Source organism: Leptosomus discolor, chromosome 8 (assembly GCF_034619465.1).
Source record: "Leptosomus discolor isolate bLepDis1 chromosome 8, bLepDis1.hap2, whole genome shotgun sequence".
NCBI classification, from domain to species: Eukaryota; Metazoa; Chordata; class Aves; order Leptosomiformes; family Leptosomidae; genus Leptosomus; species Leptosomus discolor.
Window position 1 is genome coordinate 5,292,348 of NC_141398.1, and position 220,967 is coordinate 5,513,314.

Here is a 220,967-nt window from a genome sequence, read left to right on the forward strand (position 1 = left end):
CTTTGCTTCACGCAAATGTAAGGCCAGTTCAGCTAATTTGAGGCTTTATAATGAGCAGATTTTTAGAAATTGATACACTACATTTCTGTTAGACAAAGAAAGGAGAATGTCCCAGCGAAAGTATTCTCTGTCTTAACATGATGCTATATGAGGAAAATGTAAGCTATTTGAGGGGACTGGTATGTAACGGGGCGTATGACTTGCTTTCATTTTTGCAGAGTAAAAAAAGAGACGTGAAATATATGCAGATTTTTTTATCATGTTGTTCGGAATGAAATGGTGACAGATCAACTTACAATCATTTGATGGATCGTTCCCTGCTAAAATAAAAATTCTTGATTCTCTCTACTGGCAAAAGCGTAGTAAGAAATAGTAGAACCTGTAAGGCAATCGGGTAAAATAATGGGGGAAAATAATCAAAATAACCTCCTAACGGAGAAACGCTTACCCATGCGTGAGGTTTATCTGTGGTCTGTACTTAACATTCCCTTTTCCCAGACTTTGAGCCACGTGCTCATGGATGCCTGGCTTTAGGTATCTGCTGTCTATAATCGAATCCAGCTTACGTGGAGAAAAGAAGTCAGCCCATTTACTCCCCAGTGCCCATTTTCCTTTTCGCTGCTGTGTGGTGGACTGTCCTTTTCCTTCTCGCCCATACCCGAAATGTTCCTCTGTCTCTGTGCATTAAATACTTGAGCTAAACCAGGGTTAGCCTTCAAGAGCTGCCATACCGTCTTGCGTTCACTACAATAACTTTTTGACTCTCGTCACGTCAATTTTAACCAAAAGGCAACAAAGCAGTTCATCATAGAGCCTATAACTCGATGCCCTAAGATTCGCCTTCCCTCCTTTGGAGGGCTTCTGTGACACCTTCCCTTTCCTCCGCAGGTATTTGCCACTCGGACTGTTTTACAGGAGCCACCCCGAGGCTCGACCTGCCTGCTTCCCTTCTTTCTCCCTAGCCAGCAGCTCACCCTACAAACACGACTGCTGAGAAAAGTGTTTAGAAACGGTTGCTGACCTGTCACTGAGGGGCTGTTTATCACCTGACAACGAGCAGCAGCTTCTCTGCACCCCAGCTGGCTGGTAACTGCACAGTTGCCACTTGGGTGTCTTCACCCTGATGCCAGACCTGGCCGAGACACTTGGGAATAACGTTGAAACATTGATTTATTTTTTTAGGTAGGATGTCTTTCTGTCCAGACCCACCCCCCCACCCCCCCTCTGCGTAGTCTCTGGGAATATCTGCTTGGTGTCACTGCCGGCATCAGCGCAGGTACAGGCGCCCCCAGCAGCCACAGCTCCCCCACCCGCGGCCGTACAGAATTAAACCGCTGGAAGCCAAAGGGCGCGTGGGGACTGCCTGCCCCCAGGGAGCTGGGAACAAATCAGTACTGCGGCAGTTTAAGAATTTGAAGTCTTTGGAGAAAAGCTAAAAGCTCTGGCCCATAACCAGACCCTGGAGAGCAGCAGTTACAGGTAAGTAATACTGGCTGCTCGAGTGTTTCCAAGGCCTTTGGGTAGTGCTGGGGTAAGATTTTTTCTTAAAGCAATCGAAGAGAACTTGTTCTTCCTCCAGGTGGCTTCTCCAAAGTTACCGCAGGAGAGGGTGCGGGACAGGAGTCGGTCATCACTTCTCTGCTTCAGTTTTTCCACTGTGTCCCTCAAGAACCGTAACTGGTGAGGTGGAGGGTAAGGTGATGGGAACCTCTGACTCTTCAGTTCAAGGCCACTTCAAGTACAGGCTTCCGCAGCAAAAGGAAGACTCTTGGTGTTAAATGAGCGCCCTCCGGCTCCCGAGAAGGTCGATGTGGCTTCTTGTTGTAGGAACTCACCGAGAAGCTGCAGGATTGGACCCGGGTGTGAAGGAGCTGTATTTGCAGGTGTCCCAGGGATACCCTGGAAGGAGGTGGCAGCTAGAAAATACAAAGATGAGGCCAGGGGAAAAGCCATCGCTGTTGAAGTGGGAGGGACCCCTGAACCGCAGAAAACTAGAATGCAGAAATAAAAACCACCACCCTCTTAAAAAAAAAAAAAAGCTGTACACAAGTGAAGTAGACTATAAAAGTTGATCTAATATTTTTACTTCCATCTTAAATTCTGTATTAAAAATTAATACATTAAACTCTTATAAAAGTAAGGCACATGCAAAACATGTTGTGCAACTTCTGACTTTGAGCTCTCTCATAAACTAACAAGCATTATATTAATTTGGCATTTCTAAAGAGTCATTTTTCCCCATGCAGGATATGCGGAAGAAGGTTAAGTTTGACATTGCACCAGTTCCATCTAGGGTCTGTGCTCTCTGTACTACAGTCAGCGGAGATGGTCGTACCGTACACTACTACCAAATAAAAACCCAGTGAAGTACAGATTCTGAAGGTGATGGCCAACACACAAAATTTAAGAATGTGAAGTTACATCCATTATAATACATCAACGATCTTTTTCAGCACAGGGGGATTTGGCAGCTCCAGGCTGTAGTGCCAGCGTGCAGTTCCCAGGGATCAGTGTCATACGATGCTGAAGACCATGGAAAGATACTGCTCGTAGGACACCTGAATCCAGCCGTCCTGATCCGTATCGTATCGTCGGAAGACATCAGTCAGCCTCTGAAAAGGAGGGGAAAACCCACACATTTTTGTACAGGGGGGCAGTTCAGAGGGCCGTGTGCCCCCCTGCCGCTGTGGCTTTACGAACGCTCGCTGTTCATCCCCTCGGTACGCGCGGCCCAGCCTGGCTGCGCCCGCCCTCCGGGACAGCCCCGAAGGCTCTCTCCGGGCGCTGCGTTCCAGACCAGCTTGTTGTAGCCGGCTTTAACGGGGGGGAAAACCCAACGCACAAGCCTCGTGGGGCATTTGAGAGTCAGTTGGAAACAGGATCCAACGAGGACCTTGTCCATTCCTCAGCTTCTAGCCCAACGTGCGTCACGCGCCATCGCTGTCTGAGCTGCAGGCAGTACGGCCGGGGGACCAAAAGAACCCCTGGCACGGTTTCGCTAACGCCAGGTGAACGACACGCCCTTTCAAAGCCCTCTGCACCAGGGTTTAACTTTCTAACTTGTATTACAGCTGAATATAAAGGCGACTGATGTTTCAGCAGACCTGTGGTTCTAGACATAAAGCCCAAAGGAGACCAAAACACCTGTATGCACGTAACAGATACCACCTTCCCAGGGCCCTGCTTTCTCTCCATGTTGCATATCAGAAGATCTCTTAAGATACTGTTCCAGTGCAAAAGCAGCAACCTTTCTCCTATCCTACTAAAACTCGGCTTGTCCACTGCTCCAGTTCCCCAACTTTTCCCCAGTCTTACATATATTTCGGAAAAGTCAGATACATTTAGAGAAACCTTAGGCAATGAGGTGAGGAATCAGCCAGTAACTGATTTCTGAACGAATACACCTCTGAAAATACAGCGTGCTCTCTCTCTGCCTCTCTCCCCACACGTGCCATTCTGTTACTGAAAGGTGGTTTTGGTGTGTGTTTGAAATGTCCTTCCCTACCATTGCCCCTGCAGGAGCAGCAGTGATGAAAGAGCGAGTCAGGGGCTGTTAGGCCAAACTCCTTTAGTCAGAGCCTTAAACAGAGAGATACACAACACCCTCACAACTCGGATTACGAGAATTATGGGCACCAGGGACGTGACACACTCCAGTTTTACCACACTCAGGATCCAAAGTGTGGGTATTAAACTAATGGAAACAGCGTTAAGGGTTTTCCTGTTAAAACACTGAGAGTATTTTACATTTTTTTGCCCCGTGAAAGTTTTTAACGGGTCAAAAAAAATTGTATCAAATTTACTGGTGATGCAAATGGACAACAAGCGAAGACCAATAAATTAAGATGTTTCTAGCACCTCTCATATACTTCAATGGTTTATTTATAAGCAAGTTCTAGATCCAATATTATAGTTAAATTGAGAACCATCACAGTTCAAGGTGATTTTTCAATTGGCACCAAAGTACCTCTCCATCCTTACCTGTAAAACAACACAGCACTGAATAAAGTCATCGAAAGCAACTTGTCCTCTTCCTTGTCTGTCAAATTTCCGAATAAGGATATCATAGAATTGATCAGACAGTCGGTAACCTTGGAAAAAAGAGAAATGCTTTAAGAGGTTTCAATTACCGCAGTCCTTCTCCAGCAAGACGGAGGCTGTTCAGCAGCCATGGGTAACAAACCCACAACACAGTAAGCAGTTACAAAAGACAATTTTTTTTTTGGCCAAATATCGCTGTGTTACACTAAAATGCATGCAGTGAAACCCGTGCTTAATAATAATTATAGACAGAGTCACAGTAAATGTAATTACTGACTGAATTAGCTGGTTGAGGGAATGGTTACGGGCTGCATCGCAAGGTTTTGTGAGTGCAGTCAATGCAATTCAAGTTCCTCCCGCCATCAGAACGCTGCTGCAGGGCGGAGAGCTGGCAGCGAGCTGCCCCGAGCGCCTTGATACCTACAAGGGTAACGGCGCCTCACCCGCCTCACTGTGACCACGGCTGCCAGAGCAGGACAGCCCTACGGGCAAGCAGCTCATCTGATGACGTAACCCAACCAGAAAAACTGTAATTACGAATGAATTACCAAAACCTGTTAGTGCTTGCTTTAGTTCATTTTTGTCAATCAGTCCAGAATTGTCTCTGTCATACGTTCGAAAGACATTCTGCCAGTCCGAGATGTACTTCCAGACTCCGGTGAATTCATTGAAGTTGACCCCACCTTTGTTTTCTCTGTCAAACATGCCTGAAAGAAGAACCAAGAAACGCAACCACCACCTCAACCGTACCGCTCCTCGGGAAGATCTGCCAGGAGTTTACGGAGGAAGCGAGAGCGCTTTGTGGAAAGTACTGCAAACAGGAAAGAAACTGCAAAAATACAAGTGATATTTTGGAAGGTACTGCCAAAAAAAAAAGCAAGTGGCTGTCCACTGAAGGAGGGTAAGGTAAAGCAAGATAAAAGAGGACCAGAATGAATCACAGAACATGGGTTTTTCCTGGTTTAATTGCCAGTTTGAAAGTGTTTAGGGCTTGACTGATCATCCAGCGCCAAAAAGAGAGGGGGGAGATGGTTCTTTTCTAAGGACTCGTGAACAGTCTACAACATCTACTGACTGCCAGAAGCGCTGGGATGTTCATCTGCCCTTGACCTGCTGGCACTGTCCTCGCACAAACGGCGCGCTGCACGGCGAGGGAACTCAGACTGCTGCCGAATGGTTGTTGAAAACAAAGCCAGACATTCAGCCCTTGGATTTATGAACCGTGCACTTGCACTTTCATCCTTGTTCTACCACCATCATCTTCCACATTACTGGCAATTATTGTAGGAGTAAAGAAGTCTTCCCAGTGTTTGGTCTTTTTTGGAGCAGAACGTAGGATTAAAATGCAAGACAGGGAACACTAGTCACGAAGACAAACTATATTAGTATCTTTTTAGATTATCTAAGCTGACGATTTCCCCACACATCAATTACATTTAGGATCTATTCAGTCGTACAGCAACATTTTCTCAGGCTGCTTTGACAAGTACATGTGTGGGCACACAAAGGGCATTCCTGTGTGATTCAAAAAGAAGGATATTTGTGTTTAACATATCACTGCTGGGCTGTCTGGGGAAAAAAATAAAAGAGTAGAGACACTGAAACATGCCGTCTACCAGTGAAGGACCAGCTTGTTAACGCTACAGCCAAAGTAGTTCAAAAGCCCCTTCACCAGGCATTCGTTATTGCAGGAGAAACACGTATCGTACGTGTGTTGTAACGGCTGTCCATATGGATCTCCTTACAACAGCACGGCAACTGGCAGCGTTCTCAATCCCCTGAACAGATCACAAACCAGTCTCTTGACTGTTTCACATCACGCAGCTGCACTCACCAAGAATGGACCTGACTGTTGCTGGATTAAACGGCGTCCACGTGCCTGAAACAGAAAGGATTACTTAGTTCCTCGATACTAAGTGACATTTAAAAAAAGATGCAACCAACCAACAAGCCAACCAAAAAAATCAGGTAAGAACTTAAACCAGTGAATTCAGAGCTGGATGACATGGAGCTACTGTATTATAAACCAAGGCTGAAGCAATTACGTTCCTGACCGTTCAGAGAGGACTTCAGAGCAGCACGTTACAGGTACTACACGGAGACCAACATCTTTCAGGCTGCACCAAAAAAACCCCCCAAAACTTGGAACAATTAAGAAGGATATTTGTCACGGCAGGTAGTCAGGAGGTACTGGATAAAAGGCAAGCTCAAAACTAAAGCCCCACTTTTTCTGTTCATGGGAGCAGAAGAGTTATACCTTAAATCTCAAGCAAGGTCTCACATCTCTTCCTCAGTAAAAACCCACCTGCTTATTTCCTGTTTTACAGGAGGATTGCTCCAGGGCATTTAGTTTCCGACATGCGAAAAGGAAAGGTTCCTAACATGGCATAACCACACGGTGCAATTTAGTGTGGAGTTTTGTATAATCACAGAATCACAGAGCGATGGGGGTTGGAAGGGACCTCTGGAGATCACCTGGTCCAACCCGCCCTGCTAAAGCAGGGTCACCTACAGCAGGTCACACAGGATCACATCCAGGCATATAGATTTTGAATATTCCCAGAGAAGGAGACTCCACAGCCTCCCTGGGCAGCCTGTTCCAGGGCTCTGTAACTCCCACCTCCACTGCTAAATCAATGAAGTGTTCATTTAAATTAGTATTTTCAGACCAAGAAATGTTGCTGCTTGAAAGGGCCTGAGCAGTAACCACCTCAAGAGGAGCTTTGTACTTCTGTGAGTACTTAGAGGCTGGTCCCTCTGGAATAGTTTTCGTTTGGTTGGGAGCATTCCAGAGCGCTAGGAAGCATCCAGCTTTAAATTAAAAGCAACACCGTGCCTCATCTAGAACGTCACCACCAATTCTCTCGAGCCTGTGAAGGTACCAGCAGGACCAAGAAGCGTGGATAAAATTCACCGAGATCGAGCGCAGGGACCAGTAGGGAACCGGTTAAGACTGGGGGTGCTGCAGAGGCATTTGCAACGATGCAGCCAGCTGCCCACAAACACCTACGAGGAAGGCCACGCTGGAATGAAGCAGGCTTTGTGAGGGCACGGCCACAGGGGTGTCAGTAGTGCTTATCCCAGCGCTGAATTTCTCCCCTCGAAGGGAAACTGAGTCTACAGGTGCAGCCAGGGGGAAAAGCCCTGCCCTGCAGGCAGGCCACGGGACTACTTGCACATGAGGGGAAATGTTAAGCAGGAAAGAGTAAGAATCGCTCGGAAAACGCTTAAGCAGTATTTTAGACAGAGAACATCAGTACCTTAGAGTTGTGTGTCTCCTGACAAAAATAAAAAATAATGGAATTATTAGTAGGGTGCCAGCATTTAACTCTGAATAGATTAGAAGAAAAAGGGAAAACACAGTTTGGAATGTAACTTAATTCACGTTGAAATTTTCAAGAGACTCATACAGACACTATATAGTGAAACCAGAGCGACTTCACTGCCAAAGAACTGTACCCATTTCAGCCTGTTCCAATCCACAGTAAAAGACTGTTCTCCTCCCCTGACTTTACTGTCAACTTTACAAGGCAGCACGGGAAAGAAAACAAGAAGGAAGCAGAGGATTTTATTGTGCAAACAACTGCACGGAGTGATGATCCGTCCCTCCCAGGGAAGTACCGCTGTCTGCACACACCTGACCTGTTGAAAAGCTGAATGTCACAAACTTCAAGTTTTAGGGAGCACTGTGCAGATTTTTTAAATGTTTTAGAAATAAACACATTCTTTTAGCCAGCGTTAGATTGCAGGACAGCTACACACGACCATCCACTGGAGGATATGTTTTGAAAAGAATATAGTGCACTGTTAGTGCCTTTGGTGTGCGGGACGCAGAATCTCTTGGACCAGAGGAAGCTCACAGTTCTGTAAACATCTTGTCTAACTGTGAATTCCCTTGGTGGGGATTCTTCCTTACTGCAAAGCACTGAAAGTGCTAATCTACACTGTAAATAAGGAAAGAAAAGAGTTCAGATAGTCACCGCTGCCTGTCACCCCTAAATTCAACCAGATGGGAAGATATTTAAAATATACGAAGTTTAAAACGGCAGGCAAAGCCAGGTTCCCACATCGTTCTAAACAGCACTGTCATCTTAAAGGAAAACAGTGACTTAATCAATTTAACCTCGCTTTTGCTGAAGCTGTTATCCAAACCAGTATTTTAGTTATGGATCAGGCACAGCAGCTACATTATATTCATTTTAATTTATCAGATATATTATCGAGCAAACATTCTAGTAAATCTAGTTTAGTTCCAAGACCACAATTTTACTAAATAGAGCCATCCAAATTTATTTCAAGTCGGGCAGTTACTGACAAAAAGGAGCCTTTCAGTCTGCATACGCTGCAGCTCACAACGTCAGTTTAAGCCCTTCTCAGTCCCAAAGCACAGGAAGGGTGAGGGAATTAAACCTTGGGAGAAAGGGAACGTGATAGGGGCTCAAAGGTGCACAAACAGCTTCAATATGCACTTTTTCAGGTTTCTAAGTGGAAAAAAACCCCACAAATACAGCCCTACCCAGCCTGAGACACCAGAGGAAAATAAAAATAGGCTACTGGAAAAATTTTTCATTTTTAAATTTGCTTCCATGAGTTACTTGACCACACCCTTTGAGTGTTATGACAGGGAACTGACAGACTACCACCAAGTTTTAATACTAGATCTAGAGTGCACCTTTCTACTTTGTTAGGGAAAAACCCCCAAACATGCCTCACTGGGGAAAAAAAAATAATAATAAAAATTACCATCTTCAATTCCTGCACCGTACTGTATGAAAAGATTTCAAATGCAGTAAAAAGGCCGGATGTAAACATCTGATCTTTGTCCAGGTTATACACTGATCCTGGTTACAAAACCAAGGTTCAGTAGTGATAAGCAAGGAATATAAAAAACACCATTTATGTTTTCTGGGAAGCAGAGCTGGAAAAAATAAAGGGATGTCCCTGCCTTCATTCCGCAGAATACAATCAGTAATGTTTACAGTAGGTACTGGCTTTGTAATGCATGATTGCTAACATGCACCAAACCCAGAAAACTCCCCTTGAAATAAAAGAAAATGAGGAACAATGGGCTCAGCAAAAAAAAAAAAAAAAAAAATTTAAAAAATCAATAAAATAAACCCAGGAGGATTGTTCACTTTTTTCCTCCCCTTCAGCCTTTTCCTGTAGATTAAATGGCATCAATCAGTGGTAGGAACATCCCACCGCCCCAGTCAAAGAATTATGGCATCGAGTCACCAGTCTCACATGAAATTCAACGTTAATTTCACGACGACCTACCTCACTGCTCATTTACAGACTTACCGTTGGATAATGCCTGCTGAAGTTCATGATCAGATATTATTCCACTCCTATCTTTATCGACCCTGGGAGAGAAAAAAAAAAAAAAAAGGCAGCAAGCTTTAAATGGCTGAACTTAACAGGTTCCACTTACAGAAGACTTCAACATTCTGGTTCTTACTCACCAGGTTTAAGATTAATCTTTTCCTGAAAAGTCACTAATTGCATTTAACTTGGTAAACCACTGACAGTCACTGCAAATTAAATGCTTTGTACAGACTGGTGAGATATTCTGGGACATGATAAAAGCTACAGAAAAACCTGCAAGACTTAGGAGTGAAGAGATGCACACAAACACACGCTGCCAACAACACAGTTTGGGTGCACTCAAAAAAAAAAGTATTTTTATTTGTTTATTCTTAAGAGAACTGCAGAGCACACCATGCTGGTTAAATCCACAGGATGCCCACTGTCACTGCAGTGGGCTGTTCGGCTCCCAAACTGGAGCCCCAAGTCTGGCACCCAGAAGATGTCGGCAACGGAGAGAAAGCGACTCATGTAACCAGCGCAAAGCACCGGCAGAATGGACTGCAGGGCCTCGACCCCTTTCAAAGGGGTTCAAGGAGTGAAAAAGCACAGGCAGGTGCCAGCTTCTATGGAGCCTTCATGCTCTATTGTCTTAGAGAATGAAGGACCACCCCAAAATTAACAAATTAGGTAATTTCTGCCCAAATAAAGCCGGGTTGTGCCTTCTTTAGACGGGTATCTGAAATGGTGGGGACTTCCCTCCACTTTATACAAGGACCTTCCCCTTGACACTGGCAGTTTTTATTTCCCCTCAGTCACCACCGTTCCAAAGCAGAGTCCCGCACAGCTGATCCCTCTGCTGGGTTTTTTTTTCCTTTAATCCTTGTTGCCTTTTTTAAACCTTTTCAGTTCATTCTGTGAGATTCCTTCCCCATCTCAAAAATGACACAGACCGCACGCAACAGCCAAATTCCAAGCATAAGTTGCACAGATTGTAACAACAAACAGATACTCCCCTTTTTATCCTCTATTTCTTTTCTAGGTATTTCAAACACTTTTTGCCGTCTATGAGCTGCTACTAAGTGCTAAGCTGGTATTTTCATAAAAACGTGTTATATGACCCACTTATCTTGCTCAAGAGCATCACCAGTCAGCTCAGAGCACAGCCATTCTATCTACAAAATGATGCAAAGTTAAAGCGGATCTTCCTCATGGACATCAGGTATCTACTCTGGACTTCAGCTGACCATCATACAGCAATCGTGACCGGGCCATGGCAGGGCGATAGACCCAGCTGTGCTCCTGCAAGTCTCCACAGGCCTCACCTGCTGCAGGACTCGGTCAGTGTCACCAGCAAATTTCAGGTGATCACCCACCTTCTTTTCCCCCCCGTCACTCCTGAGCATATTGAATAAAGATCCCAGAACAGCTCCACCTGCCAGGGTGGCAGATGACCACACACGCTTCTTTTTGGTCAGTTACTTGTCCACCGAAGAACCTTCCCTTTCACTCTACGTATACTGGATTTCTTTGATGCTTCTGCATGTTGAGAACCTCTTGGGAAATGACACAGATTGTACCACTTCCAGCCACCACATCCATACCCAATCCTTATCAAACATATTCCAAGACTCGCACAGTAGAGCAGCCGGTAAAGGGAATACTTTCAACAAAAGCCGTGCAACCCTCCTGACTAGCTACATTATTTAAAGTGGTTTCTACTGGTTCGCCTGGCGCAGAAGTCAAACTGTTGCTCTGTTTCTTTCTGGACCCTTTAAAAAAAGAAACGGCATCACGCGTGCCTCCTCCAAGGTCTCAGCTGAGGTGGTTTTACGGAAGGCTGGGTAGGTAAGCTGCCACATTCCTGAGTCGCTCATGAGTTTCTAAGTAAATACCAGCCAGTTTTAGCAACTTATTACTGTTTGTCTACCCTTTAACCTCTCCCTGCTGTCACTCGAGTCAGGACAGATCCTCTGACACGTCTCCCATAGAAACGGATCCAACGTAGGAACCTCCCCACTTTCCTCACAAACGCGAAGAGCTCCTGTAGCTGCTTTACCACCGCGGTCTGGGTAGGATGGTTTATATCGTTTATAACACAGGCCTGCTAGCTCCCTTGCAGGCTCCTGCTGTATTCAAGAGAGTATTTGTCGCAGTGGTGAAGTTTTCCACCCAGCATTTACCATTTTGACCAGCCTTCCTCTACCGTACCATCGATGCTCCAGACTTCACAACCCTTTCTGGATTCTCCAGCCAAGAAATGACTTCAGCGTTTTCAAGGCTGCCTTCCCCCTCCGTCAATCCCCTTCCCTCGCCCTAACGCGCAGCCACGCTTCCTCCTCCCCCGGCCCTTCCCCAGGCTCCCCCTCAGAGCCCTCCCGCCCAGCAAGGTCCCCAACACCCCCCGGCGTGCCCCGGCCCTGCGACGGTCTCCCCGCAGCACCTGACCGTTTCCGAGCACCTCCCAAACCCCGCTGCCTCCCGGGGCAACCTCAGGCAGCGGCGGCGCCGGCAGGGCCCTGCCCGCCGCACTTAGCACCGCGGCGCGGGCCGGGCCCGGTGCGGCGGGAAGGGGGACGCCGAGCCCTCCCCCCCCCCCCCCTCAGCCCCGTCCCCGCAGCCGTGAGGGCGGGACGCGGCGGGGTCGCGCGGCGGCCTCACCTCTGGAAGACGTTCCACAGGAAGGCGGGGTCGGGCAGCGCGGCGCCGCCGCCGCCGTTGGGCCTGTACTGGTAACCCGCCGCCATGGCCCCTCCGCGGAGGCACCGGGCAGCTCTGGCCTTCCTCCTCCGCGCTTCCGGCACGGGCCGCCTGACGCAGCGCCGCCGGTGACGTCGCTGGGTGACGCAGAGGAGAGGGATCCGCCCTGGGGAATCCCGGGAAGAGCCGCGGCGGGGCGAGGCCTCCCTTCCCCCCGCCCCCCGTGGGAGGGGGTTGTCCCCGTTGTCCCCTCTGGCAGCGACCCCCGGGGGTGCCCAGGGGAGCTCCGCGGGCTCGGCCGCCGGGCCAAGGGGCGGGGGGCGAGGGGACTCGGTGCTCCCCAGCACAGGCCGCGGGGGCGTCTGCAGGGACGGGGCCGCCCTGAGAGACTAAGGGGTCCCCGCGCTGGGGAGGTGGTTTGTCACGGGGGGAAAGAGCCTGAGATAGAGGGTTGTGGCTGCAGGGGAAGGAGGGGGCGCAGGGAGGGACAGAGCCCTGTGAACTGCTGGCCCTGGACACCCTGATCAGACAGGACAAGAATTTCAGGTGCAGCTCAGAAACCACAAGACCGATACTGAAGTACGAGCCAAATTAGCATCATCTTCATAATTCTAAACAGAACACAACCCTCCAAAAATCAGCCGAGGCTGCACTGTCTGGGAGGGGTGTAAGATCACGTGGGACCCAGAGTGCCTCCAGTCCGTGCTAGCACCCCTCAGGTACAACTTGGTGCTCTGCTGAACCATCCCCACCCTCTGGGACACGGTCTCAATGAAAAAAAGCCCCAAACCTTGTTTTCTCCGTGGTCTGTACTGCTGAGCTGGCACGTCTCTGTTCGGGGGCAAGGAGCCGAACAGCAAAATGGCACCAGGTCTGGGTGTTCACAGCCAACTACACAAACTCCAGCACGTTAACAGAACAGAGTAGGCTCATGTCTTCGTTGGAATTACCTCTGACAGCTCTGTTCAGGTGCTAACAGGTAATGCCTTCACTTTAAATTCCCAATTTTCTAGTAATATTTTAGAATTAGAACAGCTAATACTGAGAATTAATTACCTTTAAGCACTGCCCTGAAAATACCATGGAAATAAAAACCAGTATCTCACATTTCCAGAAAACTACTCAATCCGGAGTTTATTCACACATCAAACAAAACAAAACGAAGATTTAAATCTATAAGGATGCAAAGAATAGAGAGCAGTAGTTTAACATTTTATTGAACTGGTGGTGCTTTATGTGCTGTTTTTAGTGAATCAATGAAAAAAAATTGTACCTCATATGTCCCTATTTATTCATCCCATAATCAAATTGCACGGTAGCAATTTTGTGCAGTCCTTTAAGTCAGGAAACTGATTTCATAATTCAGTTTCCTGCAATAAACTATTTTACACCAAAGTACATACACAAAGTATAACGTGAAAGTGGATGGAGGGCGTTAATACATGCTCCATGCAGTGCCACAGAAAGGCAGTTCTAAAGGAGTCGCTGAGGTCTGGTGAGCGATGGGTGTTAGCACGACCAGCGCTGGTGCAGCTCTGGTTTCGACACGGCCTTGCAGGGCACCGTGCAAACATATTCCACGAGAAAAACGTATTTGCTGACGGCAAAATCGGCTGTAAGACGGGTCAGGGAACAGCTCCCTGGCCATTAGAGGCTTCCTCCTTCAAACACGACCTTGACATCCATCACCTTTCCCAAATCTGATCGCGTTTTCCCACATCCAAGTCTTTAGAAAGAAACATGCCTAGCAAGTATCAGCGTATATTGAACTTTACGTGAAGTGGCATTGCCAAATTGGCCCTCGAGTATTTCAAACCTGTTGATCCCAGACCAGTAAGGACAGGCAAACACAGAGCTGCCAGTTACTTAAGAAGTTTTGGCACAGTTAGAGTAGGAACTGTAATTTCTTTAAAAATTGGCACATAGTTTGGGTTTGGTTGGCTTGGGCCTTGATCCAAAGTCTCGATGATAGTCTGCTTCATGTCTCTGCTGGCATCGCCTCTCACCGTCAGCAAAGCTGCGATGTGGTCATCCCTGCCAAAGGGAAAGGGTAGAACTGGCATTAGGGGGAAACTTTGCACAAGTAAGATTTTGTCAGAAATATCATCACTTAGCTGGCAATCCCGCCACTCAGCTTCAGCACGTGCTTTAGCTCTTCATCAGATCTCTAGTCACTCACAACTGGCTTTTCCAGCTCAATATAAAGCACTACTTTGGCTGCTCTTAGGATGCTAAAATCTATTTTATCCTCCCAAAACACAGAATGGAAGGATTTTCATTATTCCTTTGCTATACCACTGAGTACATCAGTGCATGTGCCTCCTAGTCCAGCTCACATACCTTTTATATTTATATATATTACTATTTTTCATAAGAAAGTGGCTACATTCTAAAGTATGAAAAATACGAGCACATTTACACACTGTTTTAAAATTCGCCCCAGACTACAACAACTATGATGCTATCTATCTTAATTTTGAGGGCAAAGAGAATTACCTGATATCTGGGTATTTACTGACTAAAGTTGAAACTTCCAGATAGAGCAGCGAAGGATCAGTTAGCTTGATAACCTCGGCAATGGCTTCAATGATGTCACAGAGTCCTTCAGTGTCCTCTCCAGAGCCCTGCAAGATGAAAAGTAAACAAATAATACAAATCCCCCAAAGAAAAGCAATCCCCACTCAATATCTATCAACAATCCTTTAATTAGCATTTTGTCCAACAATGCTCTTGAATTCCCCACAGACCTGAATTTTCAGACATTAAGAAAACAAAATACTTGTGAATTGTCACCATAAGCCTTTGCCCTCTTCTTCATCCAGAGACCTGCCCTCAGAATATCAGCAAAGAAAGGCATGTCTTAAATACCACACATCGTCTGTATCCACATGGTGACAGGTTCCAGCCTTTAACTTTTGCTAATGTGCCAGCACAAACATTAGGAATAGCTTTTGTTTTCATAGATTTCTCTTGAAACGTTACTCAAAAACTGGGCCCCGACCTTCTAGTCATCTGGCCACCACGGCAGCTTTCAACAACTGATCAACTGAACTGTAATTCCTATTTAATCCCTGGACTATTTTAGCGCTCTTAATTCCAGGTCATCTGCTCCTGCCAATGTGGTATTGTTCATTTAATTTATCCCATAACCTCTTCTGTCCGTGCCTTAATCCCAAACAGATCTTACACAGAATCCCACAAAACGAAGGACTCTGATGCAGGAGTTGCCCCAACATCTTCCACAGTGAGCAGAGATGAACGCTGCCCCTTCCCCACCCTCCCAGGTTTTCAGGCTTTCTCTTTCTCTGCCTTCTTTTTGCATTTTGTCACCCCTTGGCCCTCTTTCCGGCAGACTCCTGCTCCTTATGCAGTTAAAAAAAGCTATTTCAGTGTTCGTTTTAGGCCTGTCTTGTACATTGTTTCTCGAACACCTTTTCTGGCCTGTCTTTTCCATTTCTGCTGCACTTCAAAGTACTTGCTGATCCTAAACGAACACACTGCATGCTACTCGGGTAATAAGTAACTGCATCTGTTTGATGCGGTATCGTCCTTTCTTCCAGCCAGGAAAAGCAAATCCCAATTATTTCTTTCTTTAAAGAGACAACTGCTTGCTTCTTTCACTTGCTGCTACGAACTCAGGGTGCCAACCAAATATTCAGCTGCAGAGTGCTGGATGAACGAACACACAGCAGTAGAATCCTGGGCTCAGGAACTTCAGCAGCAGCCCTGGCTGTGTTCAGAAACTCCGTGCCCTCAGCTGGCATCTTCGATACTCACAAGCCACCCAGCATTTTGCAGGCACGGAGATCTGTCTCTAGCCTTTACAGGCAGTAAACACGCGGGGTTGTTCAGGTGAACAGCATCACCCACAGCAAACACTTACAGCCGCAAGCTTCTTGAACAGGAACCGGAACTGTTCTGCTTCTTTAATCATTCTTTCTGCCCCCTCTTTTCTCTCTTCCGCGTTCTTGAAAGAGATACGTTTCAACATGATGGCTCTGATGTATTCCACAACCACTCTCCGATGGGCCTCGATAGTCATGGTCTGAAAGAAAAAGGTGGTGGATTATGCCAGTGATACCTGCCAACGTAGCCATTATTTTATTTTGAGTCTTTGAACAATTATTTGGCTTTGAAATGTGTGTTTGCCATTAATCACCAGTACGCAGCTTTTGCTAATGCTACACATTCTGAGTGGCTTTAGATTTTCACAGAAATGAAACTCTGTCCTTCCCTAATGAGAAGGATGTGCCAATTATGAGAAAGGGAAACAACAAACCCAAGATATCTCTAATGACTCGACCGAGTTATTTTTTGAGGAGCATCAAAGCTAGAAGAACAAACATGAAATAATTTGGATGATCTTCAGAACAAAGCTGTGCTTGGCTTTGCTCTTTATATCTGGGCAAGGGACGACCAGCCATCCATCACAGAGGCTCTGCTGGAAAACTCCAGTGTGTCACATAAAGCACTGCAAGCCTTGCCTGCATTGTCTGGGCTCTGGGTCAAGCCTGGTAAACCTGGAGAGCCCACAGCAACCGCTTTCTCACAGCTTCCCTGACTGATTTGCTGTCCTGCACTTGTCTTTTTATAGGAAATAGCTACTGGTGACTAAGGGAAGCATCTGGTATTGGTGCAAGAGTAATGCTGAGGTTTGAAAATAAGGAACAAAAAACCCAAAACCTTTATATGCTTTTTCAACTCTAATGTGGGATTCAAGGACTCTCCTTACAAGTCCTCAGGTGGGTTTTTTCCCCTAAGCACGGTGGCAAAGTTACTTATGATTAAGGAAAAGCCTGCAATAACAGGTAGTCACAAACTTTTAATCATATTTTATAGTGTATATATATCGCTGAAGTTTGAGTTTCAATCCACATGTTCTTCAGTCAAAATTCTGGAGAAAGGTTTCAGGAAAGAAAAAGAAAAAAGAAAAAGAGAGAGAAAACAACAGACTGCAAAGTATTGGAAGTCACAGCCCTCATCCAGGACAAAGAAAATACGATTTCAAGTCCTGCTCTCAGGACTGTGCAGAAATATCAGAGTTTACTGGTTGTGCAGGGACAGCTTCTCTTGCATTGGTGGACCTGACGCCAGTCACAGAGAGGAAAACTAACTGCACAGAAGAGACTGTGGGAGCCTGACATGTACACCCTGTCCCACTGAAAAGCAAAAACTACAACGGAACACTCCAGAAGAGCCAGCACCCCGATGACAGGGCATTCACTTTACACCCGAGGAAAACAGCCAAGCAGAACAACTGTAGGATCCAGATCCCCCTCGCTCCAGAACAGCGTCCTTCCCACAGGGCTACAGTCTTTTTGCGGGTGCTCTCTTCACGTGGCTTTTTAAAAACTGGATTTTCAAAACAGGGTTAACCAAGAATGTTTTAAAACCAGAAAAAAAAAAAAATCCCAGCCCAAACCAGGGAAACGAAAGTGTGTCCCATTCAGTGCTAGAACATACGGTATCTGGTGTGGCAGATTTTTTCCGTGCTGGGAGACAGTGGAGTGGCAGGTATGATGAATGCCAAAAAATGCGTTTGTCCTCTTCCTCCCCATAAGGTGGCAATAAGCACTACATGATGAAACACATGTGACTGCAGAGATTGGTATTAACACTTAAAGAAACTCATGCCAAGCTCTGTTACCTCACAGTAACAAACCGTATCTGGGAAAAAGCTGTTCCATGGATATAAATCTGGGACCGACCTCACTTCTTTTGTGTACTTTTTCTGGACTGAAAATGCGTATTACTCACATAATGAGGCCTCTAGGATGCAAATACTGAAGGTTAAGAGGTCATCAGAGGAACTTTGAGCAGTCCCCTCTAAGAGTTAAGGTAAGAAAGACTTAAGTATATGATTTTGAGACTTTTAAGCATTTCTGCTTAGTAAGAGTTTGTTCAAAGACCTCACCTAAATCCTGATCTTCCTAGCTTCAAGCATTTCCGAAATCTTAGGCAATCACTTAAGACGTGCTATCTTAACTACAAAACCTGATTTTAATTCAGTAAAGGATGAAAACAAATACAATAATACTAAAGGTTAAAGGATATCCAGGTATCCTTTGACAGGCCACGGGGGCGGGGGCGAATAAATGACCTAACCTAGCACATCATGCTGCTGTAACAGCGCTTTAAACCCGAGTTATGCATTTGTTAAACCTTATAGCACCGATTTAACTATACCTCATTGTACATATTAAAACCAGGGATTACAGAATGTGTGTTTATTTAAAAAAAAAAAGTAATTGCAGGTCAGCAAAAATAGTTTCTGAAGAGCTGATTTTATCTGACTACAAACTTCTGACGAGAGGCAGAAAAGTACAAGCTGGTAAGAATACAATCTAGTAATACACCAATACATTTTCTGGACTAAATCTGCAACTCTGATCTGTCTTTGACAATATGATATGGCTGTGAACAAAAAAAGATGAGAAGGAAATATTAGATTCAGACTTTTGCAATATGATTATGAACAACTCTTCATTTCCAGTGATGAATCAATTCCAATTTCTGTATTCCAATTGTGAACTCCATTCAATGTTCAGATCTTCCAAACCAACACGATATCCACAGTACATTAGCAAAGTATCATAGAATATTTTGCACCTACCTTTTTATAAGGCTTTTTTATTTTTGCAAAGTCATTGAAATAATCCTCCACGGTGACACAGATAGTCCCCACTGCATTAGAGCCCATCAACCACTTCTTTGTCATCAGCTCATTGAGATGTGGCTGAGAAGGTAACAAACGATTGATCAGAACAAATGTTTGACGCTTCCATCATATCAGTGCAGTTACAAAAAAACCCAACAGAAGACAATCTGAAGTGTCATACATTTCTGACCCACACTCCTTCAAAAGGAAGAAGCAGTTAGTGTAGGAAAACGAGGTGATCAGTTGTCGGAGTGACAGCTGCCGCAGAGCGCTACCCTGACACACACTGGGTGCGTCTGCAAACCACCTGCACCAACCTGAGCAATGGTTTCAGGAGTTCTCTAAAACCCTTTGTTATGTTTTTCTATTTAAATGTCTACGCTAAATTTAAAAAATTATGGTCCAAGGACAAAATTGGCCTAAGTGCCGATGATTTTGATTTTAAATATGAAGAACTTTCAAACTGCTGTGATAATACAACTTCACGCTTGATTTCTTGGACTGCTTCTGACTACTCAGTTGTTCCTCTTTGATGGCCACACAAACTTTCTGCGCCTATATGCTTTACTCCTTTCCCAGAACGCCACAATATATAATTCCAGTATTTTCTCCATCTACATACCCATCTTGTGTTGTTCTCCCCAGAGGAAAAATCCTTTACATATTAGAGCACAGCATTTCAGAAATGATAACAGTAACATGAAGCTTGAGGTTCATGAATTTCAAAATGGTCATTAAGAGTAGATGGGGTTTCTTCTCACAATGAGCACAGTTAATGAGCAATAAAGGTTTTGCTTAAGAACTCCAAGTTTAAAATAAACACTGCTCCCACATCCTTCTCCATGTGAGTCATTCCAGGTGCTTACATTAGTTCAAAATACTATTACAAACCTAACAAGCCCTGCAGCACCTTTCTTTGCCCCCGCTATTTCTCTGATTTCCCTGCCTCCTTCCCCATACTCCCAATTGCTTTTTAGTAATGAGTTATTTTTTTTCCCCCCTGAGGGATTCTGTACAAGAAGCTGGAATTCTTAAACGTGGAAATTTATCAGTCAGAAAGGGCCCACCTTCAGAGTCATTACCTATCCTAATGAGAGGTGCACTGCACCTGTACAAAGAGAACATCCGCAGAGGTTTCCCAAACAATTCTTAACACTCAACTACCTAAGACTAAGTACAATCTGCTAGAAAACTTCACTATATACAAAGCACCTGCCCAAAGTCATCCTGTGAAATACACTTAAGCAACTTTTCAGGCTCCTACGTGCAAACTACACCAGTGAAGAACAGTACTGACGTTTACTGGCACTTTGCGAGCACACCACATATTTTATATGTTTTTAGCAACCAAAAGACTTCATCATTCCTTAATTATTTTTCCTTATAAACTACTACTTCTGCTTTTCTGAGGGAAAAAAAGTTCTAACCTCTAAATCCATGAAGACTTCATCTAGCAGGCTAGAGCATCCTTCCTTGGCAATGATGTCTAAAGTTGCATCCATGCTTGTATGACTGCTTGACAACGTGTCTTCCATTTCAACTTTCAAGTATTTTCTTTTCAGACTGATTATAGATTCTCTGTGACAAATAACAACGCTTTTCGTCATCTGCTGATGCACAAGTTCATTGCTACTCAATTTTGGAGTGCATACACAGAAAGAGACATACTAGACAGTCGTCTTTTTGCAAGGGGAAATAATGCCTGCTGCTTGCTCTGGAAGCCTTAATTTACTTTCCAGCATGATTTTAGTGTGATCAACCAGGACTACTTGTATGTTGGTAACAAACTACTGCTGATTTGTGTACTTGAGAGTGGCAGCAGACATAGATGAACATGGGGTTGGATGGCTGAACACTGAAAACACGAGCAATGAGGATTTCTTTCTCCTGTTGTGGTATTCTCAGAGCAAGCTCTACCTTTACTTTTGCCCAGTTCAGTTCACCTCGATCACACTGCCTGAAGGTGAGCTGAAAGAGATCAAATGTAAGAGAAGATGACAGGCCCCTGGCAAACTAACTGAAATGACTGTCTCAAACTCTGCAAGCTGAAGATCGTGCTGGTTTTGCCTGGGGTAGAGTTCATTTTTTTCACAGCAGCTAGTCTGGGGCTGTGTTTTGGATTTATGCTGGAAACAGTGCTGATAATTTCGGGGTGTTTTAGTCGCTGCTGAGCAGTGCTGACACAGAGCCAAGGCCTCTTCTGCTCCTCACCCCACTGTGCCAGCAGGTTGGCTGGGGGTGCACAAAAAGCTGCGACACAGCCAGGACTGCTGACCCCAGCTGACCAAGGGGATATTCCGTACCACAGGGCATCGGCTCAGCATATAAGCGAGGAGGAACGTTGGTCGGGGGCCGCTGCTCAGGGCCTGGCTGGGCATCAGTCGGTTGGTGGTGAGCAATTGTTTTTCATTTGCATCACTTGTCTGTCTTGGGTTTTATTTCTCTCTTTTTTTTCCCTGTTATTTTCATTCTCATTACAATTTTTTCTTATTATTTTATTTTATTTAAATTATTAAACTGTTCTTATCTCAACCCACAAGTTTTCTCACTCTTACCCTTCCAATTCTCTTCTCCCCCAACCCCCTCAACTCCTCCTTGATGTTGGGAGAGCGAGCAGCTGTCTGGTGCTCAGTTGCCAGCTGGGGTTAAACCATGACAAAGATAATTTTTTCTTTGGCAATGAAATTTTTGGAATTACAAGTGGATTTTCACCCGTGAGGGGCGATGGCTTGGCTTGCCAAAGGCAAGAGCAATCACAATAGCTGTCTCTTAAAAACAGCAATATATTTAACTGTTGTCCGAGTCACCATCCCCGGCTGCATTTAAAGGATGGCAGAGGTGGCACTTAGTGACACGGTGTAGTGGTGGACTTGGCAGTGTTAGTTACCTGTGGGCACTATGGCCTTGAAGGTCTTTTCCAACCTGAACGATTCTGTTCTATTTGTCTTTGTTTAGGCAGCTGAACTATCCTAACTGAAACCCTCTTTGCATACAAAAGAACAGAAGGTCCTGGGAACATGCAGTATCACAAATGAAACACCAATACTTATTTTTCTCCCAATACTGCAAGAACACGCAGACTTACTTAAAGGTTTGACAGTTGTTGATGACTGCAATCATGTATTGAACATAGCATTGAGGATACTGACGATTTTTAAGATGTTCTTCTTTATACAACTGTGCTTCATCTTTGTACCTGTAACATATACAAGGAATGGCACCATTAAACAGACAGAAATCTGTAATAACTTCAGTAAACCTGTAGGACCAAATGCTCCATAAGGGCCTGTCAGGTATTTAGAAGTATTTTACAAAGGGCTGGTTGCTCATGTGATGTTTAGTCTCTCTGTTCTGGGCAGAATCCCACCAAGGAGGTGTTTTCTGTCTGGCTTGTGAGAAAGACAATACAAGTTTGAGATAGAATAGAAAGCGGGACTGACTCCAAAAATTAGAGCACTTTGCAGAAAGGAACTGAAACTGCCACTCACCAGCACAGAAGAACTTCTGCAGTGAAACTGGGGAAGGGAGGAAGAAAGCAAGAAAAGGAAAGGGAAGAAAAGCTTGATTGGCATGGATGTGACAGGAGAAAGACAAAGCAATAAAGAAACATCCACAGGAAAAACAAGCATTGGAATTGTAGGAACAAAGAGAGGCTGAGGCAGGATAAAGCATTTATAGTTTAAAAGTTATGTTACCTGGTTAGAAATGAATTCATCTGTTGAAGACATAGAAGGAGTACCTTTGTTTTCAAATCTTCATTTATCTGAGCAGCCACCTGAAGATTCTGCTCAAACATCTAAGTTAAAAATAATTTAGTTATCAAGAGAGGCCTTTAACAGTGGTAAACCAAAGACAGAACTCCTGCCTCGTTGGAGACTCTCACTATGACTGGCTCTACATATGCATTTTTGTTTTTGGGGTTCGTTGGTTTGTTGGGTGTGGGGTTTTTGTTTTGTTTTGGGGTTTTTTGTATTTTTTTTAAACAAGCCCAGACAACTGCTGCTGACTAAACCAAAAATCATTACTTCCATAAGCGTAATTAATAAATTACTGACAACCCTTAATGTATGCTGCAGTTCTCTCCTTGCATTCTTTCTTCAGCAAAAAAAAGTACTTAATATTTCTAATTCATTAGGAATTTGGCTTTACAGTGGATCAAAGTTTTTGGGTCAGCTCCTGCAGATAGTAATGAATAATCTCATAACTCGATTTCCTTCGCTCTCCCCATACATGACAGCAGTAAGTTCACCTTAGTGAAGTAGCAGGGATCCCTACACTTTAGAAACACAACTGGGCACAAGATGGGGGTGGCCTACAGGGAACTGCGTTTGAGAGGAGGGGGACTGGAAAGGAAGGGTACCAAGCCAGGTGGAAACACAAGCTGCTTTTATGCTGAGATGATTTTGGAAGTTTCGCTGTGACACAAATCTCAGCACTGCAGCCTTTGACAGTACAACACCAGAGCCAATCAGCCACCAGTTTCTTGGCTATCACACATCAGCTGAAAAGGATTTGGTGACGTCAACCCTGGCACTAATACAAATGTGAAAGAATGTAGCAGAAATCCCGGTATAAAAAAGTGGGAAACACATGCAGGAAGAAGAGACCATTTATCTTTCATTGAAGGTACCTAACACTATAACTGGAAAGAAAAATTAGAAAATGAGCATGATAAGCTGACATTTTCTGGTTGATAAAGATCACTTTAAAAACATCCCATTTCTACTACCAACAACAGGATGGTGCAAATTGGTTTGTTTCTTTTTTTGTGGGCTTTTTTTTTTTTCCTTAAGGTCTTAGAAATAGCCTTATCTTTTCTGTTTTGAAGCTATTTAATAATTTGGACCGGCATCAATGTTAACAGAAGTGGTGTTTAAACAGCGACATTTCTGATAATCAACAGAACTTTTCTTTCCAGTATTAAGGTGTTTGAATAATGAATAATTTATAGGAACAAACAGACACCTAACTATCTTGGCACCACATTAACAAACAATATTCTAATAACTTACAAACACCTCATCTGGTAGGCTTATACTACAAATTTACATGAAGAGACTTAAGTAAAAGCAGCTAACTAAATACAAATATCAACTAAATTGCCTGGGAAAAATATGTTTCTAATCTACACATAAAAAGAACTAAAGTCTCTAAGTGTTAAAGTGAAATAGGCAAATAAACACCTCAAGAGAAACAACCCCTCCAACTAACAACTCTACAAATAAAACTATACTTCAATAGACACAGAAACAACGGCATTCCAAACAGTTTGGTCTCCCCCTCCCGTCCCTCCATTCCCCAAAATCCATGTGCTGCTTCTCTAGATTTTCTAGAATAACCAAGTTCTCTTATACCTGAAAAACAATAGCTGGGAGTGTAGTCTGATAGTACCCATCTTGGTCTGCTTCGGGTTCAGTTTCTTTAATCCAGTCTTTTTTATCTGTCTCCAGTGCTTTTCGTAGCCAGCCAATGATGTTAGACTACATTAAATAAAGCAATCGAGAAAAGATAAGATTTTTTTAATTTTACACAACAAAAAAACCCACTACAATATTTGGAATAGCAGCCATTTCATAATGAAGAGTGACATAGTCACAGGTCATGCTGACCACTCCTGTCAGCCCTACAGGATAGGTAACAGACAAATCAAAATTTGCATTGTCAAAGACAAAGCAGGGATTGTACTGGGAAACTAATGATGTAGTTTGAATCCAGCTTAGGCACACTTTGGAAGGGGAGTGCTCCAAACACAAAGAGCAAGTCAGCTTGTCAGAATCAACACTTATACTAACCTTGGCAGCATTTATTAAGCCTCAGGCTTTAGGTTTCAAACTGAAATTTTGAAGAGAATTAGCACATATCTATTTGTAGTTCCTTTTACCTACATTTAACTGACGCTCATTACTGTTGGGGACAAAACTCCAGGATTAGATTAAACAAGTTGCCTTTTTGGAACTTAACTGCTGCAGGAAATAGTGATGGAGATACAATAGTTGGTTCTCCTCCCATCCGGCAAGCGCATTATACAGCAAAGAGACATTAAGAACAACTGTTTTTAGATCAAGCCAGTTTTCTGATCACCCACATGTCAAATACCATGGACATATTTGCAAGAGTAGGTCGTACAGACCAGCATGTTTGCTAAATATGTAATTGGACTTGTTGACTCCTGTCTATCTAGAATAATTACTCCTGTGTTTTCAAAGGGTTTAAGGTTTCCGCCACTTTTCCACTTTGTTAATTTATTTAAAACCCCTAGTAGTACAAAGGTTCACACTTCTTTCCCACATACAACGGGTATATTAGTGTGCCCTGCCATTCAAAATTCAACATGACCAGCAGGCATGTACAGAAAGGGCAAGAAAGCCTAAAGTATGTCTTTTTTTTTTTCTTTTCATTTTTAATGTTTACTTTTTTAAAAAAAATTTATTAAATCAGTATCTTTTGGTCAAAACTCCTACAGCAGACAGGATAAAGGAAGAAACTGAAAGCTCTGTTTCAATCTTCCTGCACAAGAAAGGCCATTGAGGAAACACAGACCTGTAGTTTTCTTCCTCCCTTTACAACTACAGTGAGCGGCCTGTCAAGTGCTGTATCTGCAAAGTACCTACAGTACCGTCTTCAATTATGTGAAACGATGCGTACTGTCTTTTTTCCCTCATAAGCACAGAACTGCTCTGATGAGACACGATTTGCAAAGAAGAATTAATCTTTTAAGCCATCAGCCTGGGGACATCAACATTTTTCACCTTAAGGTCATCATTTACAAGAACTTTTTTTCAAGCTGAGGTGCTCAGGGAAAAAAAAATCTATTAGAAATCTGTTAAAATCTATTATCATGTTATCTCTGATGAAAATGAGACATTTTTATTGACTTAAACATCAATATTTAAGTTGATAGTCACGATTAGGAAATACTCAAACAGAACTAGCTATTTTTTGTTTATAAACAGTTTGAAACACAACATCAAAAGAAATAAAGTAGAAATGTAAGTGGGGATGTGTAGAAAATTAGGTCAGGCTGAATCCTGTGAAACAAATAGGCAGTTTCAGTATTTTCTACTTTGGAAAGAAGAAAAAGCCAAAAATCAAAACCAGCAAAAGAAAACCACTCTGTGTTTAAACAGAACAGCAGCTTTGCTTTATTCTACTTCTAGATTATAAATACAACAGTGTTCTAGACATAGTATTTTTCAATAAGTAGGGAAAAAAACATTTCTGAAAAACCAGCATAGGTATATTTTTTCATTGTAAGAGGGGACAAAACGAATTCAAAGGTACTTCCTGAGTCAAGCCCAAAAAGTTACTTGAGAAAATAAGCCAACAGTCCTAAAGGTAAGAGCAGAAAAACTCGCATACAAGCCCTAGTAAAGCTAATGTGAAGCAGAGACTCTACTGGCAACTTCCTTGAGACCCAACAAGATCGGTTCACATTATTGTGATGAGTATCAAATCCAAGTAGTTGCTGTTGCTGGACATATTTTAGTAGCTGACACAGCCCAAGAAGCAAAAAAAATTTCCCTTCTCTGCTTGGCAGAGCTCTTAAACCCAGGAGGACTAGGAATTCCATTAAACAATGGAAGAACAGCAAGCCCAAAGTTCCAACTACCCCAACATCCAGTCCGAGAAGCAATCAACAGCGGATCTTTAAAGAAAAATACATTTAAAAACCTGATAATCACATACTGATTCCTTGGCCATGTAGCTGCCTGATTTCCAGGGACTCTTAGGATAACCAGCAGCAGTGTCTATATATTGAAGATGCACTTGAAATGGCACCCCCAAAAGGAAATTAGGCTCATACAGTCGACAGGCAAGAAAGGTAAAAAAAGACTGTGAAAAGAATCAAACTGGCAAACAAGAACATCCCGATTACCTTGAAAAGATCACATCTGTATCCAATGTTGAGGCAGTTACTATCGGGACCAAGCTGCATTCAGTGGCTTGTAACTGTACAGTACTACCTAACGTACCAGCACTGCGAATTTAGACCTGTGAACGCTGGAATTCCTTCCTTTCTAATAAAATATGATTAACATGGTCTGTAAAGCATAACTATTCCTCGAAATGTCATGATTTACATCTATAAAATCCTCTGATTATAACTTTATAAACAAGCCTACCCATGCCACACGAAAATTTGTAAAAGTAATGACATCGAGTTCACATCTGTCACATCAGTTTCCTCTGATGGAGGAACAGCTCTAAGGCACTAATGCAGCTATAAACTCATCTGAAGGTGTCTTTGCATTATTGTTACTCACAGTAAGTGTTGACATGTACTTGCTGAGAAGCTGGTCTACCACGTTTTGTGAAATCAGAGGATTCAGAGAATTTACATCCACTTCGGGAGACAGTTCTGAATTTCCCATCATCTCTGCACTGAGTTTAAAAAAAAAAAAGAAAAAAAGACATTGCCAATCAGTAAAGAAAAATGAGATAAAAAGTTAAAAACTATGCAGCTTTTTTGGTATGACCACGGCAAGGGGCAATTTTCCAATATCTACACATTTTTAAAAGTTCTTAATAGTAACTGCCATTAATAAATGCATTTACAAGGAATGTGCATAAAACTATATAAAACAAAGAACAGGCTGTAAAAGCTACAGCCGTGCATATACTAAACAAAATGTTGCAGACATTTTAAACATTCAACCTTTTCATGTGTTTCTAATTTTTATGTACAGGAATTAGCAATTGCTTAGGATCGAACAAAAGCCAACTGGTTCAACCTGAAGGATCTTACTAGGGGACATTTTTATGTGTCTCTTAAATTTCAGAGGTAATGACCGACAACACATTCTGAAAAGTACAAAACACTCTCCTGCGAGTTTCTCAAAAGAGCTTCTGTTTTGCTACTTGTATCACATCCATATCAAGGCTAAAACACACTAAAAGAAAATATACCAATGCTTCCTGTACTGGCAGGGAACACACCTAACGGAAGAGCAGGAGGCATCTCGCATGCCAGATCAAAAGTGCACTTCAGAGTACTGTATTCTAATAGCACCAGTAGCTATACGTGCTTGCAAAGGAAAACTCTTGATTTTATAGGGTTAGAAAGAAACTGGAACAACCCTCAAAAATATTTTTACAAGGATTATATAAAATTAATACTTTACAGTGATATTTTGCATCTGTGTAAGATTATATAATGAGCTGCTTGTGTAACTAGAACAAAAAAGCAAAGCTACGCCAAAGCACAACATACCAAGAACTCTTAATATTTCATGCTCAAAAAGAAAAAAAGAAATCAATAACTCCAAACCACACTCTTCACAGTGTGCTTTATTAACAGTTGATGGAAATACATTCAATCATAATAACGTGAATTGTTTCACAGTCCATTTCTAGCGTGCTTTTTCAGGAGGAAGCCACAAATTCTATATTTGCAGTGGAAACTATAAAAAAACCCCAGCAAATTAAAAAAAAAAAACCCTACACAAGTGTTTAGCTTGTGTATTTCTGCAAGTTAAAGTTGTTCTCTGGGTACACGCAGTGAGTCAGCATAGTGGTGCTTCCACAGCACTAAGAAAAATATAGTACGGCGAGCTACTCCAAACCCAAAATTCTTGTCTTTGAAACCATAAAAGCTACTGTTCAGCTGAACACTTGACATCTGTAGCCTTTTCCTGAGCCTATAGGAAAGGAGACTGAAGATAGTTTAAGTGGCTCAAGCTCTTCAGCAAACTGAATTCTGTTCTGTTGCTGCTTAGATAAAGAATACACGCAATAGCAGGACCTGCTCTAAGCTTACTCAGGGAAAATGTGAGAAGCTGTTTATGGCACTGTACCCTATCAGAAAAGTATTTCTAGCCTCATTTTACCACCATTATCCCTACTTCACAAGGCCGCAGAGATATTAAATCTTTCTCAAAACATATCAACTGAAACCCCAAATTAAAAACCACAAGCTTCTACTGGAATAAAGAGTGGCTAACTAGCTTTTAGTTAACTGGCTTTTAGAAAAGTGCTGCTGAGCAGCCTTTAGAGATAGGGAGGGAGGCCAATTTGTACTGACCCTTATGCATAGATCCATCGCGGACTGACTAACAAACACTTTAAAGATAAGAATGAAGCAGAATGCGCCAAGCGAAGGACACCAGGTGGAATCCTCCAGTCAGACTGTGGGGCTCAAGGAACACAGAAGACTGAGCAGAAGAAACAGGGAGGGCAGCGAGCAAGAGCTGGTCCTGTAGTTTGGAAAAGACCCAGGATGATACAGGGCATGCGCCACAGGACAAGTTCAAAAGTTCAGCCAGGAGGAAGACTTGGACCTTCATCCCCAAGGACCCCCGATGGGGGGTGTAACTTGGACGGACTGAGGCGAGACTATGGGAGGAACTTATGTTAATGAATTCCTGGAAATAATTAGAATAACCCAACCTTTTCTTAGAAATGTAAGGAATAAACATGAAAGCTGTAAAAATAAGGCAAGCATCCTAACGCTTGGGCATGCACGTATGGAAGGAGCGATCCCCCGTGCTGCCCGGCGCCGCAATAAAGAATCCCTGCTGAATAACACTTAGTGAGTTTTCTCGGCTTCACTACCTCCAGCACCCAAAGGCAAAAATTCTCCCTACACGTAAGTTCTCCTTCCCAACTGCCACAACCCAAGTGTCTGGGGGAAACAAAGTGACAGACAACACTTTTAGAGGCGTCACGAGGCTTCTAACTGTAGGGGAGTTACTTCCCTCCAACAAAAAGTTTATAATCAAGTTGAAATTTCAACTGTATGATCTGGAAATAAACATTTCTATTCTCTCTCCTATGCCAGGCTTGCCAGAATCCTGCTCCATCTTGTAAGAAGAGGTACTCGATCCAGAGACAGCACCCAGCTAGATATGTAGCACCATTCCTTCTGCTCTTCGGAGAGAAGATTGTTGACGCTGTCTGTAGCAATGCTGGTAACTCCTGTCAACACTTAGTCAGTATCTGATAAAATGATGTTATGAACATGGGCATCAGGATCTTAAGACTTACGTTTTTCCCCAAAACACAGATTAGATTCCTGGTCCCAACCCAGTAGAGATTTAGTAACAGCAGTGTGTTACCAAAGCTCTCACTGGCTTAAATAAGAAAGAGAACTACATCCAGCACAGCAACCCTGCACCCCACCCGAACACTAAAGGCTATTATTCCCCACGGAGCATCACTTCATTTCTCAGGTACGGGTTGAACACAGTTCTACTAACAGCTTCCAAGACACGCTCTGGTATCTAAAACTCTTATCCTGCACATATTGGAAACCGAAGTTATGCGTGGCCTTCTTATCCATTCATTACATGGAAAAACACCTCAATGCTTCTCTTAATTGGTCAGTATTTTCTCATCTGGTTTTGAAGTGCAGCTGCAACATGCAAATACAAACTGACACGTTCCCTCTAATATTCAATTACATTTAATAAAAGTAGAGGAGGATTAGAATGGACAAAAGTATCTCCCACCACAGTGTTCCACAGAAGTGAACGAGGAATGTAACAGCACTTTAGAACCTACTTTTCATACAGGGAAAAAAGAGGGTGAAATACCACAGAAACACAGTTCTTACGATGTCACATAGGCCGTCCTCCTTCACAGTTTATTATAAACATATCCCTACAGAGAATTGTTTACTGTGTTGTTAAGAGATTTGGTAAGCTCCGCAGATATATCCTGCTTGAGCACTTCACTTTTCCCACTCACAAGCCTGAGCTGATTTCTTCTTCCACTGTCCACTACAAACGTACACAACAGCTAATTATCATCCGTTTTATAATGGTTTATTGTACTCTATAACAACACAACTACTGTAGTGCCCTCTCAGGCTTTTTATTTTTTTTTTTTTTTTTAAGAGAAGAAAGAAACTCAAAGCCTTAGTTTTTTTCCTGAGATATTTCCTCTGATTTCCATCACACTTGTTACACGGATATACAGGGCAGAACTGCATTCTCGGGTATCTTGTACCACACGCCCACTCCTCTCCCCGTTTCACTTCCTTTACAAAGCTCTGCCTTCAGGTGCTGTGAGCCACAGAGGTTGCTTTAGCAGGAGGGAGCCCTTTTGGATTGGTTTGCTTCGCAAATAAACGCAACGCTGGCTTTGCTCCCCCTCCTTTGCCCTTCCTACGACAGAACACATGGATCGAGAGAGCTTTAGCTCTGAACTGGCTAACTCAATAGCCATCTGCCCCACGTCCTGGGGGAAGGCTAGAGGGACAATTTTAAGACCAAGAATGGCTCTACTGGAACATCAGCCCCAGGACATAAATGAAGAACGCAGGAGCAGGATATCTGCGGAGGCCATGCCTCCAAAGGTAGAGGGATTCACATATTTCTGATTTTCATTCACTGTGGAGTTACTCCTCCGGCCTTCTATTAACAAATAAGAAGAGCTCAATGAACTCAGCTCCTTATCAGTAGCTGCATCTCTCATACACCCTGCACGGGTACGTCAGCACGCATTAGTACTTCACTTCAAGCGACAAGCTCCTGATTGTTTCTTGTGGGGAAGAAAAGAACTTTGCAGTGCAGAGCAAGGCACAGAGTTCTGAACAAAATGGATCTTAAAGCTGGTTATACAACTTCTACAGAACAGCATTATCTCCTACCTATCTGCTTTACGGTATTATACTCTAAACCTATCAAGCATCCAATTTGGCGAATTAGAGAGACTGAAGAACCGAAGACAGCAGAAGGGGACACGGCACAGGCTCTGGGTCAGTGCCAGCTACTGAGAACAGGGTTACAGTCACGAGCCACACAAAGGCTAGCATTACTTTTTTCCCCAAACAAATCAGTTGCTCTAGTAACTACATGCCAGCAAAAACTAAGCGGTTGCCATTTGAGCTGTTTCTACCTGGAGGGTGAAGAAAGGAAAAAAAAAAAAGACAGAATGCTTCAGTTATTCCAACAAATCACACAACCCAAAGCGTCTGAGTACCACAGGAGGCAACCTGTAAGCACAAATTCTGCTAAATAAACAAATCGCCACACAGTCATGAGAGAAAACCTGAAGGAAGTTACTACATTCTTTCCATTTAACAATCACAAATTAACACTGAAACACTCCCAACCCCTGCAAAAAAGAACAATAGAAAGTTAATAACCACACAGATCTAGGGCTGTGGCCAACAACAAACATTTTGTTTCACACACGAGCTCTCAGTCCTTCTGGTCTTCCTAATACTTCACCAAACTGGCACAGAAACACAAAGTCACTGTAGCTTCAAGCAGGTCTTTAACGGCATGAAAACTTTAAGCTTACAAAACAACTCAAAATCACATATCAGAAAATACAAACAAGCTTTAAGGAGCAATTTCCAGAAAGGAAAATGGGTAACAAACACCAAACCAGCAAGTTACTATTACCTGTCTTTTGTTTTATCTTCTTATATGTTATTAGACATGCAAATATTGGCACATGAACTGTGTTTTGCAGGCTTACTCTCAACGACTGCTAACATAAAAGAGAAGGGGACCTTACCTTTTGTATGTATTTAGAACCCAGGACAGAAGGCTAACAATCTCATTCGCTTCCAGATCCTCTGCAGCAAGCTCTTGCATGCGGGTGGATAAAGCTTGATGGTACATGTTTAGCAATTTGTTGAAAATGTCATAATGTGGAGGAAAACATTGATCCAGCAGGGTTTTGGCCACGAGGAGGTCATCAAGGACGTATTTACGTATGATTTCTAGGTGGCGCACAAGCCACATTTTGTCAGACTCTCTAGTATCTGCTTGAGTGCCTTCAATTCGTGTGCTCACAGTTCTTTCCAAAATGTTGAACATTTTTTCTTTCCACTTCTTTGGTCTGCCAGGAGGTATGAAACCAGTTTGTTTTTTCCGGTCTAACATGCGTCTGTCAATTTTCTCCTCCCTCTCAATTATCCTAACGACAGAAACAAGCAAGGTTGGATCTCGACGGACTGTAACAAGAGATCTTTGAACCACCATCCAAAGCTGCTTTCCCAACTCCTCCGAAAGTTTCTGCATATCCCCAAAGTATGTATGGATGAGGTTCATGTCATGTGTGTTTTTGCTGTCCATGCGATACTGCTCATACATCAGGTTATCACGAGAGCACTCTAAATCCATCAGTTTTCGATGAGCTTGCAGAAGTTCCCCTTGCTCAATCAGGTCTTGGGTCTCCCTGACTATCTCTGGAACTGAAAGGCAGGCGAACAGGAACAAACAGAGAGAGTAAAACACCACAATCAAAATACAAAGAATAAATACAAGACAATAAAAGCACTAGGAAAGAAGCTGTAGTAATTCTCTGGAAATGAAGGAAATTATTTTGAAGTATTCAAAAATCGTTAGTAAAAGCTATGTATCTCTATACATTATTAATTACAGTGCTCCATTTTGATCAGTGGCTAAACAAAGATCATAGTGCCAAACAGAATGTAATTTCCTTTCTCTCCCTCTCAGCCCCTTAAAAAAAAATCCATGAAAGTCGACGATGATACACACGGCAGTACTCGCTTTCTTCCATCTTGCACAAAAGGCTTTTAACTTGCCTGACTAAAAGTCACTTACCCTGCTGAACCTGAGGCTGCATATACTCAACAAATACAGAATTTTACTTCCTTCCTGAGGAACAGTTTTTGCCTGCCTAAGGCACAAAAGAAGAACAGGGGTAATTACCTGTGCTAAGCTATTTAGAAGATTTTTTATTATTATTTTTCAGTATTTGAGGAATACTGTAGAAGAGGATTAGGATCCTGTGGGGGAAAACTGAAAAATCTCAGCAGAAAAATTATCACTGAAAAAAAGGCAGTTAGTGATAAAACTGCCAACCCAAAAAAGGTTTGAAAAGACAGTTATTCACGATCATTAATCATGATGAAAACCACTTGGTTTATAAAACATTTGTTTTGCTCAGATTGAACTTATCATCAACTATACTGCTTAACAATGCCAGGGGGAGATGCTTCACGCTAAAAACCTCTCAGAATGCCAGAACAGAAAAGGCTTATTGTCTCAGTTGCATTCATCAGTGTAAAAGAAAACAGCCCCAAAAAACTCAGCATTGGAACATACAGAATTTGTTGTTCTTTGTTTTTTACATTGCATGTAAATACTAAACACGTAACCCCTGCTACTGATTGCAAGCAAGAAGCTTCTTTGTTACTTGTGCTTGATGATGAGATAGGCCAGACTAGAAGTTCTTATGCACAATTTCGACTCGATATATGTTAAATGGTTACCAGCTACTTCCCTGAACGTGATGTGTAGGTGATTCTTCTTTAATTCTTGACAACCAGTGAGGTTTAAAGTTCCTGACGTTACTCACCAACCTTACAGCTGTTAGTACCATTTTGAAGTGCTTTCAGTATGTGACGGGTTACATCAAGAACATTAGATTACCTGAAAAGATGTTCTTGAGATTTTCCACAGCGGCTGCCAGTTGGCTGTGTTGCACTACAGCGTCCTTAACATCCTTGAGGTTTTCTATGGTGTTGATGCTCTGTCTCCAGTCCTTATTGACATCTATCAAAGACTGCTGAATGTCCTTTACATCGTTCAGTGCGTTGTGCAGTTGACTTAAACCTGTCCGTACTCCATCTAACTGCGACTGGATTGCTGCCTTAAATTCAAACAAACAGAGAAAGAACTCATATCAACCATTGTTAAGTTCTGCATTTGCTACATTTCTCAAGAATTAATTTTCATTTCGGTATCTAACATTTTCAGAGGAAAATAAAAACTGAAAAGGTGATACTACAGCTTACTAGAAATGTGTAGCTTATCCAGTGTGTGCACACATATTCTTTTTTTGAAGTTCTGAAGCTGTATCTAGGTCCTTTAAAACTAGATACAACTGGTTCACCTAGAGCTTAGGCAGATGGATCACCATCATAAATCTACATGAAGCCAGGATTATGGGAAGGCAGAATGAGATTTCTTTGTCTTTCCTTCACAAACTCATTTCAAAGCGGGATATCAGAAGAAAGCTGATCCAGATGTTTCACAGAATGTTTGGTGTGTACAGATTCACAAAGCACTTTACTAAAGCAATTACAAATTTTGACTGGCAACTGAAAGTGTTAAAAAAAAAAAAGAAATAAATTCTGATATGTTCTAAAAAAACCCCTCTGGCCTATCATGCCTGAAAGGAAAGACGTTCAAGAGGAATTCAGACAAAACAAAACACAACAAAACCCCAAACTGAGTAAATTTCAACACTGTGAAATATCAACAACCAGACCAACTATCCAACTACTAGATTATTTTGGCATAAAGAGAGGTTATTAATACAGTTATCTCTTGTGACAGGTGACAGTTGAAATAATGACTCTTCAAATAGCTTATTAGTCCTGAATATCATTTGACAGTCCAGACACCTTACAGAAAAGGCATTATAGTGCATATCTGAGTGAAAATAAAACGGATCACACCCACAGCATGCTTTTATATACGTATTTCTAAGAAGATGTGACTAAGATGAAATCAGGTGAGTGGAAAATGAAACTGGAATTAACAGACTTCAAAAGACAAGTCAAAGGCAAGACACCAGTGAAAGCTCAGTTGCACATCTCAAGGACTTGAAGTAACCAGTAAAGAGGCACTAATGGTTTTGCTAAGCTCAAAACACATTTCTTGCCATACTTTTACGGCCAAAAAGCTTGGGCAGTTTTGGAACTTTTTGTCTGATACTAGAAGCCAAAGAGGAAATCCTGGTAACCATGAACAACATTTATTGTGTTTTAAATGTACTGGGAAAAGTCCCAGAAGTGATTCTTATTTATGCACTTTCAAATTATGACATGCTGATTTTATCGATAAAAATGTACTTTCCTGTCAGACTCAGTACAATCAAGCAGTGGTAAGGCATTTTTATACAATATCCGTCTACAGAACTGCTGCATTAACACATTTTTCCCCTACAGGAACTGAGGAAATTAGGATACTTGAACATTCAATGTGATACTCAAACACAATCTACTGAAGCTAACTATAAAGTATTTTTAAAAAAAGTCACATTACTATTAAACGTTCAATACTTTTGATTTGACATTTCAATTTCTTCTGAGACAGGTTTTCCAAGCACTATATATTCAAATTTTTGCCTAGTTAACTTCTGCAAAACCTTAATTATGTTAAACAGAAGCAATCACTGATCTTGGCCACCGACACAAATGGCCAAAGAAAATTCTAATAACAAACATTCCCCCATGTTCAGTTTGTCTTCTAATAGTCAGTGAAGGCCAGGAGAGGAGGTGGGGAGGAGGGAGTGAGGCATGGCCTAGCGTTGTAGACTTTGCTTTCGAGAAGGTATATTCATCTTAGATCGGACTGACCATCACTGTATTAAAAAAAGAAAACAAACCCAAGCCATCCTAGGAACGGGGCTCAAAACCACTTTTATCTCGTTTCAAGTGACGGCCCTCCACACGAAGCCATGGAACCAGGATCCTGGCTGCCTGGTCTCCCCAGAGCCCTGTGGTTCAAATTCATGATTGCACAGCAGCTAAGAATCAAAGGGCAGAGGATTCAAGCACGTTTATACTCAGGAAAACCCACGTCCTAGGAACTCTCCTGGGATATGTATACAGTGTTTCTACAGAGTAAGAGAAAACTAAAACCCAAGTTCTCCCATTGACTGAGTAAGTGCAAACAAAGATGGCTGTCAATGCCCGTAACTTTTCAGGCTCTGGAATACAGTCCAAGCAGCTCTTTGCCAACATTTTTGACTGCAGAGCCCAGAAGTACCAGCCTACACCGCTAGCTGGTGCTTATCTACCCATTGTTTCCAAGTTCTGCACCAATCCTTAAAAATATTGCTTCACTAACTGCCCTCAGTCTCACACATGAAGCAGATGAGTTTGACACATTTCAAAGCAGTTTTTCCTCTAAGAATTTATAAAATGCAGGAAGAAATGCAAGAAGGATGTAAGAAATGGACATTATTAAATATCTGAGAGAGGATATAGAGAGAGGAGTAGGATAACCAACTGGAGGAGATGCTGGGTTTTTGGGCAGAAGATCATTTCATTTCTCTGCTGCTTCACCCCTGCAACATGCAACTATTACCTGGGTTTTCTACTCTTCACCCTTGATTTACTTGATTATCTTGGTTCTTCTGAGGCAAGTTACAAAGACGAAAGCATATCCAGTCAGAAAGAAGCACCAACATGTTCACCCTAAAAGATCTGCCACGTGTTCATTCACAGAGATGAAGCAGCGGAGGTTTTTCAACAGTGGTCCAACCTGCAAAGTCAGCAACTCCACTGGCTGATGATCCTGATGACCCTGGCTCTCCATCTTCCACACCATACACATACACAGTTTAAATACAGAGCAAGAGTATTTCCTGCATCCTCTAGGTGCTCCCATCCATTATCAGAATTCTTATGGGGAAAAACTGCTTTGCTATCCACTGCATCGCTAACCATCACCTGTTTCAGGAAGGCATCCTGACTGGATTAAGGGGTATTGTATTTCTTTTGGGAACAGGTATTTCTGACTGTCTATAGATGACTGAAGTTAAAGTAACTTAAGGAAAGTGACAAGGAAATAGGCTATAAAGTGGATTTATGGAATTATCAAAACTTATACAGTTATGTTTAGTCATCACTAAAACAGGCAGTAGGCAAATGACTCTCCTCATATATTATAAATAGATCACAGTAACTGAACAGCTGATCCATTATTAATAGACTCTACTATATGCCTCCTGCCTTAAATCTGGAAAACCCAGTCCAAGCCATCAGGAAAATTTCTGTTTCCGTGTTACAGACAAAAGTTAACATGTCACTTGCTAACAGATTTTTTCACTGTGAAAGAAGACAGGCTCTCTTCATGCAGACTCCCACCATGAAGGAGCCATCAAACAGTTGTCAGAAACTAACCTATTCTGAAATATAAGATTAGATACAGTGCATACCAGCCATTTTGACCTGGTAAACCCAAAAATATTTCCCAAAACACTTTTCCAAGGCTCTACTCCAACTACTTAATATAGCGGTCTAAAATGACTGTTGGCAAGTGCGTACCAGTGAGGGAAGAAAACAGAGAACTCAGTAATGTATAGACCCTAAACACAGGCTGACCTTACTGCTGTTTCAGGTGAAGTCTGTGTGTGTGCACTCACATGTACACATGCAAAGGAGGGGGAAAACCATGTGAGTACACTTCTGCAAGAGACAAGAATGTTATAGGTTTCAGCTACCTTCCATAAACCCATGCAAAGGTCAGAGACTTTTTTCAGACGAAACTTTATGTTACAATTTTTTGTTACAAGTTCAGCATTCAGTCATTGAGACAAAGGTTTGTTGGCTGACAGGCTACACAGCACGAGGGTAGCCGTCCACTGATAAACTGCAGAAGTTACAGGCCATAAGGACACTTGAAAAGCTCAAATAAAATTTCAGAAAGATGTACAGCATTAGTTTGTGTTACTCTCAGGAAGCAAAATTTCTGGTTTGGACACAGAGCACAACTTAACAGTCCATGGTTTAAAACTATTTGGATGAAAATGTGGAATCAAAAAATGGAAGGAAAAAGAAAAAAAGGAAGGTATATTCATGCTGCACCAAAGACACTCAGGTTTATGAAACTTTGTACCTTGAGTCGAGCTTCAACCGAAGCCTTCTTACGAGCTTCCCTCCTGCGATACTGCTCCACTTTATCCAGCTGATCAGGGCGCTGAAGCATTCCCGCCACTCTCTGAACAGCTGTTGCAACTGCTTCCCTGTCTGTTTCCTCCATTGTCGATTAGGACCTCAAAATGCCTTCATAATTTAACAGTACTGAAAAGAAATATAACATTTTTAGAAAATACTTTTTCATTTGATGGCTATGTGTCATTTCAAAGTTAACAACTGGAGAACTAACTTTGGCAATAAAACCAGTGCAATTTGACAGAAGCCTCCTTAGACCACATTACAAACAGCAGTAATCGGAATTCCACAAGGATCACATTTAAAGTCACTTAACTCTGTTTCTTAGTCTACCTGAAATGTTCTCTGGTTACCGTTTTGTGTTTACCTTGCTCTCTGTAAGTTCGTATCGAAAAAGAAAAGGCAACAAAGAACAGCACATCTTCATTTAAAAACCAGGTTCTATCTAATCCTAGAGTAAGTTTGCCTATTTAAAGGGGAATGTCACAAGCATAAAGGAACCTTGTAGCATGTCCAAGCAAAAATCCTAACTCTTCCTGAACTCGAATCTGGTGGAGCTGAGAGAACCATAACCCCCCTGCAGCAATGGGTTAAATCTGCTACCAAAAGTGGAGAGAAACATGGCTGTGGAAGCTCTACGCCCAGGGATTTAACTATAAAGCACTTCCACTTTGGATGACTTTTTTATTTCCTACTCTTGTTTTCAGTTCCTCTCACAGTATCAGTCCATCAGCGGTGTAGGGATGGGAGGAAAAATTAATCAAGGATTTCACCTAAGTCTCCAGCAGAATTTCTAGTGAAGTCAAGACATGCATGCAAACTAGCATGCAGAAAAGGTAAGCAAACCAGACCTGTTCCCTCAAGCTTCACAAGCTACTAACAGAAAGCAGGGAGGATTCCCAGTCACCAAAGATGCAAGAACACGGTGTTCACAGAACTCCAAGGAACACATATGGAGTTCCTCATTTCTTCCAAAACCTTTCCCACATTTATGTCTTCAGTGCTGTAATCAGACAGAACGTTTTAGGTTCTGCTGCCACAACTACAGATTGTGCTCTCTCAGATCCATATCATTCCTTGAAAGCAGGCATCTACTTTCAAAGCAGCCTGCCTTCATATATCCAGCACATCACTTAACCTCAGCAGAATAGTGCTCTGATGAAGAAATGCACCAAGCGCACAGAACTGGAAGAGAAAACACGTGGATTGAAAGACAGTTTGATAGTTGAAGGAAAGAGGAAGCACCTCCCGCCTCGAACCAAAAGAACAAAAAACAAGTGAAGCAATGGAAATTGCCCACCACCTCCCATCGGCAAACTAATGCTCCAGCCAGTCTGAACAACGGCCACCTTGGAAGCCAACAACCCCTCCCGCCCTTTCTTCTTCCTCTACTCCATCTTTTATTGCTGAGCATAACATTATATGGTAAATAACTTCCCTTTGGCCCGTTTGGGTCAGCTGTCCCAGCTGTGTTCTCTCTCAATCTCTTGCTCATGCCCAGCCTACTCAAGTGGAGTGGAGGGCAGAGCAGGAAGGAGAGAAAGCCTTGACCCTGTGCCAGCACCTTTCAGCAACGGCCCAGACACTGGTGAGCCTTCAGCACTGTTTTAGCCGCAAATCCAAAACACAGCCCTGTACAGGCTCCTGTGAAGAAAGTTAACTCCATCCCGGACAGACTCAGTACATCACTAGTAGAATTAGTCATTTTAGAACTTACCAGGGTTAAAAGAGTCCAGGCAAGCCCAAGAGCTAGTCTGTAAGACCCTAAGTCTATGTCTCAAGTTCCTTCATCCAATATTTCAAGACCTGTATCTCTAGTATATTCAAAAATTACATGCAGAAGCATGCAAATAGTCCAAAATTATTTCTACAGTGTAAACTCATGTCCTACTTTACCTCTTCAGCTGTGCGGCCACACTCATCCCTTCTCTACTAATGCCCTGTTTAGCTCAAATGATATTTGATTTTCTACTTCGCATCTCAAGGTGCGGGACCTATTCCTACCACTCACACTTTTGAATGAATACTCCAGTTTTGTTCAGCCCAATCAGGGCTGTATCTACAATTAAAAAAAAAAAAAAAGCCAACTGTTATTTTTAAATATGAATTTACTACAGAAACGGTATCTGCAGTAGAGAGATTCATGCTGAATTATTGACTTTATTAAAAACTCTGGATACATTCAACAGAGTTAGGATAGCTTTAACCCACACAGCCACTACCCAGGCACACTAGGCAGACCTCAAGAACAAACTCAGCAGTCAGCACGCTGTAATCTCCTGACCGGTTACATACCAACTGGCTGAGGTAGGCAGGCTGTTTCACAACTACTAAACCGTTCCAAAGGAAAAGCAAACTTTACACAGGGGCTATGAGCCAAACCCACAAACATCTTCAGAACAAAGTACTGGAAGAAGTGAACAACAGCAAGTCCCGAGCAGCCTTGGAAAGGCTTCAGCTACAAGCACACCCTCATCCTCCGGACTCCAGCTCCGAGAAGCGAGCCAGCGGGGGGAGACGCGCTCACAGGGGGAGGCCCCCGGCCCCTCCAGAAACGAGCTGCTGGGCTAGAGGCACGCAGCGACGGGGCTCAACCCCGCAAAACGAAGGCTCGGAGGAAGCTGCGGCAGCCCCAGCTCCTCCCGGCCGCGCTCCCTGACGGAGGCGGCTCGACTCGAATTATTTGCATCGACGCAGGTGCCCGTCCCTACCGGGCAAAGGCCGGAGACCCGGCCCCGGGCAAGCAGGCGAGCCTGCAGCCTCGGCAGAGGCCCTCGGACGGCGGCCACGCCGGAGAAGCCTTCAGCAGCCCCTTCGGCCTCGCCATCCCGAAGGGCTCATCGGATCCGTCCGGCCCGGCCCGGCCCGGCCCGGCCCGGCCCAGCCCAGCCCAGCCCAGCCGGTCCCGCCCCCGCCTCCCGTTTTCCGTCGCCCGACACGGCTCGCTGCAGACAGCGACAGCCCGGCGGGAGGCGGCCCGGCGGCGCTCCCCGGCCGGGGCGCTGGCCCAGGGCCGGCGGCGGGGGCAGAAGGAGCCGCAGCCGCCACTTACCGGCTGCAGCCCGCCCCGCGGGAAGGGACTGACAGGCCGCCACTGCGCACGCGCCGGGCGCGCACACACACAGCGGCGCACACCCCCCCCCCCCGGGGCGCGCAGGCGCAGAACGAAGACTACCTCCAAGGAGCTCTTCCCCGTTCTTCCCCCGCCGTTGGTCGGCGCGCATGCGGGGTAGGCTCCCTCACCTGTTGCCGGGAGCGGGCTGCGCCTGCGCGGCGGCGGGAAGGGGGCGGCGGGCCGGAGCAGGCCCTCGCTGGCCGAAAAAAACCCCTCGATTTTTCGGCGTGAGAGCTCGGTGGTTGGGCATCGCCTGGGAGAAGGGAGCAGGGGGAGCAAGGGTGCCGCAGGCGGTCACACGGTGCCTTTCGGGTCTGTGTGGAAGCGGCTTTGCCCGGCACAGCCCTCCCCCCCCCCGCGCCATGTCTCCGCTGGGCCTCTCCCCATGTCGCCCAGGGCCCAGGTTGCTGCCGTGTCGGGAAAGGCCGCGTTGAGGAGAGCGGTGTGGCCGCTGGGATGCCGCTCGCTGCGGCCTCCCCTGGCTGTGCACGTCAGAAATGCTGAGGCTCGGGGAAGCTCCTTGCTTAGGGTTTAGTTTGTACGTAAAGGGAAACTGTGGTGCGTTTCAAAAAGACAAGGAATTGTGAGATTAGCACTGGGTTAGTGGGTACAGTGGGAAATGGGGACGGACGACGTGCCTCCTGGGGCCTGGGTGGTTGGCTGGGTTTGTGTAGGGGTTGCCATAGCAGCTGCCAGCAACTCCCAGTGCCCAGGCAGACCGCAGGCTCCAAAACCCGCTTGAGAATAGGCAAGTGCCTCCGCCTGCACTCTGTGCCCAGCGCTTTGCGGTGGGACCTGCGGCTGTCCTCTAAGAAGGAGCTTAACCTGGCCCTCGACACGTGAGTTCCCACCTGCAGCAGCCTGACTAGAGAGAAGGGACAGAGAAGTGGCAGTTAAGCAATTAGAAATAAAGTTTTGGTAATGGGCAACCTTAGAGGAGCTTTTATCATTTTGTAAACTGCTTAGATCTTCTCATTTTATATTAGCAACCAGAAGAAGAGTGTTATTTTCTTTCTTTTCCGTGCTAGTCTTATCGTATTGGTGCTATAACAGGGATAAACATACTGAAGGTGTCGGTGGTTCTTGCAATGTTACATTGTCTGGTCTTTTTCTGTATTGTTGATTTAGGTTGATTTTTGGGTGGTGGTGGAGATGGAGGAGACTGTGGGAGGTGAGACTGAGTTAGGGGAAAGAGTCAAGCCCAGTTCCTCTCCCGGTCGCTCTGCACAGCAGGAATCGGAATGGCTGAAAGCAGCGCAGCTTTCTTCCAAACCCGACATTGATCTCTGTCCACCTCTCATTGCTATTAAAAAAGGTATGGGAGACAATAATGATAAGGACTTCATGTTGGCTTTGTGTGGAAAAACATTCCAGGAACAAAATGAGAAACCAGTTATTAAGTGGAGTGTTTAACTTTATAATGTGCTTCTATATGTAAGTGTGTACGTGCTGTTCTGAATGTGCCAGTGTAGGGACTGCAATGTGCAATTTTCAGCTTTATAAATAAATTATGTACATATAAATAAACAAATGCATTGTTTTTTATATATATGTGTGTGTTTGCAGGGTCATGCACAGTGTAACTGATCCCTGAGCAGATCTCCTGGTGTGAATCCTAGAAACATGATTAGAACCATTTTTCTGGAATTAAAATGAATAGTACTCTATAGTGTGGCATACTCCATAGTATGGCATATGGTATGGTGTCTCTTTTCTGGGATATATTTACAGCAATAATAGGTTGAATAGTTTGTTCAAAGATTGTGGAATGTGGCCTTTCAATGACATCAGCTAGCTCCCTCTGTGCTTGCGGGTGCATGGCATCAGGGCCCATGGACTTGCGCATGCCCACTTTGCTTCAGTCCTCCACAAGCACGGAGGAAGCTGGCTGATGTCATTGCGAGGCCATGTTCCATAATCTTTTGAATGTTCATGGCAACTGGGAGAGGTGCCTGAGGCCTGGAGGAAAGCTAATGTCACTCGTGTCTCCAAGAAGGAGGATGCAGGGAGCTACAGGCTAGTCAGCCTCACCTCAGTTCCTGGGAAGGTGATGGAGCAGCTAACCCTGGATACCATTTCCAGGCACATGAAGGACAAGGAGGTGATTTGGAGTAGTCCCTATATACACTAGGACCAGCACCAATCCTGTGAGCATCAGCATGGAGCGCCTCAGCGCAGTCTTGGGTCCACCAGCTCTGCTGCCCAAAGGGGGACGCTGAGCCTCCCATTCCGGGATGGCTAGAGGACAATGTGGCTGTTTCTCACCTCATCACCAAGGGAAACTGCACTCCCTTACACAGAGCAGTTCTATCTCTGGCATTCCCACTTCCAGCCAGCTTAACCCCTTCTGCACTTGGGCCTTCTTGCTCTCTGTGCCAGATTGTTCCCGGGTCACAAATTACCACTGCTGAGCAATTACGATTTGCATTTCCCCTTCATTCCTGTAAGATCCTCGTGGAGAAGCTAATGAAGTGTGGCCTGGCTGAGCAGACAGTGAGATGGATTGAAAACTCCAGAACAGACAGGCCTAGAAGGTAGTGATCAGTGGCACAAAGTCCAGTTGCAGGCCAGTAGGTAGCAGTGTACCCCAGGGGTCAATACTGGGTCCAGTCCTGTCTTCATTAATGATATGGATGACGGGGCAGAGCGTACCCTCAGCAAGTTTGCTGATGACACAAAACCGGGAAGGATGGCAGATACCCCGGAGGGTTGTGCTGCCGGCCAGAGGGACCTCAGCAGGCTGGAGAGATGGGCGGATGGGAACCTCCTGCAGTTCAGCAAGGAGAAGAGCAAAGTCCTGCACCTGGGGAGGAACGAGCCCAGGTACCAGCACATACTGGGGGCTGAGCAGCTGGAAAGCAGCAGCAAAGGACCTGGGAGTCCTGGTGGACACCAGCATGAGCCGGCAATGGGCCCTTGTAGCAAAGAAGGCCAGTGGGCTGGATGAGGAGGAGTGTTACCAGCAGGTCAAGGGAGGTGATCCATCCTCTCCACTCAGCACTGGTGAGGCCTTGCCTGGAGTGCTGTGTGCAGTTCTAGGCTGCCCAGTGCAAGAGAGACATGAACATGGAGAGAGTCCAGTGAAAGGCCACAAAGGTGTTGAAGGCACTGGAGCATCTCTCCTGTGAGGAAAGGCTGAGAGAGCTGGGCCTGTTCAGGCTGAAGAAGATGAGGATCAGGGGGGATCTCATCAGTGTGTGTAAATAACTGAAGGGAGGGTGTGAAGAAGATGGAGGCACTCTGTCCTCAGTGGTGCCCAGTGGCAGGACCACAGGCAATGGGCACAAAGAAGTACAAGAGTTTCCGTCTGAACATCAGGAAACACTTTTTCGCTGTGAGGGTGACCAAGCACTGGCACAGGTTGCCCAGGGAGGCTGTGGAGTCTCCATCCTCAGAGATATTCAGAAGCCATCCGGACATGGTCCTGGGCAAGCCTCTCTAAGTGGCCCTGCTGGAACAGGAGGGGTTGGCCCAAATGACCCCCAGAGGCCCCTTTCCATCTCAAGCACCTTATGATTCTGTGAATAATACATTATAATCAGGGGAGAAGAGACACAATCTGTAAGAAAATTCAAAGGAAACCAGTACTATTAGAATATTAATTTTAGTCACAATCTCATGGTTTGTTTATTCTAGATTAAACAGTGGTTCCTGACAGTTTAGTGAGCCGCTCGTTAGTGCTACTGCATGCTCCGCTGAGGATCCCATTTGCTGCCGGGGGTGGGACCTAAATATCATCTTCTGAGAAATAAAATGGTTGCCTTTTCTTGGACTAAAAGCAAGCTGTAGCAATTACAAATAGCATTTTTCAGTGCTTTCAAATAATTAACTTTTTGAAGCTAACTAAACTAATATTTCTGTTAAGGAGAGATAAAACAATACTTAGGAATGCTTTGTAATTAAAATTTTTGAAAGAGAAATGGTGACTGGCTGGAGATAAGTTATTGTACTTAGTATCAGGAAAGCAAATAATCTTATTTGTTATTAAATGACTTAAAAATATTCAAATCCGATTTTCTATGAAAAACAAAGTCATGCAATAAATTTTTTAGTAAATAACTTAAAGGGCTTCAAAAGCTCTTAAGGAGGTTTAGACAGTCAACAGAAAACAGTTACACACTGTAATGGTATCTGTCCTGTTTTTATTGCAGATATTGGCAACCTTTATTCTTCAGATATTCTGTGTGCTCAAATTGTCTTGCAAGTGTCTGCAAGTAGCAAGTTTGTCAGAAATGCATGAGACTGACAATTAGAATTTAGATAAAGAAGTAACAGAAGAGGAGTAACTAGGTGACAATAGCAAGTGTGAAAAGTGACAATATTTCAGAGTCTCTATTTTTTCCAGAACGCATTTCTTCAAGCTAGTACCTTAAATTGCTTTTTCTTACCTCTGCTGCTATCAGTAGGGATTGTTTGCTATGGAACTTGAGATAAAAGCCATTAGAAGACATCTTTTCTCCCTAATGGCTTCTAAGCGTTTCTGCTGAGGCACAGGTTTTCTAATGTTCCTTTCATGTCTCTTTTTCCCCAGCCTGAGAAGAGGTTAGCCAGCAGATATTGAGACACCACACTGCAGGTCTTGTTGTACGTGTACCTGAATAATTAGAACTTGTCACTTCTTTTAACTAGACACAGAAAGTAAGCACCGTAGACGTGGAGGGGACCTGAAGACACGGAGCACTGAGCTAGGATCTGCTGTCACAGGATCACCTTTGACTGCTGTTCTTCCGGCAAGTGTTTTCATGCTAAAATAGGTGGTGACTCAGCTAACTTTTGCCTGTTAAATTTTCTCTGTACAGATTTTTCTCGAAGTTTGGCTTAATACTGGAGACTACTGAGTTCCTTTACTCTCTGTTGATTACAAGGAAGAAGAACAGTGAACCACTCAAAAGTGTATATACAGTGTTAGGCCATTTACTTTCTGTGCTCACAATGCGTGTTGCTGGGATTTTGGTTTTGTGGGTTTTTATTTTGATCATCCACTGGTTAATCCCCTGTCTTTGCCAACGTGAAAATTAGTTTTGGTTAAGAATACTGGGGTAACATCATGCTGCATCAGGGAAGGCATATGCAAAACAAGAGACCCAGCTGTTGGCGTGGAAGCCAGAGATGATAAAAGGCTGACCCAGACGAGTTGGGACTTACATGGGAGAAGAATGAACGGTGATTCAGAAAAGATGTAGCTTTTAAAGACATCAGAGTGGTACTGACCAACAATTACAGGTATTCAGGCAGTCCGTGTGTCTCCTGGTCTCAAAGAGATGCAGGTAGAGACAGGAGTGATGTAAAACACCTGTTCAGAGTCTGGGGTGGGACCAAGTGGTAGGAGGCAAAGGTGGACATTGGCCAGCTTTTTGGGGTTTTAATCCAAGGGTAAATCAGGATTGATCAGTTACAATTCCTAGTTTAGAGTACTGGGAAGATGATGTAATTTATCTTTGTTTCTCTCCAATAAACCCCAGACATCCCCAGATTCCAGATACTCAAGTCAGTGGGAGCTGTGTGTAGAAGGAAATGCTGAGTGTGGTGCCTTTTTTACCCAAATCTTTAGCTTTCCAGATAGCTTCTGAAGATTATCTGTTGACTTAAAAGTGTTATTCACCATATCTATTTTCAGTCTTGTTCACACTGTTATGAAGATTTTAAAAATTCCCTTGTCTACATAGATTTCCTTCTTTATCATTCTGCTGCTACTTTCATATGACCTGTGTATTAAACATCAATTGTATATTTGTTCCAGTGGTGACTAATTTTATAGTGGGTTTGTTTTATTTGTTTCCTTTGAGGTAATAACTTTATACTATGTATTAAAATGCTGACAATATAGAGATAGATCTGGTCCCAAATCTGGAATATGGACATACAGAAGTTTGGAAACTGGATTCACAAAGCTGAGATTTGAATTAGAGCCTATATCATGCTTAATTTGTGCTGTGACCTTTGTCTGGATCCACATCTGATTCTGAGGTCCTGATCTGAAGTTTCCTGTCTGAAGTTTCCACTGTAGCAGCTTTATACTGAGAAATAATTCTGGCCTACGAAGTTAATTATTACTGATCTTTTTCCTCCTCATTCCTTAGATGTAATTTTTTATGTTCCTGGTTGAAGTAGTTTATGAAACCAGCTTAAAGATCGACATTATAGAATACAACGCTTAAGTGAGGAAGACGAATCTCTCTATAACAAACTTTTATTTTCTAGACAACTGGTAAGAAAAGCATAGTCCTTTCCGGTGAAACTAGGAAAGAACTAGCCAAGCAATCCAAAGTCACCAAAGAGGAGAGAAGAGCTCAGATAGATGAAAGACACAAGTATTTGATATCAAGATTAGCAGATGGGATAGACTTAAGTGAGCAGCAAGTGGAAGAGGCCATTATTTCTGATGACAGGGTAAATATTAATTAAATTATTATTATTAAATATATTTCCAGTCTTTTAAAACTACTTCACAATTAACTACATTTGTAATTTTGTTTTTAGTTTCAACTTATAGAACAATTCTTTGCCCCTAGTGGACTTAAAAAGTTGCTCTTCTTTTACCAAGATGTATTGCAGGTACGTTTCTGTTACTGCTTCTACAAAAACAAAATTGCATTTTTTAAAAAAGTCACATGACTGTTGCAAAATTCAGAAAATCCTAACAGAGATTTTTTATTTGCTATGCATGCCAATGTGGAAAGAACTTGGATCTCATTGTTTAGATAGTGCCATCTTGGCTTACATGAGAACAGGAGAATGCCCTGGGGCATGGTTTGATATTGTTATTGTTTACACAAAAAAAACCCTTAAAAATGGCCAAGTAAATTAAAAATCTGGACTTCAAAAATTATAAAGATAGTTGAGGCAAAGTGTTCACAGTATTCAGAGTTTAAAAATACTAGATTAGCTAACAGAAGTATTATAGGAATGGGGGAAAAGTCTGTATAAGAACCATTTTGTCTTCTCCTCTTGGTTTGAGCTGCACCAACTCCACTATGGACAAAGCACTGATTCAAGAGGGTGAAAAGTGATGCAATTTCCATCTAGATTAAGATGGCTTCATGCTCAGGTCTGCCCCATTCTGCAGAAAATAATCTCTTAAGCTTGGAAAATGGTAACAAAAAATAAGGTAGTTGTGGTCCCCAAGATTTATTTCTCTCACTTTCAGTTTTGAGAAGGAGAAGCCTCTTCATAAAAAGCAAAATCATTTGTTCAGCTTCTACTGAGTGTGTGATATCGGAAGGTGCCAAGTGACCTTGAAATTGCCTCACATGACTGTTGTGGGCTTCCTGAACTGCAGAAGTTCTTCCTCAGTCCTTTCAGGTTATGCCATCGAGGAGCCGTGTTAGGGTGATCGAACTCACCCTGTGGTGGTTATTTTAGGCTTGTTAGGGAGAAAAACTGACTGATAATGTGTGATCATCAGTTAAGTGCAAGAATGAATTACAGATTCATTATAACCTGTATAAGTTAAAAGAACTTTTGAGTGGTACTGGAATTGCTTAGGGACTTTGTAAAGCACAGAATCAGCTCAGCTGTCAAAACAGTTTAATCAGTTTTTCCTTTCACTGAGTCTGTGTATGCACATTTCTGGGATGAATGTGTGTTCTCTGACTTAAATCAAGATGAAGCTTGAAATTGTTTTCCTTAGCTGACAAGCCAGAAATAAATGCTCAGCTTGGGTTAAGTGAAATATTTCATTTCTGCATTTAATTTTGTTTTATGTATGAATGCCATCTCTGACATCTTCCACCCCATTCTGATGAGTCAAGTGATCTCATTAAATTGACTGTTCTGTCAAGAGTTTGGTTTCAAACATACTGAAGAACTTCAGATTACTCAGGGGCAGTATCAAACATGCTTGCCCTGTTCTTACCCATTTTTGGCCATTCTTGGAGGCAAAATACTGGCCAGGCTAGACCGTTGGCCTGACCTAGTAGGCATGTTCTGACCAAGATTTGTCAAATATCCTTTCTTCAGTGATGCTCATCTCTCTTTTTTACCAGCTTGGATGCATGATGCTCACTTGAGACTGTGCATAGGGGTTAGAAGGTGCTGATTTGGGGTGGAAGTGGAAAGCCACCATTGTGTATCATACATCACACATTTAGTCTAGCAGGAGCTGAACATTTAACTGTTTAGGAAGAGGCCTTTTGTCAACTGGAAAGAGAAATATACCTGCAGTCTCCTTCCACGTTGTATTCTGTTACGTTCTTCCAAGTTTCAACAGATTATTTTCCAAAGTACATGACAAAGTTAGAGGGAAGCAGGTCTTTATTAGACTTAAACATTTTTGTTGCTTCAAAGAGAAGAGGTTGTAGATACATCTCAGTGGAGAGGGACCAGTGGCAGCAAGGCTTCTCAGAGAGAAAGTGTTTTAGAGTGATGTATGGTTAAAGACGTGGACAGAAAATTTCTTTGCATTGTTGGCAGGATCTAGCTGACAGTGCTGCTTGTGAGTCCTGCTCTCAATTACATTATGACTTCGGAGACCAGGCACATGATTCTTTCTGCGAGACATCCAGATTGTTTCCATGGAGGAAGTTCCTTTAGGAAACACTTCAGATTTAATGTCATTGTATTTTACGAGATTTTTTTCCCCTTCCTCTTTGAGTTTTTTTCTGAAAGAACAGGGCTATGAAACTGTTTGCTGGGGATTGTGAGATTGAGGCAAAGCTTATTCTCCAGATAAAGACAACCTCCTGATTTCTATCTGGGAATTCAGATAGAATTCTGAATGATTCAGAATGAGCTTAATTATAATTCACATATTCAAATAGGATGAGGTATTTGTATAACAATAGTTTTTATTTTATTAACCTCTTGTTTATAATTTGATTGCTAGCAAAATTCGAATGCATCCTTGAGGTCAGATGGGTCAACGAACAGTTTGCTTCAGAAGAAATTATTTATTACCATGGGTTCTACTGAGGTATGGTTGAAAAATTCGTTAGATGACATTTCAAAAGTAAAACATTGAAAAAAATATAATAGTTGTGCAGTGTTAGACAGCTTTTTGTAATTCTTGGGTAGATATTTAAGTACTTAGTCCATGTTCTCGTAATGCGAGATCTCCCAGCATTTCTTGAGCTGAGGTTGGAATCCACCAGTAGAGAAGCAGTGATTAGTGGATTTAACTATCCGAGAGGACAGCAGGTCAAATAAACCCTTGCTAAAAAAATCACAGATCTTAACATTTTTGTTAATGACTCCATGTTAAGTATTTTTCAGTGCTTGTGCACTTCTAGTTTAAAAGTGCAGTTCTTCAGTAGTTTTGTATTTCCTTTCATATAATAATGCTGCACGTTACTCCAAAAATACCTTTAAAAATTCCTTTATTCCATTAAAATTCTTATAACAACCTCCTCACTGTAATGTCTAAGCGTTATTCAGCTGTGTATTCAAGTAGTCATCAAGATTTCTGATTAATTTTCTTTCTTTCCATCTCTTTTTGGGGGAAAAAGTGTATCATATACAATTTTCCAATTTTCTTTGAATAAGGCACGGTGATGTCTTTTTTTTTTTTTTTTTTTTAAATTCCCCCCCAGTGAGCTTATATTAACATGGTTGTGTTAGAAAAGACATACCTGAAGAATTCTTTCTTGCTTTCAGTGAGGTTCGTTCCTCTGCCAGTTGGGCCAATTGGACTGACTTTTCAAATTTGTTATAGTTGAATTATTATTAGATTTAATAGAATAAAAATAAACATTGTTACAGTACTGGTTTGAAATGTGTACATTACTTCAGTCCATCAAAAAGCTGAAAATACATGTTAAAAAGTATTTGGATCAGAAGTTTTTAGTAATCTTGTAAGTTCCCTTTTTAAAAAATGAAATAAATGCCGTTCTAAGATGATCCATTCTGGTCTAAGTGTCTATGAAAAGTACTTTAAACGTTTGAAAGCTGAGGATATCTTTAGATTTTTTCAGTGAATTTATTTTGTCAGATTCAGAAAGGGATTAGAAGATCTCATGGGTAGGTCCATCAATAGATACTAAAATGAGTAGACAGGAATATGTCCTCTATCAGCTCTCATACAACAGTTGCAGGTGGGCAAGGAACACGAGAACAGAGCCCAGGAAGCAGCCTAGCTCGCAAGCTCGCACTGAACTGCATTTTCTTGGTAGGGATGAGGTACTGGACTGGTCTGCCCGGGAGGCTATTTTGAAATTCTTATGTCAGATGGAGAAAAAACAGTATTTGATTTGAGAGGAGCAGATTTTCAAATATCCTACAAACAGTTCACTAACTTTTTGGGTAATTGATGTTTTCCCATTTTGTTTTCAGCACATTTGTAAGTTAAGTACATTACATTTGCTGTGCGCGTTTATTCTTTTTAACAGTATGCATTTTGTCCTTTTTACAGGACTTTACAGGAACTTGTGCATTTTTCCTGAGAACATCAGATAAAGTTATAACTGCATCAAATGTTTCCCAGGTCAGACCAAAATCATGCAGGGGTTGCGGTGTACTTTTAGTATTTTCTTAGACCTTTATTTGTGCAACTGGAGTCAGAAAAAGAAGTGGGGAGTGCTTTCATGAGAATGTCTAGTCCTGTGTTTAACAGAAGTTCTTTTTCGTCTGAGTAATTATTTATGATAAAGTAATGCTCTAGTGATTTGGAAATTAGAAACTGCAATATTATTAAAAACAAGATTTTAATTAATAAAAATTCATTATGAATCAGTCTTTAAAATATAAATTTTAATGGCAATAGGGAATAAAGACCTTAACTAGGGGATTTTCTTTTAAGTAATGAGCCTAAATTATGGAAATACTGCACTTAAATAACTATCTTTTAAACTTTTAAGATAAAGATCATACTTGAAACTAACTAAAGTAAGGTTTTCCTGCCCCTAATAGCTTTAGTTGTGTATAAGAAAAGTACTGTAACAGCCTTTTCTGACTTTCAGAGATATTCATGTTCTTGGGAAATATTTGCAATAGAAGAGCATCCAGATGCTAACATCTATGAATGGACATTAAAGAAAAAGTTTAATAAGCCTGAAATCATATTCTCGAAATATTGATGCACTTATTTTTATACTGTACAGATTTTCTCTGTATTTGTCACTCATAGGTTGATGTGTCCCGTTTGAGCTGGCCAAAGCTCTAGTAACTTTGTTCTCTAGCTACAGTCGTGGAAATCAGTACTTCAGTTTCTGTCAGTCACTTGCTTTATAACAATATTTTTACAAATACCTCATCCAGATGTGCAGAAGTGATTTCTAGGCTTCCTCTTCTTGCCCCTTGCTGTGTTGCTTCAGTTGGGTGCCTGTCAGAATGGTTGTCCAAACTCTTCAGTTAGCTGCCTTGGTGCCTTCTTGCTGTAGTTCTCTTGTGATCACCTTCTTTTGGCAGGGGCTGTCATGTACCCGTCATCAAACTTCATTCCTTATGTGAGGCAATATTTTTAGATGCTACAGAAGGTAAAACAAGCCCTAATTTTCAGCCAGTCTTCACACTGATGAGTCTTGGAGCTCAGGCTCAGACTGATTTTGCAAATTTTGGTTTACCCTGAAGAGCTGTGTAGGAACAGTTGGAAGGAGAATCTGAGAACACCCTAGAAATACACGGATATGCCCCTGTTTCTCAAGAGGAATAGCTGAATCTTCAGCATCCTGTGGAAAGAAATGTATCAGCTTGTATGTCAACCTTGTCCTAGAAATTCAGAAGTCTTGAAAGACTTAGTTTTCCCTGCCTCCCCCTCCCTGCAACAAATGCAAACATTGTCATATGGGAGAAACTGGCATTGTTAAAAGCATCTGAAGGGGCACAATAGAGGTCAGTTCATTTCTTCATCACCCTTCTGTCCTTTCCTTCTGCTATTTTGTTCGCACAGCTTTTTGCAGAAGGATGTAGTTTAGGAGCATTTCCTTGGTAACACCCTTGTGGGCATTGCCTCCCAGGGAGCGCGTTCAGACATGCAAAGAAACCTGGTCTTCCATGTAAGCACTTCTTCCAGCGGAATGCCTTGATTGTCATCTGTAATTCCTCCACTTTTTGGGGAAAAACTTTCTACCCTCTTGTACTCCAGTGGGATTGTAATACTGTAATATTGTTAGGATGTACTATTCCACCTATGCATAACAACTACATGTCTTAAATGCTCTTCTTTTGCCTGCAAGTGGGGAACTAGCAAGAAAAATGTTAGTGAAATTAATAATCAAGATAGCCAAGAATGTCAAAGCCTCTACAAAAATTCATTCATAGTCACTGTTACAAAACCACTCTGCAGTTCCTGTCATTGCACAGGCAAAAGTTGGGAGTAGAAGCTTCTAGGGCAGAACTCAGTAGACTTTTTCCCCTTATCAGTGGAAGCATTCTGATGATGATGAAGGCGAAATCAGTGTATGTTTGTGCAGTTCAGAAGTTCTGGTGACTCAAACTTAAGGGCAAGTCTTGGAATTTCTGGTTGAATTTTACTCTATGTCCAATCCAAATTCAGTAGCTTGGGGGGGTGATATCCTCATGGAACCTACGTAGTTATGGACTGTAGGTGTGTCTGCCACATGTCTGAATTTCTCTCAAATAGAATAATGTTGCAGAAGTTTATGTGCACTCTGCTAATTTTTGTTTCTTCCCAAAGGAGGTGAATTTTGGCATATTTGATTGTACTAGTGGAAATATCCTTCAGGGCCTGGAATTTTTCTTGTCCCAAATCATGATACCAGCACTTAAAGCCCAACAGGTAATCAAACAGCTGTCATTTTTCTCAAGAAGATGTGAAATTAAGGCAAGTGGCTGCTGGAGTCTTGCCTATGCCTCAGATGAACATAAAACTGAGGATACAAAAAGATACAAGTATGATATAGGCCTTTATGCGAGTTATGCAATTTATATATAAGTGAAATTCATATAGTTCTTTATTTTCAAGCACTAGCACCAGCTATAATGGTCATGACAAAGGAAAACATAGCATAGCAGCCATACTAAGGTAAAACTGTGATGTCTTAATTAAAAGTAGATTAAGGCTGGATTGAGAGAAGTGTCAAGTCCTGACAGCACAAGGGATCAGTCCATGATTTTATTCTAGAGCATGGACGGCAAGCGCTGTACCACAGCCAGAGTGTCTGGCTTCTCTGAGTTGTCCTTGTTCAGTGACACTCACAAAGCATCACAGTTGGTTCTGTTGCCTCCAGAAGTACATGTTCAGAGGTAGGAAATATAATGAAGCTCAGTGTCTGTCGAGAATGATGGTGTTGTATGCTGTTACCATATGTTACCATTTTCTCTCACCCAGGAGCAGGAAGGGAGATTAGAATCTGTTTTCTCTGTTCAGAGAGAGCCAAATCGGTCTGAAAAAAAAAAAAAAAGACAGCAATTCGGTGTGAAGACCGTGAGAGCAGGGAGACAGTTTTATTTCTGGAGAGCCTCTTGCTTGTTTGTGTCTTCTTGTCTACAGAATAATTAAATCAATGCACACTTTAAAGTATGTTATAATACAGATGAGTGTATTTTAGAGGGCATACTGATAAATCTTTATATACTGTCATGAATAAGAAATACCTTTCTAATGAAAAATAAGATACCTTTTGTATTCAAAAAAAGAAAGAGTGACCCTCGTTTTCCTGTTTTTTTTTGGTTTGGTTTGGTTTTTTTGGCATAAATCATAAAATAATCAGGACTGGGGAGCTGTGAAAGAAGGCTTGAAGAACAGCCAGATACAAGACTTTCTGTATTCAGTGGATAAATTTGTGGGTACTCTGTCATCGTCAAGACGGAATATAGAAGATAAAATTCAGCTCACAAAAGTGGATATTGATATTTATGTCAGCAGCTTACAGAACCCATCTGACTACATAACTGCAGGTGAGTAATTCCTCCGGCAAAGCAAACACAGTGATCCTGTTTATAAAATAAATGTTATGTCATTAGTAAAAAATTACTCTGAAGAATTAATTCTTCTTCCTTGTGCTGTACATTTTTCTGCTCACTCTTGCCAGGTGTCTGACTGTGTAATCATAAAATCATCAGTCATTTTCCCACCTTTTAATTAATGGATCTTAAAGGATTAGGTAGTTCCTTGACATACCACGTGTGTAGTGGCCTGTGTTCCTCTTAGTGTGCTGGCCAAGTAGTTGCTGAGTGAAGCCATCTACTACTGTGTATACTCTTCACTTTCTTTGATACTGGGGAAATCCTATCCAATATTAAGCCTGGCTTTGAGGGCTGTGGGTCAAAACAAGAAGTGTTTATAAAAATTTATATGCATTATATATATATATGTCATACACAATACATATTATATATGTATATGTAAGAAAAAGAGCAGTTACGTCTCTTTTTAACAGTAGCTTTCCAGCATTTCTTATCACCACATGGATTTTCAGAGTGAAATAATGCCAAGCCAGTCAATACTTCTGCAATCCCTCTCAACCCTATGTGAGCCCATGGCAGGAAAGCTTCCCCAGGAGAACTAGTGACTCTTAAGATGAGGCAATAACGTTATATAGCTGGACAAGTTCTTTAGATCCATTTAGTAGTACAAGCTCCACGAGTCCTAAACACAATGCACCAAGTGAACGGGACTCTTTCAGCTACGAGGGCAATCTGAAAGATGTGCTGACTTATAAATTGTAGGGTTTTTTTTGTGACTGTTAATAATGGTGTCCGTTACTTGATGCTTTTTAATGTGGAATAGGCTGCAGTGGCAGAAAGAGAGAAATGTGAAGTAAACCTTCATTTATGAAATACAAGCAGAAAAATATACAAATAGTTAATGTATTTCTTGGACCTCTGAAGCATGATTCTCCCAAAACCACATCGCTGTATTTTTTTTCCATATGAACTCACTGTATTTTAACTGTTTCCATTGTAAAGGATGTGCAGTTGTAACAGAGTAGGTAGATACAAGTTGTATGTGTGTGCATCTTGCTGTTACAGTCTTAACCTTTTCCTGTTGTTGGTCAGTGATTTGAATATACTCCCCTTACATAGAGTCGCAGCATATGTTTGACAAGGGCATTTCATTTCTGTAGTTAAAAATCTGTATTTATTTCTTGGTACTCGTGAAACTGTCCCATTCTATGATTTTGAAGGCAGTAACACAGAGGTCACTGAGAAACTTGAAGAAGTGGTCATGATTTGGATCAAACAGATCAGACAAGTTTTAGTGGAGAGTGAACAAATGAGAAGAGAAGCTGATGACATTGGTCCATCTGCAGAGCTGGAACACTGGAAGACAAGAATGTCATTGTTTAACAGGTCAGATCCCTGCATTATTTCTCACAGAGTCTAAAAAAAAACTTTTTAAAAATAAGTTTAAGCTTTCATTCCAAAGAGAGTATTAAATGTGTTTCCTTCTTCAAAGCCTTTTAGATGAGATCAAGAGTTCACGAGTAAAGAAAATTATAAGTATTCTTCAGGCAGCAAGATCAAAGACATTGAAGCAGTGGAAAGAACTGGTAATCACTACAGTTTAATATATGTTTTAAATGGGTGCAGTACTGTATTTATAATTCACACAGAACTGAACACAATGCTAAAAAAATAGTTCTGAGTGTTTATGCTGGTTTTATACTGTGATTTATTATCCGTTTGTTGAAACATATCACACCGATGATTCTGAAGTTAAATAGATAACTTGCAAAGAAGTCAATGCTTCTGTAAGGTGTCTTTCACTAACATAGTGGGTGGAATGGTTGTGCAGAAGTAAAGCAGTGCATCCAGACAACATTGTTCTGTCTCTCTCCAGCTGTACCCCGTGCGGGCCAACCGTAGAGATGTCTGAAAGTTCATCATGTTGCTTTTAGAATTATTGACAGCTGGCTTTTTGTAGCATAACTGCTACTTTAGATAAGTAATCCGTAATGTAAACTTGTCAGTCAAAATTGTAGGCAAGCCAGAAAATAAGCTGTAGACCGTGTATAGCCAATCAGAAGGCCTGGCCAAACACTGGAATGTAGACCTTCTAGCGCTTGAGAAGGTATTCTCCTGCTCTGAAAACAGACTGGGAAAACAGTTTCACGTTACTGAGATTTGATTTTGTGCTTAACATATTTGCAGACTTTTATGATAAATGGAATTTGGATGAGAGTGTCTGTACAGAGCTAGTACAAGCCAAAGGTGATGAACTAGATTTATTTCTTCATACAGAATTGCCTCCTAAGTACTGGATAGTTCCACCTGTCATGAACAGAAGGTTATTCAGGCGTTATTTCCCTAACAAGTGTTTATTAAAAAATGGTGGGAAACACCCTGGTACATTTCAGGGATCTTGTTTAAATTCTGTAGAACAGTTACCATGCTAAAACCATTCAAAAATCTAAGTCAGATTATCAAAGCCACACCGTTGTACTTCCATCGGGAAGAAAAAACTTTGGGAGTCTTAGTAAGGAGTTCCTCTACATCACATCCAAAATGTCACTGATTGCCAATTTTTGCATGTAAAAGCAGTTGTTTCTTAGGTAAAGAATAAATGGCTTATTTGAGAGAACTTCTGAGAGAAAATGTTTGCAAGATGGAGTCGTAGTCTTGTGGTGGTAGCATGCACTCTAAAAGAGCAAGAACCTGGTCAGTAAATTTTAGCAGTGTTAATTCTACTTCTTTTTTTTCCCCCCCTTCAGGATGGTAATATAACAATCGCTGCCAATGAAGCTAAAGACAATGTGAGATATTTATATACATTGGATAAATTTTTTGGTCCGCTTGCTGAAGCTTCACCTGTAAGTAGTACTGTAAAGGCACTTAACGTGAGATTCAGAGAAGAAAGGAAAGGCTTTTGCTGCTGAAAGAAAGTTATTTCTCCTTTCAGTATTTAACTCCTATGCTTAATGATTAGTGGACAGCCTAACTCCTTTGGCATTAGTGAATCCAGTTTACAGATTTTAAATAAGCCAGAAATAATACTACTTTTTGTGTAGGAGGTAGTTGTCATTCAAGAAGATAATTGAAGGGCAAGAGAAGAATAAGCAAAAGGTGATGTTTTCCCAAACCTGATACCGAGCTGAATTGTCTTTGTGAGGCTGGGCCTTACGTGTGGTACCTCTTCCTGTCTCCATGCTTCAGTTAGCAGTTACTCGTGATTGTTTTAATGCAAATATCATAAGAATTATCTTAAGCCTTCAGCTGAGCTGAAATTGCGCAGCTTCCACTTATTTTACAGGTTAAAGCCATTTCTCTTGCAGGTAGCATGTGTTTACTGGTTAAAGTGATAAAACTTATTTTCATAACCATGTGGATCTCAGATTTCATTTTTTAAGTGAGAGCATGAATTTTGCAGATACTGCCACCAGGCAAAACTGTCTAAGCTTACGTGGTTCAGAAGATTTACGCATAATCCAGCTGCTTACAATTTTTCTAAATATTCTTTTCAAAGCTTGAACTCTGCTTGAATCCATTGTGCTGTTTTACACTGCTTTTCTTCTGCAAATATTCTGTGTTCTGATCTATTGGATTGACTTTTAGATAGCATCCCTTTTTTATCCTTTTCTAGACCAGTCACTGTCTCTTGTTCTGGGTTCTCTGTGTATCTGGCTTGCATGCATTTCTGCGGGACAGAAAACTCTATAGTTCAGTATCCTCAGTAAGAGAGAGGTTATTGTTGCCTTGCCTCCCCCTTCTGGATTTCCCTTCTGTACAGATCTAGGCAAAATGAGCAAACACCAACTTTCTTCTTCTTCCTACAGCAGGCCAACTCTTTTGTAGCAAGGTATGACTTCTTTTCCTCAGGTAGCATACTCCTTTGCAAAGCAGACTACAGCACTTTCATAGACTGGAGGCTGTGGCCCAAAAGAGGACAGCCTCTGTTTTTCCTCTGGGAAATCCCACTCTGGAAGAAGACCTATTAATTTGTACTTCACCCATTCCCCATTTTTCTCTCTTGATCACAGTGTGTTAGATACCAGCAAATGGATTGGATGGTCCCGTTCATAATGAAATGTCTACAAGAACAATGTGTTACGATCAAGAACTGACAAATGTATTCCCAGAGCTGCCACATTTTCCATTGTGTTATTTTTTAGGAAACTCGAATTGCTGACTTTCCCGTTTTTTCCTGTTGTAGGTAACAATGATGGAACACGTACCCAGTTTAATGAATACTGTCTGTATGATCTACTGTACATCACCATACTACAACACATCAGAGTGCATGACATCACTTCTTCTTAAAATCACGAATCAAATGATTAATACATGCAAGACGTATCTGTGTGAAGGTGTTTCAAAAATCTGGGATCTGGACAGGTGATAGAATTTTAATGATTTCATCTTCTTTCATTAACACTAGAAGTAAAATTATAGATTAGTCATCAAGATTATTAGAAGATAAATTTAAGTAGCCCCTCATTTTCCTACCGGGCACTGATTCCCGTGTTACTTTTAAGCTCAAGACTACTCATTTTGTGTAGAGTTAAGGACTCTGCAAAACCAAATTTACTATATGTTATGAAAAAACACCCTGTTATTGAAAAGCATGTAATGTATATCAGTATACAACACCAAATATTTTGTCCATGTGGCTTTTTTTAGACCAAAACATGCCTGAGCGGTTAGAACTGGGAGCTAAGGTTCTTCACAAAAAAGCCCCGAGGGCAGACTGGCAGAGTTCCGTCTAAGGTTTATATTTTACTGTTAGTGGACAGGAAAGTCAGTTTGAGGAAGGGGACAGTATAGACCAGGACCAGAATCACAATTTGATTGCAGTTTGTTTGGAGTGGGGTTTCTGGGTGATGGAATGGGGCTCAGACTTGTATTCTCTGAGTATTCCGTGGATAACGCTGTATGAGCAAACACATGAGGAGTGTAAACGGTGCCAACGAGGCACCTTAAGTTTAAAAAGCTAGATTTAGTGTAAGTTCGCTAGTCAGACATGCCTAAGGCCAGTTTTGTTCTTTTGTATTGTTCTTGTTACAGCTATTAGTATAGAAGAGTCCCTGTTTTTCAGCAAATGTTAGGCACTATACAGAAAAATGAACAGAACGTTTGCTTCAGCTCTAAGGAGCTTGCAATCTAACACATAAGAAGAGCTTGCAAGCTGAAACGTAAGAAGTGAGTAGTCAGACGGCGGGAGCAAAGAGGAATGGAGGAAGACCAGCAATCATGCAATGTTGGTCAGCTGGAATGACAGGGTTTTCAGCACACCTTGTGATGCCCCTGGACATTATGTAGGCATCGCTGCCAGGAGAACTAAAGCAGATATTTCAAGGAAGGGACGAGTTAGCTGCTCTGTGGCTGCTTGCAAGGAGCTGCTCCCAAGCACTACGTACAGCACAAGTGGAAGCACAGAAGTGTTTGTATGAAACTTAACAAGTGGGTGATGCCACTGGCAGAACAAACATATTTGAAGGATGAGCGGTTACGTGAAGATAGCCTGGGAAGAACACATACTATAAGAACAAGTCAATTATTTTCATGCAAAAAAGAAGAGGGGAACCACAGAGAGGGGTTGAGATGAGCATAATATCTAAAATTAAGCCTGGAAAAGTCATGATTAGAATAGTGTCTTGAAAGAGTGTAACTGGAGCAAGATTATGGTTACTGAGGTGAGAAGGAAAAGAAAAGGTTTTACGAGCTTCATCAAGACATAGACAGTCAGGAATGTCCATGCTTAAATTCCATCCAAGTCGAAGGTGACCTGAGATAACAGGCTAGGAGACATAAAAGTAAATCTAACAAATAATTTGGATTCCTCCTGTATTTTTGTGTGGGTAAAGGAAAGTTTTCAGAAATTACCTGTAATCAATTAAGTACTGACTATGGTTATTCTAAAGAATGAATGTAAATAAAAGTAGAATACATTTGTTGTTTATTCTAGCTGAATTTATTTTTGAGACATTCACCTCATTTATTTATTTACTGTTGCTGTCCCTGCAAAAGTTTCTCTCTCTCCCAGTTAGTGGTTTCAATCTCTAAAGTTCGACTATCATTTTAATTCCCAATGATATTTTGGAACATAAAAGACAACACCGAAGTAGAGCAACAGTCTTGGGCAACTGGCTTACGGCTAATTTCCATGCCTCATCTGTGTCTCTCATGTGTAGTAGTACCTCAGGGTTAATGAACAACCATGTGTAAGATGTAACTATCTGTGGCCTTAGGAACCAGGATCTTCCTGGTGTATCTTTTTAAAGAAACAAGACTTTCCTCATCCTTACTGTAGTCTGGAAAAATGCCTCTGCAGTCTTGTCAGCTTAGAAAAAACACCAACCAAACAAAGGGAAAACCCATCAATTTACAGAAGATGAGAAACGGCCAAATTGCAGGCATTCACTAGCCGGGGTTTACCTGGTGTCAGTCCTTTCTTGACTATGCTGTGAAAGTTTTGATTTGATGACAATAAAACGTAAATTAAAAATATCCAATCTAGATAACAAATTTAAAACAAAAACTTCTACTGTAATCCTCATATTTTAAGTGTTTTTCAGGTAATGTATTATTTTGTGTTCTTATTTTGCAAAGTTGGCTATCTGACTGAAATGTTCTTGTTTTTATTTATAATCTTTTGAAGACCTCCTTAGGATGATTTACTGTCTTCTCTGCTTTATTCGTCAGGCCAGAACTGCTAAAGAGGATACAACAATGCATTTCCCTCAAAGAACAGTACCAAACATCCTTTCAGAGAATTAGGGAGGAGCTAAAGGAAAATCCAAGTGACAGGCAATTTGATTTCAGGTAAATAATTGGCTCTAATATGGAATTGTATTAATTTATACATTATATCTGCTGGATAGCAGAAAAACTAAATACTCGGTTAAAATGTAGTGTAATATAATCAGAACATGAGGTTTGAGTTTTTTTATTCAAGAATAAACCACTGTCAGGTTTTTTGCCAGTCACTTACTGATTTAGCAAATGTCCAGGGAGCCTTCAGGGGAATTTATGCATGTGTTAATTTAATACATATGTTTATATATGGTCTGAAATCCCAACAAAGTTGAGTCATGAATGTAAGTGAAAAGACTCCAGGGGAATTTAAGCAGCTTTGGGCTGGGTTGTCTATCACAGTTCCAAGGGGAGTTTTACCTGTATTGGCACTTAAAACATGGGGCATTTCTTAGTATTGTACACTTTAGTCTGCTGCAAATGTCTCATTTAAAAGAGTAACTCCTGTGAAATATGGTAAAGGCTTTTAATTGACATATATAAGGATTAAGCATTTTCTGGTTTCTATCCATTACTTTAAAATGGTTTTTACTTGATTTGTGATTATTACAGCATAGATTTTCTATGTGAAACTTGGTAGTGGTTCTGGTAGAATATATGTGGGTTAAACAGACAAAAATCTATTACAAATAGATTTGCATAACAATCCTGTTGCTTTTTATTACTAGTGAAAACTATATATTTGGAAAATTTGATACATTCTGTAAACGTCTGGAGAAGATTTCAGATATGAGCAATATTATGGAAAGCCTTTTAGAGCTCCAGTGTATAAAAATAGAAGGTATTGAAGAGATCAGTAATCATTACCGGAGCATTGCTACAAACACCAAATCCAAACAGTATGATGTTCTGGATCACAGAAAAAAAGAGGTACAATCATTCAGCCCTTGTCTGACAGTCACTCTCTTTAGTTTTATGCTTTTCACTGGAGTTATGCAAAGAAGATTAAAATTTATAACAACGTAGGTAGTATTTTTCTGTAATAATAATACTTTCATCTCTTGTAATACCATTTGAAGTGTTTGGGTAAATTTGACTTCTATTTCAAATGTTTTTGTTAATTTTTGATAAGGTTTTATGTGATAAGTAATGCTACAAGCAACTCTTACTGAGCTTTTTTTGAGGTGCATGGATTTTGAACTGCAGACTGAAAACTACTTCAGGCACGTTTATCTTGTTGCAAGAGTTACTCAGTGTTACTGAAAATACTTAGTGGATTAGTAAAGGCGGTATTAATGTAAAGGCAGCAAAGGCACTTAGATGAACATTATAGAGGGAGAAGGGAAGATTATGGGATTTCCTCTGCTCGTCCTTGTTCCTCTGTGCTGCTTTGTGTTCATGAAGATGAGGCTTTAATCTTACAACCTAACACTTATGTTTTGTTTGCTTTGCTTAGAATGTAAATGCCTTTGTTACTGGTTGTCCCTCTTCTCTTTAATTCAGTGCTGAACACATGTACTGGGCAGATAAAGCAAATTCCCCAAAAACTTCGGGGAAAGAATTTTGAATGAAACGAAAGCAACACTACAGATGATTTTTTTTTTTCCCATTTGCCCTTTTCTAGTTTGAAAAAGATTACTTTGAATTTAAAAACCAAATTGCAGCATTGTACGAGTCGATACAAGAACTTGTGGATTCCTGGTTTGAGAAGACCGTGACTGTAAGTAATTTTACAAATGCAAACCCCCTGGCCTGGAGCTCAGAAGGGCTGAGTACCCACAGCTCCTACTGAACTCCAGTGTTCTGTACTCTGCTGGTGGCTGCCTGAGATGATGTAGGAGGACATCAAGCCTACTATAAGTGTTCTAAGAGTTTCTTGCAAAAGTGCTGGAAAATAATGTTCATTGTTTCTTGGTGCCAGTTTTATGTTCCATCTTTTCTTACTGTTTTTATAGCCCTGTTTTCCTGAAGATTATTTTCTTTCTTCATCCTGGTGTTCCCCATGCGTCCTGTTGCATTTCTGAGTTATTCCGGTTGGACTGGCAGGAGTAATGAAATGATTTCTGCCGTCTGTTACTGTAATGTCAGTACTGTTCATTGGTTCAGGCCCTGATCAAGACATGAGATGTTAATGAAGCGTCAGTAAAGGAGTAGGTGTTCTACCACAACTGTTCGCAGAAAAAAAGAGTGATGATTTGAGAGTCCTCCCAAAATTAAATATTCCATTATACCAGAATGGTAACAGTTTCTTGGTTCATACTACGGTAAATATATTCTATATGCAATGAAATACAGGAGTACAATTCCCTAATTTGCCTGGATGGACTTTTTCTGCGTTTCTTAGAAAACAACTTACAAACTTACATAACTTGTATTCAAAATTTAAAAATGCAGTTTATGAACAATGGCTTTCTGAACTATTAACATCTTCTGCAGTAAGTGCTTCATCCTCCTTTTTAGACTGAACAGATGCTGGGACTTCTGATGAAGCTTGAACGAATAGGAGAAACTCATATTGATCTCAAAGAGAAGTACACTGTTGTCCTTCAGCAGTACAGCCAAGACTTAGAGTTGGTTCGAAACTTCTACCAGAAGCAAAAAGAAAATCCACCTATACCACGGAATATACCACCAGTAAGAATTAAATAAATGGGAGAGAAAAAAGGCTTTGCTTCTTGACTGTTTTTAAGTTATGGAAATAAAACCTCTTATCTTCTGTGTTCTAGGTAACAGGGAAGATTATGTGGGCTCAGCAGTTATACAGAAAAATTGACCAGCCAATGACATTCCTTAAAAAGAAAACCACCCTTTTGAAGGTTGGAAATTAACAGAGGAGGATTTATACTAAGCTTTCAAGCGTGTTGTAGACACCTGATTTATTTTATACTCCTAAGCTCATTTTTCTAGCAACTTGTATTCAAGCTCATGCAACAGGATAGGTGTTAGGATTTGAATTCCTTTTTGAAGCATTATTTTTCTGCAGCTGAAGACAGTTACTTCCCATGAGACATTAAGCTGAAGACTTAGGCCAGTGCTTTTGTCTCTTCTGGGATTTAACCCATGTTAATCGTGATAGCAGCACTGTTGGCTGTGTACCTAGGCTTAGAGCTTTCTCTCTTCTATGCTGTGTAATGAAGAGGACCAAGATATTTACCCTCAAACACTAGCCACACTTCATGAAAGAATGTAATTATTATAGCTTTCTCAGTGGGACATCAGTTCCTTGTATAGGTCATAGTATAGACTTTGTTTTATGGGAAAGACTGGGAGGAAAAATCAGGAAAAGAGTTATGTTATTTAAAGCAGTTAAATACTTCTTAATAATTGAGTTCCTAAATATAATTCTATTTTTTTTTTTGTCTTACCTTATCTCTAAAGTAGCATAACGTAAAGCTTTCTGTTTGCTTTCTTTTCCTAATGGTGGTGAGGAAGAGCCTAGTGGAGGAGGTTTCTACTATGTTCGACTCATTGAATTGATTAAATGGTGTTTGCTTTTTTTTTTTTTTTCCTCTCAAATTACAGACACTGGAAATGAAAAAGATTGTTAAAAGCTACAACAAAATGGCTGCAGTTCTTTTAGAATTTGAACTTATTTATCTTAGAGCCTGGTGCAGGTTTGCTGACCAGGCTAGAAATGCTCTGTGTGCATCCTTACTCGTCAGACACCCAGAAACCAAGGTAAATATGATTTATTGTATGTATTGCTGTTGCATTGTTTAATATTACATATGCTACTTCAGTCATATCATGGATAGACAAGCACAGCATTAAAATAATCTTAATAGGGTTAAAAAAATGAATTCTTTGAATTACTGTATTTTTTTCCTTTTTCTGTGTCCTTATGGTTCTGACTTCATCATGTTTCTTCCTTGTAAGGCTCCTGCCTCATTCAGGGCATAAAAGAGGCAGTACCCAGCACATACATATCTATTATTGACTTACATGCGTCTTTTTAGATACTGTTTCATGTTTTATTTTCTATGTTAACCAAAATTTTAGTCAAGGAAGGGATTTTTAATTAGATCGTGGTCTTTTCTGTAGTGCTCAGTATCAGTGTGTTGAGTGTATTGCAATCATTCATTAATTTCCTTTCAAATCTGCTTGCTGAGACAGGAAATCTTACCATTCTTACTTCACAGATTATTTTTTCTCTTGTAGTGCAGAGAAATCATGGTTAAAAGGTGGCATTTTTTGAACTAATGATTCCATAATGGACAACTAGAACCTAGGTTTCAAATTTATTTAGCATTTTAGTAGCATTTAATGCTCCCCGAAAGTCTACAGAGATTAACCTTCACAACATTTCTCCTAGTCTACTGGTGGAGAAACAGATGAAAAGGCAAATCAGTGTAAGATATTGGTTGATTAATACTTTGGAAAATCCAGATGTTTGTAGAGGAGGACGAAGATTTATGTAGAAACATGGGTATCCATTTAAAAAATCTTCCCTAGTCATTTACATCTTGTTATATGTTCCAGTTATATCACACTACATGTAACCACCAAACTACTGCCTTATTTTCTGTTTCTTTTTTTTCCCCCTGTACTGCTACATGAAGGAATTACTTGTAAACTTGGACCCAGTGGTCCTGGAAGTACTTTACGAAAAAAAATACCTGAAAAAAATGCATTTTGAAGTTCCAGATGTTGTCCTTGGCTTGTGTGCAGATGAAGAACAGATTAAAAGACATCAAGTGGAGTGAGTGAAAACTTTTTGGATTTGATTCTCATCTGCAAATGGGAATCCCCGTCTGCTGCATATGCTTTTGATTTGTTGTAATTTTTCTCTTTGATGGAGTTTAATTGAAATTTAATTGCTTTCCCCTGCATTTCCATAGTCATACTGTTAACATGCAGTTGCTCCTATCTCCACAAAGATCTCATTAGTAGAAAATGCCTCCATGCTTTTGTTCTGTTCCTGCGACAGCTGCTCTGTAAGTGGAGCTCCTAGGGACTGCTAAGGTATCTGTGCACGATAACATAGGGATTACACTCCAAAATATTACAGTTAACATCAAAAGCTTTTTTCTGTTAGAAAAACAAGCTGGAATTTACCACTTGATTAAGGCACAACCCAAACATTTGTATAGGTAATACATCACCTAAGTTATAATATGCTCTCTCATGGTGAATATCTGAAATAACTTTTATTGATTTTGAATAATTTCTTTCTGCTTCTTGTAACAGTCAAATTCTGTGCTGGAAGACTTCTTTTCATTTTCAGGGATGTTGGTTATTAGTTCTTTAACTCTCTAAGCAAGGATGATATGTCTTTAAAAACTCATCCTTTGTGAGAATTGTTCTTTAGATAGTTTTTAAATAGAAGGGATAAAGTTCAAAGTATTTCATAAACACTTGAATTCAACCTCTCCTTTTTTCTGTTGTTAAAGCTTTCAGTCTTTCACTCTTATAATATGACATTTTTCATTAATTATCTATGGAATGTTTGGGGACAAACTAACCTAAAGTTTCTAACGTGCAAGGCAAACTCTGTGTGCTACAGTCCTCTAAAAAGCAACGGTCCCAACTTTTGCCATCCAAGAGAAACAAAAAAGTCCAAAAAATGTTTGCAATAAAAAATAAATCCAAACTTACTCTTAAAAAGACTTCAGACTGAATCCCCAAGCAAAGAAGGAATATTCAGAGACCGTAGACTTTTGCTTAAGCGATGCTGGAAAACCAGTTCCGGGTATATTGCGAACGGGTTATCTCAGTATACGTTTTGTAACACTGATGTTTAAATTCATGGTTTTAATCTGGCACAGCACACAGCTATTACTTTGTTTGCAGCAGTTCTTGTAAGGAACCCATTATGTTCCTGACTTCTGAGTTGCGTTCGCTTCTAATTCTTGTTTATGCAGCTTCATTGTGTAGCTCCATTTTCATGGAACTATATTGGTAAGTCTTGATTCAGAATTTGGCCTCTTTTTCTTGGGGATTTGGTGTCCTAAGTGGTTTGGATCTAGCTTTTCTTATAAGCAGTGCCATTTCGTGGCATGTCTTGTGAAATAGGAAGAAGGGAACAAAAATGCCGTGTTTTCACTTTCCTGGGTTCTTAATTGTAATTAATTTTTCTTGGAAGAAAGGTTCTTTAAATTGATCACAGTCACTTTACTGGAGTTACTTGTTTCCCTAGTCTGGTTCAGCTGTTAGTGGGGAGAAGGAGGCTTAGTTTGAACTAGGAAGAGCTGGGAAGAGTTCTTATTTTTAACATGGGGTCAGAACTCGCAGATCATATCAACAGAGAACATGTCCAAACTTCCGTGTGTTTCAAATATCTGAATTAAGAACATTCTTAACATGATCACATCTTGCAGACTCCAGAATCTATTGATTGATTACAAAGAGCGTCTGAATGGGATTCCTGTTTTGCTGAAACCACTGATGAAACCATTCATAGGACAAGTTGAGGATGCCCTTACTCCGGGTCTGAGGCAGCTGTCATGGACTTCTTTGAACATCAATAAATGTACGTAGTAGGAGAAGAAGTGGTGAACTGTTGATGCTGTTGGGTTGTACTGGCCAGATAACTACTTGTCGGTTTTAGGAAGAGTACTCCATCTATATGAGGGAAAAACATGCTAGGTACCTCCCTCCTGATTATGGAAGTGAGTCAGATATGAGTAAGGTGGAAATGGTGTCCTGCTGTACGCTGTGGTGATCAAGCCAGGGCTGTTTGACAGCTGTCTTTGAACAGCCCTTGTTAAGTCGTTTGCTTTACCAGGCATATCCTTTTTTTCCCCTCCCTGGTGATGACCCTTTACCATTCTTGTGTCCTCCCACATAAACAACCCACTCATTTTCACTCTTGTGATAAAGTGGAAGCAAAATCACTGCAGAATCACAGTTTCTTGAAATTTGTCAGTATTTTTTAATCCTACTTAACATTATTGGTCACTGTATTGAAGTGAGTTGGTGAGGAGTGCAGTGAGAGAATGAGTATTCTGGTGCTAAAATAATGTAAACCCATGACTGTTTTCTTTCTTTCTTTTTTTTTTTTTTTCCTTGAGAAAGAGGCTTTCTGGCTCCTCACTATTGGAAAATAATTAGTCTTATAAAAGGATTGGTTTTGCTTACCCCCACCTTTGTCAATTGAGGCATTCTAAATTCAGTTGCTGAGAGTATGTTGAAGTCACTAAATTAGTTAATTTACAGTGGTGTAACTGAGTAAATGGTTTGTCACGTGTGACTGCTATCTATGCTGCTGTACTGATGGGAGAGCCTGTGGAGCCTTGGCTTTTGAGCTTTTTTTGCAAACTTCCATAGGTAACATTGCATCATGTTGTTATGTCTTCTGCTACAGTTGCATTTTTTGAATTGCGTGTATTTTCATTCACTGAGCCTAAGCTGGTACATCAGACTTTTAAAATTATCATGCATTTTTACTTCTTTTTCCCCTGTCAGTATCTCTCTGATCTTTTCCCAAGTAAGTGACCACATAATGAAAAAGCTAAGAGCTCTTCTCATGCCTGCATTCTGTTTTTATTTCTCTGTGAACAAACGTGCTTGTGGACTGACTTCTTCACTTTAGGTGGATATTGATAGCTTGACTGCTGCAAGAGTGTGAGATGATAGAACAGACGTGGGGTGCTTTAATATTGTCTCTTGTCTTTTCTATAGAAAAATCTTCATAACTTATGCTGAACATCCTAAAATGACATGTCTAAATTCAAGATTGAAATTAGTGAGACATATATAGTATTTGGAAATTTCTGGTCAAATTCTAAATTTTTCTGAGAAAACTTGGTTTTAATCCCTGATTATGCATTGAGATTTTTCCACACTATCAGTAAAATACAACCATATCCCTATCAAATAGAGCATAAAATTGATTAACTGTTATAAAAGTGTCATTTAAGTGGACATATGTAAAACCAGCAGCCAGACTTTTATGTTGCAGTTCTGTGAGAAAACAGTAGCTCATGCTTGGAAATCAGTTTTGAGTTGAGGTAGACCGATGTTAGGTTTTCACTTTTCTTCTTCAAAATGAAAAGCAGTGAGATGAACAGGAACAGATGCAGCCTAAATCTGAATGTGAAATGGGGCATGGGTTTGTGCAGCTGCTCATTTGTGACTGTGCCGTGTGGCCCTGACCAGTGCTTAAGGCAGGGCTGGCCACCTTTTAGCTTTGCTTGACCTTTGCCTGACCAGAGAACAAAAAACAATCACAAGTGGGTTTTCGTGTTTGTTTTATAGCTCTAAAATGAATTTTTGTGTTTGGTTTGCATCATAAGGAAGGTCTTTGCAACGTTATTTGTTTATTTGTTCATTTAGATACTCTCTGTGCTATGTTAAGCATGTGAGTAGCTGTAATTCAGATTTTAGTGGTTCTTTGGATCAGCATTTGCTCTGATAGAAACCGGCCTTCCTTACAAGGTAGAGGTTATGCAGCAGGAGGCTGCCTCCTGTTTACTGCTGCTGCAGCCGGAATAGAATCGCCCCTAAAAAGGAATGCTTTTCTTGAGCATGTGCATCATACCTTTTTGAGGATGTGCAATGTCTGGAGTGCCCAAACTGTATGTTGGACACTTGCAAATTAGCCGTTGGTTCAGTGTGTACAGAATAGCTCTGACCTGCCAGCGATGTGCTGAACTCACTATGCATGAGCTTAATGTCTTAAATGCCTTATTTCCATCTGATATGTAGAAGTATGTGCACCCTGAGAAAAGGTCAAAAAATGGATTTAGGACTAACTAATTTATCTATTAAACAAAAGCTAAGGAACCGGTTGGATTATTTGTCTGGTTTAGTTGATAAAAAAGACAAGCTCCATCATTAACTTCCTAATAGGAATAAATGATATTTTCAGCTTAAAGCATCAGCAGTCGGACGCCACTGTCACACTGCTGTGTCTTAGATATCATAGTGATTTCTTTCTGCACACAGTAAGAATTAGTATTGGTGATTCAGATGATACTGCCTGGTGATAACAATTACAAAGACAGAGGTTGTCAGGTGATATATTTATTGCTTTTCTGCAATGAAAGTATGAAGGACTGGGAAAGAATTTATCCACTCTCTTCAGGAACAGTCATTTTTACCTAGTTTAATAAACACATCTGTTAAAGTACTCGGTTTATCTCTTTCCAAAGCGAGTTAGGTCAAACGCATGAAAGAAGACATCTAGTGGCTTAACCAGTATGTAATCTTGACTGGAGGAATTTTAGCCATTTATTTTTAAGTTAATTCCAATGGTAAAAGTACTGAATTTCCCTGTGGTTTTACGTAGAAGGACCAAAGTAATTTTTGGACAGTTGTATCCTTTCTGTTTTCCACTGTATTTTGTTGATCCCTTTCATTACAATGTTCTTTGATTAAAAAAAAAGAAGAGATATTTTGAAGGCTATTGTACTATTTGTTGTAAAAAGGTTTCATTTAAAGACTGCAAAGCAGAGTAAGTCCATCATGTTCTGGGCCTTAATTGCCTATTTCATGGCCATTAAATCCTCATTTTATTGTAATACCTGGGGGAGGGGTGGGGTAAGATGAGATTTAAGGGTTCTGTATTTTGCATGATTTGTTTTCAATTTCTTTTCCTTGCTTAGTTATTGAGAATGTTTATAGTACCCTGAGGGAGTTGGACTACGTAGTCAAAGAAGCGGCTGATACCCTGGAATGCAGAATTGAAAGAATTCTGGAGGATATGTCCAACACTGCTCTGATAATTTTGCCAGAAGATGAACCTATAGATGTGCTTTCTTTCCTGGAACAGACAGAAAAGCTTGCTATCTCTACTGCTCACAAACTGTCTCAGTAGGTTTATTCACTGCATAGATTTGAAGGCCATATTGGGAGGAATTATTTATATATTACTTTTTTATGCATAATGAGTTTACTTTTAAAATTTTATTTTTAACAGAGTACTAGTCTAAAGCGAAATGATAGTCTCAGAATGCAGGGAGAAACTCCCAAGTATCTTGAATACAGCAGATGTAAGATTGCATCTGTAATCTTTAGCATTTGGTAGTTTTCTTCTTATGGCATTCTAATCAGTAGCAAGAAAAATGAAGATGGATAAGGCTTGAAATCTCGTCCCCATGTTAATTGCTTGATTCTTCATGCGAACTACCTAATATAAGACTTCCCATTCTCCCAGTGCTGCAAATTTTTTGGCCTGTGCTTATTTTCCAGATTATAGCAGAATAGTTGCTCAGTTCTTTTTCAAAAAGATGTCTGTGCTCACTGTGCAAAATGAGATACCTTCTGCTTATTTTTTTGTTTTTATTTTGCTAATTCTGATTTCACAGATTATCTCACTGTATCATCATGGTAAGCCTGTTTTAATAACTGTAGCTGGAAAATAACTTATTTTTCTTTAATTGTTATGAAGTCCAGTTGAATCAGATGTAACAGAGTCTGACAAATGGGTTTCTTGATAGTCTGCATATCTTAATGTCTTACATTCTCTATGCCTGAGCAGTAGGAGCAAACCGAAAGTGTAAGGGTATTTCCCTGCATGTACAATTCTTCACAGTGCAGTGGGACTGGGGGTGTGTGCCTGGAAAACAGCAAAGGGTATTGCTTGTGTTTGATTCCCTGTGGGTGACTGTAAGGTTGGTTTTTTTTTAGACAGAGCCAGCAAGTGGAATGCTCCGTGTATGAACTGGTAGATATGTTTAAGCACAGGCTGAAAGCAGATTCTGGGAGATCTCTGGAGGTAAGAAGACCTCTACAGAGTAAAAAGTAACGTTTTATAACCTAGTCAGATACTTGATGTTTCACTTACATGCTGGATAATATGGTTGTTTTCCTAAGAATTTCCCTTTAACTCTTCAGGAGTCGTACACCTGTGGGCATCTCGACATGAAACAGAAAACACGCTGCCAAGAGTGCCTGTCCTGTAGTTACTATAATCTGATGGGACAGCTTTGTCAGAGGAATACTGACTCTTTGGTCAGATGTGAGTCTGTCTTTTTTGGATATTTTTAGGTTTTTAATATAATTTTAAGATTATTTTCCCAAGCTTATTGTGGTAAAAAATATAACCTCACTTAAATATTATATTTATTTAGGCATGAAGATTTCTCTAGAGACCTTAAGACATCGATTGCGTGTTGTTGACTCTAGGTATCGGATGATCAAGTTTGTAGAGACACAGAGGGTTCCTTTGTTCAAAGCTGAAGTTCAACTGGCTATTCCAAATGTTGTCTTGAGACCAAGTCTTGAAGATATTCAGGTAACAAAGCAATTGCACATCTCAGTGATTTATGGTAAAACATTTATAAATGTATTGTTTAGAAGCAACACGTGCGAGTTGAATCTGGTATAAGAAATAAAAGGAAGGGAAAAAAGATTAAAAGTCGCTTGAGTTCATGACATCGTTGTGTGCTAAAGACATGAAGCCACCAATCAGGTTTGTTATGCAGACCAGTGGAAGGAACTGTTTTCCTAAAAAGCTCGATAATTCGTGTTCACAGCCCCCTACTTAGAGGTAAACATGTCAAAATGAATGCAAAAATAAAACCAAATACCATTGATGCAGCCCAATTTGACTTCCTGGTCTCCTTAACCCTTTCAGAGTGTAAAATGATGTTATCGGTTTAAAATATCATTCGTAAATTAACATTCTGCAGTAGTGAATTGTAAAGAAAAATATTATCATCCTGAAGCCCTGAACTGTGGAAAAATTTGAACACTCGTTTAAACTTAAACGAATTCAGCAAAATTCTTACACATGTGCTTACAGTCTCCTATGGTGTCTGAAATTATTCACAAAGTATTAGTTGTTTATGGTGTTGATTTGTGGACTTTTCATTTAGCATTGTCACTGTCAGAATGAGTAGTTGAATTCTTTCTCAGATTTCATTTGCAGACTGCATAGTGGTGTCAGAAATCAGACCACAAAGCGTAATTTAAAAATAATAGGTAGAAGTTATATAATAATTTGTATAGCTGCCTGTATAGATTATAGACTATACCATCACAACTTCAGACAAATGTATTCAGGCATTCTGATGTGCATGTGAAAGTTATTATTATTAATAATAATAAATAACTAAGTTTATAACCAGTTTAAGGGGAAATAGTACTCTAATATGATCCCCAGTGATTCATGATTACTGTTCATAAAACTCTCTCATGTTCTTGATGGAAAACCACACAAATGTAGAAGGACCGTGATAAAGCTTTGTGGAGTACTCTCCCTTTACAACATGTGTTTTGGGTGATCCTACTTCATGCTTATCCTGTACAGGTAGAGGCATAATTTTTCTGTTTTGGTATTGTCTGGAGGATCCCTTTTTTCTTTTTTTCTTTTCCGCCCTCTTATGTGTCATAAGCGCCCTGTGTGCTCAAGGTGAATGTTTTGGGTTTTTTTCAGAGTGCTGTAAACAAAGCTGTAAATATCATATTATCAATAGCCAAAGATATCCCCCTGTGGAAATTTGCTTACTTACATCATAAACAGCGGCAGGTGAGTATTTTATTTTAATTCTTTTAAAAATGTAATATTTTGGTTAACATTTCTTAATCTTGTAAGAATATGTTCTGTACCAGTACTTTGACTTGTAATCTGCTGGACCTTCCGGTTAAGTTAAAGCCTAAATACAATATAAAAATTTTAACTGTGTTGTTAAAATGAGCACTAAAACCTTGGGAAGGTCTGAGGTATAGGTAGAAACTGAAATTTGTTGAAGTACAGAAATGCACAGTAATGACAATCAAATTCCCTGAATTCTCTCCTCTGGCAATGAAATGCAGATCTAAGTAGATTAGATCTGTGCTGAAAAGTGTCTTTGTGAAAATATCTTCCTATTTTGTTGATCTGACGTGAAAACCAGATCATCTTATTTGAATGAAAAAGCCCCATTCAAGACCTGAAAATAAATAATAATAAAAAAACAAACTAGGAGAGAGTGGGTTGAATGCAGTTTCCTCAAACAGAATAGGTTGCTTATTTCCAAGCAGCCAACCCTCCACTGCCTCCAGGGGTTTTTTTTTGGCAAAGAATGGGTATGGGTTGTAATTCTACCCTGACGAAAGCAGAAAGACCTGAGCAGTTGTGTAGGAGCAGGAAACATCGCGGTTGTACTTGTATATGACATATATTTGACAGATATCATTCAAAGACAATTAATACAGAGCTCCACGTGGCAATTTTTTATAAAATCAGCTTTAACACTAGAACTATAGCTCTGTAAAAATCCAAACTAAGAACAGGGAGTCTCCTTGTGGATGCTTTCTCTGCATTTTCTGTCTGTTCTGAGAAGTACTTGTGTGTGCATTATTGGGGATTCCATAATGTAAAAAAAAAAAAAAAAAGAAACTACTCGACATATGTTTTTTCTTTTTTAATTTATGCCAGATCGAGCAAGCTGTTGCTGTAGAGCGAGGTGATGAGAACAAACTCACCAGGATGGTGGCGCTGAAACCTTTAGACAAGCAGATCATTGAGCATAAGGATGTAAACAAAGTGGTGATCCAACTAAATAAGATTATTTTATCTCTTAAAACGGAAGCATCGGACCTTCTGAACAGCTTTTCTGAATTTTCAGGCATCTGGAACAAGGTTAAATACATGTTTAATAAAATATGTTGCTCTATTGGGAAATCTTCTAAATAAACTGTGCTCACTCAGGAGGAAGCGTTGGTTTCATGGTAGACTCGGTATACCTGTAATGCCTCCTCTGTCTGCTCTTGTATTGACCAGAACTTACCGTTCTTTAACCAACTAAACCATCTAAGGAAGAAAGCAGAAGGACAAAAGAGAATGTTGGAGCATAAACAAGCTTATGCTCTTACATGCCTCTGCATCTTTCCCACAGCATCTTGTCTGCATAGGTTATAAAAAGGAATAATTTAGCAGAATCTCTGAGAAATTGCAGAGTACAAAACTACTCCTGGATATTAAACTGACTAGTTCTTCTTCAGTAATCACTGCTGAAAGTAGCTTTTCTATTTCTTCACAAAAACACACTAAATCTAGGAAATCTTTCCAGTAATAAGGGTTCCAAAGCAGAAGTGAATCTGGGCTGATGGACTCGTCTTCATTAGGAGGTGGGTCCAGTCACAGAAATGGTGAAGCTCTGAGGAGTGTTTTAGCAGGAGATATTTCATGAAATAAAACCTTGTGCACATTCTGACTAGGGAAATTTAACTCTGCCTGGATGGACAACTACTGGCCTTACCTATCAAAGGTGCTTTAGTCAGGCCAAGAAACAAGCAATGAAACCAGGAGAAATCTTGTCTTTGTAACTGCTCGTTATTTTTAACTTCCCCTTTCTAAACCAGCTCATAGGTGACCCCACAGCTGAGTCTTTTGTAGTTAGAGCTCAGGCTAAGAGAGGGCATTTTCACCTCTTCATGGCTTCTGGGGTTCCAAATCTTAATACTTAGGTAGCTCAGGTTTTGGAGATATTGTTTGAGCCAACCACATGTTGATGGTGAGTCATTTCACCCAGACAAGACACAATCAGACTGGATGAGTTGTTAGCATGATAATGTTTCCTTTTGACTAAAATATTTTAAAATAGTCAATTAATCTGCTCCTTAACCTTAAAATTTCTCAGGAGTTGGCACTGTTTCCATTGTAGATTTTGTTGTAATATTTGGATGGATAAGGGATATCCTGATCTGTGTCAGTTTTTGAATTACAGATAGATTTCAAGTGCATTAGAGTGCTGTACAAAGAGTATGAGTCAGGAAAAGCAGTTCAAGTGAAATAATTTGATCTTAATGTTTATCTCTTAATCTCTTTTAGAAGAGGGAACATTTGTGTTTGCACAGTACATCAGACAGCTGAGTCCCCTGCAGGTTATTGTGATACCAATGCTAAATAATAATTAAAATAAACTTCTTTTATATAGGATCCAGAGGAAAAAGTGAGGGAATTTATAGATACTAAACCAACAATGGCTGAATTCCAATCTCAAATCAGATACTTTTCTGTAAGTATTATATCTTTAATAAAAATGAACTGTTCAGAGAAATTGTAATGAAATTAAAAGCTGAGCACTTGTGTTTGTCTTAGCAATTAGAAATGCAAATCAGAGAACTGCCAAATCACTGTGTGCTGGAATCGGTGGATATTGCGACAGACTCATTGAAAATAGCTTTAATTCAGGAATGCCGCTCCAGACAAAGAACTTTTGGATTAGCTTTGAATAAAAAGTCTGCCACAGACATGGATGAAATTTATTCGTTCATTGAAAATGTTAGCAAGAGGTTAAGCAGACCTATCCATGACCTTGATGATGTACGGGGAGCAATGGAAGCATTAAAGGAAGTTCGAGAGAATGAGATTAAAATTGACATGACAGTTGGACCTATAGAAGAATCTTATTCTGTGCTTCATAAATACAATCTGCTCTTTCAAGATGGAAATACAGAAAGAGTGGATGGATTGGCATATGCCTGGAAGAACCTAAACACACAGGTATCATAGCCATGTTCTCAAATCATATATATAGCAAAGTAGTTGTCAGCCTTTTTAATGTTGAAATGCTAGAACAGAACTATTTTCTTACTTAAAACTCTGTGCTTTTTTTCCCTGCCTCTTTTATGCCTGTTTTTTGTCTTTGTCTGCCTGTAGGCAATGCAAGTTGAGGACTTGCTGCTGAAGGTACAGCCGGACATGAAAACAGATTTACTGAGTGGTGTTCAAAAATTCCAGATTGATACTGCAGAATTTTACAAAGATTATGATGAAAAGTAGGTGACCTGTGATGCAATACAGTTATGCTTCATTAGTGATCGTTCAAAGATGGTGTATCTAAAGGGCTTCAGCAAATAAACCCAGCACAGCCTCAATGTATATATGACAACTGAAAAAAAGGCCTAATTTCATAATAATATAAGATGGGCAGATACTCTTACTGTTACAGATTCATTCGCATAATTTCAACGCTGGAGTTGGTGAAATTCCAGAAGAGTTAATAGGTTGGGGGAGAAAAAAAAAAAATCAGATTCTCAATCCAGATCCAAATTTAAAGTTTTATTAATATTAAGTATATAAGTAGTGGCTTGGATATGAGTGGAGATCCTGGTTCTGGGTGTTTCTAAATTCACTGAGACTAACTCAGTTCTTACTTCTAAGCTTACTTTGGCTTTTCTTTAATTTAAGTTGTGGGGGTTTTGTGCTTCATTGGACACTTCTACATTAGCCACAAAGAAGGAAAAAGATCATAAGATTTTGGCTTGTGATCCATTCTGGTTCTAGGATGATACACGCACAGCGTGTGTTCTTTAGCAGCGAAGCTGGCATCAGCAGCTGACCCTAGGCATGCACTGCACACCTATAGCTCGTGGGCAGCATAAAGCAGCTTGATGTACAGCCTCTTCAGGCTGCCTTGCTGTTAGGAACTGAATTCAGTGCACTCATAGAGCACATGCTCCTGGAGGACCTTGGAGAAGATACACCCTTCTCCAAGGGCAGGTGCTTTTGCATTGGTGTTTTGCACAAAGGTGGTCCAAAGGGTAACGACGTGCTTGGCTTCAACCTTCGCTTCCCCAGGAGTGAAACTTCTTGAGGGCACACTAGCAGGGTATCTGAGCGCAAGCTTCAAGACTCCAGCTGTAGACACAGGGTGAATTTGCACCTGAAAGGAACCTGCTAGAGCACCAAGTTGCTGATGTGGATGCGTGCATAGTGCTGCCTGCAGTTCTGCTGTCGGACTTGTCTGGAGGAATTCATGGAAACACCCTGTGGCTGCTACCAGTTGTAGGGACCCTGAGAGCATCCTCCCACCTGGAGGTTCAGCTATCTGGGCTCAGGGCTGACTTAGAGCATCTGAGGGCTTCCCCCTTCCTTCTGCGACAGAGCAGTCCCACGCAGCTCTGCTGGGAGGCCTCAGCAAGGCTGACACCCTTTCCTGTGGCACCTGCTTTTAAGCTGAGGCTTCACTGCTTGGCCCCCTGACCCGACCTACAGCTCCATCTCTGTCACAGCCATGCCTGTGCCTGGCCATGGACCCTACTGAGCTGAACCTGGAATCCCAACGCGCAGACCCCCTTCTCACCCTGAGCTCTGAACAGCCTGGTAACCACTGGACGGTGTCTCATCCTGGTTACCTTCACCAGACCACCTTGCTGACTGCTGACTCGCCTTTCCTGCTTGACCTTGGCCCTGTGTCTTTATTGTGGAGTTGTGTAAAGATCTAGACTCTCGTCTGAACCTGACTATCAACCCCAGGCCTGCCCTACTCTCCTTGCTCAGGTACTATGGGACCAGGCCCTGGCTGCCTCTGCTGACCACGTTACTGCTTTCGTCTCCTGGTTCCATTTTCCTTGCCAAGCAGCCAGCCTGCACAGCCCCTGTGCCCGTATTTCTTCCTAGAAATAACCATGGCACAACAGAAGATGACATGCTTACAGTTCCCATCCCAAAATATTATGATGAAACCAAGGAGTCCCAGGTGAGAGACCTGGGGATTACACACCACTGCTCCAGCTGACACATACTCATTAGGGCAAAATCATATTTTTTTCTGTTATTTTTTCCGGGTGCTTTATTACAGTTCTAGTACCAGCTACCACAGTTTTCACCCCTGAATTATATACCTGCTGTCTTTCCCTTTTGAAGAATATAAATGCAAATAATAATTTAAAATGCATTTTACAGAAGAAATGGAGTATAATGAAGACAAAACATTCGTAAATCTTTTTAGCTGTTTGTAATATGTATGGTAACCCAGATTAATTTATTATTAGAAAATAAATTGGGTTTTCATGGACTACTCAATATGTAATGTTGGGACACTGAATATACTTTGCATTTTCTCTTTTAGTGTCTTTTGTGAAAATTTCTAGAAAAAATGTTAGGAAAGGTTAAAGACTGTTCAATAAGTAAGGGCTGGGTTCTGTTGTGCTGCTTTGTGAAACCCGTACAGTTGATACTTGCACTGAATTTGTTTTGTTTTTTACAGGGGCCCCAGTGAGGAGAATGTTCCTCCCCATGAAGCAAGTGACAGATTACAAATCTTTCAAGCCAAATTTGATGAACTGTGGAGGAAGTATATCTCTCTTTCTGGTGGGGAAGAATTATTTGGTCTTCCTATCACAGGTAGTTTCTCAGGGGATATGAATACCTGGCCCTAGGCTATTAAATTTTTCTTGTGGGTCCTGCTAAATGCATTCAGTGCTGGATTCATTGTAGAAAAAATCCTTGCAGTAAATTATTATTGTCTTTCCTATGAAAAGCAGCTGTGTGAAACTGGCTCGCAGTCTGCACGTACGTAAACTTCAGGTGGAAGAATATTGCCCTGTTCCGTGTATCTCAGGGTCCAGCTGCTTAGCTCTCTTGCTTTTTCTGTTCAGAGCTAAGCACATCTTCTGTCTGTATTCTTCCGTGTCCAAATTTGGGAAACATGTTGCCAAAGTACTCAAGTTGTCTCTGCTCCAGATATATAATGAATTCCCTTGGGCTGTGCAACTGATCTGTTGGGATATTTCCTTATGTCTCCTAGTCAGACACACTTCAAGTTTGGAAGACCATGGTGTGAATTAAAGTTACAGCAGAGTGTATGATAAGCACTTTAATTTGTACATACTAAATCAGTATATTTTCCTGTCTGAAGACATACACAATAATCACGATATATTGAACTTGAAATTCCCAAAGAGAAAATAAACAAAACAGTTACATTAAGGAGGTCCATTTTAGATACTTTTAATTGTCTGACATATTTTGTATTTTTACTTTGAAGGCACCCCCCATGTCCCCAACCTCTGCCTTTTAGGTAAATATTGCAAATTGAGATAGGGGATATTTTAGTTCTTGTCTAAAACTATAGTGTGTTCCTTTGCCATTTCAGCTACTTTTTCAACATTATCTCCCTCACAGAGATAGGTGCAGCACCTCCTTTATAAGATTAAATCTGCTGTTATAGAAGAATATTTACAAAAAATCAGTAATCTAAACAATTACTTTGTGTCAAACTCTGTTCTTGCATAATGTAACTGGAAAAGTTTGTCTTACTAGACAGTATCTAAAAGACTGCAAGTCTGATTTCATACACTTACGTTCATGAATACAGTTGTACCTAATTAACATTCACAAATTTCTTATTTTAAAATTTGAAACAGAGTATCCTGAACTGCACAAAATTAAACGTGAGCTTTCATTGCTTCAGAAACTTTACAGTCTTTATAATTCAGTTACCGCTAATATCGACGGATACAATGAAATGCTTTGGAATGATTTAAATATTGAAAAAATTAACAGTGAACTTCTGGATTTTCAAAACAAGTAAGTTATTGTTTGTTGAGGTGCATGCAATTTTTATTTCTCAGCACTCTGTTGATTGTGAAAATTGCTCTGAGGGGCAAAAATCTGTTGGTTTATTTCAAGCTCAATCTGCTCAGCACAGACTGTGGTGCAGTATGGAGCTAGTGCGTGACCTTGCTGAGCTCAGTCTGCGAGTCACTTTAGGCTTGCTGGGGTATACCGACATGATAGGTTGGAGCTTATTTAATGAATAAAGTGCATAAACCTGTGGCAAAGGGATTATAAGTATAAATAACCTTCATAGCTGATCTTCTCATATTACCTTCTCAGTGATTTAGTTTACAGCTAAATTAATTGTTAGTCTGTGAGGTTACACAGAATTTTGAATTACTGTCTACTTCTGCTCATTTGTGTGGATTGAAATTGTTATTTCAAGAAGGGTAGGTAGCCACGCTAAATTCTGAGGGGATATTTATGAGGTTTGAGGGGAAGAATGTTTTCCACATTACATGCAAAATAACTTTTAGGTGAAACTGTGCTTTGCTGAAGTCAGAGGAATTTTTCTACTGTGTTGGTAAAGTTGAACCTTTGGTTTTTCAACAGCCACGGCTGGGTCTGCAAGACTTCCCTGACCCAGCTTGTTAGTTCTTTCAGGGGGAGGGGCTCATGAACCAATAGGATTTGGATTGTTTCCCCTTTGCCAGCTTTCTTTGAATTCTGATTCCTGGCACCGGAGTATGGACAGAATTGCTAGAAAAGGGAATTTTGTTACATGCAAAAGTGGAGAGTCCATATGCAGGTCCTAAGTATTCTGTGCATCCATTCCTTTAGAGCAGTTATTTGTACCAGTCTGTTTTACTCTTAATGGGAACTAGAGAATATACGTGAGAACCAAATCACATGCAAAAGTTTGAAAGTAAATCTGCAGTATTTTTATCCTGTGCGTATCTATTGGAAAAAAGATTTTTCTTCTTTTATTAATTTTGTATAAGCATTTTCTTCACCTCTTTACACAGTGGCTCTGATCCCTTTCTCAGTGAGTTCTGCTGAGACAAGTTCATACTCAATGTAAAGAGCTTTCTCTTCTGTGGAGCCTCTCTTCTGGAACAGCCAGTGTGTGTGTCTCTCTGCTTCACCAGTAGTTCTGGTCAAGTTTTGATTTTGGATTCCTTGATGTGACCTCAGAGAGACTTCACTTACATTTTGATATTATTCAAGAGATTGAGATCAAATCTTTATTTTTCATCTCATCCCAAATCTTTGGAAAGCATAGGAAAAGTTACTTGTGCTCAGGCTTTTTAGTCACATGGTATTTTGAGTGCGTCACCATTTTGGCAGGGTCCCTTTCTGTACACACTGAAGGACTGGGCTGAAGATTTTCTTCTTTATTTGGAAAAACTGAATGAACTGTCTTCAAGTCATTAATTTGAAAAAAAAATCATATTTCTTTTGTTAATAATAATAGTGAAAATAAATGTATGTGAGATATATATACTTCTGCATTTGGATAGTATCTGTAAGCTTTGGTCTCATTTCAGTAGAATTCTGGAATCATAATAATAATTTTTTCTATAGTTAATTATATTTTGCATGTTGTTAGGACTCTATGCTTCCTTCTCCTGGAACTCTGAAGGAAGCCATTGCGTGACAACAGTTTTGCCAGTTACATGTTTCTCTTTTTACTTCACGTGTGACTTTTTTTTTCTTTCTTCTCAAGGGTTGAACTATATTTGGAGCAAGGTAACCACCAATAGGCAGTACATACTTTTTTGTAACAGAAGTCTAACCCAGTACTATCCTTCCTTTGGCAGGCTTGCTAGCATCATTGCATCAAGCCATTATCTTTAAAGGTGGAGAATTTTAAACAGTGTACAGGGGGGACCTGCAGAAATAACTGAAATAGTATGCTGTGTTATGAAAGGAGCAGGAATACTGGAAGTGCAATTAGTGTTTCAGCGTAATTGTAGAGATATGCAAATTTTTTTTTGCTGTAATGTTCTTTTTGGCTACCCCTTTTAAAATTAATAATATAACAGAAAACCTAGAATCATGAAACGAAGAATCACAAAAATAACTGTAGGTGAGAACAAGTCCATATAAAATGAGATATAAGGGATAAATATTTAGAGAAAATGCATGCGGTAGAGAGCGTTACAGAAGTTTAGAGTAACAGCTAATAAGAATTTTGTCTCTATGTTTTACTATAATATAGTATAAAGAGCATGTCCAGTAAATTCAAGAAGGAAATTTAAACTTGATCAATGGAGTAGTTTTTTAGCATAGTGTGTAACTCATGGAACTTGCTGTTAGAAGATGTTACTGAGACCAAGACAAAGAAAAAAGTTATCTTTATAAAAAACCTATCAGTTTTCACTGCCAGGATAAGAGATCCCATTTACCGTTGCCAGCCTCAGACAAAGTTTTTAAGAATGTTGCTTCTTGTGCCTCAGCACAGAAGTAGCCAGGAGCTGCCTCTTAAAGCCTTACAGATACCTGGCAGGGTATAATTTTCCATTCTGCAGTGCTTTTCTCTGGCATATTTAATACTGTCTATTGTTGGATCCAAGATGAAAGACTCCAGTGATTATTGTAGTGCCATGACAGTCTGCATATGTTCATCTACCTCTTACCAACAAGCAGTGAAGAATTCACCCATGCTCCAGCACTGTGTGACAGATCTGTCTGATTTTAAGCTGTGAAAAATGGAGAATTTCTTTGAGGGATCTTTTTATTATGGGTTGGTTTTATGCAGCTTTTCGTTTCTGCCATTGAGCTGTAAGAGAACTGCTGTCAGTCTTTGGGCCGTAGCTTTGGCAGATGAAAATTGGCATGACTTGTTAGAAGCAAGTGGAGCTGTGACGACTCACAGTACATGAGGTTCTTCATTTTCAAATTTTTTTCATTTTGAAATTGTGCATAAAGGAAGATTTATCTTTAAATATCTTTTGTACAAACTAGGTATAAAATAGGACTTGTTTGATTGAAACAGAAGTATTTTTCTGTTTGCAAGCAGGTCAGTTTTAGTTTAGGCTGTACTTTATTTTGCTTGAAAAAATGTGTTGTTTAATCCTTTTCCCCCTTTACAAAATTGGGCACATTTCCAAAGTTTTAACAAAGCAATGACCCTGCAAAAGCTTAAGTTCAGACATGAGTTTGCCCATGAAATTAGCCTCCTTTAATTCAAACTGAAATAGAAACCAAACCATTCTAGTGTGATTTTTCTAGTGTGATTAGCAGCGTTTCATGCCTGCAGTCAGAAACAATCAGCTATATATTATGTTGCCAGCTTGCAATGGGATTTTTATTTACAGTCTACTGGTCTATTGGTTGAAAAATAAAAATATAGTGTACTATTAAATGGTGGATTGAGATTCTTAAGAATAAAATATTTCTTCTTTTTTGTGCTTTTTAAAGAATCCGTAAGTTGCCGAAAGCGTTGAAGGAAAGGCAAGCTTTTCAAGACCTAAAAAAGAAAATTGATGACTTTGCAGGGAGCTGTCCGTTGCTTGAAATGATGGCAAACAAAGTACGTTCAGTGTATTAATTTGGAGATAAGATTCACTTGAAAAACTCTATGGAAGACTATGTTGTATGACTGTAAGATGCTTTCCATAATTCTTTTTTATAGCTAAAAGCAGCAATATTTATGGCAAAAATCTAGTTAGGCTTAGTTGCAGAAAAGTAAAACAAAAGGTTCATAATGTGATTAGAACTGTTAATGCTTTCAATGGAATGGAAATCAAGGCTCTTCTATTTGTTTAACAGATGCAGTGTGGAAGTATGTGATCATTGTAGTGCTCAAAATAATACCATTTTAAAAAATCTTCCCTAATTCCTATGGACTTTTCTAGGCGATGATGTCACGACACTGGGAAAGAATTGCACAAGTAACGGGACATCACTTTGATGCTGATTCTGAGAATTTCTCTTTGAAAAACATAATGGATGCCCCTTTATTAAAATATAAAGAAGATATTGAGGTACATGGACTTTTCTGTTTGTTTTTAATGAATAATTTGTGATCTGGGGCTCTGTGCTTTTGAAATCCTCTTTCTAGTCGGCTTTGTAACATTAAAAAAATTGGCTTTAATTGGAGAAATCTTTTGAAGAATTGAGTTTGGTAGCTGGTGTTAGCAGTGATGGTTGGTTTATTCCCTTTTTGTTCTGGGGAAAGGTTAAATGGATAGATGACGGTATTACACTAATTCTTCCATAAAAGAAATTCTGTTGTTTTAAGAGTAGTGTGATCCTGTCATGCTTCTGTATTAGGGTCTGCCTAGTTGTGAATTTTTTGTTCCTTTTAAATGTTTTATCAAGAGAAAAAATAGATGATGTAAGTCTGATCCTGCTACTCAAAATCCTTGGAACACAGTAGAAGTGGAGGATACAGGATTAAAGGAGAACAAGGTTCTTTTGTATTTCAAAAGCAACTCCACAAGAGCACAGAGAGATGAGTAGGCTTATGTAATGTGCACAAGCTACAAAGCTATTCCCCCTCCATTTTGGGGGCAGTACTTACCTAGCAAGTACGTTAGCTTTATGCTCATTACCTTTTGCAAGAACAAAGTATGGATAAAAATAAAGAAGAAAAACCCCAACAGTTTCTAACTTCAGTTCTTCTATCACTTAGCTGAATCTGTGGTCCCTCCAGAGTAGTGACCTGCTTTGTCTTGCTCCACAAAGGAGCACTTCTAAGACAAAAACATTAAATCAAACCTCTGCTGTACCCAATTTCCAGACAAGAATGTAAGCCGTGTGAAAGGTCCAGAGTTACAGCCTTACATTCAAGGAAAGACTTTAAACCTGTGATGGAATCCAATATACTCCTGAACCTGAATTTGGGGTCCAGTCTGAGTAGCTGCTCCTATTCTCTTGATGCAATAGCCAATTTTGTGATAGTCCTGTCCTCAGTGTCTTCAAGAAGTAGCAGGCAGTCATGTTGTCCATGTACACTCTATTCTTGGACTGTTTATTGAATTTGACTGGTAATGTGTGTTATCCTTAAACCCTTCAGTAGGTATGTTTGACTTCAAATTTTAATACATACAGAGAGGCAAATTCTGCCTTCAGATTCACTGAGTCAGTGAATTTTCAAAAGTGTAAGGTGCTAGTACTGATGAAGACAGAGTATAGCCCATAGAATGTTCCAGTTACAAGTAGTACTATGATATAATCTAGTTTGTAATATAATAGTGTAGAGGTGTTTCAATGTCTATTTTCATTAGCTAGAACTTACACTGAAGTCTGGATCTAGCCAATGAATTTTAATGGTCTTTATAAGTGTGAATTATATTAGCCTTAGAGGAATAATTTACTAGTTTAATTTTACACAGGATATCTGCATCAGTGCTGTTAAAGAAAAAGATATTGAAGCGAAATTGAAGCATGTGATCAGCGAATGGAGTACTCATGCTTTCAGTTTTGGCCAATTCAAAACTCGAGGAGAACTCCTTCTGAAAGGATCAGATATATTGGAGAAAATAGCTTTAGTGGAAGACAGCCTCATGATATTGGGGTCGCTCATGAGCAACCGGTACAAAACTTAATCAATGCACATAAATCTAATCAACCCCAAAAGTAAACAATGATCGTTTTAGGTTCTTTTTCCCTTTAACTCATGTTCATACAGGTATAATGCACCGTTTAAGTCCACTATACAGCAGTGGGTTCAGAAGTTGACCAATACTGCAGAGATAATTGAAAACTGGGTTACTGTACAAAACCTCTGGATTTACCTTGAAGCTGTGTTCGTTGGTGGAGACATTGCAAAACAACTACCTCAGGTATGCTGATTACCGTAACAACGTGTTGTACCAAGAGGTTAGCCGCATCACAGCGTTTACTTGCCAATGCCTGTAACGCATGTAAGTTGTATGGGCTGTGCAGAGGCAGAAGAAACTTTGCCAAACTGGGGTCTGTCTGGTTGAACTGCTTAGAACTTGGTCAAACCTACAGGAACAGGATTGTTTGTAATTCACGCTCAAATCATCCTGTCAGCTTGCAACATTAGTGAGTCATATGGTGTGATAGTACAGGGCTCAGGACTACTGAATGCTACGAAACTGATTTATCGCTTTTGCCATATATGCAAACATCCCTTTCTCCCTGTACATACATGTTTATAGGTTCTAAGCTATGAAATAACAGAATGACAGATTCTGTGTTTGAATTCTGTACCCGCTAGGACTCAGTATAACGAAGTCCCGCAGAGAGATGCTACGAGACTTGGGCAGCTGCCTGTGTGCCAATCTGTGTGAACTATTGCAATCTCTTCAAAAGGCAATTATGACCTTCCGTGATAGCAGCTGCAAAAGAGTTAAGGAATGATCTGACTACCTGCAGGACAGAAATACCAGGACAGAATAAGTCATCCGCTCTGTTGTGTCTCCTAATGAGAGGCTTTCATATAGGTCTAACATACCACACTTTAGTAGCACTGGATCAGCCAGCGCTGTAACTTAACAAAACCACGATTATTGGGAAGTTATTAAATACTAATTTATTTCACACCACATCTTTTATAATTAAAGGCTTATGATTTCCAAAACTAGCATTAATTTTTGTAAGTTAAGTAAAGCTTTCTTAATACCTTTTTTTTTTAGTTTGTGAGATATGTTTACATTGTTAATGCTTATCAGAGAATCAATAAGCAGTTTTTGCAGATGACCAAATGCAGCAGCACAGCTGAAGCATTTGATAACCACAAAAACTACTTCTTACAAGGATGATACGTGTACCGGTATTGTGGAAAAAAAGCAAATGTGGGGACTGTTTTTAAAGAAAGAGGAGAAGGAACAGCTTGGTGGAGGAGTAACGATAGATGAGTGGGCTTAATTGCAATTCCCGGATAAATACTGCAACAAATAACTGTAAGCGTCTGGAATTTAACAAGGAGACAGGTAACAGTCAGTGTGGATTTGTTAGGAGTAAAACCTGTCAAACAGATCTAATGTCTTTTTAGGGTGGGCAACAAGCTTTGCAGATAGAGGAAAAACACTTGCTGCTCTATATCCTGATAGGCTTTTGACATTGTCTCTCATAGTACTATCAGAAAATGAGTTTTAGATTGTTGGTGTGTAAAACACAGACAGAAAAGTGAATGCATAAACAGCGATAACCGGTAACTGGAGTATTGTACCTGGTTTTGGACGGAGAAACACATAGACAAATTTGAGAGAGCGTGGAAGAGGGTGATAGAATGAGGAACTATTCAGGATGGACAATGCATGAGAAAAGATTCAACAAACTGGGCTTGCTTGGCTTGAAGGAGAGGAAAAACTGAAGAGAAGATGTGATAAGTTTTTTAAAAAAATAAGGATTACTCTCAACAGGAAGAAAACAATGTGTTCTCTGTATCTGTGAATATGGTGAGAAGTAAGTGGTGTGCACACAAGAAGGATTAAGCTTAGATAGTAAAAGAGTCATCAGTAGCAAAGATTGCCTGGAAAGGCTTCTGAATCTCCAGCACTGAGCATCTTTAAACACAGACAGACGGATGTTTTTCAAGAGTGGCGTGGGTACGATCCTGTCTTGTGACAGGCAAATGGCTTTGGATGGTGTCTTGAGGTCTCCTCTGGCTCTCGGGTGGTTTGTGATCCCATTAACGTTTCATTTGCTGTAGGTGAAGAAAGAGTTTTTGAAGTTAGTATGCGCAGTGTATAAAAATATTTATTCTCCAGCTCCCAGTATTTTGAGAATTTGTCTCCCTTCACCTACAGTACCTTACAAGGGCAGCAGCTGCAGACGATTTGTACTGGTTTTGTTTGTCAGGTATTACTACTAACAGCTTGCTCCTCATAACCTGTGTGGAGCAGGAAGACTGTCATTTCTGAGAAGGCTGCTGTTTGAGTTTTCTAGTGTGTATTGGAATCCTTTTATATGATGCACAACATGAAGTCAAAGACATTTCCAGAGCTGTCCCATTGGACTCTTTCTCTTGCAGTTTAAACTCTGGTCATTATAAGCACTGATCATGATAAGCATGCCTATAATATTCATACATTAGTCCTGCAAAGATGACTTGAACAGCAAGGGAAATATTAAACTGTTACCTTGCCTCATTAAATTCTTTAATTTTTAGAATTTGACAAACGTGAGAAAGAGCTAATGCCTTTTTCATGTACTCCAGGAAGCCAGAAGATTTCAGAACATTGATAAATCATGGCAGAGAATTATGCAGAGAGCCCATGAAACACCAAACATTGTACAGTGCTGTGTTGGAGATGAGACTTTGGAACAGCTATTACCACATTTGCTGGAACAACTGGAAATCTGTCAGAAATCACTGACTGGGTATTTGGAAAAAAAACGGTTAATATTTCCAAGATTTTTTTTTGTATCTGACCCTGCTCTTCTGGAAATCCTTGGTCAAGCATCTGATTCCCACACTATTCAGGTACAAGTAATAAGGCAATAATGTTCTTATGGTCAATATTAGTAAGTGAGGATTTCGTTATTTAGTTCACTTATGGAAAGATTTATAAACTCTTCTAATGCAGCATTTAAAGGCAAAGTTATAATGCCATATTGGATCAGTTTATGGAGCTCTTTTTTTTTTTTTTTTCCTGATTCTATTGCAGGCACATTTATTAAGTTTGTTTGACAATGTTAACCGAGTGGGATTTCATGAAAAAAACTACGACCAGATTTTATTGTTTGAATCGCAAGAAGGAGAACAGGTCAATATTATTGAACCAGTTTTAGCTCAGGTAATGAAAGTATATACTGCAGTTTTTCATGACTTGATTTAAAGTAGATTTATGTTTTAGAGACCAACAGTATCGCATCATGCTTTTATTTGATTAGCTGAATGAAAACCTTCCAATGTGAACAGCCAGAGCAAAGGCCAGAAAGGACAGGACATTTGTGTCATTCTGTAACGATTACTTTACCTGTTTTTTCATCAGTACTGATGTGAAATGCCAAATCCATCATGTATCTCTAGAAGGGCAGTGGAGCAGAAGGAGGAGAGGAATTTTTTAAAAATTAGAGATTAACAAGGAAGGAAATGGGAGTACAAAGGACTGTGAAAAAAGTCACGTCGGGCTTTTTCTCCTTGTGAATTATTCATAAACTAATTCTTTAAAAATACTTTCTCCTTTATCTCAGGGTAATGTGGAATTCTGGTTAGGTCAGCTGCTGAATGGGATTAGAAAAACGATCCACACCATCATTAGACAGGCATCAATGGCCATTAGCGATTCAGGATTTAAGCTGTATGACTTTCAGGCAATGTTTCCTGCACAAATAGGACTTCTGGGAATTCAAATGATCTGGACCAGAGACGCAGAGAATGCACTGAACGCTTCCAAAACAGACAAAAAGGTAGTATTTAATGAATCTTTGGGGATTAATTAAAAGCATTGTTTGGAACAGTGCATATTGTGAAAAGTGAAAGGTAACGTGTAGGAAAAGGCACAAAATACTGGTTAAATAACCAAAATAACAAATAAACTAACAGGAAAACAGAATGATAGAAGATGTGTTAAGAGGTCACACCTCCTCCTCATCCCCCAGCATGTGCTTTAGAATTGTTCCTAATTCTGTGTTTTTCTCCATTGTTCTGTCAGCGCAGTCATCTTGGGAAGGGACCGTTTCTCAGTTTGGAAATATAAGAAATCTTATCCTATTACTTTCCCAAAATCAAATTTTGAAAGAAATAAGAGCTTCCAAAATTTGGGGAAATAACTGTTCTTTATGGGCATTGGTCTACTGTAACAGTGTATTAGATTCTTAAGCTGATGTGCTGATTTTTTAGGGAAGGAAAGGAATAGAAGCCATTTGAGGAGGTGCTGGTTTAATCTCAAACATGTAGAGGAGATGCTGTTAACACCAAGGTGTTAATACTAGCACTGACTCTATGAAGGAGGAAGGAGAGGATGTGAACTGAAGAGTTGCAAATTACCGTTAATCAAGGGTATACAGTGAGAAGGGACTAAGAACTAGTAACACCGTCCTACCACAAAAGTAAATGCAGGGGAACGGTACCACGCTGGACTTCGATACTGAATGAAAACAAAGACTCGAGGCTATGGAGAAGACCACTTAGTGCTACATTTTCTGCATTGTAGAAAGTTTAAAAAGGGCATAGACCTGATTTTAGTCCACTCCAGTTCATATACTAACTAGATGCAAAGATCCTTTGCATTAACCTGAAAACAACTTTTAGTTTTTTGGGATGAACTGTATGTGTGTGTGTTTGGGGGGGGAAGTTGTTTAGTTCTCTATTAGTTTTGCAATGTTTTTAGCATTTTTTTCTCAGCAAATGGTGTGAGTTTTAGGCTTTGCATCTATTGACAGAAAGCTAGTGTGATTGTTCTCTCACGCATTTGGAACAGGAGTATATATGAGCTACCCTTTCTGAAGCCTCAGCGCTTTATGAGTTGTTGTGCACCAGGAACATCACTGACAGAAGCTCAGTATTGTATAGTCAGTGTTGTATTTTGTGGAATTTTGTAACAGAAGCTGGTGCCACAAAAGAACTTGCTATTTTGGCATTGGCATCTAAAATTACACTACATTTTCCCCGTCCTCTGGTTAGAAGATGTGATAGATCTCCAGATTCCTGATGTGCAACACCCAAAACCGCAGACTGGTGGTTCTGAAATATGCAGGGATGCGATCAGCTGAAGATGCAATGTAGTAGAAGGAGCAACAGTCTTGGAATAAAATTTTACGATGTGACTTGTTCACCTAGGTATAACCTTATTGTACTCTGTTGGGCTAGGAATGCCTGTATGGCATTTGGCATTTGGCAAAATGCAGCCTGCAAAACCAAATTTGGGGTCCCAAGCCTAATAAATACAAAGCACATCATAGATGTCATATGTTTGCAGATGGTTTTTGGTTTTTATTCTAAGCATTGGAAGAATAAATGGTGTTTGTATTAATATGGTTGTTCTTACTCTGTGGAAAAGATAATGCACGCAACAAATCAGAAGTTTTTGGAACTTTTAAATGATTTGATTGACATGACAACACACAATCTGACAAGAATGGAGCGCACAAAATATGAAACTCTAATCACCATTCATGTGCACCAGAAGGATATCTTTGATGATTTGGTAAGTTTTTGAAAACCTTTAAGGGACTTTCTGTATGGAACTTTTTGCACATGTAAAACAAAATATAAACAAATCTTACAACCTGTCCTCTTTGAGTAGCCCTGTCATTAGTGCTGTGATATAGCATAGCTGTTTTAGTTTTATTTCATATAGATGTCATGCAGAGATAAGGGGGAATTATATATAGGTATGTTCATAGGTTCAGACTTCAGTTTTTTAAATGGTTGTTGACAGCCATCATTCACTGTGAGCAAATTCACTGTGAGCAAAAGAGTTTAACTTTTTAAATTAAACTATTCTCTCAAATTGAAAATTTAATACATTATTTAATTGAAATGGAAATGGAAAAAAAAAAAAGTCCCTTTATTATTGCTATCAATCATGTGATTTCCAGCCCAGCCTATGTGTTGATTTCAGGTAATAGTTATTCAAAAGTTCAAGTGGTGAGGCTCCATGTATTTGGAAAGGGTAGCAGCAATGACCAGAACAGGTATTTTAAATTTTTTTATAATTGAGTTGCATCAGGCTTCCTTTAGGTAAGTATATTGAATACATGAAACTGTCATTATAAAAATGGAAGTAAAATAACTTTCCCAAAAGCTTGAATGATGCAAAAGTCAATAATTCAATACTGCATTGTTTAATTTGTGCATATATGTTAGAAAGATAAAAATTAAATGCATGCATAAAGAAAGATAGAAAATCAGAAAGGAAAATACTGAAATTTAGAAAACTGCCAGCTTCTAAGATAGGCATGGGGTTTCATCCTCTGCCTATAATTTTCAATTTATTATCATAATTGTTTTCTTAATTGGACATTTCATTATCAATTCATTTAAGGTCATATTATAATAAAATTAAATCACAGAAAATTGGTTGAATTTAAAGGGTCTTTATGTGAAATAAAAAATCAGGGGCAAGTCCAAAATTGGGGAAAGGATTCTTAGTTGGTACATGTAATATTATCCATTTATCTCAAAACATTCTATTCCCTGCTCAACATGTCGTTTTATGATTCAGAGAAAGTAGCGAGAAGTGGCTGAGAATCCAGAAACTCCTCGTCACCTTACACCATGTCTGAAAGGCCAATAATCAGGACTACATACTCTGTAAGAGGCCAGTGGTTTTGAGATGAAGCGTCAAAAATAATGACTCAAGATCTATTAATCTGCCACAAATCTAAATGCATGTGTGTGGCAAGTTCATACTGAAAAATACACCCCAAAAGGTCAAACACATAGACGTGTATACGATATATTCAGGCATTGTCCGCGATTTAGTGTTTCTGTGAGTAATGGCACCAGGCAGTATGCAGTGTAACCAGTACCGCTACTTAGTTTTTTATGAAGTTTTCCATCACTGTTCTTCAATATCTCTGTAAGACGCAATTCATAATCTCTGTACGCCCTTCAGAGGAAAATCAAAGTGATCAAAAGGTTCAGACTTTGTCATAGACAGGTTTGAAAAGATCGTTCTGGATGTCTTGACTCCTGGCAGATTCTGTGCTCGTTCTTCCAGCTGTTGAATTTGTGCATTTATTTTTTTTTTTTCTGTATGGAATTTAAGATGAATTTATTGTACTGTTTCATTTCTGTAGTAATGATTTTTCTTTTCCGTTGTAGGTCCGTATGCACATTAAATCTCCGTCTGATTTTGAATGGCAAAAACAGTCTCGATTTTATTTTCGTGAAGACTTGGATAAATGCATTATCCAAATCACTGACGTAGAGTTCACCTACTGCAACGAATACTTAGGGTGTACAGACAGGCTTGTTATAACTCCCTTAACTGACAGGTATAAAAAGAATGCAATGCATGGTACTGGAGCCGAGACTTAATTCCTTTGACTTAATTTGTTTAACTTCCGTCAGTCAGAATTCTTCCTTTGGTTGCACTACAATGCTGCAATATCGGTGGTGAACAGCAGAGGCCAGTGCTTATATATTCAGCTGGTGAAAGCAGGCATCCCGAGGAGGGCTCTTGGAATCGTCTTTGAGTGTTTGCTTGTGCTATATGTGCTGTGGTAGGCATTGAAAAACTTACTTATGCTCAAGATAAATTCACCTGAACGCCATACATTTCACCAGCCTAAAGAGACTGGATCTAAAAACCAATATATTGCTGCTTTCAGTAAGCCAAAAGTTGCACGAGAATTTGGGGTTATGGCAAGTGATTGATTTAAAGTCACCCTAGAGGAAAAAGCAGTAACTCAGGACATAGCATTGAATAACTCAGTGACAATACGGTTTTAAGCAAGGCCTGTGGAGAATTCTCACAGGACTACAAACACCGAAAAAGCTGTGAGGGCAAAACATAAGGAGAACTTTTTTGTTGCTGGAGTGTTACTTACGCAGCACAGTACAAACTCCATTAGGTGCATAGTTTCCTAAAGGACTTGGTAGTGCTTCAATTAGGCAAGAGGCAGATGTATTTGCTATGCCAGAGCTTGTTCTTGTAAGTGTGGATAGAAATGTCAAAACACTGGGGGTGTTCAGTTGTTTGTTGTGTGAAGAAGGACTGCAGGCCGTTGAATTAATGTTGGAATTGTCTTTGCACTCGCTCTGCTACTAGGTTTTGTTTACGAGTGAAATTTCAGACATTTGCCAGTTTCTGAACCAAAATTATGCCCAGTGAGCTATTTAAGAGAGCCAAACCCCTTGGATACCTGGCTCTTACTATGTAACACACATCTGCCAAACTCTATGTTATGTACCCTACTATTCCTCCACCAGCTAGAGATCTGGTTTTGCTGCAGTAAACATGGAGTTGATTAGTGGGTATGGCAGCACTACCACACAGACAATATTTTTGCCCAGCAGGAGAGACAGTATCAAGAAAACGTTGTCATTTAAAATTTGTTCACAGGATTGAAATGCAGCCTAATTGGTTAGGGATTGATTCAAGGTGCTATCTCACATGAGATTGAGAAAATTAGCGCAGGGTGACGTTGCTGAAGAAAATGAGCCTTTTGAATGAGTTTGAACTGTAATAATGGCAGCAAAGAGCAGAGGTATCTGCCTGTGGGCAAACCTAAGAGCCAAACAGAGCCGCAGGGGTTGGTGGTGGCTATCCACTGTCATATGTTGAAAGAGTGTTTGAAGCAGAGGTGTTTTCTAGTGTTGGCGTGGGGAACTTATGTACCTAAGCAGTGTTGCATAAGAACATTCCCCTTATAGTCTTTTTGCTTTTTAATATTTTTAATATTGCTGTATGGACTTGTGTGAGCTTCTGCCAATTTTCAGGTCATGGTATCTTTGCTTTGCATTAATCAACTTGGAGTCAAGTGCTGTTTGGCTAATGATTTTGTGTTCAGAAAGATTCCCGAAGCACATGATAAATACACAGTGGTGGTAGCACATTACATTAAGATTACAGGAATGAAATTGAGTGCTCCTAAGTCCATGTCATGGCAGATATAAAAAATTAAATGGAAGTTCTGTTTAGGACTTGTACTCTGTATACAGTTAGTTGTTACCTCGTTTTCAGTGGCAGAATTGTTAGGAGTGGTATTTTTTCTGTGTTAACTGAGTGCCTGTGAACTGACTACTGAGTACTAAGGTGATAAAGCGTTATTACTGCTATTATATTCGAAGCAGTACCGTGTTATTTTTTGAGAAGTGATACTAGCTGGTATTAGGGTTTTTTCAGTGCCCATTTTTTCTCCCTAGATATAGAATAAAGCTGTTGAGTTTCACAGTGTTAAAATGGGCTTACTGGGATTTTGGAGCATTGTGGCTTAGAACAACAGTCTTCCTACACCCTTAAGTAGTCTCCACACCATCTGGGGAGGCTGAGACTTAAACCTGAGGATGTCAGTCCATGATGGAGGCTGAAGCAGAAGATGATCCTAGGATTCATGGATCCCTCCTCTTCTTTCTTTATTGTCCATTACAATCTTCTCTCTCATCCGTTCTCCTCCTGGAACTCAAAGACCTGATGTGACTGGCAGCACTGCTCTGGTTTGTCATGCTGGGAGGGAAATGGCAAGAACAGGAGCTGCTTCCAGCCTCTGCCCATCTTGTGTGCTCTGGGAAGCGAGCAGGAGGATGGGGAAAAAAGGCAGAAACCAAATGGGTCTGGGTGCTGCAGAATAAGGCTGAGTCGTGGAGGGCATATGTTTAGTGTGAGAAAATCACAATACTACAGCATTTTGGTATTCAGCATTTAGAATTGGCCTGTGCATTTCCTGGGCTGTTGCAGTCGTCGCTGCGCTGGTTGCATGCTTTTCTGCAGGTGGAGCAGAGGTGGTACCTGGTAACTGAGCTTCACAGTGTGCAAAGGGGGTGAGCGAGGACTTAGCACACAGAAGCAGACCCATTTCTGCCCCCTTCCCCAGCTCTGTGTAATACAACTGCTGTGGTTCCATTAATTTCAAGTTTTCAAGTAATTAATAGTAGAAAAAGATTAATAGAGCTCTTTGTTCTGTCTCTAGGTGTTACATCAGTCTGGCACAGGCCCTGGGCATGAGTATGGGTGGTGCACCAGCAGGACCTGCAGGGACAGGGAAAACAGAGACAACTAAAGACATGGGCAAATGCCTGGGAAAGTATGTTGTTGTTTTCAATTGTTCAGACCAAATGGACTACAGAGGACTTGGCCGTATCTATAAAGGTAAGAAATAATCTGGTGTGTTCATTTTTAGCATCATAAGTTTTTGTCTCTTCACTAGTGAGTTAGCAATGATTAGTAAGGTATTTTCTTCTCTGTTTCCTCTTACTTCCAGCCACTTACCAACCTTTCCTGATATTTGATTATTTCTCCTTTTTTTCCTTCTTTTTTCTTCCTGCATAGTTTCCAGTGTTTGTGATTTTTTAATATTCTTGGAGGTTGTTTCCTATGTCTTCCTTTTCCCTTTTAATCCTTTCTACTGATTTTCTTTGTGCCTCTATCCCACCCATCCCAAACAGAGAGGACATTTAGCCCTCCCTTGCCTTTTTTGTTTCGAGGAAGACAAACAAATGAAGCTCGATGATGTTGTGCAAGGCAGGGAAACGTGCAAAGTGGTGCAGTGCCTTGTTTCAAACTCTAGAACTTTTTTAAAAAAAAACAGGAAGATGAGATAATGGTCAAACTGATAACTTTTCATGATAAGCAGAGCTTTGAAGTCGGTTTTGCGAACAGCGATCGGGTGATCCAATATCTGTGGACTCCATTAAGTCTGTTTCCTTGTATATAGCTACTATGGGTTATATGGACTGGCAGACCACAGAATGCCACCATTTTCTGCAAGTGGTGAGCTCTTAAATCTAACACAAGGTATCATAAACATAATTATCACTGTTGTGATATCTCCTAAATGTTAAAATATAACCTGGAGATCATTTCTAGTGTTAATTAAGAAGCCAGCAAAGCTGGCAAAGGTTTTAATAGAAGTAACTTGGTTTTGGCTTCTTATTTAAGAGTTTAAGAGTACCCAATTAAGGTGTTCTAATGGAAATAGGAAGCCTGAAAGATATGCCAGGTTTGGATTAAGGCAATTTTGTAATTAACTGTGAAAAGACTTTCCATTTTTCTTGCTTATCTCTTCTGTGGTCTTATTTGGTTTCTTTATGGCTGAGTTAGATCGATGACCAATAATGGTACGTATTTGGGAAGAACTGAGTTAAAAGCAGTACTTGTACTGACTTCACTGAACTACTGTGCTTCCTCCTGATCCTTTTATTCTTTTACAGATATTTTTAGTCCTCATTAACTTGTTAACTTTCTTTAATGGCCATATCAAAAAGAGGGAAATGGGAGGAAGTAGAGCAGAGAAAGAAGGGAAAAAAATTTTAACCAGTTTGACAAGGTTTTCTAATAATGACTCAGAAGTTTTGTAGTTGTCTGTGCATTTTTCTGAAAGGACAATAAGTTCTGTGTGGGGACAGAAATTAATGCACAGTACGATAGTGCACCACAAAATTACCTTGTCTCTAAGCTGGTTTTGCAGCTGACAGTTTGCTTGCTGTGCCTTTGCCTGTGTGGGTGTGTACATCTGTGTGTATTTTCTTTCCTTTTTCTTTTGAAATACCACCAAAATGAAATAATTTTGTAAGAACTGAGTTTTTTCAAAGCTGTGGGATATTGGCCTTGCCTGAGAGTCAGGTTTCCTAACTCCATGCAGCAGATGGCATTACAGAACAAGTGATTTTTTTTTTTTCCTTTCCTAAGGAAAAATTGTTTGGTTAGAACTGAACCTCATCATTCTATAGAGAAAGTGGTTTCAAAACCCTGTACTACACAGATAGTAAGTGTAAGAGACAATATTATATGGAACAAAGTTTCTTTGTTTAAGAATATATAGCTTTAGAGGGTTTTTTTGCATCCCAAAGAGTAGGTATTGATGTTTAATAAACAAAGTAGAAAACCCGCTTTTTTTGTTTTGGTTTTTTTTTTGTTTGTTTGTTCTTTAGAGTGGATCCTAGTAACCGTATAACACATGTAACAAAAACAGCCAAATGCATTTGAAAAATCTCTGCAAGAATTTTTTATCAGGGAGCAGCAAGAATGGAACAGCTGCATGAGGGAAGACAAGCCAGGAGCCCAGGGTGACCACCACACAGGCAGGGGCAGACACGTTACTGACTAGGGCACAGTCCCATAGTACCTGAGCAGGGCAGGTTGGTGACAGCTTGTTCCATCAGCTGTCCAGTAACCATCAGACAAGGTGAAATAACAAGCTGGCTCCAGGGTCCATCTAGGAAGTTTAGTCAGAAAGACTATGGATAGTTCTGGGGTCCTCCAGGAAGTTCAGTTAGCAAGTCAGGATAACAGGAGATGCACGCAACATAGCTCAGACCTGCCTGAGCTGAAATGGAGCTCCTGGACTGGAGGACAGAGAGTACGGGTAGAAGCCCCAGGAAAGGCTGGTCAGGACAATTAAGGACAATTAAGGCCTATTGGTGCATCCAGGGCCCTGATATTCTTCCTAGAAGAGCAAGAACATTAGTTAAAGGACTTGCTGCCACATCAGTGAAGTCAAGGAACATTCTTCATTTGTTCTAAAAGATGGTAGGATTGAGTCTTTCACGTTTTAAATTTGGTACCTGTCTGTAGAATGACTTTAATCCTTGTTTCATTATGGCATTGTGGTATTTGTATGTATTACATTTGCTTTTGAATTTTATAATTAAGTACATGTGACTTTTTATTATCTTCAAATGCTTTTCTTTTGGAGTATGTTTTTCCTTACAGTATCACAGAAATTAGTTAGAAGCAGTTTAGTAAAAAGTTTACTCCACACATGGAATTGAACTGAATTTCATGGGAGATCTGCATTATTGCCCTGGCTGAATCAAATCTTAAGGAGCTGATTTTGACTGTACTACCACTGGTTTTGATCTGGTGTGACTCCACTAATTTTATTGAAGAGTTCTTCCAAAGTTACATAGTTTACCCACTTAAGACCAATGAATGCAACTATTAAAAGAAGTGTTTAATGGACATGAAAAAAGATTTTAAAAAAAAAGGATGTAAATTTTTATTATTATTTTTTTTTCTTTTTTGCTGTCTGCAAAAACTGGCAAGTATTGATTTGGCTATGATAGCTGATCACAGTAGAAGATGGGACAGACTAGAAGAGAGGCTGAGAAGAAACTTAAAAGGGGCCTCAAGAGGATTTGGAGTAAGATGAGTGTTCCTTGAGGAACATCTTGAAGAGCAAGAGAAGATCAGACAAGGAAGAGTAGAGGGAAGGGAACAAGGATCATATGAGCAGAACAGGCCAGACCAAAGGCAAGAGAAGAGAAAACGCGAAAGAGAAAACAAAACAAAGTGGAAAAGTGCCTATTAATAGTATTATTATTATTGATTTTTGAGTACTTTCTCTTCCATTAGCTTAGTTGTCTTAAGGAATTAAAGTTACACATAAACCAACCCTTCATTTATTTTAGCAGCTATAGGCATTGCCATATAAATTATGGAGATTTGGGGCAGCTCTGAGCATAGTTGTTCAGCATTGCAAACACACAAATGCCTTTTCTTGCACACGTGCTTTATTTCTGGATTTAGCACTGCCTTCAAATGGCTTAAGTCAAAATAAGCTCCACCAGTCCAGTGGAGTGAATTAAACCCCTCTGGTCATTTGTCTGTAGCACCAGTTAAAGTACTGATGCAGGTCCTTGCTGGACTCAGGCAACAGGAAAAACCAGCCCAGCATGGGCTTTGGGAAGGGAGGAGGTGGCATCTGTGAAGTTCCTGCGTAGAGTTACTAGCCTTTGTCTCTTGTGAAAGGGACGTGGAATAGCAGGGGATTACGTAGCTTTGCCACCACTGCTCTGGAAAGCTGCCACTGTGGACTCCTCTGTTTCAATCCTGCTAACACGGTACAGAAGAAAGAGTACTTGACCTGCCCAAAAGACATTGATTTCATGATGTTTATGGATACTAGTGTCTGTCTAGAGCTCCATGGCCTGTTCCAAAGAACAATTTTAAGTGTGACACCAGACTCCTCTCTCTTGAGCAGCAGGATGCTGTTCTCCAACAGTTTTTGACCTATGAATTAATTGTTATAAAATTCTACAACACTTCATTCAGAAATGTAGTGATTTCTGATTTGATTCTGTGCTTTTCATTTAGGTAGGTGTCTCTCAAACTCATCATTGACAATTTCACCCTCTGCATATCTATGCAGGTTTCCATGCTACTTGTGTATGTATGCTACTAGGTGCTATCTACAGTATTATTGAACACTTTTTGCCTTATGGTTGCTATAAAAATGTAGGAGTCTTTGTAAAGCGGTTTGTATATCTTTCTTCCAAGGGGTAGTTCTTTTTCTGGGAGTCATAAATGCACAGCCCAATTTATTCTGAGTTTTTATGTCTCATTTTACTCTGTGTTCTTACTCTCTGTTCTTCTCATTCAGTTGTATAAAACATGTTACATTTGATATATAAATTATTCTTGTTTGATCTGATATTTAAACTGAATATTTCTCTTTTTGCTTTTTTTTAGGTTTAGCCCAGTCAGGTGCATGGGGTTGCTTTGATGAATTTAACCGTATTGAACTTCCCGTTTTATCAGTAGCTGCTCAGCAGATATATATCGTACTTCAGTGTAAGAAAAATAAGAAACCTCAGTTCATCTTCACTGATGGTGATGTTGTTGACATGGACAGAGAATTTGGCATATTTCTGACTATGGTATGTGTGTGAATATGTGAAATCCTTGTGAAAAGTCTTTCCTATTTAATTTCCTGTTGAAATTTCCCTGTTGAAATCATTGGAACTGTCTGTTAGGAAATAGAGAGTAAAATTTGAACAATAATTTGGTCAAATAGTAATGATCGTATTTTCTCTTATCCATATTTTGAACTGGAACTTGGGACTTGAGGTATGCAATTAACATTAACTACGTATTTTAAGGACTTTTTTAGTTGAATATTTCACAGATTGAGACTAAAGCCAGCCCTCTCATATTTTTAATCAGTGTCTGTCAAAATAAAACAGAAATAATTGACCACTGCAAGGACTACTATAGTTGGTCTGGTCAGTATTCCACCTGTGAACTTTTGACCACAATCCTTCTGTATGACAGCATGAAGGAGACCACCCTCGCTCTGGCTCACTGGCCTCCTGAAGATTTCTCTGTGGATGAAGTATACTTTAAAAGCACTTTTGTATCTCCTTCTCCTTAGCTGTAGGCTACATACCCACAACTCAAAATGGAAGCATTTGTCTTTATTTGAAGGTTTCCTGCCTTTGAAAAGGTGTTAATGTTACCACTTCAGTTTGAAAAAGAGGACAAATTAGTGGCATACAAAGGCCACTGGGAAGGCGGTTTGGAAACAGCAGGAAGAGTTTAAGAAGTTATCACTGCATAGCCAGTGACTGCTGTTGTCACAACTGAGCCATGCACTAGTCACATGAATGACTTAGACATCTTCAGTGAAAGGTCAGATCTGTTAGTTTAAATTATATTCAGTGATGGCTTGCACTGCTTGACTGACTTTGCACTGAAATGGTCTGGGAATGCTCGCGAGGGACGGTACCCTCCAGCACTGGAACACTATCAAGACCCTGAGGAACTAACCATTTAAAACAGCTCCAACAAGATCTGTAAGTAGTTGTCTGTCTATGTCTGTGCATCTTGGGCATCTCCGAATAACACATGGGATACCACATACTTCATTAACTGCCGCATTTAGGCAACTGTGCAGTGATGTCTAAGTGTGACATGCTCGAGTTACCCTTTGTAATCTGGCATGTGCTCCTGTGTTTTCCCAATAATTATCAGAAAAGATAAACCTTCCTATCCTGCTGTCATTATGTAATATTTTATGTAATATTTTGCATTTTTCAGAACCCCGGCTATGCAGGACGACAGGAACTTCCAGAAAATCTGAAGATTCAGTTTCGCACAGTTGCTATGATGGTGCCTGACCGTAGCATTATTATGCGAGTCAAGCTGGCAAGTGCTGGTTTCCGAGACAACCAAGTCCTTAGTCGAAAATTCTATACACTCTACAAACTCTGTGAAGAGCAGTTATCTAAACAGGTAAAATAAATATTTGTCCAACTGTAAGCTGTCACTGGCAGGGTATGTAGAGAATATACTTTCATAGAATAGATAATTATTTTTACACTCATGAACCTATTTGGGGTTTTGGGTTTTCAGTTTCAGGTTCTAGAAACAGAGTCTGAAATCATCACATTGTTTTTATTTTTAACACTAATTTGTGTAGTAAAGGGAGTTTGATTTGTGATTTTTAAACAGAGTGCAGTTATTGGAGAAGTTATGATGAATGGTGTGTATTGCTCTGCTGAACTTCACAGAGAACACATTTTTCAGTCTCCTTGCTTATGGAGGCTAGATCTACTGGAGAGGCAATGTAAGAATTGTAAATAACCCAAGAGTGCCTAGAAGGCACTGTCTTGCTGAGTGCTACCGGAAAAGTGCTAATCTGTTTGGTATGGGGTATTTAAGTAGAAATAAAACATAAAGCTGCTTTTAAGAACAGAAGTAGCTGTTGCCTTTTGAATGCCCTGTGCTGGCTGTCCACTAGAGGGTCTCAAAGGGGAATCGTAATAGTAGGTAAGTTGCAGCTCAAATGCCTGCTCTGGCTGGATCCTAATGAACCTGGGCATATTGACTGCATTCTCCATTGTATTATTTCAGTTCTATACCACATATTTATTAGTGACTGTGTTGACTTCCATGTAGAAATATTGGACTACACCAAAATAAGGTAACGGTGCATTATATTGCCCTCATTATTCAGAGTTAAACCAAAAAAGTACAGATTTAGATTTTCTCTTCCTTTCTCCGTAGCTCGGTAGTTTCACTCTCAATATGTATAACCAAACTGGATTGCAATTTTCATTTCTCTCGGGTTTCTTTTTCTGGGAGAGTTTTACTCACCAGCTTTATGTTGTAGACTGGCTTCTGAGGGGTCATGTTTACTGCTGGCTTCCCTGTAATATTGCCCAGGGTCTGCATTAGCCTTCAAATTAGATTTTGGGCAATCTAAATCACTCTGTATTGATCTAGCATCAGTAGCGTTAGTCCATTTGTTGCTGTCCAACCTACCCTCTCAGTCCTGTCATCTGTGTGTGTTTTATAGTTACCAGGCTTCTAGCCTGCATTTTGTCAGAGGGTCATTTTCCAAGAGCTCTCATCATAGACTCGTGTAAGTTGGAAAGGACCTTCAGAGGTCACCTTGTCCACTTTCTAGCTCAACACAGGTTAATGTAAGGCAGGTTGCTGTGGCACTTCTTGAGTTTTGAATATGTCCAAGGATGGAGCTATTCAGTCTCTCTGGGTGCCTTTTCTATGTTTGACCACTCTCATTGTGAAGAATCTTTTCCTTATGCAAACAGTTGCAATTTGCCCTGTTGCAAATTTTGCCCATTGTCTCTTTTCCTCTCACTTGGTTATCCTTTGCTGGACTCATTCCAGTGTGTCACTGATGGTCCTCTAGCATGGAGAAGAAGAAATACATCAGCCCTTGTCATGATTCTACATATTTCACTAGGATGTATCGTTTGGTAAATGATATCGGACTTCATCATCAACATATAATCTGCCTTCCAAACTTCCAAAGCTGTTAATCTTTTTGTCTTGATGTTTCCATCAGCAAATGAGATTTCCTGGCAGTACCTGGCTGAATATTCATATCTAACTTTTCCAGTTGGTAAAAACTTGGCACCTGACTGAATAATAGAAAATGAGGCTGGATGGAGCCTTGAGGGGTCATCCATTTACCATTGCAGAGAAAAATAATTCTTAGCTAAATAATTTGTTATAAATGTTTGTGACTCTCCTTAACGTATTCCATTGACAGATAGCCTGCAGTTTCCCAGGCAATCTGTTCCAAAGTTTCAATTTCCTTATGGTCACACAGTTTTCTCTAAAAGTTAATTTGAATGTCTCTTGCTGTAGTTAAGTACATTACTTCTTTTCCTTCCTATTCCTTCTGTCTTCTTCTTTGCAGGTATTTTTTGCATGTCAAAGACTTTTATCATAACTCATCCTATGTATTTGCTCTCCCTGCTTCTACAGTAACTTCTTTTTTACTTTTTCCTAATACAGCATGTTTCCTAGTCAACTGATAACTTTAATTTCTTTTCTAAATTCTCCTCAGTAGGGTTCATCTTCAAGTGTGGAATCCAGCTTTTGGGCAAGGTACATAGATGTGTACCTGCAACAGAAATATCTTTTCAACTGTCCTAAAAAGGACACTTGTGTTTTTATTGCCCACTATAATTGTAGATATGTCATTGGGGAGGTTGTGGCTTCAGTCCAATGTCGGGTATTTTTCTGCAAGGCTTTCTGCACCTGACTTGTTTCTCAACCGAGTGAAGAAGAGTTGTTACTCTTCTTTGTGCAGTCGATTATTTCCATCTGTGTAGTATTTCGCACTTGTCTTTGTTTAAATGCATCTTACATACATTATTTATTGAATTTCTCTTGGTAATTTTGAACTCGAGTTGTAGTCTAGTTCACCAGTTTGGTATCATCTGCAAACCTAATCAATAAATTATTTCTTGCTGAAAATTCTGGGTTGTACTCAATGTATTGTTCCAATTTGTCAGCCTGGGAAGTAGAGGTGGGGGCTTTTGTTTTAGTTTTGTCTTTATTTCTCACCATCCAAATATATTTGAATTGGCCATCGATTAATTTTCCCCAACTCAAGTCTGTTTTGCCTGTGATGGTAATTGGTAAATGATCTCTCTGTCTTTGTATCGACCCGTGAGCTTTTGTTTCATCTTCTTTTCTCCTTCTGTCCTCTTGAGTAGGGGGAGTGAGAGAGTGGGTGGGTGGGTGTGTGTATGGAAGCTGGCCAAGGTCAATGCACCACAGATAGAGTAAACAAGAGTCTATGCACTTGGTCTCAAAAACATTTCCGATCGATCAGAGGGAGCAGGTATTCTCCAAATCTAAGAATATCTTTATCATCTCCTTCCATGTCTGTCTTTACCTTTTTTTCTGAGCAGCTGCCAGTAGTGGAGACTTTATAATTTAAAACCTTTACCCTGGTAGCTTTCCTTCTAGGATTTGCGTCGACAGTCAAAGAGGAAACACATTACAGAACATTTGCATATGTTTTCAAATCTATGATTACTAAGACAGAATTGTGTGTTCAGGTACAAGTGCTAAAATTAATTGAATATGTCTGTATGGCTCTGCAAATATGCAGCTATGCCCGTAGTGAAAGGGAAGATATTCCAGCCCTTACCTGCTTAAGTCCAAAGCTTGGATCCACTTCTAGGATGCACATGGCTGTGGGAAGTAAATCCTTCTGTTCTGAAGGAAGTTGTTATAAAACCATCCACAGAGCAGGAAGTCACAAAGTGCAGGATAGGATAGGTTTATGACAAATTGTAGCGGAATAATTTCGGTATGTTTCCTTATATCAGACTGGCCCTTTTAGTCATGAATCCCAGTGCCCTATATCAAGATAACAACAGTCCTTGTGCGGGCAGAAAACAGAGGGTAGTCTGAAAACGTGTGGTTTGCAGTTTGTGCATCTGGCAAATTATGGATTTAGGAAAATGATAGAAGATGCGGCTCTGTTACAGATGACTTGTAAAAGTGGTAGTCTACCATCAAAAGGGACACTTGGTAGGTACGGACATATAACACTGGAAAATGTCCTCGGGGTACGATAGCAACAGAACGGGAAATCTAGTTGGAAAGATGAAGAGCTGTGAAATTAATCATATTTAAAAGTTCAATGGCATACTTTTTTATTTAATTAATCTAGTTTTTAGCCCTCTCTTCATTTTAAAGTGTTTAATCTTTGTGGTACCAATTGTGTTTATGCATTATTTCAAGGTTCACTATGACTTTGGGCTTAGAAATATCCTGTCTGTTTTAAGAACACTTGGAGCAGTGAAAAGATCTAATCCCAAAGAGCCAGAGAAAACCGTGGTGATGAGAGTTCTGCGGGACATGAACCTCTCCAAACTGGTACTGTAACACTGGTGACTTTCCCCAAAAGGGTACTTTGTTTGCATTTTAAAGTGTATTTATTATGCACTTGGAAAAGCTCTTTTTCTTCAGCAGCTGGATACATTATTTTGCAGTTTTAATATGGTCTGTCAGCGAGTGGAGAATCAGAATACAGTTATGGTGTGAGCACTATTTGTCTTTTCAAGGGAGAAAAATGCGTCAGAAGCCTTAGCTGAAAAAATCATGGGAAATACCATCAGATCCTGGGGGACCTAATCTAGCCCTCTAATTGGCTCTTGCTTTTGATTCTGTCTGTCCTTTCTAAGGAGAGAAAGAAAGAATACATTGTCTTAACTTTTAATAATGTCATCAGAGATCCTTCTTAATCCGGAATTTCAATTTATACATTTCATGGGAGTCTTGCCTTTTCAGAACGTCATAAGAATTGCAATGAGTGAGGTAATTGGAAGCAGCTAACACCTACTTGTATAGCCTAATCTCTTTCGATATTGCTATTTAAAGTATTCATCTTTCTTTTTATTGCTGTAATTGAAAGGTTGTAACATGTCTAGACTCTGAGTGTTTACCTTGGGAGCCAGTTTTGTGATGGAACCAGTTACTCTGTTCCTGATGTTAATCTATTCAGTGCATTGGTACATGCGTTCAAACCTGCAGGCGTGCTTCAGTGATTTACGGAAGGAAAAAATTCATAAAAAATCCAAGGCAAAATACAATTTGAATAAATCTTGCTGGCTTATGTAACGAATGAACAAACGTGTGTGTCTATGTATTGAGGACAACTGTATTAGGATGTTAACATTTTTATAAGCTTCAGGTTTTTAATTTAGAAATTACTGCTTGTGATTGCATTGTATGAAATTCACTTAATAAAACTGATTCGTAGTTGTAATGCTTACTTTGGAAAAATAAGGTTTTCTACTGCCATCTTTTAAATGGCATATTCTTGGAAGATTGTTTGCAGCTGTAATAATAATTTCAATGAATAAACAATGTATTTCCTCCTACTTTATGCTTGACAGGTGGATGAAGATGAACCTTTATTTATGAGTCTCATTAATGACCTGTTCCCTGGAATTACTCTGGATAAAGCTGGGTATCCTGAACTACAGTCAGCCATCCAGAAACAGGCAGAGAAAGCAGGGCTTGTTCATCATCCACCATGGATACTTAAACTCATTCAGCTGTATGAAACGCAACGAGTCCGACATGGTTAGCATGCTGGATGAGGTTTTGAGACTGCATAAAAGCAATACTTTTTTTATGTTATGTGCTACAGAATGCAGATTATTTTCATGAAAATATTTAAAATTGAACAGATGTCACTTCGAAAGCCTATGTGGGTATTTTGCTAGGAAACTGTTATGACTTTTCTTTTTTTTTGGTGTGCAATGCACACATAGTGAGACTTTAGCTTTGTTGTATTACATTGTTATGGGAAATAGGAGCGTGGCCTTCAGTGACTGAAATTTCTGTGGAACAAGTTAAAATGTAGAGTGTGCATTAAAATTCAGAAACAGCCGATTTTGTTCAGTGTTCTGAAAACAATTGCTGCCCTCAGCCGCAGTTCAGCCATGAAGCTCATGTTTAATGTTACTGTGAGATTATGGTGCTGAGAAGATTACAAAAAATAATCTCTCAAACCTTTACTTTGATAGATTCTACCAGGCATGCAATATAATTCCAAGTGCTGTTCTTTGTGTTCGATTCTGGCCACTTCCACTGAGGAGGAACAAGCCCACCTCCTGCTGGACTAGAGGGATTGGTCAAGACGCCCTCCGGAGGTCCCTTCCAACCTCAACCATTCTGTGGTTCTATGAAAATGCATTTTTACAATGCACAAAAGGCTAATGAATAAAGTTTATCCTGTCCTAGGAAGGGTAACAAAGACAGTAGTAAAAGCAAGTTTACAATTCATAGCTGAGTGGGAAAAAATACACCTACTTTGAAGTGCCCCCTACTCCCCTAACCTCTAACAACAAAGGTTTTTTTAGTATATGAAGGAGAAAATATAAAGGAAATGTAGCTAAAGGAGCAAAGATTTATGAAGATGTCATCCTTTTTATTCTCCCTTTTCATGTCATAATAAGAGAGTAGTAAGCTTAAATTAATGGAACAAATAAAAGGAAATTCTCATTCGCCTAGCACAGCCTGAGACCTTAATGCCTCACACGTTTAGATCCCGTTATTGGTTGGACCAAAGAGCTGGTTAATGCTGTGCTGGGTTAATAATTTACAACCAGATCGCTGCGTTCAGTGTCCCGTATCAAATCATAACACTTATATCTATATAGGAGCCATGAAAGTTTTAAATTATTTCAGTCATGATTAAACACACCTCGTTAGAAGGAGCTGTTTGGTCTGGGAGACAGCACACACCTCTGTTCCCCCAAAATCTTTAGGATCCACTGTGGCATTCTGCTTAGATGCCTCTTCTCTCCACGCGTCCCCGCTATTCCCAGGGGTCACACAGCTCCGATTGGCCTAACAGTTGGATGCCCAGGGCCTTTCTATGACACATATTGTTGCATGGAGGGAAAAAACCTATTTTCCTGACTTCTATTTGTCCTGCTCACGGACCCTTGAATTTATGGAGAAGTCACCATGGGATTTCAAGTAATGAGGAAAAAGTCTGTAAAGTGCATGACTTCTCTTGGTTGAAATACAAGGAATATGTGCTCATGTGCGCACACACACACACAGAGACAGGAGTATTTATGGAGATTCAGTGCATGGATCCTGAAATCTCTTTTGTGTAACAGTCGTGATCAAAGCAGCAGAAAGACCATTCTGTTAACGTTAAGGGCTTTGGATTAGATCTCCCCATATGTAACATATGGCATGAATAAGTGATTGTCTGGGTGCTCCAGTTATTTTGGGGAACATTCAGCTCACTTTAGTTTTAGAGAAAACTTCAAGCAGTCTGCATTGAACTGGACTGTTTGTAACTTGGATTTGTCATTGTTCCATACCTTTCTTGAAGACATTTTCAAAGCCAACTAAGGGTTATGATGTCCTGTTGCCTTCAGGGTTAATAGGAGTTATCTAGCTCCCTTAGATGACTTTGGAAGTCTCCGTTTGAACATCCAACCTGCTTTTGGACAGACTTTGGTCCTCTTGAGCAGGTGATTTAGAAAATATGACTGGGGAGGATCAACTGTAGGCTCAATTTATTACTTCTTTTCCTTAGGCAGTATGTATATTCTCTGATGAAATTAAAAATGGTTGCTGTTAACTTTTTTTTATGTAAGAAAGGTGTATTAAAATTTCAGCATGGGTGGATGCAGATACATATTTTTGTTACTTTTGCTTCAGAAAGATACTCTCGATTTTGTATTTCATTGGGAACTACTCATTCTCGTGAAATAATACATTTAGAAATTACTGGGTTCGTTACTACAAGTCATGTCGATGTCATTGCATGCGAACATCAAAAGGCAGTTGTGTTTTCCAATTAGAAAAAGGAAAATAGCTGCCTGAGGGAGGATATAGACCCACATAGGCTTCCCTATCATGCTAGAGCAAACATTTATAGAGGCCTTTTAATAATATTTTAAAATTCAATTTCAGTCAACATTAAGTGGAGTGAGGAACATCTTTTTTGTATTGGATTTTGATAAAAATAAAACAAGGATCATTGATGCAAAGAACTATTAAATGGTGGCATGACATTTTGACATTTCATTTTAAACCATGTTTATATTGTTTTAAGGTATGATGACTCTGGGTCCAACTGGTGCAGGAAAGACAAAATGCATTCATATTTTGATGAAAGCAATGACAGATTGTGGTGCTCCTCATAAAGAGATGAGAATGAACCCAAAGGCAATCACAGCTTCTCAGATGTTTGGTACCCTTGATGTTGCTACAAATGACTGGACAGATGGTATTTTCTCCACATTATGGAGAAAAACTTTAAAAGCAAAGAAGGTAATGGATGTTGTATCATAATAAGTTAATACTGTTTCCATAAGGTCTTATTACCTGTCATTGATGTGAAAGATCTTCCATTAGAAAATCAAATGGGAAAATGCAGCATTAGTTTTGCTTTGTGTCTGACTAGCTTGATGTATGCAGGAGTCAGAATTACATGTATATGCCAGAGAGCACTAGCTTTCCCAAGCACTTGAGGTTCCAGAATTAGTGGAAAATATTTTAAGGGTTTTGCTTCCTTCTGTAAGCAGGTAGTTCTACCATTTAAACACAAAAGCAAGGGCTGTCCATCTTTTGATGAGAGGACAAGAAAGCTGATTTTCTTCTGTCTGATTTTACGTCATTGACACTCTATTTCACTAATTATATCAGAGTGTAAGAGGCTTAGGTAAGAAACCAGTATAGGCATTTCCCAATGCTTTTATCAAACCTGAAGATGATGTTTCATGGAGTCATAATTACACTAAAATCTTCTGAAGTTTTGTTCAGCTCTCACTTGGAAAATGGGAAGCCTTACAGGAAATACTTAGGTCAGAGACTGATTGTGTGCCCATGTCTGTGCCTGTGCTTAATGGGAAATGTTTTCATCCACCTTGATGGACCCTGGGCTGGCTGATGCACTTTTGTAGAAGAAAAGGAGAGTTTTATGCTTAGAACAGCGCAAATTAATTTTTGTCACTATTCCTTAATATGGTTTTGGTGTGACACAGGATAACAAAAGAAGGATTAAAATCACTGAGTGAATTGTAAAATTTGGAGTTCGTGCTGAGCTAATCAGCACCAAATTATGACTCATTATTTATATCCAAGAGTACGCTCTCTGAGATTAAGTAAATATGTGGTTTTGGACAATGTATGTAAAGTTGCTCGTGCGTGTCTCTCCTTTTTTTAGGGCGAGCATATCTGGATAGTTTTGGATGGACCTGTTGATGCAATATGGATTGAAAATCTGAACTCTGTTCTGGACGATAATAAGACCCTTACTTTGGCCAATGGAGATCGTATTCCAATGTCCCCCAGTTGCAAAATTGTTTTTGAACCTCACAACATTGACAATGCTTCCCCTGCAACAGTTTCTCGTAATGGGATGGTCTTCATGAGTTCTTCGGTGTTAGACTGGAAGCCTATTTTAAGGGCTTGGCTGCAAACGCTACCTGTTACATACTCTGATGTCCTGTGGAATTGCTTTAATGCTGTATTTCAGGTACTTAATTCAACAATGTCAGAAAAAAAAAAGCGCATTTCTTATTCTTTATTTAATGAAGCACTGTTTCTTCCTGAGTGCTTTTTCAATTATTTACTTCTCTTTGTTTATGTAATAAGGATGAAGGATTAAAAAAAAAAAAAAAAAAAAGAAAAAAGAAAATTATCTCTGACGAATGAGTGAAGCTATAACAGATTAATAATTTGGATGCTTTGTCTGCCTAGGTTAGTTGGCAATGAATTATTAAATCTGTGATTATTTTATAATGTATGTTGGCAAAACAGAGATATTCTCTGTGGCTGTAATTGTTACTGCAGTTTAGATTCTTGACATAAAGGGAGTGGGTAAACTTCCTTGTTTATTTTAAATGAATAAAAGAAGTAAATTCAGAAGGAAATTAAGCTAGATTCACTCTGGTGAAATCTTTCTTAATGTTGGCTGCAACAGAAATGCATTTGGTCCATTAGTTATGTTTAAAAGACGTGCTGTAGTTCAAATTAATTCAGGGTAGTTCTATGTTCGGTGGTGTTCCAAAGCTCAGTGTAGGTGACTGCAGTTGTCTCTTCTGATTTTGTAATCCATGATTCTGTTCCAAAGGAGAATTCTGAGATGGCATCAGTTTGATACATTCTCTGACTAAATTGTGTTCAATCAGTAGATCCAAAGGGAGAATTCTGAATTCTTTTTCCCCTCTGTTTGGCCTTAGCATACTGGATCATTAAAAAGGTTTCAGTAATGTTACGGGTGGTTGTACTCAATAATGGGTCTCTACTACATAATCTTAGTATACTTTTTTCAATTACATTGAAATTCTTAGTTTTTCTTTTGAATTTTTTAAAGAATTACTGTGTTTCAGCATTGTTATCTTACGATTTCCACAACATCTGTGGAACAAACGCAACTTCCTTGTATACCTTGCTTTCCCATTGCCTTGCTCCTACCAGTTTACTTGTGAAATTGGTATTGGGTTTCACAGGAGTTTCTCCAGTAATATTTTTCATCACTGTTGAATTTTACAAATTCAATTTTTAATGAACTTTGAGTGACATTTCAGAAAGTTTATTTCTAAATCATGATAAAAGCAATGATTAATATAGTTTTGGAATGCCTTGAATGTTAACAAATTTCTTCTTACAGATATATTTGAGTGCCCATTTACTTTAAAACCAATGTTTAACAAGCTATTCATTTTGTTCTACCTCCAAAAAATAATGATGACATAGTATTTACTGCAGCAGCAAGAGAAACAATTCTGATAATGAATTTTAAAATATGTTTCCAAAGTAATGTATATGTGGGTCAATTTACTGCTTCTTTGCCACAATTCTATTTATATTTTATGCTACGACTTGCTCTGAAAACATAATAACAACATTTAAAATACCCAAGCCTGAAGCAATAGCAATAAAGTCCAGAAAAATATGTATTTTATGAGATTGAGAGATGAAAATGCAGTGAAATATGAAGTTAGTTCTGTGCTGAAGGCTGCATTTGGAACTATCGAAATGTAAATGAAAGCTGTCACGCTGTCAGTTTTCTTTCACTTTTAATGAGCTGTCTTTGCTTCTCAAATAATGGAGGCGATAACAGTGATTTTACAGATGAGGATAACACTACTTTTGTATTCAGATGGCTCTTTTTACAGTTATTATTTTCCCCCACATCAAAAAAAAAGGATAAATTCTAAAAGAGAATCTGTGAAATAAGATGCATCAACAGTGGTAGTCGAACCTCAAATACAGACTTGGTAAATTTAATGTATTAACAAAAGCATGGATATAAGCAGCTTACAAATATCTGGTTTTTAGATTAGCCTATACATGGAAATATAGGAACTACGGAGAATCAGTCTTTATGTATACCTATAGAGAACTTTTGAAATCAATCTAAATTCAACCAAAATAGATAAAAGACAACTGCTACAGTAATTCCAATTTGCTTACAAGAAACACTCATTATTTATGCTAATAAAAATAGTATTTTTCACTGAAAGTTGTTATTAAAGAAGGTACAGCAAGCAGCAATAATGTAGGAGGAAGCACCAGAGAATAGCAGTTGTGAGTCTGGAAAAAAATGTATTTATTCTTTTAATGTATATTATAAATTCTTCTGTAAGTCATTAGTTTTTATATAAAAGACAGGAGGTAGTCCAAAAGACAAGGATAAATTTAAATTAAAAAAACCCAACTAAATAACAAAAAAAAAACCCAAACCACTCACAAAACCCAGCCTTATTTTGAATTAAGATTATGTTTGAGTCCTTTCTGTTTGCACAGGATTTTTTTTTAAATGGTGCTTGAGGGGTTGGGTTTTTACCCTCCCTTTCCCAGTTCTTTCTTCTCAGCAACATTTCCTGCTTAGGAGTAATTTCAGGTAAACTCCCATCCCCATCTCTACTCTCTTCAATTTAAAAGCTATGCTGCCAATTTCTTGTCTGTAAATGATGCTGCTACCTGTAAGCAATGCAATTGCTTTGCTGATGGAAGTAATTATCTGAGACAGTTTCAAAGAACTGAAATAATTAAAATAATTGCCTGAGTGGTGTTATTTAGTTTGTCTGCAAAGTGTGAAGCTCAAACTAGCGATGGATGTTATGTGAGCAACATCAGTTTCAACATGTCTATGCATTGTTTAGATGAAAAAAAATGAGTGATTTTTAAATCACAAAGTCCTAAAAACAGCAGAGTAGTCAGATGTGACTTATTCCTCCCTCCACATTAAATCTCACCATAATCTTATTTGGGTAAAGGCTGCTATTGCCTCTGGAGCATCAAGTTGAATATCTAATCCAAAGAGTTTCTCAGCTTTAATATTTAAATACCGATGTTCAAATTAATATTACAAATATTAATAGCTTTGCATTATTTAATTGTTCTTGTGCTTGTCTAAACCCTTTAAGTATGTTACCAACTTCTTGTCATAAAGAGCGTTCTACAGTCCAGTGCGTTCCACAGTGACTGTAAGCTGTGCATGAGAGTCTTTTCTCAGAGTTTTTACTATCTGACTTCATTTTGCAGTCTCCTTGTGAGGGACAGTGAATTCCTGATCCAAATTCTTCACAATTTATGTCTATTTTTCATGGCCCAACTCGTTTTTCCAGACGCCCTGTCCAAACAAATACCCTAATAAATAATTTATGCTAATTGCTATCTTAATCTTGCATCCTTCCTTCAGCCATGTATTGTTTTAAAAATAAATATTGACATATATGGTCAGGGAACGCCCCAGTATCAATACGGGCTCGGGGATGAGTGGATCGAGAGCAGCCCTGGGGAGAAGGACTTGGGGAGTTGGTGGGTGAAAAACTGGACATGACCCAGCAACGTGCACTCACAGCCCAGAAAGCCAATGGCCTCCTGGGCTGCATCCAGAGCAGCGTGGGCAGCAGGTCGAGGGAGGGGATTCTGCCCCTCTGCTCCGCTCTGGTGAGACCCCCCTGCAGGGCTGCGTCCAGCTCTGGGGGCACCAGCACAAGACACACATGGACCTGTTGGAGCGGGTCCAGAGGAGGCCACAAAGATGCTCAGGGGCTGGAGCAGCTCCCCTGTGAGGACAGGCTGAGAGAGTTGGGGTTGTTCAGCCTGGAGAAGAGAAGGCTCCGGGGAGACCTTACAGCGGCCTTCAGTGCTGAAAGGGGGCTGCAGGAGAAGTGGGGGCAATCTTATTGGCAGGGCCAGCTGCAGTAGGACAAGGAGTAATGGTTTTAAATTAAAAAAGAGTTGATTTACGCTAGATGTAAGGAAGACATTTTTTTACAATTATGGTGGTGAAGCAGTGGCAGAGGTTGCCCAGAGAAGTGGTAGGTGCCCCATCCCTGGAAACATTCAAGGTCAGGCTGGACAGGGCTCTGAGCAACCTGATCCAGCTAAAGATGTCCCTGCTCACTGCAGGGGGGTTGGACTAGATGGCCTTTAGAGGTCCCTTCAAACCCAAGCTATTCTATGATTCTATGGACCCAATTTTTTTTCCAGAAACTTGAACAAGAATTACACAAACCTCACTGGAATCATAAGTACCATAAAGCTTTTTCTGGTGAAAATTGGGCTCTTGAAAGTACAGACTACTTTGACTCATGAAATATCTTTATTCTTTATTAAACAACTTGCAGTGCTCCGTGAGACATCTAATCTATTGTACAGATGAAGAAACTGAATCTCAGAGAGCTTTAGGTCCAAATTTTGAAGGTCTTTAGACTTGAATCTCCCACACTGCTTGCAGTGCCTTACTTCTACCCATCCCCCTCAGTTAGACACAATACATAGAGCACTCTATGTATTGCTGGGGGCAAACAGGGCATTTTAGAGGGAAAGCCACAAAAAGCAACACACAGAGGTGGAAGCACTTTAGCTAGTCAACAAGAAATAACAAAAAAGGGATGTTTTCTAAGCCTCCCTCCTCCTATGTATGCCCAAATTCAGACTGTCTTCTTTCTCAGACCACTTAGCCACAAGCCCTATTCTAGATTAAGATGCTTAAGTGAGTTTTTTCTCATAATACATATCCTTGTTGTGTGTGTTACCCACTATTCTAGTGAGATGGAACTCAAGAGGATGGGTAAAATCTTGATTCAGTCTCTGTGCCGATAAATACTCAGCATAGGGTACTTAGACAATTTTAGTGGCAAAAAAAGTAAACTGAAAATTGGAACAAAGCTGGTGAGTAATGTGTGTAAGCAGCTCACTGATTTGTAAAAAGCATCTACGTGATTGTTTACATGTTTGGGTGATTGAATGTCTTCATTGTCTTAGCTTTCTGACTGACAGAAGCCATAAATGGAAATCCTCTTGGAAGCCATAAATGGAAATCCTCCAAAATCACTATCTCCCATAGTGTCCCTGTTGTAATTTACTTCCCAGAATGAGTAGGCAGTGTTGATTTCCAAAGATTACAAAGGCGAATGGAACCCACAGGGAGAGGATTGTGTTAAAAATTAACTGAAGGTGAAAGTAGGCTACAATTTACATCAGTCCGCACTCTGGATGGCAATTGATATTTAAAAATAATTCCGCACTGCAGAGCTCAGAGAGGTTTTCAAAATCAATTTGAAACTTTGCTAAAGATGTTGCAGAACACTTGGGAAAGGCAGGCATGGTAGCCAACACTATGGAGTAACCTGAGGAAAGTCCAGGTTCCATTAAAATCAATTGCAAAATTCCCTTTGGATCCTGCCAGGGTTCTACAGAAAACCGAGAGTATTGTTTTGAAGAGGTACAGGTACATTGTGGTGCAGTCAGAACAGAGCAGACAGATAGAAAGTTATAGTGGTGAGGTTGTGCATTACGTACGTATCATTACAGCAATTCTAGTGCCTTTATCTTCCTACTACAAAAATGGCAATGGTAGATTAAAATCTCCAGTGGAAAGCACAAATGGCAGATCCCTGATGTAACTGAAAAGCAGTCTTCAAACGGCTCTTCAGGAAATTGCTGTATGGAGCTCATATGAATAATTCTGCTGACTGTGGTACATCAAAGTTACTTTTCTAACATGTTGTTGTTAGCGAAATTTCATGGTCTAAGCCTGAATATTTATAATCCCAGAAATGGGGGAAAATATTGTTTGGAATAAAGTTGAGAATATATTTGAAATTAAGAAGTTGGTCTCATCTAAGAATAAATCATACCACTGAAACTGGTAAACAGATTCTTTAAATGACTTTTTTCCTTTCCAGGATGTGATAGATTTTGTTTTCTCTGCCGTGACACCAAAAATGCCAATTTTAGAATGTATATACATCAAACAAGCTATTGACCTCCTACAGGTAGATATGACATTCAGTTTGTCTCTCATTCTGTTATTTGTGCTGCGACATTGTTCTGGGAGGGCAGTAGTTACGTGTCGCGTCTGCTTTGCAGGGTTTATTGTCCGACCGAAATGAGAAGCAGCTCAGCGAGGAGCATCTTGCTCGCTTGTTCGTTTTTGCTGTGATGTGGTCAGCCGGAGCTCTTTTGGAACCAGATGACAGGCTGAAAATGGAGCTGTTCCTGCGGAAGCACTCTGCAGTGAAAGAACTTCCAGCTGTGAATGGAGAAGAAACCATGTTTGAATTTGGTATCAATGCCTGTGGCCAGTGGGAGCACTGGTCAAAGAAGGTTCGTACGCTGCAACATGCTATGCTTTCTTAATGAGTATACAAGAGAGATGTATTTGGTAAGAGGAGTATTATTTTATTATGTAAAACCCTGTGTACTTTGGTTAGGAAGATTAACCCTACAAAATGCTCAAGAGTTTCTTTTTTGAAAGATTTGTTTCTTTTCACTTTAAGTATCTTTGGTAGAGAACAGGAACAAGCATTTGAAATAGCTTTGGAAGTTAAACAGAAGTGATCTTAGCTTTGTCTACTGTCTGTCGCCCTACTGTTTAAGAACTCGCAGCAAGGAAAAGCTTTCTTCATGTAATGGAGAATAGTGGAACGAAAATATCCCATTAGTCTAACACCTTATAGAAAAGCTTGGCAAGGTACTGCTTGATTATAAATGGATGCTTGGCTTTCAGGAAGAAAAGTTTTGCTAATGTACGTTTTATAAAGTACATTTGGTTTTGTGTTCTGATGCAAAGTGATTGTGTAACAGGTAGAAAGTCTCAGACTTTTTGCATGTCTTTCTTATGCAGGTCCCTGAATATATTTACCCTAAAGATTCGGTACCAGAATATACTTCCATTCTAGTTCCAAATGTAGACAGTGTCCGAACAGACTTTCTAATGCACACTATCATGAGGCAAGGAAAAGCTGTTTTGCTAATTGGGGAGCAGGGAACAGCAAAAACAGTTATGATTAAGGTAGGTGGAGTGGAAAAAACAGGTAATATCTTTGTATGGTAACATTGCAATAATTGACATTGGCACAAATTTTAAATTGAAGTATAAGGGTCATTTGATTTTTCTTCAGATTACATACTAGCATTGTTACTGAGGCGTTTTGCCAGTACTCACATAGCAATATCTCTCACAAGTGAAAAACCATAAGTATCTACTTTAATATAAAGGTTTCTTTTAAACTTTCCTAACCATAGCCACAAGTTGGGGTAATAAATGCTCTTTCATACCTTTCTTTCCTTTTGAAAAGTCAAACTGGATATTTTGCTGAGAAAATATTGATCCTTGGAGGATTTTTTATTTCCCCATGCTTTGTCAGTGATGCCGTATGTGAACTGATCTTTCAAACACCCTTGTTGCACAGACTTTCTTCACAATCCAGACTGAAGAGAAATAAAGAACTTCCTTCTTTAGTCAGGGTGATTTTTCGGAGGGTAAATTTAGTGTTTATTATCTGCTCTCTCAATTCCTTCACCGAAAATGACATCTTGTTCTTTCTGAGGAAGAAAATAATACCAGGATTGCTATTAAATGAACAAATACATGCTTTCCACATTATAATATGGTGCAGGTTAATCATATGACACTTAAAAACTTAGTAACTTACTACAGAAAAGCCAGTAATCAAAAGGCTGAACAAACCTGGACGTCATACCAAACGTGGCATCCCTTATTTGAAAAAATGCAGGTGTAATGGCTTTCATCATGGTGTCTGATTTCCAGGGGAATCTGTAGACTCTTTGATCAATGAAAAGTAGCTGAATAAAACTGATCTACTGTTGGGACAGCTGAATTTGCCATACGGGCATCTGTATCTCCACTGGAGGATTTGCAGAGGTCTTGAAATTGAAAATAACTGAAAAACACTGGCCTAAAATGACCTTTGGCTTTCTTAAAATCTGGAGCCATTTTGTGTCCCCCGGCCATGTGCTCTCTGAGGCCTGACATAAAGCAAGTTGCACCAATGCCAGCAGCCATTAATACTACTTCTTCAGCTTCGCTGTTGGTGCCAACACACATGCCGGTGTAATGTCAACCTCTGTTCCTGGCACCAGCTGGAGAACTATTTTAGCAGAGTGAAGAGGCGGGGTCTGGGTGGTGGTCTTGTTATTCTGCATACTGGATTTTGGCCAGATACTGGCAACCTCCAGCCTTCAGCTGCCGTTCCTGTCCCTAAAAGTAATTGGAGCTTATTCTTGGGAGCTGCTTGCCCCGTGTCTATTCTATAGAGCAGCGTATGTTCCTTACACAAGGGAGCGTAATGCCAGTAGATATTTGATCTCGTTTAAGGTTAGGAGTGAAAGTTAACTGCCTTCACAACCGTTCCCCTTCTGCTTTCACCTTCTGTAGAATTTTGCTTTACACAACTTGTGGAAAAGATATTTCAAGATAGAAGCTGTTTTCATTGAAAAGTAAAGAAGTTTTACTATAGAACGCTTCAGGTAGTAATCTGAAGTAATCTGAAGTGTTATTTAAGACCTTTACTCTCTGTACTATTAATTCATAAATAGCAAAAAATCTAGAATTTAATGTGAAAAGGGTATGGTAGAGGTGAAATTTCTCTGGCAGTTTAAGTAAGAAAAATAAAGCTGTTAAATAACCTCTTCTGTTTCAGAGATAGTTCTCATTTATGTACTGTGGAATATTACTGTTACCATGTGAAGATTCTGAAATGCCATAACGAGTAAAACACAAGTGTGGTTTTTGAATGGTTGTGTATTCATAGTTGCAGTGGGGTGACTTTGGCCAGCTGCAAGACCCCCACCCAGCTGCTGGTTCCCTTCCCCTCCTCAACAGGACAGGGCTTGAGGTAAGGACTGGGGTTGAGATAAGGACAGGGAGATCACTCACCGGTTATCAACCAGACCTGACTTGAGGAAGATGAGTTTAATTTATTGCTAATTAAAAGTAGAATAGGATGGTGAAAAACAAAGACAATACTAAAACACCCTCCCCTCACCCCTCCCTTCTTCCCAGACTCACCTTCAGTCCTTCATCCCTGACTCCTCTACCTCCTCCCCCACAAGCAGCACAGGGGGATAGGGAAAGGGGGCTGCGGTTAGTCCGTAACAGCTCCTCTCTGCCGCTCCTTCCTCCTCACGTTGCTCCCTACTCTCACATGGGGTCCCTCCCATGGGATACAGTCCCTCATGAACTGCTCCAGCGTGGATCCTTTCCATGGGGCACAGTCCTTCAGGAACAGACTGCTCTAGCATGGGTCCCCCATGGGGTCACAAGTCCTGCCAGAAATCCAGGTTCCTGCGCTGGTTCCTCGCCACAGGCCACAGCTCCTGCCAGGAGCCTGCTCTGACGTGGACTCTCCATGTGCTACGGCTTCCTTCAGAGCACATCCACCTGCTGTGGCGTGGGGAACTCCAGGAGCTGCAGTGTGGATATCTACTCCAACATGGTCCTCCATGGGCTGCAGGGGAATCTCTCCTGGATCACCTTCTGCCCTTCTTCCTGCTCTCACCTTGGTGTCTGCAGGGCTGTTTCTGCCACATTTTGTCTTGCTTCTCTCTCTCAACTGCCAGGCAGAATATTGCCCTTTCTTACAAAGGCTGAGTGGCTCCGGTGGGTCCTTTGGAGCCGACTGGAACTGGCTACATCTAGCATGGGGAAGCCCTGTCCTCCTCTTGCAAGGGGCTGCCCCACAGACCCCACTGCCAGCACCTGCACCCCTGCACCTGGTACAAACTGTTGGGGCCCCAAGGAGAGGTCTGAGCAGTGACCTCCACCCAGCCATCAGCTGTCAAGAGTGCTCACCAAGTACAGGACTGTTGCATATACATTGCAACCATCGTTTGTGTGATGTCTGAGAAAACCCTGTTTCTGAAGGGCATTTTTTCTTCAGCTGAGATCACTGAATCAACAAAATGAACAGTTTAACGATATTGATCAAATATTTTGAGGAGGCTTAGCTGTATCTTCCTTTCTGTTGCCACACAGAGTGCATGTCTTCACTGGAGTTGTTCTTAGAGCACTTAATCAGCAATGATATAGGTTTATTTTTCTGAGGTTCCAAAATGGGAACGTTTCTAGAATTTAAACTATGTTAAACTTTGTCATCATTGCAGAAGAGTTGAATCTTTAAAAAGAAATAATGTTGGAAAACTGGAATTTTTAATCCTATTTTTATGTCCCAGGACTCCTGCTAAACAAAATATTTCCCGTGCTTTATATATATGCCTTGATGTGACTCCAGGGTTACATCTTTTTCTTTCCGGTTCTGTTATGAAACCTCACTAAATATGAAAAGTGGAACTTTGTTGCTTTAAGGCATCCTTAGCCTCTATGGGAATGGTATGCATTCATAAAACCCAAGGATTCCTTTTCCCACTAAGAGAGGATAACTCAGTAAATGCAATGTAGCTGGGTTTAATTTTACACTACCGTTCTGTTACACTGCTTTGGTTCTAAGACATGGTCCTGTACTGTAAACGTAAAAAAGGATTTGGTTTTTCACTTGTTCCTTATAGATTGCTGTAAGAGATCATCACTAACAGCCTGAATTTAGAAAAACCCTGACACTTGCTAATGCAAAGTTTATTTCCATCTTGAGTTGTCACATGTTTACTTGTTGCAACACTTACTGAAGTCTGTTAAAAGCTTATAAATTTTAATACTTAGAAACTTTATGCAAAACATTAACTGTGAGTTTGTTTGAATTTCAGGTTGAGGATGGTATATTTATCTTAAATAAACTGCTGTTTGATATTTTGAAGTTAATAGCAGGACTGAGATTTTGTAGGTGTCTGATTTTTGCAGGGCTGCTGAGCATCTGCTGTCTCCTTTTGGCTGAATTCATCTGGAATTACTGGTGCACTTTACTTAAAATTGGTTTACCTTGCAGGATTTCACGAGCAAGTATGATCCTGATGTTCACTTGACCAAATGCCTAAATTTTTCTTCTGCAACTCTACCAAATATGTTCCAAAGGAGCATAGAAAGTTACATAGATAAAAGAATGGGCACCACATATGGTCCTCCGGCAGGGAAGAAAATGACTGTCTTTATTGATGACATCAACATGCCTGTGATTAATGAATGGGGTGATCAGGTAAAAAGAAAATGTTAATGTTTGGGAATTGGTGCTCTTACCATTGCTGCTGATGGAAATGCTGATCTGTGGGTTGCAAAAATAGGAAAGTTTAGGGAAGAGGTATCGTAATATGGACTAGAACAAGTACATCTACTAAAAGCAATTTCCTCAAGCCAGTTTTTGCCAAGAGCAATAAGCTGTCAGTCCCAAAAGACTAGGGTCAGCATCAAGCCACTTGGTGCAATCATTGTAGCTTTTAAGCCTTTTATTTTGGTCACATACAGAGCTTGCAGAATTTCCAAAGTAGCTGTACTGAGAACCAATCTGGGAAAGGAAGCATGCAAATCCAAGAAGCAATCAGAGACTCTTTCCTTCTTCCATCTGCTCTGGACTTTAAAGCACAGTTATTATTAGGTGCAATCTAACATCACAGTTGACATCCAAGACTAGCGAGATGTCTTAAGGTATACTTACAGACCTATACTCTGAAAATCTGACTTAAATTCAAAAAAATTACTGCTGAGAAAAAGTAATTTTCCTGCTCCCCATCTAGCTCTGTAATCCTGTTCTCTCACTGTCTCTATGCAAGTGAATGTGTGACTATACTTTATGCTAAACTAACCATTCTTTGGCACTAAGTGCCTGTGTCAATCTCAATATATAGTCTGGCTTGAAACTTGAAAGCGCTGAATTTTCTTTGATTGTTATTGTGGAAATCCACTTGAATGTCTGACCTCATGTCCACAACTACTTAGCGCGTGAAGTTCGCGTGCCGCCAATCTACTGCTTCAGAGCGCTTGGTACCACATTGCGTGGCTTTATAAATTGCTGAAGTATCCAGCAGAATACCTGAAATTAAGAACGGTAAAAGATGTCTTTCCTTCTGTCTACTAATTTATTATACCAGAGATTTCCTTTTTCCTTTCTCTAAGTTGAGAACCCTGAAACACTTAACTGCTCCATTTCTTTTTTTTTCTTTTTTTTCTTTTTTTTTGTGATTAGATAACCAATGAGATTGTAAGACAGCTGATGGAACAGAAAGGTTTCTACAATTTGGAGAAGCCAGGAGAATTCACAAATGTGGTTGACATCCAGTTTGTAGCTGCTATGATTCACCCTGGGGGAGGTCGGAATGACATCCCACAGCGCCTGAAACGCCAGTTCACCATCTACAACTGCACACTGCCTTCCAGTTCCTCTATTGACAAAATATTTCGAGCAATAGCTGAAGGCTATTTCTGTGAACAGCGACGTTTCCCTGCAGAGATATGTAAACTGGCTTCAGCATTAGTGTCTACAACTCGAAAGGTTTGGCAAACGACAAAAGCAAAGGTAAAATTATGCCTGTTAAGAAGCCTTTGAAACATCTGTATGATAAAGCAACAAGACCAAGGTCTTTTGTGCTGTCATGTGTGTTCATACTTCATATTGTGAAGCTGTGACCTGTATGTATAACTGCTGGCTGATGCCTCTGTTCTGAATGTGTTGCTATCAGCACCTAGTTAGCCAGCTAAAAACATAGTCATATGCAGTACCTTCTATAGCTAATAAGAGAATTACATTATATAAGTATAATGTAGTAAGCGTAGCTGATAGGAAAATTTAGAGGTCTTCTTGTTGAGAAAATGTCAAGGGCATAAGGAACCATAAATAAAAATTAGATAGGAATCTTCTGTAAAGATGTTTGCGATTGTGAGAGACTTTAAAGATATGAATTAAAGGAAAGAAGTCAAATTTGGCGGAGAGGGAATCAGTTCAAAACAAATGAAGTCTGGTATTTAGTTAAAGTTCTAAGTATTTACTTCTTCCATTTCGAACAGATTGTTAAAACATTTAACTGCAATTCCTATGGAAATGCTTCTTTGAAACAGAAGATAAAATCTATGTGTAGACTGAAATTTGGAAAGTTAAGAGTAAGATTACAGCATAGAAATGTGTGCCAAATTTGATCTTCTAATGAAAAAAAGTGGAGGAGAGTAGTGGAAAGATAGGGATAGGCAGGGATTTGGTAGATGATACTTTCTAGTCCGGAAAAGGTTGGTCAGAATTTCCCAAACAACACAACTGTAGCCACAACCTTGGCTTATACAGAGAAATGGAGAGAGTTCTAGTGAAAGGATTGACCAGTCAACTGTTGACCAGTATATTCAACAGAAATGTTACTTACTACTGCTGTTTAACTGCCTATAGGGAAAATGTAGCTTTTGCCAAGTTGTTCATTTTTTCAACTCCTCTTTCCTCATTTTTCTGCTGTCTTGTCTTTGCTTTTCCTCATCTACTTTTCCTTTTTCTCATGAACTTTTCCTTTTACTCATGAACTTTTCCTCACATGTTCTTGGAGAGGACAAAAGAGAGTGACAGCAAAGATCTGGAAGAAGGGGCAGGAGCAACACCACAGGTTAAGCATTGCTGACATTTTTACTGTGGCCTTTAATGCCATAATTAACTAACCTGTCTTGGTTACCCTTCAGTGCATGTTCCTGGGACTTGAAAGATTCAAAGAAACCCGAGTGAAATCTATGTGAAATTAAAGAGCTGGTCATTGCTACTGTGATTTCTTCATTTTTACCGTTGCCTCTTAAATGCCAAGCATGTATTTCTGCTTTAATGCAATATTGATTTTGAAGTTTGTGAAAATTTCCATATTAATTTAATACTGGATAGAAAATATTTTTTATTTAGTAGTTATTTGAATATAGCTTACGACATTATTTTGTAGATGTTACCAACTCCAGCTAAATTTCATTACATCTTTAATTTACGAGACCTCAGTCGTATTTGGCAAGGAATACTTACAGTTACTTCTGAAGTCTGCCAGAGCATCAGTGTTTTGGTAGCCTTGTTCCAGCATGAATGCAGACGTGTTATTGCAGACAGGTTCATCAGCCAGAAAGATAAAGACTGGTTTGAAGACATGATGAAAAAGGTAGGCAAATAGTGTTCCAGTATTTGCCACAGAAAGAGGCCAATGAAATGTTTCATTACTAAAGAAATCCTTAATGTATTGTTGTAGATTGCTTCTGAAGAACACGGTCAAAATCTTTTTGAAGTTAAATCCACAGAATTATACTTTGTGGATTTCTTGCGTGATGTCCCAGAAGCTACGGGAGATGAACCTGATGATGCAGAGTTGAAGGCTCCTAAAATTTACGAGCCTATCCCATCATTGGATTACTTGGCTGAAAGACTGCAGATGTTCATGCAACAGTACAATGAAACCATCAGAGGATCGAAGATGGATTTAGTATTTTTCAAGGTATTAGTGCCTGTAACTATATTAATATGAACATTCCTGGTCTTTTGCACTTACTGATACGTGGATCTGACATGTTTCTATCAAATTATTTTGGAGACAGCTCAGAATGGCTAGCCCTGTATCCAGTGAGCCTTACAAATAAACTCTGCAAAGCCATGCAGCTGTCTCCTGGCTGCCTTCGCTCCCACAAATTGCTCCATCTCTTTGCAGTTCCCCATCTTTTCTTTCTCCTGCCTTGCGTAATGCAGAGCACAACTCATTTGTTTCTACAGTGCACATTCTGAATGTCACCTTGCATGTCTGAAGGTTACCTCCTTCTCAAAGGTCTCTTGATTCATGATGCTTTCCTCAGCTTTAGACTGGGTGGTTTGGTAGATTTTTAGGGCATTTCAGATTAATTCCTGCTCTAAGATAAATACAGCAGTTGAATAAGAGATGTACTTATATTTTACTTTTGGCAGCCTACTTAGAGAGCCTGTAAATAGCTCAGCCAAAAGGGTGGGGGAGGGTGTTAATCCACATCCATTCAACTTTTCTTTCTGTCCCGTAAGTGGCTTGCCCTCGACTCTGCTGAGTACAAAACCTGCATATGACATTGCTTCGTATGAGCTTGATACAATAACATTTCTCTTGGGCTAGCCTTGCTGCCCACTGATGTCAGGGGGAAATCTCTTGTTAATTTTGATGAGTACAGGACTGAGTATTTGGCATAGGCTCCAGAGAAGTCATCTAGCTGTTGAGAGGCAGTTGCTTGGTGATGTGCTTCCAGTTGAAGATACATTATATTATTTTTACAACCTTTCATCCTTTTTCTCTCGATACACAGGATGCAATCATCCACTTGATTAAAATATCACGGATTATTCGCACTCCACAAGGAAATGCATTGCTGGTGGGTGTGGGTGGATCTGGAAAACAGAGTCTGACCAGACTAGCGTCATATATTGCTGGATATGAGAACTTTCAGATTACTTTAACAAGGTAACACAATGCAGTGTGCATAGACTTTTTCTTGTTAATTTGCCATAGAAATTAACGTCTCACAATCAACTTAAAGAAATACAAGCCTGTCAAACATTTTGTGCCTCATTGTAAACTACATTTCCAATCAAAAGCATCTGTGCAAATGCACAGTCTATAGATGACAGATCCTGGGTTTTGCTGCCTTTATGCTATTGACAATAAATCTGCCTTTCCTTCAGCATTTGAGTCTACAATGCACCCTGGTGAAATCCCACTGAAATACCGTTTTGCGCTAAAGGTAACATGGAGTAATCTGCTGGTGTGTTCTGCATAGTGAGCAAATGCTGATGGCCAGGGGAAATAACAACTTTTTCTGTAGATGCTTCTGTACCCAGACTGTATTATTACAATGCTTTGATGCTATCAGTGACTTAATTTGTTCATAGTGCTGGAAGTTAGTCATTTGCAGAAATTTTAGGTGACTGGGATAACTACTGCCTTCCATCTGTTTCTCTTTTGACATAGCGTTTACAGGGGTAAACACGGAGGGCCAGCAGTGTGTATTTCACTTTGCAAACTACTCAACACTGAGAAATCTTCCTTAGAGAAACATATCAGGTCTTTGAACAATGTTACGAGGTCTCTGATGAAAGGAAGGGAAAGACAGACGTATCACAGCCTTTTCCTGTGTCCCAGAAGCAGAATGAAGGAACAGTGGGAACAAAAAAAGGAGGGAAAGAAAAAGGTGTAGTCACAGAATAGACTCCGTAGACTCACAAGATTCAACATGCATTAATAAGGCAAATAAATGTTTCAGTCACTTAGGAGAGGTTTGTTTCTGAAGCTAACTGGAGGTGGGCTGAAAGCAGGTAGCTGAAAGTGTATATTCATGAAGTGGATAGTCATCTTTTGTAACTCGCCACAGGAGGCTGTGGAGGAAGACAGTATCAGCAGGTTCATCGACAGATACCAAGAGGATGAGATAGACATGCCTTCTAACATTCCTAATACAATGGCTATGAATGTGGAGGGGGGAAGAAAGAAAAGAGCAGTGAAGAGTGGATGCTGGCTCATGATTTCTCTCTGAGTAGCATCTCCTATTGCTGATGTTAAGAGTATTGAGCTAGATTGACTGCTGTTGTGACTCAGTACAGAAGTTCTTATGTTCTTATTGGAATACCACAAATCACTGTCATAACTGTAGCTGACACATGCAAGCTGAGGAGTTAGGTTGTTTTACAAGTTCTGCAGTGCTTGCATTAAGGGTGTTTATACAGCAGTGGTAGGATGGAGCTGGAAGAGAGCTGGGAGTCTTTCTGTATCACGTATTTAATGTAAGAATAGAGTGTTGTTTTCAAATACTGGAGAATGCTCTGGCAGGGGGGTTGGACTAGATGATCTTTTGAGGTTCCTTCCAACCCCTAACTTTCTGTGATTCTGTATGTATTGCAAGTATTACTTATGACTTTGAAGACACTCTAGGAAATAAGAAACTGGTTTCAAAGAAATGAGGTTCCTAATTTCAGCTTTGATTGGCTAAGAACATAATGGACAAAATCTGCCATTTTATTAACTTTAATTTACTGTATCATTTTATATTCCATAATCTGAAATCTGTAGTTGAATTTGTGTGGACTTCATCTGAATCTTGCTTGTGTGCACCATCTATAAGAGGCATAATGAAAGAACCAGTCATGGTCTCCATTTGCAGCAGAGCTGATCAGCCCAAGTGACAATTTTCAAGCATCATTTCTGGGGCTTGATTTCAGTTAAACCACATAACACAAAACCTCAGTTTTGTTTTTTCTTGTCTCTTAATAATTTCCTTTAATCTGTTCTCAATATCTTTTGAAAGATAATCCAGCTGTATTTACATAATGATTACAGGTATCAGAACCTACTTCACAACATAATCCAGCTGCATTAACCTAGAGTTCTAAGAAAGTATCTGCATCTACAAACTATAGGGAAGCAAAGCAGCATCATCATTACCTTAGACATAGTATTGCTCTTACCATCTTTTTTTCCAGCATGTTATTCTGTTGATTTCACCTCCTTTCCCATCATTTATGGTACTGATCATTCTCTTGGGGAAAATGTTTAAGAAAAAAACCCTAAAAAATGAAATCGGAGATATGGTATTAATTCTTATGTAGATTTTTTCTTGCCTAAAGGAAGCTGAGCCAGCTGATAAGTATTTCCTAAAATGGTCTGTAATTTTTGTTCTTTCTTTCTTTAATCCTTCTCTGTCCCAGAACATATGCCACCAACAACCTTTTGGATGATCTGAAAATCTTGTACCGCACTGCTGGGCAAAAAGGAAAGGGCATTGTCTTTATATTCACAGACAATGAAATCAGAGATGAATCTTTTCTTGAGTACATGAACAATGTTCTGGCTTCAGGCGAAGTCTCAAATCTTTTTGCACGAGATGAAATAGGTGAGATCACACAAGACCTGATACCGGCAATGAAGAAGGAGTACCCAAGGCGTACTCCCACGGGTGAAAATCTTTATAATTACTTTCTTGCTCGAGTTCGTAATAACCTGCATGTGGTTCTTTGTTTTTCTCCTGTTGGGGAAAAATTTAGAACTCGTGCACTCAAATTTCCAGGTCTGATTTCGGGCTGTACCATGGACTGGTTTCAGCGCTGGCCTAAAGATGCTCTTGTAGCAGTTGCACAGCATTTTTTAGTTTCCTACCATATTGAGTGCACAGATGAAGTGAAACAGAGTGTGGTTAACACCATGGGAACATTTCAAGATATTGTAGCTGAAAAATGTGTTGAATACTTCGAACGATATAGACGACGAACATTTGTGACTCCAAAATCTTACCTGTCCTTCATTGGAGGCTACAAAGCTATTTACAAAGAGAAGTTTGCCAATGTTGGAAGTTTGTCTGAACGCATGAGAACAGGTATTGTAAAATCTGTTTGATTTTTGTTATTTTGTTTGTTTTTAAAAAGGTGAGAACAGTCTGAGTAAAAAAAATGTAGAAGTACAGATTTAAGTTGTGTTCTCACTTGTGTTTGGAAGCAGACTCGTATGTTCTCAGCTGTGCTGTGTGTGATTACAGAATATGCAGAGTTTTGTTTCAGTGAACTTTGTAAATGTTGCAGATTGCAGATGAGTTTTGAAAATAGTATTAGTTAGCAGTCAAAATACCTGAAACTCCTGCTTTGACATCTATGCATGCCAAGGAACTACCGAGATCCTAGTTTTCACGTTTAAGCATGCTAGAAGTAAATCTGAGGGAAGGTAAGTAAATGTTCAGATTCAGTCACTTTGAAGAATCTTTTAAAGAAACACTTATATGCCAAATGTAAGATTTCCAGAATACTGCGCTGCGCAAGGTCATACACAGTAAACAAACAGTTTCCAAAACTGAATGGCGTTTAGGAGTGAATGTGAACTTGAACTGTTCTCCCACTGTTGCCAGTTGTGTAACTGAGCTATGTACATGTATCTCCTTAGGTAGAGGGTGGCTGGGTGCCTGGAAGGAACATGTGCTTTTTTTTGAGGGTTAGAAAAATTTACATGATGCATTTACAATTAGATGCATGCATTTATGTGTAAGGATTTCTATACTTGTAGGTCTTCTAGGTGATTTTCTCATAGTTTGATAAAAATGTTGGAGCATTGTATTGCTCAAGAATCTTTAGTTTCTTTTACCCCCATGTCAATGTTTAACCCCAGATGGCAACTAAGCCCCATGCAGCCGCTTGTTCACCCACTGCCAGCGGCACGGGGGAGAGAACTGGAAAAGTGAGAAAACTCGTGGGTTGAGATAAAGACAGTTTAATAGGCAAAGCAAAAGCCTCACACACAAGCAAAGCAAAGCAAGGAATTCATTCACCGCTTCCCATCACAGGGAGCTGTTCAGCCATCTTCAGGACAGCAGGGCTCCATCACATATAACGGTGACTTGGGAAGGCAGATGCCATCACTCCAAACGTCCCCCTCTCCCTTCTTCTTCCCCCAGATTTATAGGCTGAGCATGACGTCATACAGCCTGGGATGTCCCTTAGGTCAGTTGGTGTCAGCTGTCCTGGCTGTGTCCCCTCCCAACTCCTTGCGCACCCCAAGATCCACTCACTGGTGGGGTGTGAGGAGCAGAAAAGGCCTCGGCTCTGTGTCAGCACAGCTCAGCAGTGACTAGAACATCCCTGAATTATCAACCCTGTATCCAGCACAAATCCAAACCACAGCCCCGGACCAGCTACTGTGAAGAAAATCAACTCTACCCCAGCCCAAAGCCAGCACACCCCATCTCATCTGGACCTTCATGTAATGTTGAATTTAGAAGCTGAGGCTAGTCTCCTTGTCTCTTTGCTTGCATTGCTCAGGATGCCAGGTTCCTTCCTTTTTGTTTTGTACAGAGAGTACAGTCTAGTGCTTTTTATAGTCTCATGGATTTCTGAAATTGCACACATAATTCTGAAGAGTGCCATTCACAATACTAATGCTTTTCAATGTGTGTATTTAATATTTAACATCCCTCTCATATATAAGAATATAAACAAGTGATCAAGTGACAGATTCTGAAGACTCTTAGCCATTTAAAAAAAAAAAAAAATTAAATAGCAAATGGATATTACCCCTACTTAATTTTAGTGTTCAACAAATGGATTCACTCGCTGTGGCTCCTAAGTATGAATCTCTGTGACTTACTTTAAGTATCCAGATTGCTTCATTGAGGCTTCTCTCTCAATAGGTCTTCCTGTTGCTAAAATGGAATTTGTTCAACACAGGTCTTGCAAAACTGATGGAAGCTGAGGTTTCAGTAAGTCAGCTCTCCAAAGAGTTGGTGATGAAGGAGAAAGATTTGGCTGTAGCTTCAAAAAAAGCTGATGAAGTTTTGTTGGAAGTAACTATGAAAGCCCAAGCTGCCGAAAAGGTGAAAATGCAGGTGCAAAAGGTAAAAGACAAGGCTCAGGCCATTGTGGATGACATTGCCATTGATAAAGCAGCAGCAGAAGAGAAGCTTGAAGCTGCAAGACCTGCACTGGAAGAAGCTGAGGCAGCCCTGCAGGTCAGAATCAAAGATATTCTGAACAGGCATGTAGTTAATGATTGTCATTTGGCTTATGCTTCTGACTTGAAAAAAAAATATATATTGAAAGGATTAGCACAGACTTGTTAACACTTATAGAAAAAAACCTGAAAACAGTGGAGAGGCAAGATGGACAGTAGCTGCAATACTGTCAGGTAATGAAGCAGCCATTGAGCGGTACTGCCTTTAAGGACCTTGTGCAGTACTGCTTCTGAGCGACCTGCAGAACTGCAGCACTTGCATTACACGCACAGTCCTCCCAAAAAGCATCTTTTTCTGCCATCCAGTGAATGCTTAAATGAATGGATTCTTTTCTTTTTTAATTTTTCAGACAATAAAGCCTTCTGACATTGCAACTGTTCGCAAACTAGGTAAACCTCCTCACTTGATAATGCGAATTATGGATTGTGTGCTACTTTTATTCCAAAGAAAAATAGACTCGGTAACACCCGATCAAGAACGCCCATGTGTGAAGCCATCATGGACTGAGGCTCTGAAGCTAATGAATAATTCGGGATTTCTTAGCATGTTGCTTACTTTCCAGAAGGTAAGATGTTTAATACTGGTACAATTACTGCTATAACTATCTTTGGAGATCACAGGAAAGTGTCTTCTGCCTTCAAAGGTAGTTTGAAACAGATGAGGCTGTTGTGTACCTATAGTTGTAGACTGTATTCTTCTCTGTTTTCATGGTTCATTGTTTCAGTAATCTTTCTCCTGGGCCACACAGTTTTCATGGCAGACACAAGCATCCCAAATCTTGAGAAGCTTAGTGTTATGTTTATTCAGGCAGTTCATGCTTCTCAGTGGCAGTTTGCCTTAAAAAGACTCGCTGTTGATTTTTCAGGTGGCTCACCATCTCCAGTGCTACCAGGCCTGTTTGCATATAAGGCACTCTAGAATTCCGTCTCCGGAATTGTTCGGCGGGGAGCTAGGAGGAAATACAGAAGAAAAATGAGCATCCTGTCAGGAAATATTTGGGAGATATTTGGGAACTTTTGGGGTTATTTCACTAGAAAAGTAGTGAAATGCAGAATGAACAGAGAACCTTTGTCTCAACTGTAAGAAAAATAAAAGCAAGCATAGGTTTTTATTTCTGTCGGGACAGAAACTTGTCCTGTTTATAGCAAGACTCGCTGAACTGTGAGACAAGAGAATTTTCTCTGCAGGGAAGAGAACAAAGATGTCACATGTAGCTAGACCAGAAAAAGAGCTAGACTGGAATATTGAATGGCAGAATCACGGCCCAACTTTAAAATCCAGAAAACTAAGCATGTTTTGGGAAAACCTATGTTTTCTGCAACGTTGCAGAACATACTCTTTCATTTGTACACCGATTTTTTAATCTGCTTCAGCCGTGCATTTTGCTGATGCCTTTTCTAAGCTACTGGAGTGTTTTTGTGGTACAGATAAGGCTTGAAACTATGATTCTCACTATCCCCAAGAGCCACGTCTCCCAGTGAGCCAGATTGACAAAGCACCATGTGGAAGCTTGCACTGCCTCTGTAGACAGTCTCTTCCTGGGGCTGTCAATCTGGTCACTTATCCAAGTTCTATCTTCACTAAGCAGAAAGAGGAAATGAGTTTAAAGATAATGGGGACTAATTATGCACTCCTTACTCAAGCTTCTCTCTAATGAGGCTTTCAGTTTGGGCACTTATTAATAGTGTATGCGTTCCTGCTGGTAGTTTGCAACACATTTAACTTTACTCAGAGGAGTCAGAACAACCTCAGTGGGACCGAGTTCTTGCAGGAAGTGATGCTGATGAATGTGCTGAAGAGCACCATTCTATCCCACATGCTCTCCTGCCTCATTTGTTGTTTCTAAGATTGGGTATGTGTGAGAAGAAAGCTCATCATGTCTGGAGTTCTGAGTAGACTATGCTGCTTACTTGCTTCTGAGATTTTTGTTCTTTCCTAATACTTTAGGCAAGGAAAACTAGTGGATGAAATAGTTCTTTGGGTTTAAAATTCATTACTTAGAAGGAAAAAACATGACATTTTTCCAACTCTTGAACAGAGATTTAGGCCACTGCTGATTGGTCTTTGCTTCACCTTTGCCAGCTTGCTAGTTCATAATTTTGAGGAGGAGAATGAAAAGTCAGAATGTTTGTCCAGCGCTATTTTATATTTCAGCAAATGCTCGTGGTGAAAACATCACCATGTCTGATCTTAGGAATAATGTAATTAATGTCTTTGTTATTACAGCAGCTAGGGATCAGACAAGTACAAGACAGTCCTTTCTGCTATGCAGAAAAGCAGGAAAAGGGTATATTGCTTGACAGTATGAATGGAGGGTGATTTTTTGATGCATTAAAAGAAAGGCATTAATACATTGCCAAAAAAAGGAAGATTCTTAATGCCTCCATTGTTAAGCAACCATTGTTACCCTGTATAAGCTCTTCTACTCTCTACATTGCTTAAGGAGATGAATTCCATTTTCTTCTGACATAATTATAGATTAACCACCATCATCAAAGATCTGGCTTTTCATGTTCTCAACAGATTGTGAAGTGGGGAAAAAAAATCTGAGATTAGAATAATGAAGTGAACGGCTGAAAAAGATCACTTTTACGGTTAAGGAAAAGGGTTAGCTTCAGTGAAGTGGAGTCAGTGCCTTACAGTTTCACCCTTTTCCTTCCTAAAGCTGCATGTGTGACTCCCTTAGCTCTGTTCACACCAGTGCCTGGCTGATGCCATGGTGAGCTTGCTCAGGGAACTAACCTAGAAGAAAACTAATCACTAGTTTGCAGACTGAGATTTCTGTCATATTGTCTTCCAAACTAACTCACTGAGCATCGGTGATGAAGATGGGGCAAGAACATCTGGTTGAGGGGGGGAGGAAAGAAGGTACAGTGCTGTAGCAGCAATACCTTAGATCAGCTTAAGTTTTTATGGAGCTATGACTACGAGTAATGTCTGTAAATCTTACGGGTCAAATAGGGATATTAAATGCAAACTCAAGTCAATCTGTTGTGATGGAGGTAGGAGCTATTTTCACTGGAGTTCACAATTAATTTGTCCTTTATAAGAGCGAAAGGCAACAGTGTTACTTTGTTCATTTCTTCCGTAAGAAGTGGTAGCATCATGTTTTTAAAAAGAAAAATGTTTCTGTGAAGCAGACTTTATTCTAAAATCCATTTAAAAAAAATAATTTCTCCTTTCTGTTGACTAGGACTCAATTACAGGAGAAACTGTGGAGCTTTTAGAGCCTTATTTGGATATGGAGGATTACAATCTTGAGACTGCTAAAAAAGTGTGTGGAAATGTAGCAGGTCTTTGCTCATGGACCCAAGCGATGGCTTACTTCTATGGCATTAATAAAGAAGTTCTTCCTCTTAAGGTATTCCATTTACTCATTTTATTTTTCTAAGAGGTGACTACAGTTGAGTGGAAAAAAAGTTGCATTATTTTGGCTAGAAAAGATCATGAGTTACAAGAGATTCTTTTTTCTTCACATCCAGTTGTGAAGTCAAGCACACAGAGCTTCAATATGTCCTGGCAACTTTTTCCCCTTACACAGCTATCCTGTGGTACAGTTGTTACTTGTATGAACTCAGACAGTTTTCAATGGGAGCCTTAGGACACAGGTTCTTTACAGAGCCTGGCTATCTGGAAATGAGAGATACCGATACCGTCTCTGCTCTCGGGCTTGGTGACAGGCACTATGGTTCCAAGAAAACTTCTCCTCAGTCCTACTGGCCTGGGAAGGAGCATACTCATTGTGGTCTTGGTAGAAGCTGGGAAAGGAGAAACCATTCTTGGCACAGAAGTATTCTTTGATGAATTTAGCTGGAATTCAGCTCTCAGAAAACTGTGGAGTGTCAAACTGCTACATGTGAGTGTATATATAATAAAGTAAGTAGTCACCTGGCATAGAATTCTGTTGTAACATTGAGCTACATTGGAAAGGGATCAACTACCATTGCCTGCATTCCTACAGATAGCTCTACTGTCCTGGAAATGTTTCATTTATGAGCGTATTGAAACAAAAGGCCTTTGAATATTTATATAGTGGTTTATAATCATCGCTTCTACAGGGGATTTTATGGCTGTTTCCTGAAGAAGTACATTCAATTGGTTATGCTTCCACTGTATTTATGTTCAGTCTCCTATTGTATAAGCTTCTGTATCAATGGTATATTCAAAACTCTTGGCATATTCAGTATATCTAGACAGATCTGATTCAAATTTGTTAAAAGCATGATGTTTTTAATTCAAGTAACTGATAGAGAAGACTATATTTCTGTAATATGCAAGTAGTAATTCCCTTTTCAAATAATGGGTTGTTCACTAATGAAAACAGAATTTGAAATGTGGCTGTTAAGAGGCATAAAAGAGAGCAAGACCTAGGGGAAATAGTGGCTTTATGCAACTCTGAAAGCTGCAAAAGTGCTCTTGCAGCTTTTATTTGAATATATATGACAAGATTATGTATAGATTTAACTTTGTATTCAAGTATTTACATTCTTATCACGCTGTAGCTGATAAAAAAACCCTGAACATGCATTTCTTGGCAAAGTGGTGCCTATTGTCAGGTATAGCAACAGTCGCAAATATTTTAAAACTGAAGATGACAGAGGGAGGAAGTGATTAAAGTATGCAGGAGATATTGCAGAAAGCACTGGAGTGATGCTAAGAAAATAATTGAAAATAAATGTACAATTAAACTGCGTAAAGTACTAGCACAGGCTAAATCATCCAGTGATAAAAGCAGGTTTACTGAATGAATTAATCAAGCAGCTATATCCTAACTGCTGTTCTAGGAGATAAATCCCCTTCAACACCTGCAAAATCCATCCAATGTATTTTTAAATTGCATCTTAACTGAGACTCAGTGCCTCATTTGTCTTAAATGTGACAACTTGTGAAAACTGATTGATAGTGACTTATATTTTAGTAAACTTAGTGTGCAAAAATTAACTCCTTCCTAGAAATGGATGGCCACATTCTTTAGATACGTGGCCTGCAGCCTAAGGGTCGTTGGTTAGAACCGAAACCAGAAAGTATAACCAAACGTCGCCTGCAGATACAACGCTGTCTGGTTGCTTATCGTGCAGTGGTCACCAGGTGTGTGCCACTTTCCTGTAAACCTTCTGCACGACCATGAGCCATTCCTCTCTGGCATGTTACCTACTAAACAAGCCTGCTGGATTAACCTGATAATTCTGAAACACCATCTGCTATTTACCCATCACTTGAAGAATAAAACAGCAGAATGAAGCAGCCCTGGCTTTTGCTGTGATTCTGTTAGTCTCCAATTAAATTACTGTGTATAGGGGTAAAATTTCCCTTAGAGATATCTCCAGTGATTTTAATTAAGTTCTCCTTAGGCTGTTATGATGATCAGTGGTAGTTTGTCTACAGCTTATAAATTCTGTTTGATATTGAGGATTCTGCCTGTCAAACTCAGTTTTAGTTATGAGACTTTATTGCCTTTTCTGCTTTCACTTGTCTCCATGATGAACTAAAAAACACAGCAGGCAATAAGAGGAAATCTTGCACCTGAGGAAGAGGTAGCAGTCAAGGAGTGTCAAAATTTGATGATCGTCCTTTTAAGTAAGTGTGTCCTTGTCAAGGTGATGCCCACTGGGCAGGAAAACAGCATTCAAGTCTGAATTCAAGGCCCACAATAACTGTGGAAGGAAAGCGTATACTCTGGGGGGTGAAGGGGAGGATTAGATCACCCAACAAAACAGATGGAAGTCAGGACATGTAACTGAATGGAAAAAATGGTTTCAGTAGCTGGTAGAGGCTGTGAAAAGCAGGTAAGAGGCATGATGTCTGCACCTTACAAAGTTTGTTTTGATCCCAAAGAATGGTCAGGAACAGCAAAGAAACTGAGGCTGAGATTTTATTAATCACTCTGCATAGATCTGTTTGCATGTATATGTATATATGTTTTTAGACTGATGAAGTGGAATGACTGTGTATGTGTTTTCCTATCTTATAATGTTTCCCTAAATAACGATGAATCTAAACTTACCGTGATATTGAGAATCTGCGAAAGTTGATACAAAACCAGTGGAGTGTCTGTGTGAAAAACCTGCAGTGATCTGAGACAGGAGCAGCTTGAGACTGCATTTCCATGAACCGTTGTTGTTAGACACCGTGTGCCCAGTACGGGACTGAAGCAAAAGGCAAAGGTGGTTAACCAGCACATCCACAGAGGCTCTGAGCGCAAGAAGCCCTCTGGCCTGGCCCAGCAGTAGTGAGTGCTTGATGGACTGTAAGAACAGTGAACTTGGAAAGCTAAAATTCCTGAACCAAGAGAGATGATAGGAAAGCTCAAAGTCTTCCTTGCCTGTGAGGAACTATATAGCTTCAGCCGCTCTTTTTCTTACGGATTCTCTTACTTCTAGTAACATTTCCTGAATTTACTGAGCAGCAGCTGCTCTTGAGAGTGATCTGGGGTTGGTCTGGGCATTCCGTTCAAGAGCGGGGATAGCATTAAATTTTTTTACGGTCTTTTTATTGGAGAAGGCATTTTTATTTAAATGCCTTGTTGGATCGGGGCCAGATACACGTGGTGCTTTGCAGAACTGAGTTTGCAATGAATCAATGAGAAACTTATGGCTACGTCAATACTAGTAAATTAAACAGTACTAGGAAATTTTTCTAGACATTGGAAAGCGATCATCTGCACTGTTACATTCTTAGACTGATCCCTAGTGTGAATTTCGTCTTGGCTAAGCAGCATTTTCTCAGCAATCTCCTTTCAGGAACTAGCTTGGCCGAAGGGCCATTTCCACAAGGCTGTTTGCATGCAACTGTTGTGTTTTAGAGGCTGGGAGAGCTTAATGTCAGCTGTTTTACGGTAGTTAATCTCAGTGCCAGAGAAAGGTCCTGGGCATGTTTGATTTAATATCCAGTATAGCTGTGGACTGTAATTACGTGTTTATTTGTCCTGGTTTTATGTGGAATGCAGAAAGGGTAAAAGGGGCGGGATCATCTCACCACCTGCTACGAAGTCCTCTGAGGACATCTCAGAAGAAGGCAAAATAGCTGCTTAACAAGTTAGTCGGTGGCCCTTGTTGGCACAGGTACTGCCTCCGTACTTGCCCCGTGCAGACGGACGCAGAGAGCAGGTAGAGCCAATGGCTGGAGCAGATGTTGAGAGGATTGTCTGTGTGGTTCCCCGCAATGCCAATGGCAAGAAAAGGCTGAAGCTGCTGCTGTCATGCAAGCCTAGGCATGTTCTAGCATAGCCCCCCTCTCCGGGAGCGCGGATAGGAGTGTGGGTCTCCTGTCTCAAACCCTCATGAGTCATTCACATAAAATCCATTTATTCAGGCTTTCACACTGCATCCAGCTGGAACAAATCGCGAATCCTTGCTTTACTGCGTGACTCAGAGGGATGAAATGAAGGGTGTGAAGCTTGTTCACTTAGCAATGCCACTAAAATTAGAAAGGCCACAGTGGTTCTTTGTGGTTGGGAGACACATTTCCTTCCCGCCTGTAATTGACTGGAAATCTTTGTGTGAAGCTGCTTGCGACTGTAATAGCCTTCTTGTGCAGAAGATTCTCCTTGGTGGCAGAACTTGCCTCCTGCTCTCATGGCAAAGGTCTGCGCAGGAAGCTGCCAGCCCACCTGCCAGTGATGTCAACACCAAAGCCGTGTTTATAGCCATGTAATTTTGAAAAATGGAGTTGGAAAGAAAGACAGGGAGAGAAGAAATAGTGATGATCTCATAGGGTCATCTGAAGCAAGTAGCCTTTCTGCCTTTGGGAATCCCTTAGGTTGGTCATCCTGGTATGATAGCAGTCATTCTTGTGCAACCAACCATTATTCATCATGTATGATTAAGCAGCCTACAAATCAAACTAGTCCCAAAATGTATTACTACTTTGTTATGATTACCCTAAAATTGGCCGAAAACTGTGGTTAAATTGTCTGTAAAATAATTTCTTATTGTAAGTTATCCTCTAGAGGTACCGTAAAGTCTTGTGTAAATAATTTTGGGTTTTTTTTTTTCATGTTAGAATGCAATATATTTTTCCTTTGTACTTATCTGAAATATTTTTTCGTTGTCCCTACATCTTAAAAGCTGGTAGCCTTTTGAGAAGCTTTAAGAACTGGGAAGTCTGTTTTCTTGTCTTTTGTGCCTTTCTAGGTAGTTTATTGCTGCATGGAGGTCTGTTTTTCATATTTACAAGGCAGCATTGCTCGTGTTTATTGGGAATTCACATGGCCATCCTTTTCCATTGAGGTTCACGTCCTGCTGTGATAAATGTCAAGGTGAAATATGAATCTACACAACCAGGTGTAAGCTCTGTTGTTCCAGCTGTTTTTCCCAGCTCTCCAAGGATCTTGTTCCCTGTGTCAGCTGGGGCTGAAACAATATGTCATAACTTTGTTTTACTCTCATTTTTAGCCCTCACAGGGTTTAAGGATAAGAGGATGCTCTACATTGGGGAAGGGGGAGCAGGGGTGAGATAGGAGAGAGGAGGCTGGTGCAGGGCAATTTCTGGATCTCAGTAAGAAAGGCCTGACAACAGATGGCTTAGTAAGGTAACTGCTTTAATAAGACAGAATAAAAAGAGGAGTTTTTAATAGCTTGAATGACCAAAAAAGAGAGATTTCTCTCTGTGGATAGGATCTGCTCTGCACAGCGTGCCACGGGAAAATCTATCCAGGCTCTGTCTGATGCTGCCTGAATGAGGGGTGCCCAGCATCTGAAGGGATGTAAGATTTACTCACTACCTATGTTCCTCTTATTATTATGGATCTTTTAAAAGCAGTCATCTTATTAAGTCATTTGTTGTCAGGCCTTTCTTAAGATCCAGAAAGAGGCCTGCACTGTCTCTCTCTTACCTCACGTCCCGCACCTCTCCGCTGGTGCAGGGCACGGTAACCCTACTTCACCTACTCAAAACTCCTTTGCTGTTTAAACTTTTCCTGATAGTCCAAGATTCACAGCGGTGGTTCTGAAATCTGCTTAGTTGGGTCTTAACAAGACTCACTGATTTAACAGTGTTTATCTTTAGGAGATTCTCTTTAATGTGCTCTTGGATAAACAGTGGAGTAAAAATATTTCAGCATCCTTACATGGTGGAAATTTTATGAGCAGCCGTTTTGCTGGGTTATCTCCATTATAAAATAGTTGTTTATCTCTAAGGTCTGTCAACAGATACACTGGCTACAGTAAACGATTATTTCACTAACAGTGCTGTTCTCTATATGTGCAACTCATAAAGCAGTACTGCTTTGTTGATTAGTACATAGATGCTTCTCTAATTCCCTGCTCAGACCTGTCTTTTGAGATGCACCAGGCTTCATGCTGCCTTTTTTATCATGCCTAGATCTCAAAATATGATCTTGTCTCCTCTCTCTCTTTTTTTTTTTCCCCTATGCAAAGCAAGAAGGATTTGCTGATTTTAGCATATTTTGATAAATATTAAATCTATGTTTTTAGCCAAGATCTAATGTGAAAACCCAATCCATGTTTATACTGTTTACTAAGAGTCATCTCAGAGATTCCTTGTACTGTTCCTCTTCTGGTGTGGTGTAATGTGAGTGTCAAATTTCATATTTGTAATAAAATGGTTTATACAGATTCTTGGTTTCCATCTTCATAACTCTTATAGCAGAAAAAAAATAGAAATAAGACACATGATATTTAAACAAGTGTTTTAAATATTCAGAGTAAATGGAAGCAACCTTTATCTGTAAGTGTGAATTTCATAAGAACTTTGTCGATCTGTAATCCTTTGCAAACATATATTTGGAAACACACTCTGATTCACAGAATACTTTTTTTCCCCCTCCTGTTAGGAATATACAAGTCAGGAGGCCACATTTAAATGATTGGCAACTCATCATTCACATTTCTATAGAGATGTGAGAAAAGTCTCTAGAGTTTTAGTTTCTAGAGGAGTAAAAAATGCATTTGTTGTATTTTTATTGTAGAAATAATTGATGGAGAAAGAGGGGAGAAGAGTAGTTTCTGATATCATTATTACTATTTTATAATCCATGAGGACATTCTTGATTTTCTTTTGGGCTGAGAATATATTACAGAAAACCAAACATTGTATGGGTTGCCTCATATATCTGGTATACAGCTATTTTAAGTGTATTGTGATCAATAGATCATTCTGAAAATATTATTAAAACATTTTAAGATTTCATTGTATAACTTCAATGTTATGCTTATGTTCCAGTTTTAGGTTGAAAAGTGAAAAGGGAAAAAACCTGCTGTCATCTTAAACATGTATTATTTTTAAAAAGTACCAAATACAGTCAATATGTGCCATTAAATGAATGTCATTTGCTCTTGCCAAACAACAGATATTAACTACTCTCTGCTTTTGAACGCTTGTAGGCAAATTTAGCCTTGCAAGAGGGAAGACTTGCAGCTGCCCAAATGGAACTGAATAATGCACAAATTCAGCTGGATGAGAAGCAAATGGAACTGGATCGAGTACAAGCCATGTATGACGCTGCTATGAAAGAGAAGCAGGCCTTGCTTGATGATGCTGAGTCGTGCAGAAGGAAGATGAACAATGCCACAGCTCTGATTGAAGGATTAGGTGGAGAAAAGGTACTAGCACATGAGTAGGTTTCCAGCTCAGTAGGTGCTCAGTTTTGACAATACTCTATAATGTTCATTAGTAGCGCTCAAGAAATTCAAGGCATGGTGACATGTCGATATCGTATGACACTTTATTTTAGTTATATGTATGGTTTTTGCTTGAACTTACTATGTCTAACAAAGTAAAACAATTTGTTGTGTTAACTTAATTCTTCTATAGGAAGATTTATGTCGTATCATATGGCTCGTATTAGGATAAAGTTCAGATTTAAAGCCAAGGAGCCAAATTCTTCTTAGCTTTAGTAAGAAGAGGAATTAGGCTTAACCTAAATAATTGCCCTAAAATATTTATAAGAAGGATTATTCTCTTTTTCTCACCAAGTATACAAGAATAGGAATTTGAAGCTTGACTAATTTCCTGAATTATATTTGAAGTTCTGGAGCCTTTTACAGAATTATAGACTAATCGTTATCCTCTGCACTGAGCTTGAAATTTACCTTTCCTATGCAGATTTTTCTGGCTTCAGCCTGAAGGTTTCCAGAGGAAACAGGATACTCTTTTTTCTCGTCTGATTATTTGCTTTGATAATTCCTTGGTTGGTTTTGCACAGAGTCAAAATTTATGAGAGCTTTGACTTCAACCATTGCATCCTGTGAGGCCGAACTTCAGCATTTGTTTGCATAGCTGTACTTCAAAATATATCAAAAATGTTAGATGCTTTATCATATTTTTCAGTGAATTTCTAAATGTAAGAGCAACACCAAAATAGGAAGGTGCAGTGGGTTTTCTGAAGCCTTGTGCTATGAGGTCTTGTAAGAGCTGTTACTCCATTCTACATTTGAAAATTCTGACAAAAAATTAAAAGACTACATGTGGCACTTGGAGCCTTGGGCAAAACTGACACTGGGTTAAATATGTATTTTCTAAATTTCTATCATGTAGGCCTTGGCCAAGATTGCATGCAGAGTGATTGGGAGGGAATAGAAATCTCAAGAGAAAGGAATAAGAAAAGCTCAATAATAATATTCAGAAAATTGCAGAATCATAGAATAGTTGAGATCGAAGGGGACCTCTGAAGATCATCTAGCCCAAAGCCCCTCTGCTCAAAGCAAGATCAAACAGAGCAGGTTGCTCAGGGCATTGTCCAATTGAGTTTTGAATATCTCCAAAGGTGGGGACTCCCCAACCTCTCTTGGCAACCTATTCCAGTCCTTGGCCGCTCTCGCTGTAAAAAAGTTTTTCTATGTGTTTAATTGGAATTTCTCGTATTTCAGTTTGTGCCCATTGCCCCTTATCCTTTCACTGAGTACCTAAGAGGAGTCTGGCACCATCTTCTTTACACCCTCCCATCAGCTATTTGTACACATCAATAAAATTCCCCCTGTACTGTCGGTTTTCAAGGGTAAACAATGTCAATTCTCTTAGCTGAGGCTGCTCCCAGCCTTTACATCCCTGACCAGTTCTTTCTTGCTCACAAGTCTGAGGTTCAGCAAACCACCTTCCCTCATTAGCTCTTCAGTTACCTGCATTAAGAATTTTTTGTCAGTGCAGTCCTTAAAACTTCCTGAATTGCTTGTGTCTTGCTGTGTTGTCACTTCAGAAGGTATCTGAGTGGTTAAAGTCCCCTGTGTAGACCAGGGCCTGTGAATGTGAGGTTTCTTCCTATTGTCTGAAAAAGACCTCATCTACTTCTTTCTAATCACATTGTCTGTAACACACACACCCCTCGTCACCCATGTTGGTCTGCCCTCTAATCCTAACCAGTAAGCTCTCAACTGGCTCGTTGTCCATCCCAGAGTCTCAGATGCAGAGCTCCATGCATCCCAGCTGCTCTCTCACACGAATGAAAACTCCTCTTCTCACCTTCCCAGCCTGTCCTTCCTAACAAGCCTCTATACACCTGTTTGCAGCACTCTGGTTGTGGAAGCCTTCCCACCATGTCCCCATCATCCCCATGACATCATGACTCTGCAGCCGCCTGCAGACCTCTAATTCCTCGTTTGTTCGCCGTGCTGTGCACGTTAGTGTACCAGCACTTCAGAGAGGTGCCCAGCTGTGCTGATGTCCCAGAAACACTAGGAAAGCTCTCCCCATCATTCTGACTGGTAGGCACTTCTTTGTTTATGTGGATAGGCTTGGGGTGGTCCTCCATCAGCCCTATTTTATTGATTACAAGGTCCCTACAGTTTATATCACCCCACACATTTCATTTACCAACCCAGTCCTCCACTTCACATGATTGTTGGTTATACTCTTCCTCCCACTTCGTTCCTCCTTCAAAGCACTTCTTACCAGTTTGGCCAGCTTGCTGGCAAATATGCTTTTTCTCCACTTGCTCAGGTGGTTGCCCTCTCTTCCAAGCAAGCTTTTACTTCTGAAAAGAATGATTTAAAGCCAAAAATACTCCTGGTTCAAAGAAAATTATTTACCAGAAAAAGGTAAGTTGTATCTTCATGTTAGTTTTTTGGCTGCTTAATCTAACTTCTTTATAATATTTTACGTACAGCTTCGTTGGACAGCAAGCAGCAAAAACTTTCAAAATCAAATTATTAATTTAGTGGGGAATGTTCTTCTGGCTACTGGATTTCTCTCTTACTCCGGACCTTTCAATCAAGAGTACAGGAATTTGCTGCTCCAATTGTGGAAGAAAGAGATGGACAACAGCAAGATTCCATACAGCAATGTAAGTGTTCATGCTCTGTCCTGACCTTACCCTTTGCCTTGCAGAAAAATGCTATGCAGAACATTCCATTCCAGAAAAGTACATAATTGGAAGATTATATACAGGCTGTCACATTCCATCAAATTTTTAATAAATAAAAAATCTGAAGAGTTGACAACTGAGCTTCTAAAACAATATGTTTTAATATCCTCTTTATACTGTCATGCGTTGCAAGATTGGTATATAGGCCATCGCTCTGGCAAATCTGAGAGAGAGATGCTGTCTGAGGTCAGCTGCCCTGGGAGGAAATTGCATAATATAGGAAATGAAGTAAAATTTACCATCTTAGAATAGATTTACCTTATCATGAGAGGTTCCATCAGGTAGTCTAAGTTTTCCCACATAGTTGATGGGTTTTTGCAAATACGGTGTTGTGTCCATAATTTCAGTCATAAAGTCAAGCATATCAGCCACATCTTGTGGAAAGTGGAAAATTTATATTGAAGAAAACACCAGTTGTAATGGTCTCCCTCAACAATTTAAATTATCCTCTTACAAGAAAAAACTTCTGAATATGTATTAGAGAATACCACCCCCCATCTGGTATTGCTGTGCCCCTATAGTTTTCCAGGCAGTCTTTGAAGCAGCTGCTCTCCAGTTAGGCCCATAGGATGGTGGGGAGATTGGTCTGGGGCATGTGGGTTGGGTGGAAATACTCTCCTGTCATACCATCTGCTGAGTACCCGCACCATTTAATTGATTTTGTTTGAAGTGTCTTGTTGATATGATTAAGTTAAACAAAACCTGGATTTTGTAAAGCTTGGTTTACACCACTTCAGCTTGCTCCAGTCTAAGCTCTTAAATCCCTGTCCGTCTGCCACCAGTGGGGCTGTTCTCAGCGAGTCTGACGTTACCGCTTCTCCTCAATTGACTTAGGTCCAGGTGGGCAGAGGTGGCCTAAAATGCCACGGAGCTAGAGTCCCATCATGCAGCTTCAGTTCTCTGCCACATCATAGACTACCTTTATTCAAGTGAGCAACCTGCATGCTGGGGCTATGATGCAGGGCAGGTTCCTTTACAGCAGTCTCGTTCTTTCCTTTTGCCCCTGTCTGCCTCAGGAGTGCCGGACCTGGCAGCTGCTCTGGTGCATAGGCTTTGCTCATGGCCAGCAGCAGCCTTGTCCCTATTCCATGACTTTTAGGAGGTCTGTCTAATATTCTTCCTTGAACCTAGAAGGCATATTAATGCTAAAGGCCGAATTTAGGCCGTAATACTCAAAACTGGCTTTCTAAGCAATCTGTTGATGTTGCCTTCCACTTGGTTTCGTGAATACCTGCATTTTCTCCAGCAGTAAAGGTTGGAGAAATAGTTCAGGGAGTCTCTCTCACTCTCAGTACGGGAGAGGAGACATAAAGCCCAAATGGCTCCTGTCCTCTGCTGTCAAAGCTTTTGACAGAGCAGGTGCTGCTGGAAAGTGCTGGGAGCAAGTGAGCAACCTGTGTACAGCTGTGGCTGTACGGCTGTGAAACAGTTGAAGGTGGGTTAGTATCCCTGCTGCATCTTCTTTTCAGGTTCTCGGGGGATTTGATGCTTAAAACCTGTCTTAGGGAGACTTCTTTGCCATGAGACATTTGTCATGCCGTTCGTCTCATAGAAGTTACTTGTAAATCTTCCTTTTTTTTTTTTTTTTTTGCATTAGTTGGTTCATAATACTTCTCATAACAGTGATTAACCTTGACCTGACAGTGAACCTCACAGCCCAGCCCAATTTATGCTATGACTTACCAAGATGAATGATTCTGACTTGCCCAGCAAAGCTCTTTGAAAACTCCCGATGACAAGTAATATGTAAGGCCAAGATGGATTTATTAATAAAGTACCAGTAGCAGTGCAGTCTCAGACAAGATTCTTTACCAGTGTGGTGTGGGAGTTATCCTACATAGATTCATCCCAGGGAGGCTCTTTGTCAAATTCAGTGTATAAAATGTTCTTAAAAGCTACTTACCTTGGGGAATATCTGTCAAGATTCTTGCCAGTTAAGGATAAGAACTTGGATGTATAATGTCCTTAGAATGCAAGACATAAAGAACAAAAATTCTGCTTCTATGAGGATTTTCTGACCACATTACTACTCAGCTGCATCTTTCAAAATTTGAGGAATACTTTTAGATTATTTCTGTGTTGCTATTTTTTTTTGGTTTTGTCATATTGACAGGTTAGACACAGAATGCCATAATTAACAAGTTTCAAACCATAATTACCATTCTGTTTAGATAGTTGCTGTTAAAGACAGGATTGTGATTTCAATGATAGTGTATGGAAGAGCGTTTTAATTTTTTCCAGTGAATTAAGTACATAAAAAAGGCAGCATATGGGCTTCTCTTGATACTTCACACCACAGGAAAGAAAGCAGCTTCGCAGTTCAAGCAAAAGGCTTGACATCTGCCTTACTTTGTCACAGACTAACTGGCTGTGGGTGTATGAGTCATTTAGGCATAACAATTTAAAGAGAGCTCCTTAAAATTAGCTATCTATCTATTTAGTTAGGCACTTAAATTAGCTAAGTTTCAGAGTTGCAGAGTGACTGATGCTTCCTGCTGCTGTAAGAAAAAATTTGAATCTGTTTAGACCCTGCTCATCTGCTTCAGGAGCTAAATGTGGTTTCAGGTTCCAGTGGCTGAAAATTTTGGCTAGTAAGTGCATTACTGTCCTTTTCACAAATGGAAATTGGATTCTTAGTTTCTCTGTCTTCTGAGAATGGTTTGTGTTGCTTGATTCAGATTCCTCAGTAATAAGAGTAGTAAAATATCAAAGGGATAAAAAAGCTTTTGAATCTTGCAGCCACGGGTATCACTAACTCTCATGATTGTATCACAAATTTCAAAGTATTTGAAATTTTGCTTGAGGCTTCAGATGCTGAATTATGTGACTTTTACAGAAGTCACAGGCTTTTTCTTTCTTTTTAAACATGTTGTTTGTAGAGAAAGCTTACAAGTAGGAATTCTTGAGTGAAAAATGTTAGGAGCAAATTAAAAAAATCCCTTCAATTTTATTCTTTTTAAACTCACATCATTATTAAGCTACTTTTCTAATTTGGAGAGCTTGGTTTGTGATTTTAAGCACTGCTTTCTTCACATACACATTCTTGAGAGGCCGGTTACTGTTCACAGTGAATAAAATAAAGCAGGTCAGTCAACATGTGCAAATCAAACTTTAGGAGAAAATAGGAGCTGGAAAGAGTTCTGACCATAGCAATTATAACCTTTCATGATAGTTCATCGTTATTGATCTATAGCACATCTCCTGTTTCTTCTGAGTCTCCCACAAGCTATCTTGTATTCATAGACATGCTTGGAGGGCACTTTACAAGTTTACAGCAGGAGGAAGCTCTTGTGACCAAGACGACCCTTCCTCTTGAGCCAGCAAGTACGGAGTTTGCTAATACCAGAACCGGCTTGTTATTGAACTAGCTTCAGAGTTTCTCTGACACCCTTTGATGGACATCAAAGCCTCAATAGAATTCACTTTCATTATTGCCCAACTTCACTGAACTTTAAAGATGGGAAGCAATAAACAGTAACTATGGAATAAATTCTATCATGCATTATGATCGGAATAAGATGAAAAACCTTCCATCAAACACTTTAGTATAACTCCTCTAACTGGTACTGATTTTGGAATTACATATTTTCTATTAGGACCTGAACCTTACTGGTATGCTTGTTGACAATGCTACGGTGGGTGAATGGAACCTCCAGGGTCTTCCGAATGATGACCTTTCAATTCAGAACGGCATCATTGTCACAAAAGCATCTAGATATCCTTTGCTGATTGATCCACAAGGTCAAGGAAAGATCTGGATTAAAAATAAGGAAAAGAATAATGGACTGCAGGTAAATAGTTTATTTAATATTTTTTGTATGTGTCTCATTTCACATCATAGTTAGCGATGCAAACTTTTTTTTCTGTCATCATACTTCGGCCATGTGTAATTTAAATCTGATGTTTGTGGTATACAGTTAGGCAGAAATTAAAACAAGACTGACGCAAAATCTGGGACCTATCTGTGTCAGGGTGAAATAGCTTGTACTGCTTTGTCATCTCCCAGAAGGACAGTTTCAAGAGCAAATTGGAATTACATGTTATGCCATATGTATTTTTATGATGAATCTTTAAATTACTTGTCATGGATAAAGAAAAACATAGAGGGAAGTAAATGACTTGCAAAATTAAGACCAGACAGGATCAGGCATTTGGTGCTGCTTGGCAATAACATTTAAGGGCAAGCATTTTAAGAGGAGAATAGGGAAAAGGAAAAGGAAGGAATTGGAAGAATGGTAGCCTGAGTTAGAATGGAGATCTACTGATCTCTGAGGCGTATCAAACACAAAGCCCAAATTTAGGCTGCATCTTGATGATTAAACACATTTGATAGAAAAATTTATTGCTTGATTTATCCACCCTTCTCACTTTCTCTCTAGCAGTGCATCCTGTTTGGGATCTGGGTCTTCTATTAAATTTAAAACTTCCTTTTTTTTCCGCTTCTAATCACCCTGCCCTCTATGCTTTGCTACACCAGTAAGGATAAGATGGGTTATTATAAAGACCTAAACATGTGATATATTTTCAGCCCAGATCAAGCATGATACCTGCAGTGGGCTGACCCTGGCTCGATGCCAGGTGCCCACCAAATCCACTCTATCACTCCCCTCCTCAGCTGGACAGGGAAGAGAAAATATAACAAAATGCTCGTGGATCAAGATAAGGACAGGGAGAGATCACTCGGCAATTGCCATCATGGGCAAAACAGACTCGACTTGGGGAATAGGATGAAGATCTGCTCCACTGTTGACCTCCATGGGCTGCAGGGGGACAGCCTGCCTCACCGTGGTCTTCCCCACAGTCTGCAGGGGAATCTCTGCTCCGGCACCTGGAGCACCTCCTCTCCCTCCTTCCTCACTGACATGGGTGTCTGCAGAGGTGTTTCTCTCAGACATCCTCGCTCCTCTCTCTGGCTGCAATTGTTCCTGCGCAGTAACTTTTTTCCCCTTCTTAAATATCTTATTACAGAGGTGCTACCACCCTCACTGATGGATTTGGCCTTGGCCAGCAGCAAGTCCATCTTGGAGCTAGTTGGCATTGGCTCTATCGGACATGGGGGAAACTTCTAGCAGCTTCTCACAGAACCCACCCCTGTAGCTTCCCCTGCTGCCAAAACCTTGCCATGCAAACCCAATACAATGCTAAATAGTTAGTTAATAAATCAAGTCTATCCTACAACTGTAGATTATCGTCACATGAATACCATGGTATACTCTATCTTCACTCAAAATGAGAATGATGGATAAGAAAAAGAAACTGAGAATGAAGGTAAGGATGGTGACATCCAGAGAGCTCATGCCATCATGCTGATGTCACTACCTAAATCCTTAACATTATGGAGCTTGACCTAGATCTGTATTTCCTAGCACTGTAAAGAAAGGCCCAACATTCAATCCCACACCAAATCCAGTTTCTGGTAAGTTAAACATGCTCAAAAAATTGTTTAGAAACACAGCAAGAAAGGGGAAGTATTGACTGAGAAGAAAGAGAAAAATAATGTACAACATTCAAAGGTCTTGGAAAAAATGGATGCCTTTATTAAAAATATGATTAAAAACTCTCCTAAAATGTATGAATTGTATTCACAGAATTTAGGCATTTTGTGACTGTGTGAAATCTACTGATAACGTGGCTTCCTCTAAATTACATCAGATCTTACTTTGGCCCCCCAAAATTGGATCAAGAAGCACTAGTGTGAGTAACCAACAGGAAACAATAGAGAGAAGGCTACATCTCATATTCAACCCTCCTTGACACTTGCATCTCCTGCTCAGGATTTCAGAGAGCTGCCAACTGAGCTCAGGAGTGGCAACAGTGAATCTCCTTCAGTTAGGGACCTACACTGACTCTTTCTGCCCTGCTGTAGCCTTTTCCCCAATAATTTTAAAGTGTCCTCCAAGCTGCAACTCTGCAACTTCAGTTCCCTCCCTTAAGTGACACTGATAAGTGACACTGAGGCTGTATTGCCCGCCCTCCAGGTGGCTGCTCTTGCTGTGTGCCCAGCCTGCAGAAGGGGACTGCAAACACACAGCTTCCATTCTCTGGTCCAGTGGTTGTGTAAGGATCTTACATCACACACCAAAGCAGGGACTGGGAGGTGATGCTCAAGCGGCTCCAGAGGAGGCCATAAAGATGCTCAGGGGCTGGAGCAGCTCCCCTGTGAGGGCAGGCTGAGAGAGTTGGGGGTGTTCAGCCTGGAGAAGAGAAGGCTCCGGGGAGACCTTACAGCGGCCTTCAGTGCTGACAGGGGGCTGCAGGAGAGGTGGGGAGGGACTCTGGATCAGGGAGGGCAGTGATGGGATGAGGGGTGATGGTTTCAAACTGGAAGAGAGGAGATTTGGATGAGATATTAAGAAGAAATTCTTCCCTGTGAGGGCGGTGAGGCCCTGGCACAGGCTGCCCAGAGGAGCTGTGGCTGTCCCCTCCCTGGCAGTGCTCAAGGCCAGGCTGGATGGGGCTGGGAGCAACCTGGACTGGTGGGAGGTGTCCCTGCCCATGGCAGAGGCTTGGAACTGGGTGGTCTTTAAGGTCCTTTCCAACCCAAACCATTCTATGAATCTATGCAGATTAAAATACTGTTTCCACTTTCCCCACTATTTATAGACTATAAGTGATGATGTCGTTTGACTGATGAGCCAGAGCAAAATGTCTACCAGGCTTACCTTGTGTGAGAATATCCAGCCTGTGAAATTTGTGAAGCCTGATGAGGCTTAACTACTGAGCTGCTGAGTACTCTCAAAACTTAACATGGCTTTGAAAACACACAGATGCAGCCTTTAAACGCAGAGGAAACTTTCCTTATGAAAATTCAGTCAGTTATGGGCTTTTAGGCATCCTGGCTCAGGTGTCAGCTGTGTTAGAAGAAGTTGACTTCTCCTTCTGTAAGTCCAGGAGGAAGAGTTATGTCAATACCCAAGTGTTTAGAATACGCCTTTCCGTCTGGGATACTGTAATTTGCAGTGGTCTTGTTAGGGTCCTATTGCTGGTCGCTAAGACCCTCAGTTTCATTTGGAGTAAAAATGTAGGCAGCATGCTGTTTTGGTGGATACACATATGCCTACATTATAACAAAGTTAAAAGTGCGGAGTGGTGGAACATAGTATGAATTTTTAAATAATATACTGTTTTAAGACTGTGTAATGTGCCTCTAGATATTTTAATTATACCTTTTTCAAAGAGCACTGCCTGCAAGACAAGGATTTATTTTAAAAACATGTCTATCCTAGTTTTTTTTTTCTGGTAAAAAAAAAAAAACACCCCAAAACCATGGTTTTACAGATGCCTGCAAAGGCTATTCAATTATAATCTCAAAGGCTTATGTTACATGTATTAAACTTAAATAAGTGAAAAGGAGTCTATGTGCTTTTTAGCAATTTTAAGACTTTATGTTGTGAAATGGGAACTGAATTGGAAATTCAACCTCTGATGTGAGACCAGGCCCCCTGTGTAACACTGATTCCTTGTCTGAACCCTGTAAATATTTCTCTGCTTCACGTTAGTGTTCTGAGCATAAAGCCATTAATATTTAAAAGGTATTAAGATAGTACAGTGATTTGATAGATATGTAGATAAGTAAATAAATAGATTACAATAAAGAAAAACATCGTGTGATCCGTTTTTCTGTTAAACTTAAAGCAAAATTTCCTTTCATTTCAGCAGAGATGAGTGTTGGTCCCTAAAATGTAATAATTTGTGTAAATATCCCAGGATTAGTATAATTTTTGAAAGCTGCAATAGATTTTATACTGTTTTCGGTGTGCTGGCAAATGCATGTGATATTGTGAACCAATCTTCCTAGGTTACAGCCATGAACCACAAGTTCTTCAGAAGTCATATAGAAGATTGCCTGTCCCTTGGCCGACCTTTGTTAATAGAAGATGTTGGAGAGGAACTTGATCCTGCTCTTGATAACATCTTGGAAAAAAATTTCATAAAATCTGGTTCAGCACACAAAGTAAGATAAGCTGTGAACATAAAAGTAAAAACCAGTAGGACGGTTGCTGGCTACCTGTAGTGACACCTTTGCAACGCTTGAAGATGAGCAGTGACCTCATGGGGTTGGGGGTTTTTTACCCTTTAAACAGAAAGTTTAAAAAGTATAAATGAAAATGTAAAAAAAAAAAAAGAGTTCATCTGTTTTTCATTGGATAAAAGAACTGGGTTTTTTTTCTGAATTCAGCTTTTGAAAATTGAGTAAAATGTTTTATTTTCAGGTGAAAGTGGGTGACAAGGAGGTAGATCTGATGAAGGGGTTTACCCTTTATATGACAACAAAATTGGCTAATCCTGCCTATACTCCAGAAATTAGTGCAAGAACAACAGTGATTGACTTTACTGTTACCATGAAAGGGCTAGAAGATCAGCTCCTTGGCCGTGTCATCCTCACAGAGAAACAGGTATCTAGTAGTTCGCGCTATTTGTGTAGAGGGAAAGCTTGTTCAGTATCTGCACCATGGGTGGATACATTCTGTGTCTTGGGTGAAATCAAATGCAAGAACAAAAGTGTGAATGAAAGTTTAGGGGATTGTGCATTTGCTGAAAGACGATGTGGAGCTGTTTTTTTAAATGAATGGAGGGACCAAAACATTTATTTTAAGATCTGGCCTTGGAAAGAGAAGAAAGAAAATTATTCATTAAAAATACATCACAGGCATATACATGACATACATAAAGCATCTTTATTCCTTCATATATAGCAAAGGCTCCTTATTTAGTCAGAAACCTCTTTTATTTCTGAATTATTTTTTAAACTTAGTTTGAATTACATGAAAAAATGCTTATGAACTTGAACTACTTTTGCTAGCCAGGCTGTAGTGTGCAAGGAGATATGAGATTTTTAAGGAGCCCTGAACTGACTGACTTGACTCTGCCCTTACTAAAATTTCCATTGATTATGTGGAAGCAAATATAAGGCAGAAAATCCTCTCTCAGGTGTTTTTCAGAAGTTTTGTTTCATAATCTGAGACCTCCCCCAAAATCATTTAATTCCTAGATCATTCCTATTTCTTTTTGTGTGGTCTAATTTAACAGCCTGGTTATCCAAAAACTTAGGATTCAATTCACCATAGGCATGGGGACAAATGTGAGTTTTTTACTGTGGCAGACGTACCAATAAATACGTGAATGCTATGATCCGATTAAACTAAAATGAAATATTTGTTTCTTTTCTCATTAAAGTGAAAGCACAGAAGTTGTATTTCTCATCAAATTGAATTACTTATTTATTTCAAATTGAAAGTCTCACAATTGTGCCTTTGTGAGAAAAGGAGCAAAGATTAAGGTTTAGCAGAGCTGCTGCTTTGAATAAGTAACTCAGGTAGGCTTGCTCATGTGAGAGCGGTTCCCCACCTAAGGGAATTAATTCCTCCTTCTTTGGCTTCCCAAAGTGTGTTCTAGCCAGTGTGCTTTAGTGGTGCTGTCACTTTCTCTGGCCAACACCTTTCCACTTTGCTCAAACAAGCATTTGCTGAAATAAGGACTGGAATCTAAGTGCCCTTCCTTCAGCCTGACCGTCCTAACCAGAGGCTGGAAAAGTCATAGTTATGCCCAAAATTCCTGTGAATTGTTCCATGAAAAATGGAAAAGCCACAGCAGGTACTGAGGAAAAGCTATCCCCTAGCAGGCTGGGACAAACGCTAGGGATGCAAAATTTGTAATCTTTACTCCAGTAGATGTATATTTATGTAAGCACAGTTGAACAGCATCAGCAAGAGGGGCTGGGACTGAGTAATTTGCCTCAGATGGGAGACAGAAGTTTAAATCAAGATAGAAGTGAAATTGGTTTCTCATGACCTGCATATAACCTTCTGGTTTTAACTTCTCAAATAAAAAAAGATGCCTACACACAAATACCCTCGCTCTGTTTTTTTTTTTTTTTTTGCCTGGACAAAAACTGTTTGAGAATTCATATTGAATGTATGTAGCAACACCCAGACTGCATTTCGGAGCAAAAATATACTCACTGAAACATATTCACCCAGTGCTGTGTATCAGCTAAAGAGACCTGCAAGGGTAACTGGTTAGTATCAGCACTACTTGCTGCCCAGGATCATGGCTGCAGGTGATCAGCATTTATTAAACTTATGTTTAGCGGATATGAAGAAATCGTGGTTGTTCTGTCAGTTCTGTCCTGGTGTAGATAGCCAAGGCCAATGGAGATCAGATAAATTTGGTGCAAAGAAGAGACAGAGCATGAACAGAGAACCTGTTTTTCTATTACAAACAAGAAGACAAGTTTATGATCACTGAGCTAAAGGAATAGATTAAAGGAACCAAGACATTCTTACAGATTGCTATAGCAATCAGTTAAATACCTGACCAAAGAAAGGTTTCTTCTCAGCTTTAAAGATTGCTCCTGTAACTATATGAACAAAAAATTGTTATCAGCATCATTTTGTGCTTTGGTAATGAAGTTGCTGCTGCTATTTGTGTTCAGAGCAGCTATTTGTTGTGTTACAAATGTGGTCATGACATCCTCTTGCAAACAAAAGCCTCGTGTCTGGTATATTTGCTAATTTTCTGAAAGATGGTCTTTACAGGCTTACAAATAGAATGAGTAAGGTGCCTGTTCTTAAACTAAGCACATCCTTAAGTAGAATTTAAACATGTACTCAAATGCGTGCTTGAGTGCTCTGTAGAACTATTCCTTTTGTGTAATTCTAATCTCTTTTGCATCAATGGTAAAGAAAGAGGGGAAAATGCACAAAATTTGAAGCTGAATGATTGATGCTTAAGTCATTCTCCTGTTGCAGTTACTTGTAGCTTCCACAGAGCTACATGAGATACCCCTGGAATATTACAAACAGGTTTCCAAATGGAAAGTTTGTGAGAGTAAAGAAATCTGTCACTTGTTTGAAGTACAGGAGGACCTCTCCTGACCTGGCATGTTGACACGAGTGAAAATAAACCAAAGCCATAGGCGTAGGTAGACTGGTATTATTAACTACCCTTTTCTTACAGGAAGGTTGACTTTATTGATTAAATAAAGGTAGGCAGCAAGGTTATCCCTGAGCTGTGTTGGACTGCGCAGTATAGGTGCCTCGTTTCACTTGCCATTGTGTTGACTTGTCTGTCATTGTTCCCTTGCCATTGTCTGTCTTGTAGAAATAGCATAAAAATTCCAGATGACATAGAGATAATAATAGTAATGTTTCCTGTTTTATAAGCACTAGAGGAGTGTATCTTGCAAAGTCACAAAAGTGTAGATATTAGAAATGGAAAAGGTCATCCAGCCAACTCCCCTAACAATGTAAAATCCATCCATAGAGTGCATTTTGCAGTCTTTTGTCTGATTTAATTTTAATTACTCAACGTAATGTGACTTTTATCACTTCCCATTAGAAACTACTTTTAGTGCTTTGTGCATCTTACTACAAGGAAGATTTTCCTGGTAATTCTGATGTGTTTTCACTCCTCACTATGCTGCCTTAATCAAATAAATGTAGTATATATAAAAATTACTTTAGTATACAATATTTCTGTATTTTATAGAAAAAGCAGAGAAGCCCCCAGTCTATCATGTATGAAATCACATGGTTTTTGCGTCATTACAAGGAATCTCTCTTTGAATTAATCTTAAATATTCTAAGGAAAATTTCTGAATACAGGAACTGGAGGCAGAAAGAGTGAAACTGATGGAAGAAGTGACATCTAACAAGAGGAAGATGCAGGAGCTTGAAGATAATCTACTCTTCCGTCTAACCACTACGGAGGGCTCTTTGGTTGAAGATGAGTCTCTCATAGAAGTCCTAAGAACCACTAAAACAACAGCAGAAGAGGTGAATTCTTAATGCATTGCAGATACATTTTGTAATTGTAATTTAAAGATTATTTGTAGACAGATTATTTCTAGATTTGTATTTTTTTTCTGGTTTTGTTTTTTCCATTCAGAGGCACTATATAACGTCTGACTTCTTAACAAACAAATTATAGAAACACTGTCATTTTTTCTTCATAAAATGTTGCAAAATTAAGCTATTATGATACTGCTTTATATTCCAGCCATGCTTTGCAGGTGTAAGTTTGAATCAAATCCCATTGTGCTTGGTGTTTGAACACATGAAGACACAATGTCTGCATTGAAACTAAAAATCTTAATCAAGACCTTTTCTTTTTGCTTGTGCAGTATAAATCACAAGTGGCGTGACATAATCTGCATGGTCTTTTTAATTAATTTTAAGGTCAGTGAAAAATTAAACATAGCAGCCGAGACGGAGGTGAAAATCAATACTGCCCGTGAAGAATATCGGCCCGTTGCTGGTCGTGGTAGCATCCTTTATTTCCTAATCGTGGAAATGAGCTTGGTTAATGTTATGTACCAAACATCCTTACGGCAGTTCCTTGGCATTTTTGACCTATCAGTGGAAAGATCTCGGAAATCTCAGCTCACAGCAAAAAGGGTAATGTATGTAATCGAGCATCTCACCTATGAAGTCTTCAAGTATACAGTTCGAGGGCTGTATGAAAATCACAGATTCCTGTTTACATTGCTTCTGGCGCTGAAGATTGACTTGCAGGCCAAGAAAATTTCACACACTGAGTTTGAGACACTGATCAAAGGTAATTTCTCTTGAAACGTTCCTATTTACATGTCTGTGAACTGCCGAGTTCAGATTTTGCAGTGCTTGCACTAACAACATGTTGTATCCAGAGGATCTAATGTTTTTTTAACTGGTGAATGAAAGTATGTATAGCCCAAGAAGGAGTTAAGAGATGAATTTTCCAAAACAAGAGCGGTATCAATTATTCATTATCAAAATAATGCTTAGATGAGGATATTTAACTAATTTACATTGCAAAACAGAAAAAAAAAAAAAAAAAAGTCTATTACTTTGTAAGAGACCATACAGTTTTCTCCTGTATGCCTCTTTTTTGAGTTGCCACATACCTATGCCTGTGAGCTTGGAGACAGCAAAATCTCTTTTGATGGCTGGTGACCAGGCATGTGAATGCACGGAAGAAGAAAGTGGAAATCTGTTACATGTTGTAAAACGTTGTTATATGTAGCCTCCGTTGCGTTATGCCACCACTGCATGTCACTACTAAGACACAACAACAAAGAAAAATTTTAGTAACTTTTATACGGTTTTGATGGGGGTGGACCCCACTGTCTCCGAGATGTGAGTACAATCAGGTACTGAGATGAGCAAAGCAGGCATGTGCCATCCAAGTATCTCAGTTTGCTTTGCAAACACCTCTTTATGTTCAGCTGTGACTCAGCTATATTGGAGGTGCAGATGGACATGACGCTGGAGTGGTGGTGGAGCTGAGAGGCTGTCGAAGTTGCACGGTCCTGGAAATGGATGCACCGTGTGCTTTCTTATTCTGTAGTCTAAGTGAAGGGAGACTGGACTAACCATAGGTCCTTGCTACATCTGGTCTGAAGACTTGGCTTTGAATATCCTTTTAGGTAGGCAAGTTTTATTCCAGCTCTACAGATGGAGAAAAAGCGGCACAAAAAATACTGAGATACCAGCTTTGCGAGGCACTGAGACCACTTCCCCAATGCGTCTTTGCTAAATGACTCTTCCATGCAAATTCTAGGTCTCCATCTCCCGGTTTACAAAGATTTTTACTCCCTAAATTCTATAAAATAGATTTTTTTTGTTACTTGTTACTTTTCTATTTAACAATGGTTGTTTTCCTCTATCATAACATTTCACTTTGCAGGAGGTGCCAGTTTGGATCTGAATTCTGTGGAACCAAAACCGAAAAAGTGGATCCTTGACATGACATGGCTCAATCTCGTGCAGTTATCTAGCTTGTACCCTTTTAATCAACTTCTGGTGCAAGTTGTTAGGAATGAAAAAGCTTGGAAAGCTTGGTTTGATGAAGAAGCACCTGAAAAAGCTGTTATTCCTGATGGGTATGACAGCTTACTGGATCAATTCCGTAAGCTGCTCCTTGTCCGTAGCTGGTGCCCCGATCATACCGTTGCCCAGGTAAGATGTGCTTTCGTACTGTGGTGATGCCATGTGGCACCTCCTGTAGAACTGCTAGTTCCAAACTTAACTTCTCTGAATTTGTTTTTATTGTAATATTTGTTGCAGAGTGAGCTATTTTGAAAATCAGACATTAAAATCTATGTAATAATTATACGTGAAAGAAATATTAATTTCTTTAATTACAATGAATTAGAAAGGGCATTGCAAAACACAGAATAAATTGTGTCAGAGCTGTAAGAATACCATTCTTTTTGTGTGGCACTTCTAAAGTGGAGCCATGAAACTTGTAAAGCAGTTGCATTCTTCCAGTGTATGAGAAGATACATCCCTGTATTTTCACAGAAGAATCAGAAACAGAACAGTTCACTTTGATGACAGGTGCACTAAAATAGCATATAAACTGTTTACTTACCCTTCATGCTGAGAAAGTAATAATTAAGACTGTCTCATGGCAGCTATTGTAAAAGAAACTGCAATAGGCTAGCAGTTCCTCCACAGCCTGTGATATTTGGGTTTTTCTTCTCTGTGTAGGTCTAAAAGAGATGTATGAGATTGTCAGTATCCTCTTTTCAATTTTTTTTTGTTTTTAGCTACACTGGAAAGTAGTACTTCTGATTCCTACATATCTCAACTTTACATGTTACATGCTGTGATAGCATTTGTGTTGTATTTAGGGGACACCATTTTTTCACGGAGCTCTTTTTCAACAAGGCCCGCTCCATCCTTTTTCCTTCTCTTCAGATGGTAAATAAGAAAGAAGTCTGGGAGCTCCATCTGCCACAATTTAAACAGACCGAAATAATAAAGCTGCTACTACTCATTTATCAACACTCTTATTATCTTGCACAACCAGCTTTGAGAAAGAATGTCTATGAACAGTGGTTTCAAAAACTGTAATTATTTTAATTTTTGAGGAAAGAGGGGATCCTTTTTGTTATTATCTTCTTTATCTCTTCTTTCCCTACTGTGTTTCCCTAAGTGTTACAAAATTTTATCTCTCTTCACCAGGGCAGAAGTTACTCTTAATAGTGGATGATTTATTTTTTATGGAATCGGCATCTTCCTCAGTCCACCTTGTTCCTGGGTGTTTCTCTCCATAATACATGCCTCAGAGTCTGTGCTGGTTGTTTGCACAGTTGGAAAATCATGTCAGTCAAAAAAGCGTTTCATACACCAGGATAGCTTTAGAAGTCCTTTTAGAAATATCTGTGAAAAGAGGACAATAGATGCATAGGGAAGTTTTGACCTGTAAGGATAAAGTCTGAGCTGTGTTTATGTTTTGTAGAAATAGACATTCAGAGTAAGAGACTTGAATTGGATAACCACTGGACAGGAGAATTTGTTTGAAGTTCCAATAAATATATGGAAGATTGTAACTGGGTCAGATGAAAGATCTGTCTAATCTGTTATGCTGTAGAGATGGTGTCAACAATACATGCTTAGAGGAGCTCAGAATGGGGCTGGTATAGAGAAACTCTTTTGTTTGGCTATCCACCAAGCTTTAGCAGGCAGTAATTCAGGGGCAGTATCTGGGCTGTCCTCAGAGCTGACAGTGGATCTATTCTGCATGCATTTCTTCAGTTCTTTTTAAAAAACCATTTAGCATCCTCTAGCAACAGTCTTCACAGGATGGCTGTTGTGTGAACAGAATTCTTTCTTTTCATTGTTTGAAGTTTGCTATCTGAGAATTTCAATGGTTGCCTCCTGTGGACCGTAACTTTTATTACACCAAAGTTGAAAATGAAAGTTTAGAAAGTCGTTGCCTTCCAATATAGGTATTGGTAAATTCCACATTAGTGGAATTTATTTAATGCTAAATAAAAATGGTATGTATTTCTGGTAACTTGTCTTTTTTAGGCTCGACACTACATTGCAGAATCTCTTGGAGGGAAATATGCGGAAGGATTTATTCTTGAAATGGAAGCAATGTGGACGGAAAGCGACTGTCGAACACCTTTGACATGTTTTTTATCAATGGGATCTGACCCCACTGAAAATATAGAACGCCTTGCAAAATCAAAGGTATCCTCCTAAACTGTGTTTGCTAGAGCTGATAAAGACATTTAAAACTATCCTTTGAACTAGAAATGGTATTTCCAGTTTTATGGATGTTCAGATGATGATATTTGCATTCATACCAGCATTCTCTGGAAGTTAATTTTGGAGCAGTAGCCAAAATGCATTTACTGAGGAAATGGAAATGTTACATTCTTGCTTTTTCCAGTTGTTTGATTCCAATGAGCCCTTTGTCTTTATCCAGCAGACTATGATAGTCCATTACTTAGTGATAGGACTTAGCTATATGAACAAAGCAATACTTGTGGTTTACACTGTGTTGCATTCACTGTAGGGGCTGACAGTGTGATGATTACAGGAAGTTACAGAAGAAAGTCATAAATATGGTGACAAGGGAAATTAATTTGGAGACCCTACCATTCAATCAGTTCACTTGATGGAGACGTTCAACATTTCTTACAGCACAGCATCACCTGAAGGCACTCTGTGCTTTATGTTTTATGTTTCACAATGTAGATGCAAATACAATTTTCCCAAGAAGAAGTTATTCACAGCAGATCCCCATAAATTTTCCTCCCTTTTAGAATGCATCTTCATTTAAAGGTGCAGGATTTTGGTATGCACTAAGTAGAACTTTCTTGCAAAAGTGGGGAGCACCTACAAATCTCTTTAGCTTGTTAATTAGAAAGTTAGGATGCTCATTCTCTTTGAAAATCAGGACTCTCTTATTTTATTTGTCTGTGATAAAGAGTGCTTGAATTTTACATCTAACTCTCACTTGAGTGTTTAAACTCAGGAATCCTAAGTCTGGAGTTGCTGATGTGATCCTTGTCCCCTGAAACTGTGCAGCCAGATAGCCAGCCAATATACAGACATAGGGAGGGAGAAGGACGGCAGCTGGGTGAGCAGGATTTTTAGGTTTCTTTGGAAGAACAATTTTATTCCTATTCACAGAATGTACTATTGCCTTTTCCTAAGATACGAGAGCCATTTTGACTTCGTAGAAGATTTGAAATTAACTGCAAGAATACTTATAGACTAGAAATGGGCATTTTTATAGGCTCTTTTCAAGTCCAAGTAAACGCATTAGGTGTTTGTGATTGGATTCCTGTTTTCATGGCCTATGGTATGAATACAAATGGAGTGTCAGCTTTGTGATGATGTTTTCATTCACCTGTTTGGCTCTTCAACATATGTGTCCTGTGAAATGGACTCCCAGATAGGTACTTACCCTGTCTCCAGCAGGAGTTAGTTTCTGTAATCAATAAAGAGAAAGAGTGGCTCCTTTGAAAGCAGTTCAGAGCACATGATTGAAACTTAACTCTGACTTGCATTGAGGAGTTGAGTATTTCTGTCCCAGTGGCCATGTAAGGGGATGAGGGACACTAACCTCCTAATAGAGTCACTTGAAGTCGGCTTATCACTTAAAGTCACTCTTGCAAGGGGTGGAACAAAATCCTCTCCCATTCTGTCAAATCTTAATCAAGACCTTAGCCTATCTGAGGAAGTGCTGGCAGGTAGAAGGTGCTCTGTAATTATGGCTGTTAAAAGACAGTAGTTTTTGCTGTCTTTCTGAAAGTATATTGCAACGGGCAGCTTTCATATGTTTTCATGCTTTAAGAAAATGTATAGAACAAGAGGAAGTGAGGTTGCAAATGAGCTAAAGGGATTGCCTTGTTTATTCATACATGGTTTATGAACAAGGCAACATCATCTAGGCTGTCATAACATGAAGTTCAACTGTAATGTCAACAGTAAATGTAAAGTTAACTTTAATGTTTAACTGTGAAGTTCTTGTCTGATCTCTTGAAGTAAACATCTTACCACACAGCATGGAGAAACCTGTCAAATTTATAAAAGCCGTCCAGATTCTGCAAATCAAACTACAAACACATCTTTGTTTAAGTAAAAATGTTTATTAACATTGAAGGACTGGAGAAGCACCTCAGTAGTTCTCTAGCTTTTGAAAAATATATCTAGAAATTATTTACAGTTTTCAGAAACATTTGCAAGAGGGCTTTGTGTTTATTTTGCTAGTTTGTCAACAAATTGTACTTAGTTCTTGTCTTTCTGTGCTTTTTTCAAGAATAAATCTTTGACTTCACATAGGTTAGCTGCACCAAGGATCTGATCTTGGTATATATGTGATTCTATATCTCCAAAGTATCCTATTTATTGTTCTTTTTTTTTCTCTTTTTAATGATAGAAAACGTCCAAAAGACATTCTGGGCCTATTTTTCGGTGGTTTCCCCTTTACAGGCATGGTTTGCAGTCTCAAAATGGATTGTCAGTACTGATGGTACCTCTAAGTATGATATTAACAACATAAATCCATTATCTGAAGTTGGAAATGTTCAAATTCGTGACCAGAATTTATTTTTCACTCTAAAATTTAGTTGTTCAGATGGCCTTCTCCCAAAGAAATGGAAACAGTATCTGTGACTACTGAGCTATATAACCTTGTTTATAAACCAAGCCAGCTCTGTCTTAAAACGAGTTGGATTTTTGTCCCCTTCACTTTCACTTGAAGGTGGAGTGAAAATTTAACTTTTTGAAATAAAATGGAGTTCATTATGCCTATTTGACTTTGACTATTGTAGAGATAGTTTCTTCTTTCAGGGAATGATGCACAGAACCTTCAACAGAACTGTCAGGGCCACTGTAGTGACTAAAAAGATAATATTTTCATCGGGATAGTGATGTATTAAGATAACATGCATATATTGGTATGACTCACTTTGAAAGAAACATTCTGTATGCAGACGTTTTGATAGAGTTCTTTCAGAAGGAGTAAAACGAGGACAATCCACAGTGAAAAATGTTTTTTCCTTATCTTGATGCTTCTGTAACCTTTCATGATTGTACATTTGAGAGGTAACATTGCTGAGAAGAGCAAATTATGAGTAGATGCTTTGTTAAGGAATAATGTAACAGCTGAATATTTACGCACGCTGCAAGAGTAGTCATCGCCTTTGCCTTATGGAAGTGCTAGCTGTACTCAGATACGTCTTAGAAAAGGTAAAGTTTTTGCTCCTCTAGCACACAGCCAACTTCACAGGCCATTTAGCTTTGCTTCTTTTAGCTACAATTTCAGGTTTTACTGACCTGAGAGCAGAATTTAACTGCTTTCTTATCTTTGGCATTCTTTTCTCCTTAAATCTTTTGCCAGGATGTGGAGGATCATACAGCAGCTGTATTTATGCTCTTCAGTAAAATCAGGTCAGGGCCTGTTCTGTGACCCTAAGGCCAAATGACCCAGCACAGCTTGTGTCCATATGTTTAACCTTTTATTGCTGCAGAAGTAGGGCAGCCTCATCCACACTGTTTAGGACTGGATGACTTCCCTCTTTTTTGTTTCACAGTGAGAGAGTCCCAGTAGAAGAAAAACTTAACATTAACCTTCATAGCTCTCAGCCAGCTGAAGATAGGCCCAGATTGATAAGTCTTTATGCAGCTCAATGCTCACAGCAGGAGGGATACTCAGCTGTAGGTCTTGAACATGAAACTGTCCATGTCTTTTCATCAATTCCCTTGCCCTCAACATATATAGAGTAATGTGCTCAACTGGGTTTGATAATTCTGGTTTTCCCTTGTAGGAGTCAGAGAGCTGACCTAAGCCAGGGGACTACTTATTTAGCCAGAACAGGGGTAGCAAGAACAATAAGCAAGAGGGGGTCTGCCTGCACTTTACTTACAGACTTTTACGGTCCTGATAGCAACCAAGCCAGCTTGTCTTTTTCAGAGAGAGCTTGTATCATCTTCTGTTTTTCTGAACCACTGGCTTTCTTCTCCCATGGCCTCTGGAGGAAAGACTCCATAAATTTCCAGATTTCTTTTGTTTGCATTTGTGAGCTTTGTTTCTTCTGAATCCAAAAGATTAACAGCTAGAAGACTAGCTAGAGCTAGCAGATCACCAAACTAGAATACTCTGAATCAGCTGCCAATTAACAATACAGGATGTTTGCTAAGGAATGGCTTAATGTGAACCAAACTTTCCTGTCCTGCCCACCTCCTTGACAGTTTTCTGTTAAATGAAATAAATATGTTCAGACAGTAAAAAGAAACCAGAATCATTGGCATTATTCTATGCATAAATAATTATTTATGTGGAGCCTTAATATCTGTCCATCTCAAGATAGTCCACATCATAGGAAAAATAGTCAGGCAGCTATATTGCTATGTGTATGTCCTAATTTATTTGGGAAAGTAGGGAAAAGCAAGGGAAAGTGTTTCAGTTGTCTTATCCCATTGACTGTCACAAAAATGTTATATCCAATGGGTGTAGTTGTCACGGGTTGAGGCTGGACTGGCCACTAATGAATGACAGACGCTCTCTATTAACCCCTCTCCCCTCCCAAAAGGGAAAAGGAGAGAGAACAAGAGAGAGAGACTTTATGGTTTGGAAAAGAAAACTAAAACAGCTTTAATGGAACAATAACAATAAAAGAAAAGACAATAATAAGAATAAGGATATAATGAAATATATACAATATGTACAAATAGATACCAAACCAACACTGAACCCAGCTCCCCCCACCCTGATGATGACACGTCCCCACCACGCTGCAGGGCTGGCACTGGGGCAGTCCCAGGCTGGACTGGGCAGCAGACAGGGACGGGATGCAGGAGCTGGACTCAGGCACTGGATCCAGGGATGCACGGATCGGGGTCGACGACAGAAGGACAGACAGAGTCCTCCTCAGATGTCGGCCATCGAAGAAGACAGAGAGACCCTCGTGATCCCTCAGCTTTACACTGACCATGACATCTGCGGGATGGAACACTCTGTGGGTCAGGTTGGGGTCACCTGTCTGGTTCGCTCCTCCCTGCAGGGGCGACCTTTTTCGTGCTTGCGACCCTTTTCACTCCCGGCACCCCAACACGGGGTACAAGATTTAGCAGGGACCGTGGTTGCTACAAGAACAAGTATAAGCCAGGGCCTCTCTGCATCCCATTCCTTGGTACTGACTGTAAACATCAGGCCTTGGCGCTGCTGGGAGCAGTCACTGTCTGGAAAAATATGCTGCTGTTTCAGAAAATGCCGTTAGTTAGAGGAGACTTAACTGAAAAGTTAAAGCACTAAAACAGGATTAGTTCTGGTTTAGCCCAAACCAGGACAGTAGTTTTCTTTCACCAGGTGGAAGATAAGAGCAACTTGGAGGGTTTTGCTTTTTTGTTTACTCTGTTTTAATATAATCAGTCTCCATTAATATTAGTGGTTTTCTTTGTGGCACAGTGTCACTACACGTGGGCCTACAGAAGCAATACATCATGTGTATGATCATTCTAAAGAAATATATAAGAGAAACTTTCCATTTTCCTTCCAGAACATTCCTTGTCGTGCCATTTCAATGGGTCAGGGCCAGGAGGTCCATGCAAGGCGCCTGTTAAATCAGTGCATGCAAGATGGAGGATGGCTCCTTCTACAGAACTGCCACCTTGGCTTGGAGTTTCTTAGTGAGTTAATGGACACCATCACAACAACAGAATCTATGAGTGAAGGTTTCAGGACCTGGATCACTACAGAAGCTCACTCAGAGTTTCCTATTAATCTTTTACAGTCCTCTATCAAATTTACTAATGAACCCCCTCAAGGTAGGAAACCTTGCTTTTTTTGAGTTTTGGGGCTTGATTCTTCTTTTTTTCTCCTTATCCAAGCCACTGATGAAGTCATTAAAGAATAGCTGTCCCTAGTATGCTTTGCTTTTTTACTGCCTGCTAGGATATCTTAAGCTGTTGATTGCTTACTATTCTTTGAGCCTAGTAACCAACCTGCTAGCCTTCTACAGTGAGATGATTGGTTTAGTGGATCAGGGAAGTGTGTAGGGTGTTGTTTATCCTGACTTCAAGAAGGCTTTTGACACAGCCCCCCAATAAATCCTTATACACATATTGATGAAGTAGGTGTTACAGAAGTGGACGGTGGGGTGGATTGAAAATTGTGTGAACTCCCAGACTCAGAGGGTTGTGGTCAGCTGCAGAAATCCAGCTAGAGAGCAGTCACCAATGGTGTACCCCAGGGGTCAATACTGGGGCCAGCAGTGGTTAAAATTTTCACTAATGACCTGGATAATGGGGCACCCTCAGCAAGTTTATCGTTGATACAAATTAGGAAGAAGGGGCTGATCCACCAGAAGGTTGTGTTGTTGTTCTGTGGGAGTTTCACAGGCTGGAGAAATGATCTGACAGGAATCTGCTGAACTTCAACATAGGGAAATGCCGGATAAGGCATAAAGATAAGGAGAAAAATGCCCCTGGGGAGAAAGACCCTCATGCACCAATACATGATGGGGCTGACCAGCTGTAAAGCAGTTTTACAGAAAAAAAAATGGGGTTCCTGATAGAAATCAAGTGGAACATGAGCCAGCAATATGCCCTTGGAGCAAAGATGGCCTGCAACACCCTCAGCTGCTTTAGGAAGATCATTTCCAGCAGGTTGAGGGAGGTAATTCTTCTCTACTCAGCCATGGTGGAAGCACATTTGGAGTGGTGCATCTAGGTCTGACCTCCCCAGTGCAAGAAAGACATGGACAGAACATGTGAGGGGCCACAAAGATGCTGAAGGGTGTAAAGAAGCCTCCAGTGAGAGGCCAAAAAGATGCTGAAGGGACTGGAGAACATGACATGAGGAAAGGCTGAGCAAGCTATGATTGTTTAACCTTGAGGAGAGAAGGCATATCTTATCAATGTATATAAATATGTGATGGGAGTGAGTAAAGAAAACAGCAAGACTTTTCTCAGTGGTGCCAAGTAACAGAAAGAGAGGTGATGCACACAAATGGAAATCCAGGAAATTCCACTTCAGCATCAGAAAAAACTTAACTCACTGTGAGGATGGTCAAATATTGGAACAGTTTGTTCACTGAGTTTGTAGACTCCACCCTCAAAACCCACACGGACAAAGTACTGAGCAACCACCTCTACTGGACCCTACTTTGGGAAGGGGTGTCGTGCCAGGTGACCTCCAGCGGTCCCTTCCAACCTCAACTATTTGATATTATTCTGTGTGATATGAAAACATCCAGCTTTTCTAAGTAGTCTCTGACCTGTTGTTCTCCTGCTATTGAATGTCCCTCTTACTGAAACTATGCCGCTACCTACAGCCATCCTTTATATGTTTATAGAAGAATGTTATGGGTTCCATACATTTTTTGCTCATGTATTGCATTTTTGTACTTACGTTCTAGGTGTGAAAGCTGGCTTAAAACGAACATACTCAGCTATTACTCAGGATCACTTAGAAGTGAGCAACATGCCACAGTGGAAACCATTGCTATATGCTGTAGCATTTCTTCACACAACTGTTCAGGTTTAAAAATAATTTTCTTTTCTTCTGTCATTAAGCCATATTTCATTTATTAATGCACCATGTTATTAAACGAAGAAGATGTTAAATGGAAATCCTATGTTGGTAAATCAATATAAATAAAACAAGAAAGGAAAAAAAAAACACCTCTGTTACTGCAGCTGTCTTAGAACTTTGCTCATGTTGATCTTATACATCCAACAGGGATGGTATTTCAGAGTAAAAAAAGGACAGTCAACCAATGATCAATTAGTGTACTCTTCTGTTAAAATCTTTGATCATGGCTGTGTGATCTGTCTTTCAACTGTTTTTCTAGTAATATTTTAAATCATAAAAGAACATTAAAGAAATTTACAGCTTGGGTTGGAAAACCATAGTCTTAAAACTGCTGCTTTCACAACAAGAAGGGCTAAGAGGGTGAATATAAATCCTTCCTGCACTGAAACTTGTAGGAGGAAATGAAGGTGGAAGATGATTTTGGGTCTTGCCTTTCAGGAGTTCCATTAAAGAAAGTGCTTTATGGATTAACCACAACTTTTCATCATTCTATTGATAGATTTTGCAGTATCCTTAGTTTATATTTAGTGCCTAGCTAATTTAATTCTGTGGCATCCGTGCACTGATACATTGTGGTCCAGTGGAAGCCTGTGGTATGCTTGTCTTTGGCCCATCGCTTCTTTCTTGCTGGAAATTAAGAATGTTTAAATACCAGATATTGCCCTAACAACTACATACTGCCAGCTGCATCTCTAAATAATTTAGTAAGAAGCAGCTTTCGCTACTTGCATCTGCACCGTGCAGAGACAGTGGTACAAATATCCCTTGTCCATAGGAGGACCACAGACAGTGATCGTGGCTTCTGAGTTTGGAAGTCGTTTCCTAAAACAATAGCTTCATTTTTGAAGTTCAAAAACTATAGTTCTAGACTCTCAGATTCACTGCACTTGAAAAAGAGGATTTTTTTCTTTGTGAAAATGTTAATATTCCTATTCTTTGTTTGTATCTTTCTACTGATGATGATAAATGAAGAAATATTTAACTATTAGATAATTAATCAATCATTTGGCCTTGTGTGTGTTAAGAGATATTTTTTTAAAGCTAGTGAAATACAGCTTCAGCTGGACTACTGTGTTCTTAGCATATTTAATGTATTCTTCTGCACTTCATGTTTCCTTCACAATTACTATCAATGAGCCTTTTACCTTTAACTCTACCTATTTTACAGGAAAGACGAAAGTTTGGTCCATTGGGCTGGAATATCCCTTATGAATTTAATCAGGCAGACTTCGCAGCCAGTGTGCAATTTGTTCAGAACCATTTGGATGATATGGACATTAAACGTGGAGTGAACTGGAGCTGTGTTCACTATATGCTTGGAGAAGTACAGTATGGTGGTCGTGTAACCGATGACCTTGACAAAGCATTGCTGAATACATACGCAAGAGTGTGGTTTGGAGAGCATATGTTTAGTGAAAATTTTTGTTTCTACAAAGATTATGTTATTCCAAAAGGGAAAACAGTTGAAGACTATCTCCAGTACATAGAGCAATTGCCAGTGACTGATACACCTGAGGTAAAATATTTCAATATATTAAAGGGAGTTTTTGTCAGATAAATAATTTAATCAGGTATATTTTGCAAAGCTATGAATGTATAGGTCAAGATTAGCAGGCAGACCGTTATAATGGGTATCTACTGTAGATCTGCTGACCAGGAAGAGGTAGATGAGGCCTTCTTCAAACAATTGGAAGAATTCTCACATCCGCAGGCCCTGGTCCTCACGGAGGACTTTTAACAACCCTATTTATCTGCTGGAAGGGTGGTACTGGAGGGTCCAAGCAGTCTAGGAGATTTCTTGAGTGCATTAATGACAACTTCTTGCCACAGGTAACTGAGGAGCCAACAAAGAAAGGTGCTTGGCTGGACCTGACACTTATAAGCAAGGAACAACTGGTCAGGGATGTGACATCTGGAGACAGCCTTGACTGCAGTGACCAATGGTGGAGTTCAGGATTCTAAGAGGAGGGAGTAGGACAAAAAGCAGGACCACAGCCCTGGGTTTCAGACTTCAACCTCTTCAGAGGTTTCTTCCAGGCTTGGAAGAATCCCATGGGATATGACCCTGGAGAGAAGAGGGGTCCAGGAGAACTGGTTTATTCAGGGATCACCTCCTCCAAGCTGAAGAAAGATCCATCCTAGCATGTAGGAAATCAAAGGCAGCAGGAGACCCGAATGGATGAACAAGGAGTTCCTAACTGAATTCAGACATAAAAATGAAGTGTACAAGAGATGGAAGCAGGTGCAGGTGACCCAGCAAGAGTATAGAGCTACTGTCCAGTCTCACAGGGATAGGGTTAAGAAAGCCAGGGCCAAACTGGACTTAAATCTCTCAAGGAATGTGAAGGGCAACAAGAAAAGATATTAAAGTATGTAAACGGCAAAAAGATGACTAGGGATGAAGTGGGTCTATTGCTGAATGGGGCAGGAGAACTAGTGAGAAATGCTGTAGAAGAGTCTCAACGCCTTCTTTGCCTTAGTCTTTACCAGTAAAACTGGCCTCCAGGAATCCCATGCCATCTAGACGAAAAGTCTAGGATGAGGAACTTACCCCTGGTGGAAGAGGACCAGGTTAGGGGGCATTGAAACAAAATGAACATATGTATGTTCATGGTACCTGATGGGTTGCACCTGTGAGTGCTGCAGGAGCTGGCTGATGTCATTGTCAGGTCACTTCCGATTACTTTTAAATGGTCATGGTGATTGGAAGAGATTCCTGAAGAATGGAAAATAGTAAATATCACCTCAGTCTTCGGGAGGGAAGAAGAAAGATTTGGGGAACTACAGGCTGCTCAGCCTCACCTCAGTCCTTGGGAAGATGCTGGAGAAAATCCTCTTGCAAAGCGTTTTCAAACATATGAAGACAAGCAAGTGGCTGAGAGTAGCCAGCATGGATTTGTGAAAGAGATATCAAGCTTAACCAACCTGTCAGCCTTCTACAATGAGGAGATCAGCTTGGTGGATGAGGGGAGAGCAGTGGATGGTTTTTACCTCAACTTTAGTAAGGCCTTTGACACCACCTTCCATAACATCTTCATAGACAAGCTGACAAAGTATGGGCTAGATAAGTGTGCTGGGAGGTGGTTTGAAAACTGGCTAAACAACCGGCACAAAGTCCAGTTGGAGACAGGTGGCTAGTACCATATGCTGGGGGTCGATACTGGGACCAATACTATTTAACAGCTTTAATGTTAATGACACGGATGATGGGGCAGAGTGCACCTTCAACAAGTTCACAGGAGATACGAAACTGGAAGGAGTGGCTGATAGACAAGATGCTTGTGCTGCTATCCAGAGAGACCCAGACAGGCTGGAGAACTGGGCAGAGGGGAATCTCCTGAAGTTTGATAAGGGGAAATGCAAATTCCTGCATTGGTTGTCCTGGTGGACAACTAGCCGACCATGAACCAGCAATGGACCCTCATGGCAAACAGGCCAACAGTATCCTAGGCTGCATTAGGAAGAACAAGGTGATCCAGCAGATTGAGGGGGGTGAGTCTTCCTCTCTATGAGCACTGGTGAGAACATATCTGAAGCTCTGTGTCCAGTTGTGGGCTCCCCAGCACAAGAAAGATAGGGACTTACTGGAGTGAGTGCAGAGCAGAGCCATGAAGATGACTGAGGGACTGGAGCATCTGTCATTTGAGGGAAGGCTGAGAAAGCTTGGACTCTTTAGCCTGGAGAAGAGGAGGTTCAGCCAGGATCTTATCAATGTGAATAAATACCTGAGGGAGGGTGTAAAGATGGAGTCAGAGTCTTTTCTATGGTACCCAGTGAAAGGACAAGAGACAATGGGCACAAATTAAACCACAGGAAATACCGTCTGAGAAGAAGAAAATGCTTTTTTACAGTGAAGGTGGTCAAGCACTGGAAGAGGTTGCCCAGAGACGTTGTGGAGTGTCCATCTTTGTAGATATTAAAATCCCAGCTGGACACTGCCAGACAGCCTGCTCTAGCTGACCCTGCGTGAGCGGGTGGTTTGGATTAGATGACCCTCCGAGGTCCCTTCCAAACAAAACTATTTTGTGATTTTGCAATTCTGTGTGGGATTGAGCAGACATGCGAACTGAGAAATAATGAAAATTAAAAAGCCATATGGTCTCATTTTGCAAGTTATAACTGGGAGATTATTCCATTTTGTCAACAGGAAGATCTGGATGTTGCCATGAATGGATGGGGTAGGGTGAAGGGTATCACCTGGTTGCAACCACTTTTACATGACCCAGTGTGTGTATGCTGCGGTGGTCACATTAATGGGAGGACTGCAACTTTCTGCTCCCTCTAGTACAGGCACATATGATGAAGTTAGTTACAACTGAAACAGAAGTGAATGCTTTGGATTTCTCTGTCATTGCTGTTAAGTTGATAAATGCCTTTGGAAGTAAGTTCTATTAAAATTAAATAGACAGGACTGAACAGAAAAAAACCCTGATTTTCTGTTACTGATAATGTGCTGGCTGAGAGAGCAAGAAGATTCCAAGGTCATAAAATAAACTTGAAAAGTTTTGAATACCTGAAGGTAGCAAAAGCAGAATGCAAGGGTATTTGTGCTGGCAACAATACACCTTTTCCAAGTGAGGGCAAATGCAGCCATGATAATGCACCAGCAGGATCCGTTTGAGCCCCGCTCATGAAGTGGTTCCTGTCAGCGTATGAGCCTTGACTCAGATTTCAGACTCCACTTTCATGGACCTGCTTTTCTAAGCCCTTGGGAACCTATCTCACAGTGCTGCAATGTATTTTTAAAGTATTTTGATGCCTATAAAAAAATCTGTATGTATGGTTTGATGTAGGGGAATTTTACCTTTGACTTTTATGTAAATAGGATCAAGTCCAGGAATGCAAACATCTTTTTCTCCTTCACATTTTCACAGGTTAGGAAGAAAGCTATGACTTTCTTCTGTCATTCCAAAATCTGTCAAGATTGCTCGTGGAAACCTTTAACCTTTTAAGCTCCCAGTCTTCTTTGTTCCGCAAAGGACATTGTGCTAGTCAAAACAGTGTATCTTTGTTTCCTCCCCTTTCCATTTTTGGTTAAGAAAGACTGAATAAGTCTGATTGCTGTATCCTTGCTCTTTTGATGAAATTTTAACCTCTGATCAGAATAAACACTGACTTCTGAAGAGGGCTATTGAACTCAGCAATCCCTTTGAAAATTCCTTTGATTTCAGAGGGGTGTAGAGCTTCAGCAATTGGTTTTGAGGATTTATCAGGCTAAAAAAACCTGAAAGACAGAATGCAACATCCCCTTTTTAAACAAAATCACCAGAGATTTTGAATCAAAAAGAATGAGAAAGTTGGCCTCTTGATTAATTTCTAGGGCATCCAGGACACTGGTCCACCCATTGTTTTATGACTCTCATTTCTTTGTTCTTGTTCCTTCATACATCACTTGCATAAAAGCATAGGACCAGAGTTGTCTCCCATGTAACCTCCCTGTCCTTGGCAATATTACACCAATTATGAAGTTAGCCCCTGGACTACCACTACAATTTATGTTCACAGTAGCAGATGCTTTTCGTGTTTCTGACTTGGGCTATAGCGTTGCCACAAAACCTGCTGGAGCAAAACCAAACCAACCAACTCTTATTGTGTGAGAGCAAAAGCAGGAAAGAATGTATCTTCAAATGTGTATTTCATTCCATGATAAATAAAGTGCGTCGATATTTTCGCTTTTTACAGCTCTAAATATTCAGGCTGAGTAAATGGCTGTGTGTAAAATGTGTTAAATCCTGCTTGGAACCTAATTCCATGCTAGTTATAGTCACATCTTCTCTCACACGCAGTATTAGGTCTGTACTCTGTTCTTTGTGCTGTTGTAAGGATCAGATCCACAGCTGGTGTAAATCAGGGCAGCTTTGCTGGCTTGGACACGGGTGGAGCCACTTACGTCCCTTGTCTCTGAGTTTCTAGATTTGCAAGCACAACAATATTGCATACGGCCCTTTTTATTCTGTCCTCAGAGTATGTAAATATTGGTTACCACAAGTGTCTTCTTGTAATATAGCAATTCTAATGTGAAATATGAAAACATGAAAAATGAGAAATGGAAGATTGCTTGGCTTTAGTGCTCAGTTTGAGGGCAAGCCTTCCTCATTTTTGGCTCAGGGGTTCAAAGTTTGTAAGAGATAGTTAATAGCTATAATTAAATGAGGGCTTGTGAAATAAGTCACAGTACAATTCCTCCTGGAGAAGAGTTGCAATTGTCAACCTGACAATTATAGACTTACTGATGTTTCAGTGGAGGTTTCTGAGAAAGCTATTATCATTCAGACAAAGGGCAGCTTTGCAGTAATTCTGTGCTAGCTGTATCTTAAATAAAATAATTCAATTTCAGAAGAAGGGGGAGTAAGGAGTGGGAGAATTAAACCAAAAATAGCTAAACCATAAAATATCCTAAATATATCACCAGTCATAAAATCTTTAGGTACTTCGAATATGGGCAGTGTTTTATTCACTGCACTACATGCCTTATAAGCCTAAGAGACCGAGTAAAACAAAATGTGTTAGAAATAGTGACTGGTCTGATTATTAGGGGCATCTACTTGAGCTGGTACAGCAGCAGTTGAACTGTAGAGACAAAGAGCTAGTGGTGAGGGGTCAGTGTCCGCATATGACGTGTTTCCAACAAGCTCTAGTGTGAGTCAGTGGAAAGGAATCAGTTTGTACCCCCTGATAGCACTCCACAGCACGATCTAAAGCCGCCTGTGTGGAGATGATCAGATCAGTTAAAAAAAACCCCAGGCCATATGAATGAAAATGCTACTTTATATGCAGCCTATGTTAATGGTTTTGTGCCGTTTGGGCTTGGTCCTTGGCCAGTTGTACTTCCACTGACCTGTTCGTATCTTGTTTTATAGAGCTGAGGATTTTCTTCCTTGTTTATCCATTTTCATGCATTCTTTCATAATTTTAGAAGGCAAATTGCAAATTTTTTTCTCTATTTTTTTTTTCCCTTTTACTCTAAGGTATTTGGACTTCACCCTAACGCAGATATAACTTACCAAACTAACCTGGCTAATGAGACATTAAGTACAATAGTGAGCATCCAGCCCAAAGACAGCAGCACTGGAAGAGGGGAAACCCGAGAAGCAGTGGTGCGGCGTCTTGCCGATGAGATGCTAGAGAAGTTACCTCCAGATTATAACCCTCATGAGGTATATGCTGCTTTATAGATACAGATGTTTTATGCATGTGTGTGTGTTTTAAAAAGCTCTTGAAATTATGCATAGTGTTTTATATATCTGTTTTGGTTTATTATCTAAAATATTTCTACATTGGAAACATGTATTTCGAATGCCATAGTCCACTTAATTAGTCACCTTAACTCAGAAAAGTCATTAGAGACTTCAGAAAGTTCTTGCCCTCCTTAGTAAGTTAGAGAAGGACACCAGTGCCTCTTTTTGAAGGATCACTGATCTTATAGTGGCTACAGCTTTCAATTTACCTACTGTTATTATGATACAACCATTATAAATAATGGGTTTTAGCACTGACCTTTTCGTGCCCTGGATTTTTGAAGTTTGAGCCATAACAGATCTATTTATCAGTCTTGCATTTTTGATTAACAGTCTCATTAAATGGAAAAATCCAGCATAAAGCACTGTTGCATCAGTTTGTAAGTAGGATCTGGTGTCTTGCCATGAGTTTCATGAACAGTAACTGTCGAAAACCCCTAATTTCTGTGGTTTTATTAGTTACAATTCTGTTTTGCACTGATAGTGCGTTTTTTCCCTGGTTGCTTGTAGAGTGCCCAGTATGTGGTATTGCAACTTGTTATGTTATACTTTATTTTCTTCTGTGGCCAACTTAGAACGTCCACCTAGGTTACAGCCAATAGTCTTGGGGCCCTGGCAGTATTTCCTGTCTTCTGTCCTACTATTGATCTCAGATTTAATAGGTCTTTTATAAATCGCATCTTCTGTTGTAATTCAGCTCAGAACTTCTCTTTTAATTCCTCTCTTGGCAAGCTTCTTACAATCTGCACCTTTTTTTGGTGAGGTTTCCTAACGCCTTTCTTCCATATACTTATTTTTCCATCCATCCCTGCTTGTGTCTTTCATTTTTTGTCACCTGTTTGTTGAGTGATTCCCAGAGGTAGTATATAAACAATTTATTTGTAGAGTTTGATTTGGAATGCAGTCAGTTTTCTAGTTTTCACATTGTCATTTAATAGTAAATAAACATTATTAATATCAAATAAAATTAAATATAGTAAGTATAATAATAACACAATTACTAATATAATAAATTTAGTATTTTACACTTTGGATCTACACTTATAATCTAGACCTTGGATTGTTCTCAGTCCTTTTCCCTTATCCTTCCTATCAGAGCAAAGCTTTTTCATGGAACTAGTTTCTTCTAGTTTCGTTCAGCTCCTTAGGTAATTTTTTTTCAGTTTGCAATAGCAATAGAATACCAAATGCCTGAGAAGCATGTATGGGTTTGCCCTATTTATAATGTGTGTCTTGAGCTAATTTTTTTCAGTATATTTGTTAAATCCTCCAAAGGAGTATTTCTTCATTCCCTTGTTAAACTGCCAACTTTGCTCGTCCTGAAGAATTTGTGACACTTAGAAGACATCAATAGTACTGGACTTTATATTGTAACCAGAGAGTACTCTTGCCCTCAGATTTTACTCCTGGGAAATTTGTGCAGTGCCACTTAGTCTTGTAAAATGCACACATGCTTGTTTAATCCAAATTTCACTTCTAAATCATTTGAACAAATATTATTTTTCTCTGGCATTTCTACTTTTTAATCTTGGTCTTGCTCACTTTCATTCTTTCTTGGTTTATTCACTCAGGTTATCCACACAGAACACACACAGCGTAGGCAGGCCTCCGCTTTTTGGTCACTTCCTTGAGTGTCTCAGCTTTGGACACAACCAGTTATGGAGCCAAGAGCTGTAGTTAAGGACGAAGATTCTGGAGGGTTTATTTGGGAAGTTCCACTCTGAACCTTTAACTTGTCTCTATTTCACTACTGTATTTGGGTACAATACATACTTTTCCTTGTGACTGTATAAAAAAAAAACCCACGACCAATTGTTTTCATTGCTGTTTCACTCCCATCATCCAGTACTATGACAAGCTATTATCTTTTCTCATGATCTGCCAATCATACATGCAGGTTTTTATTTTCTTATAAGCCATCATCTTCATAATGATGCTCACAGTTAGCTCTTTGCTTCTGTACCACTTCTCTGACATCTTCTCTGAGCTTCAAGGAAACCTCTTTTGCTTCAATTTGCTTGACAGCAGTTCCTTTATGATTCAAATAAGGAGATTCATGTTTGCACAGGACAAACCAATATTAGGTACTAATACTTCAGCATCTGCGTGCCCCCACTGCCCCTAGCTTCATTCCTACAGGCACAGTCAGAGGATGTCCTGTTGGATCTACTTTTTGCCTCTGTATTTCTTGTAAATGTGTTCTGAGCTCAGGATGTAAGTTTGTGTCATTCTCTTACCAATAATGTAGATACCACCTCTTCCTGGTGAGTTCTAGTTTTCTCAGGCTCTGTACATCTTGATCTGTGAATTGAACTTCTCTTTCATTAGTCACACCACTTTATTTACATGCCATTTCTTCAGTCCACATTACTGATGGATGACATGGTACTTTTCCACAGAACCATCCAAAAATTACGCTTTGTTTCTGTATCGTGGTAGTCGTTCCTTTTAGTATCTACAGAACATCCCCTGGTCATTTTCTAACAGTTTATTATTGGTAATAATGTGTTCCTCTGTACATCTCTGGCTGTGTCAGCTGCACTACAACTTCATGTTTTACTGCTGGCATTATTTCTTGCAGTTCCTGATTCTTCAATATTTCCTTCTTCCTTTTGCCTCATGGATTTACCCTTTCTCTCATTCTCTAGATCTTGGAACTCGTTTGGGTCTTTACCAATGCTTTGTTTATTGGAAGGGAATTTTCCTTTTCTGCCATTTTCATTGCCCAGTTCTACCTCTTTGCTGCTGTTGTTTATGTGCAGGGAGTGTGGCCACCTCTACACAATAAGCAAAAAATCTGTATCAAATGTGTTTCTCATCTGAACTGAAACTCTGTTATTCTGGAACCTCTTAGGAAGAACAGAAATGGCAGGAGTAAGCTCTAAAGAAAGCTACATTTTAAAATGAGAGTTTGCATAAACTGACCAAAAAAAAGTCTAAAATACCAAAAGAAAAAAAAAATATTTTGCTCACTAACATATAACCAAGAATTTCATTAGACAGAGCAGAAAAGAAGGGAGAGTTTAGATGTTCTCTGAGGGAAAAGCAAAGCAACAGAATTTAGCATAAGCTACAATATAATAAACAAATGAAATTAAACTTGCAAGTATAAGGAGTGAAATGGATTGTGTAATTACTTCCTGTGATGTCTGCAAAAAAAGGGAATGCGATGAGTTCTGTTGTTTGTCAATTTAGGTCTACATTTGGTTGTTCAAGGCATTATTACCTATATTTAGGACATTATTACCTACTAGATCAGTTTAACAATCCTGAAACAAATAAAACTGATATACTAAATTTTAAGAGACTGAGGGAATGTGTCAAAAAGAGTTCCTATGCATGCCTCATTGGATAAGAACAGTAAAAAGAAGAATATTCATTAGTCCTAGCAAGACAGCTTGGGTTTGCTTTTAGAAGGATATTGTGCTCTGGTTAAGCGACAAAGTGGTAATCTTTGGAAAGCTAGCTGTAGGGATACTATCAGTGGAGAAAAGGAACAAAAAAAAATTAGGAAACAAATGAAGGTAATTAAAAGCAAATACTCTTCAGGGAAGGTGGCAGGTGCCTTTGCTATCTTTGATCACTTCTTGTGGCTCCCTTTAGAAAGTGCGGAGCAAATTTACTCAGAATTAAACCCCCAACAGACTGGGTTAGGGACAGATGGTACTGAAACCAATTATTTGCTGACGTTCAGAGCTCTGGATTGTACTTTCTCTTGATACATTGTGAATCCAGAGAAAATTCAGGCTGTCACACAGTGGCCTTCAGTTCTCAATGATTAGCCTTCTGCAATGACATTGGAACCAACAAGTTTCAAAGAAGGGCAACCATTTTACCCCGTGATATGTGCTGCTTCTTTTGTTGTTGTGTTCTTGTAAGCTTCCTCTCACCAGTCAAATAACTGACTCAGTGTTCATCCCAAAGACTATAAACAAAACAAGTCAACTTTGCTTGCTTTATCAGGCTGCTGTTTGACACAGGTGATGGAAAAGCAGAATAAACCTTCCTCCTGACCTAAAACTGTCTTCATTTTTCTCACTGCAAAGGCAGAGGCAGAGTAAGGATTCTGCTTTCATGACCCGTTTTGCTTCTGGGTCTTGCCTCACAGGTAGCGGAGAGATTGGTTGTGAAATGATTAGGTCCAGTCAGTCCATGTGAGTGAAGATAGATGCAAGAATAAATGTCAGCCTGTCACACACAGAGGTTTATAATGAAAATGATCCTTGCAGCTTGAAAAACAGCTTGCTAGGGAATAGACATGGAGACATTCCAAAGATACTGGACTTTATTGAAGGTTGGCTTTTAACGCAAGTGGCAATGGTTTTTATCCTTAAATATTTCTTGTGGTATTGATTTTGCCTTATCCTCTGCTAAGGCTATGACTACATTAGCAAATATTGCATGGGAATAGGAGTTCATCTGAGGACCTCAGGCCTGCATTAGGTGTTTTACTGGGCAATTTACTTTGGTCTAACTCTAGTCTGGGCCTGTAGGCTGAACACCCGTTAGTGGCTGGAGTGCGTTAGACTCCCTAAAGCATACCTTTTGGCTTATTTTAATTTGAAGTCAAGCCAGTTTGTGTGCCTGGAGTCTACGTTTCAGTGCAGGTTTTTTGCTACAAAAAAACATTTCAGGGTCTGAACAGAAACACTAACGTAGATGCTTTTGTAAGGTGTCTCTGGTTTACTTCCTAACCCTAACAGGTATGGTGGTCACCCAGCTCTAGAGCTTCAGCCATTTTCTACATATTTCACTGCCTGTTCCCTTGTGTAGAACAGGGAAGTGGTCCTTAATACCACTTGAAAAGCACTTTGGCTTGGACACACCTTGAGTTTGTCCTTCTTATTCCAGCCTCTTATTTAGATTATTTCACAGAATGATGGACTTCCCATTTCTGCTGACAAAGACTCTAGCAAGGAACCAAGTCTAATTGAAAGTAATAGCATCTACTGAAAATAATAGGCAGTTATACTACAGTAAACTTGATCACTGATCATTAAATGCCGTGAGTTCGGCAATTGCTTTTCTGCTCAATGTCTATAAAGTATGTAGTGAAAAAGATGTTGGTGACCTGAGGAGAGCTAAGAAAAGTGCATAGAGGAATGTGGCACAATAGAGATGAGCATTGCAAAATCATGTAGACAAAGCTATTAAGATTATGATTGTAGTTGCTGCTTTCTTAAATCACCTTGTTTTATGTTAGATGACAGCTGTTTGCATAATGAAAAGGAGACGTTGTAAGTGGGCTTTATGGAATTAGTATATGAGGCTCAGAAAGGCTATTTTGGTTAGTGAGTTTTGTCCTTTGATTTTTTTTTTGTCAGTCAGTAACCATCTCTTTATGTCATAACAAATACAGCACTGGAAGTAAGTTATCTGATTGCTTGATAAAAATTCTAATACAAAAACAGTCAATCATACCTCTGAGCTGCTATTTAAAACTAATCTTAACAGTAAGAGTTCCAAGAAAGGCACTATGTTATACCTAGTATATCTCACTGCAGATCAGAATTGATTTGTGTACAATAAGGTAGGAAATATGTAATTTTTTTCAGTTTTCATGTCTGGTTATGCTTGATGCTCGAGGCTGGATGCTGTGAACATACCTAGGAAGGATTAACAAATTTCTGTGTTATTGGTTCACTCCATTGTTCAAAACATTACAGGTATTTTTGTAGGTACTTGAAAACAAATCAGAAGAACGTTTACGTTCTGAGAATTCACTAGTTAAACAAATTGTATGATTATCAGTACAGTAATATTTTAGAATATTTATTTCATCTTCTTTTTGTAGATTCATAAATATCAATATTTTGGAAAATGACACCTTTAACAACATCTTCCATGCGATTTTTCCTCAAACAGGAGAAATTCTTCCTCTAAATGATCCCCCAAAGGAACATATGCTTTGTAGACTAAGAAAAAGTGTATTTCTTATTTAAAGGATAAAATACATGGACTATATTCTGTATAATTCCTTTCTTATTAGTGTCATGCACTAGACTCTTAAGTATCCTGGAAAAAAAAAAAATCAATCTGTTTTTTGCTTTTTTGGCAAGAGGAAGAATTATAAATTCCTGTGAAATTTTCAGAAAGCAGAAGCTTTCCCTGTATTTTGTATGAAAAAAAATCAGAATATTTCATTGTGTAAATTATCCAAAAAGAGTTTATCATCTCAGTTCTGGTCTTGTGATAGCTGATTTTAGTAGGTTTTTTCTCTTTTACAGGAAGGAACGCATTAACTCAGTCTGTAAAATGAACTGTCACACTGCAAAGCATTAGCATAATTGCCTGGCACCTATTTCTTGGACATTCTGTCTGACAAACTCATGGGTCCTTGTGATTAAAATGTGATGAATAATCTTGCTGATAGCTGTCTCCCAAGGAGAATAGCATATAAAGCTGAAAAGGAGTATTTTATTTGGCTTGGAGTTGAAACCTGAGAATTGGAAATTGTCAAAGCATCTACTCATTTATACCAGCGATTATAACTACTCAACTGCTATATTATTTTCGTCTTGCAGAAACTTGCTATTCAGTGTAATAATAAGATCTTTAGTAATGCTTACTATGTGTATATACTGTATAGTATACATAATAATGCATAGAATGAGATACATGAGTATATCTGGAAAAACACAAAGCAAAATCCAGTGGACTTCTGGCCTTGATGAAATAGCATGCCTTGCACCAAATCTCATGGCTTCTACTTGGCTGCAGTAGAATTCCAATGATATTCTGCTCCTTGAAAGAGTAAACTTTCTAATGCTTTCTGCATATTTTGTTAGTAAGCTCAAAATAAGCTCTTGAATTATTTTAGCAGACTGATCCTGTGGGTCAGCTCGTTTATGATAAATTATTGGCCATATAGGTGTCTGGATTTAGGATCTTATATTATTGTTCAAGATCATTCTTTGGTTCCAGAGTCCCCTTGCAGAATTTCACCCGCAGAAGGAAGGAATGACTATGGCAAAGACCAGGGTTCAGGCTGCTTCAGTGTGAAAGATGATGCATGTGGCTGAGCCGTAGCAAGTACAGAGGGCCATCGGACTTTTGAAAGCTGAGTCATAGTGGGGGAAAGCCTTAAAACCCAAGAATGTTGGTACTGTGTGAGGTATAGGCACCATGATTTCTGCAGGTGCCACTAAATCCTCCCTCATGCACTGTTGTATACAGTGATCTTTGATATAGCGGAAGATACAGCGTGTCTGAAGCATATTGTACATGCGTCATATGCTGAAGTGCGACAGGGGATGCTTTTGCTACTGTTGCTGTGACATGTCCTTAAGTAGCATAGACAACTAATTCCAATTTGAAAATGTTCTCCGTTGAATATGAGTGAAACTGTTATCCTTAAAGATTAAGGCCAAAAGCTTCTACCTACAAAACAGTGCACAGAGTGGTGTGACAGAATTCTGTGGCATCTGTGTTATCCCTGGCAATCTTGCCTCGCTAGTAATGCATCCATGAGCACTTTGTCTTGAGTGAGTCACGTGCTCTTGGAAGTAGGAGCTTTTATATATCATTGTGCTTGTTAAGCTGAACTCCATCTGTAGCACTATTTCAACTCAGCAGGGCAAGAAGAGGTGAGAAAGTTCACCTAGCACAATTTGCAAATGTGAAGAAGTTACCATCAAACATGCTTTTGTATAGCACGTGGCTGGGTTTTTTTAAGATCTAAGACCCTGCAGCCTAACAAGGACAGAAGAAACTGCTGTGTCCCTTCAAAAAGAGGGAACTTTCCCTCCTTAGAATGATGGAGGAGCTCCTTTTGGTAAGCTAACGAGTCACAGTGTGCTAAATCTTACAGTTGGCACAGCACTTGAAAGGCCATCTGTTACATGAAAGTTTCTTTTCTCAGAAATTATGCAATACAATTGGAAAAAACCATCCTTTTGCTTTCAAAAACTATTGCATGGGAAACAGGGGATTAAATTTTATAGACATTGCACTATTCTTGTTTAGGTGAAAGCCCAGCTTCAAAAGATGGGAGCTATTCAACCCATAAACATATTTCTTCGTCAGGAAATTGACTGCATGCAACATGTTATATCAAGAGTTCGAACTACACTGACTGATCTCAAATTGGCTATCGATGGTAAGTTACAATATTAAAAATCATACTAATTAAGATGCAATATTTATTACTAATGGTTGCTTATACTATATAACTAAATAAATATTTTCCCTCCATTCCTCCATTTCTACCTCTTTCTCTTTTGTTCTCTCCCTCCCCCTGTTTTTCTCTTTTTCTCTCTCTTTACCATATGACCACTCATTCTAGCCCTTAAAGCCTCCTGACTGCATCTCTAAGGACACTCCACCTTAATTTATTCTGTATGCATGTGCTCCAGTATTGCAGTTCATGTCCCACAGCACTACTCCATGTCTGTGACTCTCTTTAGGATCTCTACAGAGCTCAGAGGAGCTGAATTGCGTGATTAGGTCCACAGGTCATGTGCTAGAGTAATTTATGAAATTAAGCTGAGACATAATGATGTAGAACAAGGTAGGAGTGTTGCTGCTAAGTAATTGAGAGACAGGGCACTCAGAAGGCCAGGTGGTAAAGAGTCTAATTTAAGGTGAGATTTACTATGTTCATGAAACTGGTTATACCAAATAGGATGTCTCTAAATGGAAGCTGAAGTGAGTGGGAGTGCCAGTCAAAAGAGAGTGATGGGCTGTTTCTTTCAGCCATCACAGGAGGTAGGCAACAGTGTGCTGTACCTCTCAGAGACAGGAGTATTTGGCTGAAAGTGAGCAACAGTGAATGTAGTTAAATCAAGAGTACAGGCGACTAGAAGCAGATGGAAAATTTGATCAGAAAAGGAGTGAGGAAAAAGAAGGGATGATGATGTTACCATCTGCTTTTTGTTTTCACTTCCCATTTTGCTCATCTGCAAGAGCTGAAATATCCAGGAAGGTAAGTGTACTGTTGCTCAGCCAAGCTTCTTAAATTAACAGTAAATGAAAATGAAGCAGGAACGGTTCAGTTCCACTGGTTAAGATCTCACTCAAGTCTGCTGTTCTCCAGCAGAGAGGCAGAAAATATCTGAGACAACGAACTGCCCCCACAGGGAGAAGGTTAGAGTGCCTCAAAACTAGTCTCTCCTGATAAAGGTGATGGCAGTACTGTGATCTGTCTCACTGGTGTTTTCCAGTCTTTTGACAATAAGTCTTTCATGAAGGGAGATTTTTTTAACTTGTATTTTTTGTTACATAAGAATCAAAAGGGATTTTTTCCCTATCATTTGTGTGATAGACTGAGGCAACAATGCATGCTTCAGAAACATCATGCCTATAATCTGAATCTAGGAAAGAGGTTCATAGATGTGCCCAAGGCTAAATAGCTTCCGTATCCTGTAATAACCTGTGCAAAGATCAAGCTGGAACAAACAATTGTCCTCTGTTTCAGTACTGGGCTGAAAGTTCCCTTTTATATGTGCATAGAGTCCCTTTTCAAGTAAATTAAAATAATGCTTTCCATCCAAGAAAGTATTAATCTTTCCTTGATTGTGACAGATGGATTTAGTCTCAAAATGTACAATATACTGCAGAGGGGTGGATGAGTAACATAATTTATTTGCACTTAGTATTCAGTTCCACAGTGGGCACAGTCCTCTACCAGGTGTTTAATCAAGTTAATGCTGTAACTTTTGTGCAATCCTCCAAAATATTATAATTTTCTTAGGGACAGGCAAGTTAAATACAGTGAAAAATTGCTCTGAAAACAAAATTGGATGTATAGTTAACAATAACGATTAGCGGCTTCTGGCAGATTCATGATGTATCGGGTGCATGTGGTAGACTGTTAATTAAGGGATGGAAAGAACATTTAGGCACTCTCTCTTGCCTCAGCACAGGGGAAGGCCCCAAACTGTCTCATAGTAGATTCTTCCCCAAAACTGTCTCAGATCATCCCAGGTGCTCCTTTTTCTTTACAATGATGTAAACTGCTCAGCCTGCCCAAACAGGTTGTGTGGATTTTAACGTCTGCCCTGGTCCTGCATCTGGCTCTGGCTTCATGAACTTGATAAAGCCTGAGCACCCGCTTAGAGCAGATCTAAATCTTCAAACAAATGTTGTGTTTAAGAATATAATGCAGCTTCACGTTGTGTCATGTAGCTTTGTTGGAAGGAGGTCTGAATATCTGATTCTGCAGGCTGGATGTGAATAGATGGACCTTGGCATTTTGCTGTCGCTCACCGAGTTACATGAGGTAATTAAAGCCCTCCTCAGTGAGAGCCCACGTGCAGCTGAACGTGAGGGATCTTGAGGGAATTTAACAGAGCCAGTTTTGTCCCTCTACCCAGAGGGCAGATTAAGCACTGTTCAGGTTTTGGGAGGGGGTGAGGATGCTCAGCATGTCCCCAACATGTTTGTTGGCAGCCGTGACCCACAAGCCTGCATCTCCACCAATAAACTTCGCTGCCCAAAGGGATACTTTTTTTTTTGGTTCAAATTGTAATAATTAGATTGCGGCTGCACTTTGTACTCTCAGTTATATCCCAACCATTAGTTCTGTTTTAATTACTTATTGATTGCCCAGAATGCATTTCACAGTTGGTATAATACTGAGCTTCACATAAATCAGAAAACAGCAATGATGATTGTCCTCTCAAGTGACCCAAATCGAGGCTATGTTCCAAATAAAGAAATCTTTTTTAGAGAGAAGGAGCAATAAGACATGGGGCTTGAACCAAAAGGTTCTAATGGGTTATGAACATCAGATCTTGAGCCCCTTGCAGCAGGTGACTATAACTCTTTGCAGGGCAGTACACAAGCTATGGAGCTCCTGCGTACATGCCTTATCTTCCTCCTGTGGAAGTGCAGAGGCCTCTGGCACAGAATACTAATACCAGAGCTGTTTGTTGGAGAGTGGGCACTGCAAACCCCCTCTCCCACAAACGAAGATAGTGTCTTTAAATGCAGTAAAATCTAATGACCTGTTGCGTTATTTCTAGTCTCTTAGAATTTGTTTGAGGGGAACTGAATGTGGCCCATCTGTGAGATTGGAGGGGGGGGTCTCTTCATTTCATCACACACTGAAGTAGGAGTGGTAAGTGTTTCGGTGGCACCCTGATGTGTCTTCTGTCAGTGAAGGAAGTGGGAAGAGACGTTCTGAGGCAGTTATCCCTAGTCCCCCTTGAGTGGCTTCCATGAATCTCAGCAGTGGAACATGCTTGTAGTAGCACTGAAAGTGAATATTGAATCCTTGGCAGTGGAAATAAAGACAGCTTTTAATTTGGTCTTATTTCCTGACTTTTTAAAATTTACTTTAACATTCTGTGTAAGGGCTTGTTGTGAAAGGAACAAATGCTTAGCTCATTTATTTGAGTATATCTAGGTTCTGCTTTGGTCGTAAAACTGCATCCACTTGGCGTTTGTTTCTGGTACCTTATAGTTTTGTGATTTCAAACTAATTCCTTGAAACTGCCTACTTCATGAACAAGTGAAGGCCCTACAAGAAACCTTGGATTTGTTATCCTTTCATCTCATATATGTGCCACATGATCACAGAACTCCCTCTGCTGTTTGTGCAGTACTTGCAGAGTTAGGAGAGAAAAGTCCTTTTCCTGTTGACGTATTTCCTGAGAATACAGCAACCCCTCTAGAAGCTTTTACATGACTTGTAATGTGTAAAGATTTGTTTCCACAGGCTCAGAGTTTTTGTTCCTTACATTTTTCTTAGTACTTGCCAGATAAGTACCTATGGGAGACATAAGACATAAGACCAATATAGAAGGCAAAAGAAATGGAATCAATACAACTACTTCAGAAGTCATCATGGTGTTTGTCATGGAGAAGCTCTACCAGGCTTAAGCGAACTTTCCACTGCAACTACAATATGGCACCCATCATGTTACAAAGCTGGCATATTTTCATGCATGTAATGTGCACCATACATAACCGACATGCCAAGACTTGGGGAAAAAAAGATCACGGATTGCTCTTATCCTACACTGAAAAAAAGGGCAATCAGAGCTTTTGGAATAATAGGATGAGGAACAAGCATATTACCAAGAGGAGATGGGACTTTGCTATTTGCCCTCTTTTTACCCACACAGATGTACACCATGTGCATGTTCTTTAATTGACACATAGGTTATATGAATGAAAACTCATTGAAATTAATACACTAGCATGTTTCAGATATATGTTTATGCCAGGTTGAGAAGTGTGAGGAAATACAGGTGAGACTATTGAGAGAGAAGGTATTGAAGAGTAAAAAATTATGCATTTCGTTATGTGTTTCTTAAATTTTTGGAAGTTTATAGTTCAGGCGAAGCTAAATAATAACTGTTAATAACAAGGCCTTGAGGAATACTGGTGCATTTCACTAGTTTTTGTACATCTCAGTCATTGATTTGCTACCTTATCAAAAACTATCTCATTACCTGCTTTTAGCTCCTCACCATCCTTAAACTGCATTGCTAACCAGCATGTTGGCCTTAGGTATTTCCTTATTGTCATTCATATAGAATGTGTTGAAACCTCCAGAACTTCATCTAGATGTGAGGTAGCATATAGTTCTACGTACATAATAGGCACCACTTAGGATTCCTACATCATCTACAGAAACTCGTGTGTTAAGCCCCCGAAGGATAAGCTAAAGATTCACTATTTTTCCCCAACTCAGAACACCGTGATCTTGATGGTAGCATTTGCATCACGTTGCTGCAAGGGATTTCTGTTCGTTGATGTAGCACCTTACAAGGGGGATATAATAAATGAACTCCAAAAGAGGTAGCTGATCATTTATTCTAATCAATGTGGTGAAAAACTGAAGCTCAGGAAACTAGTCTTGCTAGAGTGCACAGGAAAGGTAATTTCTCAGGAAGGGAAGGAGGACGGACTCGTTCCCGCTGGCTGGCTAAGTTTTGTTTTGACTCATAATGCTTTAAGACTGCTAACACTAACACAATTTTAGTTTGGCCTGCTGACGACGGTAACAGACTTTTGGACTGAAAGATCTTGGGCTCTTACCTTACTAATTGTTACAGTGTGTGTGCGTAAGGCTTGTAGGGATCATCTGTGTATTCCACTTTTGGATGAGGATTTTATTTGAAGATGATTAAGAGCACTCAGTGAGGAAATTAATGGAATGTAACAATGGGGAATTAGTATGTCTTGTGACATAGTTACTTTTGTCTCAGCGGCTCTCATCCATTATTTATTTCTCATCCTGATAAGAATGCCAGAATGCCTCCTGTTGTCTTTTACAGAGTGTGACCTGTTATTTCTGGTCTTCTTAATAGTGTTATGTATGCTTGCCATGATGCTGGCCAGGACAACGGTTTAGAAACACGCATTGCACATTTAGGACAGACTGCAGAAAATAGTTCATCTGCCTGTTCTGTTACTCTAGCTCAGGGGAGTGATTTGCGTTACTTTTTGGGAGATGTGCATGGATTTTCATCTTCAAATTATTGCTTTAAAATTTTTATTTTCAGTCTTTTGGTGGGTGCAGCCAAGTGCACTTAGTACTGGAACGGGTAAGTTTTCAGAACAATTTGCAAGGTTACTTTCAAATTGCCTTCTTACTGACTGAAGGAATAAGCTGTTGCAGAGAATCTAGGGTTTGTGTGCTCTTCTATGTGAAAAATCGCATGCTACCCAAGTTTCTCAGTTCCTTTGATCTCTCCTGTCTTGAAGAATTAAATCAGAGGATTCTGCACCAGAAAAAGAAGGTGGGAAACAAACAGAAAACGGAACAGGGGTGAAGGTTAGATGCAGCTGCAGAGAATACCACAGTCTACAAATGAAAAATGGAGTGAGTGTTGTGCATTGCAGGGCTTGGCTGGCTGATTTACCCTTCCTGTTCTGGAGACCAGGAGCAAAAGGAGGTGATAAACTGTTGAGGTCCTTGGGAGTTAAACAGCATGGTGGAGTTAAATGAGCTTTTGAGACATTCCTGGGAATCATCTCCAAAGGTTGAAGTGCCCAAGTGGTGCAAGTGAAGAAAGAGGGAAATACTCAAAGAACTGCCTGAAGCAAAGAAGCTGACTTCTTTCAGCACAGCAATGGTGGTCACTGAGCTGGGAGAAACATAATAAAGCTGGCAAAGAAAAAGGTTAAGTTTTAGGTATGGGGAAACATGCATTAGCTTTTATTGGTCTTATCTAGTACTCTGTATACCTTGTACCTTTGGGTGGAATAATGATTAATGCTTTCTCTGGGGAAAGCACAAGCAAGTTAGCTGCACCCATGAGGCAGAAAGGGAGGAAAGCTTCTGAAGTTATAAGCAAGTTGGGATTTTCTCTTCAACATGTTCGATGAAGAAGAGGGAGTCACAGCTTGGTGGTGGAGGCAAGGAGTTACTGGTCCAAAACCAAGTCTGATTGCCTGGGAGGTAAACTTGAGTGGGGATTAAAGCTGAAAAGATCAACTTCTGTAGTTGCAACTGTGACAGTCAAGAATGGATTGATGCCTTTACTGAGCTTTTTCCTCTGTGTACTGTTAAGGCTAGCTTAACAGACTCATTGTCTAGCAAGCATAGTCCTCAAGGGATAGTCTCCAATCCTATTATAATGATGTCAGCTATTGGCAAACTGTATTTGATGGAGAAACTAGCTTCTTCTCATCTCATTTATATCCTACATAATTATTCTGGTTATTCTTCATTGACATCAGTGCCTGTGGGAAGAAAATTAGTTAGTGGATTGAGGCTTTTTTTGATTCAGGCTGGAATTTAAGATCCTTCCTTTGTTCCTAACTTTATCCACTCATTTAAATGAGATACACAGGTTTGCTAGTCCAGATACAGACTTTCCTGAATGTGAAATTCAAAATGTAGATCCAAATTTTACAAATTCCACAGATTCAGCTTGTGGTAGGTATGGTAGTGAAAAGGGGCAACTCCATGAAAAAATGCAAGGTCCTGATGTAGTCCCTTCAAAGCATTATATCTATTGAATGAATCACCCTAAAACCAAATCATTTTAAAGGAAGAGTCTATTTACTTTAATTAAAAATAAAAGCTAGTTATCCTCAGAACTGAGCAGCTTTATTTGTCTTATTCAGTACACAACAATTGGATAGATTTACATGTGGTTTAGAAGTGAGTCAGTAGAAATTTAGGATAATGAAAAAGGGCAATCCTAATTCCCAATCTGTGTACACCATGCAAAAAGTATGGTTACAGTACATACTATTTTTGAAGGATGGAAATACCCTGATGTCTTTAACTGACCTGGCCTTTCGTCAGCCATTTTCAGATGGGCTTTATTCCATTCAAGAAAGGGAATATCACGAAGCAAACCCCAAAATAACCAAGTTATAAACAGCTGGCCTGTCTGATTCATAGAACATTCAAGCCTGTCATGTTAAGTTCATAGGACATTCAGTCTCTTCGTATGGTAAGCAGTGCCCTGAGCTTCTCAGAAGTTAAAATATGAGAAGCCTATGGTGTTGTGCTACTCATTCAAGTGATCAAATACAGTTTTTCAAACACCTGTATCACCTTTCTCCAGAAAAATGCCATTATTTTTCTCCTGTGTTACTAATTTTATTCTGACAATTTTTTAAAATTATTTTTATTTTTATTGGAGTATTTTAGTGCAGGAATACATCCCAACACCCACAGACGTCATTTAGTGCTGAAATTCAAGCACTATATGCCTACTGCCAGAGATGACACCCACTCACTAGGAATATTTATGCAGCTATATGGGCAAGGCCAGAGCTGTGAACATACCTCATCCTCAAGAACGCTCTGGCTTAGCATTCTCAGCAGCTGCTCTGAGTCATAACGGGCAGACATCCTAAGAGGTGTCACCATGCTTGGGGGCAGAGGCTGTTTGTACCTCCCTGCTTGAAAAGCTCCAGCCTGTGCACGAGAATAGGGAAGAAAATGTGGCTCTTTCACAGCCCTTGTTGCAGGAGAAAGTTGGCTGCATCAGCCTGAAAATAAGGAAGAACCAGAGATGAAAGAGTTCTTTCTTTCTTAGTTCAGATGGTAATGATCCTCAGGGCTCAAATGGGATGCTCTTCTCTTCTTTTCTGCCCTCACTACAGTTGCTTAGAAGTTGAAACCAACATGTGTTGCGCAATTTTTTTTTTCACCTTTTCTGCCTCCAGAGGGTAAATAGAGCGTATGGTCTCACATTACATTTTTCTAGGCAAAGGGGAGATGACACAGAATGGCCTCTTCCTTAATTGTTGGTGCTATTGGTTATATGTTAAAAGAAGATTTATATCCAAAGAGGTTTATTAATTTTATTGTAAAAGACCCTTAGCTATCCCAAAACATGATTCTGAACCTGAGTACGAAGCCGATGCAGAGAATGCAGGTGTATTGGGTTGGCATGGCAAGGGTTTGGTAGCAGGGGGGAGCTACAGGGGTGGGTTCTGTGAGAAGCTGCTAGAAGTTTCCCCCATGTCCGATACAGCCAATGCCAGCTGGCTCCAAGATGGACCCGCTGCTGGCCAAGGCTGAGCCCGTCAGCCACGGTGCTAGCACCTCTGGGATAACATGTTTAAGAAGGGGGAAAGTTACTGTGCAACAGCAACTGCAGCCTGAGAGAGGAGTGAGAATATGTGAAACACCTCTGCAGACACCCAGGTAAGTGAAGAAGTTGGGAGAGGCGGTGCTTCAGGCACCGGAGCAGAGATTCCCCTGCAGCCTGTAGGGAAGACCACGGTGAGGCAGGCTGTCCCCCTGCAGCCCATGGAGGTCAACGGTGGAGCAGGTATTCACCTGCAGACTGTGGAGAACCTCGTGCTGGAGCAAGGGGATGCACCCAAGGAAGGCTGTGACCCCGTGGGAAGCCTGTGCTGGAGCAGGCTCCTGGCAGGACCTGTGGACCCATGGACTGGGGCGGGTTTGCTGGCAGGACTTGTGACCCCATGGAGGACCCACACTGGAGCAGTCTGTCCCTGAAGGACTGCACCCTGTGGGCAGGACCCACACTGGAGCAGTTCATGAAGAGCTGCGGCCCGCGGGAAGGACTCATGTTGGAGAAGTCATGGAGGACTGTCTCCTATGGGAGGGACCCCACGCTGCAGCAGGGGAAGAGTGTGAGGAGTCCTCCCCCTGAGGAGGAAGGAGCGGCAGAGACAGCGGGTGATGAACTGACCACAACCCCCATTCCCCATCCCCCTGTGCCACTGGAGGGGGAGGAGGTAGAGAAAATTGGGAGTGAAGTTAAGCCCAGGAAACTGCGGAGGGGAGTGATAGAGAGGCTTTGGTGGGCACCTGGTGTCCAACCAGGGTCAATCCACCACAGCAGGATAGGCAGTAATTTTTGATAGTTGCAGTTCTGTAAAAGTTGATGGTTTTCTCTTAGCATTTGTTGCACAAAAAGAGGTGTGTATGAGAGCAGGTCATTATCTGCTAGAAGAAAATGAAGTCTATTTGCCATTGATATATAGTAGAAAGTACCAGATTTGCACACACTGTTACAAAAGTGTTTGGGGCAGCCACTGCATTCTTCTAAATTAAAAGCTGGTGTTTAGTTTCTGGATATTCTTCTCCTTCCCTTGAACTGGAGACCTGCCAACCTCAATGGAAGGAAGGGATTTGAAATGCTTGCTTACTACAGGCCACGTATCCATACGGATATGTTTGGGTGGGCCACTGCAGCTCTTGTTTGCAGTCACCAAGACCACTTCTCTTTCCTTTACACGTTCTGTGGTGGAAGCCACCTAATTCTGTTTGGTGTCTCATGTAGTCCTTGTGGCAATTACAGCAGTGGTGTGTGTGATGATGCATTGAATGTTGGTATTACATGAACATTTAATTGGAGTGGCGGCTACCAGACCAGTTTCTAGAATTTAAAATATTTTAGATGGAATAGAGAGGGCATCCTAAGGCATAGCCGTGTGCCAGCTCTCAGTTCTATTGAGAGTACCAGCTGATAAGATGTAGAAACTTTTGGCACATGGAATGTTGAGTGTCACTGAGAACTCGCTGTCTTAGTAAATGCCAATATTTTAATGGAGGCAGCAATGCTATGCACAGAATATGAGGGTATGCTCTGTCACTGACAAAAAAAGTATAAAAAATCTTGCCTCTAGGTTTATTCTATGTACTGCTTTCCCACTGGGAATCTTGGTAATGGAAATGTACAAAGTTATCATTAATAACAATTAATTTCATGAGTATAATCACTATCAGCACATGCTTAGGATATAGATGAGTTACATAGTATATCTCTATCATTGATCATGTATGTGGGAACCATTAAAATGTATTTAAAAAATTAAATGATTAATCACATCCCAAACACGGTGTGAATACAATGAATATAAATATTCAGTGTGAGGGAGAAGGAGTTGTTGGAAAAAAAGTCTTTATTTCCAATCAAAATAACAAAAGAAATATCATTTTTCTTGTCACCCTTAACTTTGAATCAACACTTATAAGTTTGAGCAAATTGACTGCAAACTGATAAGAGGTTAGTGCAACAGGTGTGCAATTAAGGCACAACAAAAGAGGGTTTATTAGACTCAGAATGTCATTTGGAAGTTTTAATTGCCTTTGCAAGCTAGGGGAAAGTTCATTCTGAATGTTTTACTTATCTTCCAGGAACCATAATTATGTCAGAAGAATTGCAAGATGCTTTAGATAATATGTATGATGCTAGAATTCCAAAACTATGGTTTAGGATTTCTTGGGAGTCGGCTACTTTAGGATTTTGGTTTACTGAGCTCCTTGAAAGAAACCAGCAGTTCAGCAGTTGGCTGCAGGATGGCCGACCAAATCAGTTCTGGATGACGGGATTCTTCAATCCACAGGTAAGACTGCCAGATCGGCCTTTCTAACTCCTATGTAACAGTTAAATCAGACCCTGAGAGAACTTCAAGCTGACTCAATCGTGTCTATACAAAGTGTAATCTAAATTCAATTTTTAGCATAAATGCAGGATAAATTAACCTCAACATCTATCGAAGAAATTTTTTCTAGGCCAAAATAACGTTACCGAAATCATGGAACGCATCTTCTGGTTGCTTTAGTTATAGGGTGGAAATTGGGTAAATAAATCTTTTCGCATCTCAATGTTATCCTCCTTTTTTCCCCTCCTCTGTTACAGTAATATGTTTTTCGTTCATTGTATGAAAATCCCTTTGAGTACAAAATGAGGTAAGTTTCAAAACTTTGACATAGGAAGAAGAGATTTGGACTTGGCTCTCAATCCTTGCAAATCAGTTCCTTGAAGTGGAAGGTTTGTTATTTATACCACCCCAGAATTGTGCCAGACTTGGTCTGCAGAGACGTATAAAAAATACAGCCTCTTGCCTGCACCATCTAAAATAAAAACCTGGCACGAAATGAAACAAAAGACGGGAACAGCTGAGAACAGAGTTAAAAGAAGTAAAGTATACATACCTAGATGATGTGTAGTTTCTTTGCACAGCTATCCACATTCATTAAAGCTTTTTATGAGTCACAGATGTTTGTGGGAAGTAGGAGTTGTGGAAGTGAGTCATTGTGAGAGTATCCAGCCAACAGGTTTCTGTGAAGCCTTAGCAAAAAGCTATTTTGAAGATCTATTTTAATCTCAGTACTTGTTAGCAATGCAAAAGCTAGCTGAAACAGCTGCCTAGAATAGAGAAAGCAACACTGGCAAATATTCTCTAGGACTACTGCTGGGAAATATCCATCTATCATCTCGCCTGTCTGTGTCAGCTGTCTGCCGATACCACTTTACAGCTCACAGAATCCCTGAGCAAAGGGTTCCCAAGCAAAAATATGAGGGAGAGGAGTAGGAGTTTTAATAAAATGATTACGCTTCCATACTTGGTTGTTAGCAATACATTGATAGTGGCACTCTAAAATATTTCTAAGTCACTTCTGCAGTGATCAGGCTGGATGCAAACCTAATAGGCTTTTGGTTTTGTTGGTGTTTGCTTTCACGCTACGGATGAGCAAGAGCTGATACAGATTTTGTACCGGCCATTTTAGCTGGCTTTTTTGTGCTTTGGGGTTGTGCCAGTTCTGAAATTTTGCCAGCCCAAATTGGGCATCCTACATTTTTCTGGATCCATACATCTGGAAAAAAAGCTGCCAGATAATCAGAGTAAAATATCCCCCCAAAAGATGTGATTTAATAGATCACAGTAAGTGAGAAAGCCTCCAGAAATACAAAAATTAAACACTTCGTAACACATAGCTCTAAAAGACCCTAAATACATAGTGTGCAGAGAAAAAAAAAAAAAAAACAAGAATGAGATGTGCTTACCTGATTTAAAAATTTGTTTGTGCTGATAATGACAAGCTTAAGCATCAGATGGTTATTGTTATAGTCTCCATTTTCTGTAACTCAGGCTGTGGGAGTGGCTCATTCTACAAGAAATTCACCTGAGCAAAGGCTCCTTTTCTGTTTAATTGACTATTATTTTGTCAATAGTCATATTGCAGTGTTTAAAATCAGTACTTCATGTGTTAAGAAAATGGATTTTCAACTTCTCAAGCAAGTTGAGGTGATGAAGTATTAGTGCTGCAGTTTTAATGTCTTGTTTGTAATACCTGAGAAATTGTCGGAAAAATCCTTTCATTTGTGAGATGAGATGCAGCTCCTAAGTAGTTTGTAATTTGCCCGCTTGCATAGATCTCACTGTTTGCTTTGTAGTCAATGGATAAATGCCATGGATAACACAAGACAATAAAGCAGATTTATAGCACTGGGAGAATGAGGCTTTCTGGCAATAAAAAAATAACATAGAACCTGATTTTGCCTTCTCTTGCACAGTTTATACACTAGGATAAATTCAGTCATTTCGCAGAAGTTAATCTTTATTTATAGTGATACAAATGAGAGCAGGCTCAGGCTTCCATGTAAAAGAAACCTGAGTCCCTCTGTGTCTGCACTGGGCCAAGATAACTGGGGTAAACAAAACAAGAAGTGCCATGAATTTTCTTCCCTTCTTGTGAGTTAATCTGATGTTAATGGGTTTTTTTCCTCAAAAAACTTGACACTATGCATATCTCATTTCTACCTCCCAATTTCCATATTGTGGCTGATACTGTTCTATTGTTTCCTTGTTTGCATCTCTGTATCCAGTTGCTGTCACTTGTCCTACATATGGATTTTAAGCCCTGTGAGGCAGAACTGTCTTTCTGGTTGTATAGTATTTCGCATAATGAGCCCTCAGCCTATTTCTAAGACCCTTAGATGCCAAAGCAATGTGAATACCAATAAGAATATGAAGTACAATGCCCCCATTCCTCAGTGCCCTCTTACTTCTGGGAAACCTGCCATAATTTGCTTGATGTAGAAATTGCAAAATAAGTGACAAAGAAGAAACCTCCTAAGCAAGGTAAAGGAGAGACTATGATTGTGAAAGCAATAGACCTAACTGATTTCCATACCTTGTTGTAGCTTCCATGGATGCCTGCTATTCCCTCACTAGAAGGTTCAGGGTTAGTTTGCATGGGTAAAGATTACCAGAAATCAAAACAAATATCGTGGTAAGCAGTCCATTATGTCCCTGACAGAGGGCTTTTGGGGGAGCCAAGCCCTCAGCCTCAGCCCTTGGCACCTCAAGCCACTTGATTCTTTCTTGCTGTTTATTGTGCCGTTCAGCCGCGCTGGGGTACGCAGCGGGGCCCCCAGCTCACAGCTGCAGCCTTTGAACACTGTCTAGGATTCATTCAAATGAGCAGATAAGCGTTACAAGTCCCACTGCAGACAGAGTATAGGTCCTGCCATCTCCGTAAGAACAGTCTGCAGTCTAAATCTTATCCCCGAAGACAACTTACAGCTCAGAGCTTACTCTTACTCTAGTGTTTCCACAGTGGCTTTGAACTGATTCCCTTAATACAGTCATCGCTCTGTCCTGTCCTCTTCAGGCTCTTCTTTCTTTAATATTTCAGTTTATCTGGGATCCAGTAGCCCTCTGGGGCCTGCTGGCAGTGAACACTTCATGTATTTTAAGCTATTGGTGCTAGCATGTTTCCACCAATTAAAATTCCACAAATTAACTACAAGGATCATGCTTTCATTTAATGGCATTTCTGATAGAAGAACTTGGCCTTTAATCCTGTCTCCCTTAGCTATACACTAGAGTTCTCGACTACTTCAAACGCAATTACAATTATCTGTGCTATCACAAAACCTCTTTAAAACACTTGTCCTGAGGTCTCTGAAATGATATTAATGAGAAGCAACCAATGTCAGTTAACTGAAGCGTCTGAGTTCATGAATGTCATCTCGTGTTCTCATAACTTGAAGGGTATCGTGTACAGCTACAAAGTGCTTAGCATGTGCAACGAGGACTCCAGTCCCAACAGCCAGGTGTTGGCCCCTGCCTTCGGTAGACCAACATGCTCATGTTTCTGCATCTGACTTCTTTCCATTCGTTTGGCCCTAACAGTAGGTAAACAGAGCATCCCACGCCGTGAATACTGAAGAAAAATCAAAAGCTTGTTCAATTCCCTCATTGTCCTGATTTCTTCCTAGCTGTGCTGTTGGCTCTCTAATACCCACCTTTGCATATTCCCCATGTGGCTCCGCATTCTCCCATCTCTGTCTCCAGATACCTTCCTTCTCTGCTCTGAAATCTGTCCTGAAAATTCTTCCTTCCTAGCTGTCCTTCTCAGTAAGTCCCTCTTGCTCTTGCATTTTCAATTTTCATGTTTTATTCATTCACCTCATGGCTATGCAAATGGATTTCCATAGGGTACAACAAGGTGTGCATCCGCAGCATGTTCACTGGAAGTGCAAAGCAGTCTATACCCTCCTGTCCTTTAGGACTAAGGTACATCCCGTGAACTGCAGTGTGCGTGCACATGGACAGTTGTATGAGAGAAGCTAGCCAGCATCTTCAGCCTGGCTTGTCTTGTCGTAGCATGCAACCACACCGTGAGATTGTAGCTCTCTAGAACAGAGAGCAAGTTTCGTTCTGTGCTGCTCAAGTGCTGTGAGTTTATCTGGTTGGTGTGTACAGTCGTACGCTACTGTACCATATTAAGGTTTTGCATGAAGCAAAGTGACAGAGGCACTTCACTGCTTAATTGCGCGATTCCAGTTTGTACTTTCTTTGTATTCTTAAAATGCTTCATAATTTGTTGACTGAAAAGCAATTTTACAATGTTGGTACAAGAAAAGGTGAGTAATACAGCGCATGAAATACCGGTGTTGTTTGTGGCTTAGCAATTACCTGTGTTTGGAACCTCACAAAGCACATTAATCTGGCAGCCTTGTAAACCTCTCTCCATCTGGCTGGTGTAACGTAGGCATGGGAGATGAGGTGAGTTATACATGTAGCTTCCAGTGTGTTAAATAAACCAATTTGGAGGCTTCTTAGCACCAACACATGTGAACCAAGTATGTGAGAATGCATGGCACTGGGAAAATGTGGGAGAGCACTGCTTTTATACACCTGAATTTAGTTTTGTATGCAGATAAAATTCTGTGAGATGAGGTTTTGTACTGTTGATATCACTGTTCTATAGGAAAAAACATTTGAAATGGGTAAGTTCCAGTATTTTAAAACACTCTATGTCGTATTCAATCTCCTTAGGGATTCCTAACTGCTATGAGGCAAGAGACGACTCGCATGAATTTAGCAAAAGGCTGGGCACTCGACAGTGTTGTTTTACACAATGAAGTGACCAAGATGATGAAAGAAGATGTTACTGGCCCTCCTCCTGCTGACATTGGTGGGGTTTACATCTACGGGCTTTTCCTCGAAGGGGCAGGTTGGGACCGCAGAAACAGCAAGCTGGTCGAGTCGGCACCGAAGGTAAGGGTCAAGTGAGCGTGACCGACTGTGACATAATATGGTGTGCTCAGAGGACAGCAGGAAGGATTTTGAGTGCCTGCAGCAGTGGTTTCACGACGGGTTTTAAGAGGGTAAAACACTAGCAGGGCGGGGAAGAGGACAGAGAGTCTGCCCACCAGAATCAAACAGAAAGACTTCGGTCAGAAAATGATTTTAGGGTGCGCTGCGCTAGAGCAGACCAGATGCCGGGCTCCTTGGCTTCAGGGGCCCTAGAGGCACAGCTGTGTTTGAATCAAACAGTGCAACCCATAGTCAGCCTTCTTTTGGCTGACCATGTGGGACGCTGTCACAACTTCCAAAGCCCAGGACTGGGTTTGATGACAGCTGCTGTGGAGGTCAAGTGTTTGGGTGACTAGAAATCCCTGGCATTTGTTTTTTGGATAGGAGGAAGAGTATTAGTTCTGGGCTTATGCTCAGTTATCCATGCATGGAGTTATATTTTACTGATATGACTAAGAAGATTTAAAATCTAACTATGGAGTAGAGATTAGATGCTGTGGTCACTGCCCAGGGAAAGCTGCCATTCCCTGCACTGGTAAACTTTTTCCAAACCAATGATGACTGTCCTGGAATTGGAATTGAGGCAGTTCATGTCTGTAGGTAACACTTCTGTGTCTGGCTGAGAGCAGACTTTTCCAAACCAAACCACGCCAGCTGTAGCTTCTATTGCCTCCTTTGTCAAAAGACACCTTCAAACATGGATTTTACTCAAGTGCTCTGAAGTATTCACCAAACCACCGTATTGCTCTTGGGTTTGGGTCTTGGTCCCCGCCAATGAATACTTTATATTGCTGTAAGACCTGAGTGGATCTAGTCTGGATAAACACCCAAGAGGCACCTTGGGTCTTCGAAGCTCCACTGCCAGCAGTGCAGGGGCAACAAGGAGGCTTGCTAAATGCAGCTTGGCCTTTATCCCTCCAGACCTGCCATTCAGGGAACAGGAGGTGGGGAAAGAATGGGGAATAGTAGCCAAAGGGGTAAAGGACAAAAAAAAAGACAATGGTCTCCCTCCCTCCTCGAACCAGCCTGTTGTTTTTCTATCTACTTGTGCAGTTTTCCAGGTTTTTGCTGCTTTCTTTTCCGTCCTGATGCCTGAGCTGCCACTGGCTTAAAGTTAGGGTCAATGTAGCAGTGAGCAGAGGACTTGTGTTCTCGCGTGTACCTCTGCTGAGGTGCCGGTGCTTTTGCTGAAGGCCATCACTGGATCTAGTTCTAGCATTTGGAAACATCCCATCCTGCTTCTCTAATGCTGAGCCCCATGTCTCCTTTAACGTTCTCAGGTGCTGTTCACAAGTCTTCCTGTAGTCCATGTGTATGCTGTTAGCACGGCAGCACTACACGACCCAAAGAAGCAGCAAGGAAGTGTGTACTCCTGCCCTGTCTACAAAAAGCCCCGGAGAACAGATCTGACGTACATTTTCTCTTTGTATCTGAAAACAGTGAAGAATCCTGATCATTGGACTTTACGGGGAGTTGCGCTGCTCTGCAGTTCAAAATAAGGACAGATAGCTGTTAAAAAAGAACCACCTAGAAAGATTAATCTGCAGCTGGTAGGACTTTTGTTGTTATTGTCGAAGTGGTGGCTACCTTCTCACAGGAGTATGGCAATTAGCAAGTGACATAGAGATTGTGTTAATTGCACATCGTACAGTTTACTCTGTTCACAGCAAAAATACTGATGTATTTATCCTGGAGATATCAGAGGGAAAACAGTTGCAGGTGTAAAAATTGGCAACTGTTATAAAGCAAGTGAGAATGTAATCAACCATCTTGCTCATAATGGAATCATAGGAAAAAAAGTGCTTATGATGGTGACAACTGCTCTAACATTTATAGTGGTTCTTTTGTAGATGTTATCTTTTCTTCTTAATACTAGGCTTCTTCATAATAGAATATAATTATTTTAAAATTCAACTTTGTAGTTAAAAACTTACCATCTGTAGCATTATCAAAGCTGTAATGACAAGTGAATTAAATGTATGGTAAAAAGTTATGTTTAGCTGCATATATGCCAATGCACAGTTGCTTTGATTTTGCATTTATAAACTGACTGGGTGGTTTTACAGATGAATGCTACCATTTCCTTAATAGTCAGTTGTTTATGCAAACAATCCTGGAAGTCGTACAAACAGGCGAGTTTATCTTTGCACAAGTAGTGGCCTTTGCATATATTAACTCTTTCCTAAAGCTATATCCCCTTGTAAGGAAGATGTGCACACCCCCGTTTTTAGCAAGAAAGAAGTTTTGAAACTCTTCTCAGAGTAAGCACCAGTTTGGCTCTATGAGTATTCACTCCATTGGCGTTATTGCCTGAACCCTGCAAACTCTAACCTCTTAACTGCTTCTTATTCTGCATTTTGCATCAGTTTAGGTAAAAAAAAAAAAACAAAAAAAAAGTAGAAGACACCCAGGTCATGTCTGGGAGTAGATTCACCTGAATTGAAGTCATTTTTGTGTGTTACCGCCATTGCTGTCTGCCCTGCGATTGAAGGGTGATTGCTACTCCTCTTTTAATAGGCAGCTAGTGGCAGAAAACTCGTTTGGCTTTTTTCACCACCACAAATTCTAATCAAAACAAATTGCTGTTGGATGTTATAAAAGAAGGACTTGCAGTGAGTGTTTTGTTAATCACTTTTTTTCTCCTTGTAAACACTTTCAAGTTTTTGTATAAACACTTAGATTTCTTTTCAGCTGGTGTCTGAGAAAGTAGTTTGTCCTTTCCCACAACCAGTTTTACTCTGCAGTTAGCAGCTCTTTCCCTGAGGAAGTTTGATATTGACGCTCCCACCCACAAGCAGAAAGTGCCAGGTTTGTTCTTGGAAAACGGAGCAGGGGGGATCAGGGTCCCTTTCTCCCACTGAGCCGGGAGCAGCACTTGTTTCACACGCAGTGCCGTGTGAAACCACCCGTTCACAGCAACGTGCAGCAGGGCTCCATGCAGTACAGCTGTACCTCAGCCGATTTCAGGGGCATTTTGTTCCTGAGAGGAGTGAAGGATTTGGCTTCAAGATCATTGCTCTTCGAAGTGATGAAAAAGCAGCAAAAAGCTGCTGTTGTATAGAAATTGGCATTGTAAACTATAGTGTTCTCCCCATCCTCTACCTGAATGAAGGGATACGGAGTAAATTAACTTTGATCTCCTGGTACATGTAAAATTCAAGTCAGTAACATTGATAATAACTTAAAATAATGAGTGTACATTGAAATACTTCACACGCTTGAAGAACTGACTACTTGCTATGAAGACAAATCCTCTGAACAACTGAAGTTAGAAGTAAACAGTAAAAAATACATATTTGATAGAGGTTATGTGAGGTGCCACATGATAAGCTCCATGGAAACTGCATAACTTCCTTTCTTTATCAAGTGAAATGAGAAAACTAAATGCTATATAAAGAAAATCTATAGGCAATTATGTTCTAGCACTTCATGTTCTGCTGTATAAAAATGCAAAGATATAGCTTCTTTGAACTTTGACATTTTCATTTCCATAACTAAACCCTGTTTGTCAGTTTAGGAAAATGTCAAATCTTGCAGAGCAGAACGCAGGCCGTGTTACAGAAGAACCAGACGAATCTTACAGTGTTTCACTGAAAATATCTACAGTTTTATACAGAACAGTTGCCTGGTTCAAGAAAAGACTTCCCATAACTAGTAAAAAAACCAGCCAAACAAACCCTCCAATCTATCCTATAAGCAAAACCTTTTTTTTTTTTTTTCTTTTTGCAGGTAATTACAATACAGTGGAGATGTACAGTTTACTGCTAAAAGAAATGTCTTCCTGTCTCCCTCTCGTGCCCTATCCTGCCCTTCCGTTCAGTGGAGTTGCTGCTTCCGATCTGACAACATTAATTTGATTTGAAATGTCGCTGACACACTGTGACATTGACCTTCCCCAACCAGTGTTCCCTAGTTACTCTTGCTAAAGCTGTTTCCCTTCAAATGTGACGTACACCAGATTAAATGAAAGAACTGGCAGGCAGAATATTTGAAATCAAACTAATTATATTTAAATTATAGATTGACAATTAGCTGGGAGTCCTCCAACAATGTATATAGATAACCAAGTTATGCTCTGCTGTTAAAATTAATTTGAGATACTAAATGCAATCATACAGCTTTTGGCAATATTGTACAAGTTTCACACAGATAGTAATGACTAACATTGCTTTAGATAAGTGCTTTGAAGGCAACTGTTTTAGAATGAAGAGAGCAATACAGTCCTGCACCCCATGTCAGCGTAGCGGCCGTGTTTACAAACATATCTGATGTCAGGGCACTGGCTGCTGAGGGTTGCAAATAAACAGCATTCCATACTCCAAAGGGTGTCTGTCTCATAATCCCTGAGGCTGTGGCTGGTCGATAACGATGACGATAGGAGACAAAGAATTGGGTTATGGATTGGCCCTGTACTTCAGCAGCTTTGTAGAATAAATTTTAATTGCAGTGAAACTCGGGAAAAGCACAGAGAATGGAAAACAATACAGTTCCCTTGTCTGGTCAGTGATGTTCATGAGCCCTATGATCCTCTGGATAGAGTAACAATTCTTTAAAAGATCTCGAGGAAACTTCAGTTACAATGTTCTATTTTTTTTCTCTATTTATCCAGAACCCATGCATTAATCTTACTCCTCTTTTACTGCTTCATACCTTGCCTTTCTCACAGTCACGTTTTTCTAAAACATGAATACAATACCTCATTCTCTTTTCCTCCTGCTATTCCCTATTTAATGTGTCCTGCTTTTTTATTCTTACTCCGTAAGTGCAGAATACGTACACCAAACCTTCCTCTTCCAGAACTCTGGAAATAATCTTTAGTCATTTGGGAAGCTTCTCTTTTCCACTGAGACGAAACACAGTTTACTCAAACCCCTATCATTCCTGCCACATTTTGTCACAACCTGGATAAAACACGAATTTCCTCCTCCCGCTGTTTCAGTGAGGGCCCTTAAAGAAAAAGATTTGTGTAGCTAAATGGATGTTTTCCATAGTTCCTCCTTTTGCTAATATGAAATAATAGCTTCGCTAATGTTTTCTGATTAAAGGAGTTGGTATGAGATAATGGAAATAATTTTTATACTGTTGTACGTAAAAATAAAGAGAGCGATTAGACTGTACAGGGACTGCTAAATCAATCCTGAAAATACAGCAGGTTGCCATCTCCCTTTGACACACGAGTTCCGTTTGGGTTGGTGACGGCTGCCGGCACACTGCAAGACAGCGGGGGAGCCCCTTCATTCCGTTGGCATGGCTTGGCTTGTGTCGGGACGACACCACTACAGACACCCGTGTAAATGATAGAACGCCACCCACGCGTGTTTTGTGATACGACACGAATTCACACATTTTCCTAAAGCTGAGTGAACACATACTGTGTTATCTCCTGTTCAATAAGGATAGTATAGTGCGTTTGCTAATCGATTCCTTATGCCGATTGCTTTAAGTCCAGCAACGGGACATCATCACCTCCTCCTCCTTCTTTTCCTTCCTGCTTGAGAACGACTTCTGGGATTTTCACCCCTTTTTCAGTTGACTGGGAAGCACCTTTTGTTGCACTATTCTTGTCTTTCTTTACCTTGGTGATCACTTCTGTGTAAGAGATTTCTTCAGTGAAGGGCTCTGCTGCTGCGAGCTCAGAGGGGATGTGCACATCGGCTCCCTGGATCCCCTCCTGGCCTTCGGCTCCTGTTCGTTCTTTATTTTTTTTGTGGATCTTGAAGGTCTCCTTCGTTGGGGCAGCTTGTGAAATGGTTTTCTTGATCCTTATCCCAGATTGTTTCAGTCTCTCTCCTGACTGCCTGATCCTCTCTCTCCTCTCAGGGGTCACTATTCTAGTTCGAAGCCTGTTGACCTTCTTGCCAAAATTTTGTCTTGTCTTTTGGATATTTTCCCTTGAAAATGCCTTTTTGATATCATCTATGCGCCTCATGCCTGATTTCTTGAACTGGGTCGCTTTGCTTTCTTCAATATAATATTCTTCATCAGAAGACAGATCATCAGGTGGGAAGAAATCATCCTCCAGAGTTTCACCTGCTGTCCTCTCTTTGATAACAGAGAGAGATGAAGGACACTCGGTTTCCTCCTGTGAATGAAAGCACAGAGTCATCTTCCAGCAAGTGTGTTTTAAAAGGGTTTCTGATTCAAGCATTTTATTTGTTGGCTTGTAGTTAATTAATCCTAACTGAAATACAATATTTTAAGAAAGTAAGGTAGGCTTGTACCATCGTATGTGATCTACACAGAACGGAACTGGCATAAGACACCTTTGCTAAGCTCTGTAAAGATATTATGCCTGATTGAAGATTTCTTTCCCATGTGGTTCTACCTGAAACCAATGAGTGCCATAGTTCTGTGGGTACTGGCTTCTAATGGTTCTCAGAACAGATTTATCTTGTTGTTTTGTGGGGTTTTTTTAAGCTTATCTGCTTCTCTGAGATTGGACCTACATCCATTGTTCCTCACTGATAGAAGTAGACATTGTGTAGACAAAAGAGACTCTTGTGCTTGTGTCAGCTGTACGCTCTCCAAGTGAGTGCCTCAATGATATGAGTAGCTTCAGCCCTTTACTCTCACCAAGACAATTGCACATTTTTGACTAATTGGAATTTAGTAAACATTTCTGTTGCTCCCCAGAAAGGGATGAACCCCAACATATTGACTTACATGTGCGGACAAAGTCAGTAAAGGAATGAGATGTTATTTGGTCAACCCAGTCCCATACAAATCACTCAGCACCTGCACCTTTGCTGAGGTGAACTTGACTTGTTCCATCTGGAAACATATGAGTGATCCTGAGCAAGTCCCTCTGTCTCCTCTGGTGAGTTTGGTGGCCTGTATGAGCGTGCAGTATTACTTATTTATATTATCCATATGATGTGTATTAGCAGCATGCTTGGAAGTGGTGACTATCCTAGGTATCTTAGCACTAGGAATTCCCTGCAACCTCTCCAAAGAAAGACTGCTGGAGACTCAAAGGTCAAAGACACAGAAGATTTCCGAAAGCTGTCCACAGTAAACAAATTATTTACCAAGAATCACTTAGTGGTTACAGACATGCAAAAAAAAAAGGGAAAAAAGCTTGTGGTAATGGAAGGAGAAGAGAAGGCTCCAGGGAGACCTTACAGCAGCCTTCCAGTACTTAAAGGCGGCTACAGGAGAGGTGGGGAGGGACTCTGGATCAGGGAGGGTAGTGATAGGATGAGGGGGTAATGGCTTTAAACTGAAAGAGGGGAGATTTAGATGAGAAATTGGGAAGAAATTTTTCTGTGAGGGCGGTGAGGCGCTGGCACAGGCTGCCCAGAGGAGCTGTGGCTGCCCCCTCCCTGGCAGTGCTCAAGGCCAGGCTGGATGGGGCTGGGAGCGACCTGGTCTGGTGGGAGGTGTCCCTGCCCAGGGCAGGGGGTTGGAACTGGGTGGTCTGTAGGGTCCCTTCCCCCAAAACCATTCTGTGATTCTATGATTTATCTGAACAGGGAGAATCTCCTAAGAGAGTTGAACCCCTGATCTGAAGACTACTGTCTGCATGGCCATCACAAATCTCTGGTTCAGTGTCAGTGAGTCACTTCTGTCTAGAACCAGTGGTGTAGGCAGAATAGGAACCTCATGACGTGTAGGAGGTGTAGGAGATGGACAATGCCAGCCCCTTCTTCCCTACTAGCTGTTGATGTGCGTGTGCACTTCTCCCAGGAGGAGCAGCCCTTTGGGGTAGAGCCAGGTACAACAACTATGTAAAACTTCTCTAAGCTGTTTCCCATCAGTACTAGCTACTTCAGCTGATCTCTAAGGCATGACAGTGTCTGGGCTCTACCCTTAGTATTATTATCTTAATGCAGCCAATAGGGGAGGTATTAGAAGTTGTGAACCTGTGAAGAATGGGTCAGGCTTACTGAATATTTTGCTGTGAACTGATTGCTGGCCAAAAAGATGTCTGTCGTTTTTCACAGAGACTCATTCGTAGCAAGTCATGTTTAATGTTATTTTACAGACTACTAGCAATATGTAAAATAAAATACATTAAGCTATTTGGCAGATAAAGCCCACTTAAGAGTCTGTCATCATGCCTTGGCTTCATTAAAAACCCTCTAGTAAAATGGTTGTTAATGCTTAGAAAAAATAGGGACAAATTATGTTGCATTGATTACAGCAGAATCTGTCTACAGACTCATCTGTCAAAATCAGCAGGAACAAAACTACAATGCTTTGGTAATAGTCATCTTCATTAACATGTGCAAATTAACATTAATTACATAAAGACTTCTATATATAAACATAATCCCTTCTTTTCTGAAAATGAACTAAAACACAGCTGGATAATAATTCTTCAAAGTTTGTAAATTACAGCCCACTCCTTCAGCTGAAATGGTAACAAAAATGTTGCCAGAATGACTATTCTGAAATTTCAGCACATACAGAAATGAACACAATATGGTGAATAGGGTATGCTGTTCATATGAAGATTACTTTGTAAAAAGAGAGAAGGCAGAGAGACTATTTTCTCTGCAATATTTAAGCTCTCTTCCTTTGGAAGAAGAACAAATTTTTCTGTACTTTTTGTTAATTATTTGCCAGATTTTTATTGTATTTAGCTTTATAGTCTATTAGCTAAAGAAGAGAGCGCTGTAACTTTCATACAGGTGCGTTAGAATTGAGACTTAGGAACAGTAACACGTGAGGTGAAGGCATTGTAGACAAGACACAGAGACTAGAGCTGCAGGTCCTGAGGGACATTTTTTTCATTCTGCTACAGACTCTGAGAATGATCTTTGCCAGATCTTGGATTTTCTCCTTTTCCTTGGTTTCTGCACACCTCTTGCAGAATCAAATGAAGCAAGGCTAAAAATTAGTGTGAGTTTCTATCTCCTCTCAAGTTTCCTGGATGGAAGATGTTACCAAAGTGGAAAGTATTAGTGAAACTGGCTAGTGTGTTAGGGAGGTTTCATAATAAAAATACAGTGATTTAGGCTCAGTAGGAGAGCTTTCTCATCTGCTTCTTTTCTCTGTCCTGCCCCTCTCCATTTCTTCTTTTGACTGGGTATCAGTGGGGTAGAGAGAAGAGAGGAGCTCATCCTCCCTAAAGCAGGAAGAATAAGTTTTAGCCCCAGGTGGGAAATAGATGGAGTACAAGCACATAGCTACCAGCTCATTTATAGATTCACTAAAAGCAAAGACCAACACCTGCTGATTTCAATTGCACAGGACAAAGCCCTGAACCAGGCGACAGCTTTCTTCTTGGCTTGAAAGCAGATGGGACTGGAAATAGCAGGGCTGGGCAGCCCAGTCTTAGAGGAGGGTGAGAAGGAGTTGAGCAATTGATGATGTTACTTGCAAGCTTTTGGTTAATATTCCACTTAAGCATTTGGCTAGGAAGGTGCTCACATCTGCCACCTCCACCTCATGGGAGGTTAGGGAGGATCTTCAAGCTAAATTTGTAAGTAAGTGCTCAAATAAAATGAAGATGGGAGATTATTGAACAGTAAAAAGATGATACCAAATGTCTTCAGGTATTTTTAACTAGATTTCTTGAGGAAAGAGGAGTCACATGGTCTGTCCATTGGTTAACACAAAGGACATGCGCTCTGCTTGCCCCGCCTACTGGCAAAACCCAAAGATGTGCACACGCCAGAACCAGAAACCAAGAAACAAATCTGTGGAAGCTGATCATTCCCCTGCCCTTTCATCACTCCTCCCAAATGGAGCACCTGGAGAGGGTGCACCCTGCAGAGGGTGCTCACACTGGTCCTGGTATGCTCATTGGCCATAATCTCCTGAAAAGTTGGTCCAGCACACAACACACTGACAACAGACCTGAACCTTTCAAAAGAAAACAATTTTTTTTCCTTCTCCTCCAAGAAAAAAAGTTGGGAAATCAGTGATGTGACTGGTTGATTTGGAGGTTGTCCTGCTTTTGTACAAAGGACTGTAGCACATACACGCTCATATTACCCAGCTCCCACCTTCTCACCCTTACATGGCCTCTCCACTAACACGTAAACATTTGGGCATTTTCCACCAATTTGAGAATGGAGCTCAGCTCAGACACGAAGAAATAAACTCTCTGCTGAGAAGCCGGCTGTGTTGTGAGTCATTCCGTCTGTCCTCCCAGCTGATGTCTGTCCTGATCAAACACACCATGGCTCAGGTACCCTGCTTGTAGATCTGGACCCGATGCTTTTGGCAGGTGAGGGGGGTGCTGAGAAGAGAGGGGAGTGTGTTATGAATGGGTGTAGGAGGGGAGAAAGGAGTCAAATTAGATGATGTGTTGTTGAAACTGGAAGTTTTTTTGGAAAAAATGCATGTGTGTGGAAGGAAATGAGGTCTGGGAGGAGGTTCTGCGGTAGCAGAGGAAGGACTGAAGTATTTGTTCACAATGGTAAGGGGAAAGCCTGGAGACCTCGGCAGCTCAGCCAGGCAGAGAGAGAAATACAGAAGCCACAAAGCGCCACAAAGCTTTAAGGTTAGTTAGATCCACTGCTTAAGAAACAACTTGAACAAACAAAACTTAAAATTACAAGATCATAACATTGACAGAGCCCTGGAACAGGCTGCCCAGAGAGGCTGTGGGGTCTCCTTCTCTGGAGACATTCAAAACTCCCCTGGACGCGTTCCTGTGTGACCTGCTCTAGGTGGTCCTGCTCTGGCAGGGGGGTTGGACTAGATGATCTTCTGAGGTCCCTTCCAACCCCTGACCTTCTGTGATTCTGTAACAGAACAATTGCACAATTCAGGAGTGGCTGATGATGCCCCTGGCACAGTAAGTTTGCTAAGAAAACGTTACAACCCTGAACTTTGGCTTTTCCTAGTTTTTGAGCATGTAACTTCTCACATGTGCCTAGCCAAAGAAGTTTCAGTTTTCAAGGGCCTGGCTGAACACATGAATAAACTTCAGCTTTGGTGAAGGCGGCCAGCATGGGCTGTATTTGAACTGATGGCTCTGGGGACAGCCAGTATTGAAACCCAGATGTTTCTCTAACACTGGGTTCCCAAGAGAATCTGTCCCTGTCATTGTCAATTTCTCCCTCTGCTCCCATTTCAGTTTAATTCAGAATTAGAAAATTTTCAAAGGCATGTAGTCTGTGTCCTTCACACAGGCCTCAAGGAAGGGATCACAGCAGTAGCAATTTTCTCCCATGGGATATAACAAGGCATTTATGAAGGAAGACTAACGCACCTGCTCCTTAAACTACACAAGGCACAAGGTGCAGACTCTTTTCCACCTCACAGAAACCTTAAAAACAGTAGGTAAAAAATCTTAAATGTGGCAATGCCCCTAATCAATGTTACGAGACTCTCAAGGTGGCGATGCTCAGAGAATTGAAAACTCAGGGGGAGGAAAGAGACTGTCTCAAAATGTGCCTACTTGATAACCTTGCCTGCCCTGTCAGGCTCCTCTCATCTCTGGGCAGGGAAGTGGCAGAGCAAACGGTTGAGCCGTGTCTCAGGTGCTTTATTGCAGAGGTGTCCCAGCAAAGCTCAGGTCAGCTCTAAAAGGACCTTTCGCTCTTACTGCTGAACGAAGGACCAAATAAGCCAAGGGGGCTGCTGGAAGAGGAATGTCACGCCTGCAGCAGGGTCAGTGAGGCTGTGCAAAAGAAAAAGGGTTATTAAAAAAATTCCCTCACAAACTTGTTAGCGGATTCTCCACTCTTTATCTCTGTAAGCACAGACGGGATTGATAATTAATAGCAGAAGTAGTATTATTTGCATTAAGAAAAAGTATGTTGCTAATTTAGAATCCACGGAATACACTAGATGAAGTAGTGACATAGTGTCACTTTAGAACAACACTTAGGCTTTAAGTACATTAATGTTATGATAATTTCTGTAATAATTTTATTATAATGCCATTTAAAAATAAAAAAATAATGGGATATGAGGGCATTTTAATGGATGTGGCCAGTTCAGGAGCTTTACTCCCCTTGTCTTTCATGCGTTTTGGCACACGTATTCTGAGTTTGTATTTCAAAGCCCAGACTGGGCTTCTAGAGTTGACAAGGATTAAAATAGATAATACATTGTCTTATGTGTAAATATGTGCTAGAAACGCTATGAACCACTTCTTTTGCATTCTCTTTTCAAACAGCTTCAAAGTGTAACTCTAACAAGCTTTAACAAAGGCAACTGTTATCAGTACTCAACTGTTAGCTAATTTCAATTAAAACTTTAGCAGAACAAAACTTTTTAAAAAACAAAAAACAATAGACAGAATGACCAATTAATTAATGGTATATATTAAAAATTATATATTTTATGTATATAAAATCATACATTGTGTGTATATATATATATATATATATATAAAATCAAGACTCAAAATGCTCCTAAAGAAACTGTTCACAGGAAAAGTACGGAAGAGAGACAGATGAAACTCCAGAACTTGGAGTCATTGTGTTGCACAGGGAAAAAAGGTCACGGCAAATGATCTTTCAGCCTTGGGATGTGTGACAGGGAAGGTGCAGGTGATGATTAACATAAGCGCAGATGGGACTGGTGATCACCTGACAATTCTGAAGCAGAGCACGAAGCAGCAAAATGGTCGAAGGCCACCCAGCGCCTGGTCTGGCGCTGCTGCCGTGCCTGTGACAACCAGGGACACAACTGCCTGGCAGCGTCTGGGCAGGAAACTGCAGCGCCACAACGTTTTAAAAAATCCTGGAAATTTGCATGTTAAATGAGTGATTTGTTATTCAAACCGGCAGCTGAGGTAAATCACTAAAACATCTCCTTGAAATTGCTCCCTAAATCAATACGAAACCGCTGATGAATAACCAATTACAAATCATTCAGTCCTTTTATGCATATTCTAACGGTTAGGAGTGAAGCTTTATAAATCTCAAGCGATCCCTTCATTTTTTCTGCAAATATGCCATTTCAAAATCTCTGCCATCAGGCCAAAAAGCTGCTCGGATGAGAGAGAAACAGGATTATTTTAAAAGGGCACCTAAGGGATTTTATCAAGTAAAGCAGATGACAGAGACTAAACACTTTAGCACGTAAGACTTTATGGCCAAGTGCTGTTGCTTATATTTAGAATTATTTTTACTTAATGAAAAAGCAGCTTGGTCAGAACAGTCAGTCCTCCTCATTTCTATTTCGTGAATCCTGGTACACATGCCTTTTCTTTAAATTCTGACAGAAATTCATTAATTTAACCAGGAGTACACAATGACTATAAAGAAACTGAGCTCATTCTCTCATTATCTGACTGCAGCAAGCTACAGACAATGAGCAAGCGGTTCCCAGTCGTACCACATCACTTCGAGAAGCCCTTGGCTCCAGGCCACCGCATGCTGCATGGAAAATTAAAGCTTCGCACCTACTTTGCTTTGCTATTGTGTTATGGAGCTAGTCTGGGCAATCGCTCTGCAGGTTGGTCTGTGGATTTGCAAACTGGTGACATTTTTCACTTCGAATTTATCTGTAGATACCAGCCCTTTGTCAGTGGAGGAGAAAGAGTGATCACAAGATGTGATAAGACAAAAAAATACGTTTGGTAATATTTGGATTCATTTATTCCTCACAAGGTGACTGCTCTTGCAAGCCAGCTAGAGCAGGGAAGTGCTCTCAGGTACAAGTGAAACCCAGCCAGTCATCAGGAGTTGCTGATCTTGTCTGCCCAAGCAAATTTGCCTGCATATGAACTCACTTCTGGACACCCTTTCAGCTCAGCGGAGTTGAAATAAAGTAGAAACTGCATCCAGAAGTAGATGCCTGCAACAGGTTGGGTGAGTCGGGCTCCGCACGTTTCTCTCTGCTCACTTGAAGAGACTCTACAGGCCAAATGTGCAAACATCTGCGTTACTGATGTGTAATGCCTGGTAAGATGAGTCCTGGCCCAAATTCTGAATTTGCGGTTAATGACTTCACAAATTCTTCACATCTGTGCCTGTGCTGTTCTGATCAACATTATTCCTGTGCTAACAGAATAATTGCAAGATTCAGCTATCTTCAGTAGTGCTGAGAATATAAAGCCCAACTGCGTGTCCCCAGAGCCAAATCTTCTCCTGGATATGTGCCTCAGGCACGAAGGGTGTTGCTGGAGACACGGTCAGCCACAGCTCCTGTCGATAAGTCACTCCAGGCAGCCTCTGGGACCGTGGGGGAGAGGCATGACATAGGAGGCTCATGGTGTAGCCACGCTCTTCTGCTGGCTTGCAGACAACCACAAGCAAAGCCCTGAACAACTGCATCCAGTGCAAATGTGAATTAAGATCGGTTGTTTCCACCACTCAATGTTAATATATGGAGAAAAATCAATGTCAGCCCTGAGATGACAGCCCGTCCTTCGTGAGGATCACCACAAAGGAAGAGGTCTGTGGACTCCAGTTACACCAGATCAAATGGTGCAGCATCAAGTTTATAATCTACCGGTGTAGCATCAAGTTTATAATCTGCTGTGAATGCAGCTCTGTGAAATATGCAGCCGGTTTCATTTTAGGAACACAGAAATGGCCGGACAACTGCTTTTAAATCTTTTTATTTTTTTCCTTTCTCCTCTTTCCTTTTTAGGAACACGCCCCTAGAACTACCGTTTTCCTTTAGCTGATTGCAAGTGGTTGATTTTTCCTAAAAATCCCCGGTAATTTACGATCACCTTGGCTGCCTGCAGTACTTCAGCGCGGGCTCTGCCGCCGCGCCAGCGGCTGGCTGCGCAGCACGGGGCCAGCGCAACGCTTTGAACTGAAGGACCGGGCTTGACACTGCAAACAAAGGACACTTGCTACACTCTCTGACAAAACCATTGGGTTTCTTTTATTCTCTGTAATCTCAGCAAAGGCAATTACCTGTTCCAGCTGTAAAAATATTTATAAGGTTTATGCCACAAGCCTCCAACAAAGGCCCTGTGTTGGGCTGCTGCGGCCTCTGTGTCTGAGGCCAGCCCTCTGCTGTCTCAGGTAGTCAACCTACGCCACCTTTTCTCCATTAATTTTTCACACTCCACTTTAACAGCAATTCAGGTTTTCTTTTCTCCCCATGGGTTCTAGCAGAAGGTTTTGTCCAGACCCTCACGTCTCCAGGACTAAGAACCCATTTCTGCTTTCTAACCTGAGATGACTCATGGACAGTTTTCACCCATTTTGTATTTCTGATGATGGTCTTTACTGGACTCCTCATCCATGCCCCAAAGTATGTACAAATGACAATCACAACCCCTCTGAGCCTCTTGCTGGACTAAACCATGCTAAGACCTCCTGGTCTCCTCTCATGTACCACAGCTTCCCATTCCTCTGATCAGCCTCATAGCCATTTTCCAAACCTTTTCAGCTTGAACACAACTTACTTCAACAGGGGTGATCAGAGCTATATGTGGTAGTCCAGGTGGGCTCTGAAGTGTCTTGGGCAAGGGCACTGTCAGCTTCTCTACCACTGCTGGAAATATCTTGCCTGAAGCATTTCATGCCCGCGTGTCACCATTTTTTAAGAGCCACACCATCAGGTGGGCTCTTGGCCATCCTGTGAGCACTCAACACACCATTTTCTGTCCTTTCCGAACCATGGGGCCTCAGAAGACAAACTCACAATGCGGGCTTCTGCCAAGTACAGGAATTGACCCTGTGCGCACTTAGATTAGCATTATTCCAGCTCTGAAGATGATTTGGTTTCTTGTCTATATTTCTTTTTCTGGACTGACAGCTCCTCATTTTGAGCATATTTTATTAGTATCCACACCTTTTTCTGTGCCAAGATCTTTAATGAAAATATTACACTGTTGACAAAGACAGTCTTAGGAGCAAACCCTTTTAGAAACCCATCACAAGCCTCACTTCCCATTTCAACACAATCCACTGACATCTGTTGTTTTTCCAGATTATCTGTTACGAGGTAAGATATCAGGTACATAAATATGAGACAGGATAAGACCTCTCATGTTTCTGTGAAACAGAGAAATGATCAAATATGAATTACCTAGCACAATCTGCTCTTGGTGAGCTATTTAACTCCACGGTGCTAACAATTCTGTTCTGGGCAGCTCCTTCTGAGCCTGCCATTCTTATGCCCAAATAGTATCAGGTGAACGGGCAATGGTTCAGATAATTTGCTTTGTCTTTTTTTTAAATAGAAGTGTTCTATTTGCTGCCTCTCATGTCACGATTGCTCTCACAGGATTTTCACAGAACAGCTGTAAGTAAACTCCGCGCCGATGGATGGCGAGTTCTTGCGCTCAGTCTTTCAGTGGCCGTGTTTGCAACCTCATCTCTTGAGCTTGTGGCACCCTGACCTTTACTGCCACTTCGGATGGAAGTGCTTCCACTCCAGATTTTGAGATTATTGTCCCCATCTCAATCTCACCATTTTTTACTGTCCAAGCCATTATGCTGCAGAAGGACAGTGGTCAGGAAAAGCCACTTATATTTTAATTTATTTATGTATAATGTGAGCAGCACACACAAGGTGCTTCTGCTAGCCTCTTCCCGTGTGTGCAGTGGAGCAATCGCAGGGCAAACAAATCAGTTGTAACATGTCTGTGTGGGCCAGTCAAGCCATAACCTTACTTGGTTTCTGACATGTCCACTAATTTTAAACGTCAGACAGCAGTGAGTGAAACAAATGCATGTGTCCCTTCATGGGAAGTTGTTACTCATTTATGGTGCTTATCTAATATAATAATAGAAAAGAGCCCAGTAACTGTGACATGGAATTCCTGGTGCCTGTATGCTCACATTCAAAGAGGGACTTGCAGAACATGCAAGAAAGCAAATGAAACAAGTTCTTTCAGGATTAAAAAAAAAGAAAAGAAAAATCTCCTTTAATTTCTGAATAATTTAGTCAGAATGAGTGAAATTGTTAGATGCTCTTTGACTGCAGAGGATCGATAGCTCTCATGGCTGGTTATTGAGACTAACCTGAACAGAAGTGAACACTGACCTGCACAGCCTATGAAGTACTTTGCTTTCCCTACTATACCCTTAGGCACATAGCACTCCAGGGTCAAAGACCTCACTAGAAACTCTGAAGTAACGTGGCATTTTTAATCATGCAATCAGCCTGGGGACAAGAGCTGCCTGCTACCAAATCTTTTCCTCAACTGCATGGCCTTTTAAAAACGAATGCTCTCAATTTCCCTAATCATCATGCTCATGGATGAGCACTTTGTCTCTTTTTAATGCGAGGATATTGCCAACTCTTTTCATCATAGCTGAGGTCTCTTGGGACAATCTCCTCCAGCCAATGATCCTTTCCAACCTGCCTACTCCTTCTATCAGTGATAAGATCAAAGCTACTCACTTGAAAGAAAATCTTTAGGGTTTAATTGGTGTTTCCCTTTTCCTCATATGCTGATGTTCTGGCAAAAGTTAAAACTAAAACCCACGTGCGCTCACCCACGTAGGCATTCAATGCCAGCTACGCATGGGTCATTGGCTCCATCACAATGTCCCCAATGGTCCACCAAGAAAAGAAAATCCCACTACAGATGAGCTGTCACTCAAAACTATCAAGTAAACAACTTGGTTACACCCATTTGTAAAATATAGTGAAGGGAGTATGCGGATTCTGTAGCTATTAACAGACTCCCACTCATTGTAGCCAAGACTCAGTCATTCAGGTCTTGGCACACCAGCAGTATGCCTACACTGGTGTAAATCAACAGTGTGAAAATCACTGCACTTGTGAGGAAGAGACTTTCACAAGTGTGCCTGTGCCTTAAATCCTCAGCACACTCTTGGCTACCTAGCATGTTCCAGTTTTTGTGGAGTTATCATCCTCCAGAAAAGTGTTAAATGTTGGCTCTTAGAGGGATCAGCATATCTGCTCCTCCTCTGTGCAAGAGGGAAAAGGTTCTCCAATCTACCTCACAAAAGGCTGGCAGTTCTCAACTACCATGGGAAGAGGAATCTACAAAACAGCAGTCAAAAATGCTGTTTCCCTTCCTGAAAAGTGCCACCTAAGAGTTAAACATACAGAACAGGGCGCGGGTCATTCTTGTCCAGCAAAACCAGCAGAGTTCAGGAACTCCTACTGAAGGTGATTCTTAAGAGAAAGTACACATCATGAGAGCCACCTTTTGTATGAAATATCTGAAAATAGCAACAGCTGTTCCTTATAGCTATGTGTAAATCCATTTTCACCGTATTTTACTGCATTTTAAAATAAGCAACAACTCATGTCTTGCTAGGAGAAAAAATTACATTATGTAATGGGTACTGTTTTAAGAACAAATATTTTGAAAGCATTGATTCTGCTGCAATCATTATGGTAAAGGCCCATCAATGAAATGGCATTATGCCATTAACCACAGGAGTCAGAGATATTTATTGCCTTTAGCTGGGAAATGATTTGCAAGGAAAAAGTGAAAGTGCCTGTTTTCTACTCCATCATGATGGTGCAGCTTGCAATAATTGTAATAATAGGCCAAATCGTGCCCATGCTTTCTCCTGAACATCCATAGTAAGTCATTCAGTTAGAAAAACTGGGAGGCACAATTTGGCTGCATATGGTGCTAACACAACATTAAAGAGGTAACTTTTCCTACCTTCAGCTTTTACTGTTTTAGAGGCTTTTTTACCTATTTTTTCCCGGTAGTTGAAAACGAAGTCATTAAGAAAGCTAGATTATGCAGAAGGATTTGTCAGCTGTATACAGCGGTGAATATACTCAGTGAAAGACACAGTCCCATTCATTCCGAGCAACGTTATTTATGTACAAACAGATGCAAGACCAGGGTGTAAGGCTGGGCACCGTGTTACTCACGAGGGCTGGTATTTTCAAGAACGGCTAATGATGAACAAGGCTCATTTGAAAGAAGCTTTGGGGACTCACTGGTATGAATGAGAAACTATGCTTCTGGCAAAAGATTAAAGACTCTTACTTTCTATTGACTTGGGGAACTGGGAAGTTTCAGCAAATGGCAGGATGAGGCCACCAAACAAACAAGTTTTACAGCACTCGCTAGCAAGTGAGAGACCCCATGAACTGCCTGCACTGCTCACTCGTATGCATGTAGGTGAGACCATGTAATTTCATGCAGCTTCTGTTCAAACACAATATAAGAACAATGAACGTCCTACAATGAGGTCAGTGAACGAAAACGTATGACTTGTTTGCCCAATGTGACTGGAAGAACAGTGCTGGGTTAAACCATTTCAAAAGCAGAGCATGCAAGTTACTATTTGCTGTCACGAAGGGTTTATGAGTTTGAGCTTTAGTTTGTGCATATACTGCTATAGACAGAGACAATGAAAAAAGTCCAAATTTGTCAGCAGTATGAAAGCCTGGCTAATGCTGCAAGTTGAATCAACCACATGCCTTGAAATTAATGTTAGAAGAAAGTCTGTGTTCCAGGGAGTCTGCAAACACTTTTGCTATTTGTACTTCTACCTAATACGGAGAAAAAAATAACAGGGATGAATGTCAGGCATGGTTTGTATGACAAGATTTACAGGGGCTGCCTCATATTACCTTTCAGATAGGCAACAAATAGTCCTTGCTGATCTGCAGTTAATCTTACACGACTGGCTCAGAAACCTACCACCACTAATAATAGACTGCGTGTGCTGCCATCAGTGGGTTCACGCTGAAAGGCACTGAGAAGCACAAGTCAATGTTAAAGAAAGCATAAAATAACTCTCACGTTGGACAGACTGCGTCGTTTGGTTCATTAACCGATGCCTGCCAACGGCAACCAAGGAGATGGCACAATGACAGCACTACAAGAAATGAGGCTCGTGGTTACCTGATAGATTACGACCCGGAATTTGTTTTTCCTCAGCATCTCCTCTTGTTTGGCTTCCACCTTCCGCACGCTGGCGCTCTGCCTCTCCACACGTGCCCGCACCTCTTTCACGGTGGAGCTGACTTTGTGGGTTTTCTCCAGTAGCTTGTTCACCGTGTAGCCTGTATTGCCGTGAGCCTGGGCAAGCTTTAAAATGTCAATCTGTATGGTCTTGATGGCGTTTTCCATCTCCCTGTGCCTCTCCTCTATCCTCTTCTGGCTCGCCTGCACGCTGTCCACGATGTTGGCCACTTTGTCCAGGACCGTCACGATCGTGTAAGCTGCATCTTGTTCTTCTTCCTCCTCGGTAACGCTGGAAAGACGGTTTTGGTGGGTTTTGTCAGCCTCCGAGGTGATTTCGCGGCGATCCATTTTGCCTGCCTTCAGCCGGGTCGGCGGGAGGCGAAGTTTCGGTGATCCTGCCAGAACGATTCTGGCGGTGCTGCAGGGAGCCAGGGCGACAGCTGGCTCCGGCGATGCTCAAAGTAGGGCGTGAAACGCCGCTCCTGGAGCTCGGTCAAATACTTCTGACTACAAAATATCCACGCATGATTGTTCAGATACTTTCAGCAACATGAAACCCCTAAAATTAGGAAGCAATGTCTGGAAAGGAACACACGTTTAAAGGGTCACGCTTCTGTACTGATGAAGTTATTAGTGTTAATCCAGGAAAGTTAAGTAACTTACTAATTAAGCAGGAAAGCAAACTTGCATATTTTTAACGATCTACTTTTGTTTTCGTGTTACTGGAGTGCTTTCCTCCGAGGGAATTCAAGGAGCGGTCAGGAAAATTAGCACGGTTATTTTTTCCAGCAAAACAACTTCAGGTCTTCAGCTTGCTGCCATTACCACATGAGATCACAAATAAACACACTAAACCAGAGGCAATATAGTGAAAACGTTGTATTGTGACATGCTTTTCCAGTTCAAAATGTTGAAAGCTTTTTTTTTTTTTTTTATTGAACAAATTATTAAATCCTACATGCAAAATTTTGAAAGCCTAAACTACATGTTAAAACAGCTGAACACATCCTATTCACACTTTATCTTGGGATCTTTCAACTGACAACTAACAGTCTATTAATATAACTATGACCAGCAGACTAATTCGGATGGACTTCTTTAGCTCTTGAAAATACTCTATACAAGAGCACTAGTAATTAATTCACTTTTATTTTTTTTTCATTTTAATCACAAACACTATACAATCCGTATTGTAGGTGTTAAAACATGTATTTTCTTTAAAAAAGTTTAAGAAGTATTAAAACAGCTTTAACAGTGATAAAGTAGGCTTTATTCCAATTATTTGTGTTCAATTATTCAACACCAATTTTTACAATACCTAAATCTACTAAGACCTACTTCTTTTGGACCTGTGCCATCTGCTCTACCAGGTAACTTCCCAAATTATGAAATTTATAATTTTCCTCTTTAAAAATAAATTGTTGGCATTACTTATGAAGATGGCAATGCTTAGACCCAGCCCACACGTTTTATAAATATGGTACAACTACACACAGCACACAGCTTCACAGTTCATGCGATAGGCAGTGTCTAAAAAATCAGTTACTAACTTCCAAAAACATTTAAATATCTACGGTATTTAAACACAGTGTTTTCTAGTTTCTCATAAGAAAAGTAAGCTGTAAACATTTTTACCTTTAGTTCATGCCTTGTTTGCTAGGTAATGTGGACTTTTTTGTTGGTTGGTTTGTTTGTTTGTTTGTTTTTTAATCTACGACCATTGGTGGAATTAATCCGTGTTCCCAAAAATATTACATTCCATGGATAAAGCACAAGTCTATTATATAACCATGTGATACAGATACAGAAAATGAA

The 220,967-nt window shown here is 40.4% G+C and overlaps 4 protein-coding genes across 6 annotated transcripts; 1 reads left to right on the forward strand and 3 right to left on the reverse strand.

Moving 5' to 3' along the window:
• Nucleotides 1–2,068: 2,068 nt before the first annotated feature.
• On the reverse strand, nt 2,069–12,092 carry PDCD6 (programmed cell death 6). 3 transcript variants are annotated; one of them, XM_086468944.1, is made up of 6 exons: nt 12,007–12,092; nt 9,343–9,404; nt 5,876–5,920; nt 4,596–4,748; nt 3,982–4,091; nt 2,069–2,612 (listed from the first exon to the last, which is right to left on the reverse strand). In XM_086468944.1, exons 1-6 carry the CDS (start codon nt 12,090–12,092, stop codon nt 2,514–2,516), a joined length of 555 nt encoding a protein of 184 aa, XP_086325070.1. In that variant the 3' UTR covers nt 2,069–2,513. The 3 variants fall into 3 exon arrangements, with proteins under 3 accessions (XP_086325070.1, XP_086325069.1, XP_086325071.1); XM_086468943.1 differs by having other exon boundaries at nt 4,590–4,748; XM_086468945.1 differs by lacking the exons at nt 4,596–4,748; nt 5,876–5,920.
• Nucleotides 12,093–13,152: 1,060 nt separating this feature from the next.
• Nucleotides 13,153–38,425, reverse strand: EXOC3 (exocyst complex component 3). Its single transcript, XM_086469158.1, has 12 exons — nt 38,254–38,425; nt 34,054–34,273; nt 32,168–32,849; nt 26,968–27,085; nt 24,058–24,183; nt 22,399–22,499; nt 21,789–21,899; nt 20,131–20,281; nt 18,659–18,781; nt 15,929–16,090; nt 14,542–14,669; nt 13,153–14,079 (listed from the first exon to the last, which is right to left on the reverse strand). Exons 1-12 carry the CDS (start codon nt 38,395–38,397, stop codon nt 13,908–13,910), a joined length of 2,238 nt encoding a protein of 745 aa, XP_086325284.1. The 5' UTR covers nt 38,398–38,425; the 3' UTR covers nt 13,153–13,907.
• A 4,151-nt stretch (nt 38,426–42,576) lies between these two features.
• LOC104343039 (dynein axonemal heavy chain 5) lies at nt 42,577–200,919 on the forward strand. The gene is made up of 76 exons (XM_086468857.1): nt 42,577–42,739; nt 46,054–46,154; nt 47,626–47,814; nt 47,905–47,979; nt 50,249–50,335; nt 51,770–51,841; nt 53,993–54,094; nt 55,029–55,215; nt 56,445–56,610; nt 56,717–56,810; nt 57,972–58,070; nt 59,411–59,592; nt 61,900–62,019; nt 62,679–62,880; nt 63,575–63,670; nt 64,411–64,584; nt 64,677–64,766; nt 65,473–65,628; nt 66,510–66,649; nt 68,268–68,419; nt 71,496–71,703; nt 72,520–72,607; nt 72,727–72,850; nt 72,963–73,126; nt 74,270–74,362; nt 75,254–75,457; nt 76,755–76,835; nt 76,919–77,323; nt 77,480–77,598; nt 79,812–79,948; nt 80,971–81,133; nt 84,527–84,638; nt 84,964–85,092; nt 86,446–86,645; nt 86,742–86,895; nt 89,241–89,507; nt 89,692–89,820; nt 90,221–90,436; nt 92,029–92,175; nt 93,798–93,970; nt 96,608–96,786; nt 101,107–101,294; nt 102,454–102,648; nt 106,429–106,563; nt 107,586–107,775; nt 110,276–110,493; nt 111,389–111,700; nt 117,372–117,461; nt 117,556–117,792; nt 118,313–118,480; nt 122,370–122,576; nt 123,561–123,890; nt 125,278–125,484; nt 125,572–125,814; nt 126,641–126,795; nt 129,033–129,697; nt 131,532–131,812; nt 132,165–132,380; nt 135,009–135,176; nt 142,159–142,377; nt 144,876–145,052; nt 148,730–148,924; nt 152,932–153,087; nt 153,347–153,529; nt 156,740–156,910; nt 157,313–157,691; nt 158,802–159,073; nt 160,934–161,098; nt 166,420–166,687; nt 168,280–168,401; nt 169,624–169,971; nt 175,424–175,612; nt 183,659–183,791; nt 194,223–194,431; nt 199,160–199,381; nt 200,701–200,919. The coding sequence occupies exons 1-76, from the start codon at nt 42,577–42,579 to the stop codon at nt 200,917–200,919; spliced, it is 13,971 nt and encodes a 4,656-aa protein (XP_086324983.1).
• Nucleotides 200,920–204,845: 3,926 nt separating this feature from the next.
• CAVIN4 (caveolae associated protein 4) lies at nt 204,846–219,500 on the reverse strand. The gene is made up of 2 exons (XM_086469511.1): nt 219,090–219,500; nt 204,846–205,502 (listed from the first exon to the last, which is right to left on the reverse strand). Exons 1-2 carry the CDS (start codon nt 219,498–219,500, stop codon nt 204,846–204,848), a joined length of 1,068 nt encoding a protein of 355 aa, XP_086325637.1.
• Nucleotides 219,501–220,967: the final 1,467 nt, after the last annotated feature.

Excerpts from the sequence above, each read along its gene's own strand:
- PDCD6 (XM_086468943.1), bottom strand. The coding sequence starts at position 12,092 with ATGGCGGCGGGTTACCAGTACAGGCCCAACGGCGGCGGCGGCGCCGCG. Across the intron at positions 4,749-5,875 it reads AACAGTCAGGTCCATTCTTG|GCATGTTTGACAGAGAAAAC; the intron begins GTGAGTGCAGCT and ends TTCTTCTTTCAG. Across the intron at positions 4,092-4,589 it reads GCAAGCACTAACAGGTTTTG|GTTACCGACTGTCTGATCAA; the intron begins GTAATTCATTCG and ends CTTTTTTCCAAG.
- EXOC3 (XM_086469158.1), bottom strand. The coding sequence starts at position 38,397 with ATGGAGGAAACAGACAGGGAAGCAGTTGCAACAGCTGTTCAGAGAGTG. Across the intron at positions 24,184-26,967 it reads AGTACATGTCAACACTTACT|TCTAACATCATTGGCTGGCT; the intron begins GTGAGTAACAAT and ends TATTTAATGTAG. Across the intron at positions 14,670-15,928 it reads TGTTCAAGAAGCTTGCGGCT|GGCTCTGGAGAGGACACTGA; the intron begins GTAAGTGTTTGC and ends TTCATCTTGCAG.
- LOC104343039 (XM_086468857.1), top strand. The coding sequence starts at position 42,577 with ATGGAGGAGACTGTGGGAGGTGAGACTGAGTTAGGGGAAAGAGTCAAG. Across the intron at positions 46,155-47,625 it reads CTTTGACTGCTGTTCTTCCG|ACAACTGGTAAGAAAAGCAT; the intron begins GCAAGTGTTTTC and ends TTTATTTTCTAG. Across the intron at positions 161,099-166,419 it reads AACGCCTTGCAAAATCAAAG|AACATTCCTTGTCGTGCCAT; the intron begins GTATCCTCCTAA and ends TTTTCCTTCCAG.
- CAVIN4 (XM_086469511.1), bottom strand. The coding sequence starts at position 219,500 with ATGGATCGCCGCGAAATCACCTCGGAGGCTGACAAAACCCACCAAAAC. Across the intron at positions 205,503-219,089 it reads TCCGGGTCGTAATCTATCAG|GAGGAAACCGAGTGTCCTTC; the intron begins GTAACCACGAGC and ends TTTCATTCACAG.